This window comes from Notamacropus eugenii, chromosome 6 (genome assembly GCF_028372415.1).
Source record: "Notamacropus eugenii isolate mMacEug1 chromosome 6, mMacEug1.pri_v2, whole genome shotgun sequence".
NCBI lineage: Eukaryota > Metazoa > Chordata > Mammalia > Diprotodontia > Macropodidae > Notamacropus > Notamacropus eugenii.
The window spans coordinates 53,011,231-53,236,534 of NC_092877.1; the positions used below are offsets into that span (position 1 = coordinate 53,011,231).

Genomic DNA, 225,304 nt, shown 5'->3' on the forward strand with positions numbered 1-225,304 from the left:
AAGGGAGTTTATGGACTATCATATTTTTTATTTATTTTCTGGAGCTGTTTATGAGTTTATTTAAATTTTCATTATCTTTTGCAGTTTTCTGTAGTAAAATAAAGTCCATCCTCAACCTCAAATAAAGTGAGTCCAGCAGTGGAAGCAAGATTTGAAAACTAAATCGTGTGAAAGTCTTAGCCCCTCAGTTGGGTTCTAAGGTCCCTAAGTACAAGGGACATAAGCGTTTTTGCCTTTCTTCTCTCTCAGCTCCAAGCTCAGGATTGGAGATGGAGTAGGTCGTTAATCGAAACTCTTTGACTTGATGTGATTGGTCCATCTTTCCCTCCTCTCGTTTTCTTCCCACCTCCAATCCTTCCCCACTTCTCCCTCATGCACTGCTAGAGTCAAGCTTATTTTGTTCAGTCATCCAGACACTCCCCCTTCATCTTTAGGTCTCCAGCTTTGTAGACTGCACAAGCCAGGAAGTGGCCCAAACCACCACTAGGCACCACCACTGAGGCTTGTTCACTTTCCCAGGCTAGAGAAGGCTGATCCTTCATTCCTGGGAGTTTGGCAGTGTGGGCCTAGCAGAGCTACAAAACTCACTCCGTTGTCACAGGCATCCTTCAGGAATATCAGCATTGACCAAGTCTCATTCTGCCCAGGGAGCTTTGGAGACCGAGCACCATAGGCTATATGGGAGGTATATGTGGTTGAATTCCACCACCCTGCAATAAAGCACTGGGTCCCATGGGTTAACTTCGTTCTATGACATTTCATTCATTTCTGGTGGGAAAATGTCTGCATTGTATAAACAAAGTACAAGACCATAATAAAATAGGGTAGTGGTGAGACTTTGGCTCAGAAAGGGGAGGCGGGTGGCAGGGCAGGGGTAGGGGTGTGGGATTTAGAGTCAGAGAGCCTTGGAATCTCCCATTACTAGCCTTTGACATGGCACTTATCCTCTATGAGCCTCTCTTTTCTCCACGATAAAATGAGGAATTAAGCCAGCAGCATAGTGCAAGAAGTAGCAGTGTCTACCCAAAACAAAGGACAATGGACTATCCTTCATTCTGGATGCTAGACTTCTCTTCATTCCATGAGGCTTTGTGGCTTTTGTTTCACATTCTTGGCCCAGAGTGAGGAGAGATCAGAGTGGTTTGGGGTAATCGAGGAAGGCTATAACAGTATGGTGTAATGGAAAACCTATTGAATTAGAAGACCTTTACTCTCATCTTGGGATGTCACAATCTCTCTTTGGTTTCCTCACCTATTTAAATTTAAAAAAAACAAAACAACACCAGAGGGTTTAGATTAGATGACCACCTCTAAATCTGCAGTCCTATGGCCAGAAACCCATGCAAGATAAAAACAGTAAGGTCATGCCTGTGTATGATTCAGTGGTAGGAACCAGAAAGACAACTTCGAGATGTGCTAGGTGTGTCTCAGAATGTGGAGACATTCTTATCCACTCCCTAAAATCTCCTTACCTCCTGTCTCAGCCAGGAATATAAAGACAGTGCATACCACAAATATGCAACAATGGAGTATTTGTCAAATGGATATGCCTGAATAGTGGAAAACAGGGAGCTTAAGAGATGGGCCCTCTAGGGTAGACCAGTGGAATAGGTTAGGTACACAAGACACAGTAGTTAACGAATATAGCAATTTACTCTTTGATAAACCCAAGGACCCCAGCTTCTGGGATAAGAACTCACTGTTTGACAAAAATTGCTGGGAAAACTGTGTGGCAAAAGCTGGGCATAGACCAATGCCTGACACCATATACAAAAATAAAGTCCAAATGGGTACATGATCTAGGTATAAAGGTTGATACTATAAGCAAACTAGTGGAGCAAGGAATAGGGTATTTATCAGATTTATGGAGAATGGAGAAATTTTTGACTCAACATGAGATAGAAAACATTATGAAGTGCAAAATGGACAATTTTGATTACATTCAATTGGAAAGTTTTTGCACAAACAAACCCAATACAACCAATATTAGGAGGGAAACAGAAAACTGGGAAAGAATTTTTGCAACTAGTGTCTGTGATAAAGAACTCATTTCTAAAATATATAGAGAACTGAGTCAAATGTACAAGAATACAAGGCATTCCCCAATTGATAAATGGTCAAAGGATATCAACAGGCAGTTTTCAGAGGAAGAAATTAAAATATCAATAGTCATATGAAAAAATGCTCTAAATCACTATTGATTAGAGAGATGCAAATCAAAACAACTCTGAGGTACTATATCACATCTATCAGATTGGTTAACATGACAAAACAAGAAGATGATAGATGTTGGAGAAGATGTGGGAGAGTTGGAACATTAATTCATTGTTGGTGGAGCTGTGAGCTGCTCCAACCATTCTGGAGAGCAATTTGGAACTATGCCCAAAGGGCTACAAAAAATGTGCATACCCTTTGACCCAGTAATACCACTTCTAGGACTATATCCTCAAGATATCAGAAAAATGGGAAAGGGTCCCACATGTACAAAAATATTTATAGCAGCACTCTTTGTGGTGGTCAAAAACTGGAAATCAAGGGGATGCCCATCAATTAGGGAATGACTAAATAAATTGTGGTATATGAATGTGATGGAATAATACTATGGGTGTATAAGAAATGATGAACAAGAAGACTTCAGAGAGGCCTGGAAAGACTTATATAAATTGATGCTGAGTGAAAGGAGTAGAACCAGGAGACTTTGTACACAGCAACAACCATAGTGTGTGAGGAATTTTTCTGGTAGACTTAGAACTTCATTGCAATGCAAGGATTTAAAAAATTCCCCATGGTCTCTTAAGGCAAAATGCCTTCCACATCCAGAGAAAGAACTGTGGAATTTGATCACAGAATGTAGCAGATCATTTTCTTTTGTATTACATTTTGGTTTGTTTTATGATTTCTTCCTTTCATTTTAATTCTTCTATGCAACATGACTAAGGTGAAAATGTGTTTAATAAGAATGTATTTGTAGAACCTATATAAAACTGTATACTGTCTCAGGGAGGGAGGGGGTAGGGAGGGGAGAAGGAGGGGGAGGGAGGGGGAAAAAATCTAAGTTATATGGAAGTGATTGTAGAACACTGAAAACAAATAAGATAATTTAATTAAAAAAAAAAAGAGATGGGCCCTCTAAACCATCACCAACAAACAGTGGTAGGTGTGTGTCCTTGCTTGTACCTGGTCTTCTCCCCAACCCCATCCCATGCTCACCTTACAGGATCAACTCAAGAAGTATATTATCCAAATAAGGCCTTTCCTGAATGTCTCCCCTGTCTCCCCAGCTGTTAGCGTCTCATCCCACAAATTATTTTCTATCTATTTTGTATCAATTAACAAGCCAGGGCTACAATGTCAAAGCTATTATTTAGTAGTTTTTCAATTGGGTCCAACTCTTCATGACCTCATTTGGGGTTTTCTTAAAGATGCTGGAGTGCTTTGCCAGCTCATTTTACAGATAAGAAAATTGAGGCAAACAGGGTTAAGTGACTTGCCCCGGGTCACACACAGCTATTAAGTGTCTGAGGTCAGATTTGAACTCAGGAAGATTCCCAGAGCTCTGTGCATTTTGGTGCCCCCAAGCTGCCCTTGATAAACCTATACTTCCCAGTCTAATGAGAGCTAAATTATTCAACCAATACTTTTGTAGGTGTCTGGTAATGCTTTAAAAGAGGGAATATTACCTCACAGGAAAGATAAGCGAATTTCTCTGGGCTCTGCTGAGGAAGATGAGAGTGGAAATGCATAGTTTTGGAGAATAGTTACTGAGAATTTTTTTCCTTTTTAAAAAATTTCCCTTTCTGTTTCAATTTTAGAAAGCATTTCTGTTAGCACCATAAAAATTGGAGCCAAGATGACTTTACTGGCCGCTAGTTTCACACTCAAGCCCTGGGTGGTGTACTTATCAGAAAATACCATCCCCAGGAACATGGACTCAAATCTGTGAGGACCTTGTGTTGATTCAGTAGTGACAAATCTATCCACTAAAAAGATTTTGCACTCTTTGCAACAAGTGTGCATTTTTTAGGAGCTGTTGGGTGTAGGGATATTGCTGAAGTTACGGATGTATGTGTTAGGAGAGCCCTATTGCCTCTTGTTTGAATACAGAGAGCTATGTTGAAGATTCCAAATCTTTGTCATAGGACAGGTCTGGGAGGTGAGGAGACAATGAGAAGTTTCTCCAGAGTAACCAAAAAGGTTGGTCTAGAAAGTGGTCACAAGCCATGCTGTTCCTGAGGCTGCTTCCAGCTGTCCACTCTCAGCCTACTAAAGTCTTTCACATACACGTGGTCTCATTCAGTGCCCTACCACAACTCTGGGTGATATAGAGTACCAAGAGTATTATCCTCATTTATAGGGGAAGAAAATTGAGGGGAGTGACTTGCCCAAGGTCACACAGTTAGAAAGGGAAAGAGCTCTGAGGCCAGCCAAGTGTGTAGCGTACTGTCTCTTGCAGTGAAAGGTGATGGGGAGGGTGAGGCAATTTAGGGTATTCACTCGTTGCATGACCTGTGAATGAGGAGACCCAAGCATAGTTACCTGTACATAGCTGAGTGCTCAAGGAATATTTGATTGGGTAACAGGACCTTCCTCAGTCATAATTAAAGTGACTAAAGGTAGCTTGTCACTCAATCTCAGAACAGAAAGGACTCAGAGGTCTTCTTGTGTAGCTTGTAACCAAACAGGAATCCTTTCTTTCCCATCCCCATGGTATGGTCATCCCAACCTGTGCTGGAAGCTCTCCAGGAACTAAGGTCAGCCTCCTGAGGCAAACCATTCCTGCCCCATAGTTTGAATGCTTGAAGTTTTATCAAACTGAAATCTGTTTCAAAGAAACTTTTCACCTATTGCCCCTCATTCTGGACTTGGGCACCCAGAAATTCAAATGTAAACGGTTCTCTATACTATGGCTCTTCAAAGGCAGTGATGGTGTCTTGTCTGACTTCTCTTTCAGACTAGTTACTCCTAATTCTTACAACCAATTCTCACACAACACGGTTTCTAGTAACCTGTGGTTTTAGCCTGTCAGTGTCCTTAAAATGTATCACCCAAAACTGAACACACTGTTCTGGTCTGAATGTTGGTCATGGTCTGAGCAGGGCAGCGTTAAATGTGATTATTTCCCTTTTCCTGGATACAATACCTCCATTCATATTTTTAAGCTATTATATCAAGCAGTTCACTCATACTAAGTTCATACATAGTTCATGTCTCTTATGAGAGGCAGCTAAGTGGTACAAAGGATAGAACAGGAGTCAGGCAGATCTTAATGCAAATCTGGTCTCAGACACTTATTAGCTGTATGACCCTGGATAAGTCACTGTCCTCTGCCTCAGCTTTCTCAACTCTAAAATGAGGATAATAATAGCACCGATCTCCCAGGGATTGTGGGGATTAAATGAAGTAACATCTGTAAAAATCTTAGCATAGTGCCTGGAACATAATAGGCACTGGATGTTTCATTCTTCCTTCCCTTCCCTTCCCTTCCTTTCCTTTTTCCTTTCCTTTCCTTCCTACTTTCCTACCTTCCTACTTTCTTTTTTTTTCCTGCGGAATTTTCTAGTGCAAGAGATATTAGCAGCCAGGGCAGCAGTGGAGTATTAAGAGTTTTTGGAGAAATATATGGCAGGGTTAACCATGTGGTCTGACAAGGAAGTTCCTGAACACTGTTATTCCTGAGTCCCAGTCTTCTGGGTAGATGAGGGAAGATTTCCTAAGCAATGTTAATTATCCTCGAGATGCATTAAAGAGTAACTCAGATCTCCAATTAAGCATGGAGATTGTATATGGTGCTTAGGTGTGACTGAATAGGAGGTCTTGTGCTTGTGTGAGGGGCAAAGTTGGTGCAAGATCTTTTGGAGAGAAGTATCTTTTTCCCTTTTTTCAGGAGGGGACCCACTCTTTTCAGAGCCAGCTCCAAAAACATGGAGTGGGAAAAAAGATTTTGAAAGCTGTAGACATGTAGGGGAAGCTGGCTGCTAAGTATGCCCCTGATTTCCCTATAGACACATACATATATACATATGTGCATATATACATACATATATACACATGCAATACATATCTATCTTCTATCTACTATCTATCTTCTCTGATTTTTGCTTGCTGTTTGCTTAGATAAATGATTTGAATCACTATTAATTGTGATGGCCTTTGTATATAACTAACATTTGATGGGAAGGAGTCAAGTGGGCAGGTGTAGACTTGGGGCCATCCTCCTCCTTAAGTGAGGGACAAAGCTTTTGTTTTCAGCCCTCCCTCACTCCAAACAAAGTCAAATGCAAGTCATGTTATTATTTCTCTGATGGCATGGTCTTCTTTAGCATTGAAGGACAAACACACACACAGCTTTTGTTCTAAACCTCCGTATCCCTAGACCTGGGAGGTGGAACACATAGATATGATTCTAATCTGGTATGCCCTCAGAGATGGGAGGAAAAGAGTGTTTAGCCTTGTCATACTTTGAGGATGTGCCCGCCCTTTTCCTGTACCCCCAGCGATAGCTATTCCATTGATTCTCTTCTTAGAGACAGTCCAGACTTCAGCTGGTATAGATCAGTGCCTTCCACAAACTGCATCCAGACAACCTGTATAGACATCTTATGTGGGCAGCAAGATATACCTTATGTAGGCAATAGATGTCTTACTCAAGTAATTCCAAGTTTAAGAGTTTTAATATCCAACTTCTTATTTAGAGAAAGGGGGGATCCTAAGTAGGGTGCCCATTGTGAGAGAAGAAGGTGGCCCATTTGTCTCTCCACGCTGGGAGAAAAAGCAATAATGGACCGGAGTCATGATGTGGACAAACATAGGACCTGGATTTTGCTGTGCTCTTAATGATGAATTATTTAGTTGGTGGAGGCTTTCTGAGAAAGAAGTTGGTGGTCAAGCAAACCAAGTGTGTTTACGCTGCAGGGGAATGCAAGCCCTCACCTTATTGGCTTCAGCCTTTCATTCTAGCCTGTTGAGACATTTTGGGGTCTGGATTTGGTTACCGAGTATTATGTATCTACGAACCCCTGGAGGTCCCTGATACCCTGGAAAGGGCTCAAAATAGTAAAAGAAAACAAACCCTATTAAATAGTTTTTAATAAATGTGAAATATTGTATCAGTTATTAAATGGTCAAAAGTATTTTCATAATAATACTAAGACATTTTCTAATGCAGTTAATATCAATCCCGATGACCCACATAAACCAAAGCTCTTGGGGGAGGGGAGCTCCTCAGTAATTTCTAAGAGTATGAAGGGGTCTTGAGATCAGAAAGGTTGAGAACCACTACTCTAAACTTCTTATTATCTACAAATTTGAGGAGGTGCCCAAGTGTTTCCATTACTGTTCAGTTGTTTTCATTGTGTCTGACCTTTGTGACCCCATTTGGGGTTTTCTTGGCAAAGATCTTGGAGTGATTTGCCATTTCCTTCTCCAGCTCATTTTACAGATGTAGAAACTGAGGCAAACAGGATTAAGTGACTTTACCTAGGGTCACATAGCTAGTAAATATCTGAGCTAGATTTGAACTCAGATCCTCCTGACTTCAGACCTAGCACTCTATCCACAGCACCATCTAGCTGCCCAAAGTCTTTTACATACAGACTCTTTCATAATCATTTTCCCTTCATCACTATTATCATCCTTATCATTAGATGAGAAGTGTGGTGTTGAGGAAAGAATGTTGCACTCAGAGTCAGGAAGATTTCAATGTGAATTCTGTCTCTGACACATACTAATTGTGTGACCCTAGGCAAGTCACATAACTCAGTTTCTTCATCTGTTAAATGAGAGGGTTAGATTTGATGATCTTTATGATTCTTTCCAATTCAAAAATCTCCGAGCCTATGATCAGGGCTGGCCTTAAAAATAGTCAGCTTTATATGGAAAGAGCCCTTGAGGGAGAAGCAGGAGACATGAGCTTTTGTCTCGGTGTCTCTGCCTTAACTGTATTTGCAGACCTGTGCACATCCATTATTCTCCCTGGACCTACAGAGGAATATTGAGAGAAAATACTGGCAGCCAGGGAAGCCTGTGAACAGTTAGCCATCAGTGTGAGTTGAGCCGCTGCATGCATCCCTTGGAAGGGAATGAATTTGACAACAGGAGTCCAACAGCCAGTCAATACGAGCCTTGAGTTACCAAACTTAAAAATGACTAAGTGCTTTGTTGTATATGATCAGAGTTCTGTGGGCGGTGGAAAGAAGGAATAAGGTCAAGTCAAATCAACAACATGTATTAAGTGCCTACTGTGTGCCAGGTACTATAGTATGCGAGGGATAGAAACTTAAACAAAACAAAATAAATAAACCAGTCCCTGCCTTATTTAAAGGAGGGAAATGCCCTGCAAATAAATATGTACATGAAATATATACTACACAAAATGCATAAGTTGGAGAAAATTGTAGACAGATCTGAATTTCCTGTTACCACACTGAATCACAGATGTGTTAGACCTGGGATTTCAGAGATCATCTCATTCTATCCCTGCCCCCCATTTTACAGAGTAGGGAATTGAGGCCCAAAGAGCTTACACAGCTTACTCAAAGCCTCAGAGGGAGATATTAGAAGTTAGGGGTCAAACTCAGGGCTCCTTCCTCCCACAAAACTCACAATAGTTCCTCAAGTTTCAGGCTAACTCCTAAGTATTATTCCAAATAGGAAAAAAAAAAGGGGGTCCAGGAAAACAAGACGTGGAAACTTCTCTGTAATTGAAAGAAAGGAGACAGATTGTTTGGATGACTCTACCCAGGGCATTTTGCCCAGAAACTAGGAATGTGCAAGGAAGCAGAATGGATACACTGCTCACAACCTCTCCCAGCCACCATCCACTGCTTGTTGGTTTTGGCAAGGCCAGGCTGCTTCAGGCCTGGGAAGTTTATTTGAGCTCAGATTGTTAAAGTTTCAGTGACACTTGGTTCAGGGATTATTTTGAAGCATAATAGACTTATGTTAGCATCTGATGTGTTGAGCATCCCAACTTAGCTCATGATGATAGGGAATTGTGCCAATAATCAAATGAACATCCCTCCCAGAGGGGACCAGCGAGAAGCCTGGTGCTCAATTAGAAGTATAGAATATTAGATGGTTAGTTCAAAGGTCCCTTGGAACATAGAAGATAAAATGTTAGATCCAGAAGGGGACCTCAAAGAGATCAAGGAAAAAGGGAAAGAACTGATATGGAGAAGAATAATTAGAACAACTCTCTGTTATAGCAAAGAGCTGGAAGCCAAGGGGGTGCCCGTCAATTGGGGGATCACTGAACATATCTCTCTCTGACCTGGTACATCCCCTACTTAGCTAACAAACAGATCTTCCTAAAGCAGGAGTAGGGAAACCTTCAGCCTGAAGGCCATATGTCCTCACTTTCTTATACTAGTATCTTCTCTTTGTGGATTATCTCCAGTTTATCCCGTATGAACCTAATGATTTACGTGAGGTCTCTCATTAGACTGTGAGCATCTTAAGAGCAGGGACCATCTCTTGTCTTTCTTTGTATTCCCAGTATCTGACACATAGTAGGTGCTTAATAAATGCTTATTGACTGATCATGGCATAGGAGTGTAACGCAATATGATTGCTCCATTAGAAATGATGAAAATGAAAGACTCAGAGAAACTTGGAAAGACTTGTATGAAAGGATGGAAGTGAAGTCAGCAGAACCAGAACAACCTACATACACAACGAATACAGCATAGTAAAGGAAAACAAGCATGAAAGATGCAATGACTAACCGCACCTTATTCCAGAGGACTGGTAATGAAGCATGCTTCCCACTTAGTGGAAGAGAGGAGATGGTTTATAGGAGCAGAACGAAGCATGCATTTGCAGATGCAGCCAATGTGTGGCTTTGTTTTGTTTGACTACATGCATTTGTTATTAGGAAGGACTTTTTTTGGGGGGAGGAGATTTATGAGGAAAGGGAGAGTGGGGGAAGTTAGGGATAGAGGTGCCAAGAAAAAGGAAAAAGTCAATAAGACATATGCAAAATATGCAGAACAGAGTAAAGGAAAGAATACGCCAACAAACGGATCAGTGTTGGTATTATTGTGATAAATTTGATATATCATTAAAACAAGCTATATGTCATAGAGATCTAAAGTTTCATATCCAAGAGTTTCACTCTTCTTATCCTGTCCTTCTCTCTAAATGCATAAATGTGAATGTTTGTTGGCATTTTAAAATTAATAATAAGAAAGACACAAATTAGAAGAGACCTTAGAACATGGGATGCCAGGATTGAGAGATCCCTTAGAATATGGTTGTAAGGCTGGAAGGCCATTGGCTAAGGAAGCCATCACTCCAGGCTAGCAGGTATGGCTAAACTGTAAGGTTAGTATGTGTATATGTGTATGATGGAGCCCTACTATAATGTTTAAGAGGTCTGGAAAGGTAGACCAGAATCAGGTTGTGAGGGGCTTTCAGTGCTAATTTGAGGGGCTTGTATTTTATTCTAGACGTAATGGAGAGGCTCTGGAACTTCTTGAGCTTGGGAATGACACCATCAGATGAGCTTTAGGAATATTCCTTGGGCAGTTGTGGGGGGGAATAGATTGAAAAGGGAGGAGACAGGGAAATCAAATAGGAGGGTATTATAATAGTTTGGGGGCTTGAGGGGAGGGAAAGAGAGAGAAGATAAAAGAGAGGGGGAGAGAGAAGGGAAAGGAGAGAAAGAAAGAGAAGGAGGGAAAGAGAATAAGAAAGGGTGAGGGGAAGAAAGAGATGAGAGAAAAGAAGGGAAGAAAAGAGGGGAAAGAGAGAAGAGAGGGGGAAGGAGGGAAAGAGATGAAGCAGGGGGAGATAAAGAGATGAGCTGTTGTGGGGATAGTGTTAACTACACTCTGCTGCTGTTTTTTGGAGGGGCACACAGAAGTTAAGTGACTTGGCCAAGGTCACATAGTAAGGAAGTGGAAGAAGCAGGATTTGAACCCAGTTCCAGAGACTCCAGAGCTAGCATTGTTTATGAGGGTGTGTGCTGAGCTAAGAGACCGACCACGTCTTAGGAGTGCTGCTTTAAATACTGGCTGAATGGCCAACACATGGATGCCCAATGGGGATCCTTCTAGCTCTGCCAAGAGTTCCTTCCTGAGTAGTGTCATGCACATGACCTGGTCATATCTGACACAGAGCTTTTGTCTTCTGCATCCCCTTCTTTACACATCATTGAACTGCAGCGACTCTAAGGCCAGACCTTGAAGAGAAGATTTTTTTCCCATCACAGGTCCATTAAAGTAGTGGGAGTCCTCCACAAGGAAAAGACAAATAAATTTCATTCTCTTTGTTGAGTTTGGTTACCATAACAATAAAACATTTACACTTTATCTCCTCTTCACAATATATACACTGGAGTAAGCAGCAAGGATAAAAAATAATAAAATGACAAAATATCACAGTTGGAAAAAAAACCTAAGTGATCATACAGTCCAACCTCCTTATTCGATAGCAGAGGAAACTGAGGCCTCAAAATATCTAGTGATATTCCCAAGTTCATAGGATCAAAGATTTAGAATTGGAAGGGATCTTAGAGATCTAGTCCTACTCCCTTATTTGACAAACAGGGAAACTGAGGCAGAGAGGCTAAGTGACTTGCCCAAGGTCACAGATCTGGTGTGAAGGAAGAGCTCAGATTTGTGGAAGATAATAAATGACAGAGCTTGGTTCTGAGCTCTAAGTCCAGTTCACAATGTAATGGTTAGTGTAGTGTATTTGAACTTGGACTTAGGAAGCCCTAGGTTTAGATTTTGTCTCTGATAACCATTCTATGCCTCAGTTTTCCCAGATGTCAAATGAGGGAATTAGAAAGCTTTAAAAATAAATGTTAAAAATTGTTTTTGCATGCAACTGGGAAATAAGATGTACAGGCAACAGGGTATAGAAATCTCTTTTGCCCTGCAAGAAAATAAAGGAGCTGGGGATAAGAGAAGGGAGGGGTGTGATAGAAGGGAGGGCAGACTGGGGGAAGGGGTGGATGGCATGTCCTGGGGTGGGGAGAGATGGGGAGAAAATTTGGAATTCAAATTCTTGTGGAAGTAAACGTTGAAAATTGAAAAATAAACAAATAATATATAGATTTAAAAAGAAAACTTTAATTTATTAAAAAAATGAGTTAGACTAGATTAGAGATTTTTATCTATGTGCGTGTTTATGTGTGTGTGTGTGTGTGTGTGTGTGTGTGTGTGTGTGTGTAGTATGTGAGCAGGGATTTCTTTGTTGGCCCACCTTAGAATGTTACTAAATGTGTAAAATAAAATACATAGGATTACAAAAGAAACCAATTGTATTCAAAGTTATCCCAATGTTAATAACAAAACAAAAGATCACAGACCCCATGTTAAAAAACTTTCCTTCAGGGGTATGGTAGAGGGAGTCTGCCCTGCCTTCAATCAAACATCCTTCCTTTTCCCTAGACTCAAGATTCTATCCACAAATGGCCAGAATCAAACACAGGATGGGGCTGAAGGAATTCATTCCCTCCTCTGCCTTAACTCTAGTTGGATTCCCTCAAGAATATTAATCAGTTCCAATGGGACTAAGATGACTGCGCACAGGAAGGTAAGTCACACTTTCTCATGTTGCCTTTGCTTTCTAAGCAGGCCCTGATCCAACTATGGGAGAGAGGTTAGGTAGGGGACAAGTCTAGTACTGAGGGCTGGGAAAGGGATTTACTCCTCTCAGGTAATAGTAATACAATACTTTGTGAAATCTTGCCAACTCTCCTCCAGAGCTCTACTAAATCCCTTCAGGTCTCTGGCTCTCTTCTCTTTTCCCCACTTCCTCCCTCCCCCTGTAGTTCTTAGAAAGCTGTAAGAATAATATCCATTCCCTGGACCCAAGGCAGTCTAGATTCTAGCCTTAATCCTTCAGAAAACCACAAAGTCCTCTGTGGAGGGCCTAGGGATCATAGGGCTATCAGGTTTAGAGCTGGAAAGGACTTTAGAGATCATTTTGTCAAACCTCATTTTGCAAACGAGGAAACTGAGGCCCAGAGAGGGGAATTCTGAGGTCAGGAAGCTGTTGTTCAGTCATGTCCAACTCTTTATGACCTCATTTGGGGTTTTCTTTGGCAAAGGTGCTGGAATGGTTTGCCATTTCCTTCTCCATCTCATTTTACAGATGAGGAAACTGAGGCAAGCAGGGTTAAGCGATTTGCCCAGGGTCATACAGCCAACAAATCTCTGTGGCCAGATTTTAATTCAGGAAGATGAGTCTCCCTGACTCCAGGCCCAACACGCCATCCATTGTACCACCCAGCTCTTAAGTTCTCCTTAACTATAACCCCAGGTCTCTTGACTCTAAATCCAATGCTCTTGCCATGACTGCACCATTTTCTTTATCTGTGTCTTAGGAGGGATGCAATAAGCCTTGGGTCTTGGGTGGAAGGTTTCTGAGGGCGTAAAAAGGAAGAAGGGAGTAAAAGGAATATATTAATGTAGAAAGAGGGAGAATGAGTTAGCACTTGGTATTTGTCATAATTGGGGTGGGTAAGAAGAAAAGTCTACAAACATGGAGCAAAGGGTAGAGCAATGGACATGGGGGTGATCCCCTTTATATTCACAAGCTTCTGGGACTCTGAGTTGGGGAGGTGGGAGTCCCAGAAGCAACTCCATTGAAAGGAAGAAACAAAGCCTTCCAGGTTGATTGTTTCTTTCCTTTATTTTCAGCCAAACTGGCTAACTTGCTGCTCTCCATAAATTCCATCTCCCTTTGCCATTCCTTTGCATGGGTTATCCCCCCATAACTGGAATACTTTTGCTCCTTACCTCTGCAAAACTCATGTCAGCATATGTTATATGAGGGTAGCCTATGCGCTGTCTTCTTGGGTTGTTCAGTTGTATCCGACTCTTCATGACCCCATTTGGGGTTTTCTTGGCAGATACTGGAGTGGTTTGCCATTTCCTTCTCTAGCTCATTTTACAGACGAGGAAACTGAGGCAAGCAGGGGTAAGTGACTTGCTCAGGATCACACTGCTAGTAAGTGTCTGAGGCTAGATTTGAAGTTGTTTCCCCAAACAAGTCTTCCTAACGCCAGGGCACCACTTAATCTTTATCCACCTGGCTGCCATTTTCTACAAAAGGTTTTTCCTGATTTCTCCAGTTAGAAGGGATCTGCCCCCAAACTATTTCTCATTCAATTTGCATATATTTGAATTTTTCCCCCATGTATGTGCTATTTTCTCTCCCAATAGAATGTAAGCTCCTTAAGGGAAGAGCCTGTTTTGTTTTTGTCTTTATATCCCCTGTGTTAACAGTGCCCTGCACATACTAGGTGTTTAATATGTTTATTATGTTGTGCTCAAAGACACTTTAAGGCTGGTCTCCAATCTCATCTTCTTCATGAAGCCTTTTCAAAGACTCCACAGTTCATACTGAAAGCTCCTTCCTCTGGATTTGTCTAGCAATTGTACTCTCAAAAAAAGTTTTGACATTTTTATTTTCAGTTCCCAGTTCTCTCTTCCTCCACCCACTGGGAAGGTAAGAAATCCTCATTTTCTATAGAAGTTATGCCAAACGTATTTCCACAGCAGTTATACTGCCTCCCCCCAAAACAAGAAAAATAGAGGAAAAAATATACTTCAATAAAACAATTGTACTCTTGACCACACAGTTTAGTCAGTTACTAAGTGAGAGGCGTGTTGAGTGGGAAGTATCCACACTGAGCCAGGAAAGAGAAATGTCAGAAAAATGTGAGAGGAAAATGTCAGCTGTGCCTTAAGCTGCCAGCACGTCATGTGCACCTTGAGGATGATCTTTGTCTCCTCCGGCTCCCCCACCCCACCCCATCACCATCTGCCCTCTGGTCCTCGGTGTTTGCGTGGGGATGTGGCATGGGGAAATGGCTTCGGATGCTATCACAAGTCTTAGAAAAGTGGCTCCTGGGAGTCGTGGTTGGAGCACCCCCAAGCTGCCACCCCATCCAGAAGCCAGGTAGAGGTACCGCTGCTCAGTGCAGGTTTTAAACACCCAGCGGTAAGTGACCTGTGTGCAGGGTCTGCTGATGTGGTGGAGGAGGTTGTCTGGGGAAGTGGGTGATGGGGTGCCTGGATTCACAGCAGCTTCCTGATCTCACCCTGCCCTCTTGTGGATTCCTGTAATCTCACTGTAAACTCACTCCTGGAATGTACTCTCCCTATTTTTAAGGGTAGTGTGGCCTGGGATCTCACTGACATGGGGAGCCACCTGATAAGGAAACCTCCTGTCCAGCACTTTCTTGACCACTCTACAAGCTCACAGAACTGCTGGGAGCACCAAGAGGTTAAGTGAACTACCTGGGCTACATGATCTGTAGGCCTCAGAAGGGGATTTTTACCTGTCTTTGAGGAATTGTGTCTAACCATTTTATGGCACTGCCTCTCTCCTCTGTATCTTTTCCTATTTGACATCCTTTATCATCAAGGCTCATTTCTTTCCTGAAGCTTTCCTTGATCCCTCCCACTGGAGGTAAGCCTCTATTAAGCACCTACTGTGTGCTTGCGCGCTAGGTGCTTTCACAAATATCTCACAAACACTTGATGAGGCAGGTGCTAGTATTATACTCATTTTTCAGTTGAGGAAATGGAGGTTAAGTGGTTCGTCCAGGGTCACACACCTAGTGTCTGAGGCTGGATCTGAACTTGTCTTTCTGACTTCAGGCCTAGCATTCCATTCATATAAGGACATGCTTCTTATTGGAATTGCTTTGGAGCTTCCTGTTAATGTTACATCATAATTAGGTGTATACATCACATCCCTATTACAGTTCCTTTATTACAGACGGGAGTTGTGTATCATTTTGATCTGTATCCCCAGTATCTAGTTAAGTGTCTTGCCCATAGCTGACTCATTAAAAAAATTAAAATTTTGAATTTAAATATAAAAAAGAACATTCTTATACACACAACAGAACATGAAAAGGATTCTATGTGAAGCTATTGATCTCTATTTCATACTGATCAATTTTTGAAAAATATGTTATTTTCAAAACTGTCCTGTTTGACCTTTTTCCTGAACTTTTCTCTCCTGTGCACTTTCCCCCACAGCCTTTTAATCACTATTGCTACCCTCTCCAATTAAAAACTGAGAGAAATAAAGAGGGAAAAAACTCTTTGTAAGAAATAAGTTCAGTCAAGGAAAATGAATCCATCCAGTGGCCACGTCCAAAACTGCTCATCTCTGTCCATCACCTGTCAGGAGGTGGGTAACATGCTTCCTCCTTGGTCCTCTAGACATGGGGCTGGTCACCCCACTGATCTGAATTCTGTTTTTCTTTACTATTCTGTTAAATAAATAAATGTATAAATCATTCTCTTGGTTTTGCTCATTCCACCATGTCAGTTCTTATGACCCAAGGATTCTGTGAAGTCGCTTTCGTAGTTTCTTATGGTGGAAGAATATTCCGTTACATTAATATACCAGTTTGCTCAGTCATTCTGTAACTGCCTGAGACAATCTAAGGCACTCCCTTATATGACAGGGACTTATAGACTGCTGCTTGTTTTCCTGATTCTGATTTTTCATTCATTCATTTCTCTCCTCTTCATTTGGGTTGTTTGTGGTATATTCAGGATTTGGGAGTGCTGGGTCAGGCATGACGATTCCCACTCTGGAACGCAAGAGAAACTTGAGTCCTGCATCATTAGAATGGAGCCTGAGGCCTCTGGCTAATGTTGGTCAAGGTGGGCAGGGCCAGAGGATAAAGCCAGAGCTGGCCCCTATTTCAGAGGCTCTGCCAGAATCTTATATCCTCCATGTCTCATCCTGATGGTTTTGTCCTTCTGGCTCCCTGACGCATCTGACATTGTGGCCAGTGGGGGATTTCCGTGAGCTGTGGGTGAAGTCACCAAGTAGAAATATCTCCACTCAGAAAAGTTAAAGCTGAGATAACGAACAGAGCCCCAAGAGTTCCCAGGCCGCTCTGCACTCGTGACTGGGATGGGGGGCTCCTGCCTAGCACTACTCAAGGATGACTCCTCTACAGCCAGGCCCCACGCTGCTAAGTCTCCCCTTCCTCCCTCCGGATCTTCTAGACTGATCTATTCCCTTTTCACACACACCACGCACATTCTAGTCTGTGTCTCTGCTTATGACCTTCCTCCTACTGCGAACCTGCTCCTCCCTCTCTGAACCAGTCCTTCTCGTAGGTTTAGAGCTGGAGGGAATTTCAGAGTCATGGAGCTGTTAGAGGAGGCCTTGGAGGCCGTTCAATTTATCCCCACTTTGTGGATGAAGTGAGGCCCAGGGAGGCTCTGGTTTATAACCCTGCAGCAGCAGGTGCTGGCTAAAAGCTGAGAAATGAAAAATAAAATGCTTTCCCCCAATTCTTTGTAGCAAGGAAGTAACTGATGATGACTGGCTTGAAAACCTTGTGAGCCTTCCCCAACATTATGGAGGAGCGGAATCACCTCATGAACAGGAATCTCCAGGGATCCAGAGATCCTAAACGTGTCCTGCTACAGTAAAAGTGTTACTTGAGGAAGATTCTGGGAACATGGTGGAGTAAATCAGAAAATTTCAAGCTTTCAAGATTTCCCTACATTAAAGAGATAAAGGAAGGGTAGGAAAGTGTAGGAAAGAGATTTTCCTGCACTAAAGAGTGCCTCAGGGCAAACACTGAGCTGCAAAATTCAGTAAGAGAAAGGGCGGAACAGGGTCCTCCTGGAACAATCAGAGAAGACCTGAAGAAAAATCCTAGGACAATGTTTGGCCCCAGTGAAAAATAAATCCCTTCAGGCTAGGGACCACTTAAACAAGCAGCAGGCCCCAGGGTGAGCTGGGTTGGAAGGCTGCCTTGGCCCCAACTACAGGAATTTTATCCCTGGGGCAGGGAGAGGAGTTAGGCTTCTGAGCCTAGGAAGATTGAGGACTTCTGCTGACCAGGAACACCAGACCCAGCTGTGGAGGGCGGTGGGGCGAGAAGGAACCGGCACATGTCCAATGAGTACAGAAGCAGTGGGGTGGGGAATGCTGCTGACTGTGGGCTGGAGGTCTTGATTTGAGTTCAAGGTCAGAGAAGAGAACTAAAGGAGGATCTGAGGCCAGAGGCACCATCCCCCATACCCTAAGACTAGAGGTGATTACAAAAAAGAAGCTATTAAAAAATGCAGAGGCAAAGGAGAAAGAATTCAACCATAGAAAGTTATTATGGGAATAGAGAAGACCAGGGTTCATCTACAGAGGAAGATAGTGAAGCAAAGAAACCCCCTTCTACCCCAAAGAGTAATGTCAAGTGGTCACTTGCCCAAAAAGAATTCATAGAACTTAAAATAACAATCCAAAAAAACAAGAAAAACATTATGAAAAGTCAACCAACTAGAAAAGGAGATCCAGAATCATGAGGAAGAAAACGACTCCTTGGAAATCAGAATTGGGCAAAGAGTGGCCAGTGAAATCATAAGAGATCAAGAAATAATTAAACAAAAGATAAAGAATGAAAAAATTGAAGAGAATGTGAAACATCTTACAAGAAAAACCAACTGATCTGGAGAAAAGATCAAGAAGAGAAAATGTAAGAATAATCGGACTACCTGAAAACTATGATTAAAAAAAGAATCTTGATACAATAACACAAGAAATCATTAAACTGTCCTGAAGCATTAGAATAAGAGGGGAAAGTAAATATAGAAAAAAATCCACCAATTACCACCTGAAAGAGATCCTACAAGGAAAACTCACGGGAATATTATAGTTGGATTTCGAAACCCCCATCTCAATGATAAAATATTACAAACAACAAGAAAAAACAACTTCTATATGGCAGTGACACAATCAGAATTACACAAGACCTAGCAGCAGCTACACTAAAAGACTGTAGGTCTTAGAACACTATATATCGAAGAACAAAAAAACTGGAATTCTGGCCAAAGATATGCCCAGCAAAGCTTAACATAACCCTGAATGGAAAAAAAAAGGATATTAGATGAATTGTCAGACTTTCAGGACTTTGTTAAAAAAAACAACAACAAAAAACCCCTCAAAAACACCTGAACTTAATAGAATATTTGACATACAAGAGCCAAGAGAAACATAAGGTACATACCGAAGGACCAATTACAAGGGATTCAGGAAGGACAGATGGTTTGCATTTTATGTATGAAAAATGTAAAACATGTATCTAAGGTTGTTATTAGTAATTGGGTAGCTCATAATTAAGAGTGGGGCAGACCTCAGCCTGATATGACTTCAAAAAGTAAAACCATTCAGGAACAGACAAAAAGAGTAATTATCTTATACAAGTGAGGTGATTTTATATTTAAGTTTTAGTGTTTATGTTTCTTTTTCTTATTATGTATTTAAATTTAATTTTTTAAAAAAAAGTATAACTTCTACAAACCTGTGCCAAGACCAGGAAGTGCTCAGTCACTCCTTTCTTATAAGCACTGAAGAGCCCAAAGAGATCTTTTTGAGGTAGCCTGGTTAGAGTGGGTGGGCCTTTTCTCCCACAGGGAAGGGTAAATGTAGAGAGAAACAGGAACACTAGCTGATAAACCATAAACGTAACCCTTAGGCCTCAAAAGAATTATATGTACTAAAGTAAAGTACGTGTATCTTCATGTGGCTTAATTCTTGATTTGTACATTCAACGGGTTCATTGTGAAGGGCCATAAAGTCATGTAGACCCCAATGATTGGGGTCTCCTTGGTCAGCCTACGGTCCCAGAAGAGCTGACAGTCATGAAAGACAGAATGTTGTATGAATCAGGCCACAGGGAACCTAGGCAGCGTTGTCATAGTTGGCACATGGTAAGAAAGCCCTCAATACATGCTTGTTGGCTTGTAAATAGGTTGATTCTCCGTAAGCAAGTATCTCCTTTTCTTTAAATCCAAACACTTGAAGCCTGAATGTAAGCTCTGAATTCTTGTCTTTTTCCTCTATAGTTATAGAGAACTGCAGTAATGATCCATAATCACTGAATCAGCATTCCATCACAATGTGGAAGAAACAAACAACAGAAAAGCTGGTATATGGAGTTTACTTTCAAAGACAACTTTTATGCAGTCCTAGGTTCAGCCCACCTCAGTTCAAACTCCTACAACTTTCAAACTGAGAGTGTTCTACCCCGAAAACTGCTGTTCTGCATTATAACTCTGAGACCTTGAAGGATCCTGAGTCAGTCAGTAAGGTCTGCACTAGCCCTTCTGGACTTCCTAAGGACTCAAGGATCTGAGTGCGCTTGAAAAGGAGGCTGAAGTGAAATGGGCCAGCTGGTTAACCTTCACTGAGCCTCCCCACTAATGCAAAGTTATATATTAATCAGTTTTCTTCCAGGCTGATGTTTTATTAAACTACAAAAATACACCAAAAGTCATTTATATTTTAACAATTAAGGATTATAACAATGCCCCCTACACATACATTACAGTCTGTTATATGCAAAATGGGTGGAGATGCATAGCTCTATCCATAGAACCTTGATAAAAAATTAACTGTGAATTCAAAAGTCTTGGCTTACATACAAATATAAAATAAATTATTTTCTACTCATAAACAACTTATTTTTTGAACTTTTTCCTCTTCAGGGCCTTCCATTCACCTTCCTGGGTTGCCAGGCTACTGAAAAGTTGTTTTACTTTTCGCTTTCTTTCAGAATCCCTACAAAATAAAAAATATAATATAGGATCAATGTACAAATAAGACCAAGAGACAGAGCACATAAGACAGAATGTATCAAGTGCTTTTGACTTTATTTATTTATGTAATTCTACTTGAGAAGCAGTTTAAATCTAAGCTTGCACATAGTAGGTAATCAATAAATGTTTACACAGCAAAATTATCAATACTCTAGTACTTTGGAAGGGACCTCTGAAGTCATACAGACTGACTCTTAGCTGAGGCATGAATGTCCTTCCATAACATCATCATCAATTTCACTGTCAGACAGCTGCACAGATTAGGAAATTCCTGAAGTCTGTCCTGACACCTTCCAACCACTGTTTTTTAACTGCCCAGAAACTGCTACCTGTTTCTCTCTCTAAGCTCCCCTGGGCTCTCACTGCTGCACAGCCTTGCTTTCTTTTTCTGTCCCCTCTGACAGACTCTTCCATTACATGTTCTGCCACGGCTAACCCAGATCTCTCAAGTCCTCGACACTAGGGGTGTGAAACCGAAACAGAAATGGGATAAGGATCCCTGCAGGCAGCACAGTGACTGACGTTTTAACATGTAATATTATCTATGCTCTACTGTATTTTTATTTTGTTAGATATCTCCCCATAGCTCCACCTCCACCTGGTTCAGGATGTACGTGGCAGTTGGTTATTATATCTGTTCCACATCGCTCCTCTTCATCAGGCCCTGCCGGGAGCACCCTCTTTCTCTGTCCCACATCTCAAAGCTCTTTCTTTATTCTTTCCTCCATCTCTAGGGGGGAGGTGGCCCTTTCTGCCACCATCTCTACTAATGCCCTTCAGCCCAGGAGACTGCCCTTCATCATACTCTGGCCATTCTTCAATCTTTCCTCAACCACTGGTTTTCCTGTCTGCCCGCAACACCCTTGTGAACTTTAAAACAAAACAAACACCCCCCTCCCCCAAACCTTCTCTTGACTGTGGTCTCCACATTCTATTTCTTATGTATCTCTTCTCCTTTTCAAAGTCAAACTCCCAGAAGAGATTAGTAACATGTGCTGTCCCTATTCCCTCCTCACTTACTCATCTCTAAGTATGGCCTCTAACCATCTCACTTGACTGAATTATTCTCTCCAAAGTTATCAATAATTTCTTAGTTGTTTTAACTAATGGCCTCAGTCCTCATTCTCCTGACTTCTCTGCAGCTTTAGACAAAGCTGAGCAAGATGCCATCCTGAATACTCTTTCCCGCTACCAGTTTGACAGTAACTACTAAGTGTCTGTGCTAGATGACCATCCATCTCCTCCCCTCTGGCTCTGCTCTTGCCTGTCTTCTCTATTTCACTTTTCCTCTCTTGGTACCTCAAGAGTTCACTGATTATGGAGATGACTCTCAAATCTACACATCTACCACCTCAAATCTTTTGAACTCCAGATCCCAATGCCAATCTCTGGCTTGCTATATCTCTACCTGGACATCCCTTTGTCATCTCATATTTAACATATCTAAAATAACTCACTTTTCCCCCAAAACTTCACCCCATCCCCCTGGTTAAACAGGCTCATAGCCTGTGTTATGCCTACCTCTCCTCTCACCCCCCTCATAACAGCAGCGGCTACATCTGGTTGAGTCAATCTTTACAGCATCTCTTACAGTCATCCCCCTAATTCAGGCTTTCTCACCTCTTCCTTGCACTAATGAAAAGTCTGACATGGGTGCCAGCTTCTAATCTTTCACCCCTTTGATTCATCCTCTACATAGTTGCCAAATTAATATTCCTAAAGCACAGGCATGTCACCCCTCAACTCAAAACCCTTTAGCAGCTCCCTATAGCCTTTAGGATAAGATATAATCTCTTTTTATGAAATATAAACTTCACAACTGGGGAACCACCAGCCTGTATTTCCAGGTTTATTTCATATTACTTTTCTTATGAATTCAACTTTCAGGCAAACTGAGCTACTAGGTATTCCCCAAATTCAATAATCTACACCAAAAGGGCCATCTCCCACTCCACCCCTACCTCCATGCCTGGGACCTCCAACTCTTAGACTCTTTAGGTCCCTCAGAGGCCCAGTGCAAAGCCTTTTCTGATCCTCAGCTGTGAGTGCTCTTTCTCTCTGAATTACTGTCTAGTCACTCATCTACCCAAAGCTGAGGGTCCCAGAGTATTTCAGGACAAAGACTGTTTTAGGTCTTTATTTGCAGCCTTAGTGGTCAGTACAGTGCCTTTTACAACGCAGTCCTTAAGAAACTGTTTAACTCAATTGCTATTTCTGTCCCCCTCATTCTTCTGTGACAACCCTTTCAAACATTTGAAGAAAGTGATATTGTCTCTTTTCCAGGTTAAATACCCCTCTCCATTCATTTAACTTTGTCTCAGAGTGACATGATTTCAAGTCTTCATACTATCCAGTGTGCAAATGTGTTGCATGAATGAAGGAGGCAAGAAAAAAGTCATGGGCTTTTTAGCTGTTTAGCTTTTACATCATCTCTCAGGCTGCCAACATTGCGTGTTGAGTTCAGATTTTATGAGTGAACTGTACCTGCATGCCACCATCTCCCATGAGGGCAAGCAAACAATATGGTCTTATAGCTCAGGTGCCCAATCGTTCCCTCTGGCTCAGGAATCATGGGAGAATGCCAAGCAGTGCACAGAACAAGTCAAAGTGATGCCAAAACAAATGGAGATTACCTTTCCATGATCTCTGTAAGCTGCATCCTAGCCAGGAACTGATTATCTTTGCGAATTTCACGGACAGCTCCTTTAAATTCGCGTTTATGCTTGTGAATTAATCTTTTCCTCTCCTGCTCCTCTTTACTGCTCCCTTGTTTTCTTCCAAACTCGAGGCTAGAATTGGAAAATCTGGTATTAGGCAGGTGAAGGACAGGGCTGCAGAGGTTTTCTCTGAAGACCCCAGGACAGATTCCCTAGAGTTTGATTCCAGACCTTTGTCCCAGGTCAGAAGCAGCTGCTTATTCTTCCCCAAGATCAAGCTCAGAATGCAACACATCCCCTTCAAGACCTCAGGTCAGTATCTGAACATCAAAGCAATCTTAGAACAGCAACTGTCTACTGGGACGAGCTTCTTTTATTACCATAGCACGCATCAGAGGCTTCAGGAAGGCAGAAGCTACATTTTATTAAACATTTCTGCTGCTCCCACCTCCCAACAGCACTATGCATTTTCAATCAATCAATGTTTACTCAAGCAACAAATGAATCAATGAAGGAAGCCCTCTTTTGTGGTACAGAGGTTCAGACTGACCCCCAGGAGATGCTTCCACACTTACACTTTCACCAGTTTTGGTGTGAACAGCTTCAGGGGCACTGGCTTGCTCTTTTCACACACTAAAGGCTGATAATTTCTGCCTTGGTTTTCCATTTCTTGTAGCACGCTTTGGCACAGCTCCTAAAAACACAAGGAATCTTGTTTCACAAGGTCGGCTAATGTCTGTTGATTTCTTTTCCTACTCTGGGTGTCTCCTGTTAAGACAGGACCCCCCTGCTTCAGTTCGGAAGGTCACTGGAGGTATTCCTCCTGACACAGGCGGCCAAGTTTCCCTGACTCAGCACATCGCTTCTGGGAGTTTGTTGTGGCTGAAAAACTCACCCCTTTATGCCCAGCCTGGTACACAGGCTTCCTTATAATCAGAATTCTCACTCTTGTAGTGCTTTAAGGTCTATAAAGGTAAGGTTTTCTTGGGGTCACAGAATTCAAAAGTTTCTCAAGGTAGATTTTTATAGGTGATTCTGAGGAGACCTTTGGGCCCCTGGAGGGCTTTTAAAGTGACTGGCCCAGAGAAGTCTGTTCTGTCCCTCTCTTCTCACTGTAAATGTCTCCACAGCAGGCAGAGGGAAGAGATCTCCTAAAGACAGCAAGGCCTGCTTTAAGGAAGGAGCCCTTTCCCCTTCCTCGCCTTCATCTTTCTATCCTCCTTTACACTTTTATTCCAGGGTCAGGAAACCTCCAAGTTCTGGTGAAGGCAGGCAGGGGGCCTCAGAGCTGCGTGGGGTTCTTCTGTCCCCCCAGCCACAAACACCCACCTTTCCCCAATCCTGTGTACTACCCAAAGGCCATGCTCACTGGGTTCATCTTTTACTAGCCACGTCAAGGAAGTAAATACCAAATACCAAGCACTTCTGGAACTGTTTTCAGAGTCACCAAAGAAAGCCATATCCCATGGTCTTCCTTCCCTTCGTCCTCCCCCTGCCCCATGCTTCTACTGCTATCTCACACTACTCTCTACAACATAAGCTGGATTCTAAGAGGTGGTGCTGCTGACAGAACACTGGAACTGGACTAAGCAATCCTGCCTCAGACACTTACTAGTTGAATGTCCTTGGGAAAGTCATTTAACTTTTGTCACCTACCTCTCTGGGTCATGACGATCAAATGAAATAATCTAGGTAAGACACTTTTACAAATCTCAAAGTGCTACATGAATATTCACTATTATTACTATTATTATCAGACTGTCAAGTCAGCTCAACAATCATTTATTAAGTGTTTAATTACACATCAGGCACGGGGCTTAGGTCTAGAGGTCATGGTCTCCTGTTCCCAAATCGTGCCCTTCACTTGACCACCTCCATGCCTTGACTTACAGCCCTTGATATTCCTAGAGATCCCTCCTCCTTTCTTGACCTGTCATCACCTTCCTCAACATTCTCTAAAACAACTCGAACGTCCCTGATCCTTGCGCCCCCAGCCCATGCCAGTGATGGCCTCTAGAATAATAACAACAACTTTCTCTTGCACTTCTTGATTGCATTCAGCCCATGATCCTGACACTCAGTTATCCGTGATCACATCCCTCTATTACACTGTAGGCTCCACAAGGGCAGGGATCAGGGACTGTATTTAAATCGTGTGTCTTCCTCAAGGCAATAGTGCTCTGCAAAGAGCAGGCGCTTGGTAAATGTCTGCAGAACAGAATTTTCAAACCTCTGCTCTACTTAGCTCAACCTTGTCCTTCCCTTTCTCCTCTGTTGTTGCCAATATGGCCAAACTAATAAAAACCCTGTGAAGGAACCCAGGCTGAGGCTGGAAGCAGGGGGCGTAATCTGATGGGGAACCCAATCAGAACGCAGATCCCTGAAATGGGTTCCTATGTGTGCTGCCTGTCACCGCAAATGGGAATAATCAGCTTAACGCTATTCGTGTAAGCATGAATTGCTCAAAGTCAAATGGCCACAAGCCAAGAAATGCCTTGTTCACTTAGAGAGCCAAGAAAGCGGCCATCCTGCCAACGTAGTCCTTATAAGAGTTTAAAAGTTCTTCAGGAGAAAAGCAATTCAGGAACTATTCTCAATGATTTAAATTCATCTGAGCAAAATCTATAATTAAACAGATATAAAGAAGATGAACTCAAACTCAGCACTTCTTCGACATTTGTGGGTTTAAATTATATCAAATAAAAACAATGAATTTTAGCAGTTATAACCTGTGGGTTATCCTGGCTAGTTACCAGCACTCAGATTCTGTGCCCCTGGGGTTGGAAAATCCACTTGTTCCTACTTTCCAGAAGAACCCTGCTGTAACCCTCTAAGTCAGGGCTGATGAACCTGTGGCCTCGAGGCCACGTGTGGTCGGTCCTCCAGGTCCTCAAGTGTGACCCTTTGACTAAATCCAAACTTCACAGCACAAATTCCCTTAATAAAAGGATTTGTCCCATAAAACTTGGACTCAGTAAGAAGGCTGCACCCAAGGTCTTAGAGGGCCACATGCGGCCCCGAGGCCATAGGTTCCCCACCCCTGCTCTAAGTTCTTGGGGAACACAAGTGAGTGGTAAGAGCACTGGCTTTGAGAGAGATGACCCAGATTCAAATCCCACCTCCAAGACTTAATACCTGTGTGACTTTTGGGCAAGTCATTTAACCTCTGTGAGCCTCAGGTTCCTCCTCTGTAAGAAGAAAGAGTTGGACTAGAGAGCCTCTGAGGAGCCTTTCAGTTCTATGATCCTAGGGCTGTACTCACTTGCAGCTCTCTGGGGTATCCACATTCTGGAATGTGCTCAGTAAGGAGGACTCTGATAGGCTTCATTACTTCAGAAAGAGATGGTAGCGTACTGTACATAACTAAACATCGTTTGATGAGGTTTAAACACACAGATACACACGACAATCTGCAAGAGAATCACATATTCAGTTTTAACAATTCTGACAAACTTGGTTTAACTATCTTAAAAGAAACTGGTGGCCCTACTGAGAAATGAACTTTAATGACAATCTTGAAAATAGTCAACACAATTAAACAAAGCCCAGCTAATTCCAGTGAGTCACTATTAAAACATCTATGTCTTTTACATGGAATCAGCAGCAGCCTGCCCTATCAAACAGATGAAATCAATACTGGGACACGAACTACTAGGCAGACATGCCAAGGAGTTAAGAATACACAGTATCTAGAAATTTATACATACACCCCTGAATAAAAGGAAAAGATGTGGGAAAATACACATTCAACCTGGAAAATGTAGACTGGATTCACTCCACAGTTAAACAGATATGCTTCAGGCCTAAACCAAGTATCTTATGGAGAAAATCTCTCTCTTTTTTGGGGGGGAAGGGAGGAGAAATAAGTGATACTATTCTTGAGAAACTTAGAAAGGGTTTAAAATATCACAGAGTGTGTGTGTGTGTGTGCGTGCGTGCGTGTGTGTGTGTGTTTGCAGTAGGGCCACTGTGCCAAATTACCTAAAATCAACAAGATTCATCAGAGCAGCCTTGCCAACATGGTTGCTGGCTCTTCCCACTCAGTGATGCCTCTGAGGGCACAGAGCCTGAAGGCGCTGTCCTGAGGTCCTGTAAGCACATGTCCATCTGCAGCGAAGCTAGTATTTGCTCACACCTGGTCATCTTTGGGACTGAGCCTGGGGTCCCAAATCATGCTAGTGGTTAGAGCCAAGGAAATGTCCACACTAAAAGTGAAAGTTAAGGAAGGAGCCAGATATCCTTAGCACCTCTGGAGCCTGAGGAAGGAGGACAACGCCTGGAACTTGCACTAAGACAGCCCCGGGGGCAGGGGCGTCTGTTTCCTAATCTGTAAAATGGGAAAAGTAATACATGACTTCCCCTTTTTTCAACTGTACCTCTGCTCAGTTTTCACTCCAAGATTCTCAGCTTCTTTTTGTGTGCTGTCATCCCCATTAGACTGAAAACTCCGAGGGCAAGGATGGTCTTTTGTGCCTGGCACAGATTGGCACTAGGTAGATGCTTAACAAATGTTTGCTGACTTGAACCCAATTACCACCCCTAGAGCATGGCTATAAAGAAAGTACGTTGTGAATACAAAGAGCTTCCAAAACAGGAAGTGTTACAGCTATATGGAAAATGTTGAACAGAACACAGATAAGGACGCCCGCTCACAACTTTAGCACTGGCTTTGCAGGTGGAGTTTCTATTTCCTTCCATCCCATAAAGTCTTTTCAGATTGTTCCACACACCTGATGTGATTTGTTTCTGTTTCATTGCTTTCCTTTAGGCCGTTCACTTTACTGAGGGGGAGGCCTTTCTTGGGCCAAGTGTCCAAGTCTTCCTTGTCAGAAACAAGGAGCAGTTCCGAATTCCTTCCCAGGGGTTTGAAAGGATGCACCAGGGTATAGCCTAAATATCAAGGTGAAACAGTGACATAAAGAAGAACTGTGTGAACATTAGTAGATATGAAAAGTCAAACCAAAGGGTTTGAACCCTAAATCCTAAACACAGGACACATGATAATTTCAAAGAAACATAACTAGGGGTCCTAAGGGATTGTGTAGCCTCTTTGGAAAGCTGGAGTCCTTGTGAAGCAGACATCAGACGCACCCACAGGAGACCCTGCCCCAACCTATTTCCAACCCTGCGCTGTTTTTCAGAGCCAAAAGGCCTACCAGCTGAAGGCACATGGGCAGAGTTGCTGGAATGTGTGTTCATCCTTTGTTGCTGAAGAAGATCCTGCCATCGGAGAAATGATGACTTGCACTTGACTTTGTTTTGAGTGAAGGAGGGCTGTGCAAGGTCACCAGCCTCACTTCTCCTCCAGAGCCATCTGAATCCAGTGACCAGATGTTCATCAGGATGACTGGAGATGACCCAGGATGAGGCATTTGGGGTTAAGTGACTTGCCCAAGGTCACACACCTAGTGAGTGTCAAGTGTCTGAGGTGAGATTTGAACTCAGGTCCTCCTGACTCCTGCACTGGTTCTCTACCCACTGCACTACCTAGCTGCCCTGATATCCCAGCCCAGAGCTGCTGGGATAGATGGAGACTGAAAGAATAGGGGGATTAAGGACTGTTACTGGAATAGAGTACTGGACTCTCCCAGTCTCTTGCCTTCTTTCTTTGCACTAGATAAAACAGAGGGAAGTAGTGAGATAATGGGAAGGGCCTGCCCTTGGCCACAAGATGCACAGTATTCAGAGTAAGAAGGGACCTCCGAGACCATTCAGTACAACTGCTCTTTTACAGATAAGGAAACTAGTCATAAGAGAAACAATCTGATTAAGTCAAAACACAGTGGGTTCATGAGCAGGCAGATGCTTCCCAGCTGTGTGACTTAAGCTCTGAACTTCAGTACTGTAGCCTCATTTGTAAGATACGTACGTAGTAATACTACCTATTTCACTGAGTTTTTGTGAGGAATATACTAACGATAGATTATGAGGCAGAACTACAGGAGCCCAGATCCCCTGCAAACACCTCAATAAAGCTTTAAAGTGCCCCAATTGAAAAAGGATTGAGAATGATGTGAAGACTCCCCCAACCCAGCCAAGGCAAGAGAAAAAATCCGGAAGCCTGCAAAAAATTCCAAAGTAGACAAGCTGGGGGGAGGTGGCAAGTGTAGTACAAAGCAACCCCAAAGTATCTGGAGAACAGTCCCTTCTTGGAACCCCAGAAAATGGTGGTCCCCTCAGAGACAAGAGAAGGGCAATGCAATGAGATCAGCCTGGGAGTAGCCCCACAGCTCAATGGCAAGAGCTGAACTCTGATGGAGAGAAAGGCCTGGCAGAATTCAGGAAGGGGTATAGTCCTGAGTGGAAGCCACATGGCACTAACAGAAGGGCCCTGAGCAGAGGCCAGGTATCCTGGGAGTTTCCACCACAACAGGAGAAAGAGGCCTCAGAGACATCCAGGCAACCCCAGACCAACTCAGTATTTGGGCAGCCTAGTACTGAATCACAGAAGGAGACCAAATCAAACAATTCCTATCTTAAAGCCCAAGCACAAGTCCCTTTTCCCCACCCATCTCTAATCTAGACAAGGAGGTGGCTGAGATCAACAAGCCAAGGAAAACACAAATTCTATGAGTAAATTCCTTGGAACGAGAAGTGCATACAGGGTAAATTCTGAGGAAGAGCTACTCCACAAGTCCAAGCAGATCCTTGAGAAGAAAAATAAAAGTGCACTGAACGAAAGGCTTACAGAAAGAGCTGGTAGAGATGAAACAAGAGATTTAAAACGGAACAGCTAAGGATAAAAGAATGTCAAAGAGAACTGATATCTTAGAACAAATGGTGAGAAACCTCACCCAAGGACTGAACTCTCTGAACTAATTAAACAATGAACTGAATATTTAACTACAAGAAAAAACTGAATGTTAAAAGAACACACACACACACACACACACACACACAACTATAAAGAAATTCAAGAAATACTTAAAAAAAACAGGAAAACAGGGCAAGGAGAGAAAAATTTAAGATTTTGGATTATCTGAGTATCATGACCAAAAAAAGGCCAGGATTATCATATTTTAAGAAATGACAAATGAAAACTGCCCAGAACTCTTAGAACTGAAAGGCAAAGTGAAAACAGAACTGAAAAATGAAACAAAAAACACCAAAAAGAAAACTCCCAGAAATATCACAGTTAAAATCCAGAGCTTCTGAGCTAAAAAAAACACTACAAGCAGCCAAAGCTAAAGAGTTCAAGCATCAAGGGACCATGGTCAGGATCACATCAATTCTGACAATGGCTACAGCAAAGGAGGGAGAATCTGGAAGCTGATACTGCACAAGATAAAAGAGAAAGGCTTAGAGCCAAGAATCACCTATCTGGTAAAAGCAAACAGAATCCTTTAGTTAGAGGATTTCCCAACATTTTTTCACTGAGAGCCCAGAGAAACACAGAAAGATATACACACATTTGTTCAATTCAAAGGGAATATGTGAGGATGAACTGTTCATATGCCGATGGAAAGGACAAAAAACAAATGTCTTCTCAAAACTGAACTATTTTGAAGGGTCCTAAAGAAAAAGTAAATGTGACACAGAGCCTGTAGGTGGCTTTGTTCTGTTTAGATGATCTTAGCACAAGTAGAAATGACCGCGAGAAGGGGAGGGGAAAATGGATGAAATCAGTATCAAGTAAAACGCTGAAGAACCGGTGGTCAAAACACACACTCTGGAAACAGCTGAAAGTTTAATCAAAGAAGTTCTAGCTGGAGAAGAAAAGGGAATCGATGGGACCAAACCTAGGGGAGCAAACACAATTATTCCCTTTTTTGCTATGATGTGATGATTTGTTCAGAAAATCCTACAGAGCTAACTAAAAATATTAATAACTTCAGCAATCTGAGGGTATAAAATAAAACCATGTAAATGATCAGCATTCATGAATATTACTTACAAATTCCAGCAGGAAAAGCTGGAAAGAAAAACTCCTTTTCAAAATAAGTACAGAAGCTATCAAATATTCGAGAGTATATCTACCAGGACATATCCAAGAACTACATGAATCAAATTATAAAATATATTTGCAGAAATAAAGACAGACTTAAATAAAAGGATCATGGGTTGGTTAAGTGAATATGAAAATCACAATAGTATCTAAGTTACTTTATTTATTCAGTGCCATATCCAGCTACCAAAGGATTGTTTTTATAAAGCTAGAAAAACTAGTAAAAGAAATTCATGTGAAGGACCAAAAGGACAAGAATCTTGAGTGTAATAATGAAAAAAAGCAGAATGCCAGGTGCCCTAGCAGTATCAGATCTCCAACTACAATATGAAGTAGTAATCACTAAGATGAGTTGGTGCTATTTTAAAAGTAATCAATTAGTGGAACAGATTAGGTACACAATATATAGAAACAAAGAACAAGGAGTGTTTGACAAACCCAAAGACCTGTGGGTAAGTACTCACTATCTGACAAAAATTGCAAAGAAGTTTGGCATAGGTATGGACCAAGAGCTTACACTGGATGCCCAATACATACATGCCATGGACATGAAAGGTGATGTCATAAGCAAACAAGAGAAGCAAGGAAGAAATGTCCTTTCAGATCTATAAGAGGGAAAGAGTTCATGACCAAAGAAGTGAGAGAAGATCGCAGAAGGCAAAACAAACAATCTGATTATATGAAATTTAAAAGTTTTTACATAAACAAATTTAATGAGTTAAAATGAGAAGGGAAAGTTAACTGGGAAAGATCTTGGCAGCAAAATTCTCTGAAAAGTTTCATTTTCAAGATATTGTACATACAGAACCAATTCAAATGTAGAAGACTAAGAGCCATTCCCCCAATAAACAAATTGCAGAAGGAAGAAAATAAGCATTGTACCTACTGTGTGACTGGCAATGTGCTAAGCATTTTTCCAAATATTATCTCATTCAATCCTCACAACGCAAGGTAGGTGCTATTACTATGACCATCTTACAGTTGGAGAAATTGAGGCAAACAGAGGTTAAGTGACTTGCCCAGGGTCACAAAGCTAGTAAGTATCTGAAACCAGATTTGAACATGGGTCTTCCTGACTCATGAGAAATGTTTTAATTTGCATTTCTCCAATTATTAGAGATTCGAAATGCTTTTTCATATGGCTGTTGATAGCTTGGACTTTTTCATTTGATAACTGCCTGTTCATGTCTTTTGAGACAGGTGGGTGGGGTAAATTAAAGCAACTCTGAGATTCTATCTCACACCCATCAAAGATGGCAAAGATGACAAAAGAGGAAAATGACTAATATTGGTCAGGCTTTGGGAAAACAGGAACCTTAATGCACTATTATTAGAGCTATCAATTGGGGCAGTCCTTGGAAAGCAGTTTGGAATTATACCCCAAAAGTTACAAAACTGTTCATATGCTTTGACCCAGCTATGCGTGCGTTTGTCCTTCGTTGTCGAAGAAGGCCATGCCATCAGAGAAATAACGATATGACTTGCACTTGACTTTGTTTTGAGTGAGGGAGGGCTGTGCAGGTCACCAGCCTCACTTCTCCTCTAGAATCATCTGAATCCAGTGAGCATATATTCATCAGGATGACTGGAGATGACCTAGGAGGAGGCAATTGGGGTTAAGTGACTTGCCCAAGGTCCCACAGCGAGTGAGTGTCAAGTGTCTGAGGTGAGATTTGAACTCAGGTCCTCCTGACTCCTACACTGGTGCTCTATCCACTGCACCACCTAGCTGCCCCTTGACCCAGCTATACCATAACTATGTCTATACCTCAAAGAGAGCAAAGAAAGAGGAAAATCAAAACAGGGGTGGGGAACCTGCAGCCTCAAGGACACACGTGGTCCTTTAGGTCCTCAAGTGTGGCCCTTTTTTAAGATAACATGTGACCTTCTAGGTCCTTGGGTGAGACCTTCTGATTGAGTCCAAGTTTACAAAACAAATCTTTTCATTAAGGGGATTTGTTCTGTGAAGTCTGGATTCAGTCCCAGGGTCACATCTGAGGACCCAGAGGGCCACATGTATCCTTGAGGCTGCAGGTTCTCCACCTGATATAAACAAACATTGTCAGAGGTAACTTTCTGTGATGGCAAAGAACTAGAAACTTAGGGGGCGCGCTACCTACTGGGGAATGGCTAAATATATTAATAGCATATGAATGTAATAACAATATTATTGTGCTGTTGTGAAATCATGAAATGTATAATTTGAGGAAACTGGGGAGATTTCCGTGAACTGATGCAGAGTAAAGTGAACAGAAGTAGAAAAATAATCTATACAATGACAACATTAAGAGAAAAAAAATTTTAGAGGGGGGTGGAGCCAAGATGGCGGAGTAGAAAGACGCAAATACACATAGCTCCGAACCCACAACCCATACAACATCGGTATAAAGTAACTCACGGCGAATTCTGGAGCAGTGAGGCCACAGAACAGTGAAGAGAAGGAGATTTCTGTTCCAGAGGGACCTGCAAACCTCTCTCAAAAGGTCCATCGCGCTGCAGACGTGGAGCCCAGCCCAGCCCAGACCTGCCACGGCAGCAGCACCAAGAGAAACAGACCCAAGCAGGCTTCAGGGACGGGATCTCCAGCGGCCGCACAAGTCCCTCCACCCACAGGTGACGGGGGTCGGTGAGACAGTCTCTTTGGCAGGTTGAGAGGGGAGTGGGGTGCCCCCATGACTCGGCCCTCCCCCCTCCACAGAGGTAGAGGCTAGGAGGTGGCTGCAGACAGGGGCTCCCCAAGCGGGCGGGAGCCTGGATCCATTGTTGAAGGTCTGTGCATAAACCCCCTGAAGGAACTGAGCCTGAGAGGCAGCCCTGCCCTGACCTCAGCACCTGAACTTAATCTCACACTGAATAGCAGCCCTGCCCCCGCCAAAAGCCCTAAGGCTGGAAGCAGCATTTGAATATCAGACCCCAAACACTGGCTAGGAGGATCAGGAGGCGAGGTGGGTGTGAGGAGAATATTCAGAGGTCAAGTCACTGGCTGGGAAAATGCCCAGAAAAGGGAAAAGAAATAAGACCATAGAAGGTTACTTTCTAGGTGAACAGGCATTTCCTCCCTGCCTTTCTGATGAGGAAGAACAATGCTTACCATCAGGCAAAGACACAGAAGGCAAGGCTTCTGTGTCCCAGCCCACCCAATGGGCTCAGGCCATGGAAGAGCTCAAAAAGAATTTTGAAAATCAAGTTAGAGAGGTAGAGGAAAAGCTGGGAAGAGAAATGAGAGACATGAAGTCAAAGCATGAACAGCAGATCAGCTCCCTGCTAAAGGAGACCCAAAAAAATGTTGAAGAAAATAACACCTTGAAAAATAGGCTAACTCAATTGGCAAAAGAGGTTCGAGAAGCCAATGAGGAGAAGAATGCTTTCAAAAGCAGAATTAGCCAGATGGAAAAGGAGATTCAAAAGCTCACTGAAGAAAATAGTTCTTTCAAAATTAGAATGGCACAGATGGAGGCTAAGGACTTTGTGAGAAAGCAAGATATCACAGAACAAAGAGAGAAGAATGGAAAAATGGAAGATAATGTGAAATATCTCATGGGAAAAACAACTGACCTGGAAAATAGATCCAGGAGAGACAATTTAAAAATTATGGGACTACCTGAAAGCCATGATCAAAAAAAGAGCCTGGACATCATCTTTCATGAAATTATCAAGGAAAACTGCCCTGAGATTCTAGAACCAGAGGGCAAAATAAATATTCAAGGAATCCACAGAACACCGCCTGAAAGAGATCCAAAAAGAGAAACTCCTAGGAACATTGTGGCCAAATTCCAGAGTTCCCAGGTCAAGGAGAAAATATTGCAAGCAGCTAGAAAGAAACAATTCAAGTATTGTGGAATCACAATCAGGATAACACAAGATCTAGCAGCCTCTACATTAAGGGATCGAAGGGCATGGAATAGGATATTCCAGAAGTCAAAGGAACTAGGACTAAAACCAAGAATCACCTACCCAGCAAAACTGAGTATAATACTTCAGGGGAAGAATTGGTCTTTCAATGAAATAGAGGATTTTCAAGCATTCTTGATGAAAAGACCAGAGCTGAAAAGAAAATTTGACTTTCAAACACAAGAATGAAGAGAAGCATGAAAAGGTGAACAGCAAAGAGAAGTCATAAGGGACTTACTAAAATTGAACTGTTTACATTCCTACATAGAAAGACAATATTTGTAACTCTTGAAACTTTTCAGTATTTGGGTACTGGGTGGGATTACACACACACACATGCACACACGCACACACACATAGAGACAGAGTGCACAAAGTGAACTGAAGAGGATGGGATCATATCTTAAAAAAAAATGAAATCAAGCAGTGAGAGAGAAATATATTGGGAGGAGAAAGGGAGAAATTGAATGGGGCAAATTATCTCTCATAAAAGAGGCAAGCAAAAGACTCATTAGTGGAGGAATAAAGAGGGGAGGTGAGAGAAAAACATGAAGTCTACTCTCATCACATTCCACTAAAGGAAAGAATAAAATGCACACTCATTTTGGTATGAAAACCTATCTTACAATACAGGAAAGTGGGGGAGAAGGGGATAAGCAGGGTGGGGGGGATGATAGAAGGGAGGGCATGGGGAGGAGGGTGCAATTTGAGGTCGACACTCATGGGGAGGGATAGGATCAAAAAAGAATAGAAGTAATGGGGGACAGGATAGGATGGAGGGAAATATAGTTAGTCTTATACAACACAACTATTATGGAAGTCATTTGCAAAACTACACAGATTTGGCCTATATTGAATTGCTAGCCCTCCAAAGGGAAGGGATGGAGAGGGAGGGAGGTAAAGAAGTTGGAACTCAAAGTGTTAGGATCAACCATTGAGTAATGTTCTTGCCACTAGGAAACAAGAAATATAGGTAACGGGGTATAGAAAGCTATCTGGCCCTACAGGACAAAAGAGAAGACGGAGACAAGCGCAGAGAGGGATGATAGAAGAGACAGCAGATTGGTCATAGGGGCAATTAGAATGCTTGGTGTTTGGGGGGGGGAGGGGATAAAAGGGGAGAAAATTTGTAACCCAAAATTTTGTGAAAATGAATGTTAAAAGTTAAGTAAATAAATTTAATAAAATAAAATAAAAAAAAAAAAGAAAAAAGAAAAACAATTTTAATAGAACTTTGGTCGCTGTAATGACGATGAAACATATTTTTGGACACTGACAATGTGGGAATTTATTCTACTGGACTAAGCATATTTGTTATCAGGGTTTTCTTTTTCACTGTTCAACTCTGTTCACTTGAACATTGTTCAAGTGTGTGTACGGAGAGAATAAACGCTTACAAAAAGAAATTAAAATCTTAAAAAAAAAATTTTTTTTAGTTCTAAAAAGAAACTAATTTAGTTCATTGAGCCTAACCTCATTATTTTACAGATGGAATAACTGAGGTCAGGGAGAAAAGAAAGATACTCTAAATCATACAGCTAGGTAAGGCCAGCAACAAAATCCATGTCTCTTGGCTTCAAATCTAGTGTTCTTTGCAAAACATTTTTAATAAAATGTGAAAATAAGAAGGAGGGAATGGTCCAAATTTCACCTGGGAAATGGAACAGGAAAGAACTGCAGAGTCCCTTTGTTAGAAATAAGATTTTCTCACCTATTTTGATGACTGCAGAAATTGCTTAAGTTCAAAGTATAATTTAGAAAATAAAACTGAAGTGCCAACACAGAAATTTCAAAATAACAACTTCAGTTTTTAACCTAACAAAGAGACAGAATTTTCCTTATTGCCTCAAAGAAACTCACCTGGATTATCTTTGTTGGGAGTTGCTATGTGAAGCACTCCAGCTAGGAAGTTAATAAGTTCAGGTACAAATCTCTGGGACAAAGATACATACTCCAGGAATAAGCAGCACACAAACAGTCCTTTAATGACGTCTTGGAGTGACATGACAGGGCACTAATAAAAGGGTACAGTAAAAAAGTTTGAGCCACTATTATAGATCTAGAAAGTGTCAGCAATAGATTAGATTAACTTACACAGTTAGCATACAGGTCATTTATAAACCACCTTTTATTAATCACAGATAAAGTTTACAACTGCAGATCCTCACCACATATTAAAACAGGACATTGGGGTACTGAAGTTTGCAATGAAAAGTGTAAGTCTTGTTTTAACTACTACAGCCAACAGAGGGAAGCAAATCAAAACAGGACAAGCCAGTCATTGCCAACCTGAAATAACCTTTCGGGAGGATTGCCCTTTGCCCTGGCCTTTAATCTCTAGCTGCTAAATTTATCTTTTCCAACCTACGTCACAGCACTGTTTGGAATACAGAGCTTCAAGGACTGAGCCTGAAAGCCTTTATTATCCTGATGTCAGTTACATGACCTAAGAAATGGCTGTGGCTGCTTCAGCCTTTCAAAGACTACCTCCTCATACAGGTGACTGCCCACAGCTAGCAGGCAGGATTCTTACCGCCAAATTCTGATGAGGACTGGGCAGTAAAACCTTGTTTATCAGGATATGGACTACAATGCTTTGACTGCCTTGGGCTACCTTTTAAAAAAATCACATGTGGCAAAAGTCTTAGATGAAAGTTAAACATTTTATGACATACCTTGGTGAGGATCTGACTCATACACACCAGGGCAGGAGTTACTACTGGATGCCAGAAGTCAGAAGTTGGAAATAATATTCCAGTGATTTTCAAATAAATGAGCTGAAAAAGTTCATTATTAACAAAAGATTAGAAAAGTAGCAGAATACAGCTTTTAAAAAAAGCACTCAGAAGTGGACAATAAATACATAGAAAAAACTGGCAGAAAGCTGGTTAACATATACCTACAGGTCTAGTGTGAATTTTTTCCAAAGGTTTTATAATACATTTAGATATATTACTTGTTAATTCTTAAGAAAAACCATAAGGATCCAGTTACTAAGTATTCATGTCTTTATTTCACTCCCCTGCTGGCTCACTCCAGATGGCCAATTATTTTAAAAGATGCAAGTGTTAATCTGGAAGATTCGTAACCAAGGAAATCCCTGACTAATTCCTACATGCGGGGTGGGATACTGTAAAGCTAGAAGGGCCAAAGCTGACACAGGACCAGTTTATTGTTCCGATGCATTAAATGGACTTGGAGTCACAAGACTGAGAGTTTGATATCCAGCTTGGAAACAGCCTGGGCCAATCACCTCATCTTGAGCTTTAGTTCCCTTTTCCTTAAAATGGGGCTAATAATACTCTTGCTGCCTACTCTGCAGGGCTGTTGCAAGGAAAGGGCTGTAGAAATCTGGTAAGTTCCAGCAGAAACTCTGGTCGATTATTAAAATCCTTTTTGTCTTTTTCAGGGACAGTCTATCTATCATTAGTATTGTTAGAGACACTAACGACATTCAATGGAAAGAAAAGCCTCTTTTTCCTGAAGAAAATCCATTTCTGATAGGAGCAGCAATGACTCGGTGGCCAGGATGGCATGTCCGAGCTGATGGATGCTGCTGCTGCCACACCTGAGGTCTCTTGGAGATTAGTAGGCACCTCTCCTTTTCCATCTCTTGCAATGACATCGACATGGCCTAGAGGTTACATTTTTAAAATTCTAGACTTGTATGTTATATTAATTATAAGAGGGGTCTAAGAGTACTCTTGAATACCCCAAATTAGACTTGCTCTGTTTGGCCTAAGAGAACAGAACTAGGATCAAAAGATGGCATTAGGGAGAAAGTGCTATAGACTCAAGCTATGGAAAAACTTCTTAACAACTGGGGGTAGTATCATCTGTGCCCTGGAGGTGTTCAGGATAGGTGGATAGTCACATTTTGGTGAGGATGTAGGTAAGATTCCTTACCTGGGTAATAAGTGGGCTAACAGACAGCTGAATTGCCCTCTAGTCTCCAGTTCTTTAATTCTCTCTACCTAGGGGACTAGATCTGCAGAAGGATACTTCCACTCCTTTCCTTTTCTTCTAACACTTTTTTTCCCTATGCTTATCTCTCTACTTAAAAAAAAAAAATCTGTCACTAGGATGATTACTTAGGGCTGAGGTAAGGAGAAATGCTATTGATCACGGTCACCTTTTAGCAAAGGCTAGGGTTAACCAGTTAACAAATAATTGGTTTATGAACATGGATATCATCTTCATGGGCTTCTGATTAGTAAGGCACATACTTAAAGAGCCTGATAGACAGGCTCAGAGTCCTAAAGGGAATAAAAATGCTTCCATTCCTACCTGTGGCATGTCAGGGTCGGTTCTTGTTCCCCAGCTATTATAAAGTGCCACATTCTTGTGGTTGTGCCTCACTGTAACCTTAAAATTCTTTTTCTGGTTTCCTATCTGTGTTTATTAAATTTCTGTTCACTTTACACAAGGATCAGATACCTCTAGGATTTGATCTTCCCTGAGAAGTGTGGCCTCATGGAACAATGGCTGGAAGTGAAGCCAGAAGCCAGTGGCTACATCCTACCAAACTACTTCTTAGATGGATGACCCTGGACAAGATCTTGTCCCTTAGCTTCTTCCTCTATAAAAAGAAGGAAAATCTAACTAGGTGATTGTCAAAGTCCTTATATTCTGTGACCAAATGTTGGATAATGGCTTCATTTTAAATAAATCTAGTTTTCTCTCCTCAAGGTTAATGGGGCTTAGGATAGGTGATGATTTTAATATTTATGATATTTTAGTATGCTATTTTCCCAAGACAATTTATAAATATACGTATGTATGTATACATGTATAAAATGTATACATATACATTTATACATGTATATATGCGTGTAAGTGTGTGTATATATGTATGTGTGTGTACATATATATATATATATATATATATATATGAATATGATTATTTGGCCTCAGGCATGAACAAAATGTAAAAACTAATTTCTGACCTCAGCTTTGTAGCGCTCCAAGAAATCTCATGAAATCCTTAAAAAAAACCCCACCATAACTTACATTCTATTTCACTTACAAAATAAATACATGCTAAACAACATACTGAAACACTGAGGGGTGGCAAGGTAGGGGCACTGTAAAGTTATGTAAAAAATAAGGCTTCAACCCCCAAGAAGGTGGGGAACCACAGGATTACGACCTCATGACAGTATAGGAAGTAATCAGTATGACCAATAACTGTTACTTGGTGTGACCTACCTAATGTTCCCCTTTCCAGATTTGTCAGGGAATAAGCCAACACAAATATGCATTAGAGCGACAACTAACCACAAGGGCTTTTCATCCATAAAAGTCGTATGAAGGCCTAAGGTCACTAAACACAACTGTATCAAGAGGACAGTCATTAGCAGTGGTTTAGATGTTCCTAATGTTGCTATTATTGACAAAGAGACCCATACATGTTTCTGACCATTAGCAAAAGAAGTTAATTTGGGCTTAAGGGAGATGACGTGTTCTTAAAGGAAAAACTCTGAACTCGGAGTGAGAAAATTTGAGAGTTTTGAGTGAAGACATCAACAACACTTCAGAGCAAGTTTCTCTAACCTCCTTAGTAAAATGGAGATGTTAATGTGTACTGTCTAACTTCTCCTCATACTTAGTATCCTGCTCAGATGCCCTGTCAGTGTGGTGGTAACCCTGGAGGAGTACACCCTAAACTAGGATGGGTCACAGAACAGACCTGGTGGAATAAGTGGTCATGATGACATAGCCCCCCCAGATCTGTTGGAGCAAAGTACTTGGCAAACTTTTATTTTGGTCAGGGCCTTGGATTCCACTAGCGTGAGCAACTCCCTGACAGTATTACAGAATTTAGTGATTGTTACCATAATGAGTTGTTTTAATTCTATTTGGCATCAAAATTAAAACAAGGTCCTATTGATTTAGAATCAAATTGAGGCTTCTTTTTTTATTAAAAACATTTTAGTTAATTGTATGCTCATCAAAAATTCTCCCAGGTCTTATTCTACTCTATTTTTTGGATTATTCATGAAGCCCTAGGGACTCCACAAGCCTTGGAAATAATGCTATATTGTATTCTAATAATTAGATTTTTTTTGTGAAATGTAAAAGAGGACTTAATGTGTAAGCTGTTGTACATTATGGGAAAAGTAATCAATTTTACTCAACAGAACATGTTACTTACCACGTCCAATCCCGGAAATGCTGCACGGCCTTTGATTTCAATCATTTCTTCCATTTCATGCACAACGTCTCTGAGGACAAATTTAACGGAGCTGCTTGCAAAGTCAGGAAACATCTGGCAAAGATTGTACAACTGCCTGTTAACCAGAAACACAAGTCATCATTCAACTACTCCAGATAGTAAAACCAAGAGAGAGAAAAAAAAGCTACCAAAAAAGCACCTCATTGCAACACCAATGTAAAACTGCCTCCAAGTTCTCATTAATTGGATTCAGCACTAAATTCTTGTTAATAGTTAGAACTGGAAGATCTTGGTCAAAATCACTTTTTTCATATTCTACTAGGTTTCTGGGTGATCAAGACCATAGATTTTCTAGTAGACCTGTGTTCTAACTCAGAAGTGGTCACTAATTTTACTCTGTGGGCACTGGCGTCTTCCTCTATAAAATAAAAGGGTTGGATCAGACGCTCCCTAGGGTGCCTTTCTTAGTCTAACAGACTCTAAATATTTAAGGGGCACAGATAACCTGTTACATATGTGGCCACACAAACCCCTAGTCCATGGGTGGAAAACCTGTGCCCTCTTGGGCACATGAGATTTTTCTAGGGCCTTGGGCACAGTCTTTTGACTGAGTCCAAGTTTTACAGAACAAATTCTTTTACTACGAGGCTTTATTCTGTGAAGTCTGAATTCTGTCACCACACTGAGGCTGCAGGTTCCTCACACTTGCCCTAATTCTTCTATGATATCCTGAATGCATTTTTGATGGTTCTAAAGATGACACAAATTCTCAGAGTCTATCTCAATCAATGTAATACTATGCTTTACTTACATAACTAATTTGTCAATAGTTTTCAGATCTGGTGGCGCCTTAGTAGCCAGATCTCCAATGTACTCCAAGAGGAAGCCAAACAATTTCTGTAAGAATATCCACAAGAAAATGATATATTGATGAGTATTAAAACGAAAATAATTCTCATCCAGTTTAAATACTATAAGTTCCCAGGATTTCTACCTAAAAACATGTGGAGAGACATCAAGGGACTAGATCCTTTGCAATTTCTAGGTTCACTGATTAAACTAACAGAGTATATTTTGGGAAATCAAAATCCTTGGAGGGAAAGTGACTTGAGCAATGTCACACATCCTAGGTTTCCTTACCCCTGGTAGTAGTCATTTGAATGTATCAAAGTAATGGAAGAGGGAAGATAAGGGTAGCTGCAGGCAAGATAAAATGTGTAGTAAAAGAACTGAAGACCACCCAAGATGGGAAAGAAAGAAAGAAAGCTGGACTAGATTGTTACCTGTCAACTATACCTTCTCTTCTCTCCTACTCATTTCATCTCTGTTGTTATCTCTCCCCTTTCTCTCACTTACTGTTCCCTTACTATCACCAAGTTGCAGAATATAATCAGTATCCTAGAGATGGATATCACCAAATCTAAGCACCTCATTTTACAGAGGTGATAGATGAGGCCAGAGAGGAGAAGGGCTTGCTCAAAGTTTCATAGCTAATTGATTGCAGAGGTACCGTTCTGGTAGCCTGGGGGCCTATCTGGGACACTTTCTTCTGCTGTGATCAAATTCTCCCATTCTGCCCACCCAACAGACTGTACTGAGAGCAAGGCTAAAACAACAAAATGGTCACCAAGCATTTATCAAGTCTCACTCCAGGTTAGTTACCAGTGGGCAAGATACAGAGATACAGACACGATGAATGAACATTAGACAAAGGCTCTGCCCTTCAGAAACTAACAATCTACGAAGCTTAGAGCAACATTAAGGAATTTTGAACAATGCAAGACAGTATGCATTGAGTGTTAAATTTTGTGGTGTAGATCAAGTGCTACAGGAACCTGTAGAAGGAGACTGAGGGAGACCTGTCCATAAATCATAACTGGTTGCTTTAGGTTTTTGCTGCTAGAGGATTTTTCTTGTCTAGCCTTAGATGCTGCTAAATAAATACTAAACTGAAAATTCCTTTTTGGTAAGAATCACATCATTTATGACATGTATTTCAGTCTGGATTCCAGACTGTATTTCTGTCTGAACTGCCATGGAATTAGCTGCTTAAGCTGGGCAAAGTGTCTTCTTCAGTTTCCTTCTCTATAGGACAGAGATAATAATGATGCCACCTGTCCTAAATTCACAGGGTACATTGAAGATATAAATGATAAAACTAATGTGAAAGCAGTTTGGAAAAAAAAGTGCTGGACTGCTTCTGTCTTTCTAACAAGTTCCATACTTTTTTACCTTTTTCTTATCTTAGATCATACTGTCCATCACTGGAAAGTTTCTTTCTCTGCGCAATGCTTGTTGAAACCCTGCTCCTCCTTTCAGGTCCACCTTGGATGCTGCCTAACCTGATGTTCCCCAGCCCTGAAATGGAAGTGATTTCCCTTTCTTTGATCTGTATGTATGTGGTGTCACTAACCATACTTTGTCTTTTATAAGTGTTTGTGTACTTATCTTATCCCTACTGTACCATAATTAACTCAAGGGCAGGAACTGTACCGGTATACTGCCTGCAGCATTTAAGCTCAGTGTCCTGCACATGGCAAATGCTCATTTTATAGTTGGTTGCTGTGAGTGGTTAGAGTTGAGCATGGATTATGACATAATATAATAATGAAAGACATTTACATGATTCTTTAATGTTAACAATGTGAGGACTTGAGTCTTACAACAACCCTGAGACATAGAGACAACAGGTATGACTATCTCCATCTTACAAGGAAAAAAAAAACAAACCAAGGCTAAGAGGTTGAGTGACTTGCCCAAGCTCTGGAGTTGAGAACTGAACATAGGTCTTATCAGACTCCAAGTCCAGCACAGTCAAAGTGAAGATAATGAGGACAAAGTGATGGGTTCAATCTATATAGGTTCCAGGTCATAGAATTGTAGGTTAGAATTCAAAGGGACCTTACAAGTCACTATATCACTTAGCAAAAAAGGAAACTGAGGCCCAAGAAAGTTTAGTGACTTATCTGAGGTCACTCAGGTTAATAAATCATGGAACTAGTATTTGAACCAAGGTCATCTAACTCCAAATCCACTGGTCTCTGCCATTCTGAGTTAATTTTGAAGTTTATTGGCTGGTTAGATCAGCACGGCTGGAGCACAGGTTATATTATGAGAAAGAGTGAGAGGAAAATTGGATAGGGCCAGATTGTGGAGGGTCCTGAAAACTGGGTTGAGGAGTTTGGATTTGATCTGATGATAATGAAGCATTCTGAGCAAGAGCTAACATGCTAGAAGCAATTTAGTAAGGCAGCAGCGCACAGGACACTTTGGAGAGAGAGAGTCTAGCGATCAGAAGACCATTTAATAATTCAGGAACTTGAAAGGAGGAGCGCTGACAGGACAAGCCTGAAAAATAACTAGAAGGGAGACTAAACAGGACTTTGGTGGTTAACTGGATACAGAAGAGGAAAAGAGTCGAAAATGAGTGGTGCCTGAGTGAATCGTGGCACCTGAGTCCAGGAGAGAATTCAAACACGATCACCATGGCCCCAGCATTGGGCTGGGAGTCCATCAGTCTTTATGGATAATGTTCCCAGAGTGTGCGAGTGTTTGCCCACTCCATGTCAGAGCACCACTCCAGACATAAATGAAGACTTAAGTCCTTCAGAGCCCTCCGATCCCCACATGGAGACACACCTCTAATCTTGCTTTGTTTCCCACAGCAAGACTTGGATGGTTGCATTTCTGAATCCTCTCGACCACCACAAGCTGCTGCTCTGTGGATTTTCCTGAGAGCAAAGACTTAAGTTCCTCATAGGAATCAGGAGCTATAAAAAAAAAAACAACCAAACAAAAATGTTTCATAAACAGTATATCCAAAAAGCGAATGAATATACTTTGTTCCTGAGGGATGATCACACCCATTAGAGTGAAAGTTTAATTTCCTTTAAAAATAGTGTGGTACATTACAGAACGTACTGCTTCTGGAATTAAAAAATTTACTTGTTCAAATATGGCTTCTGATTCTTATACCTGTGTGTGTGACAGCAAGAAGTCACTAGAGCTTCCTAAGACTAGATGTCGTCGTCTACAAAATGAGGGGCCTGGACTTATTAGCATCTGAGGTCCCTTCTAGCTCCAGATTTATGATCCTAAGAAGTTATTTCCTTTGGCAGATCCTAAATATAAAAGGATAAATACATTTAATGTTTGCTACTTGTTTATAATGAAGAAATTTTGAAGCTTATTTTAATTTCATATTGAATTTTATAGGCTCAAAAATCTCATCAAAGAAATGATTCTCCAAAATCTCACTGAAGGAATGATCGCCAAATATTTTTCCCTGGAGAATCATCTTAAAAGTTCAAAGAGGAGGATGAGCTAAAGTTCAGAGGACCATGGTACTGAGAAATGGAAGGGACTTTGGAAATTGTCTACTTCAGCTCCTTGATTTTACAGATGAGGAAAAAGGCAAGAGATACACAAAGGTGGTAAGAAGCAGAACATGGATTCAGAACTAGGTTGTCTTATGATGCCCAATCTGGTTCTCTTTCCATCACACCATATAACCCTGTGCCCTGAATCCCAATACTGAATCAGAAGATCAGTTTAGTTTAGAGTAGAGTTGGAAATACACTGTGATTAGTGAGGACTCCAACCTTCATGGAGCAGAAGGTACAAAGTGGGACACGATCAGCTCTCAGGCTTAATGGAGAGGAAGAACCAGAGTGTGGATGGTGCCAAAAACCAAACTGAGGAGTTTGGGTTTGATCCCATAGGAAATGAGGAGGCACCACAAGCTTCTGAATGATGACAGATGTAATAGAAGAGGAAAGGTCCCAACCCAAGTGTATGTAAAAGTCCTTACTTCTGAAAACCTTTTGGTCTGGATCTAGGATATCATTGGTATAGGAGCCTACCAGGAAGCAATTTCCCTTTACCAAGGCAGACTGGATGCTGCTCTCCAATTTAAGGCCTTAGAGAACTGCCTGGTCAATGAAAGGTTAGCTAAGTTGCCCAGGGTCACATGGTCAATCTGTGGCAGAGGCAGGACTGGACCTCACTCAGGCCTTCCTGACTATAGGCCAGATTTCTAGCCATCATGCCACGTTGCCTCTCTCTGAAAAACCTTCCAAAGAGACTATTTAGCTTCAATTCTCCTCTACATCTTGTTTCTCTCAATGTTGGCTTCTTATATTTCACTGAATCCTGTTTTCCATGCCTGAACCACAATAAATGCTATTTATTGTAGATGAGCCACTACGCAGAAGCAGTGAAGGCTAGACAGCATGAGCAGAGATACAGTCCCTATTTTACTGGGCCAAAGCACAGTCTGGATTAGTAAAAAACCATCTAGGTGACATCACCAGGGAGTTTTGTGGGGTGAGACGAGGGGGCAGTACAAATGGTGACTGAGTCATGTACCATCTAAGAGGCATTTTTTATCTACATGAATAAGCTGGCATTTACAGCAGAGGTGAAAAAGAGAAGTCTTTTCCAGAGAAGAGTCCATCAAGGAGGACCTATTTCCCAAGGATGGGCACTGAGATTAAGTGGTAGTTTGCCTGGACAAAGCCTCTTCACTAACAAACTTATTCTACATACCACAAAAACTGTTTCTGCTTAACAACATTAATTAGGAAATGATTGTGGAAGGTCTTATACAAGAAGAAAATGATTTGCACTGGCCCAGCAACTGGTCCATTGGGAGTGCCCTACAGGCATGCAGGAAATTGGCTTTAATTTCAGGATTTCTCCATCACTAACTACACCCCAATAGCCAAAAGTGTGAAAACATGAAGCTCTGATAATGGTTGGAATTACTTTGTGTTCTCACCCAGGGACACTGCTCACTCACATAGAAGAGGTATGAGGGGACTGACATAAAACTGAAGTATAAAGTATGTTATTTCCTTTGTGATTTCACCTTTTTCTTTACAGGTATATAATGTGAAGTACAGAGAACCAATGAAATGAGAGCTTTTCCTAAGTCTTCTAACACACAAGAAAAACCCAGTTATCTGCCTACCAGAAAATGTATACGGGAGTTCAGATCTAGCAGTTTCGATCACTCCTTTTTGGTTTGCGTTGCTTGGTTTTTTTTCTGGTGCCTGGACTTGCTTTCCCTTTGGATTCTCAGGTACAATGTCTTCTTCCTCACTGTCCATATTCGATTCCAGGTCGGAGTGACTGTCTTCTGAGTCCTCAGTATCTGAATCCTCAGCCCCTTCCCTTTCACTGTCTTCTTCACTGCCTTCTTGGGCTTGTTCCTCCTCATTAGGCTCATCTATTTCTTGATTTATCTTCCCATCCTTATAACAGCAAAAAACCCAATCATTCATAGGACATACAGTGGGTACAATAGTTAAAATGTTTGAGATAAAAGAGTAAAGATGAGAGTCTGAGAATAATGTCACCTTAACAGGGCATAATTAAAGCAGGGTCTAAGCATTATTTGCATCTATTACCAACAGTTAAGTGTAACAATACTAGCTTTACTTCCAGACTCTACGTTAGAGCCTTTTCAGTTATCCACATGATCCACAGGATCTAAGATAAAAATCCAGTTTGGCCTTTAAGGCCTTTGGTTACCTGGTCTCTTCCTATCTCTCTAGTCTCTTTACATCTCTTTCCACTCCATGATCCAGCTGATCCTTGAACAAGTCACTTAACTACCTTTCTCCCATCCCCCAAACTGCCTTTCTTTGTATCCCCAGTGTTTAGCATGGTGTCAGGCACACAGTAAGTGCCTCAAAAGGGCTTGCTAACGTGACTTGACCTCATGTGCTGGGTTGCAACGGGATGTGGATTAGAGAGGCAGAAGAAAGGAGTTGGCTGTCAGCTATGTGCCAATGGTGCAACAGCTTCCCTGTGCTAAGGCTGCATGAGTGGAGGCATGATGTCCACAACAAGGGAGCTCACAGTCTTGCTGTTCTCCACCTTGGTCAGACCACATGTGGAACATGGTGTTCAGTTCTGAGGGCCCTACTTCATAAGGAATGCTGACATGCAGCCATGTGACAGGAGTCCAGCAACCAGGATGGAAAGGGGATCTGAAATAGTCTACAAGGACTAGTTGATGGGCATGGGAATGTTTAGCCTTGGGAAAAAAGGTCTTAGAGAGAATATGATCTGTCTTTTAAAATATTTTAAGCATTGTCATATGGAAGATGATGAAACTTAACTTGCTTGGGGAGAACTAAGACCAAGGAGTAGACAGAATAAGGGGCTAGATGTCAGTTCTGTGGAAGGAAAAACTTGCTTTTAAGAGATGGGGTTAAATCAAACTATATGAGCAGCAAGAATTCATCTCTGGAGATATCTGAGTGGAGCATGATGGTTTGTTTGTTAGGCATGTTGTACAGGGGATTTATGCTTCAGGAAAAAGCAGGAATCCATGACCTCAGACATTTCTTCCAATACTAAAAGTGTATGATTCAAAGGTCCCTTCCTGGCTGTTTCAAGGTGAACAATTTCAGAATTGTAGCAATTGTTAGAATGTAAGTTCCTTGTGGAAAAGAACTTTATTTTAAACTCAAGTGCTTGAGGAGGATTAGGCAATTAATATAACTGATGAATTACAGCTATTCAACTTGACATTAAATGGCATTTAAAACGTTAGCCATGCTAGCTACCTAAACTACAAGTATTGCTGGATTAAAATAAAATAGGTCTATAGATAAACCGCTCACCTATGATATGGAACAGCTGGAGTGAACAAATGAACAGTAAAAAACGCTGATTTTACTGTCTGTGAACCTCCTCCAGGGCAGCAAGGTAGACAGGTGTTATTATTGTCTTCTCAATAATGTTCTGACATTTGATTATATCAGTAAACATCTAAACATAGCACTATGAAGAACCTGACTTTTAAAATAAAAAATGAAGAGCTTCCTTCAGAATGTACACCACTAGGACGAATTCACTAGGGACACCATTACTGGAAGAGGGATTTTTAAACAGCTCAGAATGCTGAAAACCCAAATCTCTTACTTTGTAAGAAAGTAAACGCCGATCATCTTTATCTAGAACGAAGCCATCGTTTAAATCATCTGCTGACATGTGCTTTGGTTTCTTAGTGCTTTCATCTTCCTCCATTCCAAGCATTCGGCGAACTCTATCAGCCTGTTCCAAACGAGAACAATAACGTTTCTGTATTGGCAAGTAAGACAAGACACAAACTCGGGCACCTGGTGGGCAGCACCATATGCTGAATTGATGATTAAAAATGTTTTTCTGTGTTCTAGGGAGACTCACTGCACCACCAGACACTGGAGTCTCCAATATGAACTTCCTTGTTCTGTGGATTCCTGTCAGATTCTGAATGCTTTATGAATGTTTTCTACTTAGGTTTCTTCGACAAAACTAACAAATACATCACAAGTCTCATACATTAAGATTTTAGAGCATATCCTATTTTCCAGAAAAATGTAGTTTTCTTCATAGTTGAAGGTCTTATGTCTTTAGTTAGAACAGAAACATTTTTATAGTCACAAAAAATCCCCCAATATTCTTTCTTGCAGTCTTTTCAGTCAAATAAAGCAATTTCTTATTGAAGATATATTGTATACACAGAATAACAAGTGCATGAAATAAAAAATTAGTTCTAAATATGCTAAATAATGCCATTGATATGATATAATGTATATTTTTCAGTCTATAAATTAATACTACTTAAATCTACTTCTGGGTCAAGATGAAATTACTAGATAACAGATGATATCTGACGGATGAACTTTCAGTTTGTAGCATTTTCTTTAAATATCTTTTTTGGGTATAAGAGAGAAACGGAAACAGTTTTACAAGATAAACTTCAGCACTCCAATTGTTTTTTGCAACTGTTCAGCCTCTTCTGACTTAAGACGACCAGTATCATGAATTCCAAGGCTACAACAAAAGAGGAAGAGGAAAGAATGAATTGGTTTGAGGTACCTCTAGCTTCTTGAGTCGTGCCTGCTCCTCTTTGGCCAACTCCTCCTCAGTCTTCATCCTGTCCGAGGGCTTTGCCTTCATCTCAAATCCAAGCTCCCGGACCATTATGTCATATGCATCAGGCTAAGGGAAAACAAGCCCTTTCAGTTAGAAACGTTTTGTCTTCAGAGACCTCTGCCAACAGACGTCTGGCAGCAGTTAGCAATGGCTGGGACCAGGTCTGGAAGCAGCCAAGCCCCATCTAACTCTCTTCTGCCAGAAGAAAAACTATCATAATAGTACTTAAGGATTAAAGAAATCAATGAAAAAGGCCTTGGAAGACTAGAAAATCCCTCTCAAAACATGTAGATTAGCAAAAATAGTGTTCACTCAAAAACAAAAACATTTATACATTAAATTAGTAAAAACAGAATTTTTCTAGGGCTGGAAGGAGATATCTAATGTATTAGAAATTTGTTAAAAATGTTAGCAAAGATAGGACTGGCTCAAAACACCTCACTTGCTGAAAAAGAATTATGGAGAGTCAGGTGAAAGCAAAGCCTGAGAGAGTTATTTTCCAAAGAGTAGCTAGCTACTCAATTTAAGAGAGTGTTTTTAACTAATTGGAAGTGAAAAAAAAGTATTTAGGAATCAACTGGATAAATAATAAAAATGAATGTATTTGAGAAAAAATTTGTCTATTAGAAAGGACAGAGGATTATTTGAAAAACAAAAATTACACTGAAATTTCTCCTAAATCCAGAACTAGGCCATTTGGGGGGACAGTAAAATAAATTCATCTGAAAGATCTGTTAATACTGAAATTTAGATTCCCCTCACACTGGCAAGACATTAATAACTTTATTTTTAAAAGGGCAATATTGAAGCCAAAGAAAAATTAAAAAGCCCAAAAGAATTACTCCCAGATTTCCTGGTCCTTTCCCCATCATACTTCATACTTCTTCCTTTCAGATATGTTAATAAGCTCTAGTCACAATGGACCATTCCTTGTGTCCTCTACATTTTCAGGGTTCTTTGGCACCTTTGTTTCTGCCATTGCTTAGGCATGGAATGGCTTCCTCACCCTGTTCTCATCTCTGCCTATCAAAGTTCCAGGATTCTTCAAGCACCAGTTCAGACATCGCCTTCTCTGTGAATCCTCTCCTGATCTCTCAAGTTGGAAATGTGAGTTCCATCCTCAGCTCTAACAGAGCCTGTTGTAAATTTCCTACACTCTTACCACACTCCATTCTGCATCAGCAACCTCATGTTTGTGCATGTCTCACTTCCCTGTCAGACTCTAAGTTCCTTGAGAGCAAGGACTATGTCCTACTTTGTACATGGGTAGTCCTTAATAAACTGTGGTGGATAAAATAAAATAAAATAAAATAAATGGTGGTGGAATGAATGGCTACTGAATAAAAGAAAAAGGGCCAGCACACACTTGAGGGTCTTAAAAACTCTCCCCTGGATAAATAATTAGAAGACATTCAGGATAGTATTTAGTTAAATACCTACCTTTGGTTTCTCTTCTTTATCCTTTTTTTCCAATTTGGGGGTTTTGCGAGATAGCAGAAACTGGATTTCTTTCCAATCACTGTCCAATTTCTCAGTGAGTTCAAGGGCATTTTCTCGTTGAGCCTGTCTCTCACGCTAGGGAAGAAAACCACCTTATGTCATTACTATTCATTTCAGACTAAAATATTTTAGTTTTTAGCAAAAAAAAGAAGCAACCACATAGTCAAAGCCAACATATGACAATAAAAACACAAACAGCACAAGCTATTTGTTTTTGAAAGATAAAAATAGACATATTAAAAAAAAATTCATGCCTTACCCCCTATGATTAAGTGAACACAATTACCCAAAATGCTACACCTCTGCTTAAGAAAATGACACACTTCCAGTAAGACCTCTTCAAACAACCCCACCCCTCTGGTGTTAAGTTTCTCATAATTCCTTTCCCCAACCCCCATGTTACATCAGAAGCAAGAGAGTAGAAAGAGCACCAAATCTGGAGTCACAGGACCTGAATTCAAATCTCCTGATTTATGTGACCTTACACATCATTCTAGTCTCCCTGGGACTTAACTTTCCTCATCTGTAAAATGAAGGGGATAGGATTTCCTATTATCCTACCTGACCTCTCCTACCTATGAACAGAGAGCACTCTGCGTGTACCTTACTCACGTGTGCATTACATCCTATTTTGTATCACAGATTGCTAATGTACCTATTTTATCTTTCTTTCAAGACAGAAAGTGTCTGGGAATCAGATACAATGTCTTATCTACCTGTGGAGAGAGTTCTTCACCTCAATGACATATTCTTTATCCCAATATCTCTAAAAGTCGTGTTTGGGGCAGAGGAGGCATCATGTTTATCAAGTGAATGTATGAAAAGAGAAAAAAATTTTAATTAAAAGTAGAATCTAAATTATAACCTTATTAATATACTTTATGCAAGTGTCTAATCACTGAAACTATTAGTATATACTAGGTAAAAGTTAACATTATCTATACTCAAATGGAACTGAGATGTCATCACTTTGGGAGTTTCCTCCAATGAAGCACACTGCAGCCCCTCCAGGCTTGCCCATCTCTAAGATCCTTACTCAGATTCTTCAAAAATTTCAGGACAGGGTGTTCACCCAACATGCTAGAAGCTTTCCTTGCTTACTTTTGATTTTTGGAGAGGAACAACAGAAAACTTTATTTATCTGTCACTCCCTTCTCTTGAGATGACCAGTCCTCCTTGTTGACATCCTTCCCTCCTTCTCTGGGAAGTTCCTCCCTTCAGATGCTCTCCACTGTCTTCTGGTTCGATACTCGTTTTTAATTCTTTAGTGGAAGCAGTATTCTATGTCATGCTGCCTGTCATACACGGTACCAGTAAAATGTCAGTATTGAAAAGATGGGTCTTTTTCATTTCATAATTTGCAATTTTTCCCAAAGCAATTACAGCTTGCTATCTTCTTTCTGCTCAGTTCTGGGAGTAATTTTTCCATATAAATACACGCTAAAATAAAAGCAACAGACATTCTTCATCCACATATAGACACGGACAAAGCATCTGTGGAAATGGACAGACTGAACTGTTTTGAGTAATTAAAGAATTCTTCTAGGAGAAGGAGTACTTGAAGGACCTCCACAGCAACAGGGAATCCCTCCTCCAGCTGGACTCTATGCTAGATTTCCTCCTTCACAGTGACAAATAGCTCTGGTAAGTATACATCTCACCGTTTAATGGCTTATCTGATGTTTGCAATTGGAGGGGTCATGGAATAGCATTCTTTGTTTGGATGTAGTCTAAGGAATCCTGAATGATCTTAATATATGAAAGAGAAATACCTTCGCTGTAAAAAAGCTTGTAGCACTTTGTTTTAGCAAATTAATTAAAATCTGTTTGTCAGCAACATGTATAATTGGATCTTAACATTCTCCACGTCTCTCTCATGATTGTGAAACGGTCAAGATGTAGTCCACTGTAGAATATCATTTGTGAAAGCCTGCTTTCTCCTTATTAGCCCTATTATTAAGGATGTCCTTGATTCAAGTACGGATAACCCTCACAAAATCTGGGTATGGACAAGACTGCAGGCACGCAATCTTGGAATTTCTGTACATTTCATCCTCACTAATGGAGAGATATGTCCAGGTTGCCATTATTTTCATGATGGACTTTTGGTCCACATTTATTAGTATCAAAATATACAATAACCAAAAATCCCATGAAAGAATGTTTCTTATTGCCTCTGAGTGTCTGATAAAATGCTTTCTTTGCCTGTTGAAGGAGTATCCATGAACCAGTCTTCACTTAATTGTAGCTTCCTTCTTTTACTTTCTGGTTTTGTTTACAGCAAAGCATGTCAAGATAGATATGATTTTAAGCTCCTCTGGTGATATGTCCACTTGTTGGTTACTGGTAAAGGATCTCACATTTAGAATACAAAAACACAAACTGAAATGTAGTGATGGTCTAAAATCTGTATGTGGTTCTTGCTGCTCTTTGCCTCCTTTCCTATCTGCTGCCATCACTGGAGAAGTGGAAAGCAGGAGGAAGGGAGCTGTACAGAATGGAAGATCATGGCTCATTCTTTTGTTTCAACACTTCTCTCATTTGAGCCTCATGAAAAGGCTGTAAGGGAGATGACACAAGTATTATTCCTATTTTACAGGGTCTTGGAGAGATGATCAAAGAAAGCTGATTTATCACCAGGAGGCCAGTCTACTACTGGTCACATACATCTCTGCAATTACCTTAGTAAGTTTGATGGAAAAAAAGGCTTGGTCTATTATCAGGGGCATAATCAAAATTCTCCCAGCATGGCAGAATTTGCCAGAGCTTCCTCTCACCCTCCACCCCCCATTCCCTCATTGGCATAGCCTTTGAGAGCCCAGGGTCATTTTTCATGTCACAATAAGGCAGTGGAGTAGGACTTTATTTCTTCCATAAAATATCTATACTTAAAAGTAATTATTTTTTACCACATTTTAAAGAGTCTAAATGTAATAAAATCATACACTCATAAAATCTTTCATCTTTCTGTATGTCTTTCCATGATGTGGCATTTACTTTCAAAATTACTAAGTTGTTCTATGCTAAGAATACAAACCTACCTTCTCTTGTTTTGATTTTGCAATGAGCTCTTCAATAAGTTCCTTGCGTGATTTTGGCTTCTCTTCCTCCTCTCCTGGTTCAGAGGTTTTCTTGCGAAGGAGCCCACCACCTCCTCCAAAATGGGAAGCAGTTAACTCAGCTGCAGAAAAATTGTGATGAGAGTTAACATGAGCCACACACAGAGTCACTGCTTGGGAGTGTACTATTACAGTACTCTGCCAACATTTCTTCTAGAGGAGTCATAAGAAGGACTGAGTAATTCCACATTCAAGCAAAAAATTCACACAGACCATCTTGAATACAACATATACATAATGGCACTTATCAAATGTTACATCTGAGTCTTCAGGAAAATCCAATGTTTCAATTACCAAGATTATTTTCCCTCTGAAATTAACTTTTGGGGAGAAAGAAGCAAAACAAAAGGAAATGAAATGAAATCAGGGATTTATCTGAAAAAGGAAAGCAGGCTAGACAAGATAGAAGAAAAAGAAATCAACTTCCAGTTGTGTTCTAGGATTACATTTAGTTCAGTGTCTTATAACTTCCAATTCTATATCAAGAAAATGATCACCCCAAATCGTGTAAATATTTCTGTTCAATAAACTATATTGAGGGATGATTATCCACATTTTAGTATTCACCTGAAGGTTCTTGTACAACAAGTTCCTTTGGTGCGTTTCAGCTATAATTTGATTTATACTTGACTTTTCAGAAACATCCATTATATAAATTAAATTATATACACATACCACACACATACACATTGTATTTAAGGTATTTTTTTTTTAATTAGGATGTTTTGTTTTTTTTCAAATGTGAAGGAGAGATGAAAGGATTCCATTGGGCACCAGAGGATACACAGTGGACTAGGCCACCAAGAGGCACCAGGTCACCCTTTCCCACTAGGCTTTCCTCTTTCCTTCTCAAGTTTCTGTCACAGCTCCCATTCTTTTTCCCCATCTTAGCTTCAAGCTGATACTGCGTGGGAAGGAACCTTTATTACCAGCAGAAAACTTGGGTTTACTTCTCCTCCTTCCCATGGGTCTGAACTGACACTGCCTTCAGGGCTCATCTGGCTACTCACAGCACTTCAAAGAGCAGGGAGTCTTTCGCTATAATTCATCCAGTGAAATAGTGGACCATTGGGCCTTGGATGATCTGCCAGATCATCAGGCCTTACTATCTACTCTGCAGTTTAATCTTAAGGATCAGAACACTTTTTCACCAGTCTCAAAGCTGAACCCTCTTAGGAATGTATTCTCACCCAATTAAAACATTAGTTCCTAAAAACAAGGACTGCTTTGCTTTTCTGGTTGTCTGGCTGGCACTTAGCAAAGAGTAAGCACTTAATAAATGCTATTCATTCATGGACAAAGTTGAGTTTCTCTATTTTTGCCAATGGCTGATTTTATAAATACTTCTTAGTTAAGATTCATTAATGTAAAGGGCTTGAAAGAAATGGTTTTTAAAATAAATGTCCAGGTGGTGGGGGAGCTAGAATCCAAATGACAAGATAGCTTGGGGAGACCAATATGTTACTTAATAAAGTTTTATTTTATACTTAGTAGATGACCTTTTAAAAAGCACTTTAGTTACAAAACACTTTTCTTATTACATCTCTCATTTGTGTCTCATAAAGAAGCTAGGAGGTTGATCATACAAGTATTATTCCTGTTTTATAGGGAGAGAAACTGAGTCTTAGAAAGGTGAAGGAATCTGCTCAAGGTCACACGGCTTGTAAATGGTAGGGTTAATATTTGGCTTTAGTTCTTTTTGGCAGATATTCTAGTACTCTTCCCATGTTGTAACTCATTTTCATCTGTACTTCCAAGTACTGTAGGTACTTATTAAATGGCTATTAAGTTTTTTTTTAAGAAAAAAATACACTGCCAAATACTCTTGAAATAAACAAGATATAATGATTCTGAGAGATTTCCAAATTCTTTCAAGTTAGCAGGATTACAGAACTTAGAACTTGAAACGTTCTTAGAGATGAGTCTACTCTCTTCTTTTTTTACAGATGAGTAAACTGAGGCCAAGAGGGGGAATTTATTTTTTTAAGGTCACAAAAGTAGAAGAAACAGCTGGGATTCAAACACTAAATTTAGTGTTCTCTGAACTTTTCTTTCTCAAAAAAACAGAGTCACAATTAGTTTTCTCAGTTCTCTGTCATAGAAAACACTGCTATTTTACAGGCAGAAAGCTCCAAAATGATTGGGGAGAGAAAAGAAACCTGCGCAGCACAACCCAGATGGTACAGATTGCTGTGAGAGACCCAGACATATCCTCTTCACAATAGGACTGACATTTCCACACTGTCATCCTCTGAGGCAGAGGCCACAACAGTTATTTAACACCATTTTACAGACGAGGAAAATGAATCTCAGTGAATTTAAGAGACATGCTCATGCTAAATGTCATGAGTATAACACAGATCCCCATCTCTCCTGATTCAAAGGCCAGCACAGATAGGTTGTTAGAAGCTGCCTTGAAGGCATTAATTGGTTAAGGGATGTTTAGAGTGGTCTAGAACCAACTTATTTAGAGTCACTAGGGGGTACAAGGGTACAAGATGTAGGAACGTTCTGATCTGTAGTTTTGCTGGCACACGCTAGGAGGGTTTGATTTTGCCTGGAGGGCATTTGGATGCTATACAACCTTTAAGACACCAGATGGGGAAAATTAGGCAAGGTCAAACATTCCAAGACATTAATGACAAAACATAGATGAACACATACAATACAAGCTGTGTGCTGTCAAAACTTCCTAGTTCTACAAAAGGCAACAAATAATCCACAAGGAAATTATTTAATTCTAGTCAAAATTTCAGATGGCTACAAAATTCCATAATTGATATCCAAAAAACTGTCTGTCATTTCTACTTCTACTTGTTTCCTTCCCCCCTCATCAACTAAATTGTTTTTTAATTGATGTATAAGACTATGGAAAGATTCAATTTTGAAACTTTGCCATTTTTTATTCATACATGTCCTAAAATATCATTTTAAATCATTGCGTAAAAATTACATGCCTCCCTTCTCACTCTCACATAATCAGATGGCTGCTATAATAAACTTCACTCAAAAATTTCCCAAAACATCCAGCTCGGAGTTCAGGTCAATGTCAGAAATCATAAGGCTTAAAGTTCGGAAAATGCAAGACCAATTGTTTTGTGTATAACTTCAACTACAGAAAAAGTGAAGGAGGTAAATCTATTACTAAAAAAGTTAAAACAGAACTTATCTGCCAAACAAAATTATAAGAAACATTCATATATTTTTATTCCCATTAGACTAGTATTCTAGCTTCCCATACAAAAAGGCAATGAGCCCAGTGGGGGGGAGGGTGCGATCTTCAGCACTATCTGGTAAATCATATGGGCAAAATGGAGGACCAAAGCGATGAAGTTTATTGCTGAACAGCCATAAAATGATCTGAAACAATGTGAAGTTGAAAAGAGAAAGGGAAAATAAAATGGTGACCATTTTTCTTTAAAAATCACCCAGCATCTGGCAGAATAATTTGACAACAATGTTGCCTAAGAGTCATGCTTTTTACCTCCCAGTGTTCTTATACAGAACAGCTGGTTTTAAACTACATGTTCCTTCAATTCCTTTTTTTCCCCAATGATTAATCCAATTATCAAAGGGCAGTTCAATGCTTTATATTTCTTGGGTTTCCATATGCTTAAGGAAAAAAATGACACATCCCTGCCCAAATTACATCTTTCAGCTTTGTGTTGCATTGTTCTCAAGATTTTGCAAAAGCTGACAAACTCTGACCTGCAGTCAATGAAAACTAAAACCCAATTCCTAATTATGTTACTCTAATTTCAAAACCAGAGGCCTGAAGATGTAGAAAGACCTGATTTCTAATTTCTTTTTACAAAGAAAAGCAAAACATTTAATTTCTTAGGTTTCATCCTTTTAAAAAAATCCAGGGACTGGCATCACTTCTCAAAGAAATTTGCTTTTAAGTTTGCTGGTTAAAAAAAGCATGCAAAGATTAAACATACTATGTAATTGTTATTACCTCAAAGAAATGGTTATTTTGCAGGGAATAGGTAGTCCTTCGTATTGATAAAGACTGTAGCACTTTCACCACATTGGTAGATGCCCTTCATTAGCTGTTAGGCTAAAAAGATGTATCCTTTGGTGACCAATCTTTTGATTAGCTTTCTGAAGTCACATAGCCCAGTTCTCAGAAGACAGACACGATGTATATCAAAAGGCTCATTCTTTCAGCTTTCTATAGAATAGTCTATGACAAGAATGAGCAAACTACATATGGCCTGATGGCCACATCCACCCCACTACTTGTTTTTATACGGCCTGCAAGATAAGAATGGTTTTTATAACTTTATTTAAAACCGTAAAAACCGTTCTGAGCTCATAGACCACACAGAACAGTTGGCAGGATTAGATCTGGCTCTTGGGCCACAGTATGCCAACCCCTCATATATAAGAACCCTAAGTCACTTCTATACCATGATGCAGCAGCAGAGAAATATCTCAGTGGAGAATGAAACTGCTACAGATTATTATTATAACGATGATGATGGTGTGGTTTACAGCAAAATCACAAATCACATGTTTGAAGGGTAACATATTCATGTCTCCTGTTCTGAAGCCGAGGAACTGCTTTCTCTCCTCAGGTGTAGAACTTTCTAACTTTATCCTGTTCAGGTTGGCCAAGTATTCTTGTCCAATGAGATCTTTTCGGATCTTGACTCAGCGTGTCAGCTCTTTCTTGAAGCTTTCTGATATTTACAAATTGTTAATCTATGCCTGGGGGTAATTTAAACCTACGCCTTTATTATCTAAGTCACTAATGAAAAGGTTAAAGAGCACAGGGTTAAGCACTGAAAGTAGAGCAGAAAGAGTATTCCAGTTCTGGTGCCGGTTCTGGCATTGACCTTGGACGAGTTTCTCTATCTCTGGGGTTTATCCCTTTGCTTCATCTACAAAATTAAGGGGACTAGGTATCTAAAAGGTCACTTCTAGGTCTGTGATTGTTATTACTTCTTAACTTATCTTTTTTGTTCATCTGCGTTTTTTCAACAGGTCGTGATTTACTTTTAAGAACAGAAAGGAAAAGGACAACAGTATATCAATTTAATGTGAAGAAAACTTAGAATAAGGTGATAACATTTCTACTATTCTTACCAGATAATGTCCCTCTTTCTTCAGTGTCACTGTCACTATCAACAATGTCATTGAATTTTTCAATATCTGCCAAAGACTGGCCATAATGAGTTAATTCTTCATCTTCATTGAGATTATAAATGCTTTTCTTTTCATTGTTACGCTAGAAGAACAGAAACTAGCATGAATTAGTTACCTAACATTTTCCACAGTAGTTTGTGGTAGTCTGCTAAAGTTCATTCAACAAAACAGTAACAAACACTTACTTTTCATAATTACACATCTAGGGGTTTTTTGTTTTGTTTTTTACAAAGTTTATTCTGTTCTGTGTCCTTCTCTCTCCAACCAATGGACAAGTTTATTTTTGGTCAATAAAGTAATTCTACAGAAATATACCATTACTCAGAGAAGAGGAATTTTTATTTTAATGGACAAATTAGAAACATTTTCATAGCCCAGGTCTATTCCAAGAAACAAATTCATGAAAGAGTTTTAGGCATGCCACCATAAAATGAAACCATAGTTTCAGTCAACAGCACTAAAGGTAGCAGGGGATCCAAAACAGTCAGGTAGGCAGAGATAATATTTGTTTTGGAAAGGACATTTATCCATACGATTAATATTTACTAAGCTTCATTCTATAAGGGGTCTAGGAGGTATAAGAGGTGTCAAATATGAAGTAGCCAGTCCTAAGCCAGGGATAATGAAATGCTTAAATGGTAAGCATATTTAATGAACAGTGAGAACAAAACAAGCTGACTGTCTTCACTGGTTATATAAAATGGCAGATCAGAAATAAAAAACCAAAAAATAACCCCTCAAATCCACACTCAACCATCCCCTACAACGCTCATTTTCCATACCTGTCGTTCTAGAGCAAACCTCTTCATCATCTTTTCCTCTGGACTTATTTTAGTATTGTATTCCCCAAAGCGTTTATCTGTAAATACATTAGACTTGTCCCTCTCTTTGTACTCTTTTAATAGGGTTTGTGTACGCTGAAAAACAAAACACAAAACAAATTAAAAACAATTTTCAAAGACAAAAGGGTCAGTCAAAACAATGTGTGCTGCAATGTACAATCTGACTCTTAGGTTTTTTTCCATATAGTATAATGCTTCATATAATAGAGTTCAAACAAGGCTTCTCCTCCCGATGATAGATGATTGTTTAGTGAATTACAAATGAATATATAATTTCATTTGAGCTACAGAACAACTCTTTATGGTAAATAGAGTGATTATTCCCATTATATAGATGAAAAGGCATAAGATTTAAGAAATTAAATGACATATATAGTTACAGAGCTAACCAATTGAGTAGTATTAGCTTGGAGCTGAAACCCAGGTTTTCTCTCCAAATTCAATGATTCTTTCAGTATGTTCATCTGTTTCTCAAGATCAATGCCAGCATTTTTTAAATGGGGGAAACGGAACCACTAGTACTCCATCTTCAGATAGGAAAAGAAATCAGCAAATCAGCTAGTTTTGTCAGTGGGATGCTCACAGAGCTAAAGGGAGGAAGGTGGTGAGCTGTAAAGTAGACAAACCAAATACACTGACCTGCTTTTTTAGCTGTGGCAGCTAAAACTAGTAATGTGTTTACATTAGGCTTGCTTTATTTGGAAAAAATGGAATGTTTAGATCCTTTCAACGATAAAGGGAGAACTGACCATATTGGTACAAATACATGCTGCCCTCAAATACGATCTGTTACATGAGATTTCTGTGACAAGAAAAAAACAACAGAAAAATAATACTGATCATAGGTTGCACTTGGCTTTTATATGTGCTGGGAATAAACAGATGGGGTTATGCTTGGTTCTGTGATATTTGACATTTTTATCAATCACTCAGATAAAGGTATAGTTGGGATGATCATAAAATTTGCAGATGAATGAATGAATAAAGCATTTATTAGGCATGGTTTTTTTTCTAGCTCTATAAAATAATATTTTGGCTGTTTGATTGGTATGGCAGATTAGTTAGAAGTGTCATTTTTACTATATTGGCTTGGCCTAACCATGAACAATTAATATTTTTCCAATAGTTCGTATTTTACTTTATTTATATGAAAAGTGTTTTGTAATTATAAATATAAGGATTAGCTGAAGAAACTGGATATGTTTAGCCTAGAGAAAAGAAGACTTTGGGGGCAAGATCATAGCATTCAAGTATTTGAAGAGCTGATACATAGAATAGGAATTAGATTTTTTTCTGTTTGGCCCCCAAGAGAAGACCTATGAACAATGGGCTAGTTAAAGGGGTAAATTTAAATTTTTTAAAACAGAATTTTATTTTTTCAAATTACATGTAAAGATAGTTTTCAACATTCATTTTTTATAAGATTTTTTTCTAAATTTTCCTCCCTCCTTCCTCTCCCCCAGATGGCAAGCAGTCTGATATATATAGGTTATACATGTGCAACCACGTTAAACATATTTCCACATTAGTCATGTTGTATAAGAAAAAACAACAAAAGGTGAACACCACAAAAAAGTGAAAATGGTGTGCTCTGATCTATACTGGTCTGTATACTCTGGTCAGATTCCATAGTTCTTTCTCTGGATGTAGATAGCATTTTTCATCATGAGTCTTTTGGAATTAATTGTCCTGAATCATTGTAATGCTGAGAAGAGCCAAGTCTATCACAGTTGATCACTGTACAATGCTGTCGTTACTGTATACCATGTTCTCTTGGTTCAGCTCACTTCATTCAGCATCAGTTCATAGAAGTCTTTCCAGGTTTTTCTGAATCTACTTTTCATCCTTTCTTACAGCACATTCATATTCCACAACTTGTTCAACCATTTCCCACTTGATGGGTATCTCCTCAATTTCCATTTCTTTGCCACCACAAAAAGAGCTGCTATAAATATTTTTGTACATGTGTGTCCTCTTCTCTTTTTAATGATCTCTTTGCAGTACAGACCTACTAGTGGTACTGCTGGATCAAGGGGTACCCAGCTTGATTGCCCTTTGGCTAGAGTTTCAAATTGCTCTCTAGAATGACTGTTAGTTCACAACTCCACCAACAATGCATTAGTGTCCCAAATCCCACATCTTCTCCACCATTTATCATTTTCCTTTTCTGTCATATTAGCCAATCTAATAAGGGTGGGGTGGTACCGCAGAGCTGTTTTAATTTGCATTTCTCTACTCAACAATGATTTAGAGCATTTTTTCATATAACTATAGATAACTTTAATTTCTTCATCCGAAAACTGCCTGTTCATATCCTTTGATCATTTATCAATTGGAGAATGACTTACATTTAAGCTAATGTAAGGGAAAGCCTCTTAACTAAAAGTTATCCAAAAGTAAATGGAATATATTAGGAGGTTGTGGGTTCCTGCTCACTGGAAGTCTTCAATAAAAGGCTTGATCATTTGCCGGGTATGCTGTAGAATGAAATATTCTTCAGGCATAAGTTACAGAACCTCAAATCTAGGATTCCAAGATTTCCTCATCTATTATAAATAAGATAGGGTAGTGGACATGATGGCTTCTAATGAGACTTTTGATTCTAAATATATGATCCTAAGAAGTAATGTGATTATTCTCTAAGTCTTAGAATCTAAGACCAACAGTATTTTCCAAGAGATTTTTCCTCTCCAAAATACCTATCTTCAAAGCCTCATATAGGTATAAGAGAGGATCATGTGTTTTTGAAAGATATACCAAAGTACTTTATGCTCTGGCAGGCCCAACACCAATCCAGTAAAGTTTCTCATATGGGCCCAATCTTTCTAAGTTTGGAAAGAATCATAAATAGAATATTGGCTAAGGGGAATGAAAGTTTTGGCCAAGAAAACTCATGTAGACGTCTTCTGAGGCAAAGGGGTTTTGATCTGCAACAGCTCAAAACTAAAATAATGTTTCTATTATATTTACAATTATGCCTACAATAATTATCATATTAAAATTATAATTATGGCTTTGCTTTACAAATATTATCAGTTTGTTCTTCACAACTCTGAGAGTTAGATGTTATTATTACTCTTATTTTACATTTGAAAAACCTGAATCAAATGGATGGCTGTGTGCCCAGGGACACACAGCTATAAGTGTCTGAGGCCACATTTGAACTCAGGTCTTCCTGACTCCAGGCCAGGAAATGACTCCATTATTCAGGGGTTAGTTTACAGAAAACCTACAGAGAACAATTAGTTAAAAACACAACTTTACAAATGATAACATACAATAAGTAATCTGTTATTTTAGGTACAGATAATTTGTAAGTTAATTCAGTAATACTTAAAGATGAATGTGGTACACTACACTTAGAGAACTCTTCCCTTACAATTTTTCTTTCATTTTCTTTATTTCACTGTAAAAAGAAATGTTTGGAGGTGGGAAAAGATAATTATTTGAACATGCAGGTCTTGTATTTACTATCTCACCAGCCTTTATTAATCTTTGAGATCTCACTCCCATTTAGTAAAGAACAGTGACTCAACAATAGTTATAAAGCAACTAGTGGCAAGGCTATTCAAACTTTAGATCCTCTAACATTTTCCTCTTCCTTTTTCAGTTTCTCTTATTCTTGAAAAATGATTAGCAGCAATAAGATTACATGTGAATGTGTGAGAACAACCCAGATCAGGGGTGGGGAACGTGTGGTCTCGAGGTTACATGTGGCCCTTTAGGTCCTCAAGTGCAGCCCTTTGAATGAACCCAATCTTCACAGAACAAAGGAAGTTTAGATTCAGTCAAAGGGCCACTCTAGAGTGGAGGAAACTGGGCATAGATCAACACCTAACACCATATAGCAGAATAAAGTCCAAATGGGTACATGATCGAGGTATAAAGACTGATAACTATAAACAAACTAGGGGAGCAAGGAAGAGTTTATTTATCAGACTTATGGAGAATGGAGGAAGTATGACCAAACAAGAGATAGAGAACATTATGAAATGCAAAATGGAGAACTTTGATTACATTAAATCGAAAAGTTTTTGCACAAACAAAACCAATGCAACCAAGATTAGAAGGGAAGCAGAAAACTAGGAAAGAAATTTTTCAATTAGTGTCTGTGATAAAGGCCTCATTTCTAAAATATATAGAGAACTGTGTCAAATTTATAAGAATACAAGCCATTCCCCAATTGATAAATGGTCAAAGGATATGAACAGACAATTTTTACAGAAAGAAATTAAAGCTATCTATAGTCATATGAAAAAATGCTCTAAATCACTATTACAGAAATGCAAATCAAAACAACTCTGAGGTACCACATCACACCTATCAGATTGCCTAACGTGATAAAAAGGAAAATGATAAATGTTGGAGAAGATGTGAGAGAGTTGAAATACTAATTCACTGTTAGTGGAAGTATGAGCTGATCCAATCATTCTGCAAAGCAATTTGGAACCATGTCCAAAAGGCTATAAAAATGTGCATACCCTTTGACCCAGCAATATCACTTCTAGGGCTGTATCCCAAAGAGATCATAAAAATGGGAAAAGGACTCACATGTACAAAAATATTTATAGCCGTTCTTTTCATGGTGGCCAAGAACTGGAAATCTAGGGGATACCCATCAATTGGGGAATGGCTGAACAAGTTGTAGTATATGAATGTAATGGAATACTGTTGCGTTACAAGAAATGATGAACAGGAAGACTTCAGAGAGGGCTACAAAGACTTCTAAGAACTGATGCTGAGTGAAGGAAGCAGAACCGGGGAACTTTGTACACAGCAACAAGCACAGTGTGCGAGGAAATTTTCTGGTAGACTGAGCCCTTCACAGCAATGCAAGGATCTAAAAAATTCCCAATGGACTCTTGAGGCAAAATGCCTTCCACATCCAGAGAAAGAACTATGGAACTGGATTGCAGAATGAAGCAGACCATTTTCTCTTGTGTTATGTTTGCTTTGTTTTTACGGTTTCTCCCATTCATTTTAATTCTTCTATGCAACATGACTAAGGTGAAACTGTATTTAATAAGAATGTAGAAGTGAAGAACCTATATAAGACTGCACTATGTCTCGGGGAGGGTAGGGGGGAAGAAAAGAAGGGAGGGGGAAAATTCTAAGATATATAGAAGTGATTGTAGAAAACTCAAAACTAATAAATTAATTTTTAAAAAAAATGACAAACAGGAGGACTTCAGAAAAATCTGGATTTATATGAACTGATGCTAAATGAAGTGAACAGAGCCAGGAGAATATTTTACATAGTAACAGCCACAGTGTATGAGGACAGTTTTTGATAGACTTAGCCCTTTACAGTAATGCAAGGACCTAAAACATTTCCAAAGGACTCATGATGCAAAATACCATCCACATCCAGAGAAAGAACTATGCTGTTGGAACGCAGAATGAAGCAGACTATTGTCTCTTGTTATGTTTTGTTTTTCTCTTGGTTTCTCCCATTCATTTTAATTCTTCTATGCAACATGACTAATGTGAAAATGTGTTTAACAGGAATGTATGTGTAGAGCCCATGTAAGATTGCATGCCATCTTGGGGAAGGAGAAAATTTGGAACTTATGGAAGTGATTGTTGGAAACTGAAAACAAATAATAATTTGGAAAAAAACTTTTAAAAAGAAGATCACACTTGAGGACCTTGAGGGCCATATGTAGCCTTGGGGCTACAAGTTCCTCACCCCTGGAAATATTTTCCCCTCCATTTGAAGTATTAACTAAGTTCTGGTTTTCTTTCCCACTGGTTATCAGATGATGGCAGAAAGTTAGCTGCTCCTTTAATTTAGCATTTTGTCTGCCCTGGCAAGGACAAAACACATTCTACTTAGAGAAGGCTATGGTGTCAGCAGTGGTTGATGTTTCAAAGCAGAAAAAGCAAATCTGTCCAGTGAGGAAAACATTTTTCTTGATTTCTTCCCAAAATGTGTATGTATATGAAAAAGGCATTTTGGCTAAAATATTTTAATAAAACCAGACAATTTACTCTCTTCACCGTCCAATAAGGATGGAAATAATTCAATAAATATTCCTGCAGTATTTGGCACTGCACTTGGCACTGAAAGTTTTGGCACTTTCAACAGAGCTTCAGAATTCATAAAGGATAAGAGTTAAAGCATAACTTCTTATAATACAAGCTCTCAGCACAATAATAGTTCTGCTATCGTTTTCCACGGTCTGGCCTGCTGGCAATGAATGGCTTGATAAAGCCACTCCTAGGAGCCCTCTCCGGTTTCCACGTTTTTCTTTTGGTTCTGTGTTTCTCCTCCACCTTTTCTATATACTACTGTTCTAAGTATTCAAGTCAGTAATAGTAGGTGTTGGGAGGAAATAAAGGAGAAGAAAATTGAGAGTTTACTGTACAGTAACATTAAAAACTCAATTTGATAAATGATATTGGATCAGACTTGTAATCTTAACTGGGGAGGGTTGGGAAAAAGGGAGTGAGGAATTCTGAGACTCCCTCCAAAGACCCGAGTACAGGGGAAGGTCGTCTGGAATGAATTTGTGGACTCAAGTATTCTTGAAGTCAAGGTGGTAAAGACTGACTAGTATGCTTTTTGGTGGGCAAGAGTTCTTAGGGAACCTCAGATTTGAAAGAGGTACAGGTAAAGTTTATATAGGTTATTCTACAGTAAGACAGTGCCAAATATGCTAACTAGATGATTCAGGATGGGATTAGGGAGTGGTTAAGAAGTGGTCAGTTCTTAAAGGAATATGTACTTTTAAGCATCTACTGTGCAGGTATTTTACCCAGAGTTCACTGGAAAATAGACTGGGGGTTGGGGGGGGTACAGAGAGGTGTGTTTTAGGTCTGAAATGTCACTAAGTCATCTAAAAAATACCCAGGCTGCCTCTATCAATGTCTAATAACTGTGAGGGAGTATATATACGTCTAAGTCTAGGATACACATGATAGGTCAGTGAGTAATAAATATCTTTATGACCTAGTACACAGCCAGTTCAGTCAGTAAACAGTGGGTTCAAACTAATAAATTCTATAAGTGTTGCTGGCTACTGTATCAGGAAGTGAGATAAAAGTTTTGCTAGGGCAGGCTGTCCTTGGGCTGGGAAGAAAACTGCCAGGGACAGGCTAGGGAGAAATGCGATCTTTAGAGAGAAATGTGATTTTGGAATTGGGGTCTAAGCATAAGCACCTGAGTACCCCAATATTAACTGTTTTGTATACCTGGACATGGCTTGGGAAATTTAAGCAGTGGACCTATACCAACAGCATGGCTATGTTTGGGATGATCAAACAGGGGAGAAGAGAAGGAGAAGAGTAATCCTTGTGAACAAATGGCTGGAAATTAACAGGAAGTCTGACCCTGCTAAAGGCTAGCACAATTTCAAACAGTTATTTTTTCAAGCACTCTCTTTCCCACAGACATACAGCTTAAAATTTTGTTGGGACTAATAAATTCAAATTATGGACCACCCAGTAACATTTAGAATACAATTCCAGAATAGGCACTATAGCTGTCTGTGGGAAATATGCATTATGTTAAGCTTTACACATTCTTGAGTCATACAGATTCTCCTTGGAGACATTCACAGAGCTAAGAGAATGCTAAAACAATGTCAGGTCCTCTTCACTACACATTTATTTTATTACACATAAAGGGACCCTGGTTATCTTATATTCTTTCCACTGACCTCTCAAGTAGGAATACGGGATTTAGATAAGGAAGGGATTTGAGAGATTAGCTAGCCTAGCCCAACCCTCTCATTTTACAGATGAGGGAGCAGGAGGCCCAGAGATTTTCACAAGGTCAAAAAGGTAGTAGCTTGTTTTGAGTTCCCTACAAATACAACATGAATAATTTAATATAAATGACCCTTAGCACACAAGACTTCCAGTTTTGAGAATGTTCAAGAGCCTGTAATTGTGGTTCATGGTTACAGCATATTTGAAAAGAAGCAATAACATATAAAATAGATTCCTTCTTTAGCCACTGATGTTTCTTCCTGAAACAAAGTCCTGCACATTCATGACATCAGATGCCTTATTCTAGATTAAGTAGAATATAATGTGATGAGAATAAACAGCTGAACTGACGTGGCTGAATGCCAGACAAAGTGTATAAAAATGAAACACGTTAAGGTTGAGTGGGCTGATATGACACATTCATAAAGGGGAAATGCCTGGATCTACAAGGGAGTCCCCTCAAATATCACAGCTTTTGTTTCAGCTCAATAAATGAAAGCCAGCATGGCACATAAACACTGGAGAGAATTTGTTGTTCAGTCACTGGTTTTTCAATCATGTCAAACTCTTCATGATCCCATTTGGGTTTTTTGGGGTTTTTTTTGGCAAAGACATTGGAATAGTTTGCCATTTTCCGTCTCCAGCTCATTTGATCGATGAAAAAACTGAGGCAAACAGGGTTAAGTGACTTGCCCCAGGTCACACAGCTAGTAAGTGACTGAGGCCAGATCTGAACTCAGGAAGGGAAGTACTTGCTGACTCCAGGCCCAAGGCTCTGGGTACTGTGCCACCTACCTGCACATTGTGGATAGAGATCTGGCTTTAAAGTCCCAAAGACTAGAATTCAAGTCCTGCCTCTGATACAAATTGGCTATGTGACTTTGCCCAAATCTTCGAACCTCTAGGTGCTCTAGGCAACTCTCAAAAACCACAAAGTGGAAAAAAAGTACTGACCTTCAATGGTTGGCATAACTCACCAAGCTCCCTAGTCTTCCCTGCACCCTTTGCCAGACAAGCAAAATGACATAATGTGCTAAGAGAAAGTCTGTCAAAATTTTTAATGGGATAGATTCTCACACATTCTTTTATCTTCCATGTTTAAATTCAATTTTATTGTATTTTCAACTCCAAATTCTCTCTCTCCTACCCACTGAGAAGACAAGAAAAGTAAAACTCGTTACAATTAGACATGCAAAATATTTCACATTAGCTATGTCTTTTCCCCCTCCTCCCCATCCACAAAAAGCAAGAAATAAAAGAAACTATTTAAATCTATACTCTGAGTCCATCAGTTCTCTATGTGGAGGTGGATAGTACATTTCATTATGAGTCCTTTGGAATTGTGGGTGATCATGCTGATCGGTTACTAAGTCTTTCAGTGCCGCTTTTACTGTAAAAACTGTTCTCCTGGTTCTGCTCACTTTACTTTGCATATTAGTCTTCCTAAGTTTTTCTAAAACCATCTTCATTTTGTATAGCATTCAAATACAAATATCACTAAGTGGTTCAGCCATTTTTTTGATTGACGGGCACCACCTCGGTTTACACTTTGTTGCTGAAACAACAAAATGACTCTAAAAGTTTTTGTACAAATACATCCTTTTCTCCTTTCTTTCATCTCTTTGTGACATGTGCCTAGTACAGATATTATTGGGTCCAAGGCTAAGGATAGTTTAATGACCTTGTGAGCATAGCTCCAAATTGCTTTCCAGAAGGGCTGGACCAGTTTCCAGCTCCAGCAATGGGGCATTAATGTGCCTGCTCTTCCACAGCTCCCCTCAAATTGCCATTTCTCTTTTTATCATCTTCATCAATCTGATGGGTGTAAGGTGCAAATCTCAGAGTTGTTTTAATTTTTCTCTTATTATTAATGATTTGAAACATTAAAAAAATTTTTTTGATAGCCTGAATTTCCTTTTGACTACTGCCTATTCAAATCCTTTAATCTCTCATTTGCTAAGGAATGTATTTTGTTCTAATATAGTTTAATTGTTTCTTTTTATAGCTTGAGTATCAGACTTTAGAGAAATATACTGCAAATATTTTTTCCAAGGTAACTGTTTCACTTTCAATTGCATTGATTTTATTTGTGCACCTTTCCAATTTCCTACAACAAAATTGCCTGTTTTATTGTCTATGACTCTTGATCAAACATACTTTCTCTATCCATAGTTGTAAAAGTTATCACCTTCCCTGCTATGCTAATTTGTTTATTATGTAAAATTTTATGTATAGGTCATATATCTACTTGGAGCTTATTGTATTATATGGTATGAGAGGATGGACTAAATCTCAATTATGGTTTGTCTATTTTTCTTAGCAGTTTTTAATAATGCATCTTTACTACAATAGTGTCTTTCAGTTTATCAAACACAATGCTATTATGTTCAACTACTTCAAGATCTTGTTATTACCTGACCTGTTTCACTCATCATTTTTTGGCATAATCTTAATTAGTATAAATTGTTTTGATGATTACTTCATTGTAGTATAATTTGAAATCTGATATTGCTGTGTCCCTTTCCTTCCCTTTTTTTATTATTTATCTTTTAGTTCATAACTTTTTATTTTTGCAAATGAATTTTATCATTTTTTTCTAGATCTCTAAAGTAATGCTTTGGTAGATTTGGTTCGCATATCAATGAATAAACAAATTAATCAGGACCAACATGAATAGTGCACTATCTCTCCAATTGTTTAGGTGTTTTGTTTTTTTTTAAATAAAAAGTGTTCCGTAGTTGTAATTATAAAGTGTATTATCTCCTGGCAGGTGAATCTCCAAATACTTTATAAATTATGTAGTTATTCTGAACTGAATTTCTTTTCCTATCTCTTTGAGGGGTAGGGTCGTTAACATATAAAATATTTAATTATTCATTTGGGCTTATTTTAACTTTTGCAACTTTGCTTAAGTTGTTATTTCAAATGATTTTAGTTGAATTTCAAGGGTTTTCTAAGCAGACCATCATGCCATTTGCAAAAATCACTAATTTTGTTTCTTCTTTGCCTCTGCTGACTCCTTCAGCTTGTTGCTATAGCTAGTATTTCTGGTACTATACAAAATAATGATGATTTTACCCTAGGGCTTACTAGAAAGACTTCTAGTACTTATCAATTATATATAGTGCTGGCTCTTGGCTTCAGATGAATACTACCATCTATCAAAGAAGAGAAGCTATGCAGGGCAGTGGGAGTCAGAAGACATGAGTTCAAATATGCCTCCAGATATGCATTAGCTATGTGACCCTTAGCAAGTCACTTAATCCTGCTTACCTCAGTTTCTTCATCTGTAAAATAAGCTGGAGAAGAAAATAGAAAACCTCTCCAGTGTCTTTGCCAAGAAAACCCCAAATGGGGTCACAAAGTGTCAGCTATGACTGAACAACAAAATCTATCTTATCTTTATTTTTTTTTGGAGAGTTCATTTAAAGCTTGTTCAGTTTCCTTTTCTGGAATCGAATTTTAAAAATTCTATAATTCTTGCCCTGTCAACCTGGGAATTTTATATTTTTGTAAACATTGATCCATTTTATTGGTATGTAACTGGGCAAAATACTTTCTGATAATATTTATATCATTGTTTGCTGTGAATTCTCTTTTTCCACTTTTGATGGTGGTAATTTGGTTTTCCTCTCTTTTTTTCAACCTGAATAGTTAATGGTTTAGTTTTTTAGTTTAAAAAAAAAACACAACAGTTCTTACTTTTACTTACTGATTAAATGGTTTCATTAATATTTTGTTTTAAATTGTTAATCTCTTTTGATCTTTAGAATTTCTCTTTTGATGTTTAGTTGTTTTTTTTAATTTGTTGCACTTCTAAGTTTTTTTTAATTGCATGCCTAACTCACTGTTCTTTCTTTCGTTGATGAGAACTGATAAAAGTACTTAGTTATTCCTCAAGGAAAAGTGAAAGGGCTAAATTCATACTCATGAGTAACACTGTTAAATGTGCATTTTCCTCTATTATATCTTCTATTTTTTTCTTCAGTTCTCCTTCCTTATACCCTCAAAGATAACATCAAGACAAGTGAAATACAACAAAAATGATCTGCTTCCACTATAGTACTCTTCTTTTCTTCTGCCATCACTGGTTCTTATCCTTTCTTTCTTCCATTCAATCTCTCCTTCCCTACCCAATCCACCCTCCAAAGCAGAATTTTGATTTATTTGTGTCTATTCTCTCCCCTTCTTTCCTTTCCCTACCCATTCCTCTATTGAGTTTACTGTATTTCTACACTAAGTTCTATTTGAGAGTGTTAGAATTCTCCTCTGTCGAGTTCAGGTAAGCATGAATTTTACGGTGCATCCTTCCTCTACCCCCTCTCTTCTCCTAAGTCTGTACAGCCTTCTCATATACTCTGAGTATGAGAAAAAGTAACTCTTAAACCTTCTTCCACCTTTTCCCTTCCCTTTTCTCTCTTAAGAACATAAAGAACAAAACAAATTTTCCTCCCAGTCCTGCCGTCTCTCTCTCTGACCCTTGAAGACACTTAAAGCACCTTTGTTTCTTCTTTCCAATTGATTAGAATGCAAACATATGATCCTGATTTAGCCATTTCAATTTGTTCAAATGTATTTACTTTTCTAGGTTTCTTTTGATTATTATATTTTTTAATATTTATTTATTTAAGTTTTCAACATTCATTTCCACAAAATTTTGAGTTCCAAATTTTCTCCCCATTTCTCCCCTCCCCCCACCCCAAAACGCAGGGTTTTCTGATTATCCCTATCACCAATCTGCCCTCTCTTCTATCATCCCTCCCTTCCCTTATGCCCATCTCTTTTGTCCTGTAGGGCAGGATAAATTTCTATACCCCATTACCATATTTCTTATTTTCTAGTTGTATGCAAGAACAATACTCAACAGTTGTTCCTAAAACTTTGAGTTCCAACTTTTCTTCCTCCCTCCCTCCCCACCCATCCTCACTGGGAAGGCAAGCAATTCAATATAGGCCATATCTGTGTAGTTTTGCAAATGACTTCCATAGTAGTCGTGTTGTGTAAGACTAACTATATTTCCCTCCATCCTATCCTGCCCCCCATTTCTTCTATTCTCTATTCTGACCCTGTCCTTCCCCAAGAGTGTTGACTTCTAATTGCTCCTTCCTCCCATTGCCTTCCCTTCCATCATCCCCTCCACCCTGCTTATCCCCTTCTCCCCCACTTTCCTGTATTGTAAGATAGGTTTTCATACCAAAATGAGTGTGCATTTTATTCCTTCTTTTACTCGAATTCCTTCTTTAGTGATGAGAGTAAGCTTCATGTTTTTTTCTCACCTCCCACCTTTCCCCTCCACTGAAAAGTCTTTAACTTGCCTCTTTTATGAGAAATAATTTGCCCCATTCCATTTTTCCCTTTCTCCTCCTAATATATTTCTCTCTCACCCCTTAATTTCATTTTTTAAAGATATGATCCCATCCTATTCAACTCACCCTGTGTTCTCTGTCTCTATGTATGTGTGTCTGTGTGTATGTGTGTGTGTAATCACACACACCACCACCAACTACCCAGATACTGAAAAAAATTCCAAGAGTTACAAATATTGTCTTTCCATGTAGGAATGTAAACAGTTCAACTTTAGTAACATCCCTTATGACTTCTCTTTGCTGTTTACCTTTTCACGTTTCTCTTGATTCTTTTGTCTGAAAGTCAAATTTTCTTTTCAGCTCTGGTCTTTTCATCAAGAATGCTTGAAAGTCCTCCATTTCACTGAAAGACTATTTTTTTCCCCTGAAGTATTATACTCAGTTTTGCTGGGTAGGTGATTCTTGGTTTTAGTTCTAGTTCCTTTGACTTCTGGAATATCATATTCCATGCTCTTCGATCCCTTAATGTAGAAGCTGCTAGATCTTGTGTTATCCTGATTGTATTTCCACAATAATTGAATTGTTTCTTTCTAGATGCTTGCAATATTTTCTCCTTGACCTGGGAACTCTGGAATTTGGCCACAAGGTTCCTAGGAGTTCCTTTTTTTGAATCTCTTTCAGGAGGTGATCAGTGGATTCTTTCAATATTTATTTTGCCCCCCTAGTTCTGGAATATCAGGGCAGTTTTCCTTGATAATTTCATGAAAGATGATGTATAGGCTCTTTTTTGATCATGGCTTTCAGGCAGTCCCATAATTTTTAAATTGTCTCTCCTGGATCTATTTTCTAGGTCAGTTGCTTTTCCAATGAGATATTTCACATTATCTTCCATTTTTCATTCTTTTGGTTTTGTTTTGTGATTTCTTGGTTTCTCATAAAGTCATTAGCTTCCATCTGTTCCATTCTAATTTTGAAAGAACTATTTTCTTCAGTGAGCTTTTGAACCTCCTTTTCTATTTGGCTAATTCTGCTTTTTAAAGCATTCTTCTCCTCATTGGCTTTTTGAACCTCTTTTGCCAATTGAGTTAGCCTATTTTTCAAGGTGTTATTTTCTTCAGCATTTTTTGGGGTCTCCTTTAGCAAGGTGTTGACCTGTTTTTCATGCTTTTTTTGCATCTCTCATTTCTCTTCCCAATTTTTCCTCCACCTCTCTTACTTGATTTTCAAAATCCTTTTTGAGCTCTTCCATGGCCTGAGCCCATTGAATATTTATTTTGGATGTTTGGGACACAGAAGCCTTGACTTTTATGTCTTTCCTTGATGGTTAGCATTGTTCTTCCTCCTCTGAAAGGATGGGAGAAGATACCTGTTCACCAAGAAAGTAACCTTCTATACAGTCTTATTTTTTTTCCCCTTTTTTGGGCATTTTCCCAACCAATTACTTGACTTTTGGTCCTTTGTCAAGAGCAGGGTATACTCTGGGAATCTGCAAGATCTCAGTTCCTCCAAGGTGGCACAATCAAGCGTGTACACTGGTCTGGGAGTAGACAGAGATTTTTGTGCCCAGAATCTTAGCAGTTTCCTCTTCACAGTCACCTGGCCTCCAGTTCCACCAAGCCAGCACTGGGGGCTGAGATTCAGATAAGCTGCATGGGCAAGGCTGCCATTCAGTGTGAGATAAAGATCAGCTCCCTCAGAGCCTCTACACAGGGCTGAGGTAAGAAGCAGCTCCTCAATGACCCCAGGGGTTTTTCGATTCAACAATGGATGTGGGCTGCTGTAGGAACTGCTGCATACTGCCCGATGTGGCCTCTGCAGGCTGCACCCTGAGGCCAGAGCTATGGGAAGGCCCTTCTCCTTCTTGGCCAGCTGAAAAAACTCTGTCACTGACCTTTGGTGCCTGTGGGTTGAGGGATCTGCCAACTGCTGCTATTGTGACTGGTGATTTCACCCCTGAGGTATCTTCCTCCCAGAGCTATGCCACGCGCTGACTGGGCCGGGCTCTGCTTCGCGTCCAATGCAACAGATGTTTCCGTGGGCCTTTCAGGTCACCCTGGGCTGGAAATCTCCTGCACTCTGTTGTTCTCCACTTCTGCTGCTCCAGAATTTGTTGAGAGTCCCTCTCCACAGGTATTTTATGGGCTGTGTGTGGGGAGCCCACATATGTGTGTCTTTCTACTCCGCCATCTTGGCTCCGCCCCACTGATTATTATATTTTCAATAAAAGTTTCTATTAAGCCCTGGAATTTTCAACAGGAATGTCTGAAAGTTCTTGATTTCATTCAAATCCACTTTTTTCCACTATAGCATTATACTTAACTTTTGCAGGTTGAATTATTCTAGGTTTTAAGTCTTTGTTATTTTCTTTTGGTAAGAGTACTTCAAAGTTTCCTCACCTCTATAGTGGTAACTACAATTCTTGTGGATCTTTGACACTTAAACTCTTTCTTTCTGGTTGTTTAGAGTATTTTTAATTTGACCTGCAGGTTTGGACTGTGGCTAGGATGTTCTTGGAAGTTTTCATTTTGGGGTTTCTTTCAGGAGATGACTCGCAAATTCTATTTTCAGTTTGCCTTGTGGTTCTAACAGATACAGGTAGTTTAATTTATGATTACTTATAATATGATATTCATGCAGGGTTTTTTTGGTGGGGGAGAGGGTGAAAGTGTTGAGTGTATCTAATGATTCTTAGATTCTCTCTCCTTGACCTGTTTTTCAGGTCAGTTGTTTAGTTTTGTTTTTAACAGTAGGTACTTTACATTTCCCATTAAAAAACCCAAACCTTAGATTTTGGTCTAATATTTTTTTTTTGTCTTTGAAGTCTATTTGTTCTCTTCTCATTTCCAGGGAGTTGCTCATGGGTTAGTTTTTACCACATTCTGTTCTAAACAAGGAATTGACAACCATGGTCATATAGAATGCTCTTAAAAAATCTTCCTTAGCTCATGGATCGTACAAATATAGGCAGCTGACTGGATCTGGTCTGAGGAATACAGTTTGCTGACCCCCACTCTCAATTACTATTCTCTTTACAATTTTTTCCTCCAAAGCTCTCATTTCAAGTTAAGTCAAAAAGTGGTATCTCAAAGTAAGAATGCTACAGGACCTCAGCCTGAAAGGGCCAGGGTCTCCCACTGCATCCTGGGCCATCTCCAGCCCTCCTGATGAATATCAGATCACTGGATCCAAATGGCTCAGAAGAAAGTGATTTTGGTAACCTTGCACAGCCCTCCCTCCCTCAAATCACTCAACTGCAAGCCATGTCATCATCTTGATGTCATGGTCCTCATGGAGAATGAAGGACAAACACAACAAGTCAACATGTATTTACTAAGCACTTGTAAGTTGTGTCACTGTGCTAAGTGACACATTTATAATTTTTTTTATTTCTTGTTTTTCTACAGATACTGTAGTATCTGGGACTGTGTTGCTTTTTCATCTTTGTACTTTCAGTGCTTAGCATAATGACTAGGGAACAGGTAGCCTTTCTCATTGTATATTCTACAATAAACCACAAGTCAATAAATGATTCAAAGGTGTAGAAAAGAAGCCTAGACTTGGAGTATCTACTCAATGTCTGGAGTATCTACTTTCCTCAAGCATTTGGCCATGTGCTTCTACTCAAATCAACCTCTAATACCTCTAGGAAAATATAAACTCCTATGCTTAGTCTTTAAAGCCCTTTACAACCTTCACAAACTTGCCCCAACGTATCTTTGTTTTCCTTCATTTAAAAATTTTTTTCAATGAACAAATCTGTTTTCTTTCCCTCCTGCCTTCCCAAATCTACAGAGCAAAACAAACAAACTCCTTGTAACAAATATGCACAGGCAAGTAAAACAAACATCTCCATTGGCTGTGTCCAAAAAACGATGGTCTCGTGTGCCAAGTCCATGACCTCAGGCATGAGTCCTCTAGATCCTTGGCGTTTTTAGAGGTTTCCAAGTTGTGATGGCATACAGTGCTCTCCTGGTTCAGTTCCGTCCACTCAGTGTAAGTTTATACAAGTTTTCCCAGGTTTCTCTGAAGTCATGCCTGTCATCACTTCGTAAAGCACAAGAGTATTCTATCACATTCATATGCCATAATTTGTTCAGCAATTTATTCCCCAACTGATGGAAGGCCCCTCAGTTCCTAGTTTTCTGCTACCACAAAAAGACCTGCTACATACTGATCCTTTCCTTCTTTAGAGTCAGCTCTGATAGTGGTATTGCAGGTGTGTAAAGTTTAGTAACTTTTTGGGCAGAGTTCCAACATACTTTCCAGAATGGAAAGACTAGGCCCCAACCTCTTTCTAGTCTCACTGGACATTATGACCCACCTACCACACCTTGTGATAGAGTCTAATTGGTCTTCTCTGTTTCTCACCCATGAGATTCCATCTCATGTCCCCCAAGTCCTTCTTCCCTTGGCTGCACAAAGTCTCTGTCTTCCTTTAAGAAGCAGCTTATCATACCCACAGAAAAACTAGGAAAAACGAACATTTTCCAATCTCACAAAAAAGTCAGAAGCAGACGAGATTCAGCACAAGCAGTGCTGCTGCTGACAACCTGCACTTGCTTGCATAAGTGCAAGGATTATATTATAATTTTTCTATAACACAAATGATATCTCTGTACTATTGATAGTGATTGAGGGAATCACTAATATACTGTTATCTCAATATAGGGACCACATATCTTAGCTTAGGACATCACATATGGACATGAATTAGATTGAAGTGAGGAAGAGTCTCTACTCTTGAGTCACTGAAGTCCACTGAAAGATAAAAGTCAGGACTCCTGGTGATGGCCTGGGTTGCAGTGAATGACCTGGGCATTTCTGATAGGTTTTGGTGAAAACTCTAGTGAGGGGGGGAAGGTGAGAAGAAGTACTCGAAACTTTTTTTTAAAGCACTTTTGAATCAAAAGAAAATATGGATATGATTGAGGATGACTTATGTAAATAAAGATTCTATTTTTCTAAAGCAAAAAAACAGGAGCCTTAAAAGTGTTAATACCACAGCCTGACAGATAGGCTCAGCTGGTTTATTCTAGGCTTGTATCTTTACCTCCTATAACAGATAAAAAGTACATTTTAAACATTCTCCATGTTTTCTGCTCCTGTCCCGTTCAACTAATTCCATGAAGAATCTAATTTCTAATACAATTTAATTCTGGACTCCTTAGTTTGCATTCTTTTGTTTTATATTTCATCATTGCAACACCACACTGCCCTAGTGTTCATAGTGGCCAGTACACAATTACTTTGTGCTTACACTGTATATACTGGACATGGGACAGGCTAATAGAATGTGTTATTACCTATTTAGTCTTAAAGAGACACCTAGGAAGCATAATTCAGTTTGTATTTAATTCTGAGACCTCTGAGAATAACAAAAATGGTGACTTATGTAACTGATCTTTGCAAACCATTATGAAGTTCTTAAATCATCTGGTCTTTATTAATCTTATTTACTGTTGGCATCCCAAAAGGCAAAGAAAGGGCTAACTGCAGTAGGTTACAAATAAAAGACCTAGGGGAAAAACCATTCTTTATTTTTCTTGACCTTTCTGCTCCCTGCACCTGAAAAAACCCAGCTCATTCTCTGATATATGAATCCCACTGAACAGATTTTTCTGATTCACAGAAAAAGTTGTCTTTGTATGTTCTGTGGATAGAGAAAAATCCATCCGCGTAAGATTCTAATTTGACCATCCTGCCTTTGGAAACAAACAACAAAACACTATTCACATTCCTGCTTTCATTCTAAAAACCCACAGTCGTTTTCCACATTTACGAAGAGGCCCCTGAGTTCAAATACTAGACTAGAAGTTATAAGGACTATAATGAACATTACACAGAATCTCTGCTCTTAAATGGTGTATAATAGAGCGAGATGGGCAAGCTAAAGATACACATATCCAATTAACTAAGAAAATAGATACACATGTGTTCCGGTGTGTGTACATATTGATATTTCAAATATTTTACTGTGAATGTGTAAATAAAACCACATTCTGATTCCTGCCTACCAAAGTGGGTTTTTTCTAAATTTGTTCATGACGTTAAGCCTAAGAAAGGTAGAGATTAATTAAAGAATAGAAATTAGCCAGCCTTGGTGCTATGTCAAGTACATACTACATTCTGCAAGTAGGGTCACGAACAACTGAACAACAAATCTTAGTTTGGACTAAACAAAGTTGAGGGAGACACAGCTGACAACAAAATAGTTATAAATGCCACAATGTGGCCTTCTGCCCAACTGTTAAGACAGTTCTGTTTTCTTTAAAGAAATGAGCTCTGTCTGCGGTACTTTCTATGAGTACATCTTCCAAAATTCAGTGTTTATGAAACATCTTCTAGGGGTAGAGGAATGTGGAAGTAAGCCATTCCCTGCCCTCACTGAGCTTACAATCTAGCCAGAAAAGAAAGCAGAAGCAATCACACATACAATTAAATGTCATACATGTACAAAAGTAGTACAAAGTACTGTGTGAGGTCTGATGAGGCAAAGAGTAGTTCTGACCACAAGGAAGAAAGGGGGTTAAAGGAATATTTTATGAGGAAGCTATCATCTGAGCTGAGTCTTTAAGGGTAGGCAGGATTTCAACACTTGGATGGTATTCCAGGCAGAAAACAGTATGAATTCAGGGAAGTATACCATGTATAAGGGCGTAAGTTGCTAGTTATGGATGACAAAAATATAACATACAGTTCAAATATGTATTCAATTACAGTTACCCAAAGAGAGGGTAAATAAGAGAAACACAAGCAAAAAAAACTGTGGAGATTGATGTCTAATTGTTGCCCACTTAATCTAGTCTAATTATCCACAGTATTATCACCTAATAGGGTGATTGTTTGAAAGCCTCAGATTTCTGAGACCACATTACTACATTTAAGTGTATGTTATTACGCTGCCCTCCCACAGACACTATAAATAAAAGTCTCAGCCCAGATATCTGTTCTGCCTGGGAATGAAAGGGATCTCCAAGCCTGACTAGATCAGTTCCTTGTCTCTAGGGCATTTACTTTTTCAGTGGAGAAAACAAATAGAAAGACACTTGGCCTAGAGTTAGAAGACCTGGACTCAAGTCCAAGTTAATTAGACATTGAATAAAAGGTAAGGCTTTACTTAGAAAGGCTACATGGCCTATGGAGAGTGCCGGACTCAGCCAAAACCCAGGTGCAGATTCTGCCCAGAGACGCCGGTTACGTAAGAAGCCTCAGTCTTCCTTGGTCTATGAGAAGCTCTGAAAGATTTCTTCACCATTAGTTCTATGCTTGAGGAAGATTCAGGTTAATCTGATACAGAAGATCAACAGTGACCCATGAAAGAGTAACTTTAGAAGTAGTGAGGACAGAACAAGATTACAAGGAGCTAAAGCGTGGATGGGTGACAAGAGGGAGGCACTGAAGGAACAGAATAAAGGCTAGTATTTTGAGGATTACAAAGGTTGAAGGAAGTTTTTTTGCTTTGTTTTGTTTTAGGATGGGGAAACTTGTTCCTATTTGTTGATAGAGAAAAAGCAGCTGGTAGAGCAGGATAAACTGAAATGAACAAGAGTAATATGAAGAACCTTATCAAATTATTCCAAAGGTCCTTTGCAGCCCTAAATTTATAATGTATCACCTATAAAGGAGAGGAAATAATTGAAGAAATGATACTACAGAGGTAGCAGGGTTAATTCTGGAATTTCTCTGAAACGGGAGGCAAGGAGAAAATGATGAGAATATTCAATAAAAAGCTCTGCTATAGAATTATAGAGTTTGAGCTGAAAGAGACCTCAGAAGCCATCTGGTCCAACCCTTTCATTCTACAGATGAGAAAACTGAGACCTAAAATGGTTTACTGACTTGCCCAAGGTCACAGAGATCACAGGGACACAGGCAGGTTAGGACTTTGGTCTTAACTCCAAAGCCAGCACCTTGTCCACTGTCCCAGTAGAGGGAACAGACATCAACTGTTTATCAAATTGAAGATATCTTGGTTCAATCTCAGTTAATAAATACCACGTGCAATGCAGTGTAATGGCTGTGGATACAAAGAAAGGCAAGAGACAGACCCTGCTCTCAAGGAACTCACAGTCTAAAGTGAAATTTTAGTAAGCAGGAGGTGAAGTCGTCTTCTGAAATTTAGATGGTAAGAGTGGAACTGAGGACTTGAAGACGGAGGGCAAGATTTGAAATAGTAATTGTGAGGAATGAGTTAAAGAATCAAAAAGAAACAAACATAAAAGTTTCTTGAGTAGCAGTGAAGGGCTAACTAGGGGACACAGTGGACAGAACGCTGGCTCTGGAGCTGAGAAGACCTGAGTCCAAATATCACCTCAAAAGCTAACTAGCTGTGTGACCCTGGGCAGGTCAACCCCTTTTCCTCAGTTTCCTCTTCTGTAAAATGGGCAGAAAAATAGCACCTAAGGTTGTTCTGAGGATCAAATGAGATAATGAATGCAAAGCACCTAGCACAGTGAGCGGCACACAGCAAGCACTACTATTATTATTATAAGAAATAACTTTTAAAGAATTAAGCACACCAACCAAAGGAATAAGGGTTAAAGTTAGCATCCTTTCCTTGATTCCACCAGCTAGAAGTAATCCCTGTCCTTCTTTGAATTCCCTTAATAATTTTGAGATACGTTCTAGTCAGCTGTTCACCCATCTTCATTCTCTCTCCCAGTAACAACAGCCTAGACAGTATGCTTGACAATTTACAAAAGGCTTTAAAGCCACCATCTTATTTGATCTTTTGAGTAACCCCATGAGATCACTCATGTAGGTACTGGTATCTTCCCTGAAGAAACTGAAGCTGAGAGAAGTGGTGACACCTTAAGTCGCATAGTTTAGGCATCTCAGAGCTCCTTCCATCTTATCACTGCTACCTCCCAGGGAAGATCCTTTCCTTCCATCTAATGGCCCAGCACAATCATTCCCACCCAGCAGACCTGCTGCAAATGGACGCTGAGTTGTGATGAATCCTTTAGGTGGAACAACTCCGGATAAAAGGCATCCAGAGGGAAGATTTCAGAGTGAAGATGGATAACAATTGATTACAATGTATTTCAAAATTACTAAGGGGAGAGGGGAAGACAGAGAACCTTGTTCTCAAGAAGGGCCTCAGATTCTGTGTGACGCTGGGCAAGTTACTCAAACTCTCAGAGCTCTCTGAACAAAAAAGGTGCGGAGCCGCACGGGTGGAGGTCACCTGGCCAGCCCCACTCGTGTTTAGCGCTAAGAACATCAACCATGCTAGAATGTAAAGGTGGCTGGAAGGCTCCCTAGGGAGTGCTGGGCTGGTCACTCGCTTCCACAACCGTAAAGCAGCGGCGTAATAACACCCACCTCCCGGGGTTCTTGTCAAGGCTCGGAACGGCACGTGGCACTTCCCAAGGACGAGCCAGAGGCCGGCTAATGTTACCACTGTTAGATGTGGCCCTGAGGCCGGCCTCCACCGAGGCTCGAACACCTCCGCGCGGGAGCTCTTTGGGGGGCGGGGGGCGCCGTGGGGGTGGGGAGGTCAATGACGGGCGCAGGCCGGGATGGGGAGGACGCAGCCCAGCGCGGCTGGAACACGGGAAGACCAGGCCGAAAAAAGAGACCATTCGGCCCGAGAGCCGACCCCGCGTCCTCAGGACGGCCCCGGCTACCAGGGAGGCCCTGAGGCGTCGTCCAGCAGCACCGAGACGTCTACGCGACACCTCCGAATCCCACGGCGCCCCGCGCCCAGCCCCCCCTCCGGGCTTCCCGGCCAGGACCCTCACCTTCTGGATGGCCTTGGCTCTGGAGATCCCCGGCAGGCCCACGTCGTGGCGCGTTTTCCTTCCCAGGATCTGGAACTTCTGCCGGTTGATCTTCACCTCGAAGGGGTTGGGGTTGGCGACGGGCTTGGCCTTCCGGGCTCCGGCCTGGCTCCCCAGGGCCTTACCCCTGGGTTTGCCCATGATGCACACGCTGCCTTCCGACGGGCCACCCGAAGATCCCGCGGACTGGACGGTACCCCGTCAACCGGGAAAGAAGCCGAGACACACAGGCACCGACGCAACAACGTGCGCAGCCACGGCACCTGACGACTGACGACTAATTCTCGCGACAACTGAACCTTCCTCCTTCCCAATTGTCGAGGTCTACTAGGAGCCTACAAATCCCAGCATGCAAACCTCTCTTATCTTCAGGGGAGTTGATTTCACCGGCGGTCCCTCTATGGGACCACAACTCCCAGAAGGCTCAGCAATTTACTTCTTCACTTCCCCTTAAACCTCCCTATTCCAGCCACCGTAGAGCCCTCGGGTACTTGTAGTTTCTAGTGTGCGCATGCCGCCGCTTCTGCGGGTCGCAGAGTGGGCGGGCTGGGCGCTCGGGGTCCCCCTAGCGGAGGCAAGCCTTTGGACGATCGCGGAGGAGGAGCTGTGTGGAGGGGGAACGGAGGCGGGGAGGGCGTACGAGGCCGCAGGGTCGGAGGAGGCGGCGCCTCAGCCTCCTGGGCCCCTCCCCGGGGAGGGGAGAGGAGGAGGCGGCCACGATGGGACGGGCATTCGGAACTTGACGGGGCCCGGGAGCGGGCCGGGCTTGGACTATGGGGCTAAGGAGAACCCGGCAGGCGGCGGCGGTGACGAGGGCGTTATCAGCCGCGAGGGCGAAGAAGCCGTGACCCGCCCCCGCCGACCCGGTCCCTTCCTTCGGCCCCGGCAGCTACAGCGGCGGTTCCCCCTCCTGCCCGCGGGCGGCAGCGGCAGCGACCGGTCTTCCCCGGGCGGGCCGGGAGCGCCTGGCTCCGGGACTGGCGCCGGCACCGGGAGAGAGATGCGCCTCGGAGGCTGCGGCTCCTCCCCAGCGGCGGCGGCGGCTGATCATGGAGATTGAGAACATCGTGGCCAACACGGTGCTGCTGAAAGCCCGGGAAGGTGAGGGCGGCGGCAGGCGGGGCGCCCAGGTGCGCGGGCTGCGCCCAGGTGCGCCCCGGGCTGCTTCCCCGCCTCTCCCTGCCCCCTCTGCCCCTCGCGCTCCCCTCCCCTCCTTCCCCGGGTCTTCCCTCCTCTCCCCTTCTCTCCCCCCATTCCCCCTCTTCTTGCCCCCCTGTCCCTTCTCTCCCCCGGCTCTCACTCTCCCCCCTCTGCTGCCGTATTCTGCTTTTCTCTCCACCCCCTCCCCTTTCATCTGCACCTTCCCGCACTCCTATCTCCCCCTCCCCGCTTCTCTCCTCGCTCCCCTCCTTCCCCGGGTCTTCTCTCCTCTCCCCTTCTCTCCCGCCATTCCCCCTCTTCTTGCCCCCCTGTCCCTTCTCTCCCCCGGCTCTCACTCTCCCCCTCTGCTGCCGTATTCTGCTTTTCTCTCCACCCCCTCCCCTTTCATCTGCACCTTCCCGCACTCCTATCTCCCCCTCCCCGCTTCTCTCCTCGCTCCCCTCCTTCCCCGGGTCTTCCCTCCTCTCCCCTTCTCTCCCGCCATTCCCCCTCTTCTTGCCCCCCTGTCCCTTCTCTCCCCCGGCTCTCACTCTCCCCCTCTGCTGCCGTATTCTGCTTTTCTCTCCACCCCCTCCCCTTTCATCTGCACCTTCCCGCACTCCTATCTCCCCCTCCCCGCTTCTCTCCTCACTCCCCTCCCATTCTTTCAGGCCTTTATAGAAACTGAGTTCTCCCGGAACTCCGGACCAGCCGAGCAGTGTTTGCTTTAACCCTTGTGCAAGGGAGGACTTACTCTCTCGCGCTCCGTGTCCTGTCCCCCGCTCTGCCTCAAATCAGAGGACAAGTTTCTTGGAGCTCCAATCCTTGGAGTCGCCTTCCTCCGCTTTATCCGGAGTCTCACCGCTTTGCTGAGCGAGCCTGCTTGGATTGTGCATGGATTGTACCTGTCGGGGAGGGAGGGAAGGCAGATCTGCTTAAGCTCTCTGGTCTAATCAGTCAGTCATTTGTTCAATATGTGCTGGCCTTTAAAGGGCTGAGAAAATGGCTTTGGGAACTACACTGGGCAATTTACACAAGATCTGTGTAATGCCCAAGCATTTTTTCAGTGCCTCCAATGAGTGAGAAAGGCACAACGGCATTGGGATTGCCAAGGTAAAGGTGAAAACAGGAGCTTTCATTCTAGCCTCCCCTTTGGGGAGAAGGCACTAAGAACCTCGGGGATCACCACTTCGGGGATCAGGAAAGGCCTAGTGTAGAAGATGGCACTTGAATTTATTAGGCTTGAAGGAAATTGGGGGCAAAGGGGGAGAGCAATTCCAGGCGTGGGGGACAACCTGGTATTTTTAAATTAGTTTTTAAGTTTTAATAACTTTTTTTTTGGCAGTGATTCAGCCAAAACCGTGTTGTTGTTTTCTTTAATGATGTGGTGACAGACTAGCAAGTTAGTAATAATTCACCCATGAATCAATAGTAAACCAGCACTTGGTCAGACTCTCTGGTTTGGGAGCCTACTGAAATAGTCCTAGGGCTAAATAAAGTAGGTTGTCTTCCTGTACTTATAATTAGGCATAGAGTTCTAGTCTCTGCCACATTTATTTCCCATACCTCTTTACTTGCCCCAAGTCAGCAATTTCTACTCATTTCCTTGGAATAATAATATTATTGCTTTGCTTTTGTTTTCTTTAACAAGTGTAAATAGACTGTGGATTCATTACCTACGGTGCATCCTTGTAGAGAACCTGAAAGGATGGTTGAATTGTGTAATCTATTTGGGCTTTTGGTACGTTGGCCAAAACCACCGAGGCCAGGAAAGTGGTGTTTCTGCTGATGTCATTACTAGACAGCATCAGTAATTAATCCTATCAAATAGAAAATTGCATGAAGTTGTACTGAAGATGTTCTTTTGGAGCACAAATATCTTAAGTAAATCTCATTTTTCATCCTTTTTTTCTTCTTTATGAAAGTTTAATACTTTTCTCTTTTATCCCCTGTGAGGCTTTTAGGAAATAATTGCATCAATTTTTTCATTTAGAGCTCTTGATAAAAGGACTGAATATTGGACTGAAATTGTACAGGGATTCCTGAAATAACATTAGTCCATAGGAATTATATAAATTGTGCGAGTTTTAAATCGAAAAGTCAGTGATTACTAAAAACAATGTAATCATTCTGTAAGCATTATTTAAGCACCTACTAAGTGCCAGGCACTGTGCTACATACTAGAGATACAGAGGCAACCTGAAACCATCCTGGACCTCAAGCTTAGGGTCTAGCCTGGGTGATGTGCATTATATGAAATATAAACAATAGATACAAGTTGACCAGGTGATTTTGTTGCAGAAGACCTTAGCTATGGGGGTGTCTTAGGAGATGAGAAGCAGGAAAGGTTTCATGTAGACGATTGGACTTGAGGTGAGATTTGAAGGAAACTAGATTCCAAAATTGGAGTCAGGTTGTAAAGAGTTTTAAATGATGAACAGAGTTTTAAATTTTATTCGAAGTAATAAGGAGCCACTGGAGTTTATTGAGTAGGTGAATGATGTGGTCAGACCTGTACTTTAGGAAAATCACTTTGGTTTTAACTGTTCCTTGGTGCTTTTTGGGAAGAGTGGTGGGGAGGGGTCCTTACCTGTGACTTCATTAGTTTAAGGAACTTCCCGTGAGGAAGTTTCTACCTTTGCAGGTAGCTGCTATCTCTTACCACGGCAGTCTTAACAAGTTTCCTGGGGGCACAAAGAGTTAGGTCAGTCAAATAAGCATTTAAGTGCCTCCTATGCACCTAGCACTGGATTAAGTGCTGGTCATTAAGTGAAAGGCAAAAACACCAAAACAAAATAATCTCTGCTTTGGAGGAGTTTGCAATAATAGGGTAGTCAAGATGCGAACAACTATATGTAAACAAGTCGTACGTAGGATAAGTCGCAAACATTCACTGGAGGGAAGGCACTAGAATTAAGAGGGATTGGAAAAGGCTGGAATTTTACTTGAAGCCAAAAGGTGGAGAGGAAGGAGAACACTTCGAGCATAGGAGCATAGCCAGAGAAATGCCCAGAGCTAAGAGATTGAGTGTTTTGTTCTTTGGAACAGAAAGGAAGCCACTATATTGACAAGTATGTGGTAGTAGGATTGTATAATGTGTAAGAAAAGAAAGGTATAAGCAGGGCTGAGTTATGAAGGGCTTTGAATGCCTAACACAGGGTTTTGTATTTAATCCTGGAGATTATTGACTATGAGCATGGCATAGTCCTGCACTTTAGGAAAAGTGCTTTAGTAGCTGAAATGGAGCAGGATGGATAGGAATGGAGAGAGGTTTATGGCAGGAAGACCAACTAGGCAGGTTTCTGGAACTGTCTAGGCTTGAGGTGATGAGGGCCTGCATCAGAGAGGGGAGAGATTTAAGTGACTTGTCCAGGATCATATATCCACTATGTGTCTGACTGCATTTGAATACAGGTCTTCTTGATGCTAGGGCCAGCCCTCTGTCCCCTAAGCCAGAGCTCAAAATGCAGAGTCTTCAAAACCTTTGTGAGGAAAATAGATGAAAAAAGTTATTCTTGCTTTTTAAATAGGAAAGCTGATTTAAGGCTGAAAGCTCAAATAACAGCTGTAAAAGTGAGTAAAGAACCTGATCTGTTGTTTATGTTTAAAATGCATAGTTCTTTATAAAAGCATTTGCCAGACTGCATTCTACATCTCTCCTGTCAGAGAACTTAAATGTTTTACCTAATATGAGGGTGTTAATCTTCATGTGCCCTAGGGAATCCCCTGGAACACCTTTAGGTGGTAAATTTTTTTCAGAATTGGTACCTTTTGTTTCTTTTTTTGGCCACTGTACCCCCTAGAACCTCGCTTAGTGCCTTCAATCAGTCAGGCAACATTTATTAAGCATGTATTGTGTGCCAGGCACTGTGCTGGGTATTGAAGTTACAAAAACTTAAATAGCCTCTCTCTATCAATGAGCTAGTTACTACAGCCTGGATGCATGACACTTGGAAGGTCTAAGTTGTGCTGGAAGATGAAGGGGATCAGGGAGGGTCTTATGGAGAAATTGGAACTTAAGCTGTGAAAGAAGTTAGAGATGGAAGGAATGGATGTGGCAGAAAAGCAGTGTCGTGTGAGGAATAGGGGCTGGGGGGGAGGGGAGACTCAGTTTGGCTGGATTGTAGGTTGTAGAAAGTGGGCTAGTGTTCAGGAAGCCTGGAAAGACCAACTGGAGCCTGGTTGTAAAAGGCTCATAATGTCTTAATGCTAAATGATGATGTTTCTGTTTGATTCTGGTGCCAGAGCTGCTGGAACTTATTGGGCAGAGGAGTAACATAGCTAGACCTAGTTTTAGTAAAGTCACTTTGATAGCTCTTTGGAGGATGAATTGGAGAAGGGGGAGACTCTGGAGGCAAGGAAAGCAACTAGGAGGCTACTTCAGTAGTCCAGGGAAGAGGTTATCAGGGTTTTGAATTAAGATGGCTGGGTGAGTGGAAAGAAGTAGGCAAATGCAAGAGATGATATGGAGGTAAAGTTGACTGGCAACTGACTGAATATGTGGGGTGAGAGGCAATGAAAAGTTAAGAATGACTGAGGTTGCAGATTTGGGTGACTGGAAGAAAGAATGGTGCCTAGTACATTATAAACACTTATTGGTTATTGACTGACTGGTAACTTAACAGAAATAAGAAAGTGTGGAAGAGAAAAATATTGAGCTCAATTTCTTTTGGACATACTGAGATTGAGATGTGTATTAGAACATCCAGTTAGAAATTTCCAAAAGGAAATTTATGATGCCTATAGTTGATAAAGAGCTAGGTTTGTGAGGTCTGGCCGTCATTTGCATGGATATGATCATTGAACCCATAGGAATGCAAGGTCACCAAAAGGAAGAATGCATAGGGAGTAAAGGTCCCTGGTCAGAGCACTGACGTAGGCTTATATTTAGAGGATGAGATACTGATGATGATCAGCAAAGGATTTTGAGGAGTATTTGCATAGGTGGGTAGTGAAATGGGAGAGAAGCACCATGGAGAAGACAGAATATCTAAGAGTAGAGAGTGTGCAACAGTGTTAAATGGCACAGAAGGACTGAGGAAAATGAGAATTAAGAAAAGGCCCATCGTACTTGGCAGTTTGGAGGTAAGTGGTAACTTTAGGGAGAGCACGTTTATTGGGGTGCTTAATACATGTTAATTGAATTCGCATAAAAATCAGTATTAAATCGGGACAGAAAATATTCAGTATCCAATTGTGTATTAAATATTTCTTACCATAGCTACAGATTGAAATAATGAAGTCAGCAAGAATTTATTAAACATTATTATATGCTAAGCACCGGGGACACAAAGTCAAAAAATAGTTCAAAGGAGCTTATGGGGGAAACAATTTACAAACACCTGTGTACAAGCAAGTATATACCAAAGTAAGTTGGAGATAATCTCAGAAGGAAGGCACCATCATTAAGGGGGATCAGGCAAGGCTTCTTGCAGAAGATGGGATTTTAGCTGGGCCTGGAGGGAAGCCAGAAGGCAGAAAGAGAAGTTGGTGAACTCTAGGAATAGGGGAGAGTCAGGGAGCCCCACTCCCACCCCCTACCCTGGATTGGGAGATGTGGTGTCTGAAGGAAGGAACAGCAAAGAGGCCTGTGTCATTGCATGGGGCAGTAGGTAGACAGGAGTGAGGTATGAGAACTGGAAAGGCAGGAAGGGACCAGGTTATGAAGGACTTTAAAAGCCAAACAGGGATCTTGTGTTTGATCCTGAAGGCCATAGGGACTCGGTTAGTTTTATTGATTGGTGGGTGATGGCATGATCAGAGGTTTAGGAAGTTGGAGAGTTAGAAGTTTGAGAAAGATCATTTTGACAGCTAGATAGTGGAGTGTGGACTAGAGGAGAGACTTGACACCTAGGTTGCAAACCTGGGTGACTGAGAAGCAGACAGGTATCCTTGACAGTAATAGGGAATTAAAGGAAGAGCAAATGGGCTTTGTGGGAAAAGGTAATGATTTCAGATTTGGACATGTTGAAGTTAAGATATCCACAGGAACATCCAGTTTTCGATTTAATTTTCTCTAGTTTGCTCTAAATTTTCCCCCTTTATTCCAGCTTCCCAAGACCAGCATTTATGGGTTCTATTAAAGAATTTCAAGTCAGAAAGTTTTAGCACTGGTCTATATAGATCAAAGTTCTTAAGGTGAGGTCAATGAACTTGCTTTAAAAATATTTTGGTAATTTTTTTTTATATAATTGATTTCCCTTATAATTCATCCTGTTTTATTTTACGCATTTAAAAGCACTGCTCTGAGAAAGAGGTCCACAGACTTCACCAGACTGCCGTAGAGGCTCATGATGGGCAAAAAAGATTAAGAATCCCTGCTATATGTTGGGTTTTATAAGGTTAATTTCATTACTGTTGCTACTCTCTTTTATCTCTTTGCTGTTGGTGTTAGTCAGGCCTTTATAGACTCTTTTGGGTCCCTCAAGCACCTTGGAACTTCTGTTTAAATAGAGGCATTTGACCAGTGTTGGGAAAGGAGCATTGGTCTTAGGATGCTCATCTATTTCACAGGATTGTGAGGAAAACACTTTGGCACACTATAAAGAGCTGTGTGGATATAAGGTGTTTATTCTACTTCCTACTACTAATTTGAGAGGACTTAAAGGACAGGATACTAATTTTAATAATGATATATCTGACTAAAATTAATAACATCCAACGAGAAGTTATATTCGGCTGACTATTATATTGTCTGAGAATCACAACTATAGCTTTTTAATAGAGCAGTTTAGGGTAGCAGAGGTCTTGTTCCTGTCCTCTCATTTGATCCTCACAGTCCCGCTAAGTGTCAGGTAATGCAAACATTGTTTAACTCCATTTTACTACATAAGAGGAGAGGAAGGCCCAGGTTTAGTGACTTGCCCCAGGTCATACAGCTGGGGAGATGGGAACTCCTTCTAAGGTACCTCAGTGATTCCTGTTTTAAATAAGGTTTAGACCAGTTGAATAAGTAATGACTAGGAATCTGAAATAGAGTGCTAATTATTGCATTTCCATGAAGTTGTTTATAGCCTTTATAAAACTAATTTCTCCATTTACAAATATTTTGTGAAGTAAAAATATTAAAACTGGACTAGCCTTTGCATTTTACAAAGAATAACTGGAAAGATTCTAGTTATTAAAATGTTAAATTATGTAAGACTGACATTTTATTTTGCTACAAAAGATTATGACCTTAGTGGTTTTTGAAATGCAAAGTTTTGATTTATCAATGAAGCAATACCACAAACTCCATGTTGTTTTGGTTGTTAAGCGGTTACTTCACTGTGAGAGTGAATCTCAAATTCTTTGTTAGGAGACGTTGTCATTATAACATTTGGTCCCTTCACAGGAGAAATAATTTCTTAGGTTGTTATTCAAGCCTCCAGGAATTTATCTAAAGTGATGATTACTGCATTTCTTTTCTTTTCTTTTCTCTTCTTTTCTTTTCTTTTTAAGAAGAAAGGGAAGCTCTAATGATCTTAATTGGATTAGAATTGGTAACCATTACTGAAGGCTTATACACCAAACTCAGGTCCTGTGTTCCTGTGAGATCATTTTTATTATTTCTAGTAACAACACTCCTTGTACCCCCATGACTGTGAAGATTTTATATGGTTTTTTTTTGAGTTACACACTGTTGTTGATCACTACATACTCAAATGTCTGTGTGTATATATCTTTACATGTATATGTATGTATGTATGTATGTATTGAAATCCTCTTGAATGTCATAGATATCTTCTTTCATATTAAAAGCAAAAACAGAAACAGGTCTTAGTGCAAAACTAAGAGATGTTGTGCTGACATCCTAAAATCTTAATAGATTCATAGAAAAGAAAATGAGACTAAACTTAATCTTTCCCCTCTCCTTTGCCTTTATTTTATATAAGCACTGTAGCATGCTTTAAGAATTCCTGTTGTAATCAGCATCTATAGTGTTTTCGAAGAAGAGACACTAGAAAATGTAAATTTCTTTTTTTAGAGTTACTGGTCTTACTCAGGAGATATATTTATAAGCATTAGTATTATTTAAGTAAAAACAGACCTTTTGAAAATTTGTTATTGGCACCTTTCTCAAAGCATGCTCCCAGTAAGTACCTTCCTGGTAATGATGACATGCATTTGGTTTATCTGGCTCCGTGTATTAAGAAATTAACTTCCACAATATGTGTATAATACAGTGACTATAGTCTGACCTCTTGGCACTGGAAAATACATTGTTGGCTTGATATTAGTCAAACTGGTAGGAGATTCCTGGATTTACTTCAAATAAAACTAAGTTTTTGTCTTAAAACAGCCAGATACTTGGAAAGTCCTTCCTCTTTTGTAGGAATAACCAAAAAAATGTTGGCAATTAATACTACTTTAGAACAGTTGTTTATTTCTTAGTGTAACAGGCACCTTTAAGCCAAAGGAAGTGTGAAATGCCTATTATCATTAAGATAGTGAAGGCCAAAAATCACTTATTCTGGTAACGTGGTTTAAGTAAGCTTAACTAAAACCTGGAGCTTTTTTCTGGCATGAATGTCCAATTTATAGACCTTTAGTCACTTTCTAAATAATTGGATTGGTGCCTATCTCACCCCGAGACAGGGACTTCATCCCTTTTCATCACTGGGAAATTACAATCATAAATATAGAGATATGAATGAGTTATATGCACATTAATGTGGTTTTTGACCTTGTTTATCAATTTAATTAGATTTTTTTTTAAGTCCTATTGTGCTGTCAGAAAAAAAAAGTAGTAAGATACTGATTTAAAGAAGTAGCATTTTGTGGAGGGGGGGCTGGTACTTAATAGTTTCCAGGTAGAATACTATTTAACACTTTGTACATAAACATGTAATTAGGGTAGAGCTACATAGCATAATGTTTAGAGCCGCAGGTCTGGAATCAGGAAGATTTGGGTTCCAATGTAGCCTGAGATACTTAGGAACTGTGTGACTCTGGAGAAGTCATTTACCCCTGTTTGCCTCAGTTTCCATATCTATAAAATGAGCGCGAGAAGGAGATAGCAAACCACTTCAGTATCTCTGCCAAGAAAACCTCAAATGGGATTACAAAGAGTTGGACATGACTAAAACAACTGAACATCAGCAAAGATATACAAGCACACTGCAAAGATAAAATGTACAAGGACATACAAATGTATACGTAGTTTCCTCATCTGTAAAATGGGGCTAATAATAGCACCTACCTCCCAAGGTTGTTGTAAGGATCAAATGAGATCATTATCAAGCACTTAGCACAGTGCCTGACACATTGAAGGGCTACTGCTGCTGCTGCTGCTACTACTACTACTACTACTACTGTTGTTTCACTTACATGCTATACTTTTCCAGCAGCATGATTATATGGTTTATGTTTGAAACTAACAAAAACAAATGCCTTTTGCATATCTCATGTATTAATATTCAGTTTTTGTGATAAGAATAAATGATTTTTACTTTAATCATTTTATTTTGGACAAAAGTAATTTTTATTATCAGATTAAATTTACTGTTAAAAACAAAGTAACAAAATAATAATTGTTAAACTTGGAAGAATTTATTAAACCATGTCACAACTTAAGTTATATTCTTAAATGCCTGTGATTTTATTTCATGTTGTGAGTATTCCCTCCACTGAGATGGATTATGCCTTGTCTAAGTTTTAGATTGAGTTACCTGAGGTTCATAGAGGCTTAATGACTTGCCCGTGGTCCCACAGTTAGTAAGTGTCAGAAGTGGAATTTGAGCTAGGGTATTCCTTACAGGAAGACCAAGACATCATATTCCATTTTGCTTTAGCCTCAGAATTTTTCCTGTCATACTATATTTTAATGTTCAAATAACTAATAATATCTCATCTATAAAATCATCCCTTCCTGTATAATGGCTGACTGTTGCTTGTTAATTTATCTAATTTTCTCTTTCCAGTGCTTAACATTTTGTGAAACCATTCTGGAAGACATTCATCACCTACTTATTGAATGTTCAGAGTGTTCACAATGTAGCATTAAGTCATGTGTATGGTTTAAAATATATTAAATAGAAGTGACAATAAATCTGTGTTCAAACTGGCAGTGGGAATGGGGGAAAAAATGAAAACAAACATTTTGAAGAAAGAAAGGTATATATGCCTGGAATACTATAAAGTGAAAACTAAAGCAGTATTCATACATTACAGAATAGTTAAAGAAATTATGTTGTGAGACATGATGAAGGAGACAGTTTGGAAGAACATGAGAAAACTTTATCATCTCTATCTAATGTCTCCAACTCCTGTCTTTTCTTTCTTTTTAAGTGTTACTTTGCTGTTTAAATGAATAAGCCACCATTTTGTCTCCTTCCCACTGAAGAAAAACCATATAAAGTAGTACCCAGTGAAGTGTTCAAAACTAGGAGAGCAATTTATACAATAACAAGAACACTGAAAAGACAAATAACTTTAAAAGACTGAAGAGCTCTGATCATAGCAGTGCCCAACCACCATTCCATTATAATAATACATGCTCCCTATTTCCCCTGAAAGGGAAATGACAGATTTAAGATGCAGAATGAGATATAAGTAGGGCTTGATTAGTGTAAATAATGAATTCCCTAAGGTGGTTGTATGTATTACAATTTATAAAATTTTGCAAATCATGATCATTGTTTCAAACCCACTGAAAATATGCACTGTGAATTTGAATAATATAACTACTTAAGGGGTTGTTTCATTATTTCCACTCATCAAGACTTAACCGTATACATTTTTGGCATAGGCAGTGTGGGAATTTGCTTTATTTGACTATACATATTTTTTGTTGTAAGGTTTTGTTGGTTTTTTTTTTCCTTCAGTGGGAGGGAGAGGAAATGGTGGTTTGTTAATTGAAAAAGTAAAGTAAAATTAAAAAACAGAAAGTAAGAAAAGACGGGACTTGGAGACATTGGGTAAAAATGATAAAGGAGATGAGAAAGACAAAGAACTTCAACATTTCAAGCCTTAAAAACGGAAATAATCATGAATACTACTTATCTGTTCTAATTGTTTGCTGGCTTCAGAGCTTCAGTAAATGATAAACTCCGCAATAGCAGAGATCTTATCTTTTTGTTTTATAAACTTCACGGCTTCAAATGTGCTAATAAACACACAGCAACCCTTAATAAGTGTTTGAATTAATTAACCTTTCCTTTCTTGGACTTTAGCACTTTCCATCTTATATATTTACTATGTTGTTTGTATTGTAGCAGATTGTTTATCCTTTAATAAGCTCTTTGAGGGCAGGGGATATATTTTCATTTTTATATCTGAAAACTTCTACATAAATGTTCACACAGAAGATGCTTAATAAATGTTTTCTGAATTCACCCATTTATTTTCATATGTATACATATATATATGAATATATATATTCATATACACATACACATATATCCATATATTTACGTATGTTAAAATGTGCAAGCATATATGAAAAGAAATAAGTGTCTACTTGCACCGACACATCTTTTGTTATGTGCATAACATCTTCTATTCCTGGAATGTTTTTCCTCTGCTTATGCAGATCTTAGTCATCCTCCAAGGTCCAATTCAAGTTGTGCCTCTGTCAACAGGTTTGCTAACTACAGTCCACAATAAGAGCCTAGACCGCACTGTTTAGTACTTGTTTTCTAGTTGTCTCATGAAAATTTCATTTGTCTCTCCAGGTAGATTAAGTCCCTGAAAGTCAAGACTGTGTGGGTTACTTTTCCTTAAAAAAATTCTCCTTCCTCCTTTCCCCCAACTCAATGTTAGGCACCTAATAGGAACATGATTTACTTTCACTTCAATTCAATAAGCATTTAGAAGTACTTCATCATGTTGTGTAGTGATGGGGAGCTGGCCTTTGAGTCTGGAATACCTCTAAGTCCCACCTTTGCACTTTGTGGCTGTGTAATCCTGGGTACGTCACTAATCTCTTAGTGCTTTAGGCAAGTCTTGAAGATTATAATTGCAAAATTGCAGAGAATATGCTGACCTGCATTAAAAGAGGGAGTTTTCTTTCCCAGGATTTCCACATACAAATGAAATCACCATTTTGGTCCTTAACCCTATGGGTCAAACACAATGCTGAATGCTAGAGAGATAAAGCACTCATACTCTAATTGTTTCATGTATACTAGTTTTGTCTTTCTAGGTAGATTATAAATTCTATGCTGAAAGCTAAGACTCTTCCTTTCATTCTTTTTTAATATTAATTTTATTTATTTTTAATGTAATACAATCACTACCATAAAACTTAGATTTCCCCCCTACCTGCCCCCCAACACCCCCCTCCCTCCCTGAGACAGCATACAATTCTATATAGGATCTACGCATACGTTCCTATTGAATACATTTTCACTATAGTCATGCTGGGTAGAAGAACTAAAATAAATGGGACAAGTCATATAACAAACTAAAACATTAAACACATACAAAAAATGATCTGCTACATTCTGTGATTGAATTCCATAGTTCTTTCTTTGGATGTGGAAGGCATTTTGCCTTAGAAGATCATTGGGAATTTTTTTTTTTTTAAGTCCTTGCATTGCTATGGAGATCCAAGTCTACCAGAAAAAACTCTCACACACTGGTCGTTACTGTGCACAAAATTCTCCTGGTACTGCTCCTTTCACTCAGTATCAGATCATATGAATCCTTCCAAGTCTCTCTGAAGTCTTCTTGTTCATCATTTCTTATAGCACTATAGTAGTCCATTATATTCATATAACATAATTTATTCAGCCATTCCCCAATTGATGGGCATCCCCTTGATTTCCAGTTCTTGGCCAGTGCAAAGAGTGCTGCCATAAATATTTTTGTTCATGTGGGACCCTTTCCCATTTTTATGATCTCTTGGAGATACAGTCCTAGAAGTGATATTGCTGGGTCAAGGGTATGCACATTTTTGTAGCCCTTTAGGCATAGTTCCAAATTGCTCTCCAGAATGGTTGGATGAGCTCACAGCTCCACCAACAGTGTATTAGTGTTCCAACTCTCCCACATCCTCTCTAACATTTATCATTTTCCTGTTCTGTCATGTTTGCCAATCTGATAGGTGTGATGTGGTACCTCGGAGTTGTTTTGATTTCCATCTCTCTAATCAATAGTGATTCAGAGCATTTTCATATGATTATAGTTATCTTTAATTTCTTCCTCTGAAAATTGCCTGTTCATATCCTTTGACCATTTTTCAATTGGGGAATGACTTGTATTGTTGTACATTTGACCTAGTTCTCTATATATTCTAGAAATGAGGCCTTTATCCCTGAGATTAGCTGTAAAAATTCTTTCCCAATTTACTACATCCCTCCGAATTTTGGTTGCATTGGGTTTGATTGTGCAAAAACTTTTCAGTTTAATGTAATCAAAATTATCCATCTTGCACTTCATAATGCTTTTTATCTTTTCTTTAGTCAAAAATTCTTCCCTTCTCCATAAATCTGATAAATACAGTATTCCTTGCTCCTCCAGTTTGTCCATGGTATCAATCTTTATACCTAGATCATATACCCATTTGGACTTTATTCTTATGTACGGTGTCAGGCATGGGTCTGTGCCTGTTCTGCCACAGTGTTATCCAGTTTTCCCAGCAATTTTTGTCAAACAATGAGTTCTTATCCCAGAAGCTGGGGTCCTTGGGTTTATCAAACAGAAGATTGCTATATTCATTGCCTACTGTGTCTTGAGTACCTAGCCTATTCCACTTGTCTATGCTTCTGTTTCTTAGCCAGTACCAAATGGTTTTGATAATTGCTGCTTTATAATACAATTTGAGATCTGGTAGCCCTAGGCTACCTACCCTAGCATTTCTTTTCATTAATCTATTTGATATTCTGGAACTTTGGTTCTTCCAGATGAATTTTGATATTATTTTATCTAGTTCTAGAAAATAATTATCTGATAGTTTAATTGGTATGGCACTAATTAAGTAAATTAATTTAGGTAGAATTGTCATTTTTATTATATTGGCTCGGCCTACCCATGAGCAACACTTACTTAGATCTGACTTTATTTGTGCAAAAAGTGTCTTGTAATTGTGTTCATATAGTCCCTGGGTTTATTTTGGCAGGTGAACTCCCAAATATTTTATAGTGTCTACCCTACCTTTAAATGGAATTTCACTTTCTATCTCTTGCTGTTAGACTTCTGCATTACAGGAACGCAGATTTGTGCAGGTTTATTTTGTAACCTGCAACTTTGCCAAAGTTTATTATTTCAAGTAGTTTTTTACTTGAATCTCTGGGATTCTCTAAGTATATCATCATGTCCTCTGCAAAGAGTGATAACTTAGTTTCTTCTTTGCCTATTCTTATTCCTTCAATTTCTTTATCTTGTCTAATTGCTACAGCTAATATTTCTAGTACCATACTGAATAATAGTGGAGATAATGGACATCCTTGTTTCACCCCTGATCTTATTGGAAATACATCTAGCTTATTTCCATTGCATATAATGCTTGCTGAGGGTTTTAAGTAGATACTGGTTATTACTTTATGGAAAGTTCCCTTTATTCCTATGTTCTCCAGTGTTTTTAATAGGAATGGGTGTTGTATTTTGTCAAAAGCTTTTTCTGCATCTATTGAGATAATCAGGTGGTTTCTGTTAGTTTTGTTGTTTATAGGATTGATAATGCTAACAGTTTTCCTAATATTGAACCAGCCCTGCATTCCTGGTATGAATCCTACCTGATCATAATGTATTATTCTCATGATAAGATGCTGTATTCATTTTGCTAAAATCTTACTTAAAATTTTTGCATCTATATTCATTAGAGAAGTTGGTCTATAATTTTCTTTTTTTTTTAATTTATTTATTTAACTTCTAACATTCATTTTCACAAAATTTTGGCCTCCAAATTTTCTCCCCATTTGTCCCCTCCACCCACCCCAAAACACCGAGCATTCTAATTGCCCCTCTCACCAATCTTCCCTCTCTTCTATCATCCCTCCCTTCCCTTGTCCCCATCTTCTCTTTTGTCCTGTGGGGCCAGATAACTTTCTATACCCCATTACCTGTATTTCTTATTTCCTAGTAGCAAGAACAGAACTCGACAGTTGTTCCTAAAACTTTCAGTTCCAACTTCTCTTCATCCCTCCCTCCCCACCCATTCTCTTTGGGAAGGCAAGCAATTCAATATAGACCATATCTGTGTAGTTTTGCAAATGACTTCCATAATAGCCGTGTTGTGTAAGACTAACTATATTTCCCCCCATCCTATCCTGCCCCCCATTGCTTCTATTCTCTCTTTTGATGCTGTCCCTCCCCAAGAGTGTTGACTTCCAATTGCTCCCTCCTCCCATTGACCTCCCTTCCATCCTCCCCCCCATCCTGCTTATCCCCTTCTCCCCACTTTCCTGTATTGTAAGATAGGTTTTCATACCAAAATGAGTGTGCATTTTATTCCTTCCTTTAGTGGAATGTGATGAGAGTAAACTTCATGTTTTTCTCTCACCTTCCCTCTTTATCTCTCCACTAAAAAGTGTTTTGCTTGCCTCTTTTATGAGAGATAATTTGCCCCATTCCATTTCTCCCTTTCTCCTCCTAATATATTTCTCTCACTCCTTAATTTCATTTTTCAAAGATATGATCCCATCCTATTCAATTCACTCTGTGCTGTGCGTGCATGCGTGCATGTGTGTGTGTGTGTGTGTGTGTGTGTGTGTGTGTGTGTGTGTGTGTAATCCCACCCACTACCCAGATACTGAAAAGTTTCAAGAGTTACAAATATTGTCTTTCCATGTAGGAATGTAAACAGTTCAACTTTAGTAAATCCCTTATGATTTCTCTTTGCTGTTTACCTTTTCATGCTTCTCTTGATTCTTGTGTTTGAAAGTTAAATTTTCTTTTCAGCTCTGGTCTTTTCATCAAGAATGCTTGAAAGTCCTCTATTTCATTGAAAGACCATATTCTCCCCTGAAGTATTATACTCAGTTTTGCTGGGTAGGTGATTCTTGGTTTTAGTTCTAGTTCCTTTGACTTCTGGAATATCCTATACCACACCCTTCGATCCCTTAATGTAGAAGCTGCTAGATCTTGTGTTATCCTGATTGTATTTCCACAGTACTTGAGCTGTTTCTTTCTAGCTGCTTGCAATATTTTCTCCTTGACCAGGGAACTCTGGAATTTGGCCACAATATTCCTAGGAGTTTCTCTTTTTGGATCTCTTTCAGGTGGTGATCGGTGGATTTCTTGAATACTTATTTTGCCCTCTGGTTCTAGAATCTCAGGGCAGTTTTCCTTGATAATTTCATGAAAGATGTCTAGGCTCTTTTTTTGATCATGGCTTTCACGTAGGCCTGTAATTTTTAAATTGTCTTTCCTGGATCTATTTTCCAGGTCAGTTGTTTTTCCAATGAGATATTTCACATTATCTTCCATTTTTTCATTCTTTTGGTTTTATTTTGTGATTTCTTGGTTTCTCATAAAGTCATTAGCCTCCATCTGTTCCATTCTAATTTTTAAAGAACTATTTTCTTCAGTGAGCTTTTGAATCTCCTTTTCCATTTGGCTAATTCTGCTTTTTAAAGCATTCTTCTCCTCATTGACTTTTTGAACCTCTTTTGCCAGTTGAGTTAACCTATTTTTCAAGGTGTTATTTTCTTCAGCATTTTTTTGGGTCTCCTTTAGCAAAGTGTTGACCTGCTTTTCTTGCATGTCTCTCATTTCTCTTCCCAGTTTTTCCTCCACCTCTCTAACTTGATTTTCAAAATCCTTTTTGAGCTCTTCCATGGCCTGAGCCCATGGAATATTTCTTTCGGATGTTTGAGATACAGAAGCCTTGATTTCTATGTCTTTCCCTGATGGTAAGCATTGTTCTTCCTCATCTGAAAGGAAGGGAGGAGCTATCTGTTCACCAGGAAAGTAACCTTCTGTGGTCTTATTTTTTTTCCCCCTTTTCTGGGCATTTTCCCAGCCAGTTACTTGACTTCTGACCTTCCTCTCCACACTCACCTTGCCTCCTGATCCCCCCAGCCAGTGCTTGGGGCCTGAGATTCAAATGCTGCTTCCCAGCCTCAGGGCTCTCCGTGGGGGTGGGGCTGCTATTCAGTGTGAGAGCAAGTTCAGGTCTCAGTTCCCTCAGGGGGTTTGTGCAGAGACCTTCAACAATGGATCCAGGCTCCTGCCTGCCTTGGGAGCCCTTGTCTGCTGCTGCCTCTGGTGCTGCCTCCCAAGGGGGCCTGGGCCATGGGGATACCCCACTCCCCTCTCACTGACCTCCGGCACCTGTGGATGGAGGGACCTGCGCGGCTGCTGGAGTTTCTGTCCCTGAAGCCTGCTCGGATCTGCTGCTCTCGGTGCCGCGTGGCCAAGGCAGGGCTGGGCTCTGCTCTGGGTCCAGGGCACAACAGACCTTTCGTGTCAGTTTTTCAGGTCCCTCTGGAACAGAAATCTCCTCCGTTCTGTTGTTCTGTGGCTTCTACTGCTTCAGAATTTGTTGGGAGTTCTTCTTTACAGGTATTTTATGAGCTGTGGGTTCAGAGCTAGCATATGTATATCTTTCTACTTCGCCATCTTGGCTCCTCCCCTATAATTTTCTTTTTCTGTTTTGTCTCTTCCTGGTTTAAGTATCAAAACCATATTTGTATCATAGAAAGAATTTGGGAGCACTCCTTCCTCAATTTTCAAAAATAGCCTATATAGTATTGGAATTAACTGTTCTTTAAATGTTTGATAGAATTCCCTTGTAAATCCATCTGGCCCTGGAGATTTTTTCCTAGGGAGTTCATTGATGGCTTGTTCAATTTCTTTTTCTGAGATAAGTATTCAACTTCCTCTTCTGTCAACCTGGGCAATTTGTATTTTTTAAAATACTCATCCATCTCGTTTAGATTGTCGAATTTATTGTCATAAAGTTGGGCAAAGTAATTTCTAATTATTGTTTTAATTTCCTCCTCATTGGAGGTGAATACACCCCTTTCATTTTTGATATTAGTAATTTGATTTTCTTCTTTCTTTTTTTTAAATCAAATTGACCAAAAGTTTATCAATTTTATTAGTTTTTTCATAAAACCAACTATTGTTTTTATTTATTAGTTCAATAGTTTTCTTAATTTCAATTTTATTAGTCTCTCCTTTGGTTTTGAGTATTTCTAATTTAGTATTTATTTGGGGATTTTCAATTTGTTCTTTTTCTAGCTTTTTCAGCTGCATGCCCAAGTCATTGATCTCCTCTTTCTCTATTTTATTTATGTAGGCCTTCAAAGATATAAAACTTCCCTTAAGAACTGCTTTTGCAGTATTCCATAAGATTTGGTAGGTTGTCTCATTATTGTCATTCTCTTGAATGAAGTTGTTGATTGTTTCTGTGACTTCTTCTTTAACCCAGTCCTTCTTTAGGATTAGAGTATTTAGTTTCCAATTGATTTTTGGTTTGTCTTACTATGGTCTTTAATTACATATAATTTTTATTACATTATGATCTGAGAAGGATGCATTTCTGCACTGGATTGTGAGGTTTTTATGTCCTAGTACATGGTCAGTTTTTGTATATGTGCAATGTACTGCTGAGAAAAAGGTATATTTCTTTCTATTCCTATTCAATTTCTCCAGAGATCTATCATTTCTACCTTATCCAGAGTTTTATTTACCTCCTTAACTTCTTTCTGGTTTGTTTTGAGGTTAGCTTTATCAAGTTCAGAGAGGGGGAGGTTGAGGTCCCCCACTAGTATAGCTTTGCTGTCTGTTTCTTCCTTAAACACCCCCAACCTCTCCTCTAGGAATTTGGATGCTATACCACTTGGAGCATACATGTTTAGTAATGATATTGCTTCATTGTCTATGGTGTCTTTTAGCAGGATATAGTTTCCTTCCTTATCTCTGTTGATTAGATCTCTTTCTGCTTTTGCTTTGTCTGAGATTAGGATTGCTACCCCACTGCTATCACCATTCCCACCCCTGGCCACAGGGCACTGGTAGGAACAGGACTGGAGTAGGACTTGGGGAGGAATCCCCAGCAACAGTTGCGGTTCCCATATGCTCAACCCAGTAATGCCAAAGACAGCTTCAAAGGTCAGTGAGAAAGCTTTCTCACCTGGGTGAGAAGAGAATGTGGTCTGGCCCTGCTGGCAGCGTCCGTTTTTGGAGCCCTCAGCCAAAAGACCCTGGGGGAATTGAGCCACTGATCTGGATCTCAGCCCTGAGTGGTGGCCCTTGGGTGAGGAAGAGTGCTGGCAGTGGAGCTGGTTGGAGGCTCTGGAGAGGGAACCCTACTGGCAGATCCTGGGCAGAACAGAGTGCTTATGGTTGCTCACAGACAAGAGTGCAGGCCAGGAGAGGAGTAAACTCATCTCCTTTGTTGCGCCACCTTGGAGGAACTGAGAATTTACAAGTCCCCAGAGTATACTCCCCTCTTGACAAAGGACTCAAAAGTCAAGTAACTGACTGGGAAAATGCCCAAAAAAGGGGGAAAAAATAAGACTATAGAAGGCTACTTTCTTGGTGAACAAGTATTTTCTTCCATCCTTTCGAATGAGGAATGGAGTGGTTGGAAGCACATATAATTTCCTGATTCTGCCCACTTTACTTGCATAAGTTCAGAAGATGATGCGTCAGCACCAGAGAGATTTAATCAGAATAATCTAATCAATGAAAATGACCCGATAATAAACAATAAAAAGGAAAGATAGGGAAAAAAGAATATATGCAAATCATTTTGCAAATGTTAAAGGCCTCTACAAATACTAGCTATTAAGCAATAGAGACCCTTGGAAGCACCTTTAACAGAAAGATGATATGCAGAGAAGAGAATGAATTTTGGAAAATATGATAGGATTTAGGGATGATGATTTTTGTTGAATGATTTGGGAACTATCATCTTGATATCCTCAAAGGATTACTTCTCTTTGCATGGTAATTTTAAGAAGAGTAATTGATTTCCTGGAAGTGCAGCCTCAGGATTTTGACATATCCCTGAGAGGTATTGAAATGAAACAGTGCTAAATAGAAAGGGAAGAATTAATGTGGGCTTACTATCACTTTAGCTTCGTTAGGCTTAGCTTCATTAGTACTCTGAATATTTCTACTTCAGAGACATTATTCAAAGGAAGAGATTTTTATCTGTTTTTTTGTTTTTAAACCTTTCCTCATAATTTGTAGAATGATAGTGCCTCAAAGTTGGAAGGGACCTCTGAGGTCATTGCGTCTTATCAATATCTCTAACAAATGGTCATGCAACTTCCTTTTGAACACTTTTAGGGATGGGGCACTTATCACCTTGTGAGGCAGCTCTTTTTACTTTTGGACATACAGCTCTAATTGTGAAGAAGTAATTCTTCATGTGGAACCAAAATCAGTTTCTCTGAAACTTTGCCCTATTGTTCTTCATTCTGACTTTTATGCCAACCAAGTCTAACACTTCTTTATGACAACCCTTTAAATTTTTTGATGACAGCTATCATATCCTCCTCCCTAAGTCATCTCTTGTACAGGTTAAAGATCTCCAATTCCTTGAACCAGTCCTCATATAGCATAGTTTCCCTTTTTCTATACCATTCTAAATTGTCTTCCTTTGGACATGTTCCAATTTTTGTCCTTTCTAAAATGTTATGAACACAATAGGATTCTCCATATATGGTCTATCTAGGACAAGGTAATGGGACTCTGTGGACATTGTGCTACTCTCTATTAATCATGATCTTCATCATCAGTAGATTTTTATTTGTATATATTAGCTTAATAGTACAGCCCAAAATTGCATAAGCTGTTTGGACTGTCTTGTTACACTGTTGGTTTCTATTGGATGTGTTTTCTTTTTAAATTTTAACATTTACGAAATGTAACAGTTAAAAGATGAGTTAACATTGTTCTTTCTTCTAGTTTCTGGATACACTCTAACATTTTTTTTTTAAACCCAAGTAAGGTGTTTAGAATAAAGTGCCCTATCCTCTCCTTTGTAAACATTGCCAACTAAGGTCATTATTATCCTTTTTCTTCCCCATTCCAAAACATTTTTCTATGAATGCAGATCTTTCCTTCCATACTTTGAATGAGAACTCTGTGTGGAACTTTAATGTATGGTAGGACACTCAGTGTAGCCTTATCCCATTCACACTTTCCCCCCTCTCCTTTATGATAGCTCTTTAAATTTTTAGGAGCAATATATTATTTTCATAAGCCTATATCATTCTGTGTCTCCCAAAACTTTTTCCTCATGGGCCTAGTGTTGTCCACCTCTACTTCCTTTAAGTTCAGATCTTGCCTTTTATTTATTATTTGTGTGGCTTTCGGCTACACTTTAAATCTCTTTATGCCTGCGTTTCCTTATCTGAAAATTGAAGAGGAATGGACTATATGACCTTATGGTCCTTACAGCTTGAATTCTGCAAGCCTGTGACTCCTCTCCTCCTCTCAGGCATCCCTGATAGCCTTTAACACATTGAGAAATTTAGAAGGATACTATGAAATGCACATGGTTAGGAAATATTGAATTAATAAATATCAGTAGAAAATATTTTGTATAACCACATAATGAAATATTTATTATTAAGAATGTCAATTAATTGAGCTTTAATAGGACAGCAATGGGTGTGAGAATGTAGGTTTCTGGAGATTAAGGGAGTATTTTGTTTTTGTATTTGTAGCCCCCATTAACTAATGCTGTGCCTAGAATAAAAATTGGGGCTTAATAAGTACGCTTAATCAAGTGCTTATTTATTGATGGAGGCAGATGAAGAATTGATCATATTTGTAAAAAGGAAACATCTGGCCATCTTAGGAAATGAATGAAAAGTTCTCTTTTTTGTACCCTATTAAAGCTATGGCATAGAGATTTGACCAATATGAATTCACCATCCAGATTTTCGTAGTTCTTTTTTTCTTTTCATTAAAAATTTTCTGTTCTGAATTTAAAACATTAATATTTTCATATATAAATAACGGAAAAAAGAGGATTGCTTAGAAAACAGTGAGTCTCTCTTTTGTATAGCTTTTTAAAAATATATGTTTAATTTAACACTCCAGCACCTTGCTCATTCATGTCTCCTTTCTGCTGTCTTTCTTTTTAGATGTTTTGTTAACATTTTTCTTCTTTTTTTGGCATTACTATCATTATCCCCTTATCTACTCCTCTCCCTCATATCCCTGTCCTCTCCCCCCAAAAATGAAAGTTGTTTCTTGTTAACAAATATGTATAGTTGAGGAAAACAGATCCACATATTGGACATGTCTGAAGTGTGTGTGTTCTTCTACACCTCTAGCCCATTTCCTCTCTGTCGAGTTGTGTTGATCTTATGGAGTTCTTATTATTTATTGTATCGGTCTTAAGTCTTTCAGTTGTTTTTATTTGTAGTATTGTAATCATTGTATAGATTGTTGCCTTGGTTCTGTCCAATTCACTAGTCATCAGTTTCATACCAGTCTTCTCAGAATTTGCTCTTTTGTTATTTATTACCTGCCACTGACTCTTTAGTTTGTCTTTTTTTGGGGTGCAGAAGTAAGGGTAGGATGGAGTGTGGAAGGGCCCAGTAGTCTCTCATCCAGGGTGGAAGTACAGTGGCCATTCATGAGCCAATTCCAGTACTGATTAGTATGGAAGTTTTAACCTGCTCCATTTTTTTTATGCCCCAGGCCCAGTTCTCCCCTCCTCCTACTCCCTGGGTCTCACCATATTGATGTTGGACTTAATGTAGTTACCCAGTCAACTGTAGCCCTACAGCATCTCAGAGCTCCTGAACTCTTGGAGTCTCTTCAGTAGCAAGGAAAACAGGCATGCACCACTCTCCCAGACATCACTTATTCTTTTGTCAAGTCAGTTTCTTTTGGCCTTTTGTACATTGAGACGTATTCACCAAACTTTTATTAAGTGCCTGTATTATGCCATTCATCATGCCAGGTGAATAGAAGGATACGGTTTAGATATGACACAAATTTTGCCCCTATAAAACTTATGGCCTATTAGTGGAATGAGATGCAAACAGAAATAACTATAACATGCAATATTACATGATTAGTACATTAGAGTGTTACAGAGGAAATATTATGGTGAGAGCTAAGGAGAAAAGGAAAGATCTATATCCTGGAAGACTTTCTGGAAGGAGTAGAGAAATTTGACTCATGAGCTTTAATCAGAGGTGATCTGAGGTTCCTTCCACCTTTGCTGGATGAAATGTTCTCCCTCTACCTTGGACTAAAGTCCAGGTGAGCCCTGACTCCTTAACTGGTAATTCCCTCTAGTTGACAAAGAAGCTGTGGTGCTTGTAATGCTCATTTTCTCCTGTCCAGCACTGAGGAAAGAAAAGTCCTTATGGTAATTGTTCTCCAACAGAGTTGAGACCATAAGTAAATAGTAGTGCTAATATCATTCTTTCAGCTATTTCTGTACAAATCTGGGGCACTTTCCCTCATACAAAACCAGAAGTGGGGGTTTCTGTCAAACAACAAACATTTATTTAGTGTTTTTTTACGTCTGACTCTGTGCAGGGTACTGGGTAATACAGTGACAAAAATGGAACAGCCCTTGGCTTCAAGGAGTTTCTATTCTGTTGATGACAACATGTATAATCTAAGTACACACAAGGTGACCTTGATGTCATTTCTGTCCTCACTGAAAGCATCTAACATTGGCAAAAACATCAGGTTAAATAATAGCATGGGAGCAAGAGTTTGGGTACCAAAATCATTGGAGGAAGAAAAGAAGGAAGGCTTGAGTGGTGGAGGCACACTCCAGACTTGGAGCTTGCTGGGAATTTTTTTTTAATGCTAAAGTAAATTCTTTTTTTTTTTTTCTAAAGTAAATTCTATCAATGTCTGTTATTGCTGGATATGTTACATGCCAGATCACCTTTTACTAACCATTGGTACATTTTATTACTTATTAACAAGAAATGATGAATGTTGGGAAGAAAACATGACAGATTTAGTAATGTCATAGACAACATTTTCAGTGGATTATTTGATGTAAAAATTTGAGTGCTAGGGTACTTAGTGACAAACTCAGTTAAGAGAAAACAGTGGGGGGGCGGAGCCAAGATGGCGGAGTAGAAAGACGCACATACACATAGCTCCGAACCCACAACCCACAGATAGGCTACAGGGGAGCAACTCATGGTGAATTCTGCACCCAGAGGCCACGGAATATTGGAGCGAGGGAGATTTCTGTTCCGGAGAGACCTGCAAACCTCTCGCAGGGGGTCCTTCGCGATGCGGACTGGGCGCCGGGACTGGGAGCAGAGGGCAGCCCTGCAGCGGCCGTGGCACCGAGAGGAAAAGATCCGAGCGGGCTTCGGGGACGGGATCTCCAGTGGCCACGCGGGTCCCTCCACCCACAGAGGGACCTGCAAACCTCTCACAAAAGGTCCGTCGCGCTGCAGACACGGAGCCCAGCCCAGACCTGCTGCGGCCACAGCACCAAGAGAAACAGACCCGAGCAGGCTTCAGGGACGGGATCTCCAGCAGCGGCACAAGCCCCTCCACCCACAGGTGACGGGGGTCAGTGAGAGAGTCTCTTTGGCGGGTCGAGAGGGGAGTGGGGTGCCCCCATGATTCGGGCCCCCCCGGGGAGGTAGAAGCTGAGAGGTGGCTGCAGACAGGGGCTCCCCAAGCGGGCGGGGAGCCTGGATCCATTGTGGAAGGTCTGTGCATAAACCCCCTGAGGGAACTGAGCCTGAGAGGCAGCCCTGCCCCAACCTCAGCACCTGAACTTAATTCTCACACTGAATAGCAGCCCTGCCCCCGCCAAAAGCCCTAAGGCGGGAAGCAGCATTTGAATCTCAGTCCCCAAACGCTGGCTGGGAGGATCAGGAGGCGAGGTGGGTGTGAGGAGAATATTCAGAGGTCAAGTCACTGGCTGGGGAAAATGCCCAGAAAAGGGAAAAGAAATAAGACTATTGAAGGCTACTTTCTTAGAGAACAGACATTTCCTCCCTTCCTTTCTGATGAGGAAGAACAATGCTTACCATCAGGCAAAGACACAGAAATCAAGGCTTCTGTGTCCCAGCCCACCCCATGGGCTCAGGCCATGGAAGAGCTCAAAAAGAATTTTGAAAATCAAGTTAGAGAGGTGGAGGAAAAACTGGGAAGAGAAATGAGAGATATGAAAGAAAAGCATGAAAAGCAGATCAGCTCCCTGCTAAAGGAGACCCAAAAAAATGTTGAAGAAATTAACACCTTGAAAACTAGCCTAACTCAATTGGCAAAAGAGGTTCAAAAAGCCAATGAGGAGAAGAATGCTTTCAAAAGCAGAATTAGCCAAATGGAAAAGGAGATTCAAAAGCTCACTGAAGAAAATAGTTCTTTCAAAACTAGAATGGCACAGATGGACGCTAAGGACTTTGTGAGAAAGCAAAATATCACAGAACATAGTGAGAAGATTGGAAAAATGGAAGATAATGTGAAATATCTCATTGGAAAAACAACTGACCTGGAAAATAGATTCAGGAGAGACAATGTAAAAATTTTGGGGCTACCTGAAAACCATGATCAAAAGAAGAGCCTAGACATCATCTTCCATGAAATTATCAAGGAAAACTGCCCTGAGATTCTAGAACCAGAGGGCAAAATAAATATTCAAGGAATCCGCAGAACACCGCAGGAAAGATCCAAAAAGAGAAACTCCTAGGAACATTGTGGCCAAATTCCAGAATTCCCAGGTGAAGGAGAAAATATTGCAAGCAGCTAGAAAGAAACAATTCAAGTATTGTGGAAATACAATCAGGATAACACAAGATCTAGCAGCCTCTACATTAAGGGATCGAAGGGCATAGAATAGGATATTCCAGAAGTCAAAGGAACTAGGACTAAAACCAAGAATCACCTACCCTGCAAGACTGAGTATAATACTTCAGGAGAAAAAATGGTCTTTCAACGAAATAGAGGATTTTCAAATTTTCTTGATGAAAAGACCAGAGCTGAAAAGAAAATTTGACTTTCAAACACAAGAATGAAGAGAAGCATGAAAAGGTGAATAGCAAAGAGAAGTCATAAGGGACTTACTAAAGTTGAACTGTTTACATTCCTACATGGAAAGACAATATTTGTAACTCTTGAAACATTTCAGTATCTGGGTACTGGGTGGGAGTACACACACACACATGCACACACGCACACATACATAGAGACAGAGTGCACAGAGTGAATTGAAGAGGATGGGATCATAAGAGGCAAGCAAAAGACTCATTAGTGGTGGGATAAAGAGGGGAGGCAAGAGAAAAACATGAGGTCTACTCTCATCACATTCCATTAAAGGAAAGAATAAAATGCACACTCATTTTGGAAGGAAAACCTATCTCACAATACAGGAGAGTGGGGGACAAGGGCACAAGCAGGGTGGGGGGGATGATAGAGGGGAGGGCATGGGGAGGAGAATGCAATCCGAGGTCGACACTCATGGGGAGGGAAAGGATCATAAGAGAATAGAAGTAATGGGGGACAGGACAGGATGGAGGGAATTATAGTTAGTCCTGTACAACACAACTATTATGGAAATCATTTGCAAAACTACACAGATTTGGCCTATATTGAATTGCTTGCTTTCCAAAGGGAAGGGGTGGAGAGGGAGGGAGCTAAAGAAGTTGGAACTCAAAGTGTTAGGATCAACTGTAATGTTCTTACCACTAGGAAATAAGAAATACAGGTTAAGGGGTAAAGAAAGCTATCTGGCCCTACAGGACAAAAGAGAAGACGGAGACAAGGGCAGAGAGGGATGATAGAAGAGAGAGCAGATTGATCACAGGGGCAATTAGAATGCTTGGGTCTGGGGGGAGGAGGGGATAAAAGGGGAGAAAATTTGTAACCCAAAATGTTGTGAAAATAAATGTTAAAAGTTAAAAAAAAAAAAGAAAGAAAGAAGAGAAAACTGTGAAATGTTACTTGTCACTCTCATCATTTTGAACATTCTTTAAGACAGAATCCATTTTTAAGAGGATCCAAAAACAGAGAGCTACATATTTTTAATTTTTAGACCAGTAAACTAAAACAGTGATCCAAATTGTGCTTATCCCTCTTCTTCTCAATTTCCCCCCATAAAGAAATCTGTCATTTCTTCTCTGATGATAACGTACAAGTTTCATCCTTATTACTACAGTATTGCTAGCATGAAACATTTATGACCAGCCATGTTGTATCCACTCTCTTGGTTTTGATTTTCTTAACAAAGTGTTTTTTTGCCACATGAACTTTGATTATGACTGTAAATTTTGTTATTTAATCAATAAGCCAAATACTGTGCCTAGGGAGACATAGAACTTTTTATAAATTTATAGAACTAAAGCTCTCAGAATAAGTAATTTTAAAACTATTTAAAAATTTAGTGTATTTTTCCTTTATTTTTCTGTCATTATAACCCAAATTAGGCCGTAGTTGACTGAGGAAAAAAATGACAGCACACAAAATTTAGAAATTTATTTTGAAGATCTTGGAGAGACAGTGGGAATTTTGGCTGAAAACTCTATGCTTAGTCTATTCTTGGTCAAAAACGTGAAGTATGTATGTAGATATGTAAATGTGTAATTATAAAAAACATGTATAATGGCCAGAGGCATTTTGGAGCTAGTATTAGATTCTTTGTAAGTATTATAAATATTGTGCAAATTAAATTGCTCCATTAAATAATAACCCCATAGCATAATATTTATAAATAGAAAAGTTTTGACATCAAGTTCATTTGCATATTTTCCAAATTGCCTTTATTTTCTTTGTCTTTACCATTTGTTTGACCATTTGCTCTTTTCCCCTTTCAATTAGCCTCCTGTCGTCTGTGTTCTGAAAACATTGAAATTACCTTGAGTTTATGGTTATTTCTGGATTGATAGGAATGAAAAGGTGAAGTGCTATTCTTATTCCTGGGTCCATAGTGGACAGGGGGTTCAGCTTTGGGGAAAGCTGAAGGGTGTCTTCAGGTCTGGAGGAACTAGGGCAACCAGCATTTACCTTTGAGCTTGTTTGTTGGATTTTCCTGTGAACCACCAGAGAAATCTTGTTGTTGTGTCCATGCCATCAGAGAAATGATGACATGACTTAACATTTGACTTTGTTTTGAGTGAGGGAGGGCTGTGCAGGTCACCACCCTCACTTCTCCTCCAGAGCCATCTGAATCCAGTAACCAGATATTCACCAGGATGACTGGAGATGACTCAGGATGCACTGGAAGATCTTGGGCCCCTTTAGGCCAAGGTCTATTCAGGTATTCACTTAGGGTGAGGTAACAACCCATTCATTAAATAGGCCTGTTTAAGAAGCAGCCAGGGGGTGGCCCCTTTAGTGAGGCAAAGAAAAATGAACGTATTAGACTGGGAGGGAAACAGCAACAGTTACTATTGATAATCACTTTGAAGCCAGGAAGTCCAGAAGACAGCCCTTAGGCAGATGCCTAGTTTGGGAAAGGAAGGGAAAGGGAGGGGAGGGAAGGAGAAAGGAAAGGAAAAATAAAGAAATCTAGCCAGTAAAACCCAAATTAACTGGGCATCTTCTGGCCATCCAAATTTATCTTCCTTTGGAGAGAAGAAAGAAGGAGAACGGGAGACAGACAGGAGAGAGAGGAGCTGAGTTGTCTACACACTGATTGTTGTGTGAGAAATCTTAAAAGGTTCTGACAAATGAGTCTAGGGTGGCTTCCAAATGTCTTCCAGCAGCCACATGTCTCTTAACTCAGGAGCTGCATCCGCTTTGATTAGAGGAAACCTTTGAACCCCTTTTATTGTGTTGACATACATGCTACTGAGTCTAGCATTCTATAATATTATAACAAAAAATTATGAATAGTGCATGGATATAGGTTGCATATAAAGGAGTCCAGAGGAGCAGCTGTTGTGTAATGACTAGACTATTAAATACTTTCTTTGTCTTGTGTTTCCTGGTTATTCTTGGATCCTCTATCACAGCAGGGTTAGTCGACTTAGTCATTCCCATATTCTTACCTTTTGATGCTCTGTTCCTTCTGTGTGAAATGCCTTCTTTATACTTAACTTTTAGTTCCTCTTCTTTACCTTCTTCAAACCCAGGTCAAGTCTCACTTTCAGGAATATTTCACTTGATTGCACTTGATTATTCATTTTATTGGCATCTTTGTAGAAATGGGGTATCGTAGAGTTATTTTACGCTTAATGATAAATGATACTTCCCTGAAAATAATGTTTCTATTTGTTTCTCCCATGTTTTCTGATTCCCCAACCAAAAGTTCCTATTATAATTTATTTGAGAGTTGATAAATTTCTTCTGTTTGGTGAGATAGCATGGTATTGTGAAAACAGTCCTGAACTTGGAGTTAAAAAACTTAGTTTTTTGAGGGCACCATAGTGGGCCTGGAATTAGGAAGACCTGAGTTCAAATCTGGTCTCACATATTTACTATCTGTGTGATCCTGAGCAAGACACTTTCCTTCTGTTTACTTCAGTTTCCTCAGCTATAAAATGTGGATAACAACAGCACCTACCTCCCAGGGTTGTTGTGAGGATACAATGAGATCATATTTGTAGAGTGATTTGCAAACCTCAGAGCAGCATAGTTTTGGGTTTTGTCTCCACATCTTCCTAGATGCGTCTCCTCAGACAGTGATTTAAATTCTTTGTACTTCATTTTTCTTTTCTTTTTTTTAATTTTTAATTTTTCATTTTTTAACACAGTTTGTAATAGGTAAAACAATTCAAACTTTTGGTCAGGTGATATTTCTTTTTAAAGCATTTACAATATGGACCACAAAATAATTTTTTAAAAAAATATTAACTAACTGAGACACAAATAATATTTATGTTGCTAACTTCACAAGCTCTTGACCTAATTGTCTCCACAGTGTTGCTAAGAATTAAAAGACCCTAACATTGTTGTTGGTCTGAAGTCCTATGCCTAATACCTTAATTTTAGACTTAACCTCGGATGTTCCCCTACCAATAATCTATAACTGAATAGATCTGGTATTAAGCTTGCAAACCTTTTGGCTATAGGAAATTGCCACCAAGAGTAGGAACATTGCAGGGAATACAATATCTCCCCAACTTCATGTCAGTTCCTGGCAGGATTAGATTATCCACTTGCATTCAGTCAGGCTTAAGGTCTGCCAGGTGTCAGTGGGGAAATTGAGTCAGGGAAATCCTACCTCAGCCCAGGCTGAACAGCCTCTCTCCCACCCTTCCCATGAGATCACCTTTTGCAGTTCATACCAGCATCTCACCAGCTTACTGACATCATGGGTTGGAGGCTCAGATCGCCTTTCTTGCTACCCATACCTGGAGTTAGACTCAGGAGAACAGTCACTTAATATCGTCCCATAATATCTAAAAAATGGCAAGTTCCAATAGCCAGGTTTCAAATATGATTATAATTTTCACTTTAGCTAAGGAACATCTTTTGAGGCAAGTCTTAAGTGGCTTACATGCCTTTCTATACATGTTCTAGTTTCTGATTAAATAGCAATCATAAAATCAAATTTACCATTAAAACCTTAACTTTTCTATTAATGCCAAACTTAACCTGAGGCTACCTTCCTCTAGGAAATTTAGACCGAAATTCTTTTCCCCAAACTAAAAATGTCATTGATTTATTCTCAGTAATTAATTCAGTCAGTTGTTTTGATACTAATTGCTTTTACCTCACTTTGTAACTTGTCCAATTTTTCTCCCCATCACTCCCCTCCCCCCACTTCCTAATATCTTGCATTTTGATTACTCCTTCCCTCAATGTACCCTCCCTTCTATCACACCACACCCTTCCCTTATCCCCATCTTCTCTCTTTTCTTGTAGGGCAAGGTAAATTTCTATACCCCTTTCCCTGTAGTTCTTATTTCCCAATTATATGCAATAAAAATTCTCAACATTCATTTCTAATACTTTGAATTCCAACTTCTCTCCCTTCTCCCCTCCCTCCCCAGCCCCACTGAGAAGGGAAGCAATTCAATACATACTAAATATGTGTTCTTTTGCAAAAGACTTCCATAATGTGTAGTACTAATTATATTGCCCTCTGTTCTATTCTGTTCCCCTTTATTTTTTTCCCGTACAATTGACCTTGTCCCTTCCCAAAAGTGTTTATTTCTAGTGACTTCCGTCTCCCATTTGCCCTCCCTTCTAACAATCCCCTCACGCCACTTGTCACCTCTTCTCCTTCTTTCCTGTGGTGTAATATAAATTTTCATATCAAATTTAGTGAGCATGTTATTCCCACCTTCAGCCACATGTGGAGAGAGTAGCTTTATTTCCCATCCCCTCCCCTTCTCCCTTATCTCCCCGGTTGAATAAGATTTTTCTTCTCTCTTTTATGAGTTATAACCTGCCCCATTCCATTTCTCCCTTTCTCTTCCTGAAATTTTCCTCCTTCACCCCTTAATTTTTATTTTATTTTATTTTATTTTTGTGTGGATATCATCTCTTCTGATTCAATACACCCTGTACTCTCTATCTATCTATGTGTGAGTGTGTGTGTGTATGTATAATCTCTCCATCTATCCAAATACTGAGAAAAGATTCAGGAGTTAAAAATATTTACTTTCCATGTAGTAATGTAAACAGTTCAGCTTTAGAGAGTCTTTTATAATTTTTCTTTCCTGTTTACCTTTACATGCTTCGCTTGATTCTTGTCTTGGGAAGTCAAATTTTCTATACAAATCTGTTCTTTTCCTTAGCAAGAATGATTGAAAGTCATATATATCATTGAATGACCATTTTTTCCCTTGAAGTGTTATGCTCAGATTTGCTGGGTAGGTGATTCTTGGTTTCAATCCCAGTTCCTTTGACTTCTGAAATATCTCATTGCAAGCCCTTCAATCCCTTAACGTTGAAGCTTCTGTTCCTGTGTTATCCTGATTGTATTTCCACAGTACTCAAATTGTTTCTTTCTAGCTGCTTGCAGTATTTTCTCCTTGATCTGGGAACTCTGAAATTTGGCCACAATATTCCTAGGAGTTTCTCTGTTCAGGTCTCTTTCAGGAGGTGATCAGTGGATTCTTTCAATATTTATTTTGCCCTCTGATTCTAGAACATCAGGGCAGTTTTCCTTGATAATTTCATGGAAAATAATGTCCAGGCTCTTTTTTTGATCATGGCTTTCAGGTAATCCTATAATTTTTAAATTATTTCTCCTGGATCTATTTTCCAGGTTAGTTGTTTTTCCAATGAGTTGTTTCACTTTATCTTCTATTTTTTCAAATTTTTGGTTTTGTTTACTAACTGCTTGGTTTATCTCATTGTCATTCATTTCCCTGAACTCAGTTCTCTCTTTCAGTGAATTATTTTGTTCAGTGATCTTTTAGACCTTCTCCTCCATTTGTCTAATTCTGCTTTTTAAAGCCCTCTTCTCTTTGTTGGCTTTTTGGACTTCTTTTTCCAATTGAGTTAGCCTCTTTTTAAAGCTGTTATTTTCTTCAGCATTTTTTTGGTTCTCCTTTAGTAAGCTGCTAACTTGTTTTTTAAGATCTTCTATTGCCTGAGCCCAGTTTAAGGTTTGGAGGCAGAGGCCTTGACTTTCTCTGACAGTATGCCTTGTTCTTCCTCATCTGAAAGGATGGGGGGAGACACCTGTTCCCCAAGAAAGTAACCTTCTATGGTCTTATTTTTTTTCCCTTTTTTGGGCATTTTCCCAAACGGTTACTTGACTTTTGAGTTTCCTCTCCACAACCACCTTGCCTCCAGTTCTGCCAAGCCAGCACTGGGGGCTGAGATTCAGATGAGCTGCTCCAAAGCCTCAGGGATTTTAGGCTGAGGCAGGGCTGCTATTCAGTGTGAGATTAAGATCAGCTGCTCAGGAGGGGGCAGGGCCACCACCCAGGGCTCAGTTCCCTCAGGGGGTTTACCATGAGACCTTCAATAATGCATTCGGGCTACTGCCTACTTTGGGATCCTCATCTGCAGCTTCCTCTACTGCTGCCTCCTGAGGAAGCCTGAGTTATGGGGATACCCTGCCCCCTTCTCAGCCAGCTGAAAAGACTCTCTCACTGACCTTTGGCGCCTGTGGGTTGAGGGACCTGTGTGGCTGCTGGAGATTCTGTCCCTGAAGCCTGCTTGGATCTGTTCCTCTTGGTGCTGCATGGCCAAGGCAAGGCTGGGCTCTGTTTTGCGTCCGGTGCTCGACAGACCTTTCCTGGTGCATGGCAGACCTTTCCTGTTGGTCTTTCATGTCTCTCTGGGACAGAAATCTCCTCCACTCCGTTGTTCTGTGGCTTCTGCTGCTCTAGAATTTGTTGAGAATTCTTCTTTACAGGTATTTTATGGGCTGTGGGTTAAGAGCTAAGCGTATGTGATTCTTTCTACTCCACCATCTTGGCTCCTCCTGTACTTCATTTTTCTTCTGTGAAATGGAATGAAGACTTGCACTGCTCACCTCAGTAGGCTATTTGAAGAGATTTATTGTTTGGTCTTCTATAGCATTAGTATAATACATGCTTAGTGAACATTTATTTTTGATATGCAACGTCTCCTACTATATGTTCTAAAACTGTCAAATTTTCATTGCCTGTGTTCTGATCTTGGCCTACCTGAGACCAGCCCCCATGTTGTTTAAATTTGTTATTGCAACAAAACAAGACTCATTCAGTACTTAACAGAAAGAGATTTCCTTAGCCCAAGTAAATGGCAGAAGGCTATTCAACAAGTACAGGCATCTTATGCTGCTTGAGTTGATTCAGCTAAGTAAATTTGTGTTACCCAAGTTGTACATTGTCATCTACCAGCCAAGCAAGATCAGAGAGAGCTCCTGGAGCTCCTCCTGCATTCTTTGTACTTAGGCAGCCAAGAAATGATATCAGCATCCTGGGCCTTTAGCCCTTTGAGCCTACAAAGTCTTGACACCTGTGATGGAAAAAAAAAACTAGCCTAATTTACATTGAGTCAGGAATTAGTTTATTACTCCTGCTAAATAATGTGGAATGTGTGGATAATGTACTTTCTGTGGAAACATTTCAAACTCAACATGTCCAAAACAACTCATTTTTCTCCTCAAAATCTTCTCCCTTCCAGAATTCCAAATTTTTGTCAATGGTACTTCAGACTTCTACATCAACCCTCTTGCTCTTTCCTTGCTAGTCATAGAAGAGAGAGTATTAACATAGTGAATAGACTACTGAACTTGGAGGCCAAGAGTTCTCACTCCAAATCCTACTTCTGGTGCTTATAAAGACCTCTTAACCTCTCACACTTTGGAGGGAGAGCTGTACCTAAAGTAGCAGTACCTCCTTTACAGGGTTCTGTAGAGTCTCAAATGAGATACTGATGGCAGTGCATATGAGCAGACTTAAAAGTCATAGCTCTCCTACTCTTTGTGCCTAACCTTCTTGAGAAGACTGTCCACAATATATGCCTCCATTTGTTTTCCTTTCACTTTCCTCATAAGTCTCTGCCATCTGGCTTCCAAACCTCATCATTCAACCAAAACTTCAGTCCCTTTGCTGGCTCTTCAACCATGTTGTACCTCCTAAGTCTGGGTGTCCCACAGGGCCATGGCCTGGTCCTTTTCTCCATCTATACTATTTCATTTGGTAATCCTGTCCTCGGCTTCCATGGATTTAATTATCTTTTTGATTGATGAGTTCCCAATATTCCATTTCCCATATCCGGCCTTAACCTCTCTGCTGACCTCTAGTCTCACATCTCCAGCTGTGTATTTGACACATTGAACTGCATGTCCCTTATACCACTGAAACTCAACATGTCCAAAACTGAACTCATTATCTTTTTCTCCAAATCCACCCCACTTCCAAACTTCCCTATTACTCTCAGTGATATCACTGCTGTTCCATTTATCCAGGCTTTTAACCCAGGTGCTGTCCTGGACTTCTCACTCTCTCCTCATCTCCAATCTGTTATCAACGCCTGTCAATTTTATCTTTGTAACATCTCTTACATATGCCTCCTCCTTCCCTCTGATATTGTTACCATTCTGGTGCACACCCCTCATGATTTCATACCTGCTGATGGATCTGCGTGCCACAAGTCTGCCCACTGCAGTTTATGAGCTGCCAAACTGATCTTTCTAAAGGACAGGTCTAGCCATGTCACCCCCAATAAATTCCAGTGGCTCCCTATCACCTCCTGGATCAAATAGAAATTCTCTGGCTTTTAAAGTACTTTGTAACTTGACCATCCCCATCCCATACCCCCCATCTTTCCAGTCTTCTTACACGTTACACTCTCTTATGTTCTCCTCAGTTCACTGACACTGCTTGCTGTTTCTCAAATAAGACACTTCATCTCCCAGCTTTGGGCATTTTCACTGGCTGATCCCCAGGTATGGAATGTGCTCCCTCCAACTCCTTAACTCTGCCTTTTTTTGGTTTCCCTGGGTTCTTTCAGGTGCTAGCTAAAATCCCACCTTCTACAAGAAGCTTTTCCCAATCTCTCTTGTGCTTCCTTCTGTTGATTATTTCCTATTTATCTTGTTTGTACATAGTTATTTTCATGTTATCTCACCTATTAGATCATTAGTTTCTTGAGAACAGGGACTGTCTTTTGCCTTTCTTTGTATCCTTAGTGTTTAGCACAGTGCCTGACATATAGTAGATACTTAATAAATGCTTATTGACCAACTTCTGTAGTGTAGGTAGGACCTGAAAGACTTGGCTGATTTCTCACCTCCACAACTTTGTCTCTTTCTTTCTGTGATTTTTAGATAAATGTTGAAGTTTTGAGCCACTAAGGGAAGAACAGCAGAAGATTTAGAATCAACCTGAAGAGTTAGTTATAGACCTTGACTATTTAAATTCCATTGTGGTGTTCTGCTTTGAATTAGAGCTAATAAGTGGTGAGAGTTCTTTCTCTCTGGAGTGAGTCATCAAATTGCAAAGAAATTTCCTCACCCATATTGAAGCTTCTGTGTTTGTATATCTGTTTGGTACTTCTGAATAATGCATAAACTAGAAAATCTGGGATACAACTGTGGACCGACTCTCTTTAGATAAAGGAACTTGTCTTAAGGTATGATAATAATAGAACACCAATATTAGTGCAGTTAAGAGTGAACCAGGTGAAGCTCGTCCAAAACTAGTTATTGATAATTATCTTAATTCTCTACGTTGGAGAAGTGGAAGAATTTATCCACTTTCAAGCATATTATGGATTTGTAATCTTTTTGGTACCACACCACTATATTTTGGGGGTTTGTTTTTAATATGTTACTTGGATATTTTTATATATTAGGAATGAAAATTTAGTCAATTTTTTATTTTTTGTACTGGGTTATACTCTGCATATACTAAAGTCTTTGTAGAAGAGCTAGGATTGAACATTTCTAATTGAAGCTTATTTTCCTCCAGAAAGGTAATTTTCACAGTAGATTCTTTTGTTTATTGCTTGCCACTTCCTTTTCTCTTTGGTGACACCCTTCCTTTCTTCCCCACCCAGTGTGGCAACAGTATCTTGTGGTAATCATTACATATTTTTAGATTTTTTTTTTCTTGTCTTGAACTGTTTAGTCCTGTTACAACCTGTTTGTCTATATCATTTGTAATATTATGTTTGGGGAAAAACCTGTTCAGCATAAGTTAGTCTAGCTTTTGATTCTAATCACATTAATTTTGTAATAATATGTATATTTTAGCTAATACTAAATGTTTTTGACAACTTGTTCCAGACTATTATAGAAAGATCTCTTATCTTACAGAATTGTAATGTAGAATTGTGTATGATAGTTTAATCAAAATGAAAGGGGTTAGAGGTGCTATATTGCTAACAGCCTAAGATAACTTTTTGCTCTAGTCTAAAATATACATCATTAATTAAATTGGATATGTTTCTTTAGAATGCAGATTATTAATCTTTAATGAAGCATATCTGATAAATTTATCTTTATGAAATATAAAATATAAATAATTAGTCCACTGATGTCTCTGGAATGTAAGACTTGGTTCTTAGATTTGGAGAGAAATTACTTTGAAGGATTCTTAGGTTGGTTGAGTTCTATTTTACTCATTTTAAGTGCATGATTTAACCTGAGTGATCTATCTGAAAATGTAGAGAAATTTCAAACTTTATTCATTTGAGTTGTTTATCATTAAATATAGCAACACCTTAGCTTCAGGAAACTTTGTAGAATGAGTAATTCTGGATAGTCTAGTTTTCCAAATAGCCAAGGTTTTTAAACCCAAGCTTTTAAATATTTTTAACCCTTTTAAGTGGAAATCTTCAGAAAATGCATTACACATTTACCTCCTTCCTCCTTTAACAGGTTACTGAACATCATTTAACCTTTCTCTGATTCCCTTTGATCAGCTGATGTACTGTACTATTACAGTAATTCCTTCAGGGCTTTTGGAAGTATGTAATACTGTTTGTTCCTGCCTTAAATTTTACCAGAAGAATGTGCTTTTTAGTTATGTTTGCTTCTAATAGTTTTCCTATCTTCTTATTGGTATGTTTGCCCGTAGCACTTCTGCTTTCCTAATTTGCTGTTTTTAACCTATTATGGGCTGGCATAGGAAATATTTAAACTAATCTGTGAAATATGTAAGTAGGACATGAGTGAGGACCCAAAGGGCTTTTCTTTAATTAATTTCAGCGCATGCATTTTGTGATATGCATTTGAATCACTTAGACACCATTTTTTGTTTCCTGTCTGGTTCCTGGTAGTTGAGTTAGATGTGGTTTAAGAGTACATACATTGAGTATTGAGTGTAGTTGCATATTCTTAGAAATATTAAACTGTAGTCTTGAGTACTTAAAGTTGGACTGCAATTTCACTGTATATATATTCACATGATTACACATGTCTATCATTAGGCTATTCCTATCTATCATTAGGCCATAATTTTTGCATTTTCACTGCCCCTCTAACCTGAACATACTTGGACATTACTTGGAAATAGCAGGATTGGTGGTAAAATGCAGATGGTTGGTGGACCCTGAGAAAAACTGTTTCTTCACACGTTTTGGATGTAGCCAATGTGAAATTTGTTTTGTTTGATTAGACATATTTGTTACAAGGTTTTCATTTCCTTTTGTTGTGCTTTTTCCTCTAGGTTGTATGTGTGTATGTGGGGGGGGGGGGGGCAATAAATGTTTTATAATAAAAAAATTTTATTTAAAAAAAAAACCTGGCTCTTGTAAAATCATACCTATAGTAAGCTATTGTGAACTTCTCTTGATTTGTCTGGAGCTGTGGCTTTTGGTTAACACTATCACACTTGTACATAATTCTGACCATTTTCCATTCCCAAAATTTACGTCTGTTACTTGCTAGGTGTGGTAAAAATTCAAACAAAAACAATTTTTGAATTCCAATGTGTTGATTGTATCAGAAATTTTATGATGCTTATATCAGATTTGTTAGTGATTTCAGTTGCCAGATTTTCTCTGGTTTCTAGTTGATAAGCAAAATAAGATTTGAACAATAAATCTCTTCTTGCCCTTTGTGAGTCTTCTCAGAGCAATTTGAGAAGATATTTTTTATTCATGGAAAACTCATTCTGAGGTCTTAACTTGAGATTACTCCCTTTTTTGCTTTTGCTTTATTTTTTGGAGTAATTATGTGGAGTATAAACCATTGGAAAAAAATTCAAGCCCAGTAATGTATATGTTTTTGCTTTTACTATTTGAAAATATCCATCTATATGAAATTTAAACTGAACTCTAATTCTAAATCTCCATACTTTGTATTGTGAAGGAAAGAAGTTAGTGCCTGCTGAGATGAAACCAGCTATATGCTATTTTCTTTCCTTTTTGTCCTTCTCATGTTTGGTATTCTCAAATAAGTTACATCTCCAACATGTGGATTCTTAATGAAAAGTGTAGGCATTGTTACAATGATGTATATAGGTAGAAAATAACTCCATGTGTTTTATGGCATCATCTTATCAGGCTTTAATTGCGTGATGTTATCTTATTTTCATAAAATTGCTACATTTCAAATGTTGATTTTAAAATACACAACTTTTTAAAAAGCTTCTTTGGATTGTTGTGACATCCCATTAGATAATTTGACAGACCATCAGGAAATATAAGATCAGAGTTATGAATTACAGGATACTAAACCAAAACAGGCATAGTAGCTTGAAGTCCTACAGAGAAATATAATTTCTCAACTGAAGGAAAATACATGTAAGGAAGTACAATTTTGAAGTTAAGATAGCATCTTATCAAGGCCCTTGCCCATACTAACCTGGTTTCCTTCCTCATGATCATTTTGGTAAAGAATTTAAACAGATCTGCTATAGTGTTAGTGTCTTTTCCATGGCTCCTCTTTTCCCAATTATATCAGCCTTTTTTTCTGTTAAGTAAATGGGAAGCAGGGGTAGTAGATCCTTATACTTCCCCACCCTTCTTTTTACAACTCACACTCCATAGCTAACATTTATATAATGCCTTAAAGTTTACAAAGTACTTAATATTTCTTGTCTTATTTGATCCTCATGCCACTGAGGTAGGTGCTATTATTATTCCCATTTTATGGATGAGAAAACTGAAACTAAGAGGTCAAAGGATTAGCTCAAAGTCATACAATATTTGAGGTAGGATTTGAATTCAGTTCTTCCTGACTCTCCAAGTCCAAAGAAATACAGTATTCTTTTCACTGTGTTGTCTAGCTGTCTCTGTAGACAATAAAGCCTCAAATACCCCAAATATTGTATAGTTGTAGGATAATTTAATTTGAGCTTTTGAGGGAAGGAAAGGGAGAAGAGAGGAGATAGCCTTTAAGGAAATATTTTTCCTTGTATTATTATTGTGAATTTTTACCATTTTAAGTAGCATATATGGTAAATGCAGTTGAATTTTTTCTTTGATAAAGAATTTGGCCTTAGGACCATAGATAGGAAAATGAATTCTAGTTGTTGAGGGTTGGGTTGTAGATGTAGAACATATAGGAATTCTAGGTCTAATGGGTACCAAACCCAATATTGCTGCTCCTTTGATATGTCTGATATGACCTTATTGTTCATGAAATTTTAAAATGCTTGTTAAACTGAATTTCAACTCAAAGTAAAATAACAAAAATTCCTGGCTCATAGTTGTTTTATGATATTGATAACATTAGAGTTTATTGATATAGAATATTTGATCACAAGTCTTTAAGGAGTTGTGTTTTTTTTAATGTGGAAGTGTAAAATGAGAAGGAAGTGACTGTTTTCTACGTTATAAACCACAGAATAATCTTAGAGTTGGAAAGTCACTCAGAGGTCATGTAGTCCACCCTGTCCACGAAATATGAAACACTTATACACTATGCTGATAGGTGCTCATCTTGCTTCACTTGAAGACTTCCAGTTATGGTGAATTCACTTCTTCTAAAGGCAGTGCGGTCCCTTTTGGACACTTCTAAGCAATTAGGAAATTTTTCTTGATATTGTACCAAATTTTTATGTTCTTCAGCTTCTACTAATTGGTTCTGAGGAGCTGACCTAGGAACAAATGAGCATCTTTAAACTCTCTTACATGTGAAAATCCTTTAGATACTTAAAGACAAGTATCATACCTACCCCATCTTCCCCAGTTCTTCAACTGGAGCTTCTATGATATGATTAATAGGCCCCTTATAATCTTAGTTGCCATCTTCTGGATATCCTCTGTGGTATACAGAATGGAATGCTGAAGATAAAGCCTGACCAAAGTACAATAAAATAGAACTATATGAAAATTATTCATATTATTATAGCTATTATAGTTCACAATACATTATACTTCCAGTGTATAATTAGGACTCTATCTCAAGTCTGTCTTTATTTCCTCTGTAGGTATACCACTCTTTTGTTTTCTCTAGGAGTATTTCATCCCCTCTGGGTGTTTTTTTTTTTTTAATGTAAAAGTTTTATGTATCAATATGGTAAAACTGGCTAAAGGAATTAATCTCTTTTAAGAATTTTTATTTCTTTCAATGAGTAAATACTAGCTTAAACTAAAATACTGTTAAAATTGATGCTCTTGAATAGGAAGTAGGAGTTAATCTATTTTAAGGAATTGTAATTTCATTGATCTAGATATTCCCTTTACTATTGAAGATTGCAACCCCTCTTTTATTAATAACTGTCCTTCGAGATTTTGTGTTGGTTAAAAATTTGATCACCCTATTGCCAACCTCATCTTGAATTTCTGTTAAATTAGGATTATAGGCATTAAATGGCTTAAAAAGCCTTTCAAGCTTTGTAGAATCTGCTTTCCCTTCTCCTTCCAACTGAGAATGAAAGGAAAACAAAACCTATTACAAACATGTAGTGTCAAGACAGATGTCCTCATTAGCCATAGTCAGATCTGAAAATATATACATATACATACATACATACACATACACATGCATGTATATGTAAACATATTTTATATGTGTATGTGTCATTCTGTACTCTTTCACCTCCTCATTATTCCTCTGGAATCATGATTGATCATTGTGATGGTCACAGTTACTAAAAGTTGTCTTTATGATATTGTTCTCGTTTTGTAAATTGTTCTCCTGTTTTGTGAAATCATGACTAGCTAAGTAGGAAGAACCAGTGGCTTGTTACTTATTCAGGGATAGAAACTGAACACGCAGCATTGATGACCTACAAAGGTGAGCTCAAATAGTATTCAGTAATAGTAGAGCCAAATGAGAACTTTTTTTTCATTTTTAACACAGTTCATATTTCATAAAACAATATCAACTTTTGGTCAGTTGATGCTTCTTTTTAAAGCATTTACAATATAGACCACAAAAGAATTTTTTTTTTTTAGACATTAACCAACTGAGACACAAATGATATTTATGTATGCTAACTTCACAAGCCCTTGCCCTAATTGTCTCCACACTATTACTAAGAATTATAGGACCCTAACTTATTGTTGTTGGTCTAAAGTCCTAAGCCTAATAGCTTAATTTTAGAGTTAACCTCAGATGGTCTCCTATCAATAATCTGTAATTTAATAGATCTGGTATTAAGCTTACAAACCTTTTGACTATAGGAAATTGCTACCAAGAGTAGGGATGTTGCAGGGAATACAATATCTCCCCAGCTTCATGTCAGTTCCAGGTAGGAGTAGATTGTCAACTTGCATTCAGTCAGGCTTAAAGTCTGCCAGGTGTCAGTGGGGAAATTGAGTCAGGAGAATCCTACCTCAGCCCGGGCTAAACAGCCTCTCTCCCACTCTTCCCATGAGATCACCTTTTGCAGTTCATACCAGCATTTCACAGGCTTACTAGCATCATAGATTGGAAGCTCAGATCGCCTTTCTTGCTATCCTTGTCTGGAGTTAGACTCAGAAGAACAGTCACTTAATAGTCCCATAGCATATAACAATAGCAAATTCCAGTAACCAGGTTTCAAATATGATTGTAATTTCATTTTGGCTAAGGAACATCTTTTGAGGCAAGTCTTAAGTGGCTTATATGCCTTTCTATACATGTTCTAGTTCCTGATTAAATAGCAATCATAAAATCAAATTTACCATTAAAACCTTAACTTTTACATCAATGCCAAATTTAACCCGAGGCTACCTTCCTCTAAGAAATTTAGACTAAAATTCTTTTCCCAAACTAAAGATGTCTGATTTATTCTCAGTAATTAATTCAGTCAATTGTTTTGATACTAATTGCTTTTACCTCACTTTGTAACTTGTCCAATTTTTCTCCCCATCACTCCCCTCCCCCCACTTCCTAATACCTTGCTTTCTGATTACTCCTTCCCTCAATGTACTCTCCCTTCTATCACACCCCATCCTTCCCCATCTTCTCTCTTTTCTTGTAGGGCAAAATAAATTTCTATGCCCCATTCCCTCTATTTCCTATTTCCTGATTATATGCAATAAAAATTCTCAACATTCATTGCTAATACTTTGAATTCCAACTTCTCTCCCTCCTTCCCTCCCTACCCATCCCCACTGAGAAGGCAAGCAATTGCATATGGACTAAATATGTGTCATTTTGCAAAAGACCTCCATAATAATCATGTTGTGTAATACTGACTATATTGCCCTCTATCCTACTCTTTCCCTCCTTATTTTTTTTATTTCCTCATTTGACCTTGTCCCTTCCCAAAAGTGTTTATTTCTAGTTACTCCCTTCTCCCATTTGCCCTCCCTTCTGTCATTCCCCTCACCTCATTTGTTGCCTCCTCCCCTACTTTCCTGTAGTGTAAGGTAGATTTTCATATCAAATTTAGTGAGCATGTTATTTCCTCCTTCAGCCATATGTGGAGAGAGTAGCTTCACTTTTCCTCTCTTCCCTTCTACCATTGAACAAGATTTTTCTTATCTCTTTTATGAGTTATAGCCTTCCCCATTCCATTTCTCCCTTTCTCCTTCTAGTATTTTCCTCCCTCACTCCTTAATTTTTATTTTATTTTTTTGTGTATGGATGTATATGTGTGTGTGTGTGTATGTATGTATGTACAATCCCTCTACCTACCCAAATACTGAGAAAAGACACAAGAGTTATATTTTCTTTCCATGTAGGAATGTAAACAGTTCAGCTTTAGAAAGTCTTTTATGATTTCTCTTTCCTGTTTACCTTTTCATGCTTCTCTTGATTCTTGTGTTGGAATGTCAAATTTCTGTACAGTTCTGGTCTTTTCCTCAATATGAATGCTTCAAAGTCCTCTATATCATTGAATGACCATTTATTCCCTTGAAGTACTATACTCAGTTTTGCTGGGTAGGTGCTTCTTGGTTGTAATCCCAGTTCTTTGACTTCTGGAATATCCTGTTCCTAGCCCTTCAGTCCCTTAAGGTTGAAGCTGCCAGATCCTGTGTTATCCTGATTGTATTTCCACAATACCCAAATTGTTTCTTTCTAGCTGTTTGTAGTATTTTCTCCTTGATCTGGGAACTCTGAAATTTGGCCACAATATTCCTAGGAGTTTCTCTTTTCAGGTCTCTTTCAGGAGGTGATCAGTGGATTCTTTCAATATTTATTTTGCTCTCTGGTTGTAGAATATCAGAGCAGTTTTCCTTGACAGTTTCATGGAAGATAATGTCTAAACTCTTTTTTTGATCATGGCTTTCAGGTAGTCCCATAATTTTTAAATTGTCTCTCCTGGATCTGTTTTTCAGGTCAGTTGTTTTTCCAATGAAATATTTCACATTATCTTCCATTTTTTCATTCTTTTGGTTTTGTTTTATGGTTTCTTGGCTTCTCATAAAGTCATTAGCCTCCATCTGTTCCATTCTAATTTTTAAAGAACTATTTTCTTCAGTGAGCTTTTGAACCTCCTTTTCCATTTGGCTAATTCAGCTTTTTAATGCCCCCTTCTCTTTGTTGGCTTTTTGGACCTCTTTTTCTAATTGAGTTAGCCTCTTTTTAAAGGTGTTATTTTCCTCAGCATTTTTTTGGTTCTCCTTTAGTAAGCTGCTAACTCGCTTTTCAAGCTCTTCTATTTCCTGAGCCTGGTTTAAGTTCCCTTTGGAGGCACTGGAGGCAGGGGCCTTGACTTCCTCTGACAGTATGCCTTGTTCTTCCTCATCTGAAAGAATGGGAGGAGACACCCGTTCACCAAGAAAGTAACCTTCTATGGTCTTATTTTTTTTCCCTTTTTTGGGCATTTTCCCAGCCAGTTACTTGACTTCTGAGTTTCCACAACCACCTTGCCTCCAGTTCTGCCAAGCCAGCACTGGGGGCTGAGATTCAGATGAGCTGCTCCAGTCTCCCAGGGGCTTTAGGCAGGGACAGGGCCTGCTCTATTCAGTGTGAGATTAAGATTAGCTGCTCAGGTGAGGGCAGGGCTACCACACGGGGCTCAGTTCTCTCAGGGGCTTTAAGATAAGGCCTTCAACAATGGATGGGGGCTGCTGCCTCCACTGCTGCCACCTGAGGAGGCCTGAGTTATGGGAACATGCTGCTCCCTTCTTGGCCAGCTGAAAAATCCCTCTCACTGACCTTTAGTGCCTGTGGGTTGAGAAATCTGCCACTGGAGATTCTGTCCCTGAAGCCTGCTCGGTGCTGCTCCTCCTGGTGCCTCGCAGCCAAGGCTGGGCTGGGCTCTGCTCTGGTGCAACAGACCTTTCCCGTTGGTCTCTCAGGTCACCCTGGGCTAGAAATCTCCTCCATTCTGTTGTTCTGTGGGGTCTGCTGCTCTAGAATTTGTTGAGAGTCCTTCTTTACAGGTATTTTATGGGCTGAGGGGGAAGAGCTAGTGTATGTGCATCTTTCTACTCAGCCATCTTGGTTCTGCCCCTGAGAACTTTTTTGTAAAATTTTTAAATTTTAAACTTAAATACAAAATAAAAGAAAAAAGAAAAACTTAAATACTAAAACTAAAATAATACAAAATAAAAAAGACAAAAAAGCATTGCTGTGTGTATAGCAGAACATGAGAGAGGCTTTAAAATGTGCAGCAATAAATTTCCATTTCAAGAAAGCCTGTATTATAAATACTGCATGTAGTGTTAAGAGCTTTCCATCTTTGCTTCCTTGTAAGTTTTCTTTTTTCTGCTGTGAATTTTTTACTTTGTTCTTTTTTTTTCCCCTTCTTCCCCACGCTACAATTAAGTGTGGATATATTCATATAGAGAAATATACATGTATATACACACGTACATACATATATAGACATATGCACCAAGATATGCATTCATACATATACCTGTACCCATATATACTCACACACTTATGTACTTAGATACCTATAATCATACTCATATATAGTCATATACATTCATGTGTATCTATGTATGACCATACTACCAAATAAGAATTTTTAAAATTAAAATAAGTCCAATTAAAAAATCAAATTAAAATCTAAACATAATTTAGAATCTAAATAGAGGCTCCCCAAGTGGGCAATGCCGCCCCCTGGGGGTCACTGGACAGTTAAGGGGTGGTGGTGGGAGCCTTGGGTGCCGTTGGAAGGCCCTGAGTGAAAGTAAGGAGGCGGTTCTACCGTATATAAGGTATAATGTGTGCAAGGAAGAAGAGAAGATAGCGTTCTGAAAAACCGGCTACGTCATCATCAAAATGTCAATGTAGGGAAAAAACTCTGATTTACAATAAATTATTAAATTTAAGATGTGTCATTTTAAATATATGTATGTAATATTTTTTTAAATGATGCAAATTTAAAAAAAAACATCAAAGAATTAAAGATTTCAAGGGGGTGCTGAGCAATTTTTTTTAAAAGGGGACAGTGGGCCAAATAAGTCAGGGAACCTCTGACCTAAAAGAAATAAAGTGATATCAGGTATGAAGAACTTGAATAAACCTTGGCTTTCCTTAGGTGTTCAAAAAAGTGTGAATGCAAGCTTTGTAAATGTCATCCAAAAGTACCTTCATTTGTATCAGTCATCCAGATGGCTGCTATTTATAGCATGCATTGCTGGTTCTTTTTTTTTTTTTTTATAATTTTACATAAAGAAAAAATAACCACTTTTCCCTTTTTAGTGTTTAACTCCTTCATACCATTTAATTCTGACTTGGAACACAGTGGACTCTAGCTGTTTGCATGACTGACAAAATGAAGGGAAAAGAGCAGGGTGGGGTTAGATTGGTGCTGCAGTTGCAGGAGCCAGGAAAATAGTAAAAGTTCTATAAAAGAGACCTAGTGTAACATGTGTTGAATTAATTCTTCAATTTGCAAGTTATAGTAATACAAAAAGTCTTTATATGTGGTATCTGTGTAATTCTATAATATTACATCTAGATTACATTACTATATTCACATAAAATCTTAGATCTGAAGTTATATTTCAATATCAAGAACTTTATAACTGGTCAAAAGTTATCTCTCCTTTATATGTTGAAAATCATGGGGTTTTAAGTATCTATTTACTTTCCTTATTTGCCCTTAGAAACAGTGTACAAGTTCTGGCAGGTTCTATTCTGCTGGAAAGGCTTCCTATCAGAAGACTTTTCTTTATGAAAAACATCCCAACCCCTCCACTAATCCTCATATGGCAAGAACTCAGGATTCTTCATTATCCTGGTTGCCTTCTTTTGGAGGTTCCCTCATTTATTTCTGTCCTTACTAAAATATGAATTTGAAATGAGGGGCCATAGTCAAGAGCCAGAAAGTATATACTTCATTATATTTGTTCTGTTTGACACCAGGAGTACTGAGTAGAAATTACAGAGACAAGTTGAGGTTTGATGTCAGGAAAATTTTCTAACATTTGGTGTTATTTAAACATGTAACGGGCCTTCCGAGGCAATGTGTTCATTCTCGTTGGAAGTTTTCAAACAGTGCCTGGATGACCATTTATTTGGGTTTGTTAATAATGGGAATTCCTACTTTTGTTTAATATGGGTTAGCCCATATGACCACTGAAATACTTCCAGTTTTAAAATTCTGTGATTCTTTGATTCTCTTTATTCTCCATTACCACATGTAGAATATCCACATATGTGAAGGCTAGGATTGTTAGAAATAATTTTCCTTGTTGTCAAAGATACATGCCACTGGCATCATATTGGGTATTTGTAGGTCTTTGTGTTCTCATTTATCGTTGTCTTTTGTTTCCCTTAGGAGGAGGTGGCAAGCGACATGGTCGAAGTAAGAAATGGAAGGAGATGTTAAAGTTACCCCACATCAGCCAGTGTAATGAACTCAGATATACCATTGGTGAGCCGCTAATGCATTTTGTATGTTTAAATCTTAATGTATTGCCAATTGTTTAAATAGATCTCATTAGATATTACTACATGGTGTTTTCAATGTATCTTTTTTCTTAGGTATCAGATTCACATTTGTGAGACGAGTTCTCCTCTTTTCAATGAGAAATACTGTAGATATCTCAAGTTCTAGTTAGGAAGTGTGTGCTGGTTGACTTAAAAAAAGAAACCTCAAAATGTTTTCAGTATTTTCCTGTTTTATCCCTCAATGAATTTTTCTGAAATATTTTTTTTTTGTTTGGAGAACATAAATGCTTTTTGAATCAACCATCTAGTATTACTTTATAAGGATGACTTCATAAATTGGTTACAGTTCTTGTTTACAGATATAAAGCCTTTTTAAAAATTAAGTAATGAATGCTTGCTGAATAAATGGAATATGAAAGCAAAATGTAAATGTCTGCACTAGAAATCTTCTTACTCTGAAAAAAATTTAGTAGTTATAGCATATTATTACTTACTTTAAATGGCAATATGAAGAATATAATCACCCAAATAAACTTTTAAAAAAATTTGGCAGTCAGGAGCCAAACAGGAATCATTCCTTCACCCCCATCCCTTAGCTTTCTACTTTATTAATAACTAGATGCAAACTCGAAAAATGGTGCTTTGTATTGATTGCTGTCTTGTTGAAGAGACAGTGGTTTGTTGTAAAAAGCCCCGCCTTTGGAGGCAAAGGATATTGATTTAGTCCTGACCTCTGCCACTTGGATCTCTTAACCACTTTGCTTCTGTGCCTACTTCTTCAAGGTGAAGGTATGGGACTAAGTAACCTCCAAATTTACTTCCAGTTCTCAATCTATGGTTGTAATAAATAGCTTTATTTTTGGAAATTATGTATCTGTAAATTATAAAGTTCCTTGAAATCTCTTTTGCTTAAAAATTAAATAGATGTTCAGATGAGCACAGAAAGTTATTTTGCTATACTTTTGGTATTGTCATCTTGGACAAAATATGTTGAAGTAAGTACAGCATTGGCATGTGTTATGGTTCCAAATCAGTGAATTAATTGTAGATCAAAGAATCTATCACGGGGACTTTTGACCATATTGTTCAAATAATGACAGTCTTAATGTATAAATTTAAACAAACAATAGGCTACTACATTCTTTATCATTTATAAAGAATTCCAAGGAAGGAATCTTCATCTCTTTCCTTTTAAATTAGCCATAGTAATCATTGCCCTTCTTGTTCCTAAGGCATTTTATTCTTTATGAAAATGCAGCTAATCCTAGAACCATGAACATATAGACAAGCATGATCACGTGCTGGGCAGTATTTTATATGGTGAAGTATATTAAGAAAAAGATGAAGTAACTAAAAGTTGTGGATCAGACTAAGTTCCTGATGTTCAAAAAAAAAAACTTTAACAGATTGCAAATTACAATCTTTTCTTAAAATGACAAGTGCTAGTATTGCAAATGAATCAGGCAGGTCTGTATGCCAAAAATATTTTCATTAAACCAATTATCTTGTGAAAATGGAATGCACTTCTGTGAGTAATACACATTTAAAAATCAGGGGTCCTTGGTACTACTGATTAAATAGTGTATTTGAGTGTGCTCTTGGCTGTGAAAATAGCCAGTTGGGACTGACATTTTCTACCTTTTTTAAATTAAATCACACCAAGTCATGTTTATAATATTTAAAAGTTATCTAATAATACAAATTGTTCTAAATATCTTTGCAGTAAAAACATTTACATTTTATAACTCCAACCTTAAAAAAAGATGCTAGGGTTTTGTGTGGAGGTTGGGGCAGGGGAGAAGTGGTGCAAAAGGTGTTGTTTGGCTAACCAATGTTAATTAACATTGTTAGTATTAATATGTACCATAAACCCATATTTAACAGCTGATTAAAACTTTGTAACTTAGACTCTACTTCTATTAAAATTCGTATGTTGGTTTTCAAAGAAATGTGATTTCAATGCTCAATTTAGCTGCATCATATCTACTGTTACTATTACTGCAAGTTAATAAAATATGAAATACCATATTTAGTTCTGGTCTTTTCTTCAGACAAATTTGAAAGCCTTTCATTTCATTGAATGGCCATTTTTTCCCTTCAAGGATTATGCTCAGTTTTGTCAGATAGGTAATTCTTAGTTGTAGTCCCAGCTCCTTTGCCTAATGGAATATTACATTCCATCCCCCCCGATCCTTTAATGTTGAAGCCACCAAATCCTGTGTAATCCTGATTTTGGCTCTCCAGTATTTGAATTGTTTTTTTCTGCCTGCTTTTGCAACATTTTCTCCTTGACCTGGAAGTTCTAGAATTTGGCTGTAATGTTCTTGGGAGTTTTCATTTTGAGATTTCTTTCCAGAGGTGATTGGTGGATTCTTTTTTTTTTTTAATTTTATTATTATTATTTTTTAATGTTTAACAATCACTGCCATACAATTGAGATTTTATCCCCCCCATACCTACCCCCCACTACCCCCCTCCCTCCCCACGACTGCATACAATTCTGTATAGGTTCTACATATACTTTCCTATTGAGTACATTTTCACTGTAGTCATGCTATGTAGTCGGACTAAAATAAATGGAAGAAATATAACAAATCAAAACATGATACACAAAAACATACACATACACAAACATGATCTGCTACATTCTGAGAATGACTTCCATATTTCTTTCTCTGAGTGTGGAAGGCATTTTGCCTTAGAGAACCACCATTGGGATTTTATTTTTTTTTTTAAGAAGTTCTTGCATTATTACAAAATTCCAAGTCTACCAGAAAAAGCTCTCACACACTGTGGTCACTGCTGTGCACAAAGTTCTCCTGGTTCTGCTCCTTTCATTCAGCATTAGGTCATATAAGTCCTTCCAGGCCTCTCTGAAGTCTTCTTGTTCATCATTTCTTATGGCACAATAGTACTCCATTACATTCATATACCATAATTTATTCAGCCATTCCCCAATTGATGGACATCCCCTTGACTTCCAGTTTTTGGCAACTACAAAGAGTGCTGCTATAAATATTTTTGTACATGTGGGACCCTTTCCCATTTTTATGATCTCTTGGGGATACAGTCCTAGTAGTGATATTGCTGGGTCAAAGGGTATGCACATTTTTGTAGCCCTTTGGGCATAGTTCCAAATTGCTCTCCAGAATGGTTGGATGCGCTCGCAGCTCCACCAACAATGAATTAGTGTTCCAACTCTCCCACATCCTCTCCAGCATTTATCATTTTCTTGTTCTGTCATGTTTGCCAATCTTATAGGTGTGATGTGGTACCTCAGAGTTGTTTTGATTTGCATCTCTCTAATCAAATGATTGGTGGATTCTTATGTCCATTTTACCCCCTTGTTTCTAGTATATCTGGGCAATTTTCTTTGATAATTTCTTGAAATATGATGTCCAGTTCCTATTTTTGATCATGACTTTCAGGTAGTCTAATAATTTTTAAATTATTTTTCCTGGACCTGTTCTCCATAAGATATTTCACATTTTCTTCTTTTTTTTTCTTCTTTTGATTTTGTTTGATTTTTGATGTCTCATGGAGTAACTAGCTTTCACTTGTCTGATTCTAATTTTTAAGGAGTTATTTTTGTCAGTTTGTTTTTTTAAACTTCCTTTTCCATTTGACCAATTCTACTTTTTAGACAGTTGTTTTTTTCAGTAAATTTTTGTACCTTTTCTTCTTTTTTTGTGCTTCCTTTATCAGGCTATTGATTTTTTTCATGATTTTCTTGCATCATAATCATTTCTTTTCCCAATCTTTCCTCTGTCTCTCTTATTTGATTTTTAAACTCCTTTTTGAGCTCTTCCAGGAGTTCTTTTTGGGCCTGAGACCAATTCACGTTTTTCTTTGAGGTTTTCTGTGTTGACATCTTAACATTGTTTCCTCTTCTGAGTTTGTGTCTTGATCTTTCCTGCCACCATAATAACTTTCTATTGTTTTTGCTCATCTTTTCCAGCCTATTTTGTTACTTTTAAAGTAGAACTTTATTCCTGGGGTAGAAGGCGTATTGTCCTGGGCTTCTTGTGACTGGGGGTATAGGCTCTGGCTGTTTGTCTGGTGCCGTCCTGGGACCCCTCATGCTGTTGTTGGGGCAGTAGAATGTCTGATGGCTCACTTGACACTGCCCTGAGAGTGGGGTTCAAGTGAGGGTGAGGGGAGTAGGGAATGTGAGAGATGGCTGGTGCTGCCCAGAGCAGCAGGTATCTGGCCGCTCACCTGGTGTTGCACTGAGGCTTGAGGCAGGGGTGGAGAGTTGGGGGAGGAGTTGTGTTGACATTTACTGTTAACTTAGTGCTGTGCTATGGTGTGTGGAAGGGGCCTGGTGCTGGTGTTTGGCTGTTCACCTAGTGCAACACTGAGGCATATAAGGGTACCTCATGCTGTGCTGGGGTTCTCCTGGTGCTGGGATGAGGTGGGGTTGGGGGGTGGCTGGTGCTGAGTGATAACACCTGGTGCAGCACTGAGGCACCTTCGAGGGGGGGGTACTACTCTAAAGCCCATGGTGGGGAGGGGTTCTGCATAGAGGCTGCATAGGAGTGGGGCTAGGTGCTTGCCTGCTACTGTGGCAGGACTCTGGGGCCTCAGTCACTGACCTGCAGTGGGGCTCAGGCCTCTTTTTGGCTTGCAGAGGCAATGCCTGCCCTAGCAGCACTCCTCTTTACCTGAATGAGACAGACCTTTTCTGAGAACATTTCAAGTTGTCTTGGGCTAGAAAATTGTTTTACTCTGTCTTTGTTATTGGTTCTGCCATTCCAGAATTCATTTTGGGGTGCTATTTTGTAGTCGTTTGGAAGTGCATATGGGAGAGTTCAGGCAATTTCCTGTTTACTCTACCATCTTGGCTCCTGGAAATCTGTGAAATACCGTATTATACAAGTACTTTTACTACATTTGTTAATATAGCAAATGGTAACGTAAAGCATCTCCACTTCATGGTTTGTATTAATAAGGAGTTGAATATTTTCCTGATTCTCCTTTCAGTTCCCTTTTCCCTCTTGAACTGGAAGATTTCTGTTATTCCTTTGTGTTCCTAGGGTGCTTTCTCTGGATTGCTTCTTTGCCATGCTTTACTCTTCCTTGTATTATATTTACATGTATCAGTGTTATATCTCTGCAGTAGTCTATGTTGCTTTTCATTTTGGTATCCCCATCCCTTAACATAATGAGTTACACATAGAAGACACTTAATTGATGTTTGTAACTTGTTGGATTAAGTGGAATGGTTAGTGTGTTAATCTTGATCTCTTAACATCATTATAGTTGTGATTACTATTTGTGTTTTCTTTAATCTATGCAATCCTTTTACAAATTCTTAGAATTACAAATTTATGTTTTATTTAGAGCATGGAGTCATTTTGATATGTACTTCCAGTTCATTTGCTAGTCATTTAGAAAAATAATAGTTAATAGTAATCAGTATTGACTCTTTGAGCATTTATCCCCTTTGCTTTAATCCATGCAAATGAGAGGGATGTTCTCTATGCAGTTGTCACAATGAATAAAACTGAACAGCTATTCCTAGTTATAGGTGGTTTATTTGCCCTCCTTTTATGAGAAGAAAATTATATCTACTTTAAGTAATGTAATAGAGAGGATTTTTTAATCTTTCTTTTTTCTGTTTTTTGGGGCTTTCTTCTTAGCTTGTATTTGACTTTACTTGAAAATATTGCTCTTATGTAGATTCTGCATGCTTTTATTTTGGGAAGTTGTAAATGATAATTTCCTAATCAGTTCACTCAACTTTTTGTAACAAAGAAGTTATCCTGATAATCTTAAGCTTTTTAGCTGTTAGCTTACAGTGGAAATATGTTAGCAATAACGTTTTCCCTATATTACTCTATAGATTAATTGGCTAAATATTGAAGCTGACATTTTTGTTGAACATTCTTAATCCTTCAGACAGCTCATTCTTAATGATAAAGATATGTGTATATAGCCTTATCTAACTTACAGATATTGCTTTAAAAGTTTTATGTAAATCATATCTTTGTAAATCAACAATATTTCAAATGTATTGAAGAGAATTTTGTTTTAAAGGAATTCAATGAGAAGGCCATTATACAGAGTGCTCCAAAAATCTTGATGCAACTTAAAGTTATGAGATCTTATTTTTATTAAAATGTATTAAAGCTTAAACTGTACTAAGACCTTTGAGACACTCTCTGTAATCACCAATTAATTGAATCACATAATCACAAAGTTCAAAGGAACCTCATGGTCATCTAGTCTAACTATTCCTAAACAAAAATACCTTCTATAGCCCTTCTGACAACATCCATCCAGCCTTTTCTGTCACATTCCTGATGATGGGTAAGTCACTGCTTCCTTTTGACAATACATTCTACTGCTAGTTCTGATTGTAAGGAAAGTTTTCATTATATCAAGATGAGATTTGTGTTTTTATTGCTTGGGTCATGGGCCTTCCTTCTGTCTGCCCTGTGGAGTCTTATAGGCAATTATAATCTCTCTTCAAATGGCAGCCTTTCAAATACAGTAATGTATTTTGATATTAATAGTATGGTCTTTCCCTTGGCCCCTCTAGAAAGTCCTCTCCTCTCTAGGCTAACCTTTATAAATTATTTCCACTAATCTCCATATGGCATAGTTTCCATTTATTTCCCCAGTCCTCTTTGAACACCCTAAAGTTTGTGCCTTTCCTAAAATGTGATACTTAGAAGTGAACATAGTACTCTAGATATGATCTGACTAGGACAAAGTTTGATGACTTATAACTTTCTGAGGATGTTAATAGAGCCCAGATTTATTTTATTTACTGTCATGTTGCTCCATTGTTGACTCATAGTAAGCTTTTCCTATTTCCTCTTTTTTGGCATCAACAACTCGTTTAAATAGGTCAAGTTGAATTGCTTCATTTCCATGCCTAGTTTGGTGTTGATTTTGATGTTTGTTATAACAAGTTAGTGATCTGACTGTACATAGCTGATTCAAAAATGGCTTCCATAAGAGTGACCAGTTGTTCCCAGTTTCATTTAGAATGAATTTGTGTGTGTGTGTGTGTGTGTGTGTGTGTGTATGTATGTATGTATGTGTCCATTTTGTTATTTGGTATTCATGTTCAGCAGCTACTGGATGTTTTCCTGAAGAAAATATTTCTTAGCTTATAAGAATTTGTTCTTTTGTTTATTTCTGAATCATGTTTTCCAATGTATTTGTTGACCATCTTCCTCTATAGTCTCCTCTGAATTGAAGTCATTGAATATTGTTCTTTTCCATTTACATTGTAAACAGCTGGGTGGTATAGTAAATAGAAATACTGGACTTGGAGTTAGGAAGACCTGAGTTCAAATCCTGCCTTTAGGACTTACTAGCTATGTGACGTGGGCACATCACTTAACCTCTCTCAGCTTCAGTTTCCTTATCTGTAAAATGGGGAAACCATTTTGGGGCACCTTCTTTACAGAATTTTTGTGAAAATCAAATGAGATCATGTAAAGTGCTTTGCAAACCTCAAAATGCTACATAAGTGCTAGTTGTTATTTTTATTATAGTTGTATAAATTGTTATTTCCTTAGCTTTTCGTACTCAGTGAGTTTGTGTCTCTCACCATACTTCCCTGTATTCATCCTATTTCTTGTTTCTTATAACATAATAACTTTCTACTACATTGATTTACCACAACTTTCTTTAGTTGCTTTTCCTACTGATGGGGCATCTACTTTGTATCTAGTACTTTGCTTCTACAAAAAATGGTGCTATAAGTATTTTGTTTTATATGGGGACAGGAGACTTTCCTTCTTTCGTCATTGACCTCCTTGGAGTATATGTATACTGCTGAAGCCTCTGAGTCAGAAAATATGATATTTTAATAAATTTGTTTGAGTAATTGCAAATTTTTTTCTAGAATAGTACCAGCAATTCATTACTGTCCTTATCTTTCCCCTAACCATTCTATCACTGAAGAGTATACATGGTTTTCATCTTTTGTTATTTTTACCAATTTGCTAAATATCAAGTGAAATCTTGGGGTCATTTCTTTTATTAATAGTTTTTGGCATTCTCTCATTTGGTTTCTAATAATTTGCATTTTTTGAGAGCGATTTGTTCATATCACTTGAACATGTACATATTAACAAATGAGTTGGTCATGTGTTTCTTTTAGTTGACTATCTTGGAAATCAGACTTTTAATGGTGATATATAATGGAAAGATTTTTTTCCCTCACTTCCTTTCATTTTCTAGTTGAATTAATTTTATTCTTGGAAAAAGCTTTTCAATTTCATGTAATTAAGCAGGTTTTTATCTTTTAAAATTGCTTTTACCCCTTGTTTTGGTTAAAAATTTACCCCCTGGTGTTCTTTGTGAAAGCTTTCTGTACTAGCTATCTTTTAATTGTTTTACAGTATGAGCTTTAAGATTATGGGTGGGGATAGAAGGGAATAAACATTTTATATAGTACCTACTATGTTCTTGACACTGTGCTAAGTGCTTTATAAATATTATCTTATTTGATCCAGCCACATGTACAGTTTGATTGTATTATGGTTTCTGGTTTAGGATCTGTATTGTTTGTCCCAGATGTACATATACTGTTGGCAAGTTCTGTAGCAGACATTCTTAGCCTTTGTTGTTTCAGTGAAGGTCCTTGATATATGTTATAGGCTGATACAGCCTATGGACCTCTTCCCAGAACAGTGTAGCTTAATGCATAAAACTCAGAGGATTGTAAGGGAGACCAATTATATTGTTTCAAAACATTAAAAAAATAAGTTTACAGACTTTAGGTCATGAAGTACTTTTCTGCAGGGTGTTCATTTTGGTGTATATTGAAATCTACAGTAGAATTCTTAATTCCCCACATAGTCTTGTTCCTGACTTTCTGGACTTCAGATTCATGCCCTTATTAGTGCCTCATCCTGGAACTTCGCTTAGCATCTGGGGCCTCCTCACCCTCCAATATCTTTATATCCTTGTGCCCTGCTCACCATGGAACAAGTTTATAGAAAGCATGACATGAGGTTTAAATAAGTTATATCATCCTGAGAACATTCAGAAATGATGTGGGCAGGAGGATAAATAGATGGAAAATGAAGCAAATTTGTCTGCATTACTATGGTATTTTATTTTCATCATAGTAAAAGAATGGTGAGAATTAGAACCTAATGTCTTAAGCTCCCATGTACTTATAAGGAAGCATGATAGCAGATCAGAAGACAAAGTTGAGAAGTTTGGATAGACCCGACAAGTACATGTCAAGGAAATTGTACCAAGGCAATTCAAACTAGAGATGACAGTCATTATAATAACACTAACAATCGGATTCTTTTTAAGGATATTTGTTCAGTGAAGTTTGGATTCAGTCAAAGGGCCACATTTGAGGAGGTACAGGGCTACGTGTGGCCTTGAAGATGCTAGTTTCCCCACCCCAGGAATCTAAACCAAATTTTTGCCAAATTTTTTTCCAGTTTTCTCAGCTATTCTTGCCAAATAGGAAGATCTTTCCAAGGTAGTTTATGTGTTTTCTGGTTTATCAAACAATGAATTTCTGAGTACAATTGTTCCCATTTCATCCTTGTCTAGGTTGTTCTTTTGATCCATTTTTTTAAACAAGTAATCAAGCTTTTACGATTACTGCTTTGTAATATTATGTGAGAATTGGAATTGCTCTTATTTTATTCCTTTTTTCTCATTTCCCTTGATATTCTAGAACTTTTGTTACTACAAATTAATTTACTTTGTCTAACTCTGAAAAGCATCCTCTTGGTAGGTTGATTGGTAGCATCAAATCTTTAAATTTCAATAGTATCATTTTAATTAAACACATTTCCCTAGTTTATGCATTACTTAATATTAGTAATTGGCCTCTGAACAAAGGTTTCCCTGTGATTACATTGATCAAGAAATAAATCTTATGTGATCCTCACATACATGAGAGACTTTATTCGGGGGAGGAAGAGAGAATTTAGGGGGCTACATTTTCCTCCATAGATGCAAAGCTGTATGTGTTTAACATTAAGGAAAATCATATATTCTCTGTATCTTTCAATGAATTGTTTACTGTAAAGATCTAGTCTCCTATGGAAAAATCCTTTGGCAAATACTGTTCCTTTCTCATATTTTCATCAAAGATAGAATAAAAAATGAGAAAATGGACATTTTTGTGCTACATTATTGTAGTTAATGTTCTCTTGGTTACTTTTTTTGGAGAAATATCCATAATTTGTTCCATTATTTGTTGTCTTCCACTCCCTGAGATAAATTATTTTAGAAAAAAAACCTCTTAGTGCTTTCATGATTATCATCTCTAGTATGAATTGCCTTCGTACTGTACGATTTCCTTGATATGCACTTGTCAGGTCTGTCCAACCTTCTCAACTTTGTCTTCTGACATGCTATCATGCTTCCTTATAGAGAACATGGGAGTTTAAGGCGTTATGGTCTACTTCTCACCATTCTATTACTATGATGAAAATAAAATACCATAATAGGGCAGACAAATTTACTTCATTTTCTATCTATTTGTGCTCCTGCCCATATCATTTCTGAATGTTCTTAGGATAGTATGACTTATTTAAACCTTATGTCATGCTTTCTGCAAGCTTGTTTTTACTTCCATTACTTTTTACTATTTTATGAAGTGATACTGCTCATAATCTTTTACCATGTTTTATTGTCATTTTTTTTCTTTTTTAAATGTGTTTTTTATTCTGAACTGGCTGCCATGCATCTCTTCAGGGAAGGGAGAATAAGTCTTTGCTGGTAAAGGCAGTTTCTGGAATTTTTTTGTCTTTCCCGTTATTGTAGCTACTTTTAAAATTCGATATCTATGGGAAATGGTGATAACCAAAATTAACTAATTAATCAATCTTACTTTTTGTCAGTGATGGCCCATTTGAATGGTTCAAGTTGAAACTGTTGCAGTTGATTTTAATTCCATCTTATTTCTATTTCTTCTAATTTGACAATGACATTTGACCTTTAATTTGTGAATGGTCTCATTATATACATAGTTTATTCTGGTATGACTCCCATGTAATCTTTTCTGCCTTTTCAGATATGGTATATTTCTTTTTTTTTATGATGATGTATTCTTTTGTCTAGTACCTTCCAGCTGGATGGTAGTGTTTGTTTGTTTTTTTAACTTGCTTATTTTTAGTTTTCAACATTCATCTCCACAGGATTTTGAGTTCCAAATTTTCTCCCCATCTTTTCCCTTCCCCACCCCAAGATACCGTGCATTGTGATTACCCCTTCCCCCAATCTGCCCTCCCTTCTGTCACACCGCTCCTTTCCCTTATCCCCATCTCTTCCATTTTCTTATAGGGCAAGATAGATTTCTATAACCCATTACCTGTATTTCTTATTTCTCAGTTGCATGTAAAAACAATTTTTAACATTCATTTTTAAAACTTTAAGTTCCAACTTCTCTCCCTTCCTCCCTCCCCACACATCCCCACTGAGAAGGCAAGCAATTCAATATAGGTTATACATGTGTAGCTATGCAAAAGACTTCCATAAAAGTCATGTTGTAAAAGACTTAACTATATTTCTTTCCAGTCTATCCTGCCCCCCATTTATTCTATACTGTCTTTTGATCTTGTCCCTCCCCAAAAGTGTTTACTTCCAATCACCCCTTCCTCCCATTTGCCCTCCCTTCTATCATCCCCCCCACTCCACTTATTCCTTTCTCCCCTACTTTCCTATAGTGTAAGATAGATTTTCATACTAAATTGAGTGTGCGTATTATTCCCTCCTTAAGCCAAATGTGATGAGAGTAAACATCACTTTTTCCTCTCAACTCCCCCCTTTTCCCCTCCACTGAAAAAGCTTTCTCTTGCCTCTTTTATGAGAGATAATTTGCCCTGTTCCATTTCTCACATTCTCCTCCCAATATATTCCTCTCTCACCCCTTAATTTTATTTTTTTTAGATATCATCCCTTCCTATTCAACTTACCCTGTGCCACTCTATTTATATGTATATAATCCCTCCAACTACCCAAATACTGAGAAAATTCTCAAGAGTTACAAATATTATCTTTCCATGTAGGAATGTAAACAGTTCAATTTTAGTAAGTCCTCTATGATTTCTCTTTCCTGTTTACCTTTTCATACTTCTCTTGATTCTTGTGTTTGAAAGTCAGATTTTCTATTCAACTCTGGTGTTTTCATCAAGAATGCTTGAAAGTCCTGTATTTCATTGAATAACCATTTTTTCGCCTGAAGTGTTATGCTCAGTTTTGCTGGATAGGTGATTCTTGGTTTTAATCCTAGCTCCTTTGACTTCTGGACCACCATATTCCAAGCCCTTTGATCCCTTACTTTAGAAGCTGCTAGATCTTGTGTTATCCTGATTGTATTTCCACAATACTCAAATTGTTTCTTTCTGGCTGCTTGGCAATATTTTCTCTTTGACCTGAGATCTCTGGAATTTGACTACAGTATTCCTAGGAGTGTTCTTTTCAGACCTCCTTCAGGAGGTGGTCAGTGGATTCTTTCAATATTTATTTTACCCTCTGGTTCTAGAATATCAGAGCAGTTTTCCTTGATAATTTCATGAAAGATGATGCCTAGGCTCTTTTTTTTTAATCACAGCTTTCAGGTAGCCCAGTCTCTCCTGGATCTATTTTCCAATGAGATATTTCACACTGTCTGCTATTTTTCATTCCTTTGGTTTTGTTTTATAATTTCTTGATCTTTCATAAAGTTATTAGCTTCCATCTGCTCCATTCTAATCTTTAAGGAATTATTTTCTTCAGTGAGCTTTTGGATCTCCTTTTCCATCTGGCCAATTTTGCTTTTTAGGGCATTCTTCTCCTCATTGGCTTTTTGGCTCTCTTTTGCCATTTAGTTTAGTCTATTTTTAAAGTGTTATTTTCTTCAGCATTTTTTTGGGTCTCCTTTAGCAAGCAGTTGATTTGTTTTTCATGATTTTTTTTGCATCACTCTCATTTCTTTCCCAATTTTAGCTCTATTTCTCTTACTTGATTTTCAGAATCTTTTTTGAGTTCTTCCATGGCCTGAGACCCATTGATATTTTTCTTGGAGGCTTTGAATGGAGGAGCTTTGACTTTGTTATCTTCTGTTTGCATGCTTCAGTTGTCCTTGTCACCAAAGTAATATTCTGTGGTCTGATTCTTTTTCTGGTTTTTGCTCATTTTCCCAGCCATTTACTTGACTTTTGAACTCTTTGTCAAAGCAATTCTCTGCTTCCAGTGGGGATAGGGATGTGTACTGTCAGCCACTAAATCCCTCCCCCACAGTCTGTGGACCCAAAACTCCAGAAACAGTGACAACAGCTGCCCCTGCTGCTACTGTGGCTGCTGAGCCCTCTCCCTGCCTCTACCACACTGGGGCTGGTGCCAGATCACTCCACTCTCCAGCACTGGTCCCACAGGCTTTTCCCAGTGACCTTGCAATTTGTCCTCAGCATTTTGGGGTCCTGAAGTCTCGAAACTGTCACAGGTGCAAGAGATTCAGGCTCCTCAAGGTCTGCTCAGGTCCCCTCTGTGCTGGCATGTCCCACACTGGGCTGCACTCTGCTCCCACCATGGAGCAATAGACACTTCTCAGCAACCTTCCAGGCTGTCTTGGGCTGGAGCTTAGTTCACTCCATCATTCTGTGGGTTCTGCAGCTCCAGAACTTGTTTAGAGACATTTTTTACAGGTATTTGACTAGGCTTGGCAGGAGCACTATAGAAAGTCCAGTCTTGGCTCCACCGCCCCCCTTATCTGCCCATCTTGAATGGAAGTGTTGATAATATTTTGATGTAGGGCTTCTGATGTAAATTGTACAAGTGACCTGAGTCATGTTTTCCAGAATACTTTTTATCATCTTTTCCCTGTGCCCACCTTTGATTTAAAGTCATCAATCATCAAAATGTATGTCTGTCTGATTTGGAGGATCAATTGTGAATAGAATTTCTTTAATTCATCTTCTATAATAAATGCTGACATATGAGCTACAATTGGTCTTTTCATTAATGTTCATCATGTGTGTTGCAATAAAAGATGATCAGGCAACCCAGTAGATATGTTCAGGCAGTGTAGCACAATGGATTGACTCTATTCAGTGGTTATCATAGTTGAGACAATAGGTATTTGCCTTCCAGTTTGTTGTGATAATTGTACTCCTGGAAGTAGATGAGGTTACCAGAAAAAGTGAGTGTAATTTGATGTTTTCTTTTTTCCCAGTTACATGTAAAAACAATTTTAACATTCTTTTTTAAATTTTGAGTTCCAAATTCTCTCTTCCTCACCCCCTGCCATTGAGAAGGAAAGCAATTTGACATAGGTTATGTGCAAAACACATTTCCATGTAAGTCATGCTGTGAAAGAAACACAGACCAAAAAACAAAACAAAACCCCAATAAAAATAAAGTAAAGAAAAAAGTATCTTCAGTCTGCATTCAGGTTCCACTTGTTCTTTTCCTGGAGGTAGACAGCACCTTTCTTTATAAGTCCTTCAGAATTGTGTCTTGGATGACTTATTGTTGAGAATAGCTAAGTTAGTCACAGTAGATCATCATACAATATTGCTGTTACTGTGTATGACAGTCTCCTGCTTCTTCTCATTTCACTTTGTATCCGTTCATGTAAGTCTTTGCAGGTTTTTCTGAGGGCATATGGTTCATTTTTTCTTATAGGGCAATAGTATTCTATCACAATCATATACAACAGTTTGTTCAGCCATTCCCCAGATGATGGACATCCCCTCAATTTCTGATTCTTTGCCACCACTAAAAGAGCTGCTATAAATATTTTTGTCCATATAGGTCCTTTTCCTTTTGTTTTTTATCTCTTTGGGATACAGATATAGTAGAGATATTGTTTGGTCGAAGGGTAAGTATGGTTTTACAACCCTTTGGATATAGTTACAGATTGTTTTTCAGAATGGTTGAATCAGTATACAACTTCATCAGTAGTGTATTAATGTTTCAATTTTCCCACATCCCCTCTAACATTTGTCATTTTTCTTTTCTGTCATATCTGATTGGTGTGGTGGTAGCTCAGAGATGTTTTAATTCACATTTCTCTAGTCAATAGTGATTTAGAGCATTTTTACATGTGAGAATAGATAACTTTAATTTGTCTGAAAAGTGCCTGTTTATGTTTTTTGACCATTTATCAATTGACTAATGGCTTTTATTTCTATAAATTTGACTCATTCTTTTTATTTGAGAAATGAGGTCTTTATCAGAGAAACTTGCTGTAAAAATTTTTTTCACAGTAATGATTACCAGCTATGTATTTTCCTCCATCCTATTTTTCCTGTTTATCCTATTCTCTCTGTCCTTTCTTCCTGTCCATTGTGCAGTGTTTTATTTCTGACTTTCACCTCCTCTAATCTTCCCTCCTTTATATCAGCCCTGTTTTCCTCTCCTACTTTCCTGTAGAGTAAGATAGATTTCTACACCCAACTGAGTTTGTATGTTATTCCTTCTTTGAGCCAATTCTGATGAGAATAATATTCACTTCTCCCTCTCTCCCTGTTTCCCCTCATCTTCCCTTCTACTGTAAAATCTCTTTTGTGTCAGATAATTTGCCCCATTTTACTTCTCTCTTTCCTCTTCTCCCAGTACATTCTTCTTTCTTACTCCTTAATTTTATTTTTTTAGATGGTCATCCCATCATATTCAGCTCACACCTTTGTTTTCTGTTTATGTATACTCCTTCTAACTTTCCTAATAATGAGAAAGTTTTAGTTAGAAGATTACAGGGTTTTAGTTACAAGTTATTTTTCCATGTAGGAATTTAAACAGTTTAACTTTATTGAATCCCTTATGATTTCTCTTTCCTGTTTACCTTTTTATGTTTGAGTCTTGTCTTTGAAAGTCAGATTTTCTGTTCAGCTCTGGTCTTTTCATCAGGAATACTTGAAAATCCTCTATTTCATTGAATGTTCATCTTTTTCCCCCTAAAAAGTTATACTCAGTTTTCTGGGTAGGTGATTCTTGGTTGTAGTCCTAGCTCTTTTGCCCTCTTTAATGTTGAAACTGCTACATTTTGAATTGTTTCTTTTTGGCTGCTTACTGGTATGGCCTAAACTAGATTATACTTCACTCTCACCTTGGTGCAGTGGACATTTCCTGCCAACCTTCTAAGTTGTCTTAGGCTGAAAAATTGTTTCACTCTGTCCTTTTGTGAGTTCTGCCACTCTAGAATTTGTTTTGAGGCACTGTTTAAAGGTATTTGGAGGAGTTTGAGAGAGTGTTAGGTAAGTCCCTGCCTTTTTTCTGCCATCTTGACTTCACTTCAGTGAAGTGAGTTTAGAGAAAAGAGACAGAGACTCAGTGTAGTCTCAGGAGATATACCAAATGAAAGGGTAGAAGAAAGACTATGAATCTCTAGAGATTCAGGACCAATCAGTCAGGTAAAGCTGAAAAAGCTGTTCCTGGAGCAAAAAAGGAGAGAGTATGTAGTATAGAGAAGGTACTCAGTAGTGTAAAGTACTTGGGGAAAAATCAAGGAGGAGAAGGATGAACTGAGCAGGTTGTTGGATTTATTAGTTAAAAGATCATTGCTGAGTTGGAGGAGGCAATTTCAGTAGAGTGGTGAAATTGGAAACCACATTGCAAGGGGTTCAGAAGTAGGCAGAAGTAAAGTGGAGGCATTAAATATAGATTCTTTCTAAAAGTTAAGCATTGAAGGAGGAGATAAGGCAAGACCAGTAGCCGAGGATGGATGACAGTGACTTATTTAATTAGAGTTAAGACTGTGAACAGAGAAGAACAGAGACCAGAAAGAGTTGAGGAACTGGGAAAATAACAGAGAACTGAGAAATTCCTGGTTATGGGAGGGTATTATGTCCAAGTTCATGAGGATGGAGGCTATAGAAGAAAATAAAGGGCAAGAGAAGGTGATTAGAGAAGAAATCTTAGAACTTGAAATTCAAGATATCAACATTTTCAGGTGAGAATGTAGGTAATTTAACAATTTTGCCTTGAGTAGGCTTTCATTTTGCTTTCATTTGGAGGGGTACTTTGTTCTAAAGTCCCATTCAACTCTAAATCCTACAGTTCTAAATGGATAAGGATACTTATGTGGGTTTTTTTCTTATTTTTTTGAGGCAATCTCACCCAGCTTAGATGTGTAGTCTTGAGCTGATCTTAACAGAAGCTCTGACTTCCATTTCGAACTTGGGCAATTTTGCCCCTCCTCCTATTCCCAGGAGGATCACTATGTTAGAGCTATGCTTACTGTAGTGCAGAAATTTGAGCTCAAACAAGTTCACTGGCTGCAGCCTCCTAAGTAATAGGAACTGCATTCACGTGCCAGACAACACATGTTTTTGTTATTTGTAGCCCCCTGCATCAAGCATCTCTACTCAAGATTTCTAGACTTTTTTTCCCTTTTACACAGCTAATTTCATTTATGTAGGAGTAGCCTTCTCAGATGATTGATTAATTGAGGCATCACTTTTAGTAAGATTTCATTTGAGGATGCTCTGGAATAGAGCTTGTCTTCCCTAGACTTCAGTAAAAAAAATAAATAAATAAAAAGTATCAATCAGTAAAAAAGCATTTATTCATCACTTATTCAGTCATGGTTCTAAGCACTAGGGATGAAACAAAAGGGAAAACAACAGTCCTTGCCCACAGTGAACTCACATTGTAATGGCGACAACATGTTAACAACTAGGTATATACAAGATATATACAGAGTAGATGGGAAGTGTTTTCAGAGGGGAAGGCACTGGCATCTCACAGGAAACTAGAACAGGCTTCCTGGAAAAGGCAGATTTGAACTGAAGGAAGCCAGACATTCAGTCTAAAAGGCAGCTAGGTGGCTCAATGAATAGAACACCAGACCTGGAGTAAGGAGGACCCAGGACAAATCACTTCACCCTGTTTGCCTCAGTTTCCTCAAATGTAAAATGAATTGGAGAAGGAAATGGCAAACCCATCTAGCATCTTTTCCAAGAAAAACTCCAAATGGGGTTATGAAGAGTCCAATGCCAATGAAGTGACTAAACAACAATGACACAAAGGAACACTGTGAGGCAAAGATGAGGAAGAAAAACATGATGAGGAATCACCATTTCTAATACAGGGATTTAGGAGATAGAATGTTAGATAGAAACCTCAAGTAGGTAAATGTAAACTGGATTTGGAGGGAGCATGGAAGGAAACAAAGTATACAAAAATGGGAAACAGGAAGGAGCGAAGTTACGAAGAGCTTATATTACGTTAACAAAGATGTTGATATATATTAGGTATTCACTGGAGTTTATTGAGTAAGGGGGTGACCCGATCAGACATCTACTTGAGGAAAATCACATAGCTTTTAGGGAGAAATTTGAGGCAAGGAGACCAATGTAAGTTCAGGTGAGGACCTGAACTAGAGTGATAGCCATGTCCTACATCAGCAGTGTATTTATTATTTTTTATATATTTTTCACCCTCTTTAGTACCCAGGAGATTTGTTGAACCTTGATTTATATTAAAAAAAAGTTCACAACTTAAATGACCACTTTTATTCCAGGTGTGACCCTACTTTTAAAATGTGGCTCATAGAATTCCCATACTCCACAATTTACTAACAAATGTATTTTAAGTGTTTTATGCAGTAATTGAAGAACTGCTAGTATATGTCATTTAAACAGCAATTGTAACAGAAATAATGATGTCAAAAGTGACTTTGAATTTTTTTCCTAATTTCTGCTAAGTAATTTTTCATATTACTTGAACTTTGATTTTCCACTTGATGATGCAATGGAATTTTTTCTTTCACTGTGGAGGAGAGCAAAGTTTGAATATTTGTAATGAAGAGCAAATTAATTACTAATCACTTATATTAAGGCATTTCTTTGAGTTAACATTTTGTAAGCATAATTTTGAAGACGTACTTCTATTTTTGTGTTCTTACAATAAAGATGTGTGTTTATTTAAAATTGGAAACTCTCCCTATCAGATTGACTTATCTAATTGGTAAAATTAAATTCATGCATTAGTCACTTTAAGCATTTTTTTTAATTCTTCTTGATCCAGAACAAAAATTAACATTCATATATCCTCAAACAGATCATTTTGGAGGATTAAGCAAGGGCAAAATATCAACCAGTTACATAGAATACATAGGATATGCAAATATAGCATAGTATAGGAGTATAATATTTTCTCATTTCACGTAGGTGAACAGTAGAAAGTATAAATCATATGCAGAGAGACTGAGTTGGAAGACAAGAGAAACTCAGTTCTTCTTTCTTACTCCTAGCTTAATCATGATTGGGAATACTCAGTTGTAAGGGAATGGTAGTATAGACAGTACATTTTCTATGATGAGTGAGGTGTTTGAGGTACTATGACATAGAGTTCTGGACTTGAATTCAGGAAGACCTCTTCAGATCCTACCTCTGACCCTATCTGGTTGACAGTGATCAAGTTGCTTAACTTCTTTGAAATGAAACAGTGTATGTAACAAGTGTTGCCAGATTGAAAACATTAAATAAATGCTAGGAGTTACTTTATTAAGCAAAACCCTTTTTTTTTTAAAGTTCTGGTCTTCTTTTCCCTTTCCCCACAATCTACCCCACCCCGCCCCATCTCCAGCTCTGCTTTGAAATACAGCTTTCTTTCGGTGATAGAATGAGTTGACTTGAAAAGAAAACAAATGTGCCATATGTTCCTTCTTCTGAATTATCTTTGCCATCATTTGAAATGTTTATTCATGAGGGTGAATCTTTTATTTTCTATTAAAAAATTGTTGAGTATAATATTATTAAAGTTGCAAATAGTGTTTTGACTTTCATATGTCAAGTGTAAACGAAAATTTAGAAAATCACTTTGTACTTTCTAATAGTTGTTTACTTTTTCTTTCTATACTCAGAAAAGGACTATAACAGTCTCTGTGACAAACAGCCCATTGGAAGACTACTTTTTAGACAGTTCTGTGATACAAAGCTTGATCTTAAGAAATGCATTGAATTTCTGGATGCAGTGGTAAGCAACTTATCCCAATGTATCTTGACTGCTTAGTCACATTTTTCAAAAGATAATAGGAACATGCTATTAAAGAAAGTAAATCACTTCAAGTTCTTAATTACCCTTGACCGTTGATGTAAGAGTGAATGAGCCAGTTTTCATGGAGTCAAATTATCATGGTAAAGAAATTTCTTTGGTGTAAAATTGTAATCTATATATTATTAAAGCTTATATTTTAATATATCCCATGTTACCTCCCTCCTAGATAACTTTTAAATGACCTATTGGTTTTATTTTTGTTATGCTGATTTTATTTGGAGAGAAATTAAAATTCCAAGAACTGCTCTTTTAGCTGTCTGAAAAGTATCTTTTCATTTCCCAGATGTCAGACATTCATAATCCTCTGATATACTGAGTCTAAAGGATATGAAAGACATAATGTTATGAGAGGCACAGTTAGGCTGAATAGAATTTGCCACTTATTAAGAGATGTCTTTGTATACCTGTTCTTTGTTTCACAATTTCTGTGGTTGCCCTTTTGTGGCAGACAAATTCTGGCTCATGTGGTCCAGTGGTTCAGGCTTGATATCAGAATGAAATAAGACTTGTAGATAATATAACCTTTGCCAAAAGAAAACTTACTCAACAATCACATGGAAAGGGTATTCAGCAGAAATAGAGAATTGGTTCAGTGGGGCATATTTCCTCCACATTTTACAGTGTAGTCAGTGTACTGACTCTGCATTGGGAAATTTATTAAACCTAAGGAGTCCTCACTACTAGTTGTCTTAGGTGATTATAAAGTTAAGTAGATCATTGAAGTCTTAGTTCCTTTGACTAACTCTCAAGGATGATTTCATTGCCTTTGTAGGAGAAAAACCATCCTTTGCTGAAAGGCTCTTCCATTCTTCTTAAACCAAGCATAGCTAATTTGTAGTTTGGAACGTGGTGTAACCCTAACCCTGTCTGACCCAACTGGATTAGTAGTAGGTGGTGTGCCTTATACATCTAAAGAAATTCTAGTTTTCTGCTCATGTTTGAGGATCTCTTTAAAAGCAGAAGATTTCAAAACCTTGAAACTTACTTAGATGGAACTAAGAATAGTGGTTTATGGTCACTTCTAGGAGCAGTTGTCCAGAGGACTTTCTTCATTGTGGGCAGTGGATGTAACTCTTGTGTAACCTAGTATTTATCTTCTTTTGCAGACTGTATCAATCAACTAAGAAGTGTTTATTGAACTCCTCCTATATGCATTGAAATGTGTTAGTCTTCCTTAGAGCTAAATTCTTAGCTTAGACTTACATTGATATAAAACTGTTACACTTTTGAAGTAACAGTAAACTACTATGCTAGTGTTTCCTTTTGGCTGTAACTCTGGATGCTCTCACTTACCCATATTTTCTCACTAGACTACTTTGCATTCTCTTGGGTGTCTGCTAGAGATCTTGTCAAATTTTGTCAGAAATTTCAAACCAAGTAGTAAGGGAAAACCACTAGATACTGTGATCAAAACAGAACTTGTCCAGTTAATTCGGAGAAGGTTATGATAGGACTGATTCCGGTATAATGAGCATGTATTATATGCCTCACTCCTTGGTAGGTATTGTGGGGGACACAGAAGAAATATAAGACTTAATCAGTGTCCTGAAGGAGTTCACAATCTAGTTAGTGAGAAGGACTAACAAATATGAAACTGTACATAGTCAGTGAGAGGTGACTAGATAGAAAAAGAACCTATTTTAAGTTGACTGAAAGCTCAAAATGAATAAACAGTTTTCCATGGCAGCCTCCCAAAAGCTAATTGGATCTTAAGTAATATTAACAAGCATAAAATGTCCAGGTCAAGGATGATGATTGTATTGGTCAGACTCTATCAGAATATGTTGAGTTATAAGGAACCCTGACAATCTTTATTGTATCCAGGGAAGGTCTGATAGGATGATGAAGAAAACTTAAAATAGACATATAAGAATTAGTTGAAGTCTAGAATTCTTTCTACCATACTACACTGTTTCTGAAAATTACAGGGGAGCAGATTGCAGTTTAATTTAAGAAGGAACTTCCTAAAAACCAAAGCTGTGTAAAAGTAGAATGAGCTGCCTTGGAGAGTAGTGAGTTCCCAGGCACCAAAAATGTTCAAGCAGAGGCTGGGGGGGTTTGTTGGGGATGTGTTGTCGATGGGCTCCTTCAGGCAAGGGACTAACCTATTTATTTACCTAGCTATTTATTTCTTTATTTACAGGATCATAGATTTAGACCTGCAGATGACCTAGGTTAGCCCCCTCCCTTTATGGTGAGACCCAGAGAAGTGAAGGAGTGACCTATCCTGAGGTTACACAGATAGTGAATAGCAGTGGTAGGTCCTTTGAGAAAGCATTCTTTCCCTTACACCAACTGCTGCCCTTTCAGAGTTATGGAACTGATCTACTTTAGTGGAGAGATTAACGTGACATAGAATCATAGGAGACTATAGAGCTAGAACTCATTGTTCATTTGGTTCAGTTCCTTCCCCTGCCCCCCCATGCCCCAAAAACTATGAATTACATCCATAAATCCCTACAAAAGTGATCTTTCATCCTTTGCTTTCACATGTCTTGTGACAGGAAACTCACTGTTTCAAAAAACGATCCACTCTGTTTTTAATCATCATGAGGCAGCCTCAAGGAATGGATAGAGAGCCATCTGTAGAGGAGGAAGACCTGGCTTCAAATTCCACCTCTGATAAAGCTTGATTGTATGACCTTGAGCAAGTTACTTAACCTCTGGGTGCTCTAGGCTACTCTCAGAAACTCTTGAATTTCAGAGAAGATACTGATATGCAGATGTAGATGGAATTTTTTCCCCCTGGAGTGGGGGGTGAGTTTTTATTCTTTACAGTTTTTATTCTCTCTGAGGTCCCTTCCAATTCTAGGATTTGGAGTCTTTAAATAGAAAATAATTCAGTAGAAATCAGGATGTATTATTAATGCTCAGTAAGGTAATAAGTCACATTTCACTTCTTTCCTGGAGAATTAGGGACACACTGTTGACCCAGCAGCCTCCATGCTCTTTAAGATTACCATATACAGAAAAGCCTATAACAGGGAGTGATTCTAAAGGATGGGACCAGGTGGTCCTTTAATTTGCTCTTTGATCAATAGATGGACAGATGAGCTATAGGCTTTGTTTAAAGACCATTAGGATAACTTTAATGGTTTATTTGCAAATCATTAGAGTTTTGCAATAGGTAATTTGATCCCTACAATAACATTTTAGATTTGATTTATGTATTCCTTCATCTAACCAATATTCAGAGTACCTCCTATATGAACAGGCTTGTGTACTAAGGAGAAGGGGTGCAGTGGTAAATAAGGCATAGTTCCTTTCTTTATGGGGATTTTCATCAACTAACTTGGCATTAGAAGAGGAAAAAAACTTTATCAAAGGGTTATCCCTCAGATAGGAATGCACCAACAACTCAGAGAGGACTAATTAAATACACTTAGTGTTGCACACCTGTCATGTTTAAGGGCAAAGTCTTCTAGTTTAGTCTGCAGGGCAGAGAAGGGACTGTTAACTTTTGGAAACTCATGGGCTATTGTGTAGTCATAACTCTCAAATTTTCCTTGAAAAATATCCTGGCCCTTTTACCTCTACCCAGCCAATAGGTTTCCTTGAGTTTTTTCAAGTTGTTACCTCCTTACTTTTGTTGCAGTAGTTGCATTCACAATTAAATCCATTTTTAAGTACTATTATTAGTTTTTATTATATTGTTCTTTTATAGCCTTTAAAAGCATTTTCTACAGTCTTAATTGTAATCTGTAATTAAATATTTTTGGTTAGAAAGGCATTTCTGAAATGTAAGCCTATGGGCAGATGATTCATTTTACAAAACTTCAATTTGCTACAAACTTTGTAAAGGAATATGTCTGTTGTATAAGTTGAGTCGTAACACAGGGAGATGGTTGTAGACGCTTTCCCCACCTTGGGGAGGGAAGTGTTTGTCAGAAAGTTTTTTTGGACAACACAAGGATAAATTATATGTGATTTCTGTGGTTCCCTTCTAATTTGAATAGCTCTAGTTCTCTGTTTTGAACCTTGAACTGGATAGTGTGGTCAGATTAAGAATGGATCCATGTTTGATCTAGCTGTCACCCAAACTTTTAGTCTCCTGCCTCAAATGAATGTCCCTCAAAGTCACTTTAGGAGTAATTTAAGCCTTTGACAAGAAGTACAAGTGGCATTTGTTGAATGTCTGTAGTGTGCAGAAAACTGAGCAGGTTGCTTAGGTTGTTAACTGTCACCTGATTCAGTTTGGAAAAGTCTGTTTGGGGAAAGTAAGCCACCACTGAAGCAGCCTTCCGTGTCATGGAACATAAACATGATGCTAAGAAAACTCACAGAAGCTTTTTTTTGAATCACCCTAGGATACAAATTGAAGTAAGAAATCTAGAAGGCATTTTTGTAACAGTGACTTCAGCTCCAAGGCTAGGTGAAGTTCAGACTCTAGTGATTTGAACTGTCTTTTGTCAAGTCATATAGTAATAATGAGTAGCCTTTGAGGGAAGCAGTATGGCATTGTAGAAATAAAAAGCTCTGGAATCAAAGGCTTACTACCTCTCTGACCTTGGGTAAGTCCCTTAACCAGTCTGGGGCTCAGTTTCCTCATCTGTAACATGAGGGGGCTCCACTAGGTAGACATGGATGTCCCTTTCAGCTCTTGACCTATGACCTTAGGAAAGTCAGATGTTAAGCCACTTCAGAGGCTATCATGGCCAAGATAGTGAGTGACAGAGGTCCCTTTTGTGGACTTTCCAGAATTCTTCCTGAAGCAGTATCCTTATTCTGGAGAGCTCATATTTTAGACACCTAAAATGATTGTCATCTCTTAACTGAATGCAATAATCACACAGTTTAGGTTTGAATGGTTTCTTCTATATGTTGGTATGTATTTTGGGTTGTTTTTTTTTAATGTATAAAGCATAGACTTTTCCCCCACTTTTCTTTCCTAGGCAGAATATGAGGTGGCTTCAGATGAAAATCGAAGAGACACTGCTCTGAAGGTTTTAGACACATACTTCAACAATGGGGTATGTTTTATTTTCTGGCTGATAATTATTTGTAACTTGTTATTCTTCATATTCAAACTTAAGGCTTTTGAGATTCCAAGGGAACATATTAAAATGCAAGATGTTCAAAGTTAATATTATGTCAACATTATTAATTTGCTTTTCCCTTAGATTAAAGGAAAATGTCAGAAGAAAATCTTTCCCCACACTGAACAAACTTTTAATTTTTAGAATGTTCTCCTGTTCTAATTTAGTTTCACTAGAAATTAGCTAAGGCTTTTACTGAGTCATTATTGGTAGATGATTTTATGTTTTGTACATTGTTTTATCATATTCTTGTAGCTAGCTTTTCTGTTCCTATGTGTATGGCATAGTTCCCTTATCATGACTTTCTTAGGCTAAAAATGTGCTACCTGATATAATGACCACAATTATTTATGGTTAGTTATGTATGTAAATTTATTGCTGTTTGGTTATTTCAGTTGTGTCCAACTCTTTGTGAACCCATTGGGGGTTTTCTTAACAAAGATTCTGGAATGGTTTGCCTTTTCTAGCTCATTTTACAGATGAGTAAACTTTGGCAAACAAGGTCAAGTGATTTCCCAGGATCACACAGCTAGTAAGTATCTGAAGCCAGATTTGGACTCAGGAAGATGAGTCTTCTTGACTCCGGTCCTGGGCACTCTCTCCACTGTGTCATCTAACTGCTCTGTGTGTAAATGTGTTACCTAATAATAGTTCTTATAGATAATTGAAAAAATAATAAAAGTGCCCTGCCCTCAAGGAGCTTATAATTAGGTAACTAAAAATAACAGTTCCCATAGTGCTTTGGGGTTTCCAAAGTTCTTTTATTGGAATAATCCTATGAAGTAGATAGTGTAAGTGTTCTTATACCCATTTCACAAATGAGGAAGCTGAGGCTCAGAGGCAAGTATTGGAGCCAAGACTCAAACCAAGGCTTCTTACCCCAAGTCCTGTAGCTCAGAGTATATTGCCTTCCTGTGGAGTTATGGCTGTCATCCTAAAAGTGAGAAAACCAAGCCTTGGAGAGATTCATTGACTTGTCCAAGGTCAAACAATGGGAGCACTAGAAACTCCTGTGGATCATCTGACTGTCCATTCATTGTTTCTTCCTGCTCTACAGTGAGTGATCATTGTCACAAAGGGGTGCATGCTAGTGTTGTGGTTTGGGAAGGCTTCTTAGAGGTGGCAGCACTTGAGCTGGGAAGTAAGAAGTGCAGAGCTAGAGAAAAATGGGGGTGGGGGACAGCAGAAAGGGAGAAGGTAGGAGAACAAAAGCACAGCAATAGAGAAGGTGGGGAGATTTACCACAATAGTGGAGGGCTCTGGAAGGTGCCTAGTGATGATAAGGTTCAGAAGACAGGTTGAGATCTGTTCCTGAAGGTACTTGACTGCCAGGCTAAGACATTTAAATTTTTAAGCAGTTTGATAATGTGAACTTATAGAAAAAACTTATAGTTTTGTAGAAAGGTTAATCTCATTTTGTATGTAGAATAGATTGGGGGGAGGGCTGAAAAACACTGGAGGCAAGACCAGTGGGAAGGGTATTTATGGTTTAGGGCAGCAGCCTTAAAACCTTTTTGATTACTTACCTCAATCAACAAAAAATTTTGAGTTCACTAATATATAAATGATATATACATCCTTCTATACTAATGATTATGTGCATTATAAAACTCACAAAAATTGAGATAAAGGGATAAATATGAAATAATATTAGTTTCTAGAGTTAATAGGAAACCAGTGGATTTTATTGGGGAGGGAGCAGACAAGCCTGTGCTTTTGCTTTCGAGCTGGGAGGAAGACAGATTAGAGTGGGGAGAGTCTTGAAGAAAGTACACTTTTACTTTTTTAAATTAATTTATTTGTTTTCAGTTTTCTACAGTCACTTCCATAAGTCTTAGATTTTCTCCCCTTCCCTCTCCCATCCCTCCCTGAGACAGCATGCAATCTTATGTGGGTTCTATACACATTTTCATATTAGTCATGTTGTGTTCGGCCTAGAGGCCAAAGGGCTACCCGAGTCTTACCTTTTCACTGGTCTTCGGAGGTCAACCCGATAAACGTATTGAGAGAAGAGACTTTCCAGAGTCGAACAAGGGTTAGGCTTTATTCAGGGTCTTGGTTACATGTGCAGGGTGAATTCTTCCTCAGGAGAGAGGAATCCTCCTCCTCCCAAGGGGCAAGGATCATACAGCAAGAGGATGGGAGCGGAAGAGGGGGGGACCCTCTTCCCTCCAAGGGCCCCTCAGCGGGAAGAGTGCCTTCAGGCTTTCCTGTGCGCCTTAAGCTCTCCCAGCCGCATAGTTTGCATGTGAATACCGTGCCTGCTCTCAGCCCCTAGCTAGTCAACAACAGGTGTGCTCAGACCACAGGCCAATCTCAAGGGTGGGATGCTCTCTCCAGCAAGGTTCCAACTGAGAAGAGGTGGAAATACACAAGATAGCCAGCTGTTCCCTGGGGGGCTTCGTGAGAACTCTGAGGTTTAGAGGTCCTCACTTTTACTTGCCCCAGACTGTCCACGTGAAAACTGAGCTTACACCCCTAACAATGTTGCAAAGAGGAATTAAAATGAATGGGAGAAACCATGAGAAAAAAACAAACAAAACAAAACGACAAGAGAAAAAAATTCTGCTTCATTCTGCGTTCCATTTCCACGGTTCTTTCTCTGGATGTGGAAGGTGTTTTGCCCCCAGAGTCCTTTGGAAATGTTTTAGGTCCTTGCATTGCTGTGAAAGGGCAAAGTCTACAAGAAAAATTCCTCACACACTATGGGTGTTATTGTGTACAATGATCTCCTGGTTCTCCTCCTTTCACTCAACATCAGTTTATATGAGGCTTTCCAGCCCTCTCTGAAGTCTTCTTGTTCATCATTTCTTATAGCACAATAGTATTCCATTCCATTCATATGCCACAACTTGTTCAGCCATTCCCCAATTGAGGCATCCCCTCTATTTCCAGTTCTTGGCCACCACAAAGAGAGATGCTATAAATATTTTTGTGCACTTAGGACCCTTTCTTATTTCTATGATCTCTTGAGGATACAGTCCTAGAAGCAGTATTACTGGGTCAAAGGGTATGCACATTTTTGTAGCCCTTTGGGCATAGTTCCAAATTGCTCTCCAGAATGGTTGGATTAGCTCATAGCTCCACCAGCAATGAATAAGTTTTCCAGTTCTAACAAGGACACTTTTAGGCAGCCATTGTGCTAGTCTAGGGGAGAAGAGATAAGGGAGATTGTTGACTGAGGGTGTAGAAAGAAGGGGAGAGATGCAAAAGATATTTCAGAAGTAAAAATGACAAGATTTGGCCACTAATTGTATATTTGTGGTAAGGGAAATGAGATGAACACAATAGAAGTTGTAAAACTGGTTGACTGGATAGATGGTGATGTTCCAAATGTAATTTCATCCAGTTAGGAAGCTGTTAGAATAGTCCCAATGAGAGGTGATAAAGGCAATGAAATTGGAGAGGAAGTGATGAATTTGAGAAATAACAAGGAACTAGAAGAGCATGTGCATTGCTTTAGAGTTAACGCAAGCTGATTAAATATTTACATTATTTCTTAGTTCACATTAATTTTAAAAATCATGCATATATTCAGAGGTGTTATTTATCTCACTGTCAAGGTACAATAGAGATGATGAAGGAATAAAAATTTACCCATTTTCCCTGTTTCAGTTTATACTTTTGTTATTTGAAATTAATTTAGAGACTTTTTTCACGATGTTGAAGATAAAACAATGCAATATATCTTCCTCATTATTTGATTCTTGCAATTTGTCTTAAAATAGCATTTGAAAAAATACTTTTGCTATTCATGGAGAAAGAACTGAAACCTTATTATAATGGTGTCACTGGGGGTCTTGGCACAGAACCTACTTCCTATTAAAATAGCCGTATTGTGGTTCAACTCTTTTGGTGTTTCAGAAATGAAACCACATTGAGATATGAGAACAGGTCATGTCAGAGAATTGTCTTTCCTTGTCCGACAGGGCTGCTCACCTGGGAGTAGTGTATATAGTTTACCTAGATTTTAGCAAAGCATTTGAGAAAGGATATCATGCTGTTCTTTTGGAAATAATGGAGAGATTGGGTGACCTGGTAGTACATTTAGATGAATTCAGAGGCGTTTGAACAGCTGGACTCAGAGGGACTGTTAATGGTTTGATGTCATCTTGAAAGGAGGAATCCCTTAGAGTGCCCCTGGGCTATGGATATGGTCCTGTGCCACCTGTATTAATGGCTTAGATAAAGGTATATATAGCATGTAAAATTTGCAGAAGATAAAGCTGAAAAAGATAGTTAACATCCTGCAAAACAGTTAAAAACCAAAAAGATCTTGACAAGTTAGAACTACAATAAGGTATATTTAATAGAGATAAATGTAAAGTCTAATACTTCAGTTAAAAGTATCTCCTTCACAAGTGAAGGTGTTGGTATTGGAGAGAAAGATAACTAGTTCTTAGCCTTAAAGAGATCTAGGGATTTTAGTGCATTGGTATGAGGTCAGCCAAATATTATAATGCGGCCTGTACTGTACTGAGTAACAAGGCCCCTAGGAAACAGGAGCTGAGAGTCCCAAATGATACTGCCATAGGGAGTCCCATCTGGAGCTCACTTCTGAGTGTCATAGTTTAGCAAGGACTTTGACATGGTACAGAGGAGAGCAGCCAGGATAATAAAGCACCTTGAGTCCATGCCATGTGATAATCATTTGAAAGAACTGGAGCTGAATTTAACTTGGAGAAGAGAAGATTCCAGAGAACATAACTATCTTCATGCAGGGGAAAAAAATCGAGTCGAAAAGAGACTGGCCTTGTACTGTTCATGCCCATAAAGCAGAACCAAAAGCAGGGTTAGAGCTGAAAAAAAGACAAACTAGCTTTTCTGTAAGAAGTCCCCAATACTGAGAGCCATCCAAAAGTAGGATAGGTTACCTCAGAGTATAGTGGGTTATGTTCCATTCTACTCTGTAGGCAGATTTCATTATTTTACTTTGGATATTTTTTCTTATGAATATTTTAATACTTCAAAAGGTCTGTATTTTTGTTAATGTAGAGCTTCCATTCACCTTCATTACAATCTCTTTACCTCATAGTATGTTTTCATTAGTTGCTTTAGCCAGTAAAATTCATTTGCTGAATGAAGATCAACCTCCTGATAACGAGCCAGTGTCTGTTTAGGTAAACTAGTCCTCTGACAACAGACACAGTTCATTGCCAGACCTGTTCATAAAGCTCTTTCAGCTTTAGAGGACCTGCCTGAACCTGTACTCTGTAGACATAAACTTCAAAGACTCACTGCAATGACTTCCATGGCTCAATGAGTTGTCAATGTGGGGCCACTGTGAAAGATTCTTAGGTATTAAGTGGTCAAAAAGTTCATTTTTAAAATTAGATTGCTTATCAAAAACTGGAAATCAAGGGGATGCCCATCAATTGGGGAATGGCTGAACAAACTGTGGTATATAAATGTAGTGGAATACTATTGTGCTGTAAGGAATGAACAGGAAGACTTCAGAGAGGCCTGGAAAGACTTATATGAACTGATGCTGAGTGAAAGAAGCAGAACCAGGAGAACTTTGTACACAGCAACAACCACAGTGTGTGAGGAATTTTTCTGGTAGACTTACTTCATTGCAATGCAAGGACTTAAAAAATTCCCAATGGACTTGAAGCAAAATGCCTTCCACATCCAGAGAAAGAACTATGGAATTTTATCATAGAATGAAGCAGACCATTTTCATTTCTATTATGTTTTGTTTGATTTGTTTTTATGATTTCTCCCATTCATTTTAATTCTTTTATGCAACATGACTAAGGTGAAAATGTATTTAACAGGAATGTATGTGTTGAACCTATATAAAATTGTATGCTGTCTCAGGGAGGGAGTGGAGAAGGAGGGGAAAAAAAGCTAAGTTATATGGAAGTGATTGCGGAACACTAAAACAAATAAAATAATTTAATAAAAAAAGGAATTCGATACACAAAAAATAAAATTAGATTGCTGAGGTGATTGAAGTAGAAAATGGATCATATGAGGTTCAAGAAAATTATTGCTTTAGTCATGAACCAGTAATAACCTATGAAGCTTTAGCCTTTACTGTAAAGGGATCTTCCAGGAGCCAAGTTGTTCCAGGTGTTGATGTCCAACTTCCTCTTTCTCCAGTAATAAGGAGACAGTTTGGTATATGTCCAGTCACCTGCAGGCAAATATTTGATATCCTTCTAGGATAAACTATAAATTCTATAGAGCATGTAAAGTCCTTCATAATCTGGACACCCCAAACTGCCTTTTACGCCCCTTCTAATGCTCTGTGATCCACCCAGATTTACTTTAGTGATATTCGTCACTTTTACCTCCCATTTCCTTATCTTTGTACTACTACTGGCCCTCCCCCATACCTTACCCTTCACCTCCAAATCTTAGCATCCCTTGAACTTCAAGGTATAATTTAAAAATAAATCTATGCATCCATCTTTTGCCAGCTCTTCTTATTTATCTGGGATACAGCAATATCTCTCTTTTTGTTTTTTTTTTTTTTTACTTTCCTATTGAGTATATTTTCACTATAGTCATGCTATGTAGTCAGACTAAGATAAATGAAAGAAATCGTATAACAAATCAGAACATGATACACAAACACATACACATACACAAACATGATCTGCTACAATATGTGAGTGACTTCCATATTTCTCTCTCTGAGTGTGGCAGGCATTTTGCCTTGAGATCCTCCATTGGGATTTTTTTTTTTTTTTGGTAAGAAGTTCTTGTGTTATTACAAAAATCTAAGTCTACCAGAAAAAACTCTCACACACTGTGGTTGTTGCTGTGCATAAAGTTCTCCTGGTTCTGCTCCTTTCACTCAGCATCAGGTCATATAAGTCCTTCCAGGCCTCTCTGAAGTCTTCTTGTTCATCATTTCTTATGGCACAATAGTACTCCATTACATTCATATACCATAATTTATTCAGCCATTCCCCAATTGATGGACATCCCCTTGACTTCCAGTTTTTGGCAACTACATAGAGTGCTGCTATAAATATTTTTGTACATGTGGGACCCTTTCCCATTTTTATGATCTCTTGGGTATATAGTCCTAGTAGCGATATTGCTGGGTCAAAGGGTATGCACATTTTTGTAGCCCTTTGGGCATAGTTCTAAATTGCTCTCCAGAATGGTTGGATGCGCTCGCAGCTCCACCAACAATGAATTAGTGTTCCAACTTTCCCACATCCTCTCCAGCATTTATCATTTTCTTGTTCTGTCATGTTTGCCAATCTTATAGGTGTGATGTGGTACCTCAGAGTTGTTTTGATTTGCATCTCTCTAACCAATAGTGATTTAGAGCATTTTTTCATATGATTATAGATAGCTTTAATTTCTTCCTCTGAAAATTGCCTGTTCATATCCTTTGACCATTTATCAATTGGGGAATCTCTTTTTGTTTTTGAAACAAATATATATTCATGGAAGTTTTTAACCATTGTTGTCATTTTCTCCATGAATAAATTTCTGTATGGTTTTTCTTTTTCAATGTTAACATTAGATTATCTTTTACAGTTGAATTTTTGGTCAAGCTTGTACTTGTACAACTTGTACTTTTAAGAAACATATAGTTTTTGAGAGAATGGCACTGATGAATAGAACTAGTGAAATATATCAAGAGAAGTTTCTAAAAATTATATAAAATCTACACGCACACATACACAAACACACACACACTTATATATACACACATTAGTGAATAATTTTTAGAATTATGTAAACAGTCAATCCCCATAATACAATAGTAGTTAACATACATTGAATCGTTTCACATTTGTTATGAATTTTTTCTTCTCATTAGTTATGCTGTTTTTTAACCTCTTTTTAACTTTGCAGTTTAAAAATTCTGTCTTGAGTTATAAAAACTTAACTGTCAGCTTAATTTCACATTATTAAGAAATCAGAACACATTTGAAAATATTTAATTGGAACTGACTTTGTATTTCTAGTTTCAGTTACATACAAATTCAAATTTTGCCAAAATTGAAGTAAAGTCTCTAAAATCAGTCAGTTAATTTGATTAACCTTTTCGTCTTCCTTCCTTGACAAATTTTGCTAATGAAGGATTTATTTTAAGATTATTAACTATGCTTATGTATTTGGTTTGCATTATGTGAAGTCTGCTGCCCATTTACCAGAAATACCTCAGGATATAGTGAAAGAATGTAAAGAGAGGCTGGAGCAGAGCCCTTGCAAAGAGCTTTTCAAAGACTGCACTAGGTAAGTGAAGAATGCACAGCACTGTAATTATTAACAAAAACTGTAAAATATTGTGTTGCCATGAGTAGAAGCTAAGGTAACTTTTTTTCCTGCTGTCAATTAAAAAAAAAACTACAAATATTATTAGAGTATTTTCAAAATTCAAATAAAATTTCCTTATCAACTAACTTTTAAGTGAAAGCAAAGAGGTTCAAAAGTAAGAGCAAATTAATACTGAACTGAAGAATCACAAGTTGAATTAGAATTCCCTGTGATTTATCAGCTGCCTCAAGATTCTCCCTACTCTTTCTCCTAGCGTTTCATTCTTAGGTGTGAAAATAGCCTATTAATTAAGCATAAACTTCCCTGAAAACATCCTTCTGGAACCTTGAATGAATTATTCTCTTTGCATGTATGGCAAAAATGATGACCAACTTCTAAGGTAAATAAAGCTCAGATAATTTAGGAATTCCTGATTAGTCCTAGGAGACAGAAGCATTATGGAAATTTTCAAATTTCAGTAGCCTAGTGTCTTATTGATCTCATCCCCAGGCGAGGTTTTATATTAGGCTCAGTTGAAGGTTTCCTTGGTTTTACAGCCCTTTATTGCTTCTAGTTCATTATCATGTTATATTTCTATAATCCTTTTACATTAAAAGTGTAAAATGCTTTCTCATCTATATTTCAGTATCTTCATAATAGCTTTCTGTGGTTATTGGAAGGATGGCATTTGCCTCATATTAGATGGATGTTAGATGCATAATTTGAGCAGAATCATAGAGCTGTTTGATGGTGGTGCCATTACTAGGACCACCAAGTCACTAAATTTTCCTCTAGTCCTGTTATTCATAACCTGGGATCTACCCCACTGGAGTTTATATGTAGATTTCAGCGAGTCTGTGAGTTTGGATGACAAAAATAAATTACATCTTTATTTTCACTAACCTCTAACTGAAATTAGAGGTTCTTTGTGGATGCTTTACAATGAGGCACATGTATGAATGACAAGATAAGATGTTAGAGGAGTTGTGACCTGTGTTCACAGAGTGACTTCTTTTGTCAGTCAGATCATAGATCCTTCTATGTATCTAGGATTTGGGGCAGTCTTGTTTATGAGGAAACAAGTTTAGACTATCAATTCTTCAACAGCTCAGGCATCTTGACACTGTAGCAACTGCTATTGTCCTTTATGGTTAGAAGTATTTAGATCACCCCTATCAGCCTGGATTATTTATAAGGACTAAATGGGATAGGAATAGGGACTTCATGATACAGGAAATTGCAGGTAGAAGAAATTTAAGGTCTTTATTACAACTCACAATCTTAGAGTTGCTTAGAGCACTGAGATTTTCAAAGGGACTTGCCCAGGTCCACATAGTCAGTATGTGTCAGAGATGGAACTTGAACTGAGGTCTTCTTGGCTTCAAGATCAGCTCTTTATCCACTTGCCTCCAATGTGATTGAAAAGTAGTAGAGACCAGAATATCAATAAATGTGTATTTTTATTAAAGGTAAATCTTATATCTTAAAGTAGGAGGCTGAAGAGGTATAGTACAAAACTCAATTAGAATAGGTCTACGGAGACAAATTACATCCTGCAAGATCAGGTGTGTAGGTAAGAAAGATGCTGAAAACTAAGGTATAGAACAAACAAAAAATAATAACTGTGCTTCAGAAGTCACTAAATGATTCATACGTGTTGACCTACCAGTACCATGGCTAGTTCCAAAGAGATCAAAGAGAAAGGGAGAAAACTCATATGGATAAATGCACTTACAGTGGTTCATTTTGTTAGAGAGAAGAAGCAGAGAAAAAAAAGAACTGGAAACAAAAGTTGGTGCCCATCGATTTGAAAATGACTTAGCAAATTATAGGGTAGGAATTTAATGGAGTGTTATTATTCCATAAGAAATGATGAAAGGGATGGATTCAAAGAAGCCTGGAGAGATTTACATGAGCCAGTGCAGAGTGAAATGAGTAGAACCATTTTATGTGAAAAGCTGGGTTGGAGGACTATAGGAGAATACGTTTTCACACAACCCCACCAACACTGAGTTTCGAGTAGAAGATGTGATTATTAGTGAGCTGGAGCATTTTTGCCTTGTTTGAGGGGTTGAATTGAATTTGGCCATTGTGATCTTTGTTTTCAAATATATTTTGGATTTTTGTTAGAGTTACAAAAATTTTTTTTCTTTTCATTATGTTGTTTTTATTGCATAGTTTCTTTTAATATAATGAAGAACAACTATCTGTCCCTTCACAATTCCTATTTGTTGAAAAGCAAAGTCATCTTCCTGTCACAGTTAAGTACTTTGTATTGTTTTCTTCTACCTTTTTTTACAGTTTATGGGTTTTCATTTTGGAAATTTTTTTGTAATTCCCTGAAGTATATTGTGTGAGATGTGGGACTAATGCTGTCTGATATTGCTAGACAAATCCACATTTTCCTAGGTACATTTGTTAAATAACTCATTCTTTAACCAATTTTATTTCCTCTAGTTTTTGTATGCTTTTTATTGTGTCTATCCCATAGCACAGAAGAGCCCCAGGTTTGTCCCCAGAGAGAGAATTGTCTTTACATCCCGTCGCTTCCCGCCTCTGTTCCTCCTCTGTAAAATAAAGATGCTGTAAATTACTTTTAAGTTTCTTTGCATCTACAAATTTGTGATTCTCTGATCCATTGATTTTTGTAAGATTATTTTTATTTTTTGACCAGCACCAAATGTATTTGAAAATAATAATTTGTAATATGTTTTAAAAGCTTTTTTCTCCTCCAGCATCCCTCTTTGTGAGTTTACCTGCTTGTTTTTCCATATAAATTTCATTATAGCTTTTTATTGATTCTGTGAAGAAACATCCTCGGTATTTTGATTGATATTGCATAAATTAATTTTGAGACTATTATTATTTTTCCCCTATCAATCTGATATATCCTTGAATATTATTTCTCTCTTATTTCAGTCTTGGTGCATTTATGATGGTATTTATACATTCCTAGTTAATTCCAAAATGTAAGATAGCTCCTGTTTGTGCCGTAACTAGGGGTTATTTTTCTTTTTTACATTTTCTTGATCTGTATTAAATGCCTCAATATGAATTAAATAATTAACTAATTAATTTAATGCCTCAGCATTAAATAGTGAGGCAGTGATTAAATAAATAGTAGGTTAATATAAGGGAATACTGTAATGTAATTAAGATTGACAAATATGAGGAGTATAAAAAATGAATACCATTATGAAGTAATTCAAAAGTAGTAAAACCAGAAGGGAGAACTTGCTGTGATTATATAAAAAAAAAAGAATGACTTGTCAAAGAATCTTGATAGAGAACTAATGAAAGTGATTGAAAAGTTTATACATTGACTTTTATAATTTGAAATTATAAATTGAATTTCATTGATTTAAATGTAAACATTTACAAAATAATTTCATTGTAATATTTCATATTATTTATAATTCATTTTTTAAAACAACTATATGACAATTAAATATCAAAAAACAACAGAAGAAACATGAACTAAAGTATATTGAACAGTTGTCCAAAGTGTAAAAAGGAACAGACCCTGCAAATACAACTGTAAGCCAAGTTAGTTTTCACCTGGAAAGAACTGATGTTAATATACACATTTACACTATAGATAATACCATCATCCATTATCATCCTATTTAAGGAATAAGTTTTTTAATGAGCCCTTTACAATTTTTCTCATTAGCATGTTCTCAGACACTTATCTGGATACTTGGAATAAATATTCCCAAATAGTATTCTACATGTGAAATTCTGTATACCATATCCATTTTCCTATATTTTTAAATTTAAAAATGCCACAGTAGAGTCGCAGTAGAATATTTCTTTAGTAGCACCAGTGGCAGCAAAAGTACTAGAGAGTCAGGATTCCTGATGTTCAAATTTAACCCATTACATATGAAATTTGTTCCCTGAGTTATGCAAAATTCCATGTATTCAGTTTTTTTACGGTAGGTAACTATTTTGCTCAGTTGACTCATCAATATAAAGTCATATTATAATTCAGAAAGGCATAATTGTGTAAAATATTTTTCTAGGGTTGTCCATGATTATTTAAGTGGAAGACCATTTGAGGAGTACCAAGAAAGCATGTTTTTCTCTCGCTTTTTACAGTGGAAATGGTTGGAAAGGTATGGTGTGTGTGTGTGTGTGTGTGTGTGTGTGTGTGTGTGTATGTACTTTTTTTCTTCACATTGTTCATGATGAAAATAGCAACCTTCAATATATTATGTAAATTTCATTGTAATTTTATGGAATTCTATCATGGAAACTCTTTATTATTGGCATTGTTTATCCTGGAAAGTTAGTAATAAGACTTTAGTGCTGAAATCATTGAAATAAATAATAAAATTTTTCTTGGTTCAGCTCTCTATGTTATTTTATTTTATTTTTTTATGCATGTTAGCCTTCTACATAAGGCATTTAGTGATTAGAATTTATAAAATCTTTGGAAAATCATTCATTCCAATTCTTTTTTTGCTTAGAAAACAAGACTAAAATAACAGGAATATTCTTTAGAATGCTTTTTTTTCTTCTTCATGTATCTTCTTTCCCCCTCTTTTTTGTGGTTAATAAAATTTAATGAAAATTATAATAAAGCTACTATGTCCTGGATTAAAAAAATGAGCTTGGCCCCAAATGAGGGGTAGGAAAAGATATGACCTCCACTCCTTTGCAGTGGTCAGGGTCTATAGATATGGAACACTGTATATGAAGTCATGTTTTTTTATGTATTGTTTAGATTTGCTATTTTTTTCTCTTTTTTAAAAAATGGCATTTCTTCCAGTTATATGTAAAGACAATTTTTAACATTCACTTTTACAAAATTTTTAGTTCCAAATTTTTCTCCCTCTCCCCAATTTTCCTAAAATGGTGAGCAATTTGATATAGGTTATATATGTGCAATCATGTAAAACATATTTCCTTATTAGTCATAGTTGTTGAAGAAGAAACAGACCAAATGGAAAAAAAAACGAAAAAGAAATTTAAAAAGTGAATATAGTATACTTTGATCTACATTCAGAATCCATCAGTTCTTTCTCTGGATGTGGGTAGCATTCTATATCATGAGTCTTTGTAATTTTCTTGGATCGTTATGTTGCTGAGAATAGCTGAGTCATTTATGATTGATCCTTACACAGTATTGTTGTTACTGTGTACAATGTTCTCCTGGTTCTGTTCATTTCACTTTCTATGAGTCCATCTAAGTCTTTCCAGGTTTTTCTGAAATCTGAGTGCTCATCATTTCTGATTAACTGCACAATAATATTCCACTACATTTATATTCCACAGCTTGAGTTCACATCACCCCTCTTTTTTAATGGATTCTCAGTCACCCTGCATTTGTTATGTGCTAAATTATATTCCAGGCACAGTGCTAGGGATACAAAGAAAAGCAAAAACACAGTCCCTACCTTCGAGGATCTCACATTCTAATGGGAGAAAAAACCTGCAAACAGCTATATATACAGTGGGGTGGAGAGGGTCAGGAAAAGCCTTTTGCAGAAGGCAAGATTTGAGCTGAATCTGTGCTGAGTCCTAGAGGCAGAAGGAGAGCATTCCAGTCATGGGGAGAGCCAGTGAAAAGGCCTGGAGCTGTAGAGTAAGTGGAGGGGAGCCAAGTCAGAGAAGACTGGAAAGTCAGGGTGGGGCCTAGAAGTGAAAGCCCTGCAAAGCCAAAGGATTTTGTTTTGTTATCCTGGAAGTGATGGAACCTAGAGGTGTTTGTTAGGGAAGTTATGAGATCAGAGCTTTGCTTTGGGAAGAATCACTTGGGCTGTTGTGCAGTTGGGAAGATGTAAAACCCATCTAAGCCTGTCCAGAATATGTTGAAAATAGTCCAGACATGTGAGGTGGTGCAAACTTACACCAGGGCTCAGCATGTGAGTGGTGGGAAGGAAGACAGAAAAGCCATGGCCAAGGGGGAAGCAAGGTTTAAGGATGGTTTGTTCCATGAATGCTCCCTAAGAGTCATGGGTTATATGCCAAAGCTAGGAGCCTGGATACCTGGAAAGGGCAGAAACACTCTCCACAGAGTTAGGGAGTTGAGGAAAGGGGAGTATCTGGGGGAAAGATAATGAATTCTCTGTTAGACTTTTTGAATTTGAGATAACTCCCAATCAAAAGGATAATTGCTCATGAAATGACCAGTTCGTCAGTTTTTAAAGACTTCTTCAACGTGGTAATACCAGTCCATCAGCAGACTTTTATGAAGCACTTAACTATATGCCAGTTATTGTGCCAAGAGCTCAGTATACCAAGGAAAAAAGCAAAATCTTTCCCTGCCCTGAAGGGGAAAAGAGGGAGCACAAAGCAAAGAGGCTCAAACACCTATTTGAAGTAGACTAGTAGGATGTGTGATCCTCCCCTGAAAAGATGGCAGACCTTTCCTACAGCATCTCTGCTGAGAGGGGAGTAGAAAGATCATCTTACTGCAGGTGAGAACCCTTTTCCCCTGTATTGTTTACTGCCATTAGTATCCAGAATTAGTAAGGACTGGAGGGTAATTCTATATCTTATTGAAAATCCCTTGAAAAGCTTGGAAGGGTCGGTTGTTCCTTGTTAGAATCCATCCCATTGGAAACAATCTGTATTTCTTATAGATTATTCCTCTAGAGGGCTCTCTAGATCCTGACCACAAGTACCTATTGTGCTCATTAGCATTCACACATATTTGTGTGTCCTCTTCTGCATGATCACTTAGCCAAAGGAAAGACACTGATCCTTTAATCAAGTAGAGTCAAGCAAGAATTTGGCTTGTTTACTTTAACATAGACTTATAGTGTGAGATATCTAACGTATATTCTGTTTTTGTTTTTTTACCGACTAGGCAACCTGTAACAAAAACTACATTTAGACATTACAGAGTTCTAGGAAAAGGAGGATTTGGAGAGGTGAGTAATGGGGGAGCTGTCAGCAACAATTCTTGAGAGAGTGGAACAAAATGAAAATTGAACTGCAAAGCGTCAGCTGTAGTTACATTGTTATTCCAGTATTGATTTAAGTCATAAATTTTCTTTGCTGCCATCAGCGTATGTCATTGATGGTCTAGTTTTCTGCTATACCTGAAACACATTGATCCCAAGGGGAGGTAGAGCTTTTTATGAAGGGCTTGACTGTGCTACCATTAGTCTTTTACTGTGGCATCTTAGAAGTGTGTGTGTGTGTGTGTGTGTGTGTGTGTGTGTGTATTTTCCAGGAATGGAGGGCTGCACAGGGCACTTTGCTAGATGAAATTTGGAATGCTTCCTTTTTGGTATTGATTGAAGAGGGAGGGAGGTTTTTCAAATAGAAGTGTTTCTCCTTTGTTTATCACTTCATTCAGGGACTCATCTTGCTGTCCCTGAAGCACATTTCTCTCATAAGTGGAGGTAGAATCCTTGCCTTTGACTCTGCTAGTCTCCTCCTTTCCTACATTTGAAATACGTTTCAGGATGAGAAAGGAGGCCAGGAATTTATAAAGGGGGCTTTCTAGCATAATGAAGTTGATGCCCTTCTTTTGGATAGCAATGGAGGAGGATCTGATGATAAGTCATAAAGATATCTATTGTCTTCATTTGTGGCTTTGCCACAGATGGTCTAGTTCTCTGGTAGACCTGCGACATACTTGCCCTCCCTAGAAAGAGAGTTTTGGAGGAAAATTTTGGCTTGAGGAGGTTGACGCACTTTTGAAACTGCAGTGGATTTCTTTGACTCTCAGTACTCTTGTGGTAGAGAAGCTGTAGTGGCTGGAGTTGCCAGAAGAAGAAGATTCCTTCCTTCAAGGAGATTTCCATCTGACCAACCAGCAGCCATATATATAGGTGTGGGTACTCTCCCCTTAGATCAACCATCAGTATCATCACAAATCCATCACTGATGCCGTGGGGCTACTGCTGGGCCTGTTTGGAGGCAAAAGAGAAAGAGATGGAGCAGAACTTTTCAAGGCAGACATTAGATGTTATCTACCACCACCATTCCTCTTATCTGGTTTCTCCTAAACAAGCATTCTCTGAAATAGGGATGCCAGTCAGTATTATTATTTTTCTTACTTAGGAATTCGCATTCTTCCCCTATTTCCCTCCATGGACCTCAATTTCTTTATTTATAAAATGAGGGTAGGTGTTAAATAAATCATTTCTATAGGATTCATTACAGCTTTGATTCTAGGACTTAATGTAAATTTTATGAATCCTAATAAAAATGTTCTAGGAACAATACTCCTTTTTCCTGCCTCTCCCAAACTAAGTGTTTTGAAGGTTGACATGAATATTTTAGCAAGTTGTAATTGTTATGAGGAAAAGAGAAGCATTTTTAAATCACCAGGGTCGACTTAAATTGTAGATTAAATTGAACACATTCAGTTTTTACTTGATGCAAATAATAAACTATTATGATTAGACAGGGTTTAGATTAAATGACTTCTGAAGTCTCTTTCAGCTTGGTGTGACTTTTCTACTCATTTCTTTTTTCCTGTATTATCAGTATGACTTTGGAAATTTATCGATTTGAAACAGTGAATTCCTGTAAGAATTATGTGGGACCTGTTCAGTGCAAAGAAACATTTAGGACATTAAAAACCAAGTACTTTAGAAAGAGAGCTAATAAAAGTCACATTAAATTTGACTAGAGCTAAACAGAACAGACAAACTCCTGCCCAAATGAAAATCAGTTTCCTTTATTTCTTTCAAGCTTATCTCTGAAAAGTTATCAAGGCATTATGTATACTGTTAAATAAGTTCATTGATTACTTCTCAAACATCTGTGACTAATTTGATTTCTCTCCCATGCCCTTTAAAAGTTGCCATTGGGAAGTCTTAGAATCTTGCAAGATCCAGTCATCCTCACTGCTTAAACCTCATTAGCACCTTCTACTCCTTTGATTGGAGAGTGGAATAAATACAAGTTAGACATCTCATTTCTCAGTCAGCTGCATGCATTTTGGACTGTTTTGGTTTATCCACCATGCCCATTCACTGGGCGCCTTCCCTCTCCCCTTTTAGCTTTGTACGTGTGTTATCTTTGCCTTTTGGTTTGTAAGCTCCTTGAGGGTAGAAACTCTCTTTTTTTCTTATTTGTGTCCAGCACATGTAGTTCTGTGCTTAGCACATAGTAAGCACTTAATGTTATTGACTAACAGAATGATTTTATATTTGCATTTAAATGGCCCCAAATTAGTGTCTATATTTGAGCAGTTTGGCTGTTTAAAAGATGAATACTTTTCTTATAACTGGTCAGATTCCTGAGTATAGCCTATAATATATGCATGGATTGTACATATATAAATACCTAACAGTATATTTTCAAACTTGGACACCCTCCAGTATGTTATTGTCCTTATAGACTCTACTTCTTTCTTGTTACCTTCCAAAAGACAAATCTAAATTTTCTGAGTTTTTTATCTTAAATGGAATCAGCTCCAGAAAAGTAGATTTCTAATATTATTGAAGTTCTTTCTTTGCCTTAATATTAAGTTCAATAAACACTTATTTAGCGGCTATTACCCTTCAGGGCACTAGGGATAAAGGCAAGAAACAACCCTTGGTCTTAAGGGTTACATTCTGTGAGTTAGAAGGAGTCAGATACATTTGCACAGAAAGAAGTAGAATTTGAGGAGAGCGTAGACAACGGGGGGATCAGGAAAGGCTCTCTCTGTTCAGTGCACCTCAGCTGTGTATGATGGTGGACTGGCCATTGAAGCACAGAGTTAAGCAGAGTGAATTCCTGGTATTCAAACCAGCCTGTGCCAAGAGAGTGTGGATGGAGGTGGAGTGTGAGGAAGTAGACCTTGGAGCACAGAGTTTGTGACAGGCAGGATAGAAGGGAGGAAGTATAACGTGAAATGTCTAGAAAAGGAGAGGAGCTAGTCAGACTGACAGACTTCTGATGAGTAATTTGTATTTAATCCTAGAGGCAGTAGAGAATTACTAAGGTAAAAATATATTGACTTTTGTATCTTGACATTTTTTGCTTTTTCACATACTGTAATTTAAATTTCAAATAATAACTCACATTTATATAACATATTCCTTCAGTTGCTCTTTGAGGGAAACAATTCAAATTTCATTCCCCATTTTATTAGTGAGAAAATTGAGGTTGAAGGAGGTTGTAATTTGCCTACAGTTGTATTTATAAGAAGTATCAGAGATGGGGCTCAAATGCCAGTCTTTTGACTTCAGACCTAGTTACCAGCTTATAGTCTTGGAAAGAATAATGAGTTCAAAGAATGGACCATATTTAAATTTTAATATTTCTTTGTAGCCTGCTTGCAGATTTCTAATGGTCTTCTTGATTGGATTTTCCTGTTCTTCATTGCTGTAGATGAATTTGGAAGAGAGAAGAAATTTTTAAATGAAATTTTAAAATTAAAATTAATAGAATAAAAGATCATTTTAGACTGGAAAACACCAGAAGTATATGAATCTCTTTTCTTTTCCCTTTAGGTATGTGCCTGCCAAGTACGGGCAACAGGAAAAATGTATGCTTGTAAAAAGCTGGAAAAAAAGAGAATTAAGAAGAGGAAAGGAGAGTCTATGGCATTAAATGAAAAGAGAATTTTAGAAAAAGTACATAGTAGATTTGTAGTAAGTATCTCTTTTTTGATCTTATAAAGTATAATGTTAATTGTTTTGCTTCATTTGTAGCAGTGATGTCAAATTCCAATAGAAAACAGGAACCACTAAGCCATATATAAAGAACCTCAAAGGCCATATATTAACTTGCTTTTAAAACGTAACATTATCTATGTCTCATTGTTGTTATTCATTTTCTTCAGTCATGTCTGACTCTTCGTGACTCCATCTGGGTTTTTCTTGCCAAAGATACTGGATTATTTGTCATTTCCTTCTCCAGCTCAGATAGGCTTAAGTGACTTGCTTAGGGTCATACAGCTAATAAATGTCTGAGATCAGATTTGAACTCACGAAGAGGAGTCTTCCAGACTTCAGGCCTCCACTTTATTCACTGTGTGACCATGATTTATTGTATTTTAATTTATTTTGTTAATTATTTTCTAGATACATTTTTATCTGGTTTGGGCCTCACTTGAGAATGCTGTACCCTGCATGCGGCATTTTTATATGTCTAATTCCACAGTGTTGCCATCAAAAACCTATTTCTGAACTGACTAGTTCAGTTTCTTTGGTCATAGCCCTGTCCTTGGAAATCACAGTATTTTTTTTTTTTGAGCTCATTCATTTTTAGCAGCTTGTATTATCAACATGTCATTAATAGTGGTATACTTTTATATTTCATTTTTTTATTTGTATAAACAGTTCATCCATTTTATGCTTGCTCAGACTTTAGATTTCCTTTTAACAAAAAACTCTGCACATTGGTGTTTTCATCTATATGTGTCTTTTTTAATGCTAATTAGGAATATCATTAATTTATACATTTTTTAAGGTGAAAAATTCTGTTTAGAAATCTTTGTTTAGACTCTCTACTACAGTCATCATAGTTCTTTTTCTTTAGAACAGTGGGGTTGAATGTTTCTTTTTTTAAATATTATTAGTTTGGTTTTTAGGGAAAGCCTTTACCCTACAGGTATTTCCATTCTATGCCGTATTGCTACGTTGATGTTGCTTTATTGTGGTTAAAAATATCACATTGAGATATTTTCAATATTGTACCTAATCCTGCCATTAACAAGTAGAGTTTATTAAAGTTAATTTAGCATTGTAAAAGATTTATGAAGCAGATTCCAGGACCTTAAAAATACTTCCTAAAAATAAAACCATATACTTCATTTTCATTTTAACATAGGTCTTGTTGAGGAGTATTGATTGGGGAGAATCCTAAAACCCAAGATATATACGATATTCTTTCTTTCAGATATCACCTAAGCTTAAATGACCTAAGATGTCATTTATGATTTAACATTCCAATCTCATGCAGTTATCTTATTTTTAATTAAAATTGTTGAAGTCAATATGATATTGTAAAGTACTATGCATGAACTCAGAAGACCTGGCTCAAAACCTGGTCCTGTGACCTTAGGCAGAAATTTGCTTAACCTCTCTGAGTCTCAAAGGTTTGTGCAGTGAGGACAATCATATTATACCTAAATTACTTCACTTCATGGAGTGATAGAAATGATTGCTGTATAACTATGCTATTAGTGATAAGATATTGTCTTAGAAATTTTTCTGAACATGCATATATCTTAATTTGCTTTTTCTGTGGCTGTTGTTTTAACAGAAATTAGCTGATGGAAAATATAGCTTCTTAATTAAGAGTTTGTAATCTAAGTTGAATTTTTTTAAAGTGCACAAGTGATTTTGTTTGATTAGATTTATTTTCTCTACTTAAAACAGGATGACTTAATTTCCTTTGTATTTGCCCCTACCAGAGAGCCTATTCTACTGAATTCATGATGCTTGTCAGTATTAAGAACGATGATGGTGTTTGTCATTCAGTATTCAATGTAGCAAAAATTGTGGGGCATATTTGTAAATTGTACTGGAAACCCCCTTTACTCAGTTTTAGAGAGTTGTTGACTGGTTCTTTCTGGCAAAGCTAGATAAGACTTTTTGTACCCCCAGCTCTTAGCACAGTCCCTGGCACATCATAGGCACTTTAGTAAATGGTAGTTGACTGACTAATAACTATCGGTATTCTAGAAATGTGAGATTTACTGAGTCAGCGTAATACTGAAGGAACTCACCCGTGTCACTATTGATTTCTCACTGTGTATAAAGCCAGAAGACAAAAGTAAGTTGTAAATAAAGGAAAGGCTACTGTCCTTACAGGCTGTCCTTGGAATTGAAGCTGGTTTTCCTATGTATCTAAAGGCAACAAGAGACATCATTTTATGAGACCCATGATCATTTCATGTTGCAGAAACCTTAATAAACATTTTTAAAGCCATCATGAAAATATTGCAGATTATACTCCAACAGTTATTTTAACGTACAAGAAAGTAGAGAAATTTGTGAAGAATTTTATAAGGCCCTCCACATTAGGTTGGCATTACTTTAATTCTCAGTGACTTGAATGCAACAATGGGCAGTTAGATTCTAGATTAATAAAGAGATCTACAGCAATATTTGCTTTAGACTATACAAAAATATCATGCCTATGTACTATGAATACTTTATTCAAGAAGAGAGGAAGTTCTGGACATGCTGAGCACCAAGTAACCTAAGTAAAATGAAATGCAGACTTTATCTTGACAGAGACAGACTGATTACCAATGTAGGAATAATTTCAGATTCATTTATCTGTATGCAGTCAGACCATCATCTTGTATAAAGCCAAAATCATTACTAAATTATAAGAAAGAATAAAAATGGAAACAATCTAACATGCAATTAAAAACAATCCCAGCCTAAATTTAAAAAATACATATTGACCACAAAAAATAGGAAATGACAAAAGAATATTGCTGTAGAATATCACCATTTCTTTAGGAAATTAAATTATAGTAAGTCATCCACTATAACAAAGAGGCCAAAAGAGCCTAGAAACACCTTGGCTATAAAGTATCGGATGTACTTGCCAAACGAAGAAATGTGGTAGCAATAGCAACCGTGGTTTAGAATAAAAGACACGGAAGTATATAAAAAGTACAAGGCAGCTTGGTTGGGGAGAAGTACCAGCACCTTGGAGAATTAGAAAAGATCTCCTGTAGTTCATATTTTAACTGAGCTTTGAAGAGAATTAAGGATTCTAAGAGACCTAGGTGAGAAGGGGTCATGTTCCAAGTATTAGAACATACTCAGAGAGATAGGAGTCTTTTATGAGGAACTGTAAGAAGACTGGTTTGGCTGGACCAAGGATTGTTTGTAGATGAGTATGTATATTAAGGTTGGAAAGTAGATTGTGCCTAGTTTTAAAGGGGTTTAAATGTCAAACAGGAATATAAATACGACATATCTAAAAAAATCACGGACATTATTGTTAGGAAAGGTAACTGAAAATATGATAAACTGCTGACCCATATGCCTAATTTCTCATCTCTGTAAGTCTATAAGAATGATCTACGTGTATATTAAGTGCATATTTTAAAAAGATCTGAGAGAAGTCCTTTGCAAATGGTATTCTGTAGCAAACTACAGGTTTATAGTTAACCCTGTTGCCTGGAAGGTGTGGAGAATACCAGCTCCCACTATGTTTATTATTTGGCTATGAAAAGTATTTGGTTCAAAACAAAATGCTGCTGTAAAAGCTCCCCTTGTATGCAGATGTTAAAATCTTAGAGGATTCCTTGAAAGATGCAATAACCTACGTAACTTTGTTTGACAGCTGATTATTAACATCATTCAGTCCATAAAATGAGTATTTGAACAATTCTCTGTTGATCATAAATCTTCCACATATTCTTGTTTACTGATAATATATTGATTGTATTAGGCTTTAGAACATTATAGAACCGCTTACTTTCCCAGTCTTCTTACACTTTACTCCCCTCAGTGCACTCTACCATCTTACCATACTGGGCTATTTGCTATCTTCCATACTCTTTCTCCCACCTTCATGCCTTTTTGCCCTTGTTGGCTCCAAGCCTGGAATACTCGGCTCACTGACTTGTAGTTTTCCTAATTTCTTTCAAGACTAAGCTCAGACTCATCTTCTTGAGTTCAAATCTGGCCTCAGATAGTAGCTGTGTGACCCTGGGCAAGTCACTGAACCCTGTTTGCCTCATTTTCTTCCTCTGTAAAATGAGTTGGAGAAGGAAATGGAAAATCATTCTAGTATCTTTGCCAAGAGAACCCCAAATGGGGTCATGAAGAGATGAACGTGACTGAAAATAACTGAACAATGCAGAGGTGCATGGTTACCGTGAATAGGCAAAAAAATTGCACATCAGCAGGTGCCTAAAACATATGATCAAAGAGATATACAAAAGTCTCAAAAACTCTAGTACAATTTTAAGCTTTAATCAGTTAAATAGCTTTAATAGGATAGAATTTGGGACATTCTATATCTCCTGAAATAAAGGCAAGTCTGCAGTGTAGTGTGAGTAAGCAATAACCAGTAGACAAGCCTTTTCATGAGTTTGTGTTAATATAATACCAAAATCTCTAAGAGAAGGTCCCAAAGACATTAGTGGATAATTTGCAGGACATGGATAAGAATAGAACTACATGAGAAAGCATGAATGTGTATCTATGTCATTAAAAGGAATATCCCCATTGATGACACCACTGATCAGCTGATATATCTTCATTTATCTTTTCAGTCACTTTTTAGCATTTATGATTTGGACTGTCTTCTTCTCTTCAACCTGTAGATAATGTCCCTCCTTAAGAAATGAACACTAATACCCTTTTTTTGTTCTGTATTTTTCCATTTCTCTCCTTCATCTGAACTCCTAAGGTAAAAAACATGATAGTTAATTCATTCTTAAATCCTTTAACATTTGGTTGCTTACCCAGTAATGAAACAGAGATCTATGCTTAAAAACCACTTTCTACTTCACAAATACAAGAGACACTTAGTGACTTAACTTAACTTAACTTCTCTAAACTCTTTGATACTTTTAGGTAATACTGTTCATCTCCCCTGGCCTAAGCTTCCATAATAGAGCCCTAACTCTGTGTCTCTATGTTCAATGTCTTTTCAGCAACTCTGTCTCAAACTTCTTCACTTTCATAGTAAGAGTCCCTCAGAGCACAGTCCTTGAACACTTAGATTTCTTATTTTATGCAACTGAAGCAATATTCACTTTCATGGATTTAATTACCTGTGTGGACAAGTCTTTTTTTCTTATCAAAAAGCTTAATCTTATATATCAGCATTCTGTCCTATGAGACATTTTAAACAAGATATCTTCCCAGATGTCCAGTTTACTGAGATATAGGTGGATTGTTATATGGATTAAATGATGTATAATAGATATGAAATCACTAAGTGATAAGTTGTAACTGATAAATTATCATACATTTATCAGGAATTATCACATGCTCCAATGCAATATTCACAGCGCCTATGGTAGCCATGAATATCGCAGTGCAATTCTGAATAGCAAAATAGAACAGACTTTCTATGTGGAAGACAGAATCAAAACATTTATTCAGATACCAGAAAGCCAAATCCATCATCGGAACAAAAATCTATACACAATAACAACGCAGAGAACAACACCATCCCCAAGTCTTCCCCTTGCTAGACATCTCACAAACCGGCTCCCTTACATAAATGACAAGTAGGCTTCCTTAAACAAAATGCCCTTCTCACATTCACAGCCAGCTGCAGGCTTGCCTGCATCCTTCAGTTCTGACTGCTCTCTCACTAATTTCCTCTCAGCTGTGCTCTAGCTCCACCACTTCCTGTTCTACCTATTCAGCAAACTCCTCCCACCACAGGATCCATGTTAATCAGATTTCATGTGACCCAGGCAGGTCACATGGAACTATTAATGAATGGGAAAGATCTCCCCATTTAAATTACCATTACAGCACTCCATAATCCTCTTTCATAGTAGACATTAGCATTATCCATCAAGTATCCACTGCCAGGAACCTCAGGATTATTTTAAATTTACCTTCAGACTTTGGAACAGATACAAATCCTGCTGTCCTTTTCATGCATCATCTGTATGTATCCCTTCCTTCATTTGAACTGTGGTTCTCTCTCCCCTGGTCTGCTATATTAGAGCCATCTCACCTTATTTTTCTCCTTCCTGCACTACCTCATAGAATCTCTTCTTATATTGCTCCCAAGTGTGACTCTTCATGTTGTCTCCTCCCTCTGTGTTGTGGTGACTTCCTCTTATCCTGCACTTTCAAGTCAGAGGTTCTTATCAATCATTGTCACTTACTAAATAAATGCTAGCTGTGTGCTGAGTGCACATCAAAGTGCCCCAATTGTTTTCCTTCCCCATTTTATCTAGTCTGTTTGACATCTCATGCATAAGTGCCCAGTGCCACCTCCATATGTTCATTTTGTTCCTGCCTGATTCTTCTCAGCAATACCTAGGATGCCTTTTGGTTTTTTCTTCTACAGCTTCTTCACACCCGCCACTCAGATCCTCCATGAAACTTCACCCTCTGTAGACACCTCCTGTAGTCTGTGCTGCAGATGTTAATCTTCTACAGCTTTTCATTCTCTGTCACATCTATCCAAGTTTATTCTTGTCTTTTGCCCTGGAAATAAATGTGCCTTTCACCTATGTGTTTGGAAAATATCTTACTGTTTATTCACATATTATTCACATTTTATTCTGAAGTCTTTATTTCTCATTTATTTTCATATTCTTGAGACTTAAAATCTAGGCATTACTGGAACAGAGTGTAGATCTGGGTAATTCTTTTGCACAAAGCTCTGTACATGTTACTGATTGATGGATACTTAAAAGGACTTATGAATGCTAACTACCTAGTACATTTTTTCTTCTTAAAATGCTTCTGTATAATACTTCTTGATAAGTCAGAGTTGTCTCTTCTTTTTAATTGAATAGCTTACTTGACAGTTTATTTTAATTTTTTTGACTCAGTCTTTTAGCTTTTTAGGCCCAATTGCGTGGATAAATGTTGAATGATGAATTTCAAGAGCACCACAAGTATATTCTCGTTTAAGATTATCCTTGCAAGTCATTTTGTAAGGAGGTTCCAGTTTCTTGGTTGTTGAATCATACCCCCAAAGAGATTATGGGTAGAGGTAACTAATAAGAGTTAGCTTAGTAAACCAAAAAGATTGAATTGAAAGGAAATTTGCATTCTCTAGGAGTCTCTCTAGGCACCATGTCAGTTTAGATAATATAGCCTAGAAATGTATAAATTTTAGTTGACTTTAAGAGTTAAAATTTAATTCCTTTAAACCTTAAATCAAAGATAAAATGATAGTAAATTCGGTTGTGTACAATACCAAGAAATAACCTCTTTTATTCTTTAACTGTACTTGGCTTTTCACATTAGGATTCAGCAAAAACAAAACAAAACTTTCTGCATTTTAAAATTGATTTTTAATATAACTTTTCCTTTGATTAGGATATTTCCCTTATATGTATGTGTGGTTTGTCATTTGCAAAAAAGTGTCATTGGTTTTGGTTGTTAGAGGAATCTTACCCATTTATCACTTTTTAAATCCCATGTGAAACAAAACATTGCTGCCCTTTCCTAGCTGTGTGTGGACATTTAAAAATTTTTATTAATAACTATTTTGATTTAATCACTCAAATAGTAGGACATTTATATCTCTGGTGTCGTAGATATACATGGATACCTAGATTTCTTAATTTTTGAAAAACTGGTTTGGAGAAAATTCTTGTGTTTAAAGCTGTTCTCTGATACGGGCTTGTGGAGCTTGTTTTTGGTTCTTGAAGACTGTGCCAGCAGGGCACAAGATGGTAGATATTTTCAAGCTAGAAAGTATCAGTTGTAAGGTAGGCAGCAGACCGTGGGCGTCCTTCCCATTGACTATGTCAGCTGAGTTCAGAAAGACTGTTAATCAGAAGATTGGCAACCAAATTACAAGTATTTTTGGCCATAGAAATTTATGAAAGTGTTCACAAAGGCTGGGAGCAACGGTTGCAACCTGCATTAGGAGTTCCCATGCAGATGACATCGCATATTCTTTTTAAGCAATTGGATTAGATAACCTCTGAGGTCGCTTTTTGGGGTTGGTGGGAAATGCAGCGAGCTAGAGAGATCTTGCCAAATGTGGTGCTAAAATACAGATTAATGGCTAATATATTCTCTAATTTTGCCTGGAATTAAAGTGAAACTTGTTAGTCTATGGCTTGTGGTCTCTATCCCCTTTCCTTTTTTTTTTTTTAAGCAATGGTGACATTTGTACTTCCTCAATGCTTCTGTACCTCTCTCATTCTCCATAGTCATTCAGAGAACTCTGACAGTCAGTTATCTAATATTGATTAAGTGCCTACTATGCTTAGGAAAGCAAACCAGTCCCTGCTCTCAAGAAGCTCAGTCTAAATCTATGATTATTTATTTCCCTCTTCATAACACTCTCCTCTACTGGTTCTTCTTCTCCTTGTCTGACTGTACTTTCTCAGTATTCCTCACAGGAGTGTCATTCATGATCCTCTCCCTCTGTATGGGTATGCCATAGGACTCTGTCCTAGATGGCTCTGTGCAGATGACTGACAGATTTTTATGTCCAGCTCACATCTCTCTCCTGAGTTCATTTTACACTACCAGTTACTTGTCAGGACATCTCTACTTGGATGTCTCTTGGGCAACTCAAATTCATTGCATCAAAAATGGAACTTGTAGTCTTTTCCCCTAAAACCCACAATTCTTCTAACTTGCCTATTTTTTTCAAGAACACCATCAGCCTTCCAGTCATCCAGATTTGCAAGCTTGAAATCATCTTTAACTTTTCCCTTTCCCTTCACCCCAATATCCAGGCAATTTCCAAGTTTTGACACTTCTGCCTCTACAAAATGTCTTTCCTCTTCTTATTGCTTTTATGGCTTCTACTTTCATTAAAGCCCTAATTACATCTTCCCTTAGCTATTGAGTGTCTCCTGATTTTTCTATTCAAAAATTTTGTATAGGAACTTGTTCGTGAAACAGACATAAAATAGTACAAACAACAATCCAATAACTTATAAAGGATCTAATGTTTGTTTATAGTACCCCTCTATAATACATATTTGATGTTTATAATGAAGCATAAATTAGATGTTTCCATTAGTATAGCAATAAATCATCTATTATTATATATGAAATATATAATAAATCCCAGGGTACTTAAGAAAAATAAAGTTTAATTCAGATATTGTAAACAGTTCAAGCAATGAGTATCCTTGGAATTTTCACTAATTTCACAGAGATAAAGGATATTGTTTTGGTGTTAGTGTGATCTTATTTGTTTTGGTAGTCATAAGGCTTTATTTTTATTTGCACTTCAAATTGGACCTTTTAAAATTCAAAACAATTATAACTAGAATGATTCTTAAATTGTCGTGTTAATTTTATGTGTCCCTGTATCACGTTTGTTCTTCCTTGCCCGATAAAATCCTCCTGATTGCGTTTGCTTAATTGTAGTCTTTGCATTTCATCCTCTCATCATTTTGTTTTGTTTTTAGACAAGATTAGAGAAAATAGAAGGAATGGATGGTAAATGTGTCAGCAGGTCTTCTTTGTTTTTAGGTTAGTTTGTCCTACACGTATGAAACAAAAGATGCCCTGTGCTTAGTACTAACCATCATGAATGGAGGGGATTTGAAGTTTCACATATACAACATGGGAAACCCTGGCTTGGATGAAGAGAGGGCCATATTCTATGCTGCAGAGCTGTGCTGTGGCTTGGAAGATTTACAAAGGGAAAGAATTGTTTACAGGTAAGAGTTAATAGCAACAATGGCCTCTGCTAAGGTCCCTTCTCATTCAGCATGGAAGAGGCCACCTAACCATTCAGGAGGCCCATCCTGTACTTTTGGAAAAGCTCCAGCGTGTTAGAGAGATCGCTTATGCTATTGAACAGCAGTTTATAACAATGAACACCTTTCTTTTTAGTTTTCATTGAGGTTTATTTTTATAATATTCCTGTCTGTATGATTACTACTGAATATATTATTAAAAGTGAGCTTAAAGTAAGCCTATCTTTTATGTTGGAAATTGACATTGATTTGGTTAATCTACATGTTATTCAAATAAGTATGAAAAGAGGACATCTTTCTAATCTTACAAATAATTCAGTTAATTCTATTATATAAATCAGCATAGGCCCAACAGAAAAAAATACCCAAGGAAAATCTGAAAAGTAACAGTTTGTGATATGCTATGTTTTTTTTTTAACCTGAACATAATTTTTAAAAGATTAGAAATGAAATTTATTTAGTAATATTAACTTCAAGTATTTAAATTAATTAAAATATTCATGAAGTATAACTGCTAGTAAATCATAAAATTATTAAAGGAAATATGCTATTTTGACTCACCCTTAAGCATTTTAGAAGCTTTTTAAAGTAAAAAACAGTAACTAATAACAAATTCTTTACTGAAACAAGTATTCTTAAGACTTCTGTATACTGTTAATAGTTAACATATATACAAAACATTCTAATTAAAACTTCTTACCAATTTAAATTTTCTTTATCCAAATTAGTTCAAATTAGTTTCCCATAATTCCAACCTCCTCTTCTATCAAATGTTTTCCCAAAGCAATTGCCAAGGAATAAAATTGATTTCCTTTACCTCTTACCACTTTTTTTGGGTGATAGTTAAACTAAAAACATTAAGGGCCTACTCTGTGGACTCATGAAATGTCAGCCCTTGCCCTCTGGGAATTAGTTCTATGGGATTCACTCAAAGCAGTTCTTAGGGGAAATTTTATATCTCTAAATGCTTATATGAATAAAATCGAGAACGAAGAGATCAATGAATTGGAGGTGCAACTAAAAAAGCTAGAAAAAGACCAAATTAAAAATCCCCAATTAAATATCAAATTAGAAATTCTAAAAATCAAAGGAGAGATTAATAAAAATGAAAGTAAGAGAACTATAGAACTAATAAATAAAACTAACAACTGGTTTTATGAAAAAATAATGAAATTGATAAACCTTTGGTTAATTTGATTTAAGAAAAGAAGAAATTAAAGCAATATTGTGGAACTCTTTTGAGCAACTGTATGCCAATAAATCTGACAATCCAAGTAAAATGGGTAAATATTTACAAAAGTATGCATTGCCCAGATTAACAGAAGAGGAAATAAAATATTTAACCCTGTTTTAGGAAAAGAAATTAAACAAGCTATCAATGAAGTCCCTAAGAAAAAAATCTCCAGGGGCTGATGGATTTACAAGTGAATTCTACCAAACATTTAAAGAACAATTAATTCTAGTACTATATAAACTTTGTTAAAATTGGTGAAGAAGGAACCCTACCAAATTCTTTTTATGACATAAACGTGGTGCTGATACCTAAACCAGGAAGAACCAAAACAGAAAGAAAATTTCCCTAATGAATATTAGTGCAAAAAATTTTAATAAAATATTAGCAAAGAGATTACAGCAATTTATCACAAGTATAATATGCTATGACCAGGTGGGTTTTATACTAGGAATATAGCCAGTATTAGGAAAACTATCCACATAATTGACTATATCAATAATAAACTAATAGAAATCATATGATTATCTCAGTAGATTCAGAAAAAGCTTTTGAAAGAATACAATACCCATTCCTCTTAAAAAACACTGGAGAGCATAAGAATAAATAGAGTTTTCCTTAAAATTGATAAGCAGTATCTATCTAAAACCATCAGCAAACATTATATGTAATGGGAATAAGCTAGAAGCATTCCCAAAAAGATCAAAAGTGAAACAAGGATGCCCATTATCACCACTGTTGTTCAGTATTGTACTTGAAATGTTAACTTTAGCAAGAGAAGAAAAAGAAATTGAAGGAATTAGAATAGGCAAAGAGGAAACAAAAGTATTACTCTTTGCAGATGATATGATAGTATACTTAGAGAATCAACTAAAAACTACTTGAAACAATTAACAACTTTAGCAAAGTTGCAGGATATAAAATAAACTCACATAAATCACCTACATTTCTATATATTATCAACAAAGCCCAGCCACAAGAGATAGAAAGAGATATTCCACTTAAAATAACTGTAGACAGTATAAAATATCTGGGAGTCCACCTGCCAAGACAAACCTATGAACTATGTGAACACAATTACAAAATATTTCACACAAATAAAGTCAAATCTAAACAATTGGAAAAATACTAATTGCTCATGGGTGATAGGCTGAACTAATATAATAAAAATAACAGTTCTACCTGAATTAATTGAGTTATTCAGTGCCATATCAATCAACCACCAAAAAATTATTTTATGGAGCTAGAAAAAAAATAACAAAATTCATCTGGAAGAACAAAAGGTCCTAAATATCAAGGGAATTAATGGAAAAAAAAAGGAGAGTTGCCTAGCCGTACCAGATCTAAAACTATTTTAGAAAACTGCAGTCACTGGCTAAGAAATAGAAATAGAGTGATGGATCAGTGGAATAGTTTAGGTACACAAGTCACAGTAGTAAATGACTATAATAATCTATTGTTTAATAAACCCAAAGACTCCAGCTTCTAGGATAAGAACTCTCTATTTGAAAAAAAAATGCTTGGAAAACTGGAAAATAATATGACAGAAACTAGGTATAAACCACTATTTCACATCGTATACCAAGATAAGGTTGAAATGGGCATGTGATTTAGACATAAGGGATGAAATAAGCAAATTAGGAGAGCAAGGAATAGTTTACTTGTCAGATCTGTGGAGAAAATAGGAATTTATGACTAAACAAGAGATAGAGATCATTATGAAATGCAAAATGATTTATTTTGATTAAATTAAAAGGTTTTTGCCCACACAAAACCAATGCAACCAAGATTAGAAGGAAAAGAGAAAGCTGGGAAATAATTTTTACAGCCAGTGTTTCTGATAAAGACCTCATTTCTAAAATATATAGAGAACTGAGTCAAATTTATAAGAATTTTTCATGTAAATTCAGTTTTTACATGTAAAATTTGTAACAGGTCATTCTCCAATTGAAAAATGCTCAAAGGAGATAAGCAGGCAGTTTTTAGATGACGAAATTAAAGCTGTCTGTATTCTTATGAAAGAATGCTCTGAGTCACTATTGATTAGAGAAATGCAAATTAAAACAACTCTGAGGTAAATACCTATCATGCCTATCAGATTGGCTAACATAATAGAAAAGGAAAATGAAAAATGCTGGAGAAGATGTGGGAAAACTGGACCATTAATGCATCATTGGTGGAATTGTGAACTGATCCAACCATTCTGGAGAGCAATTTGAAACTATTCCCAAAGGGCTATCAAACTGTGCATACCCTTTGATCTAGCAATACCACTACTAGGCGTGTATCCCAAAGAGATCATAAAACAGAGAAAAGGACTTATATGTACAAAAAATGTTTATAGCAGCTCTTTTTGTGATGGCAAAGAACTGGAAATTGAGGGATTGTCCATCAGTTGGGAAGTGGCTAAACAGCTGATGGTATATGAATATAATGGAATACTATTGTGCCATAAGAAATGATGAGTGGATTTCAGAAAAACCTGGGCTTCCATGAACTGATGCTGAGTGAAGTGAACAGAACCAGAACACTGTACATGGTAACAGCCACACTGTGCGATGACTGACTTTGATAGACTTCGTTCTTCTCAGCAATGCAATGATCTAGGACAAGTCCAAGGTACCTATGATGGAAAATGTTATCCACATAAACCTTAGAGTTCTCACCTTTACCCGCCCGAGACTGTCTACATGGAACTGAGCTTACACCCCCAACACACATCCAGAAATAGAATTTAGGGAGTCTGAATGCAGATGGAATCCTACTATTTTCACTTGTTCTTTTCTTTTTTTCTTTCTGGTGGTTTTTCCCTTTTGTTTTGATTCTTCTTTTATAACATGACTACTATGTGTAGCATGATTGTACATGTATAACCTATATCAGGTTATATGGGGGAGGGAGGGAGAAAAACTTGGAACTCAAAATTTTACAAAAATGAATGTTGAAAACTATCTTTACATGTAATTAGAAAAAATACTTTAAGAAAAAACGAAAAAAAGTAAAAATCTATAATCCTATGATTATTAGTTTCTAGTGTAGTTAGAGCAGGTTGCCTCTAAAATCTCTATGATCCTACCAATTAAGATCTGGTAAATCAAACACTTTTTCTCTGCTTTACTTGAAGAAAAGTTTGTTTTCATCTGGGACTTTAAAAGGCCCATAACTGTGTAGAACCCTCTTTATTTGCATGATCCTCCACAAATATTTAAAGATTCAAAGTAATTGAGAAATTCAGATTGATCTTATATGAATTTATTTAATACAAAAAACATTTGAATATCTCTGATGAATTCAATCACTTTTGAAACTAAATATCTCAAAATGTATCATTCATCACTAACAATTATTTGGACATTTGTTGATAGTTTATTTTATGAAGAAAGGAAGAATGAGACAGTAAAAGATTTTTGAAGTATAAAGAAAGCAGGAAAAGATTGGGACAGCGGAGGGAGGAGGGAAGCATCTTTTTACCTGAAAGAGTGGTTCACAGTGGGTTTTTTGAGTCAAAAAATAAACTAATGAATAAAAATCCATAACTATTATTAAATTCAAATCTGCTTGCCTCTTATTCTTCTTTAGCACCACAAAAAACCGGGGGGAGGGAATAATGACTTAAAAGAGCCGAAAAGGGAATGTTCAGTTGCATGTTCAAGTATGCAATTGTAACATATCACTGCTATGATCATTAATTCACTATGAGCCAAATAAACCCAGGCTCAGCTTTTTTTCTCTGATGCTGAGAAAACTGCATCTGCCAACATGTGTTTATACAAATATTTGTCAATGTCAGCAACCTAAAACTAAGCAGCTAGATCCAAGAACCTCATGTGGATTTTGGAGGATTCTTGCTAGGGTTTGATTTCATAAAAATTAACAAATGTAAACTTGTAGCACAGTTCTGTTTCCATTTGTCATCCTATTTATAGGAAAGCTACTCATTATGATAAAGTAACTAAAACTGTTGTAAGAATTGGTCAAAATAATGATAAATCTAAATGATAAACTCTTAGTAGCAATGTAGTATTTTTGTCTTTCAAAAAAACCTAATACTTATGTGTGGTGAAATATAGTTTGTCATTAAAAATCTGACAAATTTCATTTGGGATGATTGAAGATAAATATTTTTATATTAATTTGTGCCATCTAACTCAGAAATTAATATTCATTGGATCTCATACTATTGAGCAAGTTGGATTGTAGAATGAAAAACATAACATCTTCCTCACTGTGGAAGGAACAGTGGGTTGTTGAGCAACAGAGACATCTGCAATATAGTGGAAATAGTTGGATTTGGAGTTGGCAGAACTCCAGTTGAATCTCATTTTTGCCCCTTCACTGGCCATGTGGTCTTAGACAAGTTGTTTTACTTTTCTGAACTTCACATCTCCAACTGCCTTTCAGACATTGTAAAGTATAAGTCCAGTAGACATCTTAAACTCAGTATGTCCCAAACAGAACTCATTATCTTTCCCCCTAAACCTTCCCCATATCTTAACTTCTCTAGTACAGTCAAGGGCAACACCATCCACCCAGTCCCTCAGGCTCACAATCTAGATGTCATCCTGGATTCCTCACTATCTCTCACCCTCCACCTCCACATCCAATCTGATTCCATGGCCTGTTATCTTTATAATATCTCTTGAACACACCCCCTTCTTACTTCTGATACTGCCACCACTCTGGTATAGTCCTTCATCACTTCATGCCTAGACTATTGCTTTAGCCTGCAGGTGGATCTGCTTGCCTCGAGTCTCTCCCCACTCCAATCCAATCTCCATTCAGCCACAAAACTAATTTTCCTAAAGTTCAGGTATCATAATGTCACACAAAACAGTCCTTCCACCCCTCGATAAAATCCAGTGTCGTCTTATTGCCTCCAGAACCAAATACAAAATCCTCTGTTTGGCTTTCCAGGTCTTTTTAAAACTGAGCCCCCTCCCACTTTTTCAGTCTCCTTCAACTTTACTCACCGCCACATACTTTTTGATCCAGTGACACTGGCCTTGCTATTGCACAAACAGGACAATCCATATTGTGATCTCCCTGTTGTTCTGGCTGTCCCCCATGCCTGACATACTCTCCCGCCTTATCTCTGCCTACCAGGTTCCTTTTAGTCCCAGCTAAAATCCTGTCTTCTACAGGAAACCTTTCCCAGCCCCTCTTAATTCTTCCTTCTCGTAATTATTTCTTATTCAATATATAACTTGATTTGTATACATTTATTTACAAGTTATCTTCTCCATGAGATTGTAAGTTCCTTGAGGGCAGGAAATCTCTTTTGCTTTTTTTTCCCTTCAATCCCCAGCACTTAAAGCATAGTGTCTGGCAGGAAGCAGACTCTTAATGGATGTTCATAGACTGTCACAATCCATCTTCTCCACAGCTGCCAAAGTGATTTTCCTCAAGCACATATCTGACCATATCACTCTCCTGCTCAATAAGCTGCAGTGTGATGGTCTTTTACCTTTAGGGGCAGATATACAAGCTCCTGTCTTTGGCATTGAAAGGCCCTCATGATTTGGAGCCTGCCTACTTTTGCAGGCTGATGACATATTAGCTCCCTCCATCCCTCATGCTTTGGTTCTACCCAGCTGGCCATCTTGATTCTTAGAAAACTCTAGGGCCTTTACACAAGCTAACTCCCACATCTGAGATGCCCTCCCATATCACCTTTTCCTCTGTGATTCCTTTATTTTCTTTAAAGCTCACCTTAAATGCCAGTGCTCATCAACCTCTCCACAAAAATGACCCTGTATTTATATGTTTTGTATATATGTCTCCATAACAACAGCAATAATAATACTGAGCTTTTAGAGAACACTTTAAGGCAAAGAGCTGTGCTAGCATCATCTCATTTGAGTCTCACAGCAACCCTGTGAGATTCATGCTAGTATTATTACCTTCTGTTACAGATGACATGAGGATCAGAGAGGTCATATGATTTGCACAGTCACCTAGCTAAATCACATGAGAGGTGTGACTTCAAACCTCTTTTCACTTTGTGTCATGTAAACTCTTTCGAGGGAGAGACTTTTTGTGTTTATTTTTCTATCCCTAGCACTTAGCCACAGCATCTGGACTATAGTAAGCACTTAACAAATACTTATTGGTTGGTTAATTCCATGGCCCTCACTTCAGATAAATTTCTATTTATGGTTCAGAAATGTCACTGAAAACTATTTAATTGTGTCTGATAGGAGAATATTGGCCAGATTTATCTAATACGATACACCAAATTTGAAGCCAAACATTTGACATTTCAAACTAGATGAAATCTTTCTGGGTAATGTATCTCTTTAAAAAATCACTTTTTCCCCCTTTTACAGTATCATTCATTCTTCTGCTTGTCATCCTTGTTTTATTCATTTTAGATTGTGAAAATTAGAATATACTAACAACATTAAGTAGTCGTAAGTTGGTTAGTTTCTTTTCTTTTTATTTGTACTTTTTTTTGTCTTAGAGCCTTTGAAGCCAATATGATAATTACTACTTTGCAACTAGAAGTCACAATTTTGCTTTTATTTTTGTTGGGTTTGTTTCTTTTCATAGGGATTTGAAGCCTGAAAACATTCTCCTAGATGATCGTGGTAAGTGATGGCATGCCTTCAGCCTATAAAGATTTACATTTATTAACAGGATCCTGATTCACATCTTTTTAGATAATTAAAAAGTAATAGATGTAGTGCGTGTAGTGACCAATCACTACTCCAGCTCAGTGGTGATGAAGCATGCTTTAGAGAGATGATGAACTTGAGGTGTAGCATGAGACATACATTTTCAGACATCACCAATTGTGAATTTGTTTTATTTCACTGTGCTTGTGGTAAGGAAGAACTTTTATTTTTTAGATGTAGTGTTATGAGGGGAATGAAAACTAGTGATATAAATGAAAAAAGAAATGCAGAAGAGATCAGGAAGAGACGCATACAAGTAGAGTAGTGTTAGTATTACCATTTTAAATTTAATATATACATTTTGAAAAGAAACCATCTATACTTAATTAGAGATTCATGGTTTCATATACTGACTTCTTTTTCTGTTGTTCTTTGTATATGAAAATGTTTGTGAATAATAAAAAAAAAAGTTGGGGGAAAGATAAAGATTAGACGCAACTTCTAATTAGAACATTAGGTCTGCGAAAATCCTTTCAGTGATTCGAAAACTAATTACACACCCCCTTCCCATCACACTATGAAAAGGACAAAAAAGTGAAGAAAAGGAAAATAATTAAAGATCACGGGAGAAGGGGGAAAATGTTAACTGTTGCTACACAATCATGTAGCTCTGAAGTCTCTAGATTTGTGATATTCTATCTCCTCCCCTGTCCCTACCCTTCTAACACCAACCAGTATCTGTGCTTGCCTGGGCAGCAGAAATGGGTTCTTAAGGCTATTTCTTGGTGCTTCTACTGTCCCTGTGTTGGCCTGGGCCCTTGCCTACAGGGCATAATTCATCAACTAGCACAAACAACTCTTGGGGGGGTGTACCCTCAGTGGAATGTAGGCTATCCTGTATATTTGGTAGATAAGTTCAGCCTGAGTGGAGGGTCATCTATAGTCACCCATGCAGCCAGAGTATAGGGGAGGTCCGAGAGAATGTCTTTCCTATAACTTGGCATACGAAGTTGAACATGAGTACTGACTCAGGAGCCAGAGGACCTATTTTAAAATCTTCACTCTGATGCATACTATCTTTGTGTCCTTGGACAACACACTCAAGCTCTCTGGCCCTCAACTTTCTCCTCTGTGAAATGGAGAAGCTAGGCCAGATAGATAGCCTGCCTCTAAGATTCCTTCCAGATCTAGACTGATATGATCCTATTATGATGCAGTGCTCATATTTCAGATATCTGACCAGAACAAAGTACAATGAGATTGTCACCTAATTCCTGAAAATTGGACGTCTTTTAATGCAACATGAATTCTCCTCCACTTTCTTGGCTTCCATAGCAGACTCTTGTGTCACTGAGTTTGCCATCCACCAAAACCTCAGGTCATTCTAAGATTAATTTCTGTCTGGCCATGTTTGCATTTGCCAGCATAAGATTTTTAAGACTGTAAATGCATCTTATTAGATCCAGCCCAATGTTGTAGGCTCCTGACTACTATTGGCTTCTAACTCTGTTGTCTTCTTTTAGTTCTTCTTCCTAGCTGTGTATCATCTTTACAGTTTGTAAGCATTCCATCTCTTTCTTTTATCACTTCAAATTCTACCTCGGCTGAACTACACAGGGAACTTTGGGCAGATCACTTCATTTTCTTTGCTAAAGAATTAGTCTTCTTGCTTTGTGCAGATGCACAATAAATTCTAAAATCTATTTCTTTTCATAGGAAATATGACTAAGGAGTATAGAAAAATTTACTTAAGGGTTGAGAATCCATTCTCAATGAACTGTCGATTAGGAAATCTACAGAAGGACTTAAGAAAAATTGACAGTTTCATAATGCAGCAACTTAATGCCAGTTAGAAACTGACAATAATAAGAAAAAGATATGACACAGAAATCTCTTAGTCCAGCTTCACACATTAGCCGCTGGTATACTTCTAGCCATATGTAATATAAATAAATGAAACACCATTCCAGGTTTCATTTTCACTCATCCTTCAAAAAAGAATCCTCTGTCATAATTACTTTCATATTTCTGTATAATCCATTTGCACATATTTACCAAAAAGGTTAATTTATCAGCCATATTACCAATAATCTGAGTACTTTTTACTCCCATGTAACCTATCCATCTTCTGTCAGTGAGTAAATAAATACTGTTTCAGCTTCTTGAAGTATTTGTATACCTGGGCCATGATGGACAAATGACCTGGCATAATTTCATTCTTTGTTGGTTTATGAAAATGAATTGGTGATATTTTGGTAAATGTCAGGATAGTAAAGTCAACTGTAACATTTTTAAGATGAGTTTTGATTCATGATTGTTATTTTCTGTGTTGATGTATGCTTTTACATATTTTGGGTTTTTGTTTTGTTTTGTTTTTTTAACATAAATAGGACATATTCGGATTTCAGATCTTGGGCTAGCTATGCAGATCCCAGAAGGAGAAACAATTCGAGGAAGGGTTGGAACAGTTGGCTACATGGGTATGTGAGATGTGTGTAATTCTTTAAATTGCTTTCACATGCATTCTGAGTGAACAAAGACTGTTTCTTTGTATCTCTAAATATAAGCACAGTGCCTAGCACATGGTAAATGCTTGTTAATTGATTGATTGGCAAGGTAGAGGGAGAAACAGCAAATGGCATGTACAAGGCTAGTCAAACCACTGATACCACCTTGACAATGCCTTCTCCTCAGACTATGATGTAGATAACCCCAGAGTCTGGAGTCAAAGAGCCCTGGAAATAGCATTGCCACCTAGACTACCAACCTATTTCCAGCCCTCACAGTCATGATTGAGGGGAGCAACCCTTGTGAAGAAAGGGCCCTGCTCTCCTCATCATCACCGAAATTACCTGCTGATCAGCTATTACCAATAGACAGGGACCACCTCCTCAGCAATCTCTGGTGTTAAAGGTCCAGAAGGGAATGTTCTAGACAGACCAGAATCCTTGACCCTGCAAAATGTTACACCATCAGAAACGGATGTCGTTTTGTCAGTGTAAACAATGTTAAAGAAGATGAGTTATTATCTGCTTTGACATTGTACTCTAAACACCAACGTACCTTTCCCTTATACATTCAGCCAAAGCTTCCTGTAGGTACAGTTTCCCCAACATGTGAATGTGAGCTCCCTGAGAGAAGGGGCTAACCTTGATTTTCTGTTATATCTACAGTGTTGAACACATTTAACATGGAGTTAGAACCTATCAAAAGCTTTTTTCATTCATTTATTAATTGATAAGTTTCAGAAGAATTTCAAAAGAAGGAATTACTGAATCTGACTGTTGGAAGGGGCCTCAGCAGTCATCTAGTCCCTACAGGATAGGATTCTCCATTATAGCATACTAACAAGTGGTTATCCAAACCCTACCTGAAGACCTTAAAGGAGAAAGCATCTACCACCAATCAAGGCAGTCCGGTTCACTTTTGGACACTTCTCTTTGTTAAGAAGTTGTTTCTGACCTCTGTGCTAAATTAGGCACTATTCAACTTCTATCCATCACTCTTGATTCTGGGACCAAAGAGAACCAGTCTAATTTTTCTACACAATATGCCTTCAAATACATGAAGTCAGCTGTCATGTTCCCCCCTGCCACAAGTCTTATCTTCTCCAGGCTAAACATGCCCAGTTTATTTAATGGATTATTATATGACATTGACTCAATGAGCTTTTGCATCCTAATTGTCCTTTGAATTCTGTCCAGGCAGAGAAACCTCTTCTTCCAGGAAGTTCATTGGACCCTTAGACCTCTCACGCTGGAAGTGTTCTCCACCCTGCATCCTCTTCCTTTGGTTAATTGATTCCTTCTAGAACCTTCATTTTAAGGAAGAAGTCCAAGCCAGCCAGGACTTCATTCTTTTCCAAACCTTGCTCCTGTCTCTCTGAACATCTTCTCCCATTCCCCCTAAATAGCTTATTCTCCCACCCTTCAATTTCTTTTATGTGTTCCTTCTCCCTTTAGAGTATAAACTCCTTGAGAGTAGAGACAATCTTTCTATGTGCTGATGTTTATATTCCCAGTGTTTAGCACATAGTTGGTTGTTGTCCTTTGTCTTCAAAGAGGACCAAAATGACATCACCATTGTAAAGTGAAATTTCAGTGTGTCTGACTGTGGCTGATCAGATCAATATGAGCTCAGAATGATCTACCACAGATAGTCCGTGTGAATATTTGGGGTGGATATCCCAAATTTGCGCATCCTGCATTTACTTTAGCACATAGTAAATTCTTAATAAATGCTTACTGACTTACATGCTTGTTGACTCATTAACTTTTTAAACTGTGATTCCCAGATAAAATACAGTAGCACAGATGTGGTCTGGTGAAGCCAACATTCAACATAGTGCAACTATCACGTCACTATTCTTGGAAATTATACTTTCTCTTAATGCAACCCAAGATCCCATTAGCTTTTTTGCTTATCCCCTCACATAGCCAACTAAGATTTAGGTTACAATTCACTACAATTATAACTAGTTATGTCTCCCCTATTTGTGAAATTGATTTTTTGTGTTTATATATATCTCTTTTTAATGTCATCATATGAAATTCAGCCCTTTTTGAATCCTGAATCTGTCATTCATTATGTTAACTATCTCCCAGAACTTGATATCATTTGCACATTTGATGATCATGCCATCTGTGCTTCTTTCCACGTAGCTGATAAAAATGTTAAAACACTTCCCTCCGGATTGTTCATTGGAAACCCCATCCCCATCAGCACTGAACCATTTGCAACCCTTCTTTGAGTCCAACCAGTTCTGAACCCATCTTACTATATTCTCATCTAATCCCCATCTCTCCACCTTCTCCAGAAGAATCAGATGAAATGGGTTGTTTTGGGGGTTCATTTTTTTCCAAAAGCTTTGCTAAAATTTACATGAACTGTGCCCCTCTCATCCCCTTGATGTAAGGATGTACAGTTTTGAGTCCTAACATAAGAAAATGGAGATATTTGCAGTTAGAGTGGAATACTTTTAAGTCCTCCAGAGCCCCTCACTATATACAACCTTCTAACTACTTTTAAGTTTCATGAATTTGGAAGCCATAATCTTTTAAGTCTGACAGAAAGTAAAAATTATCTTATGTCCTTATAAGGTACTTGTTTGATGACTAGAGTTAATATAAGCTCTATTTCTAGGCAGTTTTCAATGCATGAAAATTTGAATGTTACAAAGCCCCCTGAATGAGAGACTTCTGGCTCTCGTCAGGAGCGTGCATTTTGTATTCTGGTGCTTCTGCAGGCTATCTCTCAGTAGTTTTGACTGGGCTAGATGATGGCAAGCAAGCTGATAGTCATTCAGCAAGCATTTATAAAGCACTTGGGTGCCCAGCACTGTGCTAGGTCTGAAAAAAATGAGACAGTATTAAGAGTCAGAATGAGAAAAGGCAATACACATACACAATCCTACATTTTGTCTAGGAACATCCTAGTATCAGGTGTTTAGTGTAATCATTTCAGATTGGTTTCATGTTGTTGGAGTATTGAAAATATAAAGTTCTGTTATTTTATTTGGAATTCCTCAAATAACATTCTGTAATGCTTCATTGTGGCATGGAGGTATAACTTGTGGTACTTGGGAGTATTCCAGTGAATGGTAAGCTTTTGTCATGTTTATCCTAGCAATCTGGAAAGTTTTTAAGAACAGTTCTAGTTCTAACCTATGTGAGTGTCATTTAAAGACAAGCCTAATTGAGTCTAGAGAGGATCATTATCCAAGTTAGCTGCACAGTGATGAATTTTGACCAACTGGAACTTTCCAGGATTGTTCACCAAATTGTAAAGGGATTACCCTTGCTTTGGTGAAGGAAATATCCACATAGAAGAAAACATAAATCTTTTTAAGTATTAAAATATTTTGAATTAGTTATAAGATAATCCTAAATTATGTGTTATTTTAATTAAACATTTTTTCTGTCTCTCTTATGCAGCTCCAGAAGTTATCAATAATGAAAACTATACATTTAGTCCTGATTGGTGGGGACTTGGCTGCCTAATTTATGAAATGATTCAGGGACAGTCACCATTCCGAAAACGCAAAGAGAAAGTCAAACGTGAGGAGGTAGATCGCAGAGTAAAGGAAGACCAAGAAGTGTACTCCGAGAAGTTTTCAGAGGAGGCACAATCTATCTGCAGGATGGTGGGTGAAGATATATAGAGGTTTGGAAAATAAATTTCTAATACATTTTAAAGAATTGTAATTATAGTAGTTTTCTTTTTTAAATTCAGTTATATTTTTTTGGTTCCAAATTCTCTTCCCCTCCACCTTCTCCACTCATTGAGAAGGCAAGAAAAACAAAGCCCCTTGCAAGTATATATAGGCACACACAACAATTCCCATAGTAGCCATGTTCAAAAAAAAGGAAAAGAAAATGTGCTTCGATCTCTACTTTTCCATATGAGGATGGATAGCATGTTTCATCTTGAGTCCTTTGGAATTGTGGTTGAGCATTGTGTTGATCAGAGTTTCGAAATCTTTCAGAATTAATTGTCCTTACAGTATTGTTTTTATTCTGTACACGCCTTTCCTGCTTCTCCTCACTTCACTCTGCCTCAGTTCATACAAGTCTTTCTGAAACAATCCACTTCAGTCTTATAACACAGTAGTTTTCCTTCACATTCATGTACTATAATTTGTGCAGCCATTCTCCATTTGATGGGTATTCCCTCAGTTTTCAATTCTTTGCAACCACAAAAAGAACTGGTATACATATTTTTGTACACATTAGTCCTTTTCCTCTTTGATCTTTTGGGGTATTGATCCAGTAATGATATTGCTGGGCTAGAGAGTATGTACAGTTTAATACATTTCTGACCATAGTTTCAAATTGCCCAGAATCTTTTTTCCCACAGCTCCTCTAGCATTTGTCAGTTCCCCTTTTTATCAATTTAGCTAATCTCATAGGTGAGAGGTGGTACCTCAGAGTTATTTTCATTTGCATTTCTCTAATTATTAGTGATTTAGAGCATTTTTATTTGACTATTGATAATTTGGATTTTTTCTAAAAACTTCTTATTCTTATCCTTTACTATCTGTCAGTTAGCGGATGGCTCTTATATTGCAAAAGCTACGAAGACTTTTCTCCCTGATTTTCTTTTTCTCTTCTAATTTTTGCTGTATTGGTTTTGTTTGTGCAGAAACTTTTTAAATTTTATGTGATTAAAACTACCCATTTTACCTCCTGTGAACCTTTCTATCTTTTGTTTCGTCATAAACTCTTACCCTATCCACAGAGCCAATAAGTAATTTCTTTCATTCTCCTTTAATTTGCTTGTTATGTCATCCTTTATGTCTATATCATGTATACATTTGGAACTTATCTTGGTATAGAGTGTGAGATACTGGTCTATGCCTAGTTTCTGCCTGATCATATTCTAGTTTTCCCAACAAATTGCCAAATAATGAGGTTTTTTTATGCCAACTGATGAGTTCTTGTTCTAGTAGATGGGTTCTTTGGGTTTATCAGACACTAGGTTGCTACATTCCTTGCTTCTCTATATTGCATACTTAATCTCTTTCCAATGATTAACTTCTCTCTTTCTTACTCAGTACCAAATTGTTTTGACAATTATGGTTTTATAGTATGGTTCAAGATCAGGTGCTGCTAGACATCCTTCCTGCACAGTTTTTTCCCATTGATTCCCTTGGTATTTTTTACTTTTTGTTCCTCTATAGCTCTATAGAGTTCAATTGGTACGGTACTGAATAAGTAAATTAATTTGGTTTTTGCCACTTTTATATATACATATATATATATATATATATATATATATATGTATTTTCTTAGCCTACCATGAGCCTTCCCCAGTTATTTAACTCTGCCTTTATTTGTGTAAATACTGTTTTGTAATTGTGTTCATAAAATTCCTGTGTCTTGGCAGATAGACACCCATCTATTTTATACTGTCTGTAGTTATTTTAAATGGAATTTCTCTTTCTATCTCTTCATACTCTGTTTCATTGGTAATATACAGAAATGCAGATGCTTTGTATGGGTTTCTTTTATATCCTGTAACTTTGCTGAAGTTGCTAATTGTTGTGATTTTTTTTAGTTGACTGTCTTGGATACTCTAAATAAACCATCGTATCATCTGCAGAAAGTGATAATTTTGTTTCCCCTCTGCCTATGCTTTTTCCCTTTTATTTCTTGTTTTTGTCTTAATGCTGTAAGCATTTCTAATTCAGTATTGAATAGTAAGAATAATAATGGACATTATTGCTTTACTCCTTATCTTATTGGAAAGGCTTCTAGCTTGTCATTACTATGGATAGTGCTGGCCCTTGGATTTAGACAGCTAATATCATTTTCATTAGCATGTATTTTCAGGGTAGATACTTAAATATAAATAGATTCAAATACTCACTGGTGGGGGAGGGGAGTTCCACAATTGAGGACTAAAGAAAATATACTTGAGTACAATTGACCTTGTAGACAAAAGGCAAGTGTCAAAACAAAACCATCTTTGATGTCTGTAACTGATTCTATTGGAGTTTGAAGTCTGTAGCTCAGTACAGACATTTAAAAAATGTAGTTTTAAGTATAATCAAATGCCTTAGCCTGATAGACCCTCACATATCAACAACTTTAAAATAATACTAATTACATGTATTCATATAGTTTAAATTACATGCACATACACATATATGTACTATCTCATTTAATACTCCTAACAACACTGAGTCATGAAAAATAGGTATCATTCTCATTTCTTCTAAAATTATCCATTTCCCCTCTCTTACGGGGTGCAGTAGTATTTCATGACATTCATATACCACAACTTGTTTGGCCATTCCCTCTTAGTAAATTTTCAACAATTTTGTTTACTACCTACAGAAACAATATAACTCTTGTGAAATTAAATAGGAAGCATTTAACAGAGACTGGCAGTACTATGATTTTTCTCTGTCTCCCTACAAAAAGACCCAAGGAGTAATAAATGAATGAGTAGCATTTAATTCTTGCTCTTTGTCCTGTATTATATCAAAAAGTAGGCTGGGCATTGCCTGTGTAAGTCAGTTTTTTTGAGGGCCATTATTCTAATGGGGCAAAATACACCAGTCCAAGTTTAAGGCATCATTTTCCATACTAGAGGTTGACGTGTGGATATGATGCTCCAAAGTCATGATCCAAATAGGAGATCAAACCAATTCATCAAACAAAATGAAGCTCAAATGGGAGAGAAACAGTTTGAGAAGAAGAAATCAAAGATTACCCCAAACCAGGGCACAAATTCAAAATCATTTCTTAGCAGAGCAAACTGGGAAAGAAATGAGGTGGAAATTAGATTAGGAAGAATGTCATGTCAATGTAATAAGTGAGTGGCAATTTTTATAACAGAGGTATAAGAGGAGGAAAGCTCCCAATAGATCGTACCAAGATTCACCAGTGCCCACCCAAAGTGAAGTTAATCAAGAGGAGGTTGGCTCAGGCAGATCCTCTCCCAGGGCTATTTCTGCCCAGGTTACAGCTGGCTTCAGAGACTTAATTACTTGTCATAGGTATAGCAATATGTTAATTATTGTATGTGCTTTTAGGTTTACCTACTTAGAGGAAACTTGAATTTGCCTAAGGGATATGATTCTAGATTCTAATACATCTCTCTAGTGGGACATCCCAAGAAGCTCTGGGTCCATTCCTCAGATCGCACTTGAAAAGGGGTTAATATTTCCTTCCCTCTAAAAGGGTCAAAACTTTGTCCCCAAATCTCTGTCCATTATGTTATTGTCATACAAAGATGTAGGCAACTTCACCATCTTTTTTTTTTTTGCATTAAGCAGATACATGGGTCAACACAGACTTCAGTGGGATACATTCAGGATATTAATAATATGAGTATACACTAGCTACTTTTAACTACAGAGAGGGATATTGGTTTCACCTCCTATCTCTTCCTCTAACCAAGAAAGAAACCAGTTTGGAGTCAAGAAAGACATGCCAGCAGTTCTGATTACCACCTTCCTAAAGTCAGTCTACCAGAATACTTGAGGCTGCTAGTATTTGAAGGCCAGAAGATACACTCAACCCTGACCACCACCCTTCTAAGCCTGCATGTGCACAGGAATGACTCAAATTCCAAAACCAAGTTCAAAAACTGTCACCAAACTGATAAAATCAGAAATGGTATCTATTTGGCCATTTCCAAAAGTCTGATGTCTCTATTGCCATGCTCTCCTCATTGCAGCCTAGGAGCCAGTGAGTTAAAGTAGCTAATTTAGTTTATCTAAATTCTTCTAATCTAGACTTAGTCCTTGTTATTTAAAGCACTTTCAGGTTAAAGAATAAAAATTAAGCTTTTTATATGATAGTTTATTTTCTTCATTTTCAGTTTTGTTTTTTTTTTTAGTCTAGCCTTCTCATAGTCCGGCTGCATTTTAGCATTCTAGTTCTTTAAAATGTTCCCTCAAACATAGTCTAAAATAACTAATTCATAGTAAAGGTAAGAAGCGCTTTCGATTGTTCACAAGTCTAAATTTTAAAAGACATTTTAGAGAATCTGTTTTACAGGTTTATAAACAAACGTATCTGTTTATAATTTGTTTACATATGGTGTCTCAGAAGTACTTAGTTATTTTCTCTTCAGCAATATGAACATTCCCCACATATCTTAGCACTGTTACTTAATTAACAATCCCTTACTTTGTAGATACTGCTTCAGCAGCATCTGTCCGAAATGTCACAAGTTCCAAATTAGTAGAGCCTGAGTTAAAAATGTTTGATACACCTAGAAATTTTCCTTTTTGTAAAGATCATTCAGTTCTATCATATTTATTCTAGAGGAGTTTTCTGAGACAAAATACTTTTCATTTTAATCTAAAGAATTAAATTGATCCCCTTGCTTCTCTTTTTTGCAGTTACTTGAGAAAGATCCAAGAAAACGATTGGGCTGCAAAGGAGAGGGAGCTGCTGGTGTGAAGCTGCATCCGATCTTCAAGAACATTAACTTCAAGAGACTGGAAGCAAACATGTTAGAACCACCTTTCTCCCCTGATGTAAGTATAAAACCTTGCTCAGAATCACCGTTCATCCATGAACATAAACACAACTGTTCTTTGAAAATAGACCTCTCCCCTTATGTAGGCTCCTCCCCCAAAATGAGATCCATTGAAAAATACCCGATTGGCATATTACAAAATAAGTATGCATATGGATTTGCTTTAAAAGTTTTCATTTTTGTTCAGTTCCAATAGATTTGCTTCATCCTCATCATGTGTTTTGCCTTTCTCACTGTTGTCATTATTTTCCACCTGAGTCAGAAACACCTGGGTTTACGTCCTTACCTGGGGGACTCTGGGCAATTCTGTAAGACTGTAAGTTGTGGAGAAAGTGATGACTCATTTGGGGGTGAGGGGTTTCCTCAGCTAGAAGTTTTTTATATTACACTAATCCCTATCCCTGTTAGTAATAATAGCTAAGCATCTATATAGCACTTTAAAATTTATAAAGCATTTACATTCATTATTACTGTGATAGAATTTAATCCTTTGTAACAGCAGTAGAAAAAGCAGTAGTAGGACCACATGCCTCAAATGAATTGAAAATTTTTTAGACATTTAAACTAGATAAAACTTAGGAATTTCTACTTCATACTTCATGACTTTTTGTATATCTTTGTTATCAATGTTCCTTACATTCTAAAGACTTCTCATATAACAAAAGAAATAAAGTATCCTCTAAAGGCCAGATGCATCAATGACACAGGTTGGTCCTTTTAGGTATTCCTAAATTCTGGTCCTTTTATACTGACTAAATTTTTTCTATTATTTTATCTGATAAAATGAGGGCTTCTAAAATGGTTAAATACTGACTGTAGGGTGTGATTTCCCTTGAAGAGAAGAGTTGTTTTCACATTAAATCCCAAAAGAGAGTTCCAAAAATTATGTCAACAAAGTAGTGTCATTGGTTGGCAAAGTGGAGTAGAGAGAACACAGAAGTTAGAGGCCTGAAGTTCACCATCTGGGCTACTTTATTACTTGTGTGACCTCAGGCGAGTGCCTGGCCCTTCATTTCCTCATTTGTGAAACGAGGAGATTGGACTAAATAATCTCTAAAATCCCTTCCAACTCTTAAGTCTTCAATCTTATGAATAAAATATCACCTTTCCAAGTCACTTCTCATGTTGCCGTGATAAAGAAGGCTGGGTAAGACAGCAGCTGCTGCCAGCCTTCCTAACAAGGGCACTCATCTCCCTTCCACTCTTAGACAGCACATAAAAGCAGGAAGACCCAGACCCGCTGGATTGATGGTCTCACCCACTGTACTTTCAGTATAATGCTTTCTACCTCTTCCTCCCCTAACAAAGCAGGAAGCAGGGTGGGGCCAATAGTTCCCAGGTCAGTCCCAGTTCTGGTTTACACCCCACTCCCACCTGCAGCAGGAGCCAAGGATCAGAAGCTATACCAATCCCTAACCACCACCATCCCTCCTTCCTGTGTAGTACCCCCACTTTCTCAGCTTCTACTCACTTTTCATCCTTGCATCCTTTGGCTTAAATCTTCACCTCTCAGCTGAAACTCTTTTCTCCAATACTACTAATGATTTCTTAGTTACTAAATCCAGCAGCCTCTTCTCAGCCTCCATCCTTCTTGACTTCTTTGCAGCCTTTGCCAGTATTGACAGTTCCCTCTTCATGGATGCTGTCATGTGCCTGCAGTTTGTGATGGTGTTTTCTCCTGGTTTGCTTCCTACCTCACTACTCCTTCTCAATTTTCCTTTGCTGGGTCATCATCCGGGTACTGCCCCCTGCGTAACACACTCGGTGATTTCGTTAGTGTCCATGGGTTCAAATTTGTGAAACAAAAGCACTACTTTATAATCCAGATGATTCTTTCTTAGGTGGCTGATGTCTGACAGTGTCATTCCTCTTGTAAGAAGCACCAGTGACTCCATGTTGCTGGTAGGATAAAATGCAAACTCTTGTGCTGGACATTGAAAGCCCTTCACAGTGTAGCCCCAATTGATTCCACATTCCCAGACCTTAGGGGCCATACACTTCAGCCACATGTCATGTTTGCTTTCCCTGTGCACAGCGTTCCACCTTCTCTCTCTGAGCCATTGTAAAGGCCCTCCCCAGTACCTGCCCTGTTCTGTGCCTCCTTTCACACCTCCACCTCTATCTGTGTATGTGCTGTTTTCCCCCACTAGCATATGATCTCCTTATGGAGAGAAACTGTTTCCTTTTTATCTTGGTACTCCCAGCACCCAGTACAACACCTGGCACATAGCATGTGCTTAATCAAAACTTATTATGGATGAAGTTCACAAGTCTTTCTATTGATGATATTAGCTACCTCTATATTGATGACTCCCAAATCTAATCCTAATTTCCTGAATTCTAACTCTTCTTTATCAAAAGTGCAACATTTCCATCTATATGTCCTATATGTCAGATGTCCTTTGGACATTTCCTGCCCAAAGTACCTTCCTCCACAAAGCTCTCTACTTCCCTATTTCTATTGGTTGGGGGTGGGGGGACAGTACCACCATCTTATTAGACAGCTGTGTTCATAACCTTAGGATGAGCCTTGATCCTTCCGTTGCCCTCACCCACCAAATGTCATCAGTTTCAAAGTCTTAATCTCCCTTCACACTGTCCTTTACATCTATCTCTTTCTCTCCAAGTATACATCTACTACCATAGTGAGACCTTCATCACCTCTAGCTTTGACAGTTATAATAACCTTTTAATTGATCTCTCTGCCTCCAGGCTCTCCCCACTCTAATTCCATGCTCTATATAACTGCCAGAATGATCTTACTAAGGCATAGATCTGACTGTGTCATTCCCTTGCTCAAAAGCCTCCAGTGACTCCCCATTTCCTTTAGGATAAATTTCAAAGTTCAACCAGCCTTTCCAACCTTAGATCCATCCTTCATTATGTTCTTACTAATTGTTCTCCAACCTCAGAATGCTATCTATTGCCTTAAGTGCATTTTTACAAGCCATCTCTCACCCACGTTTGAAATACGCTGCCCGCTCATCTTGTTTTCAGGATCCCTTTGTAAGCCCTCTTCCTCACACACTCCTTTCATCTTTCTGCAATCCCAGAAATCTTGCTCCCCCAGAATCCCTGATTGTCCTTCACTGTAGAGATATATCTCCTGTACCTTATCTTCACCACCCTTAGCCTTACCATTCCCTTCCACCCCCCACTTACCCCTACACACACACACACACACACACACACACACACACACACACACACACACACACACACACACATATATATGCTCTCTCTTTCTTTCTCTCTCTCTCTCTCTCTCTCTCTTTCTCTTTCTCTCTGAGCCCAGTAGGAAGAAACAAGCATATTCCTTCCTTTCCACTGCCACTTCTATATCTTCCCTTGAAAAACACAAAAAAATCCCTGCCCTTAGGGGGCTTTTATTGGGGGGCAAGAAACAACATAAAGAAAATCAGCATGAGAAACTGGTTTGAGGAGAAGAGTGTGGATCGGGATATGTCTGGTGTAGAAGGGAGCCCTTAAGTGGAACTTGTGAGGAAGTTGTGGATTCTGTGAGGTCAAGGTGAGAAGAAAGTGTATTCCAGACAAAGAAAGCACCCTGTCCTAAGGCACAGCCTGGGGAGAAGTAATGACATGTCACTTTGGCCAGAAAGTAAAGTGTGTGTCTGTGTGTGTGTAAGGATATCGTGTAGTAAGCCTGGGAAGAAAAGCTAGAGCTAGACTGAATTCCAAACAGAAGAGTTTATGTTTTGGCCTCGAGGCCGGAGGCAGCATCCTGGGTCAGGGAGGGACCTTGCTTTAGGATTGGCACCTGGCCACTGTGAGGAGAATTGTTTAGAATGGGGAAGAGACCAGAGATCTGTGGTCTAGGAGAGAGATGATGAGTACTAGGACTAAGGGTGTGGTCATGGGACCTGTTGAGGGGGGCCAGAGGCAAGTATTAACAAGGCTTGATTTGGCAATGGATTGGGGAAGGAAAAGAAAGAGTTAAAAGTAACATCAAGGCACCAGAATGAAGTGACTGGGAGTATTTAGCCTTAAGGAGTCTCGGGGAATTCAGTAGTTATGTTCATGTATTTTGGGGGCAAGGGTTATGGAGGGAGGGGTTTGACTTGTTCTGTTTGGCCCCCTGTACAAAACCAGCAATAATGGGAGGAAATTGCAAAGAGGCCAGTTTAAGGTAGAGATCAGGGAAAATTTCCAATAGTTAGAGCTGCCCAGAAGTGAAATGGGCTGCCTCAAGTGTGTGGGGTTCCAGAGGCTTAGGCAGGGGCTGGCAGTGGGGAGTGTTGGATCCGACTGCATGAAGCCTAGGTCTCTTTGAGCTCTCGGACTGATTTTGTGGAAGGATCATGGTGACCTCAACGGAAATCATGAAGTTAGGAACAAGAGAGGTTGTTTAGGCAAATGTGCGGAGTCCTCTTTAGGAGACATTGAATTTCAGAAGTGCAGAGTTTGAGGCTGGACGTACAGACACAGCTTTGAATTGTACAAATCCCTCCTCCCTGTCTTGTGTTATATTTGTCTTGTAAGTATCACGTGAGCCTTAAGGGCAGGGAACTTCACTTTTATCTGCATCCAAAGTGTGCTTTATTTAGGCTTCTCTCATAGATCATGAACATCTCACTTTATTATTAATAGTTTTTCTTTTTAAAATACAATATGCAGCCCCAAAAATCTAAATATTGGTTGAATTTGTATCTGAATTCATACCCTGTTTTGGGGGTTGAAGAGGGCTATTTCTGCCATGGAGGACATCTGCTTCCCTGACTCTGGATATTTCTTGATTCTGATTCCTGGGTTCATTGTCCCTACCTAATCACAGAAACATAGAGAAAGTAATGCAATGTCATTTCCCCTGTTTTGAGCCTCGGTTTCTTTATATATAAAATGGGAGCATTAGATCAGATCTCTTAAGAGCCTTCCTGTTTCATTCAATTCAGCAAACATGGGGTGATGCAGTGGATAGAGCACTAGGCCTGGACTCAAGAACACCTGAATTCAAATTCAGGCTCTGATAGTAGCTTTGTGGCTGTGGCAAGTGATTTTACCTCTGTTCATCTCAGTTTCCCTTCACAGTAAAATGAGGATAATAGCACCTACTTCACAAGGTTGTTGTGTGCATCAGATGGGATCGTATCTATAAAAGTGCTTAGCACAGCCCCTGGCACATATAGTAGGAACTATTTTAAAGCTTATTTCCTTCCTTTCCCTACTCATGAACAGCACTCTACTAGTTGCTGGGGATATAATAATAGATATAACACAAAAGCTGCTCTCACAGCACTTTTAGTCTAATAAGACAGTATATCTATTTAGACTGTAGTTTAATATGATACACAAGTAACTGTCATAAAGGAGAGTGAAATATATGTGAAAGAAATGTCTAGATAAAGTTTTGGGGGAAATTTGAAGAGAAAGATCACTTTTGGGCTGGCAAGACTGGGAATGCTTCCTGGAGTCATTAGAATTTGAACTGGGCCCTGAAAGAACCACAGAGATATGGGGTAGGAGGTTGGACCTCATTTTAGTCACTGTAAGAAGGTGCAGGAAAGGAGAGAATAAGATGATAGGATAAATGCTGGTCAAGTTTGACAAGTACATCTATTACATGAAAGGAAGAGTAGGTAGGGACTAGTTATAGAGACTTCAAAGAACCGTTTGTACTTGCTTCAGTAGGCTATAGGGACTCACTGAATGTTTTTGTATGGAAGAATGATGTAATCAGAGTGGCACAGAGATTACTGGGGTCATTGTGTGAAGGACAAAAGATAAGTCCAGAAATGAGTTAGAAACAAGGATTGAGGGCCTCATATAAAACAGTAGTACTCTTGCACACTTGCAAGAGTCTGAACAAACTTCTCAGAAAAGGAAATTTAGATGTTCGATAACCATATAAAAATGTTTCAGACCAATAGGAATAGGACAAATGTAAACAGATTTAAACATCTCTGAGTTTTACTTCACACCCATCAAATTGGAAAGACATGAAGACTGAAGGAACCAATGCCGAAAGACCTATGCGAAAGCCAGACACACTAATGATACTCTTTTGGTGGATCTGTGAATCCATTCAACTTTTCTGGAAAGCAATTTGGAATTATATGAGAAGTCCCTCAACTTTTTATATCCCTTGCTAGTATAGAACCATTGACAGAAAGTGAAATCTCATCGGAATCAATGGGGAGGAAAGCCTTTACCAAGCACTTACTCTGTGCCAGGCATTGTGCTAAATACTAGGAAAACAATCTATGTTCTCAAGAAGCTCATGCTATCAATGGGGAGGAGGGAGGCAAGGGATGCTACCCAAGAAGGTTCAGCTCCAGGGCTAATAGAAAGACCTAATAGCACCTAAGGTCTGGCCGTAGGCACTTGGCACTCAGGGGTAGAGTATTCAGGGTTAGAGCAGATAGTAAGACTAAGTAATTCAGAGAGCGTAGTAACAGAGAAGGTGGTAATACCTAGGTATTCATGGTAGTGGTAAAAGATTCCCTGCTCTTGAAATTATATAGATACCATATCTGCCTTGCCTATGAGCACTGGGAAATGGGCTCAAGTATCAGAGCAGAGTAGACCTCTTCCACCTCCAGTGGGAGTGGCACTGGGGACATTTGGAGAGTGACTTAACAAATTGTGTTATAATAATATGATTTTTAAAATATTATTGTGCTATAAGAAATGATGAATATGAGGAATTTATAGAAATAAAGAAAGATATAAACTGATTCAGAGAAAACAAACAAAAATAATATGCATGGTTACTATAATAGTTTAAATTAAAACTGTTGGGGGTGGAAGCTCAATTCCATGTGGACAGTCTCGGGCGGGTAAAGGTGGGAACTTCTAAATCTTAGAGTTCTCATGAGGCCCCCCAGAAAACAGCAGGGAATCGAGGAGTGAGACCGAGCTATCTCGTGTATTTCCGCCTCTTCCCGTGAGAAACGTGATGGGAGGAGCATCCCCCTCGAGACTGTCCCGGATCTGGGCACACCTATTGTTATCTAACAGGCACGGTATTCAGATGCAAACTATGCGGCCAGACAGCTCAATTAGGGTCAGGAAAGCCTGAAGGCGCTCTTAGTGCTGAGGGGCCCTTAGAGGACAGAAGGCCCCTCTTCCTTCTCTCTTCGCTCTTCCCCTCCCCCTCTCTCCCCACTTACACTTCTACTTCCAGTCTCTTACCGTAAGATCTTTGCCTCCTTGGGAGATTTCTCTCTCCCTCCTAAGGAAGAGCTCCTCCTGCACATGTAACCAGGACCCTGAATAAAGCCTAACCCTTGTTCGACTCTGGAAAGTCTCTTCTCTAAACCACACAAAAAGGAAGTCATTCAGATTAATTCAGCATCCAGTTTTGGTCCCTTTCAGTAGAGGGGCAGAATGTGGCATTGGTCTTATGCATGGTCGCCTTATAGTTTTGTTTTGCGGTACTGTTTTACTTTGTTACAAGGGAGGATTCGATGAGTGTGGGGAATGCTGTGGGAAAGGACATGGTGTAAAAATCAAGAGACATCAATAAAATTTTAAAAATAAATAGCATATGATCAGCATGTTGATGATGATTAGACCACCTTAAAAAACCACATGGCAACAATATATTTGAATGTGGAAAGTAGTGTTTATGTATATATTTATAGCTATATAAACATTTTTTAAACATTCATCTTCATGAACAGTTTAGGTTTCTTGATACAGCATTGTACTATTTCCCAAAAAAATTTTAAAATGAAGCTTTCACAGTGTTCAGAGCCCTCAATGACTTGTCCTCAAATTCCTTGCTGTAGGGAGCCATGCTAGTGGCAAATTATGGACTTCCAAATAGAATAACATATCTAAAAAGAAAGATATCCATACCATAAATGTGAAGAGAACTCAGAAAGGCCCAGTAGTGGCTAGGATTTATCCACAGGACAGATGGAAAGTCCTGGGGACCTTTGGCTGAAGCCACAAGGCAGATAAGGCCCAGTGCCAAGGGGAAACACTTCTGCTCATCCTGTTGTATGCTGATGAAAATCCAGCTGAGAAGAGTGTCTCTCATCCAGCAGCAGTGGCCAGCTTGCTATTTTGAAATTTACTGTCATTAATTCACCTGTTGCTCAACATTTAACACCTGGTGCCTACACTAATCAGATCCAAGCACTTTCCAGAAGACTTACCTCTCAATGGCTGCTGATAACCAGCAGTATACAACACAAAGTCCTCACTCCATTTTGTGGACTTGACCATTCTATGCTCAATATAACAGGGAGTTCACTCAGTGTGCCTGATGTGGTGGATGCTGACCCATTAAGACCTACATATGCTTGGTTCTTTGTCCCATGAGCACGCATGGGAGGTTTTGCCTTCTTTACTTGTACAGAGATTCAGAGCATATTGAAAAAGGAATAGATGGTGTCTGAAAACACATGGATAGGAAGAGGAGTTTCAGGGAGGACTGTCTCACCCTTCCAGCTCCAGAATTTCCTCCTACTCAGTTTGAGATTGCAGATTGATCTGAAGAACAGTTATTGCCACTGCCTACTCAGCAGTTCCCTACTGATGATCAGAGGGCTCCAGCTTACTGCTGAGGATGATTCTAAAAATCCTCTGCTTGATGGGTAGAAACTACTGCAGAGGGGCCTTCAGTTTGACCCCACATGCACTTCCTTAGTAGTGTTGAAATATACTGAAGGAAGGTAAACCTTGATTTATTAACAAAACAATACACCTAAGTTAGCCTTCTTAAACATCAGTGCCAGGACCCCCAGGATGTGGTCTGCAGACTACTCTTGCTCCATAGGTGGCACTTCTACCCAGAAGAGAATGTGTTGGTGTGACCACTGGGTTCTCTGCTAGTTTAAGGAGAAACAGTCAAAATGGAGACTGTGTTTGCCTTAGGTTAGACACAGCTTGAGGGCATTGATCACAGTTTGTATAAAGTGAGATACAGCACATCAGTGAGCATGATGGAGATCCTTTCTACCCAACATTTTACGTCACATCATCTGCAATCTACAGTGCTAACTATGAGAGCTTTCCATATATGCAGTGGGTGATATAGGCGGATGGTGAGTTCCTTAAGAGTGGAGCTTAATGATTATCAGACAGAGATGTTGTAGAGGAAATTAATACTAGAGGTGGACTTCTGAATTTTGTTTATTGATGCTACACCCTGCTCACCCTACCTGCCTCTCCTCCATCTGTAGAAAAAAGGTCAAAAATCTGATGGCCAGTGTCAGAGGCCACATCCCACCAGAGGGTTGTATGTGATGGCAAGTAGGTGGGAGATAACATCCAAGGTCTCAAACTAGAAATGAGAAAAAAAATAGCATTTCTTTTTTTTCCCCTCTTTTTTTCCCCTCTTAATAGTATTTAATTTTTTTCCAATTACATGTAAAGATAGTTTTCACCTTTTACTTTTATAAGATTTTTGAATTCCAAATTTTTCTCCCCCTCACCCCTCCACAAGACAGCAAGCAGTCTGATATAGGCCATACATGTATAATCATATTGAACATATTTCCACATTAGTCATATTGTGAAAGAAGAAACAGAACAAAAGGAAAAAACTATGAGAACAAAAAAAAAGAAAATTATATACTTTGATCTGCATTCAGACTCCATAGTTCTTTCTCTGGATATGGGTAGCATTTTCCATTATGAGTTTTTTGGAATTGTCTTAGAACATAGTATTGCTAAGTCCATCAAAGCTGATCATAGCACAGTGTTGCTTTTACTGGATACAGTGTTCTGGTTCTGCTCACTTTACTCAGTATCAGTTCATGTGAGTCTTTCCAGGTTTTTCTGAAATCTGCCTGCTTCTGTTTTCAGAGGAAGAAATTTATGCTATCTGTAGTCATATGAAAAAATGCTCTAAATCCCTATTGATTAGAAACATGCACATCAAAAGGCAACTCTGTAGTACTACGTCACATCTATCAGACTGGCTAACATGACAAAACAGGAAAATGATAAGTATGGGAGAAAATGTGGGAGAGTTGGAACACTAATTCATTGTTGGTAGATCTGTGAGCTGATCCAGTCATTCTGGAGAGCAATTTGGAACTATGCCTAAAGGACTACAAAAATGTGCATACCTTTTGACCCAGCAATATTGCTTCTAAAATGGGAAAAGGACCCACATGTACAAAAATATTTATTCTTTTTGTGGTAGCCAAGAACTGGAAATCAAGGGGATGTCCATCAATTAGGGAATGGCTGAAAAAGTTGTGGTTTATGAATGTAATGGAATACTCTTGTACTATGAGAAATGACAAATAGATGGACTTCAGAAAAACCTGAAAAGACTTATGTGAACTGATGCTGAGAGAAATGAGCAGAGCCAGCAGAACATTATACACAGTAACAGCCACAGTGCATGAGGACTTTTTTTGAGAGACTTAGGCCTTCACAGCAATGCAGGGACCTAAAATATTTCCAAAGGACTCATGATGCAAAATGCCATCCACATCCAGGGAAAGAAATACGGAGTCGGAACTCAGAATGAAGCAGACTATTTTCTCCTTTGTTATGTTTTGTTTTGTTTTTCTCATGGTTTCTCCCATTTGTTTTAATTCTTCTGTGCAACACGACTAATGTGAAAATGTGTTTAATAGAAATGTATGTGCAGGCAGATTTTATGCATGGGGAGGGAGAGGGACAAAATTTGGAACTTATGGAAGTGGTTATTGAAAACTAAAAACAAATAAGTTAATAAATTTGGAAAAATTAAAAATTAAAAAAAGAAATCTGCCTGCTTATTATTTCTTATAGCATATTAGTATTCCATTACATTCCTACATCCCAGCTTGTTCAGCCATTCCCCAATTAATGTTCATCCCCTCCAGCTCCAATTCTTTGCCACCACAAAAAGAGCTGCTATAAGTATTTTTGTACATGTGGGTGCTTTTCCCTTTTTTATGACCCCCTCTGAGATACAGACCTAGTAGTGTTATTGCCACATCAAAGAGTATGCACAGAACAACCAGCATTGCTAACTAGAGAATTGATTTCTTTGCACCATTTAGGTCACTACAGAAGAGCCTTAGGGAAATTCTGTGATATTTTGCTCCAGCTATAAAAGTGAATTTTTAAAAAATACATATATGTTTTATATTCAAAATATGTTGTTAGTTTAAGGTAGGCAAGCAATTACACAAGTATTAAAGACTTTCTTCTCTTTCTGTACACAGCCACGTGCAGTGTATTGTAAGGATGTTTTGGATATTGAGCAGTTCTCAACAGTAAAAGGAGTGAACCTGGATACTACAGATGATGATTTCTATTCCAAATTTGTTACAGGTTGTGTCTCCATCCCCTGGCAAAATGAGGTACTGTACCCTTAATTTAGGTCAATTGAATAGCTATAGATGAAGGAAAATATCAATTTATCTTAAAATTTCTTTTACCCAACTAATATCATATAAGGGGTAGGGACAGGAGGTGTACCAAATCTATAACCATAAGAGTGCTGCAGTTAGCAATTGACTAGAAACATGAAAGCTTCATTTACTCTAGTTTGTATGAATTGGAGCAGATGGTGGCCATCTGTTTGCTTAGCTCAGGATGATGGAGAATTGCCTGCAGAACCTGTAGCCTCTCTAAGGCTGATTTCTCCAGTGAAAACTTGGAATCCATGTTATATCATAGTCTTTGTGGGTATGTGTATTCTCTGTTTGAAAGTGCACCATTATTGGTGAGAGATAATAGGTAAATAATGTAGTGTATTTGTGAGGAAACAGTAGAATATTTTATTAATGTTTGTCAAGTGATTCCAGAGAGATTTTACACCGGCCTTATTTGTATTGTATATACATGTTTATTTCATTTATACAGACAAGGAAATGTTCATTGTGAAACCATAGGAAATAGGAAATGACAGAGGAAGAAATTTGAAGGACCCAGGAGGTACTTCAATTCGCCAAATATTTATTAAGGATATATATCTCCAGTCATCCTGAGGAATATCAGGTCACTGGATTCAGATGGTTCTGGAGGAGAAGTGAGGCTGGTGACCTGCACAGCCCTCCCTCACTCAGAACAAAGTCAAGTGCAAGTCAGGTCATCATTTCTCTGATGGCATGGTGTTCTTCGTCAACGAAGGATGAACACACTATATGCAAAGAACTATGCCAAGTGCTGGAAGGGAAATACAATCATTAAGACAGCAGCTGTGCTTTGAGAATCAGCAGGGGTTTAAATCTGGCTCGGATACTTAGTAGCTGCGTGACTTTGGATAAGTCACTTAAGCTCCCTCACCTTAGTTTCCATATGTATAAAACAAGGATAAACTAGATGACTCATCATTTCTTTGAAGTCTGTGATCATGTGATTCTTACGGAACTTTCATTCAATTAGAGGGAAGTGCTTACATATATACCACTAACTGTAATACAAAATAGAATGGAATGTAAATCTACCAGAGAGGTACTGTTAGGTCCCTGTTAGTAAAGATCGTTTCCATTTGGGAGAATCAGGAAGAGGTAATATTCATTGTGGTCTGGGCTAAGAGTTCAGCCACCTGTCAGAATGAAGGAAGAGGGTATTTCAGGAATAAGGACTAGTATGAGCAAAGCTCCGAAGTGTGAAGTTGTAGAATGTATATAAAGGGACAGTGGGAAATCTGTTTTGACTAGAGCCAGGATTAACAACTTTTTATGAGGGAGAACAAGTTCTGAGCTTTAATAGCTGTAAATTGTACTAAGACTTTGGGAACGCTTTTTTTTTCTTTCAGTAAATACACTAATACGATAGAGGAAGCATGCCTGGCATGGTGAACAGAGAACCTGCCTCAGAGTCTAGAAGACTTGGGTTTAAGTCTTGCCTCTGATGTGTGCTCTTGTTACAGGACATGAAAGAAGTCTGTGGCAGGTCATGTAACCTCTTGGTGCCCCAGCTTCTCTCTAGGACTACGAATGAGCTGCAAAGCAGTTGAAGATCTATATTGGTAGAAAATATTTCCTCACCAGGACTGTTCAATAACAATAAAATTATAGGTTTGGTTAAAAAAAAAAAAGTCTAGAAAGACATAATGATTTATTTCTGGAAGGGTCCATGTTAGAAGAACATATGTGGTCTAGAAACAAGTGGTGAGAGGACCCTTAAGAGTTATCATAGCCTTCTTTCATTAACATACCATTATGGTGTTTCTCGTTAATTAATTATAATTAAAGAAGACAAGCTTGTCCCTAAGAGCAGTCATGTTAAACTCAAATAGAAACCAAGTAGCAGTAATCCACATATAAGAAACACTCAAAGCAGCTTATTGAGTTAGTTTTAAAGTATAATGCTATCTCTTTTTTTATTGTATTTGTATTTTTTTTCATTTCCCAGTTGCATTTTAATCTGGTTTGGCTGTACTTGAGAGCCCACACATTTGACACTTCAGCCTAAGAGAATAAGGACAGGACAAGAAGGCGAGGAAGAGGGGGTCATAGCCAGAGAATACTATGGGAATTATGGAACAGAGACAACCACTGAGACAGGAGGCTAAAGTGGGCACTCTCATTTGAGTGTGAGGAGTGGGAGTGTTCTGTGCTTTATTTTAAATGAGTGCTAAAATATGAATTATAAAAAATAAAATGCTAAAATATAAATTCCACTAGAGAGAGGGGCAGGGTTTGAGAGCAATAAGCCTTAGCCTATTTCTCAACTCATTTTTTAAGGCATTTGAAGATTAACTAGATTGATCATCACATACATTCAGATTTACTTGATAATTTTGGATAACAGAACCATAGGTAACAGACCCTTTGGTTGAGTATTAATAGATAATAGCTGTAAAGATTTGATCAGGGCAGGAGGTGGTGGACTTTAAATGCTAAACTAAGAAGTTTGAATGTTATTCATTATGCATTAAGGAATTATTAAAGAACCTTGATTGAAGGAATGACCTGATTACATCTGTGTCCAATAAAAATTAGTGAGACAAAGGATGGATTGGGACAGAGAGACCAGTTAAGAAGCAATTGCAGTGGTCCAGGTGGAGAGTAACAAGAGTCTCACAGGAGTGGAGCCAGTATTTAGTTAAGCATGCTAGAATCTTCATCAGTGTCTTGGGGGTTTATGTGTACAAAACTAATTTTTGCTTCATGGTTTATCATGATTATTTTTTCCTGTTGCCTCTCTTTTGGATGTAGATGATTGAAACGGAGTGTTTCAAAGACATCAACGCATATGAAAATGACAAACTGACATCAGATCTAGAGGTTATCAAGCATGCTCCAAGACCAAAGAGAGGCTTCTTCCGTAGACTCTTCAGAAGAGGGGTAAAAATCTTCCTGGGATATTTTTATTTAAATGTTAAAAGCCAAAAATGTATTTTACTAAGGATTTGTAAATATTTGTTTTTCTTTGAACTTTTAAAACAAATGTACCTTAATAATAAAATCAAAGTTCAGGCATCAGTTACATTTTGCTTAAAGACTATAGACTAATCCCATGTTACAATTAAACATTGTATAGTTAAGTTACTGACATCCTCCCTAAAATGTCCTCACTCTGTAGAAGAACTCAACAGAAATCATTAACTATAAAATTATTTTTAAAAATAAGTTGCTTGTGTTTTTAATTACTGATTTTTGAGTAAATTATCTAACATTTAAAATTGCTGAAGTGCTGTATTATTGGACCCCTTAAGCCACTTCTACAAGAAAGATTTCTTGAAAATAAGAAATTTTTTATTGTTGTGTGTAAGACAGAATCTCTGTTGTATTGAATTTAGAAATCATAATTCCCAAGTCAAGGCTTTCCTCTTTGGAGCACTGTAAAATATTTTGTTTTAATAACTTTGGATTCATCATTTCATCTGAGTAGACTCTTTCTCCACAATGTGATTTTTTAAGCATGCCCTTCTGCAAGCCTGAAAATCCATCCAATATGTTGGAGGCCTTTTCCTGGTCCTAATTATATATTATTATCAATGTAAAACTGATCAGCTATTTTTATAATCTGTTATATCTAAATTTGACTCACAAATTTCATTGTAAAAAGAAACCAAAGATCATTATTAATACTGTGATCAATATAAAGATAAAAACAAAGTCCTTGGTCCTAGAAATTTTTGTGAACTTTATTTTTCCATTATTAAAATTGCTACATGCCTGGGTACCAAATCAATTTTACCAGGAGAAATTATTATTTATAATCCCCTGTTTGGTCTGATGTGCTCCAAAAATGAAATATTTTTCAAAGTTTAAATTAGACTAGTTTAATAAGAGTAATATTTTCGTATCTCATACATAAAGAGTTGAATGTTTAAAAAATGTTAGTTAAAAAAAATTCCATGACAAAATGTAATTGTTGCATATTGATTTTAACTAATCAAGTTAAAATTAAATTAAGTTAAAAACATGTAATGGAACTGTGCCTTCTCTGTTGTGAATGGCTTATTTTGTGGATCTGCTCATTGTGAAGAGAATAATGGATGAATTCAAGTAAACTAGGAGAAAATGATTGAGTTTTTTCATCCTAAAATTGTTAAGATGAAAATTATCTCGACCTGAAGCCAAACTGGGAAATTGTACAACATGCCTTAGAATTTAAGTTCTGGTTAGTTGGCACTGAAACATTAATTAAAACAGCTGATCTGCTTTTTTTTGCAGGTCTGTTTTAAATCTGGTTACAGTGATGATGAAGAAGAGCCAACAAGACTTTAAAACCACTGTATAGCAGCCAAAAGCCAAATGCAAAGAATGAGTAAATGCTGAATATTTTATTGTATCTATGAACTGTAATAAAAATTTTATTATAAATTTTAAAACATTCTGTATGAGTTTACAGATTTTGTACATTTGTACTTAAATTATGTTCAGATGTATATTTTCACTAAAACTGTATTGAAGAAAAAGCCATAAAATACCATTTTGGTGTAATACATTCATTGTTATGTATTCCAATACATATGAGGTGTGTGTTTGTTAACTGAAATAACTTGGGAAATGAGCACAAACATGTATGATTGCTTAGAATCCATAATGAGCTATATCAGTCTCAGGGGATGGCATTAGCTTCCTGGATTTGTACTGACTTCTAGGACATGGGGAAAAGATTCACTATCCCTCTTCTCAGGGTGCATTCAAAAGTACAAAAAAAATCACTTTATAGCAATGAATGTTGTACAGTGTCTTTTTCTTTTTTATTAACGTAGCACAGTTCTTTCAGAGGTTTGTTTTTGTTGCTTTAGCTATGCTATTGTGGATTCACATATACATCTGCCCAGATAGGTATGGTATGTATATTGCCTTCCATATACCAATATATTTCATCTTCATAATTTTGATATTTATGTGGCTGGTTGTGGCTTTCTGCTAGAATATATTTATCTACTTATTGAAAGATAGTGTGGTTTCCTGTGACTCTGGAGTCACAGCCTTGGTAGCCATTACGAGGGTGCTAACCAAGTGCTGAACTATTCAAAAATCTGTTTTATTAAAGTAGCATTATGGGTACTTTGGTTCTTCTGTCTATTTGAAGCCTCAAAACCAGATTGGCGGCTGGGTATAAAGTTCTTAACAGTATAAAGACTTGCTTTTATGTTTCATAAGTAAAAAAACAAGTGACAGGAAAGAGAGTCCCAAAACAGTAGTTCTGAAGAGATGTTTTACCATCCTGTATGGGAACAAAAACTGTCACTGTAAATGTAAAATAAACATCATATAAAGGTGCTTTGGCTTGCTACAACATTCACTTTACCAGTAAGAAACTCAGCTTTTCATAAAGTAATACTGCAGAAAGATTTGTGATACTCAAATTAACGATACAATTGGGATAAAACTTGAAAGACTATCGTGCTAGAAAGGACCGCTCATAGAATTTTTTTAACATTTTATTTTTTTCCAATTACATGTAAAAAACAACTTTAGCATTCTTTTTTCAAATTTTGAGTTCCAAATGCTCTCCCTCTCTCCTTCCCCTGTTCCCTCATTGAGAAGGCAAGCAGTTTAATATAGGTGATACATGTGCAGTCATAGAAAACATATATCTGTATTAGTTATATTGTGGAAAAAAAACACAGTCCAAAAAATAATAAATTTTGAAAATAAAGAAAGTTTTAAAAAGTATGATTCAACCTGCTCTCAGATTCCATCAGTTCTTTCTCTGGAGGTGGATAGCATTTTCCATCATAAGTCCTTTGGTCTTAGATCATTGCATTGCTGAGAATAGCCAAGTCATTCACAGTTGATCATACAGTATTGCTGTTACTGTGTATGCTGTTCTGGTTCTGCTCACTTCAATTTGTATCAGTTTATGTAAATCTTCCTAATTTTTCTGAAAGCATCCTGCTTGTCATTTTTTACAGCATAGTAGTATTCTATCACAATCATATACAAGAACTTGTTCAGCCATTCCCCAATTGATGGGCATTCCATCAATTTCCAATTCTCCAGAATGGTTGAGTTAGTTTACAACTTGACCAACAATGCATCAGTGTCTCAATTTTCTCATGTCCCCTCCAACATTTGTCATTTTCCTTTTCTCTCATATTAGCCAATCTGATAGCTGTGTTTTAATTTGCATTCCTCTAATCAATAGTGATTTGGAGCTTTTTTTTTCCATATGACTATAGATAGCTTTTATTCATCTGAAAATTGCCTGTTCATATCCTTTGGTCATTTGTCAATTGGGGAATTACTTATATTTTTATAAATCTGACTCTGTCTTCTATATATTTGAGAAATAAGGCCTTTATCAAAGAAAGTTGCTGTAAAAATTTTTTCACAGTTATAATTACTGTATGTTTTCCTCCATCTTATTCCCCACCACCACCATTTATCCTACTCTCTCTTCACCCTGTCCATCCTCAAAAGTGTTTTGCTTCCTTCTGCTGCCTCTCCAAATCCTCTCTCTCTTCTATCATCCCCCAAACTCTTCTTTTATCACTTTCCCCTACTTTCCTGTAGGGTAAGGTAGATTTCTATACCCAACTCAGTGTGTATGTTATTCCCTCTTTGGGTGAATTCCAGTGAGAGGAAGATTTGAGTTCTCCCCCTAACCTCCTCATCTTCCCCTCCACTGTAAAGGCTCCCCTTAATTTTATTTTATTTTTATGTCATCCCATCATATTCAACTCATACCCATACTCTATCTGTGTATATTCCTTCTAACTGCCCTAATAATGGGAAAGTTCTTAGGAGCTGCAAGTATCATCTTCCCATATAGGAATGTAAACAGTTTAATATTATAGAATCTCCTATGATTTCTCTTTCCTTTTTACCTTTTTATGTTCCATTGAGTTTGGTATTTGGAAGTCACATTCTCTATTCAGCTCTGGTCTTTTCTTCAGGAATGCTTGAAAGTCCTCTATTTCATTAAATGCTCATTTTCCCCCCTGAAAACTGAATACTCAGTTATGCTGGGTTGATGATTCTTGGTTGTAATACTAGCTTAATATCATACTCCAAAGCCTCTGATCCTTTAATGTAGAAGCTGCTAAATCTTGTGTTATCTTGATGGTGGCTTCACAATATTTGGCTGTTTGCAATATTTCCTTATTGGGAGCTTAAGCTCTGGAATTATTTGGTTATAATATTCCTGGGAATTTTCATTTTGAGATCTCTTTTAGGAGGTGACTGGTGCATTCAATTTCTCTTTTACCCTCTAAATCTAAGATTGGGGGAGTTCTCCTTGATAATTTCTTGAAATAAGATATTTTGGGGGGGGGGTTTGATGATGGCTTTCAGGTAGTCCAATAATTCTCAAATGATCTTGCCTCAGTCTGTTTTCCAGGTCAGTTTTTCCAATGAGATATTTCACATTTTCTTCTATTTTTTTCATTCTTTTCATTTTGTTTCATTGTATGTTTTATGGAGTCATGAGCTTCCTCTTGTTCAATTCTAATTTTTGAGGAATTATTTTCTTCAGCAAGTTTTTGTGCCTTCTTTTCCATTTGGCCAATTCTACTTTTTAAGGAGTTCTCTTTACTGGATTTTTGCACGTCTTTTGTCATTTGGCCTATTCTGTTTTTAAGGCATTATTTTGTTCAATGTGTGTATGTGTACATGCATGTGCCTCCTTTTAAGCTGTTAACTCATTTTGCATGATTTTCTTGTATCAATCTCACTTCTTTTCTTAATTTTTCTTCTACTTCTCTGATTTGATTTTTAAAAATCCTTTATGTGCTCTTCCAGGAATTCTTTTTTGGGCCTGGGACCAATTCATTTTTTTTTTTTTTTGAGGCTTTGGATATAGAGGTTTTGATTCTGTTGTCTTCTTCTGAATTTTTGTTTTAATTTTCCTTATTACCATAGTATCTTTCTGTGGTCATGTTCTTTTTTTATTGTTTGCTCATTTTTCTAGCCTTTATAAAGGTGGACTCATCTCCCAGGGTGCTGGGGGCACTACTCCAATCTTCAGGGTATTTGTGCAAATGTTTTCTGAGCTAGTTATGTGGGTCTATAAGTTTTCAGTCCTTCCAAGGTGGTATGATCTAAGGACAGGTGTGTTTACTATCCTTCTGGCCTGTGTTCTGGTCTGTGAGTAACCACAAGCACTCTTTTCCACCCTGGAACTTTCACTAGGGTCCTGCTTCTCTATAACTCTAGAGTGCTAATGCTCCTCCTCACTCCTAGGACTGCAACCCAGATCTGCATATGGGCAATGCAAGAGAGTCCTACACCCAGTGCCAACAAAAGGACTCCTTTAATTTCCTTCTGACCAGTGCCCAACCCTCTTACAGTCTGAGGGCTGAGAGCTCCGCAAGCCTCTGCTGCACATTCAGTTGCCCCCAAGGCCTACTGCTGGCTTGCTGGGGAATTGCATATGGTGAATTCCCATGTGGCAGACCTTTCCTGCTGACCTTAGTTGTTTTGAGCTGGAAAATTGTTTCATCTTGTCCTTTTGTGGGTTCTGCAGCTCCAGAATTCATTTTGAAATGTTAATTAAGAATTGGGGGGGGGGGGGGGGGAGCCAAGATAGTGGAGTAGAAAGACACACATACACTAGCTCTGAACCTACAGCCCATAAAATATCTGTAAAGAAGAACTCCCAACAAATTCTGGAGCAGCAGAAGCCACAGAACAATGGAGCAGATGAGATTTCTGTTCCGGAGAGCCCTGAAAACAGACACCAAAGGTCCATCCCACTGTGGACTCGGAGCTGAGCCCAGCCCTGCCTTGGCCATGTGGCACCAAGAGGAGCGGATCTGAGCAGGCTTCAGGGATGGAATCTCCAGCGGCCACGCAGGTCCCTCCACCCACGGGCCCCAAAGGTGGGTGAGAGGGTCTTCTTGGCTTGCCGAGAGGGGAGTGGAGTCCCCCCGTAACTCAGGCCCCCTCGGGAGGCAGCAGTGAAGGTGGCAGGAGACCCGGGCTCCCCAAGCAGGCAGGAGCCTGGATCCATTGTTGAAAGTCTCCACATAAACCCCCTGAGGGAACTGAGCCCGTGAGGTGGCCCTGCCCCAACCTGAGCACCTGAACTTAATCTCACACTGAATAGCAGCCCCACCCCGCCCAAAGCCCTGAGGCTGGGAAGCAGCATTTGAATCTCAGACCCCAAGCGCTGGCTGGGAGGACCTGGAGGCAAAGTGGGTGTAAAGAGAATAGTCAGAAGTCAAGTCACTGGCTGGGAAAATGCCCAGAAAAGGGAAAAAAAAATAGGACTATAGGTTACTTTCTTGGTGAACACGTATTTCCTCCCTTCCTTTCTGATGAGGAAGAACAATGCTTACCATCAGGGAAAGACACAGAAGTCAAGGCTTCTGTATCCCAGCCCACCCAATGGGTTCAGGCCATGGAAGAGCTCAAAAAGAATTTTGAAAATCAAGTTAGAGAGGTGGAGGAAAAGCTGGGAAGAGAAATGAGAAAGATGAAAGAAAAGCATGAAAAGCAGGTCCACACCCGGCTAAAGGAGACCCAAAAAAATGCTGAAGAAAATAACACCTTGAAAAATAGGCTAACTCAACTGGGAAAAGAGGTTCAAAAAGCCAATGAGGAGA

The 225,304-nt window shown here is 38.3% G+C and overlaps 2 protein-coding genes across 5 annotated transcripts; one reads left to right on the top strand and one right to left on the bottom strand.

Moving 5' to 3' along the window:
* Nucleotides 1-20,218: 20,218 nt before the first annotated feature.
* NOP14 (NOP14 nucleolar protein) lies at nt 20,219-83,960 on the bottom strand. The gene is made up of 18 exons (XM_072620065.1): nt 83,565-83,960; nt 60,743-60,877; nt 59,901-60,042; nt 54,732-54,871; nt 51,631-51,765; nt 50,134-50,256; nt 49,195-49,326; nt 47,231-47,513; nt 44,899-45,029; nt 42,071-42,156; nt 41,239-41,374; nt 37,760-37,861; nt 36,945-37,098; nt 27,979-28,138; nt 26,511-26,658; nt 23,824-23,942; nt 23,225-23,380; nt 20,219-20,553 (listed from the first exon to the last, which is right to left on the bottom strand). Exons 1-18 carry the CDS (start codon nt 83,742-83,744, stop codon nt 20,454-20,456), a joined length of 2,562 nt encoding a protein of 853 aa, XP_072476166.1. The 5' UTR covers nt 83,745-83,960; the 3' UTR covers nt 20,219-20,453.
* A 373-nt stretch (nt 83,961-84,333) lies between these two features.
* GRK4 (G protein-coupled receptor kinase 4) lies at nt 84,334-220,272 on the top strand. Of its 4 annotated transcripts, XM_072620066.1 has the most exons (16): nt 84,334-84,704; nt 131,978-132,073; nt 151,877-151,989; nt 156,963-157,040; nt 165,214-165,314; nt 169,361-169,453; nt 172,153-172,216; nt 175,745-175,885; nt 185,360-185,550; nt 193,370-193,407; nt 195,825-195,914; nt 199,368-199,576; nt 204,290-204,427; nt 215,565-215,702; nt 218,511-218,639; nt 219,975-220,272. In XM_072620066.1, exons 1-16 carry the CDS (start codon nt 84,653-84,655, stop codon nt 220,026-220,028), a joined length of 1,725 nt encoding a protein of 574 aa, XP_072476167.1. In that variant the 5' UTR covers nt 84,334-84,652; the 3' UTR covers nt 220,029-220,272. The 4 variants fall into 4 exon arrangements, with proteins under 4 accessions (XP_072476167.1, XP_072476168.1, XP_072476169.1 ...); XM_072620067.1 differs by lacking the exon at nt 169,361-169,453 and having other exon boundaries at nt 84,511-84,704; XM_072620068.1 differs by lacking the exon at nt 151,877-151,989 and having other exon boundaries at nt 84,580-84,704.
* The last annotated feature ends 5,032 nt before the right edge of the window (nt 220,273-225,304 follow it).

What these genes read in the sequence shown, in the direction of transcription:
- NOP14 (XM_072620065.1), bottom strand. Translation starts at nt 83,744, where the DNA reads ATGGGCAAACCCAGGGGTAAGGCCCTGGGGAGCCAGGCCGGAGCCCGG. An exon ending in ACTCCCGTATACATTTTCTG is followed by an intron (nt 45,030 to 47,230) that starts GTAGGCAGATAA and finishes TTTTTTTTATAG; the next exon opens with CTCCTGATTCCTATGAGGAA. An exon ending in TGAGTCAGATCCTCACCAAG is followed by an intron (nt 37,099 to 37,759) that starts GTATGTCATAAA and finishes CCCTTTTATTAG; the next exon opens with TGCCCTGTCATGTCACTCCA.
- GRK4 (XM_072620066.1), top strand. Translation starts at nt 84,653, where the DNA reads ATGGAGATTGAGAACATCGTGGCCAACACGGTGCTGCTGAAAGCCCGG. An exon ending in AACCACCTTTCTCCCCTGAT is followed by an intron (nt 204,428 to 215,564) that starts GTAAGTATAAAA and finishes TTCTGTACACAG; the next exon opens with CCACGTGCAGTGTATTGTAA. An exon ending in GTAGACTCTTCAGAAGAGGG is followed by an intron (nt 218,640 to 219,974) that starts GTAAAAATCTTC and finishes TTTTTTTTGCAG; the next exon opens with GTCTGTTTTAAATCTGGTTA.